This window comes from Dromaius novaehollandiae, chromosome 1 (assembly GCF_036370855.1).
Source record: "Dromaius novaehollandiae isolate bDroNov1 chromosome 1, bDroNov1.hap1, whole genome shotgun sequence".
Classification (NCBI taxonomy): Eukaryota; Metazoa; Chordata; class Aves; order Casuariiformes; family Dromaiidae; genus Dromaius; species Dromaius novaehollandiae.
The window spans coordinates 188,490,595-188,746,775 of NC_088098.1; the positions used below are offsets into that span (position 1 = coordinate 188,490,595).

Below are 256,181 nucleotides of genomic sequence, written 5' to 3' on the forward strand. Positions count from 1 at the left end.
CTTGATTCATTTCCCAACAATTACCTTTCAAAATCCTCATGCCATTTTGCAATAGTACTGCCTTACTTCTTGGCTAACATTTTCAGACTGCATTGCCTAATATTAAACATCTAAATCCACAGGAAACTGAATAAGTGACTTGACTTTTCAGTGGTTCCCACAGTTCCCATTGAAGTTGCTTTACCTGAATTATCTCTGAAATGCAGTCAGATAAAGATACATACATTCCTCCAAGGAATTAACCTACATATTTTTTGTGAGCAAACAACCATCTGCCTCCATTTGAGATATGCACACTCCAGCACAAACCTGACTAAACTCTGTGGTTGCCCACATTTCCCCTGTGATGGTCCTCAGTGCTGGGTATCTCTGCACTGAGGGTGGAGCAATATTTTATGCCACCAACACCTGTTGGCTTCAATAAATATTAGCCAGACTTTAAAAGAAGTGTAATCCACAAGGAATTATTAATTGAATTTAATAAATGTATTGATTCACTAGAAGAAGAGGTGACGTCTAAGTAAATGCATCACAAGTTTGAAGTAGGCTTAATTGTAGTGTTTGCCCAGGTGATTGACATATGACTTATCCTAGTCCACTGCAGACTCAGATCCAACCTACTATGTCTAAGTCCACACTTGTATTTCTATGGGTGCACCACACACACATTGGAAGAAGTAAATCCTATGGTTGTCTGGGCTTCAGTAGCTGAGCAGCTCTGGTTCTTCTCCATCCAACTGCAGGAGAGTGTTTTTGCCTTCCTGGGCAGAGGACAGAGTCATGGGGAGGCACTGGAAGGCTCTCATCGGTCTCTGGTGAAATATTTCCATCTGGCATCACTGGAAATCTTGGAGCTTCCCAGTCTGAGGTCAACATCCTGTCTCTGAGAATAGCTGTCAGTGACTTCAGAAGAAGGAACACGAAACTGCATCAGACAGTTATGGAAACAGTCTGTCTAACAGAAATGGCTCCTATTTATTTGGAGCACAAACATGCATTTTATTGAGAATTCTCAACCTTTCCACAACTTAAGGAGTTTTTATTTACTTTGTAATCCTTGCTAATAAAGCTAGATATTCCTACCATCCAGAAAAATGTCCACTCTTCCTCTGATTTATACTAAGCTCTTGGCCACAGTGATATATTATAATATTAGGTTCCTAGCATAATGCAGCACAAATGCTGAAATTTGCTTTGGGGCAGAATTTTGTACCAGGGGTCTACTTCACATAAACATTCACAAAAAGCTCATGTAAAAGCTAGCTCTTATACAGTACTTTTCTATAGATTGCAAAACTATTTGAAAAAGTGCCTACTTCATTTCACTTTTCTTTAAAACTGAAAAGACATGACTCATTTTCATCCGACAAATCAGCAACTTCATGCAGGACTTCTGGTCTTACTCCAGGGATCTACCAGTCTACGCTACCTTCCACAAAGTGGGTGAAAATATGGACAGTGTGAACTTGTTTAAAATAGCTAACATGTCTCACGGCCAACTTCGTACTATGCAACTGCAGGCATCTGTACTAATCAGAGACATGTCATTGCTGTGCACTCTAAGGTAGCAGTGTGCTCTTGCGGTAAAGAAGGCCAAGCGAGTATCATGCTGTGTTAGCAAGAGCATAGCCTGCAGGTCAAGTGAAGTGATCATTACCCTTTATTCAGTACTCGTGAGACCACACCTGGACCACATGCTGCACCTGATTTTGGGCTCCCCAGTACAAGAAAGGCACTGACATAGTGGAACAAGCCCAGTGGAAGGCCACCAAGCTGGTCAGGAGGCTGGAGCACATGGTGTACGGGGAGAGGCTGAGAGAGCAGGGTCTGTTCAGACTTAAGAAAACTGAAGTTATTCTATGGTTCTATGATTTTGAGCACTGAAGAACCTAAGAATGGCATCAGTTCAGCAGTGGGTAAGAAATGCCTGGATATGCTCTGTTTACCAGTTGGTCAAACATCTGAGAGGCTTTCGGGGTGAAAGTCACAGCATGAAAGTTAGATGGTTATCAAGAGCTATCGAAGTCAACTGTAATTTGAGAGATGGTTGCAATTTTTTTTCAGCTCCTCTCTGTTACAGGTAATAACTTCCATGCTGAATTGAGGGGCACACAAAATATTTCATAATCTAGACAAGCTGCCTGATGCCAGGTAGAGTACATCAGTTTAAAGGGAACTTGAGCCCAGTCTGTCTTTTGTATAACCCACTGTACTAAATCGCAGCTCCTGAAAGGTAGAATAAGGCTACTAGAATCAGCTGATACTAAGTGAAAATGTGAGTAATGCTTGAAGGTTTCAGAAAATATATTTTTTCTCCATAGTTAGCAACATATGACTCATTCAGACTCTCTAGCTACTGCACTGCATGAATGACTCAAAATTCCACCGAGAACGGAGGCACAAGCAGTCCTCACTCTGCGCCAGCATTCCTCTTTTCAAATCACCCTTGCTCTATCTCACCCACTTCCAAAAAGGAGACTCTTTCCCTGTTACTTCCTTCCATCGTTCCCATGCAAACCCAGATAAAAATGTTGTGCACAAGAATGGCCTGTGCTCATTGTGACTTAAAAATATATATATATATATATATATATATATATATATAATGTGTTAAAGTGAACTCAGGTATCCATTTTTAAAAAGTGAGAACATACACAAATGGGTTGCTCTGCTGACTCCCTCTGATATTCTCTGGAGAGTGAGGATACTGCGTTTTTAAACCTGTTGGACCAAAATGTCCCATATGGAATTTTCCTGGGCAGAGAAGCTGGTGCTCCGAGATGGGCGTCTTAGAAATGTTAGTCAATCATTTATTCGGGAGCAAGTTTTGAATTCAGCTCAGTTTGGACCTTGAAACATCTCGGTCTCTGGAGACCTGTATGGTTTTACAAACTAGTAATTCCTGCTTAGTTTAAATAGCACAAATTGCTGCTGAGAGGATCCATTTTAATTTATACCAGGCATCTCCATGAGAATGACTCACACACATCCCTATCTTTGTTGATTCCTGGCCATATGCCTGAACCCAGGTTGCCTCTGCAGAGCTCTGAGCAACTCTCTGGAGTCCCAGGCAAATCTGCCTTTGATGTCACGTTGCCACTGTCTCATCACTTGATGCATCCCATGAGTCATTTGCCAGGGACCAAAAGATGGAGAGGAAGAAATTGTGTTGGTATGTACATTAGTTGTCTCTTCGAAAAGATATGCTGCAGTCTGACTATTGCCTAACTTCATTACCTCACCCTTAGGCTGATCACCATCTTGTTCTCTGGATCACCGCCCTGTTGCAATGATCATGGGATAATTGGGAGAGTGACCAGTTCCTCTTCTCAAAATCCACCCACCGTAAGAGCAAGTCTGTGACCCTTTGGTCACATAATGAAGTGAAGCATACATGTTCATTCATAAGAGCAGGCAAGCCACTGGTTTCAGTTTTGCAGTTTGTTTCCTATTTATGAGAAAATTACCATGTTCAGAAGGGAATTATTGCACATTATTTCCCTAGTCCATTCTTTTCATTACACATTTTTATTCAGCTTTTTCAGCTGTTAGTTGAGTTTAATTCTCTCTTTGATTCTGTTAATCTTCAGTTGAGCAGATACCCAGTGGTCCGTCCCACCAAAAGCTGTTTAGGACTTCACCAGCATCTGAGGAAGTTGTGCTTTCATTAAAAAAGAAAGGTTCCAGTCCTTAGGGTTGTACGTGTAGCCTTTTGAACACAACATCTTTATACAGATGGAAACAACAGCTGTCCAAGAGTCATGCACTCCTTATGTTGCTAATGCAAAGTCTATTTGCTAGAATTTCTGTTTCAAAGTTAACCATTTCACTGCTGGCCATCTTAACTGTCTGAAATCAACAAAATGATCCAAGAGTATATACAGTACAGGTTAGGCAAAAGCTGTTCACCACCAGACAAACCTAGTTTGGACGAGTCCCTTCAACTTGCCCAAAGCTGCCTCTTCCGTATCACCTCATGATATGTTGTATTCTAGGTCAGTTGCTCTTTCTTTTATCCTGAGGCTTTCAAAACAGTAAGTTTTTAATCATGAGTCTCAAATTATGGCCAAAGCCTGCTGACCTTGTCGTCTCTCTTGGCTAATGCAAATTCACTCCATCTGAGCTTAGACACATAATTCAGGAGCCTAAGTTATCTACACTAAAGTGAGAAAATGCTCATCCAGAAGGAGCACATGGATGTACAGAAAGAGGCAGGGGTAGCTGGGTTTGTTCAGCCTGGAGAAGAGACGACAGACGATTTTATTGCTGACTACAACTATGTAGCGGAGGGATGCAGAGAAGACAGAGCCAAACTCTTCTCAGAGGTGCACAGCGACTGGATGAGAGGCAATGGACACAAGTTCCAAAAAGGGAAATTCCAGGCAGATACTAGGACACATTTTTGTACCATGAGGGTGGTCAAATAGTGGGACAGGTATTGGAGAGTTTGTGGCATCTCCATTTTTGGACATTTTCAAAACTCAGATGGTCAAGGCCTTCAACAATGTGGTTTATCTGGATGTGCTTTGAGCTGGTGGTTGGACCAGATGACCTACAGAGGCCCTTTCCAAATGAGATTATCCAATGCTTCTGTAGTTCCAAGGATTTTCAGGCTATCTAAGATACTGACTTAAGAGTCCAAAAGCTATCCTGCTTGGCTACCTTTTGCCACGTATTTTGAGCAGATTTGCAGTTATATTTCATTTCCACACCACTAACACCAAGTTCTTCTGTCTTGACTAGTTCATCAAAATTTAATTTTGTTTCAGGTGGAGACCTATTCAATGTATAATAAAAATACTTTAGCCATAAAGTTACCTGAAATCTTTTGGATGTCAGCTAAAAATACTCATTTCTCTCTTTCTTTTTAGCTCCGCTTAGTGTATCTCATTTTTTCTTGCTCATCACTTTATCAGCTGAACTATTTCTCTATATCCTCTTTTCTTTTCATTAACTTCTTCTTATCCATTGGCAGCAAAGATATTTGGCATTGAAAATTGACAGAATATCAGCATATGTGGCCCTTTAACGTGATTAATTAGCATTTGGAAAGAACTTTGTAATCAGTCAAGGAAAAAAACAAGGCTGTGACGGTTAACAAAGGGATCTTTTCCTTTAGTTTTTGCCTGATTTATTTTATAAACAGTGACGCAAGCAAATACATCAGGACCCAAATTGAAAAGCCACTTCTTACTATGTTGGATTAAAGGAACAGAAGATCAGTGGAAGTATTTTGCTTGCTTTTTGAGAGATACTACAGCTCTGGCTGGCTCTGCATGTTTGCAGGCACTTTGGTTCTCCTCCTGTCTGTGTTCTGTCAGTTCAATGCTTATCTGAAAACCTTGCCCAGCAATCTTACCAAATGATGGTTTTCTCACTACTGTTGCTTTGAAAGCAAAAACTCACATAGCCTTGTTGGGCATGTTATCTCCTATCAGCTCTTAAGCAGTTGTGAGAAAGGGCTTGAAAATCAACAGGAAACCCAACAAAACGTGATAACAAACAGCAGTGTGTCAGGGTTTAAGGAAGTGTGATTACAAGCACCATGGAGACCATTGCCAGGTCAGATACGTGTTTTTTAATTAACTGAAATAGAGGGGAAAGGGCATGTTAACAAGATTAACAAATGAAATTACCAAATTGTAGGTGTGAACATCAGTGAGTACCATTCCTGCACTATCTCAGAAGACATCACCATAGGAAATAATTTTCTTTCCATTTTTGATATCCATGTTTCTCACTTTTTTTTTCATTTCACCTCACAAAAGTTTGAAAATGTTCTGTGAGAGTCTCTTGAAGACTAGACAGGAATTGGCCTTCTCGTGCATTAACTTGGAGATCAAACTCTTTTCCAAAGAAGAGAAACAATGCTTTTGGCTATTTCCTGTTTTCTAATGTGCAAACTTAAAATGTCCATACTGAGCTGTCTAGGCCCCTGGAGCAAAATTCTGGACTATGACAGGATGCATCTCTATTTCCTTCCAAAACTTTCAGGATTAGATCCTGGATAATTAATTTAGGACTAATATTAATAAGTAAGCATTTATCCCATTTTAAAGCTTCTTAGAATCTTCCCCTAGGAAGATAGAAAAGAAATAATATTGGAGAGAGAGCACAGATAGACCTTTTTGTGCAAAAAAGTGGGATTTTTAGGCAGAATACTGGCAAATCTTTATTAGCAATTTGGAGGTATCTAAAATCAGGGCTGGCAAACATCGTTCCTAATCCAAATGCTAACAGGTAAGTAATGAGGAACACAAAGCTTGCCACAGAGACCAATCTGAATTGATCAAGGTGCATTGGACAATAGGAAAGAAGACCAATAAATGTCTACGTACATTGAAAAATTCTCTAGTCTCCATCCATTTACTGGAAATTTCCATACTTGCAATGAAAAGAAAACCTAAAATATGCCACCTGTGGCATTGTCAAAGACATTCCCATTGCAATCCTGCCAACACTTATATGAGCCAGTGTAGGAAAATCAAAAACTACAGAGAAGAGAAGACTCCTGCCTCTTTGATGTCTGTGCAGCCTTGGTCACTTCCTTAAGCATATGTTTTGATGGGACTTTGTAGTCAAGAGCTGCCTTTTATTTCATCCATCCACCCTTCCTGTTCCTTTATGCCATATGGAAATGGCTGGCAATTCATAACATACTAGAATCATCCTTCAGCATCCTTCAGCAGTGCCCATACAGATGCTATTAACTGCTCCCTCCACACGTACAGTCCTGTTCCAAACACTCTCCAGTAACAATTGACTTTCCCCGTTCCTTTTACAGGTGCACCTTACAGGGGCTTATGCAAAGAAAAAGCAAACAGAGCTACAGTTATAAATCATCCAATTCCCTAAACTCTAACTCTTTTCTCCCAGTTGTTTTCCTAGGACAGAGGTATGTAGCAGGCTATCCTCAGTATCAGAGTTAAACCCCTTCCTCCATCATGCCACATTTTCAGTTCTCAATATAAAAGATCTCTGACACATGACATACAAAACCAGCACATAAAATGCTTCCCCTGATACAAGTCACTATTAATATAGAGAGTGAATATTCCCTGTTAGTGTTTCAATATTATTCAGAGAATTTGCAAATACTACAGCAACAGCAATGTCAAACCAATACCAAAAGATTACGGAAGTGTCCTCATAGCTGGATAATCCTCCAAAACGCTCCACCTTCAAAGAGTTTCAGTGGTTGGCAAACATAATACCAAACTTTTTCCAAGCCCTGAACCTCAGTATAAACAATGAAAAATCCATTTTCACACTATTTTCTACTACAGAATATGGTTTGAAGTAGAATTGCTGTCCCAGGAAAAAAGATCTAGACCATATTCATCTTGCTGCATGGACTGAACCACAGAGGTCTCCAGTATAACCTCGCTTTTGCCCTTGAAGCCACATGGCAGTTTACACAAACACACACCACCTCACACAAAGCTACATCTCTGCTAGTCCCACATATGAATGAAATGTCTATTTACATTCCTGACAATTTATCTTTCATGCTACTTCTGGTCCTTTTAATTCTAATTCCACCTCTGTGACAGTGGAAGGACAGGAACTGGTTGGTATGGGAGTTCCCTCCTCATTCCCAGCCTCAAAGAAAATATTAGTTACAGATGATTCAAAACGACATGACGGAGGTCACAGGCTCCAAGGGTAATTCTAGGCACTGGGTCTTCACCAGGGGCACTACAATATATCAAAGAGATATAAGAGATATGAGGGCAGTACGTGGAGTGTATGGGGACTTCAGGAGCAGTGCATACAGATTATGTCAATGTTACCACAGTCACCTCTTTCAGGGCGCCAGCATCACAGCTGGCACCCAGTGCACCCACTTGTCACTGGCATGCCACTGGAGTTTCCCACACCGGAACGACCCAAGACACAAGGTCTCTGGGAGACACAAGTTCCTCATTCCAGAAGTGGAGCTGTTTGAAATGATCTCTCCTCCATGCACCCCACTGCCAATCTTTCTCCTCTGCGGCTGTGTTAAGCCGAGCCTGGGATTCACAGAAAGCCAGAAGAGCAATGTGCTTAACTCCACACTGCCCTACAAAACATTGGCTTAGTACACAAAGACTTATGTATGGGCACACTTAAGGCATATGAATGAGCTGAGCAGACAGTCCTAGCAAAATTTCCTACCTCAAGCTCACAGAGTCCTGGAGAATGGCAGAGGGAGACGACTTCACCAGAGCTCCAGCTACTGAACCAACAAGTAGCTTTCCCTGTTATGGATGACTTCAGGTCTTCTTAAAAGGCAATAAATGGAGCCTAGCATTCCATTTCTTTCTAAGTGAGTCTTTACTGATATTTAATCTGCCTTTTCACAGGCTCCCACAGCATCCCTGCTTGGTTCTGAGTTTCTCAGCAGCATGTTTTTTTTCTTGGTTTGAACCCATCATTCCTCATCTTCTCAGTTATTCTTGCTCTGGGACCCTGTCACTGCCTTAGCTCTTTGCTACGAAAGCACTAACTTTAGTCATGGCTCCGTGGAAAGGAAAATGACCTACAGCTGCTTCCTTAGAGGCATTTTTGTTTTGCTGGGAAAAATTTCTGAGACAACTGCTCATTTATTTAATAATAAAGTCAACCAGTAAGTTAAATGCTCCTGCAGGAAGTTGTCTTCTCATTTCAGAAAAGATGTTTTTAACTTTGAGAGTGAAACTACATGCAAAAAGAACTATTTTGGAAACCTCGTCACAATCTTCTCACAGTAGAGTTCTTTTTTTTTAATAAATAGGACCAAATTGTTTTCACAGTTCCATAGTTTCAATGGGAATTATGCATGTATACCTCAGGAAAAATGTCACTGGTAGTTCTTAGAAATGAGAGAGGAATGAATTAAAAATGGATTTTGGATTAAAAGTATCAGAGGGATCAGCTGACTATGTCTTATAGACAGGAAAAGAGCTGACTTAGGAATCAGGGTTATCACAGGAATTCTGCCAAGGCATTTATCTATAGTGGTAGATATTGCTATTTTGACTTGCAAACTGTTAGAGAAATATAAACTGCTTTATTCCCTTGTCCCCATTAGATTAGTCAAGTACTTAAGCACTTTATCTTTTAATTAATTGTATCAGCTAAGTGTGTATTTAAAAACTGAATTTCTGCGCAGAAATCCCCAATATATTCATCACTTCTTGTACACCCCTCTTTGCCACAGCCTGCCAAGCACTGAGTCATAGCTCCATTTTATTCTATTCTTTCCATTGCTGCACAGCAATTACACAGTCTATGAGAAAATTGTATTTGTTGTCTAATCATCAGGGGGACCAGCCATTCATAAGAGAAGGAGACAGCAGCCTGTGCAGAAGGATGATTATTTTAGTGAGGGCTGGAGAACGTGATCTGGTTAAAAGTCAACTAAACATCATAAATGGAAGCTTTGGAATCCATGACGGAAGGTCATTCGTTTTGACACTCTATTTTAAAAGAATAATTGTACAGGAAGGAAACAGCTGCTGGTTTTCATGTTCATTATGCCAACCACCTTTGAACTTTTTATCTTCCAAAAATGTACTAGTCTGGAAAAAACAAAAACTGGATGTGATCACTGTTGTGGGTTTGGGCTGTAAAATAAAACTCAAAGGAGTTTTGCTTTCCTAACCACTATCATCCAATCTGCCTTTTGTGGATGGAGTAACACCAGTCACCAAACACAGGGATAGTTCCAGTCAAATGGCTTCTCAACCTCATCCATGCCAGCACTGGTTCATAACAGGTGTACTTCCCCAGCCACCTTCCACAGAAACATAACCCTGGACCTGTCCCTAGGCAGCACTGCAGGGCAATCCCTCCTCTCCGAGGACTGGCAGAGAAATAGAAAGAGCCATAGGAAAAGTTTGGCCACACACATTTCTCCAAACATGAAAAATACGAAAATCTGATTTCAAAAGTTCCAAGGTTGAACAAATGAAATCACAGTCATCTATTTGTACTTCAGGAGATACTCAGAGTGGCTTAAAGAAAATAAAATAGGGTTTCAGGCTATATTTCACAAATATAAACATTAATTCATTCTGAAAATATGGCTCAGCAGGGAAGTCAAATGGCCTCAGATAATGGCCCAAAGCAATGTGCCCAAGTGATTCTGCAGGACTGCGCAAGCAAGCAGTGTTTCTTGGGCAGGAAGGGTTGTGCTAAAAGTGTACTAAGTCCATTACAAGACGCTGTGGAAGGACTATAAATGGAAAATAAATAGACTCTATATCTGGAAATTTCAGGTAGTGATATAAGGCAATAGTGGTGGCATCCGGGATGTGACTACTTTCTTCGAGCTGGCACTTGCACTTGCGCATAAGCTTGCCAGCCCTGCCTGGACCCAATCCCAGACAGTGCAGCCACCACCCCTTCCCAGCACTGTGGGTATCCCTGGGGGGCCCAGCGCCTGCCACATCCCAGCAGAGAGGGGCACAACTCACCTTTGCGAGCTAGCCGGTGCTGAACCAACCTGCCGGCATGCCACAGAACAGGCTTTCCATGCACACCAGCCAGACAGCCTGCACAGGTCAAACCCCAGTGCCTGGGAAGTCCACTGTAGATCCGCACTGTCTTTAGCTGGGAATGCCCTGGGGTCATGCAGGTTTAGGTGCTAGAGGTCAGACAACTACAGCTGGCTTCTGGAAGCTCCAAGTCAGGACTGGGGTCCTTTCAAAGCAAAAAGGAAGTATGAGGTGATAGACTAAAGGTCTGATAGCCAGGGGCTTGCAGTTGCGACTTTAAGCCAAGCTACTGACTCACACTGAATGTGTGAACATGAGCAATTGAGTTGGCTTCTTGCTACCTAAATCAGCTAAGCTGGAAGATTGAGTCATGCCTGGACCTCCCAGAATCCAGATACGACGTCTGAAGTGACCTTTCTAGAATAAATAAGAACAAGTTTGCTTGTTGCCTTTGAACTCAGCATATAAGTGTTAAACTGTGCTACAGAGCAGACTGCAAAGAGGCTGTGGACAGGGCAGAGGATGACATAAGCTCCCCTTTCCTGTGCACACTGGGGAACTTCTTTTAGAGATGAATGGGACCTATTCTCTTTTACACTGTGGGAATGCCACTTTCCAAGGAGTCTGCACTCAGCTTGCCTAAGTATACACTAACCCATAACACAGAGCACATGAAGGAGTCTAGGGCATTTGAAAGAGGAAATAAAATCATAGAATCATACAAGAATTTAGGTTGGAAGGGGTGTCTGGAAGTTACCTAGGCCAATCCCTTCTCTTCTCAACCCCCCAGGGCTATATTCAAAGTTAGATCAGGTTGCTTAGGGCCTTGTCTAGTTGAGTTTTGAATATCTCCAAGGATGGGGATTTTGTGACCTCTTTGAGCAACCTGTTTCAGTATCAGACCACTCTCACAGAAAATTTTTTCCTTATGTCCAATCAGAATTGTCTTTGCTGCAACTCACTGCTTTTCATCTTTTTCTGTGCACCCAGAGAACTGTCTAGCTCCATCGTCTCTGTAACTCCCTTTTAGGTTAGGAAAACAGCAGTTAGATCCTCCCTAGCCTCCTGCTCTCCAGGTTAATCCCAGCCCCCTCCACCATGTGCTCTAGCCCCTACCTATCTTAGTTGCCCTCAGCTGGACTTGCTCCAGTTTCTTAATACCTTTCTTGCACTGGGAGCCCAAAACTGGACACAGTATTCCAGACACAATCTCACTGGTGCCAAGAAGAGGGGAACAGTCTCTTCCTCAGCCTGCTGTCAATGGTCTTCTCTTGCTGTGTAGTCCAGTATGCAGTCAGCCTTCATCGCTGCAAGGGACCACTGCTGACATGTTGAGCTTGTAGTCTACTAGGACCCCAGGCTGTCTTCTGAAGAGTTGCTACATAGGCGGCCAGCCCCCAGCTTGAACAGTAGTATGGGTTATTCTGTCCCAGGCACAAAAAAATCAAGAGTAAATCCCCGCTAACCAATATACCTATTGCATTGGTGGGAGGCGGTTAACAGAGCAGGCTCCTGGCATAGTCAAAACAAGCAGTTATCTAGGACAGCAGACTGCAGGCAGTAGCAAAGGGTCATGATCCTGCTGCCCATTTTGCTATACTAAAGCTTTGTAAAACCAAGCTTGCTGCTGCTGACTTTTGAGATATATATATATGTCTGTGGAAGTGAGGCTATTGCTAGGGAATACAGGACACCCGTAAAGCTATAAAGCTGTCACTGCTCCCTCTTCTCCCATACGCCTGGTGGCAGCAGGAATCGCAAACCCAACTCTCCAGGGCTCTGCCACCAGCTCTCCACCCCAGCTCAGCCTCTTCCCCCTGCCAGGGCCAAAAGCATTCAGTCTCCCCTAGACTTACACAAACCTGGGTAGGTTCTGTCCGCATTTTTCAATTACATTACTGAGATTCGTCACGCATAAAGAGCTATTCAGCAAACTGTAGTGAATTAAATTATTATTACCAAACAGTACAATAAAAATACATGGATCCATTGGAAAAAATATATTCCATGATTAAAGTTAGTTCTTCTAAATCTGCTTTAAATAAGCATCTCAGAAATGCTGAACACTGTAAGTCCAACAGCCTTCAGAGGAGCTGCCTGTGCTTAGCTCCCTAGCTCAGCTGTGATAGGCACTGAACTGTATATAAAGCAAAGCACACCATAACGGGGCCCTGAGCTGCACACGATAGGCAGGGAGACTCAAAGACACTCCTCCCAGCCACTGTTCGGCAGGACATGGGGATGGCTGTATACCAGGCTCTGGCTGGAGGGTGGAGACACATTTGACCTACAAGCTATGAAAGAGTCTGCCGTCCGCCGTCCGCCGTCCGCCGTCCGCCCCCCCCCCCCCCCCAAAAAAAAAAAGGAGACAACAGGTCAGCTGGATCAAAGATTTCCTGTTGTACTGGTCGTGCTGGCTCATCATTCTAGGTGGTCTCTTGAAAACTGCTCTGACTAGGTCTGGTTGAAGCTGTTCTTGGAAAACAGGAAGAAAAGTCAGTGTATCACTATGTGCCTGTTCCTCCAGAGGCTGAAATCCCACATGGCTGTGCTACTTGCCTGAGGATGCTGTTACACAGAGGTAGTAAAAATCTCTGGGCAATACCCAGGAGTTCCTGGGTAAAATGCTAAAATGAAACAGCAAGTCCTGTGTTAGAAGTGGAAGAAACCTCTGTTTAATGCTGTGACATATGACAAACTTCTGTCTATGTGCTCTCTAATGATTCAACTGTAGAGGTGGCGGAGAGGCAGGAAGAAGTTTGACACCGAGCCTGTGGGTGTCCTAGGAGGCTAAAGAGCTCAGGATATGGTCTGTGCTGATGGATATGCAGGAAACAAGTGGGTATTGAAAGACCCAGGGCTACCACTCTCATCTCTGCAAATTATACTCTGCTTTCAGCATCCTGGTGACCTTTAAGATACAGAGGGGAGTTACAGTTGGCTCATCTGAAGCAACACAGGAATTAATTTCTGTCGCAAAACCTATCTGGTGAGCACATCCTGCAAGCCAGATCAGAGGTGACTTGAAAGGGAATTCTGCACTGCCCAAGGAGCATGCGATAACGTGAAGGCACTGTTTTCCCTGCTGGGCACTGTGCACAAAACAGCAGGTTATAGTCTAATGATTTATGAGCACAACAAATCCATCTCCGAATTGTTGCATTCAAATTTGTGTTTTGAAATCAGTGACTTCTCGTACACATGCTGCAACGTACTGTCACTTCTGCTTAGGGTCCTTTTGTTCTCTTCTCCTACTCTTAACTGTGTACCACAGGGCGTGCTATTCTCATAGCTGGAACACTTTGTGTCCTCTGTTATAATGGTCTCCCTTCACCTCCTCCAGGTCTTTCCCCTTGCGTATCTAGTGTAAATCAATGCTATTCTCCTGCCACATCCTTTAAGTGTCATAGCGATGACACCCAAGTCAGACTATAAGAGCCTGGGGCAAATCCACATGAGTCCTGTTACTAATGTGAAGTCAATTAAAATCAAGTAACACAAGGAACACATCTGGTCCTAGATGTTCACGATAATAAAGAAACCCCATTATGCTGCTTATACAATATAATTACTAAACAGTGATTCTTACAATAGTGATTATAATAGTGATGCTTATAATAGATCACCATGTCAGGAAGACACCTGAACCACAAAATTGAAACATTAGTTTTAAGGTTGATTTCAAGCCCCTAGGGTCTGTAAAAAAATAGACTCCATTTTCTGTTCAGCTTATTAAAAACCAAGTTCTTAAACACAACATTGAGCCTTACAGTCAGTTCTGTGCTTTGAACATCTCCTCCCCACCAGCTCTACTAAAAATACTTTAAAAAAGGCGTCTGTGATTATAGTTTGAACAATGACAACATTAGGAGTGTGTGGAAGGTTTGATGTTGGATCTATCAACTCAGTGCTATAGAGCAAAACATCAACATCTTAGAGATCATCTTAGCAGCTAGCAAAACCTGATTCTTGTGCATTTAACTTAATCTGTTCATTTTGAGCTTTTTTCTTTTTTGGTAACATCTATGAATCATTGTGCTGTCCAGAATGAATGCCAACTGAATGCTTCCTCAGCTCATAAATAACAGAGCCCCTTGCTTAGTCAGGAAAATGATTTAAGAAAATCAATGCCTTTGCTTTGGTTACAAAATAAATTTAAAAAAATAATAGGGTAGGAGCTGAACAGTTGGGATGCCAGCAGAGGGAAGTTTCAGTTCACTGCACTTTACTGAGAGTTCTCCTGACAGCAATTTGATAAACGTACTTCTCAGCAACATCAAATCTGAGGCAAAGTCCTATAGTCATTATTTTCTCACTCAGATATTACAGCCAAACATATTAGAAACTTCCCTTAGGTCAATAAGAGAGCCCCATGCAAGTCTCTGTTGTCCAAAAGTAACAAACGGTTACAAGCACCCTAAGGTAGGGCTGTAGGTGGGATTGACTTAGATCTTAAGGCCAGACAGTCTGGATAGAAAAGTGCCATTAACTTCACAAATGCTTACAATAGTCTACAGAGTGGAATATGGGTGATAATTTTCTAGGCTCAGGCACAATTCAGCCCTGTCTGTAGAACCTGACCTTGAAGAGCACATGCAGTTTTTCTAGATTTCCCAGGGCAGGGGCTCCCATGCTTTGCTCGCCTGGGTGTCACAACATGGTGGTGCCAATGACAGCAGTTTCACACTCGGTGCTGGATGGCATATGTGTGCTTGTGGAAAAGTCCTTCATACCCTGCCTTCTCCTCACTTTATTTGGTTTTGAAAGACTACATAGTACAAGAGCATATCTCCAACATACCCTTCCCTTTTCCCCTCCTGTAGTAGCACCCAGCTAGCATTTGCTTTTGTCTGCATTGCTAGCAAAAGCAAAGCCTGGTGCATTACGTCTCAGGCTTCTGCCTCCTCTTTGGGATTAAACAGTGTTAGGAAGTGGTTTTACTTGCTTGAAGTTAGTACGTATTGATTACACTGAGTATATCATTCACAGGAGGTTTCCTCCATTCTCTGTGTGTTTATACTGTGAGTCAAAATCATCCTGTACTGTACAAAACCTGAAGGAAAATACTGGGCATACAGGGAGAAAGTCACATAGCTTAGAAGAGAGGCCACTGGCTCCTTTGACTTTTTCTATGAAGGATCTGCACATGTGAGTACCAGAGTGCTTAAACCAGCAGAAAACTGATGCAACAGAGGAGACTGCACCTGTAATCCCACAACTTCTAGACACTCCTGATGCATGGGATAGCCTTTGCTTGTTGCACTGGTGTGACTATGGCCAAGAAGGCCTGCGGTATCCTGGGCTACATTAGGCAGAGCATCACCAGCAGGTCGAGGGAGGCAATCCTTTCCCTCTACTCAGCCCTGGTGAGGCCACATCTGCTGTGCTGGGTCCACCTCTAGGCTTCCCAGTGTAAGCCCAGTGTAAGTATGTAACGTGGGCATACTGGAGCAGGTCCAGCGAAGGGCCACAAAGATGATTAATGGACTGGAGCATCTCTTATATGAGGAGAGACTGAGAGAGCTGGGATTGTTTAACCTTGAGAAGAGAAGGCTCAGGGGGGATCTTATCAATGTGTATAAGTATCGGAAGGAAGGGTGTAAAGAGGATGGGGCCAGACTGTTCTCGGTGGTGCCCAGTGACAGGACGAGAGGCAATGGGCACAAACTGAAACACAGGAAATTCCACCTGAACATAAGAAAACATTTCTTCACTGTGAGGATGATTGAACACTGGAACAGGCTGCCCAGAGAGTTTGCGGAGTCTCCATCCTTACAGATATTCAAAACCTGACTGGACACGATCCTGGGCAACCAGCTCTATGTAACCCTGCTTGAGCAGGCAGGCTGGACCAGGTAATCTCCAGATGCTCCTTCCAACCTCAACTATTTTGCGATTCTGTGAAAGTCCTTAAGAGCTGGCATATCATACAGGAAACTCTGACTCCCTTCTCTCCTTACTTGCATAGAGTCACATCAGCCAACTTAAGCTGCACTCAGTGCTTTGTATGGAGTCTCGCATGCATGGTTTTGATTGGGTGAACATAACTTTGACTTTTTTTTTTGAGTGGCAGCTGCATGATCAGACCCTTACTATGGGTCTGAGAGATAAACAGCCTGGGCTAATCTATGCTAGGGCTGAACTACCTTCAAAGAAAGAGGTCCAGAACTACTAGGTAATAATTCTAAGTATTGAAGTATTGTGAGGGTTACGGTGGCATATCTCGATGAAGTGCTGAAAGCTATTTACAATGGACAGATCAGTGAAGCATCTGAGGAAGTGTCCATTGACAAAGTATAGCAAATCATGGAGCATTCAATAACGATTTCAGTATTTCACAAGTTATAGCAAAATCTCTCATTTTCAAGTTAATTATTCTAAGTAAAGACAAACTCCAAAATTACACAACAAAATATGTTCCTTGTTATTCTCAGTTATCTGGTAAGTTGTTGCTACAGATGCTGAGAAAGGTCTGCATTTCCCATTGCTCCACACCTCTGATGGAAGAATGCAAAATGTCTGCATGATCAGCCTCTTTGAGGCCTAACAGGGCTGAATTAGGACAAACTGATCTATGTACAAGCCCCGGCCTTGGGCTACCCAACTTCAGCTGTTTTGAAGTGTTTTTTTTCTTCTCATTGTCCTGCCTGAATGCAGCATGCACAGAAGGCACTGGATTATTATCATCCCTGGCCTATGCACGGGTTTGGTTTTAGTAATGGCAGCAAAAGTTCCCTCAGGATGCTCTGGCAGGCTACCTACCTTACTTGGAAAACCCACTCCAAAGGATACATCCGTTCCTAATGTAATTTACTTTATTGAGGCCAACTATAGTGTTGCCTTTTGCCATGAGACCACTAACATTTCAACTGACTCACCTAAGCTCTTTTAACATAAGTCACTGAGCCACCATGGCTTGGCAAAATGTTCAGTCACAACAGATGTGGGCAGAGGTTGAATTATTCATGTAGGATGAAAGGCCTTTCTCAGCCACTTACCCTTAGAAATGACATTTTAATAAAAATAAATTCAATTTAAAAGGCAATTGATATTTTATATATGAAGGAATGCCTCTTTCAAAGTGAAATTTTGTTTATTGTGAGCATCAGTGAGGCCTTAACTGAAAAACAAGCAGCTTTAGAACTAGGTCAGTGAACCTCTGTCTTCAAGAAGGCTTCTGACACTTTGTAGCCATCTTCTGCTTCCAGTGGGAGCCTCAGTGGGACAGAGAGGGGTAGGGAGAAGAAAATGCTTAGTTTCCCTGACACTGACCCAAAAAGTGCTGTCACGACAGGGAAGCAACAGCTGCACTAGTTCAGGTGAGCCCCAAGGAGTGGTTATATTCCTGTTACATTACACGCACTTTCCTCCCATACAACACCCAGCATAACACATTGGGCGTTCCCAAGGACAAGCTTTTTGGAGGAACAGGAGAACTGCATGGGAATTGAAATGGTTGTTGTCCAAGCAAACAAACACCCTTAAACTTTGAAGTTCATGTATGACTGGAAACGGACAACTAAGCTACTGTGTTCAGAAACAGGGGAAATAACAAAAAAACCCACAAAGTTCCAGGCAGAGCCTTGACTGAAACGTTTGTCAGTCATTCATGAAATATTGGAGTAATTGTTCCTTGCACGGCTCAGGCACCAAAGCCAGCTGAAAGCACCTGCCCAGCCAGGGACTGCGCAACACAGCAAGGCACTGCCTTCGGCTGCCCTCAGCCCGTGCGCACCTACCCAGCAGCAAGAGGACAACAGCCAAAGCCCCCTCAGTGAGAAGATCAGCCAGCCCCGTGGTCTTTCAAACACCTACAGAGCTTGCCCCTGCTATTTCTATACCCATTTTGTCCTCTCCGCCACACAGCGATTATGGCCAAGGGGTTGTCGTTTTTATCTCCGAGCATCATTACATCACAGCAACTCCTGCCTTATCTACAGCTGTGTGATCCTAACTTGTGTCCCCCAGGGAAGCAAATTAATGGTTTGCAAGCAGTCCCTGTTCATAGCCTGCGCTGACAATCACGGTGTGAACTGTGGAGTAGTTTGGTCTGATCAGCAATTTTTGCTCAAGAGATGCCTAAGGCTTAGCTTTTAAGGGGGATGCAACAGTATCTCCTGCTACTGGGAAAAAAAAGCGGGGTGGGGGACTGCATGATTTCTCTAGGCCATCACTGAGAGCTGGACGTTGTGAAGAATTCACCAGAGGCAGGCGGAAATCCTTAAAGCAAAGTCATGGCTGGGCCCTCACTCTTTGTGACCCAAATATTCAGCTAAAACATTTCAAATGAAAAACAAGTTAGTTGTCTTGTAGTCATCAATCCACTGTGGACTGAGGAAAATCTCCAGTGGGAAAAAGAAGCTTATTAAACAGATGCTACAGAATAGAGCAATATGGGGCAGAAAGGCAAACAATATTATGAAACTAGCTCTGCCTCAGATACCCAGTATAGTTTTATTAAAGTCAACAGGAATTGCACACAGTGGGTCCAAGAGCAGGCATGGCCCATCGACAAAGCACTAGAGCACACGCTATGGGAGAAATGGAAAGGTTTGAACTCTTCTCTAGCTAAATAATCACAGCCTAGCTGCTTTTTACAAACAATAAGACTGGCAAATCTCATGCGTGTAAAATCCTGAGTCTAAAAACTCACAAGAAGAGGAGTTTTGCACCCTTTCCTAGCTAGAGAGGTGCAGTAAACACGCCACAGTCTCAGACTGAGGAAGTCGTTCGGCACTTCCTCCCCTAATGGAGAAGCAGAAGTAACTATGCAGATGCAAGCAAAGAGCAAATAAAGTTTGATGTGATTTTTGCACCTCAGATAGGGAAGATCTATATTTCACGTAGTTGTATTAAGAACACTTCATACGTTTTCTTTAGTTTTTTTCCCCAAACCATGTTTAGTATTAATGGAACTTTTGCATTTAAATCTCCATTCACCATTTTGAATGAACGGGTTGCATTAGACAGTGGCCACACGTGGTGAAAAATTGCAAAGTGCTTTGCAAGCTAACAGATAAGCTATACAAAGAGAGCCTTTCACTTACCCCAGAAACACAGCCTTCTTGAATTTCGGCTGGTTAAGGGTGTGAGCAACATTTCACTGCAACCTCCAACAAGAAATGAAACATGCTTCTATAAATTTGACAGACTCCAACACCCAGCAGAGCTACTAGCAGCTCCCCAACCCCTGCCCAGCAGGTGAACTACGAGACTGTGTGCACGCTCTCAGCCCACCCCGACAGCAAGCCATGCACCCTAGCTAATTTCTTTTCAAACTTACTACTGCTACAAATCCTCACAGGGTTTAAATTTGCAGTCTAAGTTCATTTTTGATAATTTTTATTCTTGAAAGTTAACATCAACTCATACCAATCACCTCAGTGTGTCCCAAAGGGAGGACTCTGAACATGTGACCATATCCCATTAATATAGGAAGCTTCCATCGCTGTGGGGTTTCCTTGTTTGCCTTAAGGAACTTCTTCACTGGAAGGGTAGTACGGCCCAGAAACCAGGACTCAGAGACACTGGGGCATCTCCAGGCTTGAAGGTTTTCAAGATTTGGCTATGCTAAGCCATTGCTGATCTGACCCAGTGTTGGTGATACACCTGCTTCAAGTCAGGGGGTTGGACAAGCAACAACTTGTAACCAACATTTCTGTGAACTCTTGCTGCAACCTCAGTATATTTCAGATGCAAATAATTTTCAACATTAAAAAATGAGGGGATAAACAGATTTGCATGGAATGAAAGTATACTTGATCTTTAAATGGTCTTTAAATGAAAGCAACGGGCTATTGAGAGACATGGGTCAATGCAATTGCTTAGCTGTGCACAGTACTGAAGGCTATTTAGAGTGAGATCCTAAGAAGACCCTAACTGCTCCCACATACAGTAATGCCTATTCTCCTATTAAAGCAGGAAACGTCAGACCTTTAAGATGCCAGCACAGTTGTGTTAAATTTCCTTTCACAGTGAGAAGCCAGTCAAATGTCACCATTCACTGTAGAACTGGTCAGAGCAGAGGGCAAAGCTGCTGCATTTTTCACACTGGAGCTTTGAAACAAGCCATTTTTATCTTTCATCTCTTGTCCAGGGCAGCAGTTCTAGTATAAGTCTTTCTCCTCAAAGCAAATCCAACTACAGAGCCTTTTATTCATCTGTCCAAACTTCATGTGCTTTAGGATTTCTGTAATACAGAAAACTGTAGAAATACTTTGTCCACAATCAAGATAACTGCCAACACTGAGTCACATATTATTGCACACGATGATGGGCACTGTCATCTTAATTCAGTTTCATACACCACAAATTGATTTCTTTGCAGAGGGGGAACAGCTGTGAAGTGTTGCGTACTCTTTCATGATAGAGCTGCCCCTTTTAACTTCTTATTGAAAAGTATCCCTTGCTAATCCAGGTTATGAACCAAGTCCCATACTAGTCTCATCACACTGCTTTGCACCACAGTGACTAATGCTTTAAACATCCTATGACACTTTTAACAAACTTGTCTGGTACTGCCCAAATTCAGTTTGGGAAACACAAGCCCAAATGGCTCTCACAACGTAAAGCACTTGAGTACATGCTTGGTTCCCTTCTCATTCAGATGGGGGGAATTCAGAGAGGGGAGCTCCCACATCTGATAGGGAGAGGATCCCTGTGGTGATGCCAGCAGGAGAGCAGTGGGGAGCCCGTTGGCAGCCCACCCCGGGTCCTGCAAGCCAAGGCACAGGGAGCAGGACTGGTTTAATTGCAATACTCTCCAAGCTGCACAGATGCACATACGCAGCTCCTACAAGGCTCAAATGTTATTTTGCTAAGAGTGGAGCATGCCTCTAGGAAAATACAAAGAACAGCACATAAGATACAGATTAATATTACAGACATTCTTCAGCCTCTAAATTTTCATTTCTATAGCAAATAAAATTAATGATTTTTCAAAAAATTCTTCTACATTTTTTCCAGAAAACTAAGTCTCTCTTTGCGATGGCCTTTGAACCACTTCAAAACATGAAATGTGGGTGTCCAATACAGAAATGGTTGGAGTTTGCAAAGCACCTGAACCTACAGTTCTTGAGTTTTGCTTTCAGTGGGTTTCAGGTCAGACATCCGTGATAATGATTTCATTGTCATAATTGTTAACAATTTCATAGCTCAGAGAGGGATAAAAATTATGACATCGACTTGCTCTGACAGTGCCCCAAATTTCTGTGTGTGTGTTTGTGTGCCCATGAGTAGAATAATGGAGTAGAAACAGAGAGGAAGATGAAATGAATAGGCCACCACCATACGAATGGCAAGTTCAAAGGGTGACTGGTTTACTTTTCTATAAAGAATTTCCTACAAAGAAGAGGCTCGACATTTAAGAAGCTGGCTTTTAGGCAGTTTTAACATTCACAAAATCTGGCTTGAAGTGAAGAGTCTCAGCAGAGTTTATGAACCAACAATGTTAGAGTGGGTGGTAAAATGAGACAAAATCAATCTTTCCGTCCCTCAGAGCAGACATGGCTGCAGGTGTGGGTGGGGACTGAAGGTGCACCACAAGGAACACAAACAGTCTAAAAAAATACTTTCCAAGGAATAATGATATGATATCTTGTTGCCAACAGTGACATAATGCTCATGCTGTCTGTAAAATCATTATGTTCCAAGCAGCTCCTCCTGAAGCCTAACGGCTAAGCTATTTTTCAAGAAAATAGACAATCTTTTCTTTTAAATTTCCTCCCATGTGGAACTGGCTTGGTTCTAAAGTAAGCGCTATGGAAATAGCCCTATTGAAAATTTCTAAAAAGGAAATATGACACCTCCAATTATTTTGCCACATATTGAAAATATCTCAATTTTAAAATATCTTAAGAAAGACTCTAAGGCTGAAAAAGCAGTGCCTTTGCTCTCTCCTCTTGTTGACGGTACCTCTTGTTCCTCATTTTATGAACTCCAAATTCAAAGAAAAATCTATAAGAAAAGAAAAATGATGACAAAGACCTTAACAGCCTGAGAATCATCTCTCTGCTCTACAAGGAATGTCACTGTGAAAATGGCCACACTGATGTCAGCTCAGAAGAGGGCAACAATTGTCCCGTGTTTTGGTGTTAGCAGATGTTACAGTGATGAAACATAAGCTCGTTGATTTCTGCTACACTGACCGTGTGAGATATCATCTTATCTTTTATATGTGTGAGTGAATGTGGTTAAAAAAACATTATATCTTCAAAGTATCCTTTCTGTAAGACAGGTTATTATTCAATTCTTACAAGGCCAAGAGCAAATCATACTAAAATGACCAGATTACAAAGATTCTTAAAATTCTCCTAGGATGTAGCAACTCATTCTTAGATACATGTGCTAGTAGCAGATCTACCTTTCTCTCTGTAGTAGCTCTGATCTTTTAATTTGGCTAAAGAATATCTTTTAGATACGCTTGTATATGCCAAAGAAATTGTGTTCAATCTCAACCTCTATCACGAGCATTTTACAGTGCTCAGAAGAGTGTTAACTGAGCCACAAAAGACATCGAAAGTGGCTATTTCTATAACCCTTTGAGAGATGGCCTGATAAATGCACATAAGTATTTTCATGAGGAGAAACTTAAGTCCCCTATTCTCATTCCTTGGTGGGGTATGTGTGTTCGCCCAGTCAGAAGGACATCCCCAGTCAGACAGGACTGTGTCTGGCCTTAGGCAATATATCAGCCCTTCAAAACTCCATGATCTAAAAGAAAGGGAGACATAGAAAGAAGTGACAGCTAAAAGCTGAAATCAATTGATTTTTAGTAATAGTCATTTTAGTAATAGTTATTTACGGTAATCAACCAATGGGACAAATGATCAAGGAATACAGTGGATTTCTGCTCTTCCACTGTCTTCAGGTGAATGCCAACCAACTTTTTGGGCATGGAGATTAGGTAACACAAGCTGCACTTTAGTCATAGTTACTGGGCTCCGTACAGCAGAAACTGGGTCAAATTCAGGGCTTGGCCACTGGAAGTGGTTTGTTCACATGCTGGACACCCTGTATCTGTGCATGCATGGAGGATAATAATCCTGCTTCTCAGCATTGCTGAGGGGCCCAGTGGAGCCTTACACTAGCATGGCTTGAGTGCTTCCCACGCCTGGGCTGGCACACATGGGCATCCCTGCACCACACTGGGTGGTGCTGCAGTCAAGGGCCTCAGGCACACAGAAAGGCTGACTAGATGATCTAATGGTCCTCATAAATCCTCTGGCTACAGCCTTGTTACCTGGGTGTATGAGGTCATCATAAAGGTTGATGGCTTTTTCCTCATTCAGCAAGAGCCCTCGCTCCTATCTCATGAATTGTCAACTGAAGCACAGAGAAACCTAGGTCCTGGTCAAAAGTCATGGGGAAAGTCATAGGGAAGGGGAACTAGACGTGACTAATTCAGCCAGAGTCTGGATCACGAGGCACAGCCCTAAAGAGCTTACAAAGCTCATAGCAAAACAAGTGAAGATGACAAATATTTATGTAATGGATATTTGGAATGCAAATGGTATGCATTTGGTAATGGAGTGCAAAAGCTCCCTGTGACAATAGCAGGGACAACTTGGCTGATTTGCTCAAAGGTATATAGATACTCTTTTCTATAATGCTGCACTTACCATAGTTTTACTTCATGTGCATTTCTTCACCTACTGAGTTGCCCCCTGCCCCAAGTCACATCTGACTGTCGCCATATAGCTAGCAGGTAAAATAAAAGCTCAGCCTCTCACTGCCACTCCATTCGAGGAAATTGTCTGGATTTGGTCGTTGGGTTTGCTTGTTTTCAAAATGCTGATGTGACTGTTATAGGAAAGATGAGTCAGTGAAATGAGTTTTATAGTTCTGGAAGCGAGGGTTATTGGCTGCTTTTTTAAAAAATGTAACCCCCAAGGGGCCTCAGGGCAGCCTCTGAACAAGGTTTGGCTCCACACTCTAACATTATCCTAGAAAAACACAAATATCCTGAGCCATCTGGTGTCTGTGTCTGTGTTTTATAGACCTTTCTCTTGCCTCCAGTAAGAGGGTTTCGTTTGATCAAAAGTGGGTGAACCATAAATATATGACACTAAACTGTATTATTTCATAGTAAAAGAGTAGATAAGAAGCAGCATATTTGAGTGCAAAGTAATGCTAATTTTGGCTGGTATACTTTGCTATTTTCAATCTCCACAATATGTGTCATGTGATACTTGCAGCGAAACCTCCTTTCCTGCAGAACAGCCCTCTGGAATTTTGAAAAAAGGAAGCTGTTAGCTATCAAATGAGAAAAAAAACTTCTGAAGCGGGCATCATTTTTAAACTCCATGCTTTTAGACTATTAGAAAAGTGTTTTTCTTGGGTTTGACTAACAACACTGAGTGCAAATATGCTAAAATGGAAATGCCTGGATTTTAAAAGCTTAGCAAGAGTTTAGCTACTGAAAATCTTGAATGTTTGCACAGTCTGTGTAATCGTCACATTTTTGTTGATCTTACACATGTAAGCCCCAAAGCAAGTCCAGGTTTACACCACAAAGGTGTATGGGGGCTGGGGCACATGATGTATAAGGGGAGGTAGAGAGAGCTGGGCTCGTTTAGTCTCAAGAAGAGAAGGGTGAGGGGAGATGTTATTGCTGTCTGCCACTTCCTAACAGTAGCATGTAGAGAAGGTAAGAGCCAAACTCCTCTCGGAGGTGCGCAGGAACAGGATGAGAGCCAATGGACACCAATCTCAAGAAGGAAAATTCAAATCAGATATTAGGAAACATTTTTTTCATCATGAGGGTGGTCAAGCATTGGCACAAGTTGTCCAGAGAGGCTGTGGCATCTCCATCTTTGGAGATATTCAAAACTCAACTGGGTAACACCTGAGCAACTTGCTCCAATTGGCTTTGCTTTGAAGAAGGCAGGGGGAAGGATCAGATCAGATGACCTCCAGAGTGCCCTTCCAATTTAATTTATTCTACTATTCTATCCTGTTTCCTTCTTTTTCCTTCTCTGTGCCAGTAGAGTACCACTGTGGTAAGCCTATTGGTTTGGTCCAGCTTTTGCAAATGAGGACATATAGCCCACAAAATGTCAGAAACTGTGATTTGACTTCACCAGGTTTCTAGGCTGGGATTAAGACAGGTTTTTAGTACCCTGAAAACTGAAACGTGGCCATTGTATTGCCAGTTAGGGCCTGGTAAAAGGGGTGCAGAAATTTGCAGAGGTCACAGATGCTCACTTGCTGGGATTGCCAATTAATAGTTACCATCTCTCCTTCCCATCATAAAGCTTTATCCAGCACCACTGTCTTCTAGGATCAGACAGATTGGTTCCCCCAGCTCAGCCATGCACCCTGATATCAACTGTCCAATATACATTAAGGATATTTTATATCAAAACAAGTCAATATCAAGGTTTCTACAGAATAAAAAAAGATCTCCCTTGATTTTTTTCTCCTTTACTCCTTTACTCTCCTTTACTTATTAATTTTTCCTTCTGCATTTTTTTCACTCCCCCATTTTTCTTTTTAATACTTTCCTAATTCATTTACTCTTTGTTCTCCAAAGAAATTCTTCTTTAGCCCTACTTTTCTTACAAGATCCCCTTTCTTCTGGTACTTCTGCTTCTGGTTTTAGCTTCTTTCTTCACTGTCACTATTTTTTCTCTTATTCTTTCTTCTCTTCTCCCTTTCTGAAAAATAAATAACCATCTCTTATGTCTCTTTTCTACTTTCCCCATCCTTTTATATTTTCTGACCTGTATCTTCTTTCTTTTTTTGTCCTCTAAATCTTTTTTCATTCACTTGGTCTTCCCCATCACTCCATGTTCCAGGCTCAGTTTCTCCACTATAACGTCCCAGTTGTCTTTTCTCTTTAGCTTATTTTCCCTGGCATTCACTGTATCACTGAACAACTGGTCACGAGTTTGAAGCCTTTCCCTCTTTCCTCCTGCATGGAAAAGGGGGTAGAGAAAAACTTGTCTCTTGTCCCACTTCTTGGTGTTGGCTGCATGACATTATTCTTTACCCCCAAAATACTTTCAAACTGTGAGTGAAGTTGCTGAGACGTGTCAGGGATCCCTCCTCTTCAGGGAACTGTGCTGCATCTCCACTCCGACTTCAGTTTTCTCTTTCTACCGACACTGTCCTTGTCAGATGACCTAATAAGTTGGTATCTCTGTCTGTCTCCTCCTTTTAGAAGCTGCTGCTCACAATGTTGCCAGTGGCTACCTTTAAATAATATCCTCTGTCTCTAATTTTGAGCAGTATATGCAGACAGCCCTTCGAAAGACTCCTGAGCAAACCACACAGTCTCCCATCCCCATAATACAGTAATAACATCCTGAGGTAGGTTCTCCCCAGACAGAAAATGGAAACACCCAGCCCTCTCTTTCCTTTCAGAATAAGCCAAACACGACATTCTTCTGCGTGCTGTGTTCTGAAGGAGTGGTTCAGACTGTCTTCTCTGTATAAATCACATCTCAAATACTTTTTTTAGCCAGTTACTTAAATATACTTCCAGAAAAGCGCTTCAGAACATGAGAGAAAAGACACGGGAAAACTAAACGTTGAAAAGCTGTGCTTTGTTTCCTGTCCAAGGTTAATCTGGGGGTTCTCTGAACCTACAGATGAATGACAAGAAACACAGAATATTGAGTGTAATAATCCCATGTAAACGTCTCACACCCACACACTCTCCCTTTTCTGGGTCTGGCTAAGTCATACAAGTCAACTTCAGGGAAAAAATTACTTTAAAAAAGAACCCCCTGTGACTTACCTCCTGTGGGTATAGGGAAGATGCCTCTTTGATCTCCTCTTGCTAGGCCAACAAAAACAATACTGACAGGTACAAGCGCAGAACTAGGGGAAGAGAGTCTCACCCAGTAGCTGATCCCTCTTACTCACATATATTTGTTTTAACATGGTATTCAGGGCTTCTGTGGACTCCACAGGATTAAAAGGTGACTCAAGAGTAAGGCTTCAGGCAAGTTAAGTAGATGATCTGCCATGTGTCTTTTTATGCCAACTATCTCATTCTTACTTGACCCACTCTGGCAAGTTCTCTTATGACAAGTGTGAATATGAAAGCTACTGTATAACTGTTAAAAATGTTTCTACTTACTACGAATGAGGCATCACTTCGAATCAGAACAGCCACCTTCTGCTAGCCCCTACCTGAGGGTTTTACAGTAAAAACCTGGGGATAATATTTCTGCACAATGAAGGTACGTGAACAGAGGATTATGGTGCTGGAATCGCCAAACCAATCTGCAAAACACTAGCTCCGGAGCCAAAGACAGTGTTAGTGGTATCAGCAGCATTTCTTCCAAACAGATGGGCAAGACAGCCTGGACACAGCATTGCAATTGCAAAGGCTCTGCCGCTGGGACTCAAACCAGGATCCCCCCTCGGCATCACGTTGGTCCATATTCATGAATCCAGCTATGCAGACCTAAGGCAACAATTTCTAACACTGTGCACCGCTGAATATCCCAGACATGCCCTTGGATATATCCAAGCCATGTGGCAAGTTCTCTTCCTCCAAGTTGAAAATTCTGGTAAATCCATGAGTGTGATGTCTGATTTTAAGGAAAAACGCATGTCCAGGTAATAGCCAATAGTCATCAGTTATACAAACCTCCATCTAATTATATCGTCAGAAATTCAGGGGAAACTATCAATGAAAACAGATCTTTATCTTTATTAAAGTCTCTTCAGAAATTGTATACACCAGCAACCACATTGAACTTTGCAGGGTAGAAGAGAGAGATTTTCTTTTTCTTTTGCAAAAAAACCCAGAGCTTTCAGCTAAGAGAGTATCACTGTCCTGTAGATTTGGACGTGAAAATGACAGATCGCTTTCCCAATTCATTTCTAAGTAATGTCTTCCATCTATCTCTGTGTTCCTCCACAAAAATGGTGATAATCAAATTCCATCTGTGTGAGTTGGCTAAACTGAAACTGTCGATCTGAGCATCTTTTCCCTATATGATGCAAAGGGCTGGCTGAGAGCATCCTGTGGGGAAAGCAAAAACAGGATGGGTGTATCCCATGCTGCATTTTGCCCACTGGGGTGAGATACTGATTCCAGTGAATTCAGCGTCCAAGAATTCAGTGACGTTGAGATGTCAGCTCTGATTTCCCACTTGAAGCTAGATGATTCCTTATCAGCACCACTGCCAGTAAGTATTAAATGGCTAGCACATACCACAGGCAAATTCACAAGAACAAATCTATCAATCTGTCATCATTCCTGCCTTATCAACCTGTCTAATTTTTGGTACCTGACTTAGGTACCTAAATTAGACAGCCAGCCTCCCCACGCTACCTTTGCAGTAAGTGGAAAGGGAAAAGTCACTCCTGAGGACAATTCGGAATAGGAGCCTAGTTCTGGGACCCGTTTTCTCCATTAATTGTATAGGAAGACTAAGCTCTTGTCTAGATGTCTACACTGAGGCTCTGTAACTCTCTTCTCTCTGCTTCTTATTTCTTATCTGGAAAAGAAGCCTCTACACTCCCGATACCACCAACCTGACTAGTCTAAGTCCCTGGGACTGAAAAATAATTTTAAAGAAGCAAGACTATTCTACAGGTAAAGCCAATAATGTTGTCAATATTGATGGTTCTGTTCATATCTTTAGCGGCTCTCCTGCAGACTAGCAAAGCACAAGGTTTGAAAACCCCCCAGTTACGGATGTGAAATTCAGAAGAGATTGGACCTGGTGAGCAGCCTATCTGAGGAGGAATATCCTCCTTCTCTCTGGAATTAGAGAGGACAGCCACGGGCAGTTCTGACCACACTCTGCATAATCAATGCAATGCAGTGCAGCTGAGCTTGGCTTCCACTTACACATTGCTCATAACTTGTCTGTATTTCCCATTCATACCCAAATGGACTGCTCTAATTAAATATTCAGTTAGAGTAAGGGAAAAAAATCAGAAAAATCAGATTTTTTAATAAAAACATGTATGAATTAGTAAGTGGATAGTGGTTGCTAAATTTTAGGAACATCATCTTGCCTATTAATTGTTATATTTTAGCCAAATAACCTTATTGAATATATTTATCACTAAGAGAGCGGGAGACTATAAGTGGAAGCATTGCTTGACAAAGTATAGAAGGGGAATCAAGCTTTTTTTTTTCTGCTGGGAGAAATTTTCATTATAAAAGCTGTGAAGGAGAAAGAAAAATATCACTGTCCCATTTTAGAAATTCCTGGGAAACAAAACCACTATTTTACCTACAATTGTTTCTGTCAGCGAAAAATTGCTAGAAGGACTGTATAACTACATTTGAACTAGAGCAACTAGAGACTAGCTATTTTGTCTGCAAAACAGAAAATAGTTTTCTCTTTAGGAGACAGTTTTAACACAGAGGTTAAATGTTCTTTTCTTGATAGTTTTAAAAAAGACAATTGGAGGGAAACAATAATGATTATTATATAAAGTAAGATGAATAAAATGAGGCAATGTTGTGGGTGTAATTCAGGTTGGGAGTATATCAGACATTCAAGGCAAATAAAAGAGCTAACTAGAATGATTTTACAAAACAGAATAGGAATCAACGGAACTCAGTTAAAGTTAAAATGAGTAAACACATTTAAACTCCCCTGTTCTGGTCCCCCAGAAAAACGTGATGAAGGAAACAAAAATGTCAGAGGCGACTTCAGTTTGCCACAACCAATCGTATCAATACACCACAAAAGAACAGAATATTTTCCTTTTAATTATAGGGTCATCAGAAACAACTTTGGTCTTCATTATATCTCTAGAAGAAGATACACTTGGCAAGTTTGTATTAAACAAATTGCACACTGTAAATCAGCACTCTTTTTCTTCATTAATACTTCAACTGCTCATGGTTTTCTAAGAATGACTAAAGCCAGGATAAGAGTTTTTGCATATTCAAATCTCCTAAATCCAAAAGATCACGCAATAGCATTAACATGAAAAAGCAGAGGCGGGTGCGATGAAAAAAACTGTACGTCCAACTAGTATAATGCATACAAGCACTTACAAATACTGTAAGTGCAAGAGCATCTCTAAATCCCAGTAGACCACTGGTGCAAAGCTGAGGGTAGAGAGGAAGTGATGAAACCAGGGCATATAGCCCTGTAATGATTCCTTGCAGAGTGAGCAACATCTGTTCCTGATCAGCATGTCTAGGTGCTCCACTCCAGTCCTTTCTGGACACTGTACCAAAGCCTGAGCTGCGGGGAGGCACTGGAGCTCAGGGAATTTTCCAGCTATGCCAGGAACCAGGCTGGAAGAGACCTCAGGACCAGGGAATGAAAGTGATGCTCCAGTGGACGTCCACTGATACTGCTTTACACCTTGGGTGCAACCTGTCTGCTCTTGCACAGGCTTGCGACCATCCTAGTCATTATGCAGAAGTACTGCTTTCTGCAGGGTTAAGGATCTACTGTAATTTTTTATAGGTTTGAGTTTTTTTGGGGGGGGAATTGACAAGAAACAGAACCATTTCAGGAACAGTGGGAGGATAAGTATACGTTTAAAATAGTACCAAAAAGGAAATGAGGGTCACATGTCATGCTAACTGTGAATTCATTCATTCAAGAAGTCTAAAAAAAAGGTTACCTCCCTTCCTGACAATGAAAATACTCTCAAAAGTGCTTTGAAATCCCAAATCCAGATACAACAAAGAAGGATGAAGTTTACTCATCTACACAGCTGAATTGATCAGAACTTATTTAGCCTTTTCTCACTGTAGGAATTAATCCAAAAACCTTCCAAAACAGAACAGAGAAGATTACTTCTGTTAGCTTTATGTACCTTCTTACAGAATTCTAACACAGGGATAAAATGAATCTGATTAATTTGTATGGTATTTTTTAAAACAGCAAACAAAGTACAGCAAAGTATAACAGCAGACAACAAATTATAGAGAAAACAACAAAGTATAGAAAAATGTAGAAATGCTATGTACATCATCTCAGAATTTTGTCTGAGGGTGAAAGGCTGGAGCCGTAAATAATGTGTTTCAAAACCTTCTGTGGCAAATGACTTCAATAAGTTGGCTGCCAAGTGAAGAAAATATTACATTTGAAAGACTATAGTAGAGATGGAAATTGTCACTATATAAACAGATATTAAGCTGAAAGCCAGATTAAATCGTTTCTACTGTGAGAAATTATTTATTCTTTTGATAACAAGGACTATCTAATCCATGAAACTGAAAGTTTTCTTTTGGTCTCCAACAATATTTGTGCTTGTCTACATCCTCCAAAGAAGAGGAGGAAGATCATCAAACACAAGCAAGTCTTGTGGTCCCTGTCTCTAAGCCTTCACAGGATCCAGTTATGTATCTGTGGCCATTTTGACTGCCATTCGTTCGACTGCAAATCATCTGGCTGCTGTTCTACAAATTGTCTAAGTTGTTCTAAGTCCCCTTTACAGTCAGTGAGAAAACAGGCATTTCTTGCATGCATTTCACCTCGATATACCAACATTCAGGCAGGAAATGCTGGAATACAAACAGGCAGCACTCCACAACAAATGTCATCTTAACATGTGGACAAGAGACCTAAAAATGTTTATTAATTAAATCTTCTCTTCTCATAGATCTCAAGTAGTCCAAAGCAGATATTGATAAAGTCTGGACACTCCTGTTCCAGGAGGTTGAAGATTAGAGGTATCTACTGAAAGTTATGCATGGAGCAGTGAACACGCCAACTGAGAAATGAAAGTTGCAGTTATGGGTAATGATCTGGCACAAAACTTTTGTGTAAAAGTGCTACCTTATACTGAAAAGGCATTGCTTGGAAATGAGTGGGAACCCAATGCATACGAACTAAGTTAGCAATTTCATCTCAGAAGCAGGATAACTTCTCTGTGAAACAGGGTAACTTTATTCAGCAATTAGTGTGACGATTTAATACATGTGCATATATACGTACACACATGAAATCATGACAGATACAGGCAGACACTGCAAAAAACCAGTGAATCAGAAAGTAACAGTGAAGTGAAATATGTTAAGAATTAACATAATGCTAAAGAAATTCACATGGTGCTATTAGGAAAAACTAGCTCAAATATTTTGTAAAAGGACCCACAAACAATTGGTGGGTGCCGTGTAGCATGCTGGGGAACAGGCCACAGAGCTCTGCTACATCAGTGCCAGAAGAAGGGTCATACACCATGGGGAAGTTTGAGAAGGGCTACACTGTGCAAGTCTCATGCTTCACTGCTTGAGACTAGGAGGTCTGTGCAATGTCTTTTGCAACCACTGTAACGCCTCTTGGCACAGTTGTGTAAATAAGAACCAGATCCTTTGATTTTAAAATCAGTATTTTTCAAACATTACAAAGACCCTCTGTGGGAATGACTAAGTCCATGATAGCTGTGCTGTGGTAAACATGAGCTATTTTTGAGTTATTTGACTGCATAAAACCATAGGAATATATCTATATTTTTAAAGAGACGTTACTTCTTCCCAGTAGCATAATGGTTCAGGAGAGTTCATTTTAATGTTCCACATGGAAAATAAATTCACTCTGAGAGTGAGATTTAAGCGTGCAGCACACTGAGCAAGAGAGTGAAAAATAAGTAAGACTCCTGTGATTTAACTGTGGGATGATAGCTACAACCCTGTAATTAATCTTCCTAATAAACTAAGAGATAAAATCCCATATACTTCTACCACCCAGAAATATGGCTTTATTGGTGTAATACAGCTGCCTTCCGTATCATGTACCTGAACTTTCAGGACTTAAACTTTGCCATATAGTTGAAAAGGTGTGTGCCATTGGCAACACTGTGATAGCAAATAGAGAATATCTGGTGTGAAGGATTCAAGGAAAAGAGGATGCTTTAATCTCTGAACAAGTATCTTCCTAAGTATTTCATGGAAAGTGTGCAACATAGGCTTCATTTGTCTATATCCTTTTAGGCAAATTAGAAATGAATACCTGTGGAAGATGGCACATATTTAATATTTTGCCACTTTAAAAACTGACTGAAGCAATTTTGAGTTGAGGTGATTTTGAGTAAAATACCAGCAGATTTTCTCATATTTGGAGAATTAATTGCACTTTCCACTTTCCGCACTGATGACCATTTGATGTTTTCTTAATGTATTAACAGGAGGCATTCATTTGCCTTTGTCCATTTTGACAATATCATATTCATCTTCTATTTTCTCAAGTCAAAGTGCACTGGAAGGTGAGTCAGTAAGCACCATTAACTGACAACTTGCTCACTCACGATCACTACCACAGAAAAAATGTAGGACTGTTTTATAGCCCTTAAACATCGTGCAAGTATATTGCTACTAAATTAGGAACCATTACTTTAATTTGGCTTTTATTACTCAGGGTAGACAGAATTTAGACTACAGTATTTTAAGGAGAAGAAACTGTCAGAACACCATCTCCTACAAACACACAACTCTAATTATACAAGTTAGTAGATATGTGTTCAAATCAGCAGGGGAATGATTTCCTCTTATTTCTCACGCTTGTTTACAAGAAAGAAAAAATTAATGATTTTAGGACAGCATGGTCTGAGACAGCTGAAAAGGGGGGTTAAATTTAGAACAGAGTAGGATAGCCGTTACCAACAGTGGTTCATCTAGTCAAACACTGTGTCACTGACAGTATTCAGACTGAGATATAAAGCTAAAAAATCCTGTAATGGACAATCCTTAATAGTGTACCACCAGGGGAAGTGTCTTCCTGACCCCAAATAGGAAGTGGCTGACTTTCATCCTGGAACACGAAGTTTTATAACCTCTTGCATGTTATTTTCTATTTAAGGTAACAGCAGAAATTCTTATTTGACTCCTCCTAAAACTTTTGCCTTAGTAATGAGTTCTGAAAGTCTGTGTGCTTTGTGGAGAGACACATTTAATCAGTTTTAAGCGTACTGACATTTTAACCTCAGTGGAAACTCAAGCTCATGCTTTTGAAGAACCTATGGAACATTTTGCATATACCTACTGTATCGTCCCTTGTTCATGATGTCTAATAATCTGACCTTTTTGCCCCTGCCTCACACGGCAGCATATTTTTGTTGCTCTTTCTAAACCTTTTTCTGCTGTATTCTTTTTTTGGAGAGGATCAGACTTGCACACAGTGACTCTATCTGTATCACTTCACAACACAGTGTGCTAAAATGCTGCTGGATATAGCCCTCCACTGCAGACTGTTTGAAGAGAGCAGAAACGTGCCTGGTAGAGTGCAAAAGTCCTCTCAAGAGGTGTATCTAAGGCTATACTACAGGTTCTCTGTCTAATATCCCACAAGTCTAGCCTAGTGGTATTTGGGGACTACTCTCATAGTGTGTTGTAAATCTGTCTCAAGAGAGCCACTGATTGATTCTACAACAATAGAGTACCGTAATATTGTCCACAAGAGCCTTTAGTCAAGTGTAGCCCTCATGTTTTTGACACTCACCTTGCATCAAGTGCCCCTCAAGCTTGAAATGACAAAACATCTGACACCAAACCAAGGGTAAATTCTCAGCTATTGTACATAAAATCCTTTTGCAGGAATATGGAAATTCTTGATCCACCTAAAGAAAGAGTGTTTAGTGAGGCTAGTTGTTCTGACCACAAGACATAAAGTCCCAAACAAACTATAATTCGTAGGCAGTTGTGAGGCTAGAGGCTAGATTACTTCTCAGAAAAATCCTTGAAGAAATAGGATGTCATCACTAAAAATATAGCATGTGCTAAACTTAACGATTAGAACAGAACTTTAGATAGACAAAATAATCTTATCCTGTGTGCCTGAGTGAGACAGATCTGTCTAGACTACTTTCCTTATCTTGCAGCCAAACCATTCTCTCTGAAGCAGTCAGTTATACCTTCCGTGGGCTCTCTTTCCAGATACAAAAAGAAATCCAGGGGAGGAGCTCTGTAAAACCACACGTTCTGTTAGGCAAAAGCTGTTAGAATTGTGTCACCAGATAAAGACAATTTCTTTCAAGCACCTTGGGTTCGAGTGATTAATGAGCATGCCATTGTGCCAGCAGCAAAAAGAAATTAAAGAAAATAATCTGAGTGGAAGAGTGGAACAAGCAAAAGTCTCAGAGGAGCTGAAACCCTACAGAAAAGCAGAAGGCAACAAGGAGAGATTTATACATCACATATGCGGTACCTTCAGTCAGGAAGTGCCAATGGAAGGAAAGATTGTAAGACACCTTTAAGACTGAAGCACTTAACATGGAGAAAATACACTTACGAAGAAAATGTGTAAAAGATAATTGTGGGTTTGTTTCTTGTTGGTTTGATACTCATTCCTCCGCCAAAAGTTTCATATCAGAGCTTTGCCAGCAGAGATCCCTGCTATATCCTGGATTTCTTTTTTCCCAAAGAGAATCTGATCTGCAAACATAGTCAGTTATTTCTTGCACAATCCAGGGTGATAAAATGGTGGGACTGTCACAGCCCGAAAGGAGTCGTTTAGGACGACCTCCCTCGCCTTGGGACCAATGACCAAGTTCGTGATGCCCTTGGACTGAATTAAGGTGAAACAACACCAGCCAACCAGTTTTATGATTTATTAACACAAAGATAAGGCATGTGGTCAAATAGGATAATTCAATGGCGATTACTTCAACTAGCTAGACGAGTCCCATCCCACACATTTCGAACAGATCTTACCAACATTCAACAAAAGAGAGAGAAAAAGAGAAAAGAGAGAGAGAGGGAAAGATATCACCACCTGTGGATCCAGCGGTGTCCTGTTGGTCCTCTTCCTTTGGGAGTCTTGGCGGTGGGGGGCTCCCGTTTGGTGGTGGGTGGGTCCTCTTCACCCTGGGTGTAAGTTTTAGCGATGAGTGTGCAGTAATTACAACTCGAGCAGGGTCCAACCTAGGTTCCCGCTGAAAAGTTTGGAGCCAAATCAAGGCAATGACACGCGTGCAGGGGTTACAGCTCGAGCTGGGTGCCTCCGAAGAGGGACCCCGAGAAAAGAAATCCCTGGGCAATTATAGCTTTTTCAAATTAAGTTTCCCACCCCACACGTGGTAGTTCAGACCAATAGTAATTTTTGGGTCTGGGGTCTCCTGCTCCTTATTGGGTCTCATCGTTGTTCCTAGGCAGGCTGGGTTTTTTTCTGCCTTATCTTTACTGTTGCGGTTTCTGCTGACAGGTGTGTCTTCATTCCTCGGGTCCTGCCATCGTCTCTCAAGGTCCTGACAAAGAGGTGGTAATTCAAGCAATTAACACTGTTTCAGCAGTGTACAGGAATGCAAATTGCTGGTAACTCCCTTATCATTCCAGTCTGCACCAGCTCTGGGGCCCTTTCTCACTGAACTAGGAAGTGTGGCCTAAGGCTTCAGCAAATTTAGCTATTCATGCTAAGCAAGTTTTATAGAAGTTGTGGTAAACAGCAATTATTTACAGTTCAGGTCCCAAAATCTCTGCCCGATCATGGTCTGGTTCAGCGCAGGCTCGGTGTGTCCTGGGTGGTCGCAGGGAGACCATTTTGGGGGTCGCAGCAGCTTAGTCTGGGGCACCTTATGTACCAAGCAATGTTTAAGGCAAAAGTTCACTCATCTGTCCGCCACAGGGACTTCCCACCATGACACAGAGCTTAAGCGTTATCCACTGAGGAACGTGGGTGATGCGGACCACACGGATTGTATCCCGGGGCTCTTCTCAATGGCCAGGGCCTTTGAGGTGCTGCTCATCTACCATGGCACAAACAGGGAAAGATTCCTACAAGACCAAAGACTGTGCACAAGAAATATCATTCTTTCTTTTCATGCCATCAGTAATCACTCAAGTTGCATGATCTTTCTTTCAAAGAGAGACCCTTCCAAGAAAGAAGAAATGAAAGACTGGTATCATTTGGAAGGCCAGCCTACAAGAAATCTGCATGAGTTATGATCACTGAACACAGGCATTGCTTGGATCCAAAGAACACCGAGTTAAAGACTCCCCAGAATCAAAATGATGCTCAGACTCTTTATTCTTTTCTATTTCTTATTGTCATTACTTTATTAGGGAGTATTTGTCAGTTGTATATTTGTTTGCAGAGACATGTAAAAATTAACACAAACCTCTCACTTCTATAGTCAGTATAGTCTTCTGGGTTGAAAAGCAGTGTCTGCAGTGTATTCAGAATCAGCCATGCACAAGGTTTAACTATCATCTCTGCTTTAAGTGCGTGGAAAGATAACAGGTTGCTTTGGAGAAAAATAAAGCAGAATCTAATAGTTTGCAGTGTAAGGAGGACATGATAACGCAGAGTCAGCTGCAACCACTGAGATGCTTCAAGGGAAACAAAAGGATTTCACTTCACTGAGCAATTTTTCTTGGCAAGAGTCTAAGACCATAACAGGCATTTACATTTTCTACTGAAGTCTCACATATACTAATGTTCATAACCACCTATATCAACACACAGAACCGGACAATACCCTGGCTGGAACCTTAGATTTGAAGGGAATACTTTTTCCTTAAAGACTAACACAAAATAATTTAATTTCCTTATGGTCTTTTCTTTGTTAAAATTTCTGAGAAGTTACACAGACAAAATATAAAAGCAGATGTAAATGAAAACAGCTATACTGGGTCAGTCCAAAGAGAGTTTCTTTGTAAAAGCCTAGCATCCATCTCCAACAAAGGCCAACAGCAAGGCAATGGGCAACTGCTCAGTGATATTTCTCCCCAATATTCTCCCAGCCTCCAGCAATTTGTGGCTCAGAGACTCCCTAGACCAGAGATAGTGTGTTTGGTTTTAATAGTCCTCATGGTGTAGGCTACTCTTCTTCACCCTGCCATGTTCTACTTTTTTCTACAACAAATGAGATTGCATAAACCAAGTGACCAGCTACATATTTTCATCTGCCCAAGAGTTTTGTGTGCATTAGCCATTCTTACCAAATAAGCAGAAACCACACAAAAGCAAAGTATGTGTACTCCAGGGGCTAAAACAAACTCACTTACCACACAGACGATTAAAAAGGAGGAAACTACAATTCCAGCAACAATAAGGCCAGCTTCTACTGCTGGTAGTGCTGAGCTGCCTTCACTATTTCCTGCCACAGGAACCAAGTGCCAGTTGCTTGACACTGTTAACATTTCTGAGACACCTCATCAACCATGACTTGAGTTTTTTCCTGCACATAACTTCAGAAAACAAGACTGCTCTTTGTGCTCATCCTGGTTTGAAGATTTTCAATGGCTCCATTATTCTGAAGCTAGTGAAGTATACCTGATTTTCACTGTTGCAGAGCTTTTAGGTGCAAACAATATTTGTCTAAATACACAGATGATGCTTTCACACCGCCTGGATACTTTATTTGGAAGAAAAAGACCTGAAATAAATACGAGAGGAATCCGCTTTCTCCAAGCCACCATGAAGCAGTTAAATTCTTCCAGAAAACCACAGAGAATGTTGGCGACATGCTAAATATTCAGTCCTCTTGGGGGGGGGGGGGGGGGGGGGAAGGAAGAAGAAGAAAACAGGAAAAACTGAATGAAGAGACTAATTAGTATTCCATGAGCACATTGAACTCAGGCTGTTATCTTGCCAGACAAGGACTTGCACTGCGAGGCCTTTTTACTGAACAAGCTTGAAATACACCCTTATGTGAAGAGGTTGACAAAAACTTTCTTCAACTTCTTTGTCTGCAAGCACAACATGAGTCTGATATTTCAAAGGGCTGGAAAAAAAGAGTCACAGCAAAATTCCCAAACCCAGCATTTCAGAATGAGATAATGGAAATCTGGTGTGCCTCAAACCCCCTCAAATTAGTGGCAGAGCTTCTCAGACAGGAAAGGTTTGCTACAGGAAAGGTCCTTGCTACTGAACTGGGTCAAAAAGTCCTAAACATGACTCAATCTATCCTAAATTCTGCCAGGTACAGCTGTTTCAGCAAAAGAAAGCCAATCTAGAAAATTTGCACTTCCCTCTCAGTGGTCCATCTGATCAGATGAAAGAACAGCTTATTTTGAGAGCAAATCTAGAATAAAAATTCAAACTCAGGTATGAAATTCCTGCATTATCAAGAAAGTTAAAGCTCCTAACTAAATACAGACTAGTAACCAAGCCACTTAAATTAAGCATATGAATTTTGTAAGTCTTCCTGTTTCCATACAATTGATCTTTTAATGTCTAATTTTTAATCGCTACACAATTATTTAAAACCAACTCCAAGAAGAAGCACAAATTCAATGTATGCTTCCAGCGAATGCTTCAGTTACAACGAGGACTGACTGATTACTCAGCGTTATCTATTACAAGCCAACTGTTAGTTTGCTAGGAGATCGCTACTGACAGATCAGAAATATCTCAGTTCAAAGAGCCAAAATAAACACCCGTGTTTTTTTAAAGTGATGAAGCTGATAAATATTACGTTACTGGTGTCTACAAGCAGTACTTTAGGTACAGTTTTAAGGCTGTATGTAATATGAAATCATCACTTCAATTCATGATGGAAAAATCACAGTTCAGCTAGTTACTGGTTTCAATATGTTTACGCAGAAAGAAGTGATGATTTACCAGGTACAGATTTTACAAGAGTCAGTCTCAAGTACCCAAGGTGAAGATCATTCTTTGATATTTTTAACAAGTTGTATGGCTTTTTTTTTAACTTGAGTTTAAAAACTAATAATTTTAACAAGTAGTTTTGTGCCATATATATATTTCTCCATTTTAATAAAGTGTGATAAATGAACTCAGTGCCTAAACTGTGTACTTCCTATCCATGTAATCCCTGCCTTTATTTCGCTTTTCTAGTTGGCAAATAAACTATCAGTAATTAAATGCCACACAATTAGACTAGTCTGTCAGCTAGGCTCCATGTCATGTTTTTGAAGTCTAAATACTGGCACCAAGTAGAAAATTCTGGACTAATTCATTTTTTGTAGAGTTTGGTTTGTTTTAGCACCTGAACCTCTTAGGGAAACAATCTGCTGTGCCTATTCTTTTTGAGCAACAGACTATTCTGTGAGCAACCCCACTGAAATCAGTGGAATTCTCTCCAGATAAGGAGACAAATCAGTAAGATGAGAAATGGCAGATTCCCCCTCTCCTCTCAAACGGTACATTTCCTGCAAAGTCTTGATATTATGCTAGAATTACTCCCCCAATGCAAGAGTTGAATTCTTGAATTTTGCTGTCTATGACTGGATTAGCATTTTTATGCATTAAATCCTTCTATTCAACTTGGTACCATAATTCTATAATTTCGACTGGTTTAATACTGACAGAGAATGATTTACTTCATCATCCATGTCATGAAAAGCAGGTAAAGAAGCCAAAGATTTGTGGAGTTGTGTCTTTTTAAGGTGTCCACCAGCATTTTGATAAAAGTACGGCAAATAAATCATACAGTATTTATTCTCTAACAAGTGTCAAAAATAAGCACTAAGTAATTCTTATTATATGACACTGCTCAGTGTGTTTTCAATTCTAATCTTTTGCCATTTTATGTAAAAACACAGCCAATCATATCAATTAAATCTCAAGTTTCTTCCTTTCCCCCACAAATGTATATTTTACATTTAAAATGAATCGTGCCTCACCTTAAACAGTTCTCATCAAACTTTGATTTTGATGCATCACTCCATTATTAAAATGGGATTTTTACAGCTCAATTCCTTCTATACAAGTCAGAAACCAGCAAATAATTTAGACTGACTGGCAGCCTCTTTGAGAGAGGATCTGATATGATGATTACGATGCAGGTTTGGGGAAGATGCTGTATACCTAAAATAAAGGTACTTCAATTTCATGATCATTCAGTTTTCTGCAATTTTTAACCAACATATCAAAATTAAACCTCATTCATCTCATAAGGCTGCTATCATTGTATAGTTTGTTGATTTTAGGAGAGCTATATTTATGCATTAATTACTTGTTTTAAAAAATAAACCCTGGCTGTACTTTTTAAATTCTTTAGTATTAAATATATGCTGCTTGTCTCATGGACATCAGTGCTACCAACGTCATGGTTTCCACAGTCCATAGTCCAAACTGCTGTCTTTGTGGTTCATGAGACTGTGGTAAGCGTCCTGTGCAACCACAGCAAACACCATTTCCAGTAGTGTTTTCAATTAAAGTTTGGATGATAAACCTGCGTGTAGGTAGTACACAAGAAACTGTGAGGTCTGACTGCGAGTCTGCTGCTCTGACTTTGGCAGCCGCAGCCTGACAGGCTGATGGAGCTCCGTGAGACAGCAGCAGAGATGCCGCTACCGAGCCTGGCAGCCGTTCCTGCTTCTGGCACAGGCACTACCGACATCCCCAAACTCCAGCTGCGGAATAAAGACAGGTCTCCCGCTATGGAGTGCGGTGCTCCACTGAACCCTCCATGCTACGCCACATTATTTTAACTTTGGAATTGGAGGTTTTCCCTATTTCCTACGAGGATGGAGAGAGCTGCAGAACTTGGTCCTGTGACCTCGATTTTCATATTAGCATGAGTTGCCCACTTCTCATCCCAGGCACTACAATGGTATTATTTTTCTGAGTAACTACAACTTAACAAAAACATGAAATAACAACTGTGATAACCCTGATGTTTTGGAATTCCCTGGGAACAGCACCTGTTGTTTTACTGGAGAAATGAGAGCCACAGAAGGGGGGGCAATACTATACAATCAAGAGTATACCTTAAGGGGGTAAATCTCAAAACATGAAAGAAGAATCCATCCATGATGGATTTCTCTCCTTGCCCTTTTCGGGGTTTAGCTACAATATCAATTTCACAAATGTTCATCATTAGCACTTGCAGGTGTATCTGGTATAATATTATAAAGAAATTCTGTCTCCATGGCTTCTTCTAGCAAGTTCTGCAATGGATGAAAGGCAGGACATTTGCTCAGTCATCTAGAAGTAGCTCAAATCTCTATTGGTAATCTAGATTGGTAAATAATCCCAATTTAATTCAGTTTCATTTTAAAAGAAGTTTATTTTATACATGTGAGTCCATAAAAAAGAGATCAGGAGGTCACTATATTGGTTGCCCCATGCCTTCCAACTTTCAGTATTATTCTGAGTCATTTTTCAGCTGATTTTAATTGGCCTTACAGCAGAAAACATAATTTTACATACTCATATTTATATATTTATGACCCAGAAAGGAAGGAAGCAGATGAATGATTGCATCACGCAATGCAAAATTATACACCCCCAGAGCAGTGTTTGGATGGGGCCAAGACGCTAAAACACTCCTAGTCGGCCTGATGGCACGGTGCTGTGGAGAGCCTCGCTCCACCCCACTGAGGCCTCCAGGTAATTTAGGAAACCGATATTGAACCTGGAGTAAGACAGGAAAACAAGGGAGCTCCGAGCAGCTCCAGCTGCAGAGACGTGAGGCTTTGCACCCCTGGCTGGTCGGTGCCGCTGCCGGCACGGCGCAGCGGCATTTCTGCAGGACTGACTCATAGGTGAACGCCACCGGATGAATCACCAGCAGTGCTTTCTGCAGCACCTAACGAGGTAGCTCATCCAAACATCCATCAGGCTCGGCTCTCTCCAGTTTTTGAGCCCTGACGTAGCACAAGGCTGTTTCGCCAGTGATATTACAGGCTTTGCAAGAGGCGCCTACAGCGGACAACCAGGTTGGCGAAGCACCCATTGGCGCGTCCGTCACCAGCACGAGCTACCTTCTGCGCAGGTTAAGCTGTACGAATGACATGAACTCTGCTGAAAGGCAAGAGAAAGAGCAACTTGCTAATAACAGAGAACTTAAGGGCAAATTAACAAAACTACTCTACAAAATGCCTCATTCCCTCCAGTCTGCTGCTGCAGAGGATTACGAAGCTAAGTGCTGTAGTAGAACCATTTTGATCCATAATGCTTGAAAGGGCAAACATTAAGCAAAGGGTAATCACAGGTTAGCATTCAGGACACCAACTGAACATCGCAGGTGTTAAGGGAAGATAGTTCCTCCTTACATAAGTAATGGCAAAAAATGCATTTCCTCCTCTTTCCCCAAACACATGGGATATCAGACACATTTGGGCAAAGAGCAGGGCATGGCTCGGGTGTTGAGAGGAGCAGATATGCTCCTGGAGGGCAGCTTTACCCACGGCAGGTGGGTTGAAAGTCGCTGTACGTCTGGCGCGTTAAGGCGAGGTGAAATGGCGGCGCTGCCCACCCCAACCCCGCTCCCTCAGGAGGGGTCACCGCCCCGCCCCTGCCGGGCCCCGCCCCTCGGCCCCGCCCCGTGCGCTGGCCCCGCCCCCTCCCCGCCGAGAAACAGCCGCCCCGCCCGACGGGGGGGCTTTCCGCGCAGGCGCAGCGCGCTCCGGAGCCAACAGCCCCCCCCCCCGCGGCCCCTCCCACCCCTTGACAAAGATGGCGGCTGCGCTCCGGCGGGCGAGGCGGAGGGGAGTGCTGGGGCTGCGGGGCGGAGGCGGCGGCTGTGGCAGTAGCGGTGGCGGCCACGGGAGGCAGTGACAGGTGCGGGGCGGGGAGGCAAAGGCGGCGGAGCGGCGGCGGCCGCAGCGCAGGTACCCCGAGTGGGCGGGCGAGGGGGTGGGGGGAGCGGCGGCGCGGCGCCGCCCCTGCCCGAGCTGCGCCATCGGGAACTCCCCTGCGCTCCCCGCCTTGGTGCCGCTGCCGCCGGTGGCGGAGACCGAACCGTTAGCCGGGAGCGCGGCGGGGCCATGGCGGTGAGTGGGGGCGCCGGGCGCTCGCCGCCCCCCGGCGGCCGGTGCGCCTCAGCGGAGCGGGGGGGGCGGGGGCAGCGCCGGGCCGGGCGGGGGCAGCCCGTCCCCGGGGGGCTGGAGTTCCCCTCCGCGTCGCCCCCGGGGAGGGCAGGGGGGAGCCGGCGGCCCCGCTTCCTGCCGGAGAAACTTTCTGTGCCCGCGCCCCGCTCGCAGACGCGGCCGGAGCCCCTGGCAGCGGCGGGCCGGGGGCCGCGGCGCCCTGGCGAGGAGCTGCCGCCGCAGGAGGGCGGCGGATCGGGGAGGGAAAGCAGCTGTGAAGCGCGGCCGGAGCAGCTGAGGCGGCTGTGACAGGCGGCGGGGAGGAGGAAGTGGTGGCTTTCAGCACCTCTTTCTCTCTTGTTGTTCTTCTCCCGCTAAGCCATAAGTGTGCTCTCGGGGCTGCCAGCGAAAGGGGTGAAGTGTGTGTTTGTGTGCGCGTATAACACTGCTTTTGGAAAAACCCCGTAACTACCCTGTTGAGCGCTACTAGAGACGCTCTTTCGGCTAGATTTATGCCCGATTTCTCCTTCCTGGGGTATTACCCCAGAGCGGTTTGAGCCTAAACGCAAACTTTTTGTCGCTTCCAGGCAACCTGAAAGTGAAACCAGCTAAAAGCAAAAATGAAACTTATCAGGCCAATTTATCCTGCAGAGTACAGAAAATAAGCGGTAGAAACAATGGAAGGAAAATGAGTTAGGTAGGAACAGATAAAGCGTTACGTGTGGTACCCAAAGAACGTGTTAGTCATTTGTTGAGCCTTGCTGAAGGCAGTTTATTAACTACGTTGGATGTCAAGTGTTATTCCAGAACATCTAATTTCATGAAGTAATTTCTGCAAAACATTCCTTGTTTTTTAAATTTAAGTCTTTATTTAACCTATGTATCTCTCTAGATAAAATTATAAATAGCCCAAGTTATCATGAAGACTTCAAATTTCTTAATTTTTTGCTATTAAATATTTAATGACTTCTCTCTTGGAAGTTCCAGTCCTGACAAGTCTTAAGCTAAAAAGAAGCTATTTGGGGGTTATGGCAATAGGTAACTTTGTGCTTACACTACCAGATTCACCTCCTGGCTACAGTTGAATTTTTGTGTGTCCGCCTGCCTGTATGTGTTTATTTTGTGTCATGAAACAGTATGAATCATAGCAACTCAGCAGGCCTTAAAATTCAGATAGGACGGTCAGTTGCTTTTCTTTTTTTTTTTTCTTCTTTTTTTTTTTTTTTTCCTCCACAAACTTTTAAGGAAATGGTCTCAAGTACTTGCGAAGTTTAATCACATGATGCATGGAGAAGTGAGCTTACAGGTAGGGAGAAGGCCATGCGCATGTGTGAAAGTTGAAAGTAGCTGAGTATCCGCAATGGTCAATGTTACAAATTGAATAGGGCTCTTAGTAGCTGGCATTCCTACTAAACACGGGGAACAGGAAGGGTCCTCATCAAATTTACAAAAATAGCCTCTTGGCCTAGATTCACTCTGCACATAAAGTATGTATGCAAGTCATCTTGGCACAGGGACTTTTGAATCTGGAACTTTTTTTGGCAAACCTTGTTTTGACAAGCTACACCAGGATGTTTTTTCTGGTGACTTCTGATTCTTGTTGAATCGATTATATCACAGGCTTTGATGCTGGTTTTGATAGATGAAGCCTTAGTCGAGATGCGAGACATGGGGATCCTTGTCCTCAGAAAGGCCATCAGTTGCTTAGGTCACTTAGTCCCAATGAGCAATCTTTTGAGTGTCTGCTTTGAGCAGAGTCACAGTCTGACTACTGTAAATGATGATACAAACACAAAATTAAACAAGTGCCTCAGGTTTTTCAGGACAGATAGAGACCTTCTGAGGATTTTTGCTGTATGACAGGCTCTTGGTGTAAGAGTTGCTTTTGGCTCAGGTCATTGCATGCAACACTGAAGTTAGCTGATTCCATCCACTGGTCACATTTCTGCCTTGTTAGAACTTCAAGTTTCCACTAGTTTGTGCACTGGGGACTTAAAACTCAAAGGTTTTTGATGGTATAAGTAATGATGTAATGGAATTGCAGAAACTTGAATTATGATTCAGACTACTAACTCACTTGCTTTGGTGTGTGAGTGCTGTGGCTCTTGAGGTGATTTTGTTTGTTATTCTCTACCTTGTGGCCATTTAATTTAGCCTGAATTTGGACCTGCTTCTGCTAACTCAGTGTTATGCTGATGATCATTTTGGCTTAAGATAACTGAAAGAGAGCCTTACTAATTGTTTTTGCAACTGTAAGTAGTTAACTGGATATGTTTAGCAGTGTTCTGTCTTAGGACTTTCTGGGAAGCTAAACCCTTAAAGCGTGACCCTAGGAGATGTATGGTATTCCATCTGGGTCAATACTTTTTCTTAAGCAGTTACAACTTCTAAATGCTTTCGGACAACTCGCTAATTTAACTTGTTGACAGTTCACTTCTGGAATACTGTTATTGTGAATGTGTTGGTCTTTAGAAATACTGAATACTTGGAAGCATGGAGTACTGGTGTTCTGATTATTTATTAACTGATATCTCTGTCAAAGTGGCAAACCCTATAACCCAGACCTCTCCCCCTCACTCGTTTGGGGGGGTGGGGGGGGTGCAGTGGAACTAGCAAAGATACAGTCTGCTCCTTCTTTGACAGTCAGATACTAAAAAAGACAATGTGTTTGAAGTAGCCTGCCCACTTCCTAGATAGTGTTGTTGTTTGCAGCTGTTGGTGTTCATTGCTGGTGCTTCATGGAACCTGAGGAAGTTTTATCTTCCCTCCAGAATTTGCCAACTTCCGTAGCTTTTTTTGACCTCCAGCTTCTAATCATTACAGGATTTCTAGTTCAACCTCTGTTAAAATGTCTAGAGGTAACGTGATGTTTCATTGGTGTGTATCTGTGATCTAACAAAGCAAATTATGAATTGGATTCTGTTATGTCTATAAATAACAGCTTTATATTTTAAGCCTGTTGGCTTTGAGAAAATTGTCATCGCATATTTAATCAATTTGTAGCAAAATCCAACTTAGCTGCAATTTACAGTACATGACTTGAGTTGCTGGCCATTGCTTTTCCTGTAAGACCAGATCTAGTAAAAATAGATTTGACTTGCACTGACAATTCTTTAGCTTAACTAGAAGATATTGCTTGTGTCTCAGAAAAGTGATAATTTGGAATGAGTACATAGCTTCTTTCTCTGTACAGTAAACACAAACAATGTTTATTTTATTGCTTGGGCCAGTGTTTCCTGTATTACAGAAGTGACCATTTTTGCTTGTTTTTTGGTATATACTTGGAGCAGTCCCTTTCTTAACATTGTCCATAAAGTTTACTGCTTTTGTTCATTTCCAATACTACTTTGGATTGTCATCCTGGGGCCTCTATTTTGTAGGGTTCATAGGGGTAGCAAATGTTTAGAAAGTGTCTGTAATAATTTCTTGCAGGTTTTTACCTTTAATTGTTCCAGTCAATTTGCATTTAGTTTCAGATTGGATAAATATTTTAGAAGTCTGTTGTCTTTCTGTCCGTTCCGCTCCCCCCCCCCCAAAAAATGTGGTCCTGTTCCCACTTTACATACTCTTGAGTCAGTAGCCAGTAAAAAAAAAAAAAAAAATTTTTTTTGATAAGCTCTTATCTATAACTTTAACAAAATATAAATGGAAAAGGAATTTGTCAGACCCTTCGTAATATATGATTTGTTGCTAGTTTTTTTTCATGCTAGCCTCACCCATGTAATAGATGTCTTTGCACTCATGTACTAGATTATGTACTCTTTCTTGAATAAATTAATTACCTATTTTGGTTAGCATACATGATGCAGAAGCTGTTGATCTTCATTTTGACAGTACAGCTGTGTGGAGGATTGTGTAACTACCCTTCATGGAGGTATCGGTGTAGAATGTTTTTCTGTTCACTGTGTCGTACCTCAGGAGTGGAATATCCTTCAGTTTTCCAAACCCTTTATTAAAACTCTAACACCATATTTGTTGTCAGTATCTTCATGGCACCTCTCTGAGTTAGGCTAGACATACTACTCTCTGTTCACTGCTCCTAAGAAACTTCTGCCATTTTTTGCCTGGGGCAAGCACATTTGTTGGCCTCAGTCTCAGTAGACCAATGTGTGTACTCTCCAGTTTGTTTTGTTGAATTTATATTTTTGTCTCCCTTTAAACTTTTGCTTTTTCAGAATGCCTGAAGCTTCTTGTTTTACCGTTCTGCGTTCTTTTCTGAGGTCAAAACATCACCTAGGTTAGCATTGGTACCCTCTCTTTCAGTTTAGTATTTTGAGTGCCAAACAGAATACCAACAGCAATTTGCAGAAGTTGTTAAAATGTTGAATATGCTTATATTGTGCTTTTTTCCCCCTTAAGCCTTCCTCTCAGAATTGTTCTGAAGCATTTAGGAGAGAAGAAAGGGGGAGAGCCACATGCTGCAAAACTCCTTCATTTATAGGCCATGGAAAATATTCTCCCTTATTCAGTTACTTTGGGCATAGACATAAAGAGCTGTCAAAAAATAAAATACCCACAAATTTTTGATCCCAGTTTAACCAGTAAGCTTAGTTCTTACGGTCCATTAGTAAGTGAGAAGCCCAGCACTTTTTAAGCTGTGATGAATCTTTCTCTTTTGCTTTCCAGCCACAGCACTAGAACAAGTCATTTTATTTTCCTGGCAACATACGGGCTTGTATAGTATTGTCAAAAAACTGTTTCACAACTACTTAAATTTAAGCAACAGAACTGATGCACTCTATGATTTGAAGAAGAAAAAAAAGTAAAAATCCCAACTTTTTATCAAAGTCTGGAAAATATTGCCCACTGAAGTATTGTCCATGGAGAGAGTGACAAGACTGAAATGAATTTATAGTGTGATAGCTGTAGATAGTAGCTTGATTCAGTAAGTGGGCTGTAAAGACACAAAAACCCTGGTTGTGTTTAGATCTGTGAAGCTCAGTTTTTAATGTCTCTTGCCCCTGAATATCCTGACATGAAAACAAACTTAACAAATCTAGAACTTCACTGTTATATTTTAAATATAAGTTTTTTAAAAAAACCCTATCGCTTACATACATACAAATACTTCTTTGTAGATGCTATTGAGTTTGCCCAATGTACAAATCCAATGCCTGTAATAAGGCCAAACTTTACTTAGCTTATAAGAACCTACAAGCATGAGATACTCCCAAGTGTCTCATTTTCGCCTTGCAAATGTAGGATATTCAGTATGGTGTCTCACTCCTTTGATTACAAAGTAATCTTAATCTGCTCTCTAACTTCCAGTTTTCAGACTGTAGGGTTTTGTTGTTGGGTGTTTTTGAACTGGAAGAACTATACCTATTAGATGACTTGACAGAAGAAAACTGAGTCATAAGCAGCAAAAATATCAAGTAGATCAACTTTTCTTGGGGCAGGGGAAACACATTCTAGAAGGTGGTAGCAAATCATGTAGCAAGGATGAGTGAAAAGTGTGCATATAGCTAAAAACAAAGCTGCAGGTAAAAACAACCTCTGTATGCCAGCTTAAGAATGTCAAAAGCGAAAACAGGTGACTTGTAATATCATGGCAATGAGAGAGAACCTGGACTGTAACTGCATTTTGCTCATGTTTCAGTTTACCTATCAATAGGATATTCGGGGACTTTTTAGAGTAAATGTCCTTAACCATAGGACTTCTCGTGCATCTTACAAATCCTGTAGAATCTAATCAAGTAGAGAAGACCGTGCTTTAGGACAACTGTTGCTTCACCCGTTTAGTCTAGTATGAAGATAGATTGAAGACTCTGAAGTGCTTAAGAGGACTGAAGGAACCTGCAGAAGTGAATAGTGACTGTTGAAGATGATCAGTGTTAGAGGCAACTGAAAGGCAATTTGTTTTAACTTCTTCAGACTTGCTCATAACTTGACTGTCCTCATTTAACAGCATACATGCACATACCACTCAATCTTGGCATTTCAATGGCAAGGATAAATTACTGTAATTCAGGGAATAAAACTTAAAAATATTGCAGTATTTTTATTATGTACATCATGGCGATACAGCTCCAAACAGATGTATATCTAGCTTTGTGGGTTTATTTTTGTTAACAAATTGAGAACTATTCAGAAGAAACCTTGCAGCTTAAGGTATGAAGTAGGAAGCTGAGAGCAGCTGTGTCCTCTGGCTGGGCTGTCAAACTAGTTGGTCCCCTTATGTTTTGACTGACTGGGCAACCTTTCTTGGAAGATGGGGTGGAATATGGGAGAAGGAATTGCTAGCATCCTCTGAGCAGCCAGTAGCAGCACTTGCTCTTGTTTTGCAGATCTTTCCCTTCTGTAGTTGCAGAGGCTCCTCCATGAAGGAACCTTTGCAGGAGGAGCATTTTTGATGTTCAAGAACTGCCTTCAACTTGAGATGCTGTTTGACTACCCCGATTTAATTTTTTCTATGGCATGCAACTAAATGCTTCCATACTGTTGTCATTAAGCTTAATATCCAGGGAAGTGAAACACCTGCCAGGGTAACTGCCTCTTGATCCTTTTTACTGCTGTAGTCTGTAGCTTTGTGAATGCTATGCATTGGTGCTGGAAGAAGCAGTACCTCTCTAGCTGCTTGTTCCTATGCCTGGCATGCATTGGCATGACTGCGTAGCAAAATGGTTTGGGCAGCTATTCCAGGTTAAAACGGATCAATTTTTGTAAGATTAATTTTAAACTACATCTGTCCTCCAGTTTAATTCCTTGTGGTGTTGGCCAGTTGCTTGCAGTGGCACAAGTGCAACAGCTGCTAGTACTATTTAGTAGAACTAGATTATGGCAGTCTAAAGTTTTCATAAAACAACATCTTTCAGATATGTTTGTTAGGCCTCAAAACTCCTTTTTGTGTGTTTTCTTATTGTTGGGTTGTAGTTTCCAAGTGCCTGTCTTGGCTTGTTGTGTTCTGTGGTATCATCCTGTTCCTTATGGAAGAGGAGACCTACAGGTTTTCCTGAAACAATCTATATTCAAGAGGAATCAGCAGAGAGAAATCTTAAAATCTACGATTGCAGCTGTTAGGCTTATAGCTTTGTTGCTCTAGTTTCATCTTAGGTTTGCATAGCATGTTTTTTATTTTTCAGAACAAGCAGGAAAGAACTGTTTCGTAACAGTTTTTTAAGAGCTACTGGTTCTTCTTGAATCATACACTCTTGTTTGTAGCTCCAGTGCTGGCAGCTGTCTCTATGCAATAAATTTGTCTCAGCGACCAGTTACATCACATGAATAAAAATAAATACAGGTTTTTCATTTGCTATAATGGAATCATATGAAAAATTATTAGTTTGAAAATTTGACCTCACTGCTCATAGTTACTAAAAAGAGGGAGCCAATAACAAACAAGGAAGTAGCTTGATACTTGGCATTGAATTTGCTTGCATTCTCAGAAAATGAACATGTTCTTAAAGAAAAATGAGGGCAAGAATAATGGTTAACTGGCAAAGGCCAACATGTTTTTGAGCCCATATGATTTTCAGAAAATAAACTGAAGGAAATGCAGTTCTGGCAGAAGCTTAGAAGAAGCTAATTTAGCCAGTATAAAAGTAAACTTAAGAGAGTTTAGGGAAGTTTTGGGGAATAAAAAGAGTGTAAAACAAACAAAACACCTCTATAGTTCAGATCAGTGAAGTGTAAAGTGGAATTGCACTGCATTTACGAATGGTGCAAGAAAATGCGCTACATAGATACTCCCGGGAAGTGTGCTCAAAAACAAATGGAGTGAACTAAAAGAAAGTTGTCTCCGTAAGACAACAGAGGCCACGCTATAGCTCACAAGCTGTGTGGCAGTGGATCAGACTGGTGTGCCTGCTAGAGACCAGGGGTAACTTTATACCCTGCTGCTGACATTTACTCAATGACTTTAAAATGCGCGCTATCAAATTAGGTGCGAGTAAGATGAACAGATAAACTCTCATTTGTGCAATGGCTACAGTTATCTCTTTCTAGAGCTTACAGAACCTGTTTAGGCTTCTTTTCTTTGAATGTATATGAGGGAGGGGCAAATCTTCGGAAAGTACTGAATTCTCCTTATGCAATAACTTCAAGATATATGTATGTTATGTGTAGTTCATCCAGATACAGTCTTCAGAGGGTTTAATAAGAATCTAATAATAGTAACATTTAAAACCAGTAAATGGTATTTCTAGGTAGTTTTCATTGTGTTGGTCTTGATACCAACACTCAAAACGTTTCACAGTTTAAGTGCTGGACAAGTGAAGAAGTAGAGAAGTGTCAATGAGTGCATTGGCCCTTTCCATATGACTAGTTTATCAATGTCTAGTTCTTTATGTAGTCTTCACCTTCAAAAGTTTAGGTTTCTAGCGTAGCTGTTAATAAGAGTTTATCCTGTTTTGGCTCAGACTCAAAAACTGCCAGCTCGTAAACAGAAATGCTTTAAACTTGAACAGCTGGAGTGTTTCTTATTATCTGCTGTGCCTTCTTATATAAGTTGTAGTACCCATGACATGAATGCATGAACTGCACTTGAAGCTCCTCCTAAATCATTGCAGTTCAAAACCTGAAATATAAAGGTAACCTGAAGTAGGTATTGATTTACTATACTAGACTCCCGTGACACTAAGATTTACAGTTTTGTGGTGGTTTGGCCACTTCTGCTTTGAGAACAGGCAGCAACCATTGGGAGAGAACTAGATCCAGTAACTGTTTCAGCTATCTGAGCGCAGTTTGTGTTTATGAATCGGTATTTTCAACTGTTAATGTTTGCCTTCCAGTGGTAACAAACTATGCATGGAGGTAAGTGTCACATCTCAGGATTTTTGTCTGAGATTTCAAGTGTTTAGTGGAAACCTGTGACATCAGTGTGAACTACTGACAAAATATTTCCTTCGTTATGGTAGAGGTCATAGATTCCTTTTTCATATGGGGAATTCCAGGGCTTATCAAAACATTTTGCAATGAATTTTCATTTTTTTTTAACTATTTTGATTTAGTTTGTAGTGATTGGAAGTGTTGGACTTCGATTTGCTTTACAAAACTATACTTTTTATAATTTACATATATATATTCCGTCTTGCTGCAACTTTAATGTTTCAAATAATGAAACTAAGAAGAATACTGGTTTCAGTTTCACATCATTTAAAAGGAGATTGTCAAATTAGTCAAATAGAAATGCTCCACAAGACATCTGTCTTTTACCAAAAGATAGCAATTTGTGTCTCCATGCTGTTGGAAAATGTTTTATCAAGTTTTCCAGGAACCTTTTTTCTAAAACAGGAAAAATGCTTTATGAAAAGCAAGGCCCATCTTTTAAATAAACTACATATTAATCAAAATAATTAGTGCAGAACTAAGAAAACAAAAGCTGGTAGATTCTAATTGCCACATCTGAAAATGCGTGAATAGAAAATATGGTAATTGAAAATATAGTGAATCTACAAAAAAATTAAACCGTTCAGCTAATTTCTGATTTTTTAAAACAAAAACTCCCTTCAGAGTGCTTCATAATTTTAATAGCTCAGGTGCAACCTTATGGATCACTGGCTAATTATGTTGTAGTATTTTTCTACACCAGGTACACTCAGATACACCCTGTATCTGAGCTCTTTCCAGCAGTGCACTAAGTGACATGACTAACATCTGTCGCATACGGTTTCTTCTTTTATTTTTTCCTCAGGGAGGCATTGATGTAATTTTTTTCAGATTTTTCCCATTTTAGCATGTTTGTACATCTTGGGCACTTGTATTTGTCCACCCCGTCTGGTGACTTCTGAACTGCTTGGCTGATTTGGCAGATTGGAAGAAATCTCAATAATAATATTTACAAGTCTCAAATGGGTGGGCAGGGGAGTTCTTTTAAGAAATATAAGAAATAATAAAGGTAAGTTTATCCTGCAATAGATACCAAAAAACTGATGTGGCTCACCATGTCACTTATGAAACTTTTCCTGCAATTGAAGCATTTAACTGTAGCTTGCATCTTAAAAAGAAGAACCAATCAGACGCAAGACTCTAATCTAAATAAAACTGGGCTTTATCACTTCAGGTGTTTACAAAGATGCTTATTTTTAAAGCGTGCTTGGTGTGTTCATGTTAGAGAAGGCAAAATCGAAGCATGTCATGCATTGGGATTGGAAGATGTTTTTATGGAGATCTGTGGCTCTGAGTTCATTCCTTGGTCTTTGACAAAATCTAGAAAGTGCTGCCTCTTGTGCAGAGAAGCTTTGCCCTATTATTGGAAATTGCCTGGGCCTGTGGAAGTGACTTGCCCATTGCTCTGGAGGAAGGTTGCCGCGGAAGAATGGAGCTGAGGCAGGAATGTGCTGCACTCCCAAGGGCCCCCAGGAAGACCCATCTTACGGCAACTGCTGATGGGCAGCTGCAGAGGGGTGCGAGCTCAAGCATGTCCTAAACTGCACTACTGACTAAGGAAATCCTGGAATGCTGCTGTTTTTGCCATCTCTAATATAATATCGCCATATGACTTGGCAACACATAGTGAGTGTGTTCCTTGTGCTGCATCTCTCTGTTAGGCGCTTCTGCTTGTCTTCTCCCCACTTACACAAAGGCCTTGACTTTATGTGAAGTGAGGGTAAAAATGTATTCTTCCCTAATAATTTATGTATCTGCTGGTCATCTGATTTGACAGATCTAGGGATGTCAAAGAGTATTGTTTCCGCAAGTGTTGTGGAAAATGTGGAGGCAGGTAGAGAAGAAGCGCCCTAAATCACAAAAATTGAGGAAAACTCCATTTCTCCATCAGTAATTTCTCCATCATTAGACACCAGAGAAACCACTGGGCAGGTGTTGCAAGTGCTCCAGTTGTGGGAAAGGCATTTAATTATACTTTGTCTCAAACTCAGTAACCAGAAGCAGCAAATTTGTAGAAAATGAGTTTGTCTTAATTTTCTTTTTTTGTAGGCAGCATTATTAACTGTTAGTATACTTTTTTTTTTTTTTTTTTTTTTTAATCATAGTGGTGGCTAAAACCCAATGAAAATGGAAGGCCTGTTTATGCTGGGTGTTTCATACAGAACTATAACTTCTATTTTGCAATTATCTTCTAAAGTTGTTCCCTTTCCTTCCCTTAAGAGAAAGGCAGAGTATAAAATAATTTGGTTGTGGACAGTATACTATGGTATGTCCTCCAAAGTCTTTTAATTCCAGTTTGATTTTTACCGTCACTGCCTTGAAATTGTGGATCGAGAATCCAAAAAATCGGAGCATTTAAGGGCTTGGGAGACAAGCTAGTGGCACTTCTCTGTGGGTTGTGATCTAATGAAAACCATTTAACTTTGGCATTAGACTTATTTTCAGAGGTCTATGCTTTCAAATTCATATAAAAAATTTAGCTCGGAAGAGACCTTTGAAGATTGCTTAATTCAGCCCTTGCTTGTATCGGGACTAACTTCCAAAATAGCTCAGGTTGCTCAGGGCCTTATCCAGTCAGGTTTTGAGTAACTACAGGGTTGAGATTTTGCAGCCTTTCAGGGCCACCTGTGCTAGGGCTGTACTGCTCTCATTGTGAAGGGTTCCCCCCTCCTTGTAGTCAGTCCAAATTTCCTGTGCTGCAGCTTACAACCCTCGCTCCTTGTCCTTCTGCTGTGCAGCGCCAAGAGGAGTTTGATTCAAGGCTGTCTGTGTGCACCATTCAGGTTGTGGCATCCTGCAGGTAGATGACCCCCAGCCTTCTCTAGTTCCCTTTGCCTCTCCTTGTCTGGCATATGCTCCCGCCCCATAACCCTCTTCACATCTCTTAGCATCTCTCTTAGACTGAGGATGAGCAGGGGAAGAGCAAAGCTGGACGTGGTATTCCAGGTGCAGCCTCAGGAGCGCTGAGCAGCGGGGAATAATCGCCTCCCTCAGCCCCTTGGCTGCGCTCCTGCTAACGCAGCCCAGCATCTTGTTAGTCTTCCGCGCTCCAAGGGCGTGCACTGCTGACTCATGTGTTCTTGTACTTTGGTGATCCAGCTAATTTATTGCTGGTATGTTTTCAAAGAGGCTATCGTTAAGATCAGCTGCAAGTCTCTTGGAGATGGAAATGCTGATCCTTTGCATGTGCAGAGGAAATTGAGTGCCCAATGATCTCAGCCTTGTAATATTCTTTAATCCTTAATGAACAGATGATTGAGTAATCAGCAGTGTTGTATATCTCTTTAGAACATGTGAGCAGTGCCGCAGGAACATTAAAGTACCAAATCTGAAGTCAATAAAGACTGAGTTAAACTGTCATTACAGTTCAGGAAGACATACTTACTTAGCGAGCTGAATTCAGCCTTTGAGCCTTAACATCATTTAGCCTTACGACGTATTTATGTGATCCCTCTGTAATGTTTCTCATGCATCAGTCCTGGAGAGTCTCTAAATGATTCATATACAGTAAATTTGGATGCCTTCACTTTGTTTCGGCTTTGATAACCTTCAGAAAAATCTTTCAAGGTCTGTCCTTACCATCACTTTCCAATTTCCTTTACCATCATAAGAAGGTAAGGAAAATGAATAGGAGTTTGGTTGGGGGGCAGGGGGAGTTTGCTACCTAAAATTCCTATGAAGTGTTAACCTATGCAGCTTGGCTGAAAACTCGGGAGACCCTACATCTCCCTTGAATCATGGGACGGACTCAGTGGGGGGTTCTAAAAGAAGTGTCAGCGATCCTGAGTTACACTTTGAATCGCTACTACTAGTTCTGTATATTCGGTACCAAGATGAGAAAGGAAGTAACTGTTCATGCAGTGGTAGTTGCTGTGCATGAGTATAGACTTCTAAATAACCCTGCCTTAATGCACCCCCAGTAGAAAATGACATTTCATCAGCTTCTGTGCTTAGCAACAGTGTATTATCTATCTATTCATCTCATGTGTTGTCTTCCTTGTCTTGTCTATTTTACTAGGACCATGAGAACTGGCATACTGAGTTGGCCTTAAAATGGGATAACTAAGGATTTATCTTATTATTTTACTACTGTGAAGGCTGCTGCATTCTTTAGTTCTCAGTGGTGCAGGAAACTTGGACAGTAGACTACTGAATCCTCTGTAGTGGTTCTGTGGGCTGTAGGATCTAGCTTTACCTGATGTCTGAATACACACTGTTTTCTTGTTTCACTTTCAAGACCTCACTGTATCATAAGTATATTGAGAAACTTGATGGAATTGAAACAGTTGTATCATCCAGAGCTAGCAGAGCAGTTTTACACAGAATAAGGCTAAAATTATGGTATGCACATCCTTCACCTTCATTGTGGCTCCAGCTTGTGACAGTCTGCTTCAGTGCAGGGGTAGGCTTTTCCAGCCTTCAGCTGAAGGGAGATGGTCACTGTTGGAGTGATAACTTCTTCAGGCGTTGCATCCAGATCTGCAAAAGCAACCCTTGTGCTTGTGTATAAAATAAATAGCCAAACTCCAGGAGTATTTTCAATATGGAACAATATTTTCACAAAGTTGTAATCACTCTACTCTTCTGATCAGCTATCAACAATTTTAAGTCAGCAAATTGGAGACAGCTTGTTAAACTAGTCCAGTAGACCTTGTAGCTATTGGCAGACAGAAGCAGAAAAAATATCTTTGGTTGCTAAATGATGTTCACCTGTTGATATAATCAATGTTGATAGCCTTTGGGGAAGCTTGTGTTTGGCTGGCTGTCCAGTTCGATTATCCTGTCTTCCTTAGAATCAGCTCATTGCGGCATTGAGTTGATTCTGTGGTTTTTTTTCATTCTGAAAAATCTATTTTACCTTTGTATGTATTAAAACCTTTGGTTATGTCTACTTTGTCAGGCTATTCATATTCATACAATTTTAGTATGGTAAAATTACCTACTCATCACTGCTATGGCTTGTTATTTCCATAGTTTCTTCTGATTTCCTTTAAAAAAAAAAAAAGAGAGAGAAATGAGAAACCAAGAACTGATGCCTTCCCTTCCTACTAGGTACTCACCTGCTTAATAATTCTGTATTTGAATTTATATTTTTGAGGGTAAGCTGTCAGGTTTTACTCTATGTAATATGTTTTGTGCTCTTGTTCAGGCAAAATACTGCATATTGCCAAGTCAGGTCTAAGGTTGTTACACCCGTGCTCTCACCAGTATCTTTATCAGGAACACTTCACCGGAAGAGTCTCATCAAGTTCAATGGAAAAGATTTTCTTTGTCAGCCGTACTTTTCCTTAACGGTTGATGTGGAATGTTATTTATAAAGAATTAACTTACTTGGCCTTAGATCACCATTGGGCTGACAGGCCGAGATTGTCCCATTAGCCCTGTTTAAAATATTTAATACATGATTAGGTTTTTTTTTTCCAGACCTCTGAAACTTTCCCAGGACTCAGAAGTTACTTGGAAGCCTTTTCCAAGGAGCTAGAGATGGATTTCTTCTAAAAGTTTTGGCTGCAAGCTATCTGGATCTGCTGACTTAAAAGCTGTGTCTTCAGTGTCTGTTTGACATCCTCACTCTGATATGATAGAATTGGGCTTATTTCCAAGATACACTTATTAAACATGTCTGCCTTTTTTGATACCAAATTTTTGTCCATTTTATCTAGCCTCCCCTCCCACTGCCACACAGTACTTCTCCCTTTTCAGACTCCTATCTATCTTTATTTTGTCCTCAAAGCTGAAGAAAAGGCTTATCCTCTAAGTGGTGGACATACCAGGTCTTACCAACAGACCACATTACGCGCATTGACTGGTGCAGATTGCTGCCTCTTAGCTAGCGATAGGGCAGAAACTTCTGGTGACATGTAACAGACCCATGTTGGCATGAAACTTAGTCCTGTAGTCTTCGAGACTAGTTCAGTGGCATTGCAGAGAAATCTAATATTGCATTGTTGAGAAAGCATTGATTTTTTTTTTTTTTTCTTTTTTAGATTGCTACTTGTCTAACTTTGAAATCGCTTTTATTTTTGGTGTAGAGGGAGTCAGGAATGACACTCTACCCAGTGCCTGCTGTCAAGGTATATCAATGAGCAGTGGTGCTTCATCTCCAAAATAAATCAAACACTTGGATTCAGAAGTGGAATTCGGCTGAGTCCCGATTAAGGCACCTAAGTCTGTGTGTGAACTGCAGAATACCCACCTGAGAATGCATACCCATATACCTGTAGTACCTTAATTTTTACAAATTATTTTAAAATTATTTTTTTTAATTACTATTTTACAAATTAAATTAAGTGCCTGTGAGAGCGAGAGTGAATGAATGAATCTGAGGCCAGTTGTTACATATGTCCAGAACTGTTCCAGTCTTGGAGGAGCTGAACAAGTTGTCATGGCTGTCATACTTAAATGCGTTTGGGTTGTGTTTAATTCTCATTAGTGTCCAATTTGATAGACATGTTTTGATTTATGCCTAATATGTGGTGATAGCAGTGAGTGCGTAAGAAGTTAGGAATCGGACAAAAATCCCTGTGTGTGATAAAGGAGGTTAGTGCTACTTTATGTAACAGGCTAGGCATTAGCATGGTGGCCTGGGAATAATGAGCTGGGTTCAACTTAAACCTGCGAAATTCAAGCCTACGTTGTCCTGGAGAGCGTTTGGACTGTTTCAGCTTGGAGTAGTGGAGTCGTGGAGTCGCCCTCCTCTCTATGGCACTGTGTAAATAGGAGGGCAAAGTGGCTGGAGCCGTAAGATTGAGAGGAGGCCTGATTGTACCTATCATGGGAGAAGGGAGGCCCTGACTCTCCCCCTGCTTTCAGCCTCTGTGTTCGCTTTACATTAAGCGATCACTTGATAATACACTGGAAAGCTTGTTGTCAAGCTTGCTTGCTTGAAAGATGATTCAAATAACTTTCATCAGCACCCTGCCACCTGCAGAAGTGGTGGGGACTCACTGTGCCCTGGAGGGCTTTTTGATGAGTGGGAAAGCTTTCAAGGTAAGGTAGGGCTATAAAACTCGGTCTGCATCCCTTGGGAGACTAATTAGTCTGGCTAAACAGGTATAAATGACTTAGTATAAGTGGTGATGAATTCTTATGTAATCATAGTTAGGTTTTAAAAGTCTTTTAACCCAGAGGGATTTAATTTCTTCCCTCCTCTTCCCCCCCCCCCCCCCCAAACTTTAACCTTTGTAAATTAAGTCCCATTTACTTTCCTGGAATACTTTAAAATCATTTCAGGAGGGTTTTTTTCCAAGTTCATGATTGTATAGTAGGGCAGCCCTCAGCATAGAGGGTTGTAGTGCCTTATTACTTAAGCATTTTCTGGAAAATGCTAGGTCTTCATTTTGCATGAGGCCTTTGGTACTAACAGCTTTATGTTACACACTGCAGCCCGTGGCAAATGTACACCCACCTTGGCCTTAGAGGAGCGAGCAAGTAAAAAAACAGCCACTTGGGTGGGGTGGAGGTTGTTTTAGAGAGCGCATTCCTATGTGGCAAGCTGTAACAGCAGCTCTCTCAGCTGGTCACATAACATCTCGGGACTAGAGTCTGTGTCATTAAGCTAGCGTTACCCTACAGAATTCAAGGAGTGCTATCTCTGCTTTTAAAGTAAGTTGCATACTGTAACCAATAAGCCTCTCTGTTCATGAACGTGTAGACGATATATGTGTTTGTGTTACACGTAGGTGTTGGATGTTAAGCACAGTTTGCAAACACAAAATGCGATTAACTGGTGAGAATTCTGAATGTACTGTGCAAAGCCCTGCGTGAATTTTCTTGTTGTTTTTCTTTCTCTTTTGTTAAGGAATCTCAAAAATAACTTTCTGCATTTCTTGCCCTCTTAAAGATGCACTTTCTTGGTTCCTGTGGATTTTTAATTTTCACATTCATGTTTATATTTCAAAAGGTAGGTCAGTATAACTTTAAAATAGAATTTTGAAAACTGTTTAGAAACTTTATTTTGTTAATTAGACTCATAATACATGTTTCCAGTATGGAAAAAATTTTGTCTTTTTATCTTCTATTTTTTTAGTCTTAATTCTTCTGGCCAGGCTTCATATAGCAGTAGCACACTAAATAGCATGAAAGACATTATTTATGATTTGTTAACGTAATAAACAGGAACCTTCAGTTGAATTCTGCTTTCTGCTGTGCTGTTGCTTGACACTTGCCTGCTGAAGTTGACATGGATCACTGCTTTCATGGAACTCTTGCCTATTTTTTTTTCTTGTCATCAGATTTCATATAACTTTACAGTTTGTGCTAGCAGGTTTTTTTTTTTTTTATAGCATAGTTATGAGAATTAGACTTTTTGTATGTGCATGTGTAGGTGTTTCCTTTCTCTTGGAAGTTTTTGCTACTGGTAAAGCTATTAAAGGGCCAGTGGGCATCAGAACGACACTGCTTAAAATCAGGGGTTAAATATATTTTAAAAGTACAGAAGTGTCAGGGGATACAATTGCTCAGAATTTTTAATTCATTTGCATTTCACAGTAATGAGTTCTTCTTAAAAGGGCATTTGTTTGATCTAATAATAAAAAAAAAAGTGGGTTGGTGATTTTAAAAAAAGTGTCCCTATTCTTAGATCTCAATTTTTACCAGTTTCATATAAACAGGAACACTGTGTAAGTAAGTTTTAAGGCAACTGCATGTTTTCAGTTCTGTCTGGTACACATTTTGTCAGCAGTGCCAGTTAAACTTGGACTCTAAAGCAAGTCTTTTGCCTAAGTTGAAAGATGCAGGTTTCTCAGCTTGACTACTGTGATTTATCTTCTTCTGAGGTTCAGCCACTAGAGGGAGCCTAGACCTACCCGCTATGTAGATGTGGCTTAGGCTGGCTGGCAAAATATTCCAGCAAGCATGTGAGGTTTAAAATGTGTTATGGAAATGTATTTGAGAGACCTGTTTTTAATTTCATAAACTAGATTTTTAAAAAGCAATACTTGAGACTGGTTTTGAAGGATAACTATTCATGAATATTTATATAGTTTAACCATTTGAGTTACTTTTCTTTGCAGGTGAACTTGTGAATTAGTGTACCATCGATGATGGCAGAGCACCCACCATTACTGGATACCACTCCGATTATAAGTAGTGAAATTCCTCTTCTCACTTCCCCTATTGTTAGTGGGGATGGAGCACAGCAGGTAAGGAGACTTAAATATCTTTTTTCTTTTTTTTCCTCTCCTCTTTCCGACAGCATCAGTGACATATTGACACTTTTAAAAGTCAGTAAGCCTTTATCTGGAATATTTTTGTGCAATTCTGGTCATGCGTGTCTTGTAGAGATGAGTTCAAGGTAGAACTGGTGCAGAGAAGACATCTGTAAGGAGTATGAAGCAGAAAACTTGTCTTGTAAAAGAACACATTTCGGTAAGGATGGGAGCAGACAGCTGCCATGCTGTCCAGCCATGCATGAGTCTTAATTCAGAAGCCATGTAGTTGCAATAGCATGGGACCTTGTTAAGGCTAATAACCTTCCCCCTATGGTAGGGCTTGTTAGCTCAGGCACAGTGTGTGCTAACAACTCTATGGCCTCTAGATTGGATCTTGTTCACAACTGAGTATCTTGGATAGTGGGACTTTTTTCTGTTTATTCATGCCCGCCTTAACACTTATTCAAATAGCTGGACTGTTTTAGGCTAACAAAATGATGGCTAAGAAGGACTTACAGTCCCTGTTTTGGAATACTTCAGAAAGGTCAGCTCTGGAGAGGGGGAGAAGCTAAACAAAGTGTTGGCAAAAAAAAAAATAGGAATTCTCCAGATCTTTAGGCTAGAAAGAACATTTTAGATGCCAGAGAGCGTGATTTTGGAACAGCTTCCAATGGAAACAAAGGGGTTTAAAAAAAAATTTTTTTGAGGGGCTTGAAGTAGCTGAATAGACTGAGAGATTATTGCCTGTGAAAGCAAGAGACTGGAGTTGATGATCTAGAAAGTCCTTTCTAGTCTACTGTTGCAATGTTTGACATTTATACAAATGAAATTATTTATCATAAGAAAGGGGAATTAATTTATAGGGTAAAAATGTAAAAAATATAGGAGACTGGAGAATGGATTGCAGTAGTGCTTGAGATCAGGTCGGGGCTGTAGGGAGGCCTTTGCAGTATAGGTGAAGCCTAAATGCAGAGGAAGAGTTGATAAAAGTTAGTTAATAAATACGTGGACAGAAAATACCAGAAGAAGGGAAACAAAATACTCCAGCTTGCTTTTTCTCCGAAGTCTGTTTTCAGATATTAAGATTTGGCAGTAGTCATCTGCAATGTGCAAGAGAACAGTTACTATTTTCTTACATGTCCTACTTTGAAAAATTCAATTTGAAAGACTTACAAACAGGATGGAGTAGAACATGCTTACACAAAATTAGGCATGCCACCACCATTTAAAAATATTCTTTCCTCCTACTGTTGTTTAAAACTTTTTGTAGATGCATCACAGAATCCTTGAGGTTGAAAGACCTTGGAGATCATATAGTCCAACCTCTCCCCGTCAAAGCAGAGGCAGCTAGAGCAGGTTGTTCAGCCCTATGTCCAGTCAGGTTTTGAGCATCTGCAAGGATGGGACCTCCACAGCCTCTCTGGGCTTGGACAAACACTGCCCTCTTAGACACTGAAACAAGTTTGTTCATTTCATCCCCCTTGCAGTAAAATAACTTCTTACATTTAAGTGGAATTTCTGTATTTCAGTATGTGCCCATTGGCTCTAGTCACTTCACTGGGTACCACCAGGAAGAGTCTAGCTGTGTCGTCTTTACTCTCCTACTGTCAGATATTTATATATGCTGATAATATCCCCTCTGAGCATTGAGCCCCCCTTGAGGCTAAACAGTCCCAGTTCTCTCAGCCTCTCCCTGAGTGTCAGATGCTGCAATCCCTCAGTCATCTTTGTGGCCCATCACTGGACCTGCTCCAGTACATCCATGTCTTCCTTACACTGAGGAGCCCAGAACCGGACCCAGAACTGCAGATACGGCCTCACTACTACAGAGTAGAGGTGAAAGATCACCTCCCTTGACCTGCTGGCAGTGTTCTTCCTAATGCAGTCCCAGGAGGCTGTTAGCCTTTTTTGCTGCAGGAGCACATTGCTGGCTCGTGGTCAGCTTGTCCACCAGGACCTCTAGGTCCTTTTCTACAAAGCTGCTTTCCAGTCACTCAGCTCCCAGCTTGTACTGGTTCATGGAGCTATTCCTCCACAGGTGCAGGAATCGGCACTTCCCTTTGTTGAACTTAATGATATTCCCATCAGCTCATTCTTCCAGTCTGTTGAGGTGCCTTCAAATGGCAGCACAACCACCTGATGTTTCAGCCTCTTCCACTTTTGTTTCATCTGCAAATGTGCTGAGGGTGCACTCTGCCCCATCATCAGGTCCTTAATGAAGATGTTAAATGGTACTGGACCCAATATTGGCCTCTGGGGCATATCGCGGGAGACTGGCCGCTATCAGGATTTCGTGCCACTGATCACAACCATTTGAGTTTGACAGTTCAGCTAGCTTTCAGTCCACCTCACTGTCTGTTTATCTAGTCTGTACTTCGTTAATTTGTCAATGAGGGCATTATGGGAGGCAGTCTTCTATGAAAAAATGACTATCTTAGTGGATGAGGGGAGAGGAATGGATATAGTTTATTGTGACTTTAGCAAGACTCTTGACACTACCAGGTTTGTCAAGCATAGTTTTCCCCTTTGTGAATCCATGTTGCATAATCCCAATCACCTTCTTGTCTTTAATATGTTTGGAAACAGCTTCCAAGGAGATGTATTCCCTCACTTTCCCAGGTCTCAGGTTGAGGCTGACTAGCCTGTAGCTCCCCAGATCTTCCTTCTTGCCCTCGTTGAAGATAGCAGTGACAGTTGCTTTCTTCCAGTCCTCAGGAACCTCACCTGATCACCGTGACCTTTCAAAGATAATTGAGAGTATGCATTACTTGTCTTGTCTTCCCCAAAAATAAGACTGATCAATTTGTACTGTCCAACTTATTCAGTCATGGTTAAGAATTTTGAGTCAGATCTGTCTGTGCTTAAGTATTCTTTTGGGGGCGCTTTTTTCATTAAAGGGAAATGTTGCCTCTCTTTTGCTACCAAGCAGTATTAGAACTGGAAAACAAGCAAAGAACCTGATCAAAAAATGAAGTTGTAGGAGTTTCTATTAATCTTCTTAAGGGAAAAACATAATATATGCTTTAGATATCTTTTTAGCAACTGCTATTTAAGAATATTATCATCTGCAGTGAAACTGATAATACTAGTGTTGAAAAAAAAAAAGAATCTGCAGAGAGCATTAGACAGGTTTTCCATGGTGAATAAAAAAAATCATCATCTTTCTGCATTTCATGATAGCTAACAATTACGCCACAATGTTGCTTGCCATTTTGTGTTCCACAATAACTGATGAAAGTTACATATTAGTTTCGATTTCTCTTTTTTCATCTAATACATGACTCATGAAGAATCTGCAAATTCATTTACTTAGTAGCAGGAAACTACTGGAAACCCTCTTTATGTCCACTGATTTAGAAACCACCACTAAGTGGAAATGTTTCTTATCTGAAAGCTGGGAAATCCAGAATTACAGGTATTGCTTACTCTATCTAGGTTGCCCAATTAAGACTTAGGCCGCAGGAGGGTCAGGCCATTGTGTGATTATGCATATCTGGACATTAAAGAGGCAGGATACGCTGTCGTATGAAGTATGATATATTTGAGAAGCAAATACAGAGCATTGTAACTTTTAGCCTTTTTCATATCTGTTAAAAAATGTTTTAATCTAAATATCCATTGTATTCCTTATTTTTCCTGTAACTTTTTGAAGTTGCTGTGTTTCTCTTTGAGGCCCTATAGCTGCATTAATATCATTTTGTGCTTCATGGCTTTTTGTACTAAAGGCTTCTTGTTACTGCCGTAATGAGTTCTGGAATATGACAGTGAATTCTTTTGCCATCATTATGAGGTTATTCACATTTTCTGAAAAACTCTTCTACGTGCTTAGCTACCCTACACAAATATTTTGCAGGGATGTATCCCTGAAAATATGAAAACTGCTTCTCTAGTTTCTTTTGTAACAGCACCATGGTGTTGGATTGCATAATTAGTAACTTAATATGTAGTCTGACAGAACTTCTGTCCTCACAATCAAAATTCAGACCGTGTTTTCTGTGCATTCTGTTTTTATAGTGTGTTGGTGGCTCTTCTGATTACTTTTAGTCGGACTTTTAGACCTGACTGGAAGAAAGTTCTTTATTTAAATACTATTTATATACATATATATGTGCACACGCACTCTGTTTCTTTCTTTCATGGCAGACATTGTGAATTTTTGTTCAGCTGTGAAACAGCTGAGACTTTAAAAGAGGGGGAAGAAAACCCTATCATATGTAAAGATAAATCTTATGGAATTAATTATTTCAATTGATTTAAATGTACTGTGTGGTCATTGTGGCAGAATGCAAAATTGAGATGCTAAATGGATATGGGCCATTCAGTCCTTTTCTGGAACAGTTCACATCTTCAAGATAATCAATTTCAGATGCTTAAAGTTCTCCTGGCAATTTAAACTTGAAATAGTAGTACAAATATTTGAATGTGTTATGATGAAAGGTCATATGCTTCAAACAGTGGAAGTGCCTGATTACGTTAAAGCTGTAACTTTCCACCATGTTTTAAAACAAAACAATCCACAAAGCTGGAGGAATGCGCGTGTTCAGGCAGAAACCATGAGGAATTTAACCTATATTTTGGGACTTCCGTGTTGATGTTCATATGCAATTCACTGTCATCTGCTGCTGCTGTGGGAGATCTCCTTTCTGTGTCCCATAGAAAATACTGTTAGTCTTATAGGACAAAACTGGGGAAAGGGAAGAGTAGAGAACAAAGTCCGTTAGCTCCTTTCTATTCAGCACAGAAATAATGCTTTTGCACTTTCTCATCACTATGCTCAGCATGGGAAAGGGTAATATACTGCTTAAATCTTGGTGGTAAGGTTGGGGATGAAGTTTCGAGATGATCCGTAGGAGTTAGGATAGAAACAAAGTGAGACTGAGAAAGTTTGGTATGGGGACAGAAGTGATCAGAGAAGGGATTATTCATGTAAGGGCAACTCTTGCAATGAGGCATTACTGATTATTGCTGAGGTTGGGCAGGAAGAATGTGTGTGATTATGTAAGTCATGATTTGGTGCAGGGAGGTAAATTCATGACTGGAAGAAAACAAAAACGTTCAAACTACTTTAATACACACCTCGTTTTCTTGGTAATAGACTGTGAAGTTGAATTGCTTCAGTTAACGCTGGATTTCTACTGCGCCCAGCACTATTTTAGGACAACTAGGTAAACTGTTGAGTGCGAAGTTCTGGGCCGTCTTTTCATCTTCCCATTAAAGCTAATAGTTACCAAGTGAAACATCCCTCTACAAACCTGTACAAATTTCCTTTTTATTACTGAAAAGTGTAGGTAGCACTTGGAGTAACCCAGTACCTGTTAATTGTTTCTTTATGTTTGAGGAATAGGACACAGTATTTGGCTTTCAGTTAGCTTTATTTATCAACAAGATACAAGGATAGAGTAATACTTCTAGCTTGCGAAGCTGATCACTTATCCTCTGAACTTTATTCAGAGGTTGAGGTGCTTAATGGGATCTTTAGATATTTCCTTCTTGCTATTGCTAAATAATTTTTGCTGAACTTTCTCTTGGAGAAGAGGGTACGGAGCTGAAAACTTTGACTTTTGCTTTCTACCTGCTGGACACGCTTCCTTTAAGCTCTTACAACAGTAAGGTGATTCTTTTGCACAATGGTTGAGTATTTAGCTTTCATATGTTAATGTAGGCAGGGTCACTTCCTTCCACTCCCCCTTCTCTAAGCTTTCTAAATCAGCATTTCTGTTGTTATCAGTAAGCTGGCAGATGGAATTCAGTATGGATAAGTACAAAACGATGCTGGTGGTTGTAGAGAGGGGATCCTAACTTTATCTGCATGGTGTTGGGCTGTGAGCTGATGATTAACAGTCAGAAACAAAATTTTTGTTATAGTGGTTCTGTGCAACTATCAGATCCTTGCTTAGTGGCAGCTTAAAAAGCAAACAGACATCAAATGAAACTAGCAAGTGGTGAATTAAAAATAGGAGAACATGTATAAGCAAAAGGATAAGTATACCACTTGTATACATTACTTACAGTGTATATACTTACATACATAGTTAATCTGTGGAACTTCTTATCGCTGGATGGCAAAGAAGTTTATACAAGCTCAAAAAGCAATTAAAGAGGATCACGGGAGCAAAAATTCCTTCGGGTTTGTTGAGTAGAAAGACAGTATTTCTGTTTAGGAAGCATCTGAGCCAAGAGTGACTAGAAATGGGGCAAGTGTTCTAGGGAGGTATCGCTATATGCTTGTCTTCCTGCGTCCTTCTCTAGGAACCAACCTTTGTCTGCTGTTGCTGGTGAGATGTTAAGCTAGATGGACCTTTGGTCTGATCTGGTGTAATTATTCTACTTGTAAGGCTAAATTTTTTTTAAGGTTAACTTTGTAACAGAAATCAAATGTTGACATAAAATTAGGTCCTTTATCAATTTTTCTTTTAGGAAGTAGACTCAACATTTGGAGATAGGTCTCCTGTTTATTAATGTTACTATCTGAGAGGCAATAAAAATTACATTCTTCATGGAAATCAAAACAACAAATTGAGAAATTAGTGTCCCAAGAAATATCTGGCCAGTTAATGTAAGTAATAATTATTAAAGTTCTACCTGAGAAAGACTTGTATAAGTCTATTATTTGCATGTCATAATCAACTGGGGGTATGGACTGAATGCAAAAAATGTCTAACATTCTGCTTTGTGGACTTAATAATGCAATGAAAAAAGTGAGTTAACTTGCTAATGGTGAAAAATAGAACTTACTATATCATCAGACCTTAGTCCTGCATCTATTTCCTGGTAGGCAACCAGTGTAGGCAGCAAATCACTACAAAAGCAGATGTTTCTATTCTTTTTTCATTCAGACTTTATTTTGCGAATAGTATTGCGTTCAAGTAGTTAGCCCCATTTGTTATATTTGTTAGGGTAAGCCAGTCAGAAATTCTTTGGTGCAACAGAATTTTGCTTAAAATTAAAAAAGAAAAAAAAAGAAAAAAAAGAGAGAGAGAGTATGTGAAGGCCTGCAGACTTACTGCTATGGAGTTGAGTCTGAAAGTCCAGGGAGTCAGCAGCCTAACCAGATGCCAACTGCCAGTGTGTCATTAGGAAGCCTAAAACCCAGGATTTTTATAATAGAGCCTGTCCTGAGGCTCTGGGATTTTAATATCCAGAAAATTTCAGCAGCGTCCCACAATGTGGGCTGTCGAAGGGCCCCAGTGATCCCAGAGCCTGTGGGGCTGGGGCAGCCAGCTGTGCTGGGGCGTTCTGTTTCAAGCTAGGCTTTGCTTCCCTCTCTGCAGCAGGGAGTCGGGAAACAGTGATAAACTCAGTAATAACCAGGACACTCGGAACTTTCAGGCTGCCTCCGTTCATCAGGTGCTCTCAGCTGAGAAGTTAAAAATTGACTTCAAGTTTTGCACACATTTGTTTATCTTGAGTTCAAAGCGATACCCAATCACAAGGAGAAAAGCCTTCACTTGGGTGGAAAAAGCCCCAGGTTTTCCATGTACTAGAAATCCTCAGTCTTAGCCCACGTTTTAGTGCGATACCAAAAAACCCACATGAATCCTATAAAATATTTCCAAGGAGACTTTTTTTGGAAACTATTCAAACAGCACTGAGATGAAACATACCATTTGCTTTCTATCTTTTGTTAACTGATAGATAGCTGTATATAGGTATGCATATATATAGTGTGTGTGAGAGAGTTTAAGTGAATTATTTGAATTGAAATAGGCCTTTAGCTTTAAATCTGAAAGTTAGTATTTCTAAAAAAACCAATTTCTTCTTTAAATATTGAGATTTCTGACCTTGAAGTTGGTTTTAGCCTGTTATCACAGGAAGAAGTCTTCAGACAGCAGAGCACTAGACTGCTATAAAAATAAATGAAATAATTGTAAGAAGCCCCCTCTTCTTTTGGCCTTCAGATTATTTGTTTGCATATGTGGAGTTACAGCAAAGATACAGTGAAAAGAGAAACTAGGTTACTGAATGTTTTGTCCTGTTTTAGTTTTAATACTTTTGTTTCTGAAAAGCATATGGTACATTATCAACTTCCAGCTTGCTTTGTTTTTGCCTTGTTGCTGAAAATCAAGCCTAGAACTGCATATGGTTTATAATCTGGATGAGAAAATCTGTGTTAGAAGTCAAGTTTAACAACATATACAGTTATAACTGTTCTCACAGCTTTCCATATTGTGCTGTTTCCCTTTCTTTCATCTGTGTTTTGAATTCATAGAGTACATGCATGGCTGCTTCTGTCATTGTCCCCATTCCCCCACCCTGCAAGCTCTATTGAATTAGCAGATATGTCCTTAACTTTTCCTTTCAAGGATTCATTAAGGTTGGTTTTAGTTGACAATTATTCCTTCATCCTTCAGTGACTTCGTAACATTGAAATGCACCTGAACTGTGCTCACTGGAGTTTGTTGGAAGTCTTCTGCATATGATGCTGAAGCTTCAGCTTACAAAAGTTCATCATCAGTTCATCATGGAAAAATATCTTAAATATGCTGCAAATGCACTGAAGACCTATTTTAAATTTCTAGAAGAGGACATCATTACTCCAAGGAAAAAGTGAGAGGATTCAAAATTCTCAGGTGCTTTGTATGTGTGAATAGTGTCCTGCTCTTGGTTAGCAAGAAGCAACATCAGATTTATTGTGTGGTTTATATTTGCCTCCAAATATATGTATTTTAATATTCACTGTCTGAAAACAATAAATGTAGAAACATGAATGAAGGATGTGTAGTTCAAGCTTTCAATATGGAAACTCACAGAATGAATTATCCTCATATAAAATTTTTCTGAATAGTCCTCCTTTCTGTCTGAAGTGTCTCACTTCAGTTGCATAATATGATTTGTAGATAAATTTTGGGTTCTCTGATATAATAGATTCCTCCTAAGAGATTTGAGACAGGGTTTCCACCCCTGTGGAATGAATCTCTTTGGATACTGATGTTTGGGAGACATCTGAAAATCAGATTTTTAAGTCTGAGTTGGTCACTCTAGGTTCCTAATATAATCAATGGGGAGAAATAAGCATATCTGGATGATCTTTTCTGTTGTTTGTTTTGGCAAGGTGACTAAAGATCTGTGCGCTTTTTTCTTGGTGAGAAAGTGCAAGTTGCGTGGAGCTACAAGTATTGAGATAGCCCCGTTCCTCTCTGCGATCTGTTGCAAGTGGATGCAGTTCGGGTCTGTGTTCTTTTACCAGCAAGATTTGGAAGGCTACAGTAATGTCTAAGCTGTGTCTTGCACTTAGACATGTTGACCAATCCCCTTTTCTTTGTGGAGCACTTGCATCAAGTAAGCCAGGACCTGAATACCAAAGTCCAAGACCAACAAAATCACCCTTACTGGTTACACGCCCTTACTGGTTACTCCTCAGAAGTTGGCTGTTGTAACTTCTCTGTAAGTTACCACAAAGGAGTGAGGACTGCTTTGCAAAGGTGTATCGACTACAAAAACTTTACTCTAAAAATACATAGGAATTGTACGTTTTTGTAAACAAGTAATCCTGAACTCTGCATCCCTTGGTAGTTGAAACCTGCTTTTCCTGATGATTAGAGGTTTTTCAGTTTCTAACTGGCCCAAGTTCATCTAACCCTCTGCATATTCCAGAATTAAAACATTTTAGAGCACCCAGAGTGACATTCTTCAGGAATAAGTAGATAGTAGGTTCAGCTTTAGACACCACAGCAGATATGATCTTTGCCTCGTAATTTCACTCCCTTTCCTTTTGAAAATGGAGGAGAAGGTATCAGGGAAAGGATGGGGGAGGGGGCAAACATCTCCCTTGGAGCCCTTGGTCCAGTAGTGACAGCATCTTCCCCCAACCTGATTAAATTGAGGAAAGTGCCTTCAGCTTCTCTTGCAGCTCTGTTTCATGCTGTCGCACTGTGCTTTGAGGTACAGTGAAACTCAGCTCCTCACAATGCTGCATGTGTGGAGAAAACTTCGAAGGAAAGAATATTTTAGAAGCACTGTTGAAACCTCTAGCATACTAAATCCTCTTCTGAAATGGTACTTTGAGTAACTTCAGAATACAGTTCTCCCTTTGGCACTTCCTTTTGCACTTGTTTAAGGTAGAAAAGTTAGAAAAACCTACTCAACACTCTTAAATGAGTCCCTAACTTATTACTCTATCAGAGAAGAAAAATCTAAGCTGTTGTAAGTAATGTTAAATATAGAACTCTTGTTTTCTAATCCATCTACTTCCTAAGCTAGTGGCATGTAAATCTTGTAAACTCTTTAGAAGCTAAATGTCCAAAATCAGTTTGATTCTACTTACTTGAATTTTTCTATTCATTGCCACAATTTCATTGTGGAGTGATTATTTTTAAAGGGTATTTATATTTTAATACAAATCAAAACCGCGTTGTTGAGCTGAGTTCCGATTTCTAGAATAAATCATCTTTTTTTCAAGATAGGGAAAAAAGGAGAAAGTAATACTTTCTCGCACGCCTATTATTTCAGCCCTAGAAGTAATTCCAATGTAAATCACAGAAAGCTGCACAGCCAGAATGAGCTCAACTGCTGCATGCTTGGTGAGGATCTCCATGAGTGACATGCTGTTTTGATAACTTGCTGTTTATAGAAGAGAGAAGTAGAACTGGGTGTCCGTCCTGCTCTCTGGATTCTCCTTTCTTGTGCCTCAGAGGGCTGAAGGAAAGCAGGATGAGTGCTGAAATGGCTCTGTTCTCAGCCTACAGAGATAGAGGATCAATTGTAGCTTTGACCTCTCTGAAATAATACATTCAGCTGCTAGGCCACAGGTTGATCATGACTGTTTTAAAACGTTTCTCAGTGGACGCCAAACTGGTTGCATGCATTTTCAGACGTGTTCAGATATTACGGACAAGGAAATTCTCTTAAGTTGGAATCCTCACGCTCAAGTTCAGTTCTTATGTACGCCATTGACTTGCGTTGTCACTAGCAAATCTTATAGCTGTCTGCCTCAGCTTCTTCATTTCAGTCAGCTCTCACAATGTTTGTAAGATTCATTATGGGATTTCTTTTTATTGTTGGGTATTGTACGGAGGCAAAATATTAATGGCAGACACTATAAAGATTACACAACTGCTTAGCTTGTTTCAAATTGGCGCTAACCAGCACTAATTCTTCCTCTCCCCAGTACTAGGATCTTTAAGACTGGTTCAGAGAGACTGAAGGGAGGCAGTCTTCAGAAGTGTTTCTAGCATAGCAGAACATTGAATAATACTTACTCAACATACAGTACTTTGGTTGCAGGCTGTACCAGCAGTTGCCAGTAAAGGGCTGAAATTGCAGAATACATACAGTTGAAAAAGTCTTTTGGTCTGATGCTCAGTTAGAATAATTGCAAGGGTATTTTGACTCTGCAAGAGTTGTGAAGAAGACAGGATCACTTAGAGGAAGAGAAGTTTTCATTTTAAATACAATATTTAAATTGTTGTGAATCAGGTTAAAAATCTGCAAAGTGCCTGAGGTCTTTTGAACACTTGATTTCTACAGCAGTATTAGAAAATCTAAGTTGTTGATTCTCTTAACATTTAAGTGTGTACATAAATATTTGTAGCATCTTAAACACTTAAGCAACTTCTTCCTTTTTTTTTTTTTTTAATTGTCATGGACACAAGTATCTTCAGTTCAGATAGCAACCTTTGTTAAATTACTTACTGTTTTCCAAAATTAAATTGACAGTCTTCTACATTTTCGTGCACCTAGATACAACTTAAATGAAAGCTTAGTCCCCAATTTCTGTTTTGGACTGCTGCAAATTAGCACTGTGCATAAGCCTGCTTATTGAGGAGGCTAGACCCTAAAAAGTATGAGCTGCAAGCTTAGCCCTTACCACTTTGCTATGTGGTATGCTTTCTATCTCTCACCCAGTTTTGCTTAGCAGTGTAAAGCAAGTCACGTGGACTTCAAACAGCAAACCATCATGAAATGAGAATAATCTGGTTAAAGTCTTGCAGTTCTTATTTATGGAGATTGATGTTTCTAACCAATGACCAGGACCAGATGATGCAGAGTTCCAAAGTTCAGAGACAGCTCCTAACATTTTTTCCTTATAATCCTCAGTAAACAAGGATTAGCTTAAAACTTTGAAGCACAAATGTTTCTGTTCCATTATCCAGGTTCTCTGAAACATGGAAACACTTCTGTTAGCCTTATGTTTGTGTTTTATGATTTTAAAGCTACTCTAGTGGGACTGTTTTAAATAGCAAGTCTTCTGTACAGTGTCTGCTACTAACCACAGACTGTTTCAGTGCTAATGAAACAGATTGGGCTTGCTGTAAATGAGAGAAATCAAGACTGCTTAGCCAAGCTGTGAGAATTGCAGAATGCAAAAGCAAAGAGACAAAGCAGAAACAACAAGTAGATTAAAAATGTAAATATTTCTCAGTAATAATGAATGACACAGACGCTTATGGAACATGCACTGACGCTGTTAGGTGCTAGTAAGAAGTCCTGAGCATCTCTGTCAGTGACGGATGCAAATTTTAACACTTATCCTAAGGTAGTTATGCTCAGAAAACCTTCTATTTTTACAAAACACAGCTCCTGCTTTTCATCTATTTCTTCAACCTGTGATCAGCTTTTTGATATTACCTTTTTTCTTCGGGGCAGAGGGGGAAATGGACAGGACACATAATGAGTACAGTAAGAATCTTTCTGAAATTTTGTAAATAAAATCACCCTCAATTTGTCTGATAAGTGACCTGCAGTTCTCAGATCTTTCCAACCGGTCTTACTACAAAAAGCAGTGAAAACTTACTGAAATCTACTGTTTTTCAAATCTCAGAGCCACTAAACACTCTAGTCATCTTTCCAGCCTCTTCCTGTTTCCAGTTGCTTCTAGGGATATTCTGTCTTCTGAGTGCTTACAGTAGTGCTGACAGCATCTTGTAACAGTGTTAAAGATGAAGTGTTTGCTGATTTTTATCTCCATCAGCTGTGTTTTAGAAAAATGACACAATGGGAGTTGCTTGCTCTCACTCCTGAAAATACACATAGGCTTTAGAAGATTGTCACTGAAAAGTTTCTCTCACGTTCTTTGGGACATGCTGCCATTACCTGAATCAGCCAAAGTGTCGAAGCTGAAATAACGTTCAAAAAACAAAACATTCTTCCTTAGTTCTGAAAACCAAGATTTGTTAACAGCCTTTAGTACCCAAACTATCTCCTCTGACCTTTAGCATCTTCATATGTGAAGGAGTTAGGTTATCGGTCGGTATTAACAGATGTTACAGTAGAGAATTGTGTGATTGTATGAAACTTAAATTGGAATTTGCTCAAATAAATTTGGTGAGAAATGTAAGATATTAGAATTCTAGTGTTAAGAGCATTACATTGTGTTAATTGGACAAAGATCAATGTCTAAGACATTGAGAATGAGAAGCTTGTTTTCTTCTGTCAGTCATACTAGAAGCAGAAGAGAACTTAAGACAGAAGAAAAAACTTCTAATACTACTTTTCCATATAGATATCACAGCAATGTTGTGTGCTTAGCCTGCCATGAAGCAGTATGAAGTAGTACAGAGCTCAACGTTTTGAGAACCTTTTATAGGTTTTGCCATAATAGATGGTGAGGGAGGAAGTATTTAGGAAATCTGATAAGATTTTTCTATATTGATCTTTGAAAGATGCCTTTAAGAAAGGGTTAGTTGTAAATAACATTTTTCACAAGCATGAAATTATTAAATTGTTTTAAATTGGCAAACACTGAAGACATTTTAGTTCATTTTTTATTACTAATTTGCCAGTTGTTTTCTTCCTAGTTTATGTTCTTACATGGTCTGTAATACTTTTTACATGTTTCGTTTGCATTTGTCTGTTTAGTTTTCTAAATATTAGTGCTTTTGATTCTGGGAAGGACTGGTTTATAGACTCATTAGTATCATTATGATATAGACAGCATATCTGGAACACAAAAATCAATGAAAAATATTTGTGCTATGTTCATGACTGGCATCACCTTAGATGGACCATGGATGTGGTTCCATCCAGCAGTTCCTGTGCTACTAATGAATAACAGCACCGAAGTCTCGCGGTGTTCTTTTGTCAGTAGTCTTTAAGAAGCCACAAATACTACTGTCCTAGTCCTACAACTGGGAAAACTATGGCATAGAAGAGGAGACAAACCCACAAATCCCAGTAAGTCAGTGCCAGAGCTGCAACAGAAATAGGATCTTCACTGCGTCCAGTTTTCCCTGTTCATTGGATCATGGTTCGTAGAGCCGGATTAGGTGTGGTGATTTTGACTGAAATAAAGGACTGTACACTGGTGGAAAAGTAGCCCCTTTGAATCCTAAAAATAAATATTTCAGATTTTAAAAAGTGGTTCTGGTTAACTGGTATCATGAGCCTAGAAAATGTTTACTTGGTAAAGAATTCCATGCTTTTCAAGTTATGTTCCTAACATTTGAACTTAGGCTAGTGGAAAATTACTGTTGGGGCCTTTTTATTGGACTGTAGATTTGAGTCGCTTTATATAAAAGCAGGTATGTGTGCATATGCTTACATTATATATTTATTACTTTTGAAGACATTACTGTCGAAACACTTTTTAAGTTTTCTATACCTCAGGTAATATTTAACCAGTAATCTAATGTCACATTCCAGTTACCAAGTTGTTATGAAGACTTGTTTCATATATTGTCTGCCTATGGGTTGAGACTTAAACCTGACTGCTGCATATGTGGTATTTGAAGTAACCCCTTCTGGGAAGGGAGGGATGAGTGTGCCTCCCTACACAGCTGCCTCTTTGCAGGTGAGAGTGTGCCAATGGACCCCAGTTACTGTTGGATTAAAGAAGGTGGATGTGAGCTTGCCAAAAACCCAGTATTGGGTGATTTCAGTTCACTTCTTCAGTGGAAAGTAATAGAGGGAAGCCATCCTTAGCCAGCCAGCTGAAATGTCTTAAATATGAATATCTAATAACAAGTCTTTGTGGTTACGGCCTTACTTAAGGCAGTTGTATGTAAGTAGTGAACTATAAAGCAGTTTTGGGGAATGTACTTTTTTTTATGTCTCCTAATGTACCTGAAAAACGCACAGTACAAAGTATTTAAGAACAAGTGTAATAAAATATATATGCAGTTGATGACCATTTTTGACATATTCTTTATTCTGTAACGCAGTGTGTCGTTCCCCCCCTCCCTTTTGGCTTGCTTGCAAACTTAAGTCATGAGCTGCATCATGTCTTCAAGTGTGAAGTCAGAAGTTGGTTTGTTCTCAGCTTGTGTAGCCTATCTGGGAATCAGGAGGCTAAATTAAAAATACAGTTATAAAATTGAATATGTTTGGAAGCTTTGTTCTCTTAAATCCGAACCTTCTGTTGACTGATGTTAGATGATCCCAAAGCAGATGCTGCAGTAGCTATTTGTTGATTTAGTTGCTATGGTGACATGATACATTCGTGTACAGCAGGAAGCTCACTGTATGTTGGCTAATTTGATAGGAAGGAAGGCTTGAGGTAGGTATTGCTGACTATATTGATAATTGATCCTACCTTTCACATCCTGGCTCCGCATGCTTTATGGATGCACAGCTAGAAAGGAAGATAAAGTGAGCTACTCTGGTATGGCGTTTAGGGTAAGGTGCCCTGTGAAATGAAGGGAGGTCGGTGCCCGGCACATCCACGACGATTACCTCGGGATTTAGTGAATGGAACAGATTGGAGCATCCAGAGTGGTGACTGTTGCATCTTTCTTCATCTTTTGCCACTGTGGGTAGCACCAGTTGAATGAGAGAAATAAAAGGATGCGAGCAACAGTAAGTGAAAGTGCTGAGGCTTTTGCAGTGGATTACTAGATTAAGCATGCTGCTAATTATCATCTTGATGGAGCTATTTGCAGAGGAAAATGTAATTGTTCTGAATACATACCCTAATGACAGAGCATGAATGGGGCTTTGCCTAGAAGTTGTGGGTTGTGTTATCTTCACCCTTTCCAAGACAAAATGCAGAAATACACCCAGTTTTTCTTTTTTAATCTCATTGCAGACAGGCTGTTAAAGATACAGTATACATCTTAAAAAGGACTTGGCTGTACCACCCTCTGAATGGGTTTAGTTGAGTGTTTTAAAAATTTCTGAAGTCAGAATGACCAAGAGCATTAGCTGGAATTTTTTCTGAATTTTGTGAATTGTTTAAAATTGAAAACTGAATTTACCTTTGTCCTTTTGACTAAAAATACTTCTCATCAGTACTGCTGAGCTAATTTCACTGGCAGTATTTTTAGACAAAGCCCTGCTGTCTTTTTTTATGTTGCTGTAATTTTACTAGTGCATTCAGAGAGGAGATTTTAATACATAGTCTTTCCATCATTCATGATTTTTTTGACAATTGTTTGCTACTTATTCAGCACCTATAACCATATAATGCTAAATATAGATGTCTTTATTTAGAAGAAGCAACCCCACAACCCTGAAGCTCTTGTCTATGCTTCCTAGTAAAACACCTCAGGAAAGAGTATTGTTTCTGCTTTTATAGAAGTAGATTGGTTGATTGATCCTTTTCTAAATTATGGTTTCAGAGATCTGTTTAGAAACATGTTATCTTTTTGAGTACAATGGAATGGGACAAAACCAGAGCTTTGCTTTTCAGTAGTACTGTTTTGTTCCAATTTGTAATCCTTCCTGTTGTCCCTTATTATATTTTTCTTTCAAATATGCCATAACTACAGTTGTAATATATTCTTCTTCATACTGTATATGACTTTGCAATGCATAAAATTAAAGTAATGTCTTTGGGTTTTTCCCCCACTTTCTCCTTGCCACCTTACCAACTTCCCCACATTTTCAAGATTTTTAATAACTATGCCAAAACCTGAGTTTGTGTTTCCCTGCTAAGGGATTGCATTGTTTTATCTTGATATATTTAGTGATAGATCTATTAGCGTTCCTATGTATTTTCAGAGGCTTTTAATTTGGTTGGAAAATTTTCCCAGATTTCACTCATTCTGGAATATGTGAATTCATGAAGCGTAACTGACTTCTAAAAAGAAGGTATCAAGTAACTCGTTCAGTTCCTCTCCCCCTTCAGTGTTAGGTGGTGGGGCTGGGGAAGGGGAAGGATTCGAAATATCTCTTTACAGTGAAATTCACCCCTGTTCCTTTAGTTTTCTTGTCTGTGCGGTGATAAGACAGTGCTCACCTGTGGAAAGAACACAGTGGCAGTTCTCACGTGTGCTTATCCCACAACTTCCCACGTGATGCAATCTATGTAGCGTAATGTATTTTTTGGTTTTGTTTTGTTTTTTAGCCTGGATTAAAAAATGAACTTTTTTTTCCTTTTCCGTTTCAAAAGGCTGATAATCTTTGATGGATGTGTTTGAGAGCGTATATGTTTTGCAGAGGCATAAAATAAGGAGCTTGACATTTATGAGTTTTTCTTTAATGCAAATACAAAAATTTTGGTCTTGTATCCCACCAACTCTAAAATGATAATTTTGATTTATTTTTTTTTTCTTCAACTAAGACTTCACTGGTTAGAAATCAACCCATAGGTGTTAGGAAAACTAAATGGTTTTTAAATGGTGTTATATATAATACAACTAAGTTTCTAATAACTTTTTTTTACACATACAGAATCTTTCAGGTATAAAAGCACTTATTTGGGAGAGTAGTTTATCTGCTACAAAAGATTTGAAAATGTGACTGTGAACAATAAACTTGTAAACAAAATTTGGCTACATCTTAACTGAATCTCTTGGAGTTTGCGTTGGCGCAGAAGAGTTAGGACTGTATTTCAGTCCTCTCCTTTTAAGAATACAGGTATTACACATTATAAAACCACAGTTTAAACAATACTAAGAATCATCCTTGTGTGGTAAGTTTAGACTAGTCTTTTCTTTATAAATCTTGTTCAAACCTGTGATCTGCAAATACTTCCACAAGTCAGGTAGATCTTTATACCTGTGTGCAGCAGGGTGGGGGAGAAGGTTAGCAACTCTCTTAATTCAGGATTTTACTGCTTTTGTGCCTGCATTAAAGATCCTCACTGTACTTCTAGGCAGTCATTTACTTTTTACTTTAAATTTAGACTTCTAGATTCTGAATAATATGTTCAAAATCTTTGGATGCGTCGTACAATAGCGATAATCTTTTGCATAGTTTCCCCCCTCCCCCAAAATCTCTTTTCCCTTACAGATCAACTGTATTTATAGTTGGTAGAAGAAACAGAATATTTTTGAGGTGCTGTTTTCCCTGTTTCTGACTTACTTTCCTTGGAGCAAGGCTGTATCACATGCATGTGTGCATACACACGTGTGTGTTTGGAGAGGGAGCCTCATTCTTTAGCCTTTGAGATCTATTCAGAGAATTTCCTCTGCATGCATGTAATGGGGAGCAAAAGAACAGAAATGTGTAAAACTTGCAGTGAGGCATCTCTTACTAGGTAGTGAGTAAATCCTGACAGACAACTAAGAACCCTTTTTTTAAAGATCTGAATGACAACTTTCAGGTTTTACCTATTAGAAAGTATGACTTCCCTTTTATTTCCTCCTCAGGGATAGAAATATCTTTAACCTCTAGTTGTATTTACAGTTTCTACTATGTCACAGCTTATGATTTAGGCTTAAGCTTTTTTTGTTTCCCTGCTCTGCGAGCTTTTCACCTCGGCTAGGGCTTAGGACCAGGATTAACCCAACTTTGGCATTGATACTTCATGGTAAAGTCCATAGGTTTTATTCCAATCTTGCTTACAAACCACTGGTGGAGACAGGTGTGTAGTGGCTGCAGTGAGCAGTCATTAATTGTGCAAGCCTGTCTATCCTTTATCATGTTTTTGTGACTTTCTTGGCATTTGGAAAACTTTCCCCTGTAGGTTGTAAAGTAAATGCACACTTGTGGTGCCACAGTCTTACACTGCCTTTCTTTCTTCTCAGCTGGCTGAAATTACCTTGACACTTGGCACTCTGCTAATACATTGGTGCTTCTGTTAGTATGGATATGGAAGTAGAGTAGCTTGCCCGAGTGTGCATCTTACTGAGCGAGTGAAGGGTCATTTTTAATTGTTATCTTGATGCAGTTAATGGGCTTTTTGGCCTTATTTAGTTAGTGTGCAAGCTAACATTTGAAACAGGATTAGCTAGTTCTATATCTTAAGCACCACTCTGTCGGTCGTTTGCTCCAAAGAACAACTATGTTAACCTGCATCTTCATCTGACTTGATGAAAACAGGCTGTTTAAGAAAGTGTGCTGTATTCATAAAGACAAGGATTTGTAAGACATAAATTAGCTGTATTTGACATTGTTGCCATTCTGCCTTTGAAAGACATTGCTGCGATCATATCAGTGGAGAGAAATATGTATAGGAATCTTATTTTGGCCTCTGCAGCCTTTACTTTGGGCTGATAAAAGCTTCTTCTAGGTCTTTCTGGCATTACCATTTGATCTGAAACTTTGCTTTTTTGGGGGCAGCCCTCTAACTTGAGATGGCAGCAGCTCTGCCTTGCACAGGTCTCTTTTCTGTGTTTTGTCATTTGTATCCTTAGTCTTCTAACTTTTTCCCAATTTCAGCCATTTTTTTTATCAAATTCATTTTTTCAGAGTTAGAAATAAAATGAAGACTTGAAAAAGCATTCATTTCTCAATTTGGTTCAGTACCTGAAAACATTCTCTAGATTCTCTTGCAGATAGCGGAGTTTCTTTACAAAATAAGCATTAAATTTTTTTGTTTTTTGAACATTAGTACTGCCTTACACTCTTCAGATGAAAAATCAGAATATTTTTTCTCATCCCTAGCTCATGCTGATAGAGTGAAGCTACATCATGTATGAGATCTTCAGAATAAATTATTGCTTAATTATTGTTACATCTGTTGTTAAAATTGATAGTATGTCAAAATCTTTTTTAGATATCTCTGTAGCACTTGATCTTATGACTTGAGCTGCAATAAAGTTATACTTTAATATGGAATTCTTTGGAGAGAAATCTAAAAATTGTTTTATGTAGAATTATTTTTATAAACCTATTTTTCTTATAAAACTGACTCAAATTGACATCTGGAATAGATTTTCAAAGAGGGTGTCCTTTAACTGGTCCCTCAAAAAGGCAAAATATTTTAATGCTTCTTCAGCCTACCATCAGGCAGTGTTTATGTATTAGTAACTTAAATGCGCTCAGGAATGTTCCCAGAGACTGAGGCTAGCCATCATGGAGCGAGTCTGTTCTAGTATACTATCTCACACTCCCGAATGTGCATCTGTGTGCAAAATGGGCATTAAAAATGGTCCCGGGAATCAGAATTTCAAATCAGAATTTCAGAATTGTTTGGGAGAATACTTGTTGATGCAAGGCAAAATTGTGCTAAGGATCACTGTAACAGTTTATCATCACTGGTCGTTGTTTCTCAGAGCCCAGGAACGTTCCTGAGCACCGCTTAATTTGCTAATGTAGAGGTGGGTTTAGGTGCTGCTGAAGCAGTCAAGGGGATGATGCAGGTGTCGTACAGACTAAAAACACTGCGACTGAAGTTTGCAGAGACTAGGGGCAGGGAGGGGGCAAAACAGGATTTACAATTTACACAATAAGATGGAGAAAACGTCTTCAGAACTGTTGTTCACCAAATTTCATATACAGGAACTAGGGAGTACCTGAAACTAGTAGGAGATGGGTTTAAAATGGATGAAAGAAAGGTGAGCTTCAGGAACTTGCTGCCTTAGGTTGTGTGGGGGGCAAACAGTATGAGCAGATTCAAAGAGTTTAGGTAGGTTCATGAACAGTGGAGAGAGGAACTGCAAAAAATGGCCAGGTTCACATGCTGTCCCTACATAGTATCTCCAATTATTGCGTTAAGAGTACTGGTCTAGATGGACCACCAATTTGAACCACTAACCCAGCCATGAGGGCATTTCTAATGTTATTTGGCCTGAGCAGCTGCCTAAGTTTAAACAGAGATTTCAGAAAAACCCTATTGAGCAAAACCCTATAAAAAGCTATTGAACTTTCTAATATATGGCACAATTCAGTCTTGTTGGGGAAACTGGCCTTTGCCAATCCAGATTATGTACCTTGAAACATGGTTGAGCAGCAAAATGAATGTTTTTAATATCAGGGGAAAAAAGTCAAATGTTCCATACCAAAAAAGGTTTCAATCAGTACTGTTCCTTTTTGCAATGCCTTCCTGTGTTTTAGGCTGGATTTTGTGGCTACCATTGCACTAAGAAATATAAATTCTCTGTAACCTATTCCTATTTAATTGAACCACCAAAAAAGTTTAAAATGTTCATTAGATCAGGATTAATCATCTAAAATGTCCTTTTTAGAGTGAATTAAATACCACTGAAAGATAATGAGATTTCACTGTTAAAACTCTAGGAACTGATGTTTCAAGTATTTCATGCTTTAGTCATATTGGCTGGTCATTTTGTTTCATTCATGCAAGAACTTTTTAGGATAAGTGTATAGCTGCAGCCACGTCAATTTGTATGCTAATCTCTCCAGGAAAGAGATGCTGATAATGTGGCTGATACAGACTGTTTTTCATCAGGAACTGCACTGAGGTCATATGGGTCATCATTAAATAGCTGTTTAAAGGAAACAATTTTCAGTCCCAGTGAAAATGACACAAAATTAGTTGTTGGCCTAATACTCCATTTCTTAATAGCAGTGACTTAACATATTCTGAACTTGAGGGGAAAAAAATGTCATCACAGTTATGTTAGCATTGAGAAATTACATTTTTAGATTTTCTTAAGTTTTGTTATGGCTGGCTGTGTTTGAGATGCATATGTAGGATTCTAGGGCAAGTTCCCTTTAGTTTGTTGGGGCTATGAAGTCCTTAGTGCTTGGTTGCTTTAGAAGAAGAAATGGCATTTGAAAAGTGGCTGTGTTAAGCGTGCCTTTCACTGAGGTTGATAAATCACAAATGAGTTTTTCAGGTTATTGTAATTATTGTAGAGGAGCAGGCAGCAGAAATCTAGATGGAAGAATGCATATTAGCTTTTGTGAATGAAGCAACAGGGTTTGTCACACAAAGGAGGAGGCATGGGAGAAGATGCTGAGCCGTAAGTTTTTCCAAAGCTTTTCATTTAGTGCTAGCCAACATGAGGATTTTGCCCAGCAGTGGAACGAAACTGAGATTTTAGAGTATTTGGCGTGTAAGACCACGGGCCGAATTTTGATAAATACTGACGTCAGGGTTCACGAGGTAGCGTGCTGGAGAGTGAAATATGCAAGCTTGTGCAAGGGAAGGCTGGAATGAGATGGGAAAGCTATAAATACTAGCAACCTGTAGATCTTATTTGCCTAACACCTGACACTATGAAAGATTCACATTACCTATTTCTTCAGAGAAGTTTCCTTGCATCTTTGATTATGTGCAGCAGACTTTTGTTATTTAAGAGGGAATCCCTATGGGTGACCCACTCTGTTCAGTAATGTCTCTCCTGGCCAGGAAGGGTATCAGTCTTCCTGCAGGTGTGCAGCTCTAATTTTTCTCATTGCAATTTGCAGCTACTCGGGAGGCAAGTAAGTGTCAAAAATGTCTTTCTCAAAGCAGCGATGATGCTGTGGGGTTCAGCAGCAAGTAAAAGGCAGAGAACCAGCACTGGTCACATTGACACACTTTACCCCAGCACAAAGACTTTTGAAACTTGGGAAACTACTTCAGCCCTGATTCAGACTGTCTTTTGGCACTCTTACCAACAAATACTGCCTGGCTTGGAACAGTTGTGGCTACAATGTAGAAGTAAGGCTGAATGTGGGAGCCAGTCAAATATGTAACTAGACAGCAAGCAGATATTCCAGAGAAAAAAGGATTTATTTCCTGTCCCTGAGAACTGAGCATCTAATTCATCTGCCAGAGGAGCAGCATTTAGTCAGGCAGTCTCCCAGCCGTGTTGGCTGTGCAGTTGAGATGCCCTTAGAGAAGGGAAAGTCTGATGACATCATGAGCATTGATACGGTGCTGGACTCCATCAGTAGACCCATCTCCACATGGCACAACCATTGCTAAGCATGCTCTCTCTGTGCTATGCCATGACCGCAGGGTTGAGCCTATGTCTTCTAAGATAGCTGTGAGTGAACAGCAAAGGTTTCTCACACAGGAAACCACTGCAAAAGAAAATCAAGAGGTATGTTGCCCACTTGCTGCAGTTGGGCCAGTGCATCTGTCTCCATGCTTCAATTCACTTTAGCTAGCAGGAAGCACCAATTCGGATGTCCTGCAGCAGAGGTCTGGAGAAGAAAAACCAGCAGGTTCCCAAGGCAACATCATTACCTAGGTTACCAACCATGGGAGCCAAGCATTGATATTCAAGAAGTGGGAGCAATGAAGTAATACCAGTCACTCCCCATTCCCTGTTACTTCAAAAGCAGTAGTCATGGGACTTGCACCAGCCATTACACCAAGACCTGACAGCTTTACAACTTTTCTAATTCTCGCAGTTCATACTGTAGAGAACAAGAATATCAAACTGAAAATTGTGCATGTTCCTTGACATGCCCGTGCTGCAGCCAGAATGGCTCCTCCAAGAAGTTTGGGCATTGTAAATTGATCAGAACACTTGGGCAAATCTGGCTACTAATAGATACAGAGGCATTCTCATATACCCCTGCAAAACTTTGATGTCCTTTTGTTCTGGTCTATATATCAAGCTAAAGTTTTTAATTGTAGCAGAGAGGGGAAAGTAAATCAATGAAAGACACATCTTCAAAGAGCTGTGCCAATTTGGGGAGTCTGAAGAAAAAATTGCTGAAGTCCCCCACTTAAATTTCCCTCATTTATCTTGCACTAAAGATGATATCCAGTTTCTAAAATGCCTCCTTCAAACACTTATGATAAACTCTGACAATACAATATTTTCCGAAGACTTATAGGGTCTTATTTCAAGAGCATTTCTAAGATTCTCTTGTCTCTAAGTTTAGATCATACTATATATGCTCACTTTTACTGAATTTATCTAAAATATATCTGCATACAAATCAGGAAGATTTATCAAAATGATAAAATGTAAATGGTGATCTCGTTCATATTATTTCCTCAAAAGGCCTAAGGCTTCTAAAGAGATTTCTCCAGTAACTGGGGGAACTGGGATTTCCCCAGTACTGCATCATATGAAGCAATGCAAGGTGGTCTGGTTAAAGTTTATGCTCAAAACTGAGCTAAAGCAGTATTCGAACACTGAACCACATGGCCCAAGTTTGAAAATGCTGAATATTCAGGAAATCTCAAAGTTGCAGATAGGATGGAGCTTACAATCTTTCGATTAATTTGTGAAGTTGCCCTACCAAAGGAGGAGGAATTCGTGTGATTTTTGCCTTTTCCTCATGCTTTCTTTTCTGAGGCACAGAAAGGTAGCCTGAACAGATTAGTGGTGAAGAAAGATGCAGCAAAGGAAAAAGTTCAACAAAACAGGAAGATTTGGCATTCCTCAAACGAGTAACACTTGAGTTTTTCTTTTCTTTGTTGTAAAGAAGCAGCAACAAGCACAATTTTACTTTCTTTAGCAATTTAACAACTACCTTTTTGGCCATGATATTAAAGAGGTGTGGGTGTGTGTGTCTCACCCTAATTCACATCGGGGGAGGATATACGTATACTGTATTTAGATGCATGCAAGCTAGACTGAAGACAGTTTGTATCCAGAAAGAACATAATGGGATGTACCTGATTTTTTTTTCCCCTTCATAATTTTATTTGGGTTCTTCAGTAGTTATAAACTTTTTATCTCACAGGAAAGCAGGCTTTAATTAGACTACAGAAGTCTGAAACGGTGGCAGGCATCTTCTTGGGGTACATGTCAGACTTCCTCTGTTTATTTCAGCTATTAAGTGTGCTTTTCTACCAGTTCTTCACTGCTTAGTTTTACAGAATTAGGATAATTAGCTTTCCACAAATAAAAACGTACATACTGTTTCATGCTGTGCATCTGGTGCACTTACTTTGTCATTATTTCTAATAATGTTTTATCATTAATGAATCTACAAACATGCTTAGACCATGAAAAGAAGGAAATTACGCAGTACTTCCCATATGTTGAAAACTGTTTGCCAAGCAGTTACGATTAAAATTCAAACACTGGGAATTCTAGGCTTCCTTATGAAACCTTTATATAATGGCTTGATTAATGTTGAAGCTAATGTAATTTGTTGTTGAAATAACATAAGCTATAGAAATCGCTTTTTTTATTACACTAAGCAGTCCAGAAGAAGTTTGTAGAAGTACTGTTTTACCCAGTTGTTAATCTCTCCTTGACTCTTTGAAAAATGCCTGTTAGAAATATCTGTACTCGTTCTTGCTCCTATCTCTTTTCTCTGTGGAATGAAGGCTGTAAGCAGTGTGAAGTAGAAAATAGTGTATTTATTAATCAGCAAAAAAAATTTTTTTTCTTTCAGAAAAACTTTTTTGTGCATACTGGATTTTGTAATGTATTCCTGTGTAATGGTTGTAAAAACTCTTTTATTTTTAAGGTTATTCTTGTGCAAGTTAATCCAGGGGAAGCATTTACAATAAGAAGAGAAGATGGACAGTTTCAGTGCATTACAGGTAAAGCTGATATATTTATTTTAATATTTCCTGATTCTGCATCAGGGTAGGCAAAAGGCAATTCATGATTCATGATGTTGAAGGTAAAACAGTGAGGAAAGTGGTTTTGGATAGAAGGTCTATTTAAAGACCTAAAAGATTAGATGCTGAGTGTCATTTGGTTTTATACTTGACTATCATAAGCAAAACACTTTTTCCTATAATAGGTTAAATTAAATTACGTTCAGCAGGGATGGGGGGAAATTAGTTCAGTCCACAGAGCGAATGAGCAAGTGCTGTTGTAACAGCTTTTGGTTAAGCTCATTTATTTCACAGACCTTGAGTTAAAAGTTACAGTTGTTAATTTGGGTTGAGTTTAGATTTTTTTTTTTATTCTTTGCTATCATGTGGACGTTATTTTGCCCATCCCATCATCAGTTATTTGTTATCCTGCTACCCTACTAGTAGCTGTCTGTTACCCCACTGCTAGTTATCTCTAGGGGCCAAATTGTCTCCTTTTTAAGTTCCAGCAAGATTCAGCTTCAAAATACATCCAAACATTACATCGCCATATGTAACAGGCAGTTTGTTTTCTATACTGATGTTGTTTCTATACAGATGTCATTTTCTATACCAAATCGGAATAGCTACAAAAATTAAGGCCATCTAGGGCTGCAAGAAATGAGCAGTCAAATGTTACTGTTATTTAGACTATCACTTTATTGTGTTATAAGAGCCTATCCACAAATGCAGCACTGAGTCACTTTCTCTGCTGGGCCAATGAATCCTGCACTTTCTTTTTCTGGACATTGGTTCAGCTTCAACAGACACTGTCTTGAGAAGCTGAAGCAAGGGGCTTCAAGCTCCTTTTTCCCCCTCTCTGAAGTCTGAGGCGAGCCCAAAGTCTGGTTTCCAGTGTCCTAGGCAGGTCCTTTAGCCACAAGATAACTGATCAAAGGGAAGCCTTGGATTATAATTTATGTCGACAATTCTTGAAGCTTACATGTTCATTAGAACCATTCTTCAAAACTCTGTGCTGGTTGCACAGTATTATATTGCTTCTTTTGAGCCACGATCAATTGCTATTGCAGCTCAGTTTTGTGACGCTTATTTGAAACACAGCTGTGTAATAATTATTTCACAATGTCTGAGAGGAACATAGTGGATTTTGTGTCTTGCAATTTAGGTGAAAAACAGATGATGTGTTTTCAGTCTGTGGTACAAAATACAGCATACCTTGTATTTTAATTTTGATTTATCAAATAGGCTTGGGGGAGGAGGTGAATGAATTGACACTTTCCTTGCCTGGTAATCTTGCAGGTAGAAAGTCTGTGTGATGAACTGCAAAAATATTAATTCTCTGTATGTATAGATACAGTTCTAACCTTTCAGGATACATACAGGTACGTGCTTTTGTCCTTGCCTTGTCCCTCTCGAACAGCCATCTCTCTGTTGTGGTTGACATCAAAGGCTGAAGTCTTCATGCTTTAAATCTGAGAGTAGTTACTAGCTAGGCAGTTGTTCCTGGGACTCATTAAGCCTAAGCTCAGTTATGCTCTTTACAACTTTCCTGAAAATTGGAACTGACGATCTAGGGACCTAAACCTCAAATCAGTTCCACAGCTTTTTCAAACCTTCAGATATTTGCCTTATCCTTCTGCCTTCTAGGATATGAAAACATGGCTTATAGTCTTGTAGTAAAGCAGAGAGCATAACTTAGTGGAGATTTTTCATGTTCACGGGTTCATTACTCTTGGAACAGAACCTGAGTTACACACACTCACTTGAATGTAGTTTTTCTCTTCTACTTCTGCCACTCCTGAGACGTTTGTTTCATACGAGTCTTTATGCCAGACAGATCTTTCTACCTTTTTGACTTGTTCTTGAATTGCTGGATCTCCCTGGCTTAAAGAAGAAACTCCTTCAAAAATTGATGCTGTGCTTTTTCATTATATGGATTGCAACTAGTGAGAGGAAAGTCTACTTTCTCAACAGCTTTTGCATATAGATTTATACAAAGTGAACAGTTTCACAGAGAGCATACGCTGTGGAGAGTAATATGGTATTGGTGGCTGTTATTTGCTCTGCCACAGCTTCTCAAACATAGTTTGCCCTTGATAAATTATGTATATGTGTATGTATATATATATGTGTGTGTATATATATATGTGTGTGTGTGTATATATATATACACATACACACATATAAAAAAAAGTGGATGCCCAGGTCACAAAATGGGTTACAGCCAAAAGAGGCTAGTGCACTGACTCTAGAGAAGGAAACCTCACCTCAGTTCCCTGTTGTTTTCTTCAGTGTGTGCTTTCAGTTACCAAGTCAAATTGAATTTAAAGGTGTGGAAATACCTAATGAATATGATTTGGGGGGAACATTGTGAACATGCAAGGAGGCTTATTAAAAAAAAAAAACAGGCATAAAGAAATGAAGCTAGAAAGCTGAATTTTAGTGTTGAGATGCTATTAGTAGGAAGTTGATTTACTTATGACAATATCTGTTAATACTTTTTTCCAACCTCTCTTTTTCTGCAAATATTTGCCTATTGTTATAGTCTCTTCTGACTGTGTATAGCTGTAAAAAAAATCTCTAGAAAGAATACATATTCTGCCTTTTCTGTGAAGTACTCTGCAAAAAGCGATAGTACTACATATGTTAAAAATATATATCTGCATATTACTTTGCAAAAACACAGCATGTATTGCCTACAGAGAAATTGTAATTACATGACTATGCAGTTTTTGTTGTATGTAATCTGTCATTTCCTTATATCATGTCTGAATCTTAATCTAACACTCAAAATCCACCCAGGTGAAAAGGGTAGATACAAGCAAAGGATTCGCCCCCTCCCCCAGGAAATGCGCTTTGTTACAAGTATTCCCCTGTCCCTTCCAAAGAGGTATTTGTACAGCTAGGTGTGTAATTCACTACCCTATTTATTTCCGGTAGACTACCAAGTGACCACCAAACAAATCTATCTGTTGCTCAGTTTCTGTTTGCTTTCTAGAAGGAACTGGTTCTGGCTACTTCATTTAATTCATATTTCATAATAATCAATATTCTAGAAATAACACACAGCTTAATGTTGAACAGAGTTTGATCTTTTTCAAGTAATAGAAGACTTTCAAGTACTATTTTTCTAAGCCTGTATTCTAATTTATACTTAGCAAAATGCTGGTTTGCAAATATTTGGTTTTAGTATATCTTTTTGGATTAAAATCTTGCTAAGATATGTCCAGGGAAATGGAGAAATAATTTGAGATTAGAAATAGTAGCAAGAATTTGAAATGTGATGCATTGACCAAAGATTGAAATAATAAAAGGTAACTTCAGGTTCTTGCGAGGCTATTTGCATGGGCATATGTTTAACTATAAATTATGTACATGTGGTATGAGGGGTAGTGAGCCGTTTCTAGATGGAGTCGCAACAGAAGTACAGATACAGTTGTCTTGGGTGATTTGGTAAGTCCCTGTTCCTTTGACTTTTGTGCTTAATTGATAATCGGCTCACCCTGAGATCGCACTGCGTGCTGAAGTCAGTGTTGGTTGTATATAAATACAATTATAGTGTTAATTGTATTTTCTTGCATCATATTCCGCGGCTGTTGGGAACACTAAGGTGTTTTATCAGTCTTTGTTGGTACTCGTCATAGTTATTTTACTTCTAAAGAGTACTGATCTTATTTTGGATGTTGTATGCATAGGGTAAAACTACTCAACTTGAAAACAACTAGAGTCAATGTCTCTCCGGGAAAAAGGAGAGTGTGTTATGGACAGCTCTAAAATATTCACTCTAATCTGTGAAGTACTGAAAACTCAAAGCACCAACTACTGGAGCTGCGTGCTTCTGTGGGGTAAGCTTCTGAAGCAAATACTGCACCTGTACTCAGATCTCTGTACTGCCTTCCTGGCTGTTTGCTGGTCTTAACTCTCACAGATGGTCTGTAAAGCCTTGAACATTTTGGAACTGTGAGAAGTGACAAATAACTTCTTAATGCGTGCCTTTTCCATGGCAGTTACGATGGGATGAAAAGGCTCTTGTGATTATTTCCTGGTTTGAAATCTCGAAGCTTGGCAAAAGAGCGCTGTTGTTGAGGGGTCCTTCTTCCTTGTTGAGTCCCATTCCTCTGTTTGTCAGAGTTTTGATGACTTAAAATGATTTGTGTATTTTTTCTTGATGTATTACATACATATTTCTGTAAAATAACAAATCCAGCATTGCTTTGTATTTCTGCATTTAACAGTTCTATGTCGTAGTTGCTTTTCTATTGTACGTATTTTATATAAGAAATAGTTTTACATGAGCTCTTCTGTGTGCTAACGATCAGTTTTTTATTTTAAAAAAATACTTTGTTTTGGCTGTCTAGTGTTCTTTTTGCATAGTCATGACTTCTGCCCACTCTTGACGCAACTTCAATTTAAACCATTTGTCAGCCTTTTACTTTCCAAAGGTTGTGTGTTTTGCTTGCTAAATAGATAGGAAGACATCTGCCTGTGTATCCATGTGTTAGACCAAAATGTATATTTTTAGAAGAGCTCTTAAATCTATAAAACTGTTTTCACATAGTAGAAATGTTCAGACTTCTGTGGAAACTTTCCTTAAGCCAAGATTTTCTTCTGTTAAAGTGAAATAATCAGCTACATCACAGTGATTCAGAAAACCAGGTTTGAAATGTATGAATGGGCTCTCTTTGCAGAAGTGAATTACAGCAGATCACTCATTCATGAATTCCTCCTATTGCAGAATAAATGAATGAAGATGACTCATCTTGAGCACATTTTATAACAGTCCCAAGTTGCAGCTAAGGGCTATTAAATGTTACTTGACATAATAAGAGACCATGTTATATGCCTCTCTGGAGGAAAATTGCCATTTTCATAATAAAATAAGAAAACGTATGTAAATCAGAATGAGTCATAAATACTTCATGTTTTGAAATGAAATGAAGTATCACTGTGAAGGTTAGTCTCTGGAGAAGAAAGTTAAGCAATCTTACCTCTTTTCTTTTTCCTTTAAAATAAGGAATAAAATACTTTTTAAAGTGCTTTCAGGAGAGTCAAGAGAAAAGAGGAAGATCACATCCATTCTGAGACTACAGTAGTGAAACACAGACTTTCTCTCATTTGAAGGTTAGCTTCAACTTTGCAACACCAGACCTGCCCATTATCTGGAATACTAAGTAAATAAAGTGATTTCCTGCTGCAAAGTCTTCTATGTGGTTTTGGTTGTTTTAAGATGGCATTAAAGCAATCAAACTGGACATCTTAAAATCCAAATGTAACTATTATATATGCTATAAATAACTGTTATATATGTTATCTACCATCCCCTCCTCAGAAGGGACTTTCCTAGCTGGTATCGATCTTTGGAAGAGGCTTTTTTCACAAGAAGACTGCAGCTCACTAGCAAATCCTAAGCCTCCTGTGTCAGTCGGGGGAAGTATTGCCCTGTCATTCTGTGCTTATCTTAGATTGTACAAGGGATGTCTGGCACTGCGGTAGTGATCCCGGATGTTAGTTTTAAGGATGACCTCACCTATGGAAACAATCTATTTTGCTGAATTACTCTGTATTAGCTTTAGCAGTAGGCAGAAATTAGAAATAAAAGAATATTTACATAAAAGCATAGATCTGGAACAAACTAGCAAAAACAAAAAGCAGTAAAACACTTTTAACATTATAATTAACAAGAACTCTCCTCTAGCATCTGTAGTCTTCTGCGTAGTTTGTGAGCCTTAATAACGAACCTTTCCTTGCAAGCAACCCCAGACAGCTATTTCTTGGACAAATTTTAGTGCTCTAGCTTTTCTACTCCTGTTAAAGATGGTTACTGGAGCCCTCCAGGGAAGCTGCTCTGGGTGATCTTCTCTTTCTGTAGCCCAGGAGGGAAATACTACTTCATACCTGTTTCCATTTACACATTTACACATTTCTGGATGTTGAGATATTACATGATGACATGTTGCATAGATCTTTGCATTTCCAGGTGTCCCCAGTCAAACTAAAAATAATAACGCTGGTAGGAGTCAGCTGTGCAAGAGTACAGCTGCAGTAGGGACCTGATTCTCTTCTGTGTTGTAATAAGATGCTGAGGAGAGAGGGTGACGGTGGAACGTGGCTGTAGCTCCTTGATTTGGAGCTATCTCATTCCTAAATAGTTGTAAGTAGGAGCTGCCCTTCTTATAGCTTACAGCAATAAACAGAGTGCATGAATGTCCTTGGAGATTTTGTAGAACCGACTCCCTCTCTTCTCCCCTTTACAGGTAGGTTTATGTAAGAGTTGGCCAGAGATTTGGCAAATCCGCTTCTAATATGGTAAAGAAATAGTGAGGAGTTTAAGCCTTCACTGTATTGCCTGTAGAATACTCATTTCCTGCCTTTGGCATGTTGGAGAAATCTTGTCCATGATTTGAGGACTGTTGACTGGGTAAATTGGCCCTAAAGCCCTGCTGCTGCAGCTTTTCTTACATCAGTAAGATGTAAGAAAGATGTACTGCACTGAATTAAAGCTAGCTCAGCTACATCTATTTGATCCTGTAGTAACTTTTGCAATACAGCAGAGGCACTCTGCAGCCCTTTTTAGGACCATCTCTTAAAATTCAGTTTTATTAACTCGAGCAAAAATTGTGAAGAAGCACAAAACAAGGTCATTCCCTTGATCAGAATAAGCTGTAGCAATCCTGAAGTCTGTTACTTAGATTGGTTCTTTCTGCTCTAAGACTGGCCATAAGAATTAACCTCCTAACAGAGTGCTCTCAACCTTTTATGGAAACTGCCTGACCTTCTCCTCAGTTAAAGTCTGATAACTGAACAGGGCTTCATGGCCCTAGTCTCCTCCATTTCTTAAAGAGGCAGTCAGTGATACTACAAAAAGCTGTTGCTGAAAAAGCTTATTTTATTGTGCTGCTTTTCTCCAGAACAGCCAGCATTACTGTCATGGCCATTTTGTTAGGTTTATAAATACTAGGCCTCTAGAATGTGTCATTCCCAGAATAAACTAAACTTGGCAAAAGTTTTATTAAAAAGCAAACCAGGCCTGTTTAATCGCCTTCTGCAGCAGAAAATTAAAAAACAGGTGGAAAAGGAAATGCATTAATTCAGATCACTTTCCCTAAAACACTACAAACATTATGAAAATTTAATTTTTCTGTCACTGTTTAAAATGTGTTGAATTTTAAGTAGATCTAATATCTCTATTTGGACAAACAGACACGGCTATATAATGCTTTTGTTTTGGTTGTTTTCTTGCTTTTGTGCTAAACATTCTTTTAAGTTTTATTCTACCTTGACTGACTTCACACATTTTGGGAGGTGAATGTTTATAATTTACTATATTTATTCATTATAAAGTGTTCAGTCTGTTTTTCATATCTTATTTTTCTTCCTATGTATTCTGATCAGTTAATCTTCCCTTTTATCTTCTCTAATTTCCTCCTTTATTCCTTCTTTCCACCGCAAGCTCCACACTGTAAACCCAGCCTGAATATAGGAAGGTTCTGGAGATATTTCTTTGAAATACCAGTGTTTCAGCTGCAGACTGAAGGCATCTAATTTTAGGTGGCTAAATATGCATTTCTATATGTAGCCTTGGATCTAAGCTCCCATTATAGCTAGTGAAGAGTTAGTCACTAGCTACAAGTACAGTCAGTGCTTTTCAGCTGACATCAGTTTGAACTGCACAGCTCTCCAGGCTCCACTCTCTGCTCTGACTAGATCTCCACTTGCCGTAATGGGAGTTTAAAGTCCTAATTCGCATACAGGCATGTAATTTTAGACACCTAAATGAAATGTCTTCATGCAGGAGCTAAAAGCCTGACTTTTATAAGCTGAAATAAGTCAGGCTAGTGCCTGAAAACATCTCATTTGAGCATGGTGTTTCAGAGTTGTGCCCACAGTGAATGTCTTTGCCCTCAGGACTTCAAACTCTTTGTACTCATCCACTTCCGCGAGCATCTAACACTTCTGTAAAAGTGCCTGTGCTTGGAGATGCACGTTGGGAATGGAGTCGTGGTCCTGAGTTACAGCTGGAGAATGCACCTAGAAGTCAGTGTCTGGGATAGTCGCTACCATGTCTAGCACACAAGCTTGCAAAGCATTAATTCGCACTGCTGAGATTCAGGTGCTATTGTGGGAAATGCAAGTCTGGTATTAGTTGGATGAGTTCTGTGCAAAGCACATCAGGCTCAACAGGTCTGTGGCCTGCAATACTGAGTCCCTGAGCCTTGCAATCAGTTCATCTGATTTCTTCCCTGGGCTGTTGATGAGAAAGAAGTAGCCCTGTACTTTTTGCTTTGTGGGCCAAAAGGAGGGGAGACATAAAACAGGAATCCTTGATTTCTGCCACAGGTAGGAAATTGATTAACACTTGGAACTAAATCACAGATCAGAGATGCATGCATGGGAGTTTAAAAAAAAAATAATCCTATTTAGTATTTTCACTTGAGAGCCTAACACTAGAATGACTTATGCCGATAGCATTTTCTGCATCTTAATTGGGTCAAATCCGATTGATAGAAAATTTTGTGAAGATTACCAGCTGTTACTTTATTAAATGGAATAATAAGTTTCTAAGTTTCATTATCTGATATTAATTCATTAAAACAAATTGTGCTTTTATCCTGTAGAACCTTAGGTAATATTTTAAAGTTCATTTTCCAGTGGCTTTCATAAAGGCAAAAAGGCATAAGGACTTTTGTTAGATCATCTTTCACCATAGGTACATGATGAATACCGGCTGGTGCATGTCATCTGTTGGAAGATGTGACAGATTGTTAGATGAGACCTCAGGAAGTTTCTTTATAATTCCACCCTGTGGGGTTCAAGTTGTCTTGCTACACCCTTGAACTGCGGCTCTAGCTGTGAAAATACGCAGACCAGTTCTTTCAAAGAATCACAGTTACTAAGAAGTAACTTTGAATTAGTTTTGATCTGCACTTGTTCTATTTATACTCTGAAAAGCAGTCTTCACTGTCTTATCTTGAGGACCCAAACTGTCAGGCACAGGCCAGTTGTGATGGCTGGCAGACTGGCTGGGAAGGAAAGCAAGGTCCTTGCGGCTCCAATGTTTTGTTCTTCCCGAGTTCTTCAAGCCTGAGCAAGCTCCCTGCTCGTGCGCAGGCTGCCACAGCCCTGCCAGGAGATTACAAGGCCCAGCGTTGTCTTGCTGCCGTGCTTTCTCCTTTGCTGCTAAAGGAGAAGTTGTGTAGACAGAGGGTCGAGTCAGCAACAGAGAGACCTGGAGGTTGGTTTCCCTTTCCTGACTTCATTTTCACCCATCCTTCTAAATGCTACTGTGCTGTCTGTTTAGGTCCACGTACGTTTTTGTCACAACATTAGTGACCAGAATTTAATACATCGTTGAATGTTGCAACTTGGAATCCAGGGATTTTTTTTTAATTCTGCTCCTAGTTTTGCTCATTTCTAATGGATGAATCAGAGCAATGTATGGCTGTATATGTGTTTATTAACAGTACGCTATTATAGCTGTAGTCTGATTTTTTTGAATGTTAAATCACTAGGGTTTTGTCAGTTTGCATGACTTACATGATCATGACACTTTGCAACTTCATTAAATCGTGTTAGTATAACTTCCTGCCCCTTTCTTCCTTTTGCAGGCATTCATGTAGCAATCTGTTTTACATGTAAAGCAGTTGATTGTCTGAATGAAGGGAAAGGAGAAGGGGAGAAAGACAAGGCCATTACAAACATATAAGCTAGCTGTGCACAAATATAAAGAGCTACTGTGTAATGTGAATTAAAGACCAATTACAAGTGTGTATTTTCAACCAATTAAAGCCATTAAGAAACAGTGTAATTACATGGGGCTTCAAGCAAAGTTTGAAAGGCCAAATTCACTAGTAGTAAATACAGCTATCCAAAGTGCTGAGCCTCTGGGGAGGGTTGGGGGGAGTGTTGTTTGTTTGTCTGTTTGTTTTTCCAAAAAATAAGCCTTTCCTGCACTGAAAAGAGCTTACCAGGAAAGTTGGTTTTCTGGAGTAGATGCCATAGGACACCATTCAGTCAGCTCCAGTTATTTTTTTAGTGACTGTACAACAACCATAACTTGGAGAATTGTCTCCAGTTAATGGTATTAGAGCTACTAGAGGAGAAGCAGATGACACCCTTCCTTTTTGATTAATCGGCTATTTTGCGAGTGTATGCTTTAGCTCTTGTGCCTGTTTTCAATGTATTTCTCCAGTAGCCTCTTTTCCAGCTGTGCTTCAATCAGCCTTTTCCTTTGGTGTTCTACGTATAGACCAGCCTCATACAATATTTTATTTATTGTGTTTCTCTTGAACCTGACACTTGATCAAGAGATCTTGACGCTTTTATTCATGGATGGGATGGATGTGCCTTCCAAAGCAATTAAAGAAAGAGCTTTTTTACAGTATTTTACTATTTGGGTGGGAAAAGAAGGCTTACACCTACATTACATTCTTCACCAATGTAAAACCCAATTTCAAAATTTACCATACGCTCTCCCTCCTATAACCTTTTCCTAATATCTATAATCCTATAGTTCTTATATTGTGATATTTAGCAGATTCTGCTGCTATTTGAACACTGCTGTTACATTGCATTTGAAATAACTTAGAAAAGTCATGATATTCCTCGGTTCCCCACCCCTTTTTTTTAAATAGGTCCTGCCTAAGGAGGACAGCCTGCACTTCAAACAAAGCTGTTGTTAGTGTGTTGCCTTCGAATTCAGTTCAGGTCAGGGAAGTCCTGGTAGAGACAAGTAATTCAGAAGTATCAGTACAAAAAGATGTTTATTAGCTTCTCAAACCTGCAGAAGGATTTTGTCTGCCTTTACCTTTAAAACATGGCAATAGAAGCTGGGGGAAGAGGGTTAGAATAAGCACCGTAAATGCCAAATTTATCATCTCTATTTTTGCATGAATAATCCTTAAAGGGAGTTAACATAGACTTGTAGTTATAACAAGATATAAGATAAGGTGAATAAGATAGTGAGTGCTTCTCATGATGCACGCTTTGTTTAAAAAGTATTGCATCAACATTAGAAAAAGAAAATCTTGTGATAGATAGGTCATTTAAGCTATAATGGCTGTGCTTGAATAAAGACTGCAACAGGATCGTGGACTGAGAGAAACTCCCGAGGTGGGGAAAGCCCTACCCACAAAATGCAACTTTAGCAAGCCAGTTCCAAAAGAAACCAAAGCTGGAGGAAAACTCAATTCCCAGAAACAGGGTAGAGAAAAGATTGTCTGGCCAAGGTACTCTACATTATACTTCCTTCTTCTCTAATAAGAATCAGATTTAAAGTTGGAAACAACTGAGAGAAGAAGAAAAAGAATGTGTCTGCAGAGAAATACTCATCTGAGTTTTCACTCTTATTTTTCTGAATGCAATACATAAAGCTGTCTTGCAGATAGATTAATGGGGTGCCTAAAGCCCAAGCTGAGTTTGAGAATCTGAGGAGTTGAACTGTTTTTTCTTCAAGTTGTAGAGTCTGTTTGGAGGCTGGCAATGTCAAGTGCCAGAACATGGAAAGAATTTTCTCCAAGTTGGATAACAAGGGGTCAAAAGAGGAGACTACCTGTGATTTAGTGTGACACTGTGCTGTCAGTGCAACTTTGGGGAAGCATCTGGTGACTAAGCAATGCATTGCTGAGTGAAAATGTTTGTTAAGTTAAAAGGGCAACCTGAGCACCTAGAAGCAGATAAAGTTCCTACAGTGTGAAAGTTTCAAAAATCACCTGTTAAGAGAGTTGAAAAATGAAGGTGAATATCAGCAAATGCTTAACAAAGATGCAGAGGGCTGGCCACTGTGAGCTGATCTTCTTTTCCTCCCATTTGTAGTGCAACAACAGTAAGCACAAGCACAGAGGTTTTGAGATTGATTGTTGATGGTTTTATCACTTTTTAGTGTGGACTTTCAGCCCATGTATGTTAGAGTAGTGCTTTCCTAGGCAAGTTGTAAATCTGTCATTACATACCTATAACTTTTTCAATAAAATATTTATAAAAGGTGTATATTTATACGTGCCACGCCCATCTAACTCTTACACGAATAAAAAGATTGCATAAAAAAGGAGGAAAGTGTATCTTGGAAATACCCTATCTGTTCTGCTTAATTGCAGTTAAATACACTCAGTCAAATGTTTCCTTACATTCCTTTCAGGCAGAGTATATGGCGTATACTAGGCAATGAATCTTATTCATGTGTCCACACTACTTCCACTGCAGGTTGTTTCCCAGGTTCATCCTCTGAGAAGTCTTAAAAATACCATCCAGAGCACCTGCTTGCTTGTAATAAGCTTCCAAGTGTGCATTATGGTCATAGAATTCCAGTGCATTGGCATTTGTTTTTGTCACTAAGCCTTGTCCTCTCATCTGAAAAATAGATCTGCCACATTTATGATGGGAAGGACTCTAGTCTCATCTTGGTGACAGTAGTTACATGGAAGGTGGGTTTGGGGGGGTTGTTTTTAGAGGGTTTGGGGATTTTGTCTTTGTTTTTCAGCAGAAGCACATAAAGGTAGGTTTCCTGTTGCATGGTTTTGGGTTGCTGCTGTGTTTGGCTAAGTACTATATTGGCAGGTAAACCTTTCTGTGCTGCTTGAGAGAGCTGGAAAGGGGTCTGAAGTGCCTGGTAACATGCCACATGGGAAAAAGGAGGCTGAATGTCAGGTAAGGTTATATCTTTATAGAGTATAGCTTTCTGGGATATGAAGGGAAGTAAATAGAAGGGCTGGAAAACATAGGTGTAAAAAAGATTGTGGCAATACAGTGGAGTCTTGAGGCCAGATACCTCTGCATGTTTGCTGTCTCCATACTGCAAAGCTAAAAATATAGTAGAGAATGTATTTTGACCCATATCTCTAAAGAGCCTGAGCAGATTCACTGCAGTCTTACTTGTGGGGTTTCTTTTAGGTTTTAAATGTGGATGCAATAGGGAAGGATGGGATGCTGAAGTATGATGCAAAGCTAGTCTAGAGTGGAAATACATCCCTTAGTCACTCAGTAACCACCCAAGTATCTTTCAGCTATCAGGGTATTCCAGAAATACTTGGTGTTTCAGCTAACCCGATCACCCAAGCAACTCCAGTGGTATAGGAAATCCATATTCTAGAAGTAGTGAAAGATGAACAAGAGCATAGATTAGCTGCCTAAAGGAGTGTTGCTTGAATGGTATCCCTGAACTGGATGAAATTCAGTAATACACAATACAAGGTCATGCGTAAGAGTAATAAATTATAAATGGGGAGCTCCTCATTTGAAAGTTAATTAGCAGGAGGAGGAAGCTGGTATGAGCTATTTGGCTCACAAGATGAATATTATCTCCAGTGTAATATATCTGTAAAGGGGGCTAGTGTGATCATAAAATGCATCAGGATGAATAATGCTAGTACAGCTAGGGATGTTTTAGTAGCATTTTACAGGATTCTACTGAGACCTCAACTGTAATTTTATAATTCATGCCTACAAAAAAATGGAGTGAAAGTGGAATAGCCATAGAAAAGAGCTCCTAGGATGTTGAGAAAAATGAGGAGCCTATATAGGAGACTGGAGGAGTTTTGTTAAGAATAGATAAGTACATACCAAGAATAATTAAAAAGAAAATCTGTCAACAGTAAATGCCAAAGATGGCTTACAGCCAAGGGGATTTCAAACGGCTATGAATATATTTAATCTGACAATTACAAGAAGCCTTGCAACTATTTAGGAGGGCGATGCTCCAGGACAGCACTCTAAGGGGAAAAGTATGAGCAAAAAACTGACTGTTTTTAAGATTGGTCTTGATGCAGTTGATGTACAATCTGTTTATGATGAATCTTCATGTATGATAATGGGAGACAGGGACAAAGCTGCAATTTCAGGTGAATAGACTTGATTCATGAGGTCTTTTTCAGTCCTTTAGCCCTGATGGCTCATCACTAGCAAATGTAGATCTTACACATCCAGGCAGTAGGGAAGCAATAAAAAGGTTGCTGCACAAAGGACACTTGTTTTCCAGCTATTAAGCAATTTTACTGTCTCAGCTCCCTAATAGCAGGGTGTATTGATCCTTAGTGTATGGTCAGGAGCTCCTCTGTATGTGGGTGTCTTTTTCCCTTTCTTCTGCCTTGGAATGACACATTTTCATGTGTCTGAGCAAAGTTAGATGTTTCATGCCTGACCTCTTTTTTGACATAGGTAAGTAGATTCTTTGCATAGTTGTGTATGGTTCTGAGTTCATTTTGGCTGCCAAAACAGTGGGAACATTACTTTCTAAAACATATTTGGTTACAGAGCAGATTGAGTTTGAAGAGAATGCTGCAATGGCATAAGCTTATCTTTGTGTCTGGGCCCTGCTTACTGTTTTACCAGATGCTTGCTTTCTGATAATACATATTTATTATCCTCAGAGAAAGCTTTTTATCAACAACATCTTTTGTCATAGACACTCTTGATGTTTGAGCTTGTATACCTTCCAGGTCTGTGTGGGAACTCACTTGAGATTTGGTGAAAGCATCTGTGGATACTTCATTGTGGAGAATCAAGGAGCCTTTTCACATAAGACACCAAAAAGAGCAAATTCTAGATTTCAAATGCTAAAACAAGCTTAAAAAGTGAAAGTGACTTTGTTAGTCTGCAAGCGGGTTGTGAGGAGGAGGGTTGGGGGGAGTTGTTTTGTTTATAGCATGCCCAGACCCTAAAAATTCTTTGGAATCACTGTCGATGCTAAAACATAAGGTTTGCAGTGGATGTGTGTTGTAATCTATATGACAGTAGAAAAATTTCACTGCAGAAGAGGCTGCAAATGTTGGTAGCGATCATAGTGCCATTCTGCATTCTGATTGAGAACATCAGTTCTTTCACAGGTACCCTGATTTGGGGTTTTGTAAAGTTTTTTGAACAGTGAAAACAATTTCTATGTGACCATAAATATATAAGCATTTAGATTAAGACTTCTGATTCTGGTTATGGCTTTTATCATGTCAAAGTTATTAATTAAAGAGTTTTCAAGACTGACAGTATTTCAGTCAAACTTTGGTTTTCTCTGTCTTCATGGAGTTCCCTATTGTAGCTATGTTCATAGGACTGCCTTGTTGTTGGTGAAGAAAGAGAAAAGTATGTCTGTGTGTGACAGATGGTCATCACAAGGGGTCATGCTCGGGCCACTTGGATCCCACCTGGGTTCTAACTTTAAGAAGCTTTTAGCTACAGAAGTCTCAGAGAGCAACTCAGGTCACCGTACTGAATCATGGCCTAATCCTAGCAAGCATGTTGAATCCATTGCTTCTGCTTTTTTGATCACAGAGTTCCTTACATGCCTGTGATTGTACAAAACATTAGGCTGCACTTGATTGTTGGCAGAAGCTGGAAATCAAAGACTTGCTGCAATACATGCAGTACATAAATGCTGCCTGTCTCCCCGAAAAGAAAGCAAGGTTATCTGTTTACTCAGGCTATATTAAGCTCATCCCAAAGCACAAACAGCAGCAACACTAGGAATTTGGCTAGACCACTCACCCAGAATCTAGGATGTCTGAGTTTTTAGCTCTACAAAGTACAACAAAATTTGAAGCTGTAGCCCACAATTCCAGTCCAGTGCCCTAACTGTTTGCTATGGGGTATTCTGAGCTCCTCTTCATGTATTCTTTTGAAGCTGAGCCTCTTTGCCTCCATAAAAAGTAAGATTTTAGAGGGAAACTACACAAGAAGGCAATCTGCCTTTTTATATTGATGTAGTAGGTATTTCTCTATGGTTTAGGCAAAGGCCTGGGTTCTGGTTCCTGTTTCAAAGGCTGGTTTGTATTTTCCATGTAGGAGCTCTTGGACTGAATGTGTGATGGTAGATGGGCAGAAGCTTAGTGCACTGCATTTCATTTTCCTAGCGGCCCATCATCAGCAGAAGGACCAGTGGTTACAACACAGGTTATTCCATAGCCTGGTATTTATAGCACTTTCCTCAACAGCAACAAGCTGTGGGTTTAATCTGTGTGAAGAGAGCATAGAAGTTAGTTAACCCACAACCGAACAAGATGACCACCTTTTTCCTGCCAGTAGGAATCTACTCTCAGAAAAGGTGATATTCTCTACTGAAATTGGACAGAAGAGTCAGTAGAGCAGGCCCTGAACCAGGTATCTACTTGGGGATGCACTGGCTGTGCTTAATGATTTCTGTCATCTGGTGTGAGGTGGCTGCCTCATAAACGTGCCAAAGCACAGAGTTGTCCTCCAGTCACCTTGAATCACCCTGCTGAAGCCAAGTGTTTGCTTTAGACATTGCAAAGCGTGAGGTGCGTAGCAGCAGATGTTTCAGTTTCGTCTTTTGTCTCACTGTTGTTTTGTCATATGTAGTTTTTGTAGGTTGTCTGCTTTGAGGCTTGTTCTCTGCAGTTTCTAATCATGGCAGAAGGACTTTGCATCGCTAAATATCACCTTTTGTTGTCAACTTCAGGGAGATTTTAACCTTCCTCATGATTCAAAACAAAGCTGCGTAATAAAAAGCATTGCTTATTTCATAGTTTAGAGTTCTGTAGCTGAACATTTTCTTGTAAATACTAGAATACTTGTATTGGTGGATTCAAGGGAACATCCCTTATTTAGGCAAACCAACAATTGTATGGGGTGAGTGGGAAGAGAGGAAGTTCTGTAGGACTGAACTTCATTTCTTTGCAGTGTTTCAGAAGGCTTTGTCCCCTGGCTGCAAGAGCAAATTCACTTAGCTAATGCAAGGAGGATTGCATCCAAGAGTAAAATTTCCCTGGGACAGAGTTACTCTTTTTTTTTTTCTTTTTATCAGTGCAGTGATGGTTAACTTTTGGCTTTTAGCGAGAACAAGATTTAGCTATTTTTTGCACCATATAGCCTGACCTCAGAACTCTAGTAGTGAAGCCAATAGCGTTCTGGATTTACCTGTATTTCCCTCTTTCTGCTAGCTCGTGTAGAATACTGGATTCTCCTTTCCTGTGATGGAAAGCTGAGAGCTATCACTTTTTGCTAATTTTAGGTTTGCATCAGTTTCAATTCTGAACCACCACTCCCAAACCAGTCCTTTTGCAGAAAGGCCTATGTAGTATTTATTTAGATATTAGAAGGGCTTCAGATACTTTGCGCCACAGATGCTAGATTCTCATAATAAATTTTGTTCTGCTTTGTTTTTATTTTCAGTAGAGCATCTGAATCTGCGTTGTGTTCATTTGTATAATTTGCTCAAAGTCTAAACAATTTGAAGGATCTCAGATGAAAGCGTGTGCCATTAGTAGATTCCAGGGCCTCAAAAGGAGTACACCTTTACAAAACAATTCTTGGCTAGAAATCCAAGTTCACAAGTTGGCCGCTACATTTTCTCTTGGCAGCCTTTTCTGATGTTAATTGCTTGGGTAAGTTTCTGGCACTGTATATATGGCAATACTCAGTTACAGATTGCACAAACAATTTATTATATCCACAAGTTCTTATGTATATTTTCATCCATAGTTTTAAACTACCCTAGCCTAGAATTTGGTAAAATTGTTTCAGTATTTGTATGCATGCTATCGATTTCCTTAGTCATCTGTATACAGTTGGGGTGGGAGGGGGGATATCAAGAAATTTGCACAGAGGAAAAGGAGCTTCTTTGAATGCCAGTTCTCTTAGACAGCACAATGTGCCAGATAATTTTGCACTCCAGTTTGAAATCAGTAGAGCTAGATAAGTATTGCAGGGGAAAAATAACCCATTAGTGTGATAAGTTGAATATAATGGTGCCAAAAAGACCTTTACAAGTAATAATACTACATAATCACATCTTTTTTTGGCATGATCAGCTGGGGGCGGGAGGGGAAGTGTTGAAGTTAATGTCTCTTCCTTCAAGGATCTCTTCCTCCTGTGAATCAACAAGTGCTCTTTTCTTGGCTATCTACACGCCAAGAACCGCTGGCAGGCTGCAAATCGTCTCCTGCTGTTGAGACTCAGTTGTTCCGTTCACTGCGTAGCCACAGCCAGCTATCGATAGTCGCACCTAACCTTTCCTTTCTGGTCTGCAGACCTATATGGCTAAAATATTTCTGATTACAAATATACAAATTCTAATAGGTAACAACTGTTAATGGTTAAATTTTGGTTGATCTTGAATCTTCTGAATCATATTGAACGCTGCTAAGCATTATGCATACATACATACATATTAAATAAAGGCCTGATTTGGGGGGGGGGGGGGGCGGCGGAAGTAGGTTTTACTGTTCAGCATAACTGCTAGAAAATTGGATCCTATTTGAGGAAAAGGTAAGGAAATACACTACACAGTTATACTGGCATGAGTGCAGATTATTTTTACTGCTAAGAATAAAAACATTCATGAAAGTTCCTCTGTATTAAGAATGGTATATCACATTTAGCTCCCTTTGAAATGCAATGGGTTACGGTTCACCTGATATTTAAATTGGAAGACTACTGGAGAGAAAGAACAGATTTTTTTGGCATAACTCTTCCACATAGTTATTAAGTAATTACCCTAAGTCTAAACCTAAAACAGCAATCCAAACTAAGCAGTTTAAGAATCTAAGCTGCATAGTAGAAAGCTTACGCAGTGTATTTTCATATTAACCTCTTTGATTCATGGTACTTTTTTTTTCCTTATACAAAGTAGGGTGGAGTTAGTTTCTGATGTGGCACGTAACTGCTTCAAAAAAGAATGTATAAAGACTTTGGAGCCTCTTGAAGGGCTAAAAGCATCCTTCTGTAAGCTCCCAAGTGTAACTTTTTGTTTTGAAGTTTATGCTGCTTAAAGACACAGGCTTGTAATCTTTTTTGATTGCAAAATTGCATTGTGGTCATTGTTTAGAAATAGCTGAAATGAAAGCACATTTAATATTTGAACATAGAAACTATTGTCACTTTTTTTTCCTTTGAATGTATGTAAGGCCATTATACAAGAAAACTGATAGCTGTATTAATGGTTAAGTGCTATAGAAATCTGTCATCTCTGCACATTTGCCTATGAGAAGGGATTTGATGTTCTCGTTTTTCTTTTTGAAAACGTATGCATGGTTTCATGTGAGAGATCAGGATCTCAGTAGAAGGGAATCTTTAGAAATACTGTAGCTAGTGAGGCTTCATAGCTTTCTGCTTTTATCCATTATTCCAGAGTCTTTGTGGATGAAACATGCTTTTCCCCCCCCCCCTTTCAAAATCATCTGTGTGAGCATTTTACCTTCAATTTTGTTGTGTGTGTTTGACAGCCTGCAGTCTACTGACAGATGGATGTTGTAGCCAATTAATGTATTTAAATTGGTGTCCTTGCTTTGTCAGCTGTCGTCCGCCAGCCTTGGTGACACAAGTAGACAGATGGAGGGGGGAAGGGATGGTTTGGTCAGGATGAATTTAGAGCATAAGGAAGATGTTAAACTGACGGCATAGAAAACTGGAGTCTTCTGCTCACCTGTGTCCTTCCTGTGCTCACAGTTCCTTCCTAGGCCTCTGCCCCACCTCAGGCCTTAAAGTAAGTTTTGTGTTTGCTTTTCTTTTTTGTTGCTGCTTTCTTTGATTATCTTGTCTTGTAAAAGTAGAGTTCTTGGGTTTTTTTTCTCCTCGTCGTGACTTTTTTTTTTTGTGCTCGTTACCTGAAGGTGTACCAATTCAGAAGCGTTTTCCAGGCACGGCTCACAAGAGAAAGGGAGCCCACTTGTTTATTGTTAGTGGGGGCAGGTTTTGTAAGTATCCTGGCCGCTGGCAGCCCAAAATAAAACTTCTGAAGCCGCAGCCATTATGTAAAAGAGCGGCGCAACCGTTCGTGGCACCTGGGCCTCCTGCTCCAGCGCAGGCCGGCGGGCCCTGCTGCCACGTCAGCTGCGCGCCCCGCTGCTGGGGCCGCCGCGGCCTTTGTGCTCGCTCCCGCCGGCGTCTGCGTCAGCGATGCCTATCATCGCCCGCGTGATGTCAAAGTGTGGGTGTTCGGCTGGAGCGGCACGGTTAACCTAATGTGCCGCAGTAAATCCTGAGCGCGCTTCCCTCCTGGGGATAACAGTGATTCATCGCCGTTTGCATTAGACTAATGCTAAGTATAGGAGCGCTCATGAGCTGCAGTATCCACAGAGATTAGCATCAAAGTCGCTGCAGCTTTCCAAGCGCGATACCAGAAAGTATTTGTTTACAACCAGCTCTGTATGTGCACTTTTTTTCTTTTTTAAAGGTGTTAACTCATCATCAGTTTCACTGAAGGTAACCCCGGTGCAAGTGTTTGGTTAAAATAAACCTTCTCAATTTAATCTCGCTAATTAGCGTGAATCGTCCCGGCAATGCGAACCGATGGGTGAGAGTAAAAATCGGAGCTGGACATCCCGCGAAGTGGCTAAGGACGCTCCCCCCCGTCCCCGAAAAGCCACCGGCCGCTGCTTTAAAGGGAGGCCGGGGGGGCGGAGCGGGCCGCGGCGCACCTGAGCCGCCCCGCCCGCCGCTTCCGCCGCCCCGCCCGCCGCGGCGCGCCGGGGAGCAGCCGCCGCCTGGCCCCCGCGCCCGGCCCGACATGAGCGGTAAGGTCTCCCCGCCGCCCTGCCCGAGCACCCGGCGGGGCGCTGGCAGCGGCAGATGGGGCTGGGGGGGGAAATAAGAAAAAAAAAATAAAAAAAAACATTAAAAAAGCGAGCTCGGGGGAGTCCGCGCCGTGCTGAGCTCGCGGCGGGGCCCGCTGCCGGGGAACGGGCAGGAAGCGGCTGCGTGCGGAGGCCATTACGGCGCGGCTCCTGCGAGAGCGGGGGCAGGTGCCACCGTCGCCGCCCCGGAAGGGCATCCCCGCGCCGCGCCGGGCTGGCGGCGGAGCCGTGTCAGTGCCGAAAAATAAATAAAAAGACACCGTGTGGTGCAGGAGCGGTGGTGTTAGCCTCATTTTTTCAGGAGTTACTGTGTTTAGGTGGGTTTTTTGGTTCTCAGAATCGTAGCAGTCACGCATCGCTCTTAATTTTGCTTGTGGTGTCTGTAATGGGCAAAGTAAGATTTCTTGCGTAGCCTTAAACGTACACGCGAGAGATGTTAACCTGCTCTTACTGCTGGGGGAACGCGAGGACGGTGCTTCCGCTGTTGCGATTTCTTTTTATGTATTTCCTGTTTAAGGGAACGTGCTCTACGTTTTGTGTGATCCTTCATGGAGATCTTTGGGCTTGGGGTTTGTTTGTTTGTTTGTTTGTTTTTTTAACTTGGAGCAAAATGCTCAATTTGGAGAGTTTTTATGGGCTTTCCCTTTCTTAATAGTGAAATAGCAAATTTTTGTAAGGTGATAACTTAGAGGTATGGGGAAACATCAGCATCTTGAGTTAAATTTGCCTTTTTTTGTGTGCAATAAGTCATTTTTTTCAGAAGTAGAGTTTAAAATGGTTACATGTTTGGAATTTTTCTCCCACAACAACTGTTTTTCCACTTTCATATGGAGGGAATTTGTCCCTTAAAGGAACGCAGAAGGCTGTAGATCTCCCCTCGCAAGAGTAAAATCGTCAGTGTTCATAACGACAGTGATTTGGAGGAAGTCAAATGCCATTTATGTGCAATATAGAAAATTAGATGTTTGGTTAACGTGACTCCTGATGCTGTTATTTGCTGATACTTAAATCATTCTCATCTCTTGGTAAAACATGTTGGTTTTATCATGCACCAATCTAGCCAATGCGTAAAAGCACAGGAGTTGCTCTTACAATGAATTTTACTCAAGTGAAGCCAGAACTTCACATCAGACGTTTAAAAACAGACAAAAAACAAACAAAAAGAACAAGAGATGTATTTCTGCTTTTATGATGTATTAGCATTTGATCTTTTCTAAATATGGGAAAGGTTTTAACAGTTTTCCAGGTAGTAATGTGCTTTCTGTTAATAAGCCAGTAACATCACTGCAAAAACCCTGTATTCATTAAAATGTATAGTCTGCCAACTTTTTTCTTTGCTTTCCTTTTTCTTCAATGTTCGTATATCATCTCTCTTCAGTTATTCAGAAATCTAATCAGAAGTGTGTTAGTTTGCTTTTAATCTTGAATATTAAACAAATGCATTTCCATTAATTTTGGAACTTCAGGATGTTGAAGCCTGGGTGCAAGTATGGCAGACTGCCGACTTCATGCTAAAATTGCAAGAATTTCTCAGGTTCACGTTGCCTTTGTTTTTATTTTTCTGTCTGCTAGAGTGTGGTGTACTGAAACTCGCTTGGCGAGGAACTTTAGAGCTGTGTTGTGGATCAACCTTTGTACTAGGTTGGAGATAACAACTGCTTTTTGTTTGTCAAGACAGAGGTATTTAAAGCACTAAATAGGGGCTCCGTATAAAGAAGTATGATTTGTTAATCAGGACCTAATTGTTAATTTAGACAAATGCTTAAAGAGTATTGAACAAACAAATAAAAAGCCAAACATGGAAATACTTAGCAGTTCACAAAGAAACAGGCTGCCCATATTACAGTTCCTTCGTCCTCCTAGCCCGTTGAGTTTGCTATAACAAGTTTGAGTAACTGTGGACTTAATTCTCAATTTAGTTGGAACTTATATAACTGTTCATATGCATTAAAAAGGTGAGTGTAACAAAAGTTTCCATATTTTGTATTTTTTATGAAGAAACTACAGGTAAACTATGTAAGATGCAGGCTGTATAAAACCCTCCCTCTTATTTAAGAATTAATTTTTGGCAGGTTGTCTAATGGTAATTTTAAATTACTTGTTGATCTATTCCAATTTATTGTAAGCTAATACTTCTCAGTACTTCCTCAGCTCTTTCACTTCTTTTCACTTCACTTTTTCACTACTTTTTCAACACAAATGTTCCACTGAAACAATTGAGTTTCACCTAAGCAAAAAGACCTGAAGGTTCAATATTCAAAGTAAAGCATACTGTAGTTCTTCTATTATTCGTTGTTATACAGTTCAGTTAATCTTTCAGCTAAGACCTTGTTCTTGAAAATTCTTCATCCCCACAGTCATGAGTTAACACTTCACAGAGAATAAAGCTGCAGTTCTTCCCAGCCAATATATTTCTGAACTTTCCTATCTTACTGTAAAGTAGTCCATGCAGTATAGGTAATCAAATCTGATTTCATGCTACTTCTTTAAAGAATGCTTTTTGTTCCTTTATCCTGTCCTTGGCATTCAGACATAGTTATCTTTATTTTTCTGTCAGGTTCATTTTTATTAAAAGGGGGCGTGTTAATCTCTATGCCTATACTTTATATTTGCTTAGCACTTTTTCCATTTGATAAACTGTGTTAAGATTGGCAAATGTTAATGTGAGAACTAAAAACACCCTCTCAGACAGAAGCACTATTGTAATTTCACCAAGAATTGGATGATGCTTTTCGTAACTTCACTGGACTTAATGAGAAATTTGGGGTTTCTGCACTTCTGAAGGTATAATTCACAAGTCTCGTGGATTTATCATAGGTTAGATAAGAAATCTGCTGTAAAACTGAGAATGCAGCCTGGGGTATCTGCATCCCAATCTTGTGGCCTTGCCACAAAACTTGGTCAGATTCTGTTGCGTTTCAGTTGCTCTCTAATATGTTGCTTTTTGTATTTTGGACACAAGAAGGTAATGCTGCCTGTGCACGGTCCCACTTGAAGCCTGTGCCAACTTGCTCACTGTGATAGAGGCCAGTATCAAATACTGCAGGGGAGAACGTAAGAATAGGGCAGGCAAACAAACAAATTTCTTGTTTCTAGCATAAAAGCTTCTGGAGCCAAAAGTAATATTTGGGTTTTCTACAGCTCTTAATGGATTACTTCTCCCAGTAACTTGTTTAATTACTTTTGAACCTACCTTTAGCTTCCTCAACCTTTTTAGAGCAGTGAGTGGCACTTTTCAACTGTGCATTTCATGAGAAACTCCTTTTTCACTGTTTTAAACCTTTTATTTGATGATTTCGTTTGAAATCTCTGGTTCTTTTACTGTGAGAAATTGTACATGATCTATCTTCCTATTTTAAGCAGATGGTGAGTTTTATAGGTCCTTTACCATTCCTCTCCTTCCTGCCCCTTTACCTTTTAACCATCTTCAGGTGGAATTATCCCGATCTCTTTAGTCTTTCCTGGTAAAGCGGTACAAAGCCTTTGTAAACTTTTCCTCCACTTTTGTCCTTTTCTAATTCTGTTGCGCCCTTTTGGAAAGAGGGAGACAGGCATCGCACGTAGCGCTCGAGTTGCTGGGGCACAGTGTGAACGGTATTTTCTTTTCATGCTCTGTTATATCATTAATGATTTTTAATATTCTTTTTCCTTCTGTGAATGCCACTGAAGAACACTTGGCTGATATTTTCTTAGACGTACATATAGTAATTCCATTGTCTGCTTTGAATCACAGCTAATTTATCATTTAACACTGTAAATACATAGTTTCAGAGTAGTAGCATTGCTTTACATTTATCAATGCTTTCTCATGCGTTTTTACTGTCTAGTCATTCAGCACGGTGAGATTCTTTTGCAGCTCTCTGAGTAGACAGCTTGTAGATGTGGCTGTTTGTTCCCCTTTTCCAGAAGTTTTGTTAATACCTTGAACAGCTGCTTTTTCACGTGCCTGTGGGACTCCTTTGGTCACTGTTGCCAATTTGAAAGCTAATCGTTTACTTCTCTCCTCATTTCCTATTCTCAAGCCAGTTAGTTATTCATGAGCAGCCCTCATGCCTTTTTAACCAAAGGCAGCATTGCTTCTTTAAGAGTCTTTGAGACAGTCAAAAGCTTTTAGAAAATCCGAGTGTATAATACTGTCCTTTTGCTCAGAGTTCTTTGAAGGTATCAGATTTTCGAGGCATTGCGTTATCTGCAGTTGCCACGTTAACACTTCGTCATTCTGCAATATTTATCCAAGTGTCTGCAAATCCCATTCTTTGTTACAGTTTCTCTCCAGCTTGCATGGTACCAGGATCATCATGGTACCACAACTTTTATCATTGGTGGGGATTTGTAATACATTGGCTTCCCCCTGGGATCTTAAAAGTTATTGTCTTATTTGCTTTCTCATTCCTGTGGTTCTGACATGATTTTAGGTGATAGATCACTACTGACAGAACAGCATTTTTGTAAGAAATTTTCTTTAAAACTCTTAGCTGAATACCATCTGGTCTTAGCAATTTGTTTCTGTGGGGTGTGGGGGGTTTTTTTGGTTTTTTTTTTTTTTTTGGTGGTGCTCTGAAGTCTTTTCTACTGTCTCTTCATTATGAGACACTTCTTTTGATTTGTTGCCTTTAAAGAAGATTCGGAAGTACTGGGTACCCCCATAAGCTCTTCTGTGGGCTTACTGAGAGAAGGGAGAAGTATCTGCTGGTGACAGGGTTTTGTTACTGTTTGTTTTAAAGGCCTCTTAGGTTTCTCAGAATGCCCTTTGCTATAACATTATCTATACAATCCATTACCTTTTGCTTATCCATGTTATCTTGTATATTTTTTACAGATGCTTTGCAGTTCAACATGTTCTTTTGAATTTTTGCAGATTATTAAATGATGCTGTACTGAATATTTCTGTAACCCATTTAGGTCCTGCTCAGGTTCCAATGATGTCCCCAAATGGTTCAGTGCCTACTATTTATGTGCCTCCTGGATATGCCCCACAGGTATGTCCATTCATTTGAGTCTTGAAATTTTGTTTGCATGAAAATTGTAGGAGTAGAACTGAAATAGCTAATCCAGTAAATTGATGTATTAAGTTCCAGAGTCACAGTGTTCATGCAAGTAAATGATGGGAGATGTCCCATAGTATCTCTCTGATGGGAGACACTTTTCATGGTTGGTATGCCATTTAGTTACAGGTGAACTACTTAAATTACAATAGCAGACACAGTTCCTTACAGAGTTCAGGATCCTAATGTATTAGATGCCATGTGAGCATAGAGAAGATTCATGACACAAATAATGCTTTGTCCAGGATCTGTACTGAATTCCAGGTTCATGGATGTTTTTTCCTGGCACCAGTGTAGTTTTAAGGACATTCCCATAGTTCCGTCTCTGGGAAGTCCCCTGCAGATCAGGAGTAAAATAGGTCAGATAAAGTGTAGTAAGCAGCATGAAAGAATGTCAGCCCTTCGCTGGGGACAAATTGTCACACAATACGTGCTGCTACAGCTTTTATTTATGATGGGACTCTGCTCTTGTCACTGCTGGAGAAGTCCTAATTGAGATGTCCTGGACATCCTTTAAAGCTGACTAAAGGCTGATTAATCTCACCTTTTTGGGACACTTGTCTTAAGGTGAGATGTACTGCCTTCTGGATAATATCTTTTTTCTTTCTCTCAACTACAGAAAGAGCCTGTGGGTTAGTAGGTCAGACTTAGAAATTAAAGCAAAGGAATGCTGCTTTCAGATCTTCCCATGACGTTCTGGTGCTGTAACCAGTCTACTTTTGCAGACTCTGTGTGCCCATCCCATGGTATTCATTAAAAGAAAATAATGCAACCAGAAACCTCCCAGTGTCCAGGAGATGTTGCACAATTTATCTGAACTTCATGAAAAATTGTCCTCTAGGAAGAGTCTGTTAGGTTGGACAGACTAGTACCTGGGGTCTCCATGGTTTCACCTTTCATCTGTTGAAAGTTAGTTGATAAGTTGGTCATAAATCTTTCACAGTTGAGATCCCAAACAAGTAGAAGAGGAATGAATTTGAAATCATGAAAGCCCATTTATCTTTAGATTCATAGTTAAAAGGCTTGATTCCTATTAAGATTCACTTTTAAAGAATGGAAAGAACTTTTGAAATAACTGAAATTCTTAATTTTACTGTAAGCTAATTTCTCGACTACTTCATTTCAGTTTTTGAACTACTGTTTAATAACTTTTGTAACCTGTAAAATTCTGAATAATTTTTATGAAATAAACTTATCCTTCCATTGAGGACAACTTGCAACAGACAGACTGAAGGATTGGGCTTTGCTGGGGCGTGCTTGTTAGCCTTTCATTGGAGCCTGTTGGTTCAAGCAAGTGCTGTGCTAACACAGCTCTGCGACTTTTGAGCTGGAGGTGCCTCACATCCATCCAGCTCAGAGTACAGGTGGAATGATCTCATGTCTGCTGCTTTCATCTGAGTAGAAATAGTCCAGTAAAACCTGTAGATTATAAGGCTTTTGAAGTATTTACTGCTGACAAAACATACCAGCTGTTGTGGTTTATGTTGGAAGCTTCTGTTACAAGCCAGAAGATTAGATAGCAATCTTGCTAAAAGGGAAAACTACCACTATTGAGCTAAAAGTTACCCCAGACTTAATGCGGTCAGTCCCACCAAAGTAACTTACATGGATCCTTCAGGCTTAGTATATTTTTAAAAGTCTGTAACTGCAGATGTATTCTGAGAGAGATTGGAAACTGAATGCCTCAAGCTATCAGCCTAGAAGAACAAATTCAGTATAACTATCTTTTATCTGTTTTAGTTTAATTCCATCATGCCTCTACTTGCTTCAACTAACATTTTGCAATGACACAATATACTGTCCTCTGAAAGTTAGGGATAACTACAGAATAAAGCATGTATGTTTTTCTTGCATCACATAAATCATAGTTTTTAAAAAAGCAATTCGCAAGTTTGGGAAGACAGGGGAGAGTTGATTTATTACTACAATTCCAAAAGAAAAGGGAGGGAGAAATAAAACTCTGAGAGAAAGCATGTTACATCTTTATTCATCTTCTCCAAGCTGTCTATATTCATGTCTGTTGTGAATCTTCCAGTGGCATTTGGTTGGTTCACCCAGTGATACAGGCTTATGCCGGAACTAAATGTTTGGCTAGTAAAACTATGATAATAGCTAACTTGTTTCTTTTTTAACTTAAAATAACAGACTTGGCATGATTTTGTTCATGCTTTGTGAGGTTTTTTGTCTGCAGTTGCCTGATAGGGGCCTGCAGTTAAGTTAATGTTTAATTTAAGTACACAGATATATACCTAATTTGTTAAACTCTGATTTTACGCTACTGAACTTAAGGTCCCCATTGCTATGAATTGGGTAGCTATCTCCAAGTTGTTTAGACTATCAACAGACCCAAGGAAATATATTAAATTATTTCAAGTATTCTAAATTTGACCTGAAAAATAATGAAACTATGAACTGTGCTAGTAGCGTTTGAGTGCTGCGTCCTACATAATCTCAATCTGCTCTTAAATTTTTGATCAATTTCCTAATAACTTTCATGATAAAATTCTGTGTATATCCCTGCTGTATACATCATCTCTGGATTGCGTGTTAAACACAAAGCTGTAATCAGAAACCATACGGGACCCTTTTGGAGAATAAGCACTGGCCCAGACTAGGCATAATAGGCATGAAAACAGCAAAAAGGTCTTAATGGATTTAAATAAATAAAGGTTTACTGCGTATCTGTTTCAGCATATTGACTTGATAAAATCTGTGGTTCAACTTAAACACACTCGCGCACACACACACCCCTACCTCTTTTTGATGTTCACCTTTAAAGTTCTTTAAGCATGAAGTAACTGACTTGCATAATTTGCTCTGACATGCTGGGATACCATAGCAGTCTGTGAAGTACATGTTACCTACAGGCTGTATGTGTCTCAAACTGAGCTCTGCAAGGTTAGGGACCTAGTGACAATTTGAAGTCCGAATTATTTTCTTATTTGGAGTTTCTCTAAATCTGAATAGGGTTGCTGTGCATAGTGCTACATAATGTGTAATAGCATATTTGATGAGGTCATTTTTGGTGCAAGCAAAGAGCCTTAAAAATAATCACAATTAAATTTCCATGTTTAGGGAAATACATTGGACAACTGAAGTTCTGGTTGTCTTCACTGCTGTTAATTTATTCTGCATTAGGTACCAAACAGCTACGCTTTCAGTCAATATGAAGAGTGCTGTGTTTAGTAAAATTATTCTTTCCTGATAAGGGACAATTTGTCTGTACTAAAGATAGCTAACCCTTTTCAAAGTCACGTAGCTTGTATTTATTTTAAAGCTGTGTTCACTTAGAACACTTATATTAATCTCCATATATATTTTTTCTTACTTATCTAAGATGATCAGCTGCACTGTACATGTAGTTTGTTTTCTGAATGTTACTGCTTGTGTATAAAAAAAAAATCTTCCCTCTACCATCACACCACAAGCATACAGCTATGTCTGCGTAACCATTTTTCTCAATGCAGTAGCCCAGTTTTGAAACAGTTCCCTGCAGCGTCCTCACCTTGCCTTGCCTTGCCTTGCCTTGATTTGACTTGCACAATCTGAGGTGTGCAAACTAGACTCCTTTCAGAGAAAATAAAGCCAGAAGCTCTATTCCAGATGTGTACCAACAATCCTGCAAAGAGCTTTCAATCATATCCACAGTGGAAATGTTCACAGCAATACATGAGGTTAAATCTTGCCCAGCGTAATACCCTTAATCTCAAACAGTGGATGTGGAGGTGTCTTGGCACCAAGTACTTTGATCTGCTCCTAGTGCATCAGATTACTTGTCAATGTGGATGTAGCCCGTTTGTCTGCACCTGCTTTCAAATACCAGTGAAAACTTTGTTGTAGGGTTGCCTTGTTCCCTGCTTAGGAAATATTCAGAATATTTTAGATTTTTCTTGCTTCTCCACCTTTTCCGAATAAACTTTTCATCCAAAAGCTCTTACAGGGCAGTTCCCCTTGCGTTTTTCTGCAACTTTTTTCTAGAAAGCAGAGAAGAACTATTCAGGCATCACAGATATTTTGTCCCCACAGTACATCCAAGTCAAGCCATGCCATGATCATCTCATTTAGGTATTACCAGCAGAGTCATGTTTGTTTATAAATTTATCACTAGTGCCACCTAGAGAGGGTCACAGTGGCCATCTTTCCTGTCTTTTATGTGCTTCGAGTGACCCCTGTTTGTTGTCCAGTTGATGGCTGATCCTCGTCTAGGTTGAAGAGTGTTTTCTAGTTCAGTACTGGTACCTGCACCCCAGGCCTTTGTGCCTGCTCACCTGCAGACCCTCCTCTGCTCCACGTACTGTGCACAGTGCTCCTTGGTTCCGTGTATCTTGTGTGACCACGTTTATTCTCATCGTGGGATCGCATATGCTGCTTTTGTTTGTCTGAACTTTTAGCAGTGTTGCTAGGGGCTGCACTCAGATCCCTCAGCAAAAGGCCGTCCCATCACAGCTCTCCTGCTTGCCACAGAGATTTTTGCAGTAGCAAACTTCTTTGCGCACCCTGAGTCAGGCACAGGCTGCTGCAAAAGCTCTCATGTTCTCTGAACTCTGTTTAGCTTCTTTCAAAGTGCAAGACCTTTAAACAGCAGAAGTTTTTAGGGGTCTTTAAAAATTACCTCAAGCTGTAAAGGAGTATTGAGAAGGTTGACTACCATCCTGCTAGATTTGTACTTCAGTAGCTTGGCAGCTGATGGCTGCTACATGCCGGCAGGTGCAGCATGAAGCACTGTGCCGTCGGGGATGGTGTAGGAGGCCTGTGTTGGGTGGATCACAAAGAGCAGGCACTGTCCTGCCTGTTCTCTCCATTTGTGCAGACCTAGATCAGTCCCGGCACCAGATCACTTCCAGGGAGCCATCTAGTTGTTGCATTGCAGAATGAATCCTAGGAGCAGTGTTGCACGCATGCCGTGTGAATGAGTGGGAAAACAGGACCCTAGGGACAAGATAGACTAATGCCATAAATTCATCTGGGTGTTTATAAGATGTTATTGCAATCAGACTTTGTAGCAGAATATTTTTCCCCATCACATTCAGAAATTAATGGCATTATTTCGGTTTCTTACAAGACACACTCTTAACAATGACCTAGATAGCCCTTAAGTTGTCCTCTCTCTGCATGCAGTTTTTTGTCTTACCCTCTTTTATTTTGCTTTTCTCCAATTTGGAAGAGGTTTTGCTGCTTTATTCGGAAGGGCTTCGCTATTGTTAAAGTATCTATAGAAACATAGCTTTCAAGCTGTCTCATTCCAGACACATTTATTCTTCTGCTTGTTACTAAGCATTTCTTTCTAATGCATGTGCTCTCTCGTTGTGCAGGTTATTGAGGACAACGGTGTTCGAAGGGTTGTGGTGGTTCCCCAGGCTCCAGAATTTCACCCTGGCGGTCACGCAGTGATACACAGACCTCCGCATCCCCCCCTGCCAGGCTTCCTGCCTCTTCCAGCCATGATACCCCCTCCACCACGTCATATGTACTCGCCAGTGACTGGTGCCGGTGATATGGCAACGCAGTACATTCCACAGTATCACACCTCGCAAGTCTATGGAGATATGGGTAAGCAGCTTATTACGCGTTGCAAGTTCTGTCAAAGCAAACATGCTGTTGTACTGGTTTCCAGAATCAGTGCTGCTGATGGACTTGCTTTATCAAGCAGGACTGTAGCTTCAATGGGAGCTAGACAAACAACTTTTATGAAGATACCAGCCTTGTTTTTACTGAAGCTTATTATTCCAGAAAAAGTTCCTTTCACTAAGTTGTTTTGTCTATTCAGTGATGCATTAAATATACAGATTTTTTACACGTAGCAGTTACAGATTGGCCCGGAAAAGGCAAAGGATTCCGTTGGTGTCTTTCCCTCTGATTCAGCACTTAAATCCATACCTGAGCACTGTTTTGAGATACGAGGTCTTGTAAATGTCGTGTTTAAGGCATAAAACAGAGTGCTCAATACTGTTTACAGAAAAGTATGCTATTTTTCATAGAACCATATGTGTCTAGTCTGATGTCCCTTACTGAATTCCAAATTGGATAATTATGTGTTACCTACCTAAATTTTATGTTGTAATTGAAGTTGCCTTTGGTATTGCTGCCAATATCTGTTTTTAATGCTCTTTAATGATTTAGTGTGCACGTGTACTGACTGGGGGGGGTGGAGCTGTTAGATAAATATTTACATTTCCAGTACACTTGCTTTTCTTTAAATAAACTTCTGCTTTAAAGTAGGTGCTGACCTTGAAAGACTTAGGGAGAGCACTGTCAGATTGCTGTTTTCACAGAAAGAAGAGAGAAGCTATGGAGAGGGAGACCAGCGTTTTGTCATATTGCTGTAGATGCACAGATTCTGAATGTTGTGTGGTAGAGCTACTAAAAGCATTTTTAATTATCCTCCCTATAGTCACTGTGCGTAAATAGTTATGAGTTACAAAGCAGTCAAGTAGAAACACATGCATGTCTTGACCTTTCTGCCATTCTCAGAATTTCTGTGTTTTTACATTGCACTTTATTTCCTACTTCCTTGCTAGCTTGACAGTGATGCATCATTGGATATCTCATGGGTGCTTATTTATACTTTTATTAATTTCTTGGTTTACTGTAGATGAGAGTTGTTTACTTTTACTTTGCTAAATTATGAGTTGGAGTTAGATAATAAAATGCATAAGGTATAAGGGATACTTTGTAATGAAATGATACATTTTAGACTTCAGCTGTTAGATTATATCCTTTTAGCAGGAATTCAGTGATAGTTTGCTAAACTACCAAGATCATAAAAAAGAATAGATGATAAAGAGGTATTCTTTGGTTTCCCTTCGTTTTAAATACAGAAGTTCAATTTACTTATATCAATTAACTCTTTGGCCTAAGCATTTCAGTATACAAAATCAATATGAACTTTCGAAAAGAAGCAAATAATTTAAACCATAAAAGACAAATAAGAATAGATCTCCAGAGTTAGCAGTTAATGTTTGGTTCTCTGAAATTGTATTTTAATGCATATTCAAGGTGCCCTTGAAACTAGGAAATTAGAAGACTATTTTAGTTTGTTACATGTTTTAGTTTGTTACATGTTTGACACAGATTTCATGTTTAATTCTGGACTGTCAACTTGGACTATGGCTTTCAGATGTCAAAGTCCACAATTAAGCTTCTATATGAGGAATCTGAATTTAAGGAACAAAATAACCAAAAGTGCTTAGAATGCAGTAAGTCTGTAACAAGAGCACCTAAGTCTTCAATGTTAATGAAAATGAAATTTGTAAATACACACAGGTTATCTAGTAGTCCTCTGTGACACTCTCAGAGAATTAAATTCGTCTGAAAAAAAAGGAACTGAAAAGCTCTCCAGTTTTGGGATTTTATCCTTCTTGCCAAAAAGTTATTTATTTGATTTGGTCTTCTGTAATTCTTAGCACACAAGAAATTACAAACAATGGATTTCATTCTTCAGTCAGGGGATATAGCTTACCCCAAAATGGTCAAATTCTCTACTGGTTTTAAAAGATGATTTTTAAAAGAGGTGACAGATGCATTGGTTTTATTTTGCTAAGCTATCTACATTGAAGAAATTATTTTGAAGGTCCAGATCTCTCTCAGTGTTTCTTGAGTCCTGAAAGCTGACTGCATTATAATCTGTTGGCATTTATATTCTAGAAACTCAGAGGTCATGTATTGGTTCTGCTGAAGTTGGTGGCAAAATTTCCATGTCCTTAGGGGAATGAGGTTACTGGGTGCCTCACTTTGTGTAGCACAACCCTTCATTTTTGCAGAATACAGGAATATACTGGCACATTGAAATTTCCATCGTTGTTCCAGCAGATTTTAAAATAGTCTGCATTTATGGAATTAAATGTGTGAAAAATAATATTTTTTTTTTGCATATGTCCCAATTTACACTCTGCTGATAATTTTCAGTTCTTTCCATCTTTTCTGGAGGACAAATGATTGTGTTATCTGAGTTGTTGCTGGAATTTGAAGATTTTTTAATTCTCAAATGTTTAAAAATAAACTCAGATATTTTTAATTTTTTTTTTCATAATTGGGTTGATTTAAGAATACAGTTAAGAAAAGCAGGTTTTGATAAATAATCAATTTTAAAAATGGTTTTGTGACTGTAAATTGAGATCGGTTCTCTTCTGTCTAATTCTTCTTTTCATGTTACAAAGCTTTTCTTTTAAATACGAATGGTTCATAAACTAAGAAAAAAGACATAGTTTGTTCATCCTGAGACAAATCTCTTTCGTCCATAAATATAACTCAAAACAGCTATTTTCCTCATTTCTCACAGATAGCATTGCCCTAAAGAAAAAGAGTTGCTGCCATGTGATATACTGGTTAAGTCTTCATTGAATCTTTAAGGTGTTTCTAAGCATAAAGATGAAATGAATAAAAATGTTAGAATTGTACAGAAAAATTCACCAATCTGCAGTTTTATTTTTTCCATTAGCCTAGTAGTGACTTTTTTTTTCTTCCAAATGGATGTTCTGACTCAGTGATGGGACGTTTTGATGAAACTGCAGCAGTGCTTCAGGTTTTTGTGTACAGATACAGTGTACTTACAGGACCTAGCCATACTACCTTCACTCTTCTAATATCTTTCAGTTGTGCTATACTTTTGAAGGGTTTTTTATTGATTTCTGCTGAAACGCTATTAAAATAATAGAGCTGTAGTTGTGTTCCAAAACTTGAAACTTCTGTGTTTTTCATTCAGCATTACAGCAGCCCTAATCCCGTGTAATAAAGTAGCAGTGTTTTTTTCTGTGTTGACTTTTTTCTGCACCTTTAGTCCAAAGAAGAACATAGAAACATCTTAAGATCCATTTTTTAACTAGAAAATGAAAGGAAAGGTTGCACTTCAGTGTATAAAAGTTTTTACCTGCTGGACAGTTTCAGTTTTACAATAAGAAGATAGGTCTAATTTCACTGTAACACACTGAAAGCGCACACAAGCATACACTTAACTCATATAGCATCTTTAAAATAGATTTGTAAATGCATGCTGTTCTTAATGAAATTTTTTGTATTTTTCTTCCCTTTGTTTCATTTAGATACTCTGCCTGCTCATGGAAGATCCAACTTTAGAGATGAAAGGTCTAGTAAAACATATGAGCGGTTACAAAAAAAATTAAAAGATCGACATGGAACTCAGAAGGATAAATTAAATAGTCCTCCGTCATCTCCTCAGAAATGTCCTTCTCCTACAAATGAACATAATGGACTTACAAAGGGACAGGATGCAGCTGGTGTAAGCACAGGTTCTACCAAGAGCAAGCCTGTTGGTAAAGGAAAAAGCAATTCTCAGACAGACACAGAAGTAGAAGGTAAGTGTTAACAAAAATAATATACCTGTCACGCAAGTGCAGTGTCTGGCTGAGCATAATCTTTGTAGACAGAATACAATACTTTGACAATCATGTGTGGTAGCCCATAACTGCCCTGATTTGCATAGAATGGAGTTAAGGACAACTGACCTGCTCCTTACCTTCAAAGGATAAGCCTAAGAAAACAAAACTACTGACTTACAGGTCTCCACGTAGATTTGAACAAACAGTATTTGTCATATTCCATAACACTGCTTAAAGAAAAATCTGGGCTTTGGCTGAAGTTTCTTTGGTGCTCACACTTTGATTAATCACTGAGTACTGATGGTCTGCTTGGTAGTATAGAAAACGTGGAAAGAAATAGGGCCTTTGATAGAGGAGATGTACATTCAATTTGTTAAAGAGGAATATTTCTTAAAAGGGATATTGTTGCACATAATGCCTGTCCCTACCAATTCATTATTGAAAGGCCTTTGGAGAAAAGGACTAGTCCTTAGGAAGTGTTTTGTGTAATGTTTCTTTTGCCTAATGAAGAATAAACATAGGGAGGTACACCGAGAGTTCAAAGTAGCATGGCAGGTGTTATGAAGATAGAAATGGGTATAGGAATTAGTGGATAAAGCAGTATATACCCCCAGTGAGAAAAGAGGCAGAAACACCAACAACATACAGAGTAACAGAACCATACTGATCTATGAATGAGGATAAGAAGTTCCTGTGTGATCATTGCTGGTGTGGAGGCTGGAGCTACAGGACTCTTCAGGGCTACACCAGATTAATGAGTGGGATGATGTGAATCTGAGTTTGTTGTATTAGTTTTGCGGCTTTGCTAAAGGGGGTGCACTGCACTGATTTTTGTATTCCTTGCAGTCAAAGCAGGGTTCAAGAAGAATCAATCTTTTATGCAAACATTCAGTACCCTTAACCAGGAAGTTTTATTGTGCCTAAAGGCTGGAGTTGTTAATGCAGTCATCTTTGTAGAATGTTAAATGACTTATGAACTTCTGCTGTTGAACCCCTTCAAAATAAGGACTGAAACTTCAAATGAGACTTCATGTTTTCTACAACACTACCATAGGGAATGTATTTATTATTAATACTTCTGTTTCCTAGCGAAGCTCATAATCTGATAAATGGACAAAATTCACTCGATCTTAGTCTTGCAGTCATTGTCACATCTGAGACTGTGTCACTACACAACTTATAAGCCACTGGCACAGCACTTCAGGTTCAGAAATCGGCATCAAAGGCTTGTCGTTAGTTGAGTGCAATTTATTTAGAATAGGGAAGTGTAACTGTTCATTCTGAGGGAAACAAATCAGGATGTTCTCAACTAGTTGAAGCTTCCTGTGAGATGATGGGTTTTGCCCATGTATTTTGGTATAGCCCAGAAAGAACGTGAAGACAGTGCATCTAACCAAGACCAGGAAGTATGTTCACCTACAAGAACTGTTAAAAACTTATTTGTAGATGAGACCATGTGAAAGCTTAGTAGCAAGGGACACTTTTAAGATGCAATCTAAGTTCAGCAACTAGGAACATTCACCAAACTGTTGCTCCAGACTTTGGATGAGTACTTCTCGCTGTGGTTTCAGAGTAATATCTGCCTTGGCTTCAGTTTACTTGCTGTTACTTATCTGTGAGCTAACTTCAGCAAGCCCACTTTTCAAATTTATTTAATTCAGGAGGCTTTTGGAAAATGACAAGCTTGATTTAAAAGGAGGAAATACAATGTACCGTGACCTAGAATTGTGGTAACAAACAGAAATCAGGAGTGCATTTAATCAATTTCAACTGCAAAAAAAACCTTAGAAATATAAAATCGTAAATAGATTTGACTTGATTTCTTTTTAAGAATTTTTCCAGGATTTATTGTTTTAACTTTAAGGTGTGTCTTTAAGTGAATGAAAAATGCCTGGCAGCACCTACAAAACTCTGCATAGCCTGTTCACTTACCTAATACTATAATTTGATCATCACAGTGGTGTGTAAGAGAAGGCCCATAAAATATTTTCTGTAAGCCTCCTGAATACTCTGAGCACCTCAGGTGTACCTTCAGTTGAAGCAAAATGCCTTAGATCACTTTCCCTGAGATGTAACTGAAGGTGAAACTAAGGTTTGCCACCTCGCAATTGAGAGAGGCCAGCAGTGTTACCAGTAGTGTTCCAGCTGATGTGCAGTAACATATATAAACTACTGTAGCTTGATTGTTAGTCTGCATCCCAAGAGAAATGTATAGAAGATCTCTCTGATAGCAGAGAGATTAAGTTGTCCAGAGCAGTAGTTTAACATAATACATTAATAAAAGATAACCACGCTTTCTGTATTTCGTTACATCACAGAACAGATTTAGAAATAGTTTTATATGAACAACTTCTTTGGGAGCTTTTTCAGGTTTATGTCAGCCTAAATGAATCAAGTTGGCAAGGTGTTCTATTTTGTATGTACTTCAGTTCCTGTGTACTGTACTTTTTGAACTTTAAAAGCTATTTCAATGTAAAATCACTGAATAATGATTCGTGGGTACTTGTTTGCTTTGATTTTGTTTTTTAAGAAAAGGATGAAGAAACAAAAGCACTTGAAGCACTTCTTTCTAATATAGCCAAGCCAGTGGTAAGTAGATGTGGCTTTCCATAAAATCTGAAAGTATCTGTTCCTATTTTATACAGTTACGCTTCCTTTTCTCTGTGCCAAGTTTAAAGGGTCTTTAATTCTCAGCAGTAATGAAAATGCACTTAATTTGCAGTCACCAAAATGTAAATGGTAAAAGTCATATTCAATTGATCAATATTTATGAAGCTATAATTATTTTAATACTCAGTATTTTCTTGGCCACCTCGTGAACTCCTGTGTCATCAGTCCTCCTGAATGAAAACAATCCATATTTCCTATTGTAAACTACAAAAAGTCCTTGCAAGTGAAGCTTCAGGAGGAGCTGGCCATGGCTTTGTCCAGCCAGCCAGCTACTCCCCTCAAAATCAGGGATCACTCCTCCACACATGCAGCCACAGTTTCTTATCCATTTGGCTCAAATCACATAGCTAATAAAGCAAATTTTTAACAGAAGGAATGGCATACAGGGAAAAGGAGGAAGGAAAAAGGGTCAGATGGAGTTGTCACAGGGCTTGTAACATTGCTATTCGTCAGCTACACACTTTCTGCCCTTCAGCTCCAAGGCAACCTGACCCCAATTTTAGTGTCCCAGTCTTAATTCTTCTTGTATAGATTATTTTATAGCCTGGTGCTGCAAGGGCTGAGCAGGGATTGTAATTGTAGAGAGAGTCCTGAATGCTTGGGATCCCCTGCTGTGTCCTAGCATCAGAATGGTGTAATATGTCTTCAGTGCCCCATGTCTTGGGTAGCTAAGCAGCTTGGAAGAGGAAGCTGTCTGAATTAGGTAAGGAGAGGCAAAAGGTCTGTAAGAAGCAGTTGAGGGAGCTGAGATGAAGAAATGGGGAGTAAGCTGGTTCTAGCGATTGCTGGAGTGACAACAGTAGCTATGACAATCAAGTTCAGTAATGTTGGACAGGATGACCTTGGACACTGGAGGCAGTGGAGAGGCAATAAAAAGAATTTCTGGAGAAGAAGCTGGGACTGGCAAGATTGCTTAGGAATATTATAAAGTGTGCCAGAGGAAGGAAGTGATAGGTATGGAGACACCTCTGACAGAGAACCCGGGTATGAAGGACAATCAAGACAGAGGGATCTTAAAATAGATGAGGAGTCTAGGATGGGAAAATGAGACCAGGAGCAAGTAGAACAGTGGTTGTGAAGTACTGGAAGAACAAGATGGAGAACAAATGGCTTTTCTGTTCACTATTCTTACAAACAGACTGGTGCTGGGACGGTGGAGGGATTCTGAATGTCTTGTCAGTAAGCAGTGGGCAACCCAGGGAGTAGTGTCAAGAGACTGAAAGAGCTTGAGAAAGATTAAGGTTGGTTGGTCAAGGACACCAGAATTGTAATGTAGGACTGAAGACTGCAGTTGAGTAAGTGAGGAGTTCAGGCTGGAATGAAGAATGAATGATAAGGACCAGGACTTCAGGAAGCTGAAGAAGGGAAAGAAGTGATTGTGGTTGTGGGAATAAATAGGAGAGTCTGTATCTGATAGCATGTTTTTTCTGTAGGTCCCTGCCATTCACTGTACAAGATAGACCTATTAGGAATGGATCAGGGCTATGTAACTAAGGAGACAGTTGTTTTAGGCTCCTTTTGTCTCTGGGTGATGAGGTTCTATACTAACATGGAAGCATATGCCTAATTTAGTCAAATGCTGCATCAGAATGGCGTGGGTTTACTGTTAGTTTAGTTTACTGCAAGACAGTGCAGCGTCAGTGGGACATGCTAGACACGGATCTTCCCAGTGATCTTCAAAGCATGAGTGCCTATTATGCTCTCTCGACTCTGAGAATTTGGATGATCCTTTCTATCCTGACTGGAAGTATGAGGACCAGTTTCTCTTGCAGATGTATGCACAGCCCTGTGCCAGCAGTCAGGGCATACAGGATGTTATCCGAGTCTGGGATGCCATCAATGACTTCATTGCCAAGGAAAATGACAACCCTGAGCATCCTGGGGCGGTCAGAGTGAGACTGAGAAGTGTGATTAAAATTTGTTATCTTCTACTGTGTTGCAAATGACATACAAAAAAGTTATAGCGTGCTAATATTTCCTTGTTGTCTTATTTCCCCTCACTTCCTTCCACCTGCAACACTCAACTGTCTATGCCTTTTAGGCAAGCATGGCTAGTTTCACTGTTCTCCCTCCCCGCTATGTCCTTTCTTGAGCATTGCATGTTACTGCGTGCCTGTAAATGCTCTCTGCAGGCAACAGAAAACTTCACAGGCCTGGGCAGTAGTGGTCTACTACAGACTAAACAGTAGCAAAAAAAGAGGCAGCAAGCGAGACTTCTGGCACTTGGCAACATTTCTTGCTTCTTATTTTGCTTTGCAAAAGCAAAGGACTGTCAGGGCTGTGGGTGGATGGAAGACTAGTTGACGTCGCAGCTTGGGGGAGTGTGATCTGATAAGAGGAAGGGAGGCTGTATCACCTACTTAGACATTGCAGGATCAGAAACAACCTTCTCACAGTCTCTCCAAGGAAACCTTTTCCTCACCCTCCCACACATGAACCGAGAGTTTGTGTTCCTTTCCCACCTTCTCTGCAGTTCTCATCAGAAATACTCCTTCTGGTTTTTGATGAAATTTTTGCTTGAAGTACTGTATTTAGAGATCGTGCCATGATGTTTCTCTTGACGGGTCATCAGCACTCCATTCTCTGGTTGAACTTGAATGCTAGCACAGGGAAAATTGGATGTTGGCCGTGGTGATGGTAATACAACCAGATGATCATACACTCGCTGTCAAATGCAATGTCCATTGCCCCGTGTCCTGTGCCAGGGAGCTCAAAGTAGTTTTAAGGCTGGGACCTAACCTGGGCTGTCCTGTATCTCAATGTCTAGGCCCAGGACGTGCATATCTAATCAGATGGTACATGCCGTGGAGTGCTTTCGTTCACATGTGTTTCCTTCAGTTCTGCATAGTTTGGGTCAACCTTGCTGCCCCCAAACTCCCGTTAGTGTTCTGTTTTTACAAACATAGCTTTCATTTTCTTAAACTTTTCCCGGTATGGATTGCCAGTCCTTTCATCTGTGGCAGTGATAGTCAAGTTGGTAAACGCCTGGTACTGCTACTAGCTGATCTTTCTACCAGAGAGATGTCGAACCCTCTCAACCCAAATGTAAAAATGGGGTGATTCTGCAGGTTGCACCATGTTGAATCCTCAGCCTTTGAGCAGAGTCTTTACCAACTGTCACATCCATTAACCAAATAGAAAAGGAAGCAAAAACAAGGGGACCTGAAAAGGCAGAAGCAAAGAAAGAAATGGAGCAGAAGATTGGGTATTTAATGGGAAGAGGAGTTAGAGACTCAGAATAATATAGGTGGAGAAGGGAATTTGCTAGAAGCAGGGAATTTGAGGGTTAGTTATATGGCATGTAAAGCCTTTGGGAGTGCCTTGTGTTTTATGACTCGTGCGTGTTCTGTACATGCTGGAGGTCTTTGGAACATGATGCAGCCCACTCACTGGTCACCTTGTGCTGCTGTTGGCCTTGGAGCAGCAGTCTTGGTTTAGTTTCCTCTGAATGTAATCCAGTTTGCACATGCTGAAACTGCTCCTTTGTGTGACCCAAAGTACGTGAAGCATAGATGAAGAGATTCACTTTTGTCAGCTGGACTGCTAGTGTAGACATGCCCACCACTTAGTTTCTTCAGTGCAAGGGCCTGACTTTGAGCATTGTAATCTGCTTTGCAGAAGCACAGAGTGCTCAGATCTGCAACTAAAATAAATTGCACTTGCTTGAATAAGCATACGAGGTCATAGGTAATGACAAGTTCTCTGAAAAAGCAAGTCCTAAGTACCTCAATCAGTCACCTGAAAATAGTGAATTCTTTTGATCTTAACCTTTGTTCCTCGGAAATACACCTTTTTGCCACCTCATATAACACAGATTTCTGAAAATATGCTAGTGTTCCGTGCTTAGGTGCTATACTAATAGGAATTTCTGAAACTTCAGAAATTTTGTTTCCATACTAGAGTTCTGAGTAGTGTTCAAAAGGCAAGGTATTGGGGCCGTTATTGAACAACAAATATAAATGAAAATATTGAATAATTTCCTACTTAATGAACACTGTGAAGCTGGAGGTTTGTATTAAAATAGTATGTGCTCGTGGAAACTACCATAATGCATATACACAATAGGGAAAAGTTAAGATTTTACAGGAAATCTTAATTTTAGCCATTCTAATCTTTTAATACTTTTTTTCTGTCCCTTAATAATCTTGTGAGGAACAATATAGGATATAAACTGGAACTAGGCTTGTCTTCATGAATCATTATCTGAGGAGCTGAAAGATGAATCTGAAAAGTAGTATCAAATGTTTTATAAACAAGAGTCAAAAAGGACTTAAATTACATTTTTTGATTCTCTCATCAGTATTTGCAGCTGTGATTTCTTGGCAGCTATAAGTGATTGGACATACTCCATTCAAACACCTACATGAATATATTAAAAAGCTCCAAAACTTAAAAATTAGTGTAGCATCATTTAGAGCGTAAGCACAGAAGAACGTATATATTGTCTGGTCTGGTAGCTCCTAACCTTTACTCTGTCCCACTCCTACAGTCTCTCTTCCTTTTGTCCCATTACTGACTCCTCACACACAAGCTGTATTTCTAGGGACCCCACACTCAGCCAACCGTATTCTCTGGGGGTGCAGAAAGGGAGCTGGTAGCAGTTGTAGCAGGGTTCAGGTGTATAAGGGACAGGGCTGGAAATTATTTCCAACACTTATCCCTGCCAAAGAGTTGTACCTCTTGTTGTTTTTCCACACCTGAGCATGTTCTCCAAGGCTTTAAGGTACGTGCCTCTTATGTGTGTTCTCCAAGTAGTTCACTCCCCAGTGCTCTTCTGCAGTGCTTGTTAGTTTAGGCTTGGCTTCATGCCTCTCCTTGGTTTAATGTGAATGTACATCATCGAAGGGAAACCGGTAGTTTAGTCTAACCAACTGTTTTATTGCCGACCATTCACTTTCATTGGGCACCATCTGTTGAGCCCAATGACTTTGCTGCAGGTTATAAATTTTCTAGTCCAACTATGGTGTCATATAAGATGGATATGAATTTCTGCCTCTTTGCAAGTACAGGATGGAAATAGCTGTTAAGTGCTGCTTTCTCTCCTACGTTACTTTTTAGTTTTGACTTTTTTATCCAACACTAGTAGAGCAATATCTGACTTGGTAGTTTCCTGATAGATTTTTAATTATCTTTCATTGTCTTTAAACCTATTAGCTGTTTTCGTTTCACCGAATCTTCTAAGTTTGCTTGTAAATTCTGTTTTAAAAAAGGGTAACTTAGTGACTAACATTTACTTCCCTTTTCCCCCACATACATGGATGTATATGTGCATACGTATATAGAATTTATATAGGTTTTATACACTACAGCTTTTTATGTACCGTTAAGATGGCCTTAATTTGCAACACTTTGTATTTCTGTTCGTGTTCTGTTCTTGATTGTTGGTTTTAAGCTTTGGCAAACTGGCTCCAACAAAGCTTCAGATCTTCATAATACTGATTAGTGACACGCTTTATTTACACAAAGTAAAACAACCAGAACAACCTACATACTCACTGATTTTTAGCTCAGTACATAATACCATTTCATTGTTTTGTAGTTACTGTGTTAACAGTTGTCATTTGTTATTTCAGAAGCACTACGGAAGTTCTGGTTTATGTGAGTTGACCAACAAACATTGCCCAAGTAGGATTAATTCAGGATATCATTTTTCTTTCAGTCAGAGACTTTAGGAACGTTTGATCCTGTTCTCCGTAGACTCTCGTTGGTATATAACAGATTTCCACTAGTACTCCAGGTTCAATTTTACTAGTCAGAACTTTAGTTTGTGAAGATTCAAAGTCCTGTAAGTTGTCTGCTACTCTGTAATCTTGTCTTTGTCCCTCCCAACCTTGCTGTTCTGTCTGTACTAAGTAGTTCAAACCATTAATTTTTTAATGCTCCTATAAGATGTCATGTCAACTTTCATTAATACCAACCATATTATTTTTCCTATTATAAAAGATGAACATACAGAGATGTATGAAGAGAAATATAATCTGTAGAGTGTATAAGGCAGTTCGGCATTGGTAAAGCACTGGATAGACTGTTACGTACAGTTTTGGGCATATCACTAAAGATAATGGAAGAGCAAGAGATAGTCAAGGAGAGTAGAGAGAATGATCAGAGATTTAGAAAACTGAGGGGAGACACAAATGCTAACAGACTTCAAATAGGTAAAAATATTGCAGAAGGGAATAGTTAATCCTTGGTGGCTAGGACAAGTAGTAATGGTTTTAATAGGTAGTAAGGGAGATTCTGGCTGGACATTAGAAGAAATTTTTCAACCATTAGGTAGCTAAACATAAGAATAGATCATTTTACAGTGGAGTATTAATCATTGGAGGTCGTTAAGAACAGACTAGACACAGAAGTAGGACCTACTAATCCTGGCATATAGTAGGTACTTCAGGAAGCCACATCTCTTTCCATCAATATCCCCAGTCACCTTTCTGCAGCAACACAAGAGGGAGATTAAGTTATCTGCGAGGGAGATTTTACCTGCTCAGATGCCTTCCCACAACTCTGAAGTCTTCCAGAAATGCTAGGATTATACTAAGGTGGTTGCACTTAGTGTGGATCCTGACTGTTAGATTAAGGTGGAATTTGAAGTTGCCAAACTTCAAATTCCGTTTCCAGTAATTTTAGTGAATGATCTTGCTATCTTTAGATCCCTTTCAGGATGTGATGTACAGTCCTGTTAGCACGTGGGGGCCGTTTGTTGTCTTTCATCACGTGCCGGTGTTACGATGGTATCTCCAAGGCATTCGGAAAGGTTCATCTTGTTGGAGTTACCTTTCCTCTCTTCTGTCTGGCTGTTATCACTAAGTCATTTCCTCTGCTTCATTCTTGCAGTCAGTCTATTCAGGCATTAGGTTCAGCACGTTATAGCAATTTAAGACTACCAGCTGTGAAGATACCATTTTAATTCTGATACTCTGGGAACTGTTTTACAGAAGTAATTATTCGCAAAACATATATGTTACAGTGATACTGTGAAACTAGGCATTTCATATGATGGCCAGGGTTTTCAATTTGTTTATGAAATGATTGAAAATAGATAGGTATACTACATAAACCACATTACTAGACCCATGCAAAGTATTAGTAGACACCCATAAATTTCTAAGTATCCTTCTATAACTAGTCCTAAAAAGTTCGTGTCACACGCATGCACCTGCAAAGGTACCAGCATTTTCCCCGGCAAAACACGCACACATGGAGAGGGCCTGTGGGTTTCAAGCAACAGCCACTCTTCTGGGCGTTGGGTGCCCCTGATGGCATGTCTCCGGTAGGAGATGTGGGTGCGCTAGCTGTGTGCATAACGCTGGTGCTCCCTGCAGTCGGCGACTCCCCAGGCCCAAGAGAAAGCCCCCGCCAGGCGGCACACGCACACCTGAGCCGCGGGTGCCCGCCTGTCGCACCCTGCGCTGCCACCACGCTGGTTGGAGAGTGGCCGTTCATGGCAGCCAACCGGGAGGATGGCAGTCGTGCCACCAGCAGGACACTGCTCGCGTTGTCAGGCCAGGTTTGGGTTGTCGCTCTGTTCCACTCCAGTGTCCCTTGGCCCTGCTACAGGTTTTCATGCTACTTTTATACTTCAGGAGCTGATCCCTTCTTTGTCTCAAAAGTCTCTTTGTAATTCCCTGGTTACTGTTTAATCCACCTGATGGTTGCTGCCTGTAGCGTGACCCGTCTGGGCTTCTCAGGCAGTTTAGGGGGTTGCATTCACACACACTGATCATACTCATATTTCTCTCACGCTAACCGTTGTTACCCAGTCCAGGCCTTTCTGGGCAGGGTGGGCTGGGCAGGCACCACCGCAGGAGTTTGTGGGGATGTTGCCCAGAGGCGTATGCCCTTTTTGAGCGTGGTTCATTGCGAGCACCTGAGCCCAGACTGTGTGCTTCTTCCACGAACAGAAATTGGAATAGAGTCTCAGGTAGTCACCCGGTTAATACGCTGATTAACAAACATTTCCTGGGGTAATTAGCAAACAATTTCTAATCTAATGGAAGAGTCTGCTTTTCACAGTCATGATTAAGTGCCCAAAGCAATTTCTTTATGTATCTGTTACAGTAATGCCAATTTTGGAGACTTTCCTGAGCTCTTACATACTGCATATGAAAACCTAATGAGTCAATGAGAAGGTATTTTAAAAAATCATAATGCCAGTTATGCCTTTTAATGAAATGACTGATTTCACAATATACATTCACCGTCCTCTGTGCTTCGTAAATGAAGCTGTTCCTCTGTGTTTAGCCACTAGGTGGCAGTCCTTACTTAAAGGTTTTCTTTGCAGCCGGTGCCTTAGGATAGCAGTTTTCAAGTGACATTTCTGGTATTTCCGGCCTGGTTTCATCTGTTAAAAAGAAAAAAAAAATTAGTAGCCATCATACCAGTATACATACTCTGATATGCTAATAGTATTTGATTTTCCTCTCTCTTATTTTGTCCTACATAGCAAAGCAGCACTTACATACAGTAGCATTTAAATGGCAGAATTCTCAAACGTTGTGTTTCTACAGGTATCGGACATTCAGGCAAGAACAGCACTGCTTGCCTGGTCCCCTCCATCCAGTGATATCGGAGAAGACACTGATAAGAATAATATACCAGAGGTTTATACTTACGAAGTTATGATTTCAAACACGGGAAAAGATGGAAAATACAAAACCGTATATAGGTAGGTGTTCATTATCTTTATTTAATTACTATCGCATTGGATTATGTGCATTAAAACCTCATTAATAGTCTGCCTGCTGTCTGCAGATTGAGATAATTAGCAGTTTTGTGTGTAACTTCACTTTTGAAGCAGGCTACTTTTTTCAGTAAAAATGGCTGTTTTATTGCTGAAGTGTCTACCAGTGATTAGAATTTAAAGACTTTATTCTTTGATATTAAAGTATGCTTCCAACATCGCTTAGCTGTATTTCAACTAGCTACAGTAGAGAATATGGTTTCTCAAACAGTGAGATATACAAATAGTGAGAAATACAAATTGTATTTGTAGTTATTTACTTTGGCATATACCTCTACTCCAGTAGGGCCATGCCTTCTTTCTCTGGAAATGCCCTTGGCGTGAGGCAGTCTTTATGACATGAAATAAAGTAAAAAGATTCCCACAGAACACAACTCCAGCAGCAGCAAAACGAGCAAAACTCTCCAACTTTGAATTTGAAATTTGCCCATATAATTTGCTATTAAGGCTGTACAGCTTTTTATAATTATATATAACTTTTGTATTTAGCTAGTTTATCTTAATCACCTTGCATGGATTTCTTCGGAGAAGTTCATGATCAGAGGTTGGATATCCCTGTCCTAGATCCTAGAGGGAAAGAAAGGAGTGTATTTCTGACATAAGCTGTTCTCAGTGAAGCCAGATGAATGTATGTCATTTTGGTGTCTTTTCTGCTTACTAGACTATCACAAATGCACTCATTTACAGTTCTCACATTCTTGGCTCATTGTTATAAATGTGTGTTTCTAAAGGGCCTGGCAGTTCAGTGTATTTTTAATGTAATAACATACATGCATACACGTGCACATACTCTAGCACTGGTGCAGCTGGTGTTACAGACTAAAGAGGAAAATCATCATTCTAAATACAAAAAAAACCCTAAAATTCAAAGATAAATGCATCTTTATTTTGCCAAATTTAGCAGTAGAAACAAAGTGTTAGCAAATATATTTCTTACAGGGTGTAGTCCTGGATTGTTACGTGAGTGTGTTAGATAGATGATGTATCTTTTTTAAAAATGTCTGAGATTCTGAAAGTCTCTTAAACTAAATCATACCTCTTTCCAGTGGAGAAGAAAACAAAGTTACTGTAAATGATCTCAGGCCAGCAACTGATTACCACGTAAAGTGAGTACCCTCCTTTTTATCCATAAAATTCAATGGTCATGTTTAAAAATGTCATTGTATCTGTGTATTTCATTTCATAAGCCTTCAGAGATTGTCTTTACCACATCTCATCTTCCTTTGAGTCACTGTGGTAGTTAGCTGAGATACTACTGTTCTCAAGCCAAACATTTTGGCTTAGCTGTCCAGTCAGTCCAGTTTGGAAGACATAAGGGAGTATTGTTGCTCCCTCGTCCAACCATCCATGCTCTTTTCATCTTTTGTCATGCCAACACAGTGATACTTGTATTTTTTCCCCTTGAGGAAAACACAGAGATGGCACAGATGTGTACCTTGCACAGCAGTGTTCTCACTACTGGCCACTTAAAGAATACTTTATGCTGCTTTCACTTTGCTCCAGCAGACCCCATCCCCATACACGTTATTGAGTATGTCCCAGCTCAATTTAATCCTGCAGTTCTGGTAGAATCTGCTGCACCTTTACATCCTACTGAAGAATTAGCGTGGGGTTGAAAAGATGCAGTTGGGTGTTCTTCTTCCTTTTTTGCATATTGGAGAGTTGCCTTATTTCCTAGTTTAATAGTAATAATAATAATATGGATATACCAGATTATAAAAAAATAAAATTGCAAATGCAGAAATTACAGCTTCCTTAAAAGTATTGTCTTTTTAAGAAATAATTGCAAATAGAGAGCATCTTCTGAGAAGCGACTGAAAGTGCAGCATATGAAGGATTTGCCTCTCTTGAGCCATTTAGAGGCAGCTGGTAGAGGAAGCAAAGGGAACAGAAATGTTTCTGAGTAAGGACCCAAGTCTGAAATGTATAGTAAGGGCCTCTTTACACATGAAGTTTAGAACATCAGCAGTAGGGGTTAGAGAGAAAATCTTTTCCCTTTGCATAATGGTCTTGTTGGGGGTGGTTTTGCTCAAAAAATATTTGCTCAGAGTGGGGAGAGCTAGGTTCCTGGCCATCAGTGTGAGGGAGTCTGCATCTTCTAATGCCATTTTCAGGTTATTGTCCTGGTTGCCAAACTGGAAGCAAAACAAAGTTGGGCTGTTCTTTATCAGCCCCCCCCCAATTAAAGCTGGGCTGCTATATGACCCAGCTTGGGCTCAGGAGAAGGAAGGAATGGGAGCTTGACTTTGAGGTTCCTTGATGTGCAGGTGTTATCTGTGATTTCATCTCTGTTCTTAGTTGCGTTTAGGCATTTTACTCAATGACATTTAACTTGAAAATGTACAGAGCGTAGGGGTTAGAGCCTAGGACTTCCTTTTCCTATATAAATCCTTTTTTGCCAGGTTACATTCAGACTCTTTCTTTCTTATTCCTTGTCATTATAGAGTATGGATGAGAATAGATGGCAGTATTGCTCTTTGAGGCTTAGCTGTCTTAACTCTTCCTAAACTAGGAGTTAAACAGAATTCTTCCAGTCTGAACATTGCCTGAACTCAGTGAAGACCAGAAAGGCTAAGATATAAAGATAACTGCTGAACTGCTTATTTGCTACTGCATGCAACGACAAACAACTTTGTGCAACATTATTCAACTCTTCAGCTGTTTGGCATGCTTGTCATGATGTCCCTGTCCTTGAACTCTACAAAGCTACGTTTCCTATGACTTGCTGTTCAGGCAACGTGAAAACTTTTGACGTGAGAACTTTTGTCTATTCATAAGCAGATGGCACAGGTCTTGTACCAGCAATTGGAGAAAAGGTGATTTTCAAAAGGAACAGGGGAATCAGAAATGAGCCTACCAAGTGTGAGATACCCAGAAGAAAGTAACGTTGTGTGTTCACCCAAGAAAGAGACATGGCATGGCTGTACAGCTGGGGAAGAAAAGCCAGAAAATAATCCCATACTTAATTTTTGGAGGAAATTAGAAAAATTACAAATTAGAAAATTAATTAGAAAACAGACAATTAGAAAAACAAACAATTTCTCTTTGCTGAGAGAGAACAGTCTTCTGATGTACATGAAGACCTAGTGCATAGTCTTACTAAAGGAGAAGACAGGGTGAACATAGACTCAGCAACCTCCTGGAGGAACATCGAAGATATTCTAACAATACTTCCTCTTGCTCATCTCAAGAAAGCACTTGCAGAAGAGGAATTATTCAGAATATCAGCTAACATGTCTACAGCTGATAATGAGTCTGCAATATATTACCATTATTTCCGAACCAAAGTACAAGTACTATACGTATTTCAAATATAGTAATGAGAATAAAGCTGGTAATGATAGTATATGTACATCCAGAGTAAAGGATTTTTTTCCTGTGCATTATTTCTGTTGATGCTTTCACCTCTTATTTATAGCAGTAACATTTTAGGAATGAGTTAACAAGGCAGTAACTTAATTCTGAATACTCGAAATAGTCGTCTTTGGAAATCATATGTTCAGATTTTGAAGCAAATGTTACTGGCTCTTTTCCACTTTAGAGTCCAAGCAGAAAGCAACTGCATAAAGGGGAGTCCTTCAGAAGCAGAGAGTTTTACCACCATGAGCTGTGAACCTGATGCTCCAAATCTTCCTAGGATAACTAATCGGACCAAAAATTCTCTTACTCTGCAGTGGAAGGTAAGAATTGTTTAAAAAACTTTAAAATTATTGTTTGAAGCTCTTTGATTTTTTTTTCAGATTTGTTTAGTCAATAAAATGCCAGTTCGTTGAAACTGAAACTTTTCATCAAACATACCGGTTTCAGGCATACTTTTATCAGAAAGGTTCTCTGGACTAAATGTAGACTTTATCAAAAAGAAAAGGATTCACAGAAAAGCCAAGAGCCTTTGTAGATAAAGTTACTGAGGTGAAACAGAAGAGACTGGTTTGAGTTCCTGTCTCCTGCAACTTGGATAATTAATTTCTGTGCTATAGAACCAATTTCTTTCTCTGTTATTGAACATAAGCTTATTTATGGAAAGCAAATGGCATCGTCTGGAAAGGTTGAGATTTGAGCAGACCTGCAGTCTAGCTGCTCAGAAAATTTCTGTAGAACAGTATATTACACTGCTACCAGAACACTTTTTCCAAGTCTGAATTAAAAAAAGAAAGAAATTGATACAAGCATCCATTGAATGGAGACCAAACTAGGACTGCTTTAGCACGTGAACCAGTCGTATGAGGAATGCATCATTTGCTCTCCACTGGACTTGTCATGATTTGATTAAATGACCAATATATGCATTTTTCCTTAAGTGATCTTATATCCAGTTAGAGTTCTAATTTTCTTTCCTTCCTTTTGCAGGCATCTTGTGACAATGGTTCTAAAATCCACAGTTACCTTCTAGAATGGGATGAAGTAAGCAAGTTATTCTATTGCATTTTTCACTTTATAGTTTTTAAAAGTAGCTATATGTGACTGTACACATCAAGTTGTATGAAAAATATGACTTTTGTACACAGACATGTGACAAATACTGAATTCCTGAAGGGATTATGAAAACAGTTATTTCCCTTTTTTTTCTTAGAATATATAACTTAACAGGTATTTTTTAATTACATGAATCTGTCACTTTTGATAGTGTCTTTTTTTCATCAGTGGTCAAATACTTCCCTCTAGAGCTGACAGTGGAGACACCCTTCCTTTTGTCCTGAAAGGATGAGTCAGCTATGTCTCCACAAATATCTTCAGGTCCCTACCTGGACAACTAACCTGAGAGGGAGATGGCAGGGCTGTAGAAGCTGTCTGTGCTGCTTTTTCCTCCCAACCCTGTGGAGCTGGGGAATGGATGTGGGGGGAGGGGGTGGGAAGTAATTCAATGTATATACAAAATGTTATATAATACCTGAGTATTTGGGACATTCTTGAGTTATGTTAAACTTCAAAAAATTAGTTGACCTGAAGTTTTTGTTACTTTAATTGATAGACTCATTAATTTAATGTGATTAATTTATTTCTTTTTTTTTCTTTTTTTTCTTTTTTTTTAGGGAAAAGGGAATGGAGAGTTTTCCCAGTGTTATTATGGCCAACAGAAGCAGTATAGGATTACTAAACTATCACCAGCAATGGGGTACACCTTTAGGCTAGCAGCCAAAAATGACATGGGGATGAGGTAAATACTACTACTATATACATAAACATGTAATGCATATGTGCACATATATGCTTGTTTAGGAAAAGCATGTGTTGGCATTCAAAGAAACACGACTTCTGTCCAAATAGGATCTATATAGTTAATTTACAGTATGTGATCAGTTTATCTAATTGGCAGATTACCTGTGCTGTGAATGCAGAACCACTTGTTTCCCAGCATGGTATGGCTACATACTGCAGCTACTACATATGTACATACTTACCACATACATACTACAAATCTCAGCCCTCCTTAGAAGCAGCTTAGTCTGCAAATAATACAGCCACTTTTGTCAGACTTAGCCTCGTTCCCTTAGCAACCTGCTCAAACATTAGTACACAGCACCGCTAGCATGGAGAGCATGGCACAGACACCCGGCTGCTCTCACAGGGAATCAGCTCGGGCCCTGCTGGCTGTTAGCTTCAGTCTTTGCAGACTTGCACTGACTTCACAGAAGTTGCTACCCTGTACGTGCTCCCTCTCACTCCCTCTTACTCCCTGCTCTCTCTAACTAGTAGTGGCATTTTTGGCAAAGCACCACGTTGCACAGACTCACAGATTCATTGCAATTGTGGCTTTTGTGTCTGATGTGATAAGGGCTCCTGCTAAAACACTGGGGATCGTGATACAAAGATAAGTAGACGAGCTGAAGGGCCAGAGATGAATGGTTTGTCAAACCCTGCCGTACTTGTGCTGATGCTGTGCAGACCAGAAGGGGACCTCTTACCATGCCCTCTGCTGCTCTGGGTTTGAGTGAAGCATACTTGCTCTGACGTGTTGCCAGACCTCAGATAGTTTCTTGAGCTCCTGTAGCAATTTTCCAGGGCTTATCAGCCCCTCCTTAAATTCAGAGCTGTAGTGACAACAGTATAAAGATGTGTCGGTAATTCTACTGGAGCAGCAAGTAAGTCTGGTGAAAAGCACACTGCCTCCTGCAGGTACATCTACATTGTGCTCTTTGTTGTACTTCATTATACCTGTTACCTGGATTTCTCCGATTGCCTAGGGTTTTTCAGTGCCATGTTAACCTGGGAAATGGGCAGAATATGACAGTACAAAATCCTCCTGAACTTCTAGAGCTTATTATAAATGTTTAGGATATGGGGTTCTTATTTTTAATAGCTACTTTTCAGGAGTTATAAAGCACAAGCATCATTTTGAATTTTTGAATGAATGACATCAGGCTTCAATAGAGGATGTGAGAACTTAAAAAAAAAAAAAAAAAGAATTGTTTTTTCCTCCTTTACCTACATTCCTGGAGGCATGAGTTCTTGGGAGTGGTTCCTAGGCTTCAGGTGAAGGGATAAGGCTGGCTGATAAGGACATGTTTGAGAGAGCAGTACCTGCTTGAATAGTGTTGAAAGACTGTGTAAAGGACAGTGTGCCAGACCTGGGGCAGAATAATTCATGCTGGACAAAAGAAATCTTCTGCAGACTTTTAAGTACATAGAAACTGGCTCAGGAGGTCTTTGAGATGCACATTGGAAGGCTTTGGAAAACAGTTAGGGAAAGCAGTATTGTACATATTCCCTGTTCTTATATCTTTCCTTAGTCACCTGCTTTGGGATGCTGTCACAGGACCCTGTAATGGGCTAGGTTGACTTTTGGTGTGCTCCAGCACAGTTGTTATTACAGTACTGCCTTTTGGAAGATCTTTCTGGAATTAACTATTCACTGAGTTGCTCCTGGATTTTGTCCTGATGACAGTTATTTGGAAGCATTCAAAAAATAAAGACAGGGAGTGGTCTGTGAGTTAAGCAGGGTCCAATGCTCAAGTCCTCTTCCTGTTCCCCATTTATTTCTGAGTGTAAATATACCCTCTAGGAGTATCTACACACATTACACACTTTTGCAGTGTAAGCTAGTGGAAGACACAGATCAGTTAAGTACCTTTTTTTTTTAAACTAATCATGCTGAGTAGATTTATAAATCAATATTTCATATCTCTATAAAGATGCACTTTATTGTCTTTATAGTATTATTTAATTAAGAGGTCTCTTCAAATAATATTTATTAAGATAGAGTGGCAGTTCATTTCATATGAAGGATGCTGGGAACCTCAGGCTTCTGGAGACAGGGTTTTGTCTAAATGATGTTATCAACAAAAACAGATAATTGTCTTTGTAAGTTACTCATGTTTTGAAACCTAATTCTAACCACACATGAAACAGTGGCTAAACAATTGGAAAATAAAATCTATTTAAAGACGGATGGTATTATTGTACTTTTAAGTGAATTGTTTAAGAGCCATTCCGGTGTGGGAATCACTGAAGCTCTTTTAGTTGATTTCAGTGTATTTTGGAGTGGTTCAAACAAGTAAAAAAAAATTGAAACTCTACATTGGTTGGTTGGTTAGTTTTTTTAATACTTTTTTTAGATCTGTTTCTGAGGTGACTGCTTCAGTAGTTTGTTGTGAACGGAGAGGGGCTTGGTGTTTGTCTAGCCTCTCTTTATGCTTTCTTAGCCTGCCTACATAATGCTGAGATTTTTTTTTTTAGTATTTCTCATATGTGGATTACATCTTTGTTTCAGAGATTTTCTTGCTTGTTACTTTTTCAAGAAAAAGAACTATTTCCCCAAATTTAAAAAGTTTCCTCTTGCTTTACTTCACTTTTTTGTTTCCTGCTTCACAGTCCATTTCACAGTGTGCATGTCTGCATAGTCTTCACATCTGTTTTGTCAAGGTAGCTTCATACTCAGATTGTTCAGGAAAGTCAAGTTTTGACATACAGGGTATTTAGCTGGTTCTGTTGTTCAGGCCATACAAAAAATTTAATTTTCCAGGCTCCCTGATGCTCACTTAAGTGAGCATAGCTTTTACAGTGAAGTTGTATCTTTATGAAACTAGTTTGGTGTATTTTAAAAGAAGTGAGAAAAGCTCTCAAGCATGCAAGCTTTTCTTCAGATCTGATAGAGAAACGGCAAATTTCTAACTGATGTCAGCTGAGAACAGTTGTTCAGAATTTAGCTGGATGTATATCAGGCCATCTGTGTAAGAGTAGTACTGCTTTACATCCCTTTTGTTTCACAGTAGCTTTTTCTTTCTGTAACTTATTTCTGTTTTCACTTCAAGTGAGGCTCTCGCAGAGTCATCAGATACGGTTAACATAGTTTTGTTAGAAGATTCACTGGTGTACACTGTACTTTCATTCATTGTAAAGTAAGACTTTGATATTGGCAACTCAAGTAACGTAACATTGCATGAGACTATTGGACTACTATTTTCTGAGGAACTAATACTTCACAGTATGAAGCATGTAACAGTTTGCGTAGGTTGCTGCCTGGGAAGCAAAATGCATTTTGAGGTCCTTCTCTATGTGCTTTTATCTCTGTGTTTTCATTCTGAATAGAAGGGCACTGTGGTATTAGTACATCATTGTGCAAGTTTTAGAATAATGACTTAATATTAAAAAAGCTAAATATTTTGGTTAGCAAAACATATCAAAATTGTATGGTATACAGAAGTCTTTCAAATATGAACACACGAACCTTGTTCAAACATTTTGTTACTGACACTCATAGGCAAGTTGATAAGCCATTTGCATGTACCAGCTTGCAATTTCCAGTTGTGCGCATGTCCAAGAAGTTGTCGCATGTCCAAGAAGTTGTCGTAGTTCTGTTTAGTAAGAATTATGTTATTCTAAGTATTAATTATTGTGTCCAGTTAGTTTACATACTGTTTGTTTTAAACAGCGGTTTTAGTGAAGAAGTCCTGTATCATACCTCAGGCACTGCCCCAACCACACCAGCAAGTCCTTTGCTGATTAATGCTGGAGTTACTTGGTTGTCTCTACAGTGGACTAAACCCTCAGGAACACCATCAGATGAAGGAATCTCATATATATTAGAGATGGAGGATGAGAATTCAGTAAGTGTAGAATGCTTATTCTCAGTAAGAAAACAGACTGTAGTGATGCACTGTTGCATTTAAGTGTAACAATAATTCTGCTTGGGTATTCTACAGGAATGTTTTAAGGTGTATTTGTGAAATTTCATAAAGTTAAATATGTTTAAATGAAATGGTCAGAAAGTTCTTTACTTGATTTCCTATCTTGCCGAAGGTAAACTATTATATTACATGTTATTTGGTCTTTTTTGCTGGCTTGGGAGAAACTGAATTTTCCAAAACAAAACCAATGACTTGCCTTTGCTGTGACCAAGCCACATAGCTTTACCATTTATTATAACAGTAATCTTTATTAGTCTTATTAAGCCCAAATCCTGCAAAGGCTTTTAGGCTACTTTTAACTCTGTGAGTGTGACTGAATGTGTGTAAAAATTAAGTCTTCCAAGAGCTGGAATAAAGTCCTTGCAGCGTGAAGTGTGGTCCCTTGGTCCCTTTAGATGTCATTTCAGTCTGTCCACCTTCATTCATTTTAAAGTGAGTCCTGTTACAGTTTTACCCATCAAAAGTGTTTAGTATTACTTCTGTTGGCAATAGATACATTTTTCTTTTACTCTTCTTTTCTTCTCTTCTGAATTGGAATTGCATGAGCATTGTTGGTTCTGATTTTTTTCCACTATTTTTGTACTTCATTTCCATGTACAACATCCCACATGGTGGAAGTAAAATATCTTGTGTTTGCAAAATGAAGTTACACTTACTACTTTACAGAGAGGCATAATAATTACTGTCTGAAGCGCAGTAGTTTTTTTTGTTAGAATGATGTTACACAGTCTGGTCTATAAATAGTGTTTCAAATAATCATATTTAATTCTGCAGGGATATGGTTTCAAGCCAAAATTTGATGGTGATGATCTTACCTACATAGTGAAGAATCTGAGGCGTAGTACAAAATACAAATTTAGGGTAAGATTTTTCATGTATTTTGTGTTTTATTCGCTTGAGATTCTGACTCAGAAGTGGGGGAGGGCTTATTTTAAAGAAAACCAAATTTGATGCCAATCCTCTTACAATTTCAGTCTCTTAAGACAGTAGGAGCTGAACACCTGCTTCATTAACCATCTCTGTAGCAGGAATGGGGACCTTAGAAAGGGCAGAACACAATTGCAGGCATCTTGAAATGCGTCATTCCAGCTAATGAGTCCATGGTCTTAACAGTTGTGTGTTGTGTTTTGTTTTGTTTTTCTTTAAATTTGGGTTCTGTGTTGCTAATACTCAGGTAATATTACTTGATAGGGTTTGTAAGTAGACTCTAAATGCATCCAAAAGTGTTGGGGTACGGACTAACTTTGATCCAGAAGCCGCGATCAGCGCTAACACAGCACTGATAGCCAAGTTACTAAAACATTCAGATTACCATGGCACTGAGCCCACTGTAGGAAGCCTGGAGGACCTGAACTTACCAGCTTGGGATCAAGCCGCTCTTGAACAGTCGCATGGCTTTTGGAACACAGCTGGTGCGCATCCCGCAGTCTGAAGCTGAGTCAGACTGATCTCATCTCCGTCTACAAGGGGAAAAAGTATTGATAGCTGCTGTCTCGTATGCACTTAAAATACTATTTCATAAGGAAGTACAAGTTGCTGCTGAAAAACAGCATCTCTGTAGCATAAAAGATAGCTCTTTGGAGTTGGATTGTTTGGTTGTTTTTTTAATTAACACTAAAACATTTAAAGATTCCTTTTCAGATTATAACAGGTATTTGACGCTTCTGAATAGGTTTACCTTTTTAAGAAGCAAGAAAAAGTTATGATAAACATTCCTCTTACAATACTTGGATTTTATCTGTAACAGGATTGCTAATTAAATAATTAAAAATTATGTAGTGTATACAGAATCACAGGATGGTTGAGGTTGGAGGGGACCTCTGGAGATCATCTAGTCCAACCCCCATGCTCCAGCAAGGTTACCTAGAGCACGTTATGGTCAAATATGTATTTAAACTAAAGAACAGCAAATTATTTTGCAACTAGCTTTTGCAGAACTTTATGATAGTGTTGCTTTGAAAGTAATCATACATGTTAATCGTGCATGTTACTAGTATATATGTAGTTAACTTAAGCATCCTAAGTTTGTTAATAGAAATAAAAAATCAAAATGTTCTTACCTGATTTTTGTTAAGTCTCACAGACTTAGGAACAGAAGTCTCTGTTCACTTGCACACAGGGTATAAAGGAGAAACAAATATTGTGTTAATTCAGTCTTTATTTTTTATTATACAGTGAAAGACTTAATTAGTAGTACTATTCCTTAAGGCTTTTGAAAGAAGCTTTATAACCATTGGAAAACTTATTATAATACATAAATGCTAACTGTGCCTGTTTAACTTCATTTTTAAGAGCACAAAGACAACCAGATAATTGTTAATCTTGTAAACTGTATCTGGAGATATAATGTCTGAGAAGCATGTTAGCTCACATTTCCTCTTCTCAGTCTGTCCTGACATTACAGCTATCAGTCGGATTCTGCTGAATTTTTAAACAAATTTAAAAGCCACATGAAACATAATTGATTTTTATGTAATTTGTAGTTTCAGCTGATTTGAGCCTTCTTTTTTCTTTTTTGCTAGGAACAAACAGGAATATGTGCTAAACTAACTGCAGGCACAACCAGGAAGTATAAAGAATAATAATTTATTTTCTTAGAATCATAGAAAAGTCTAGGTTGGAAAGGACCTCTGGAGATCATCTGGGCCAACTTTCTGTTGAAAGCAGGGCCTTAGATTAGCCTATTCAGCCCTGTCCTAGCCCTGTCAAGCTGAGGCTTCAGTATTTCCAGCAAGAGAGGTCCCACCAGTCCTCTGGGACCTTCTCTGTTCTCGTGGTGATGAATGCTTTTCTTAGACCCAGCCAGAATTTTTTCTGATGCAACTTGTGCCTACTGCTTCTTGTCCTGTCACCATGCATCCTTGTGAAGGGAGTGCTTTCATCTCTTCCATAACTACGTGTTAGGGATTAGAAGACTGTGATTACAGCCACCCACCAAGCCCTCTCTTCTTTAGGCAGAACAAACCCAAGACCTTCAACCTTTCGTTGAATGTCAGGTTCTCCTACCCCCTCATCATCTTGTTGGCTGTCTGCTAGACTCTCCAATTTCTCAATGTCTCCCTCAAAATGGGAGGGGTTCTTTTCTTTTGTTAATGCAAGTTATTTGTACAATCACTTTTTTTTTTTTATCTCCAAATGTGTTTACTTAAAAGAAGGTATGGTAAAAGTATAGGAACACTACTTAAATTATCCTAATTATACAGATTTTTTTAGCAGTTGGTAAAACATCACTTTTTGCTCCTTAATTACACAACAATATTTTGACTTAGAGGGGAAGTGAATTACAACTAAAATTAACATTTTAGTACTTCTAAGTTCCTTCAGTGAAATTAGTGGAATCTTTATAATATCCAAATTGCTATTCATATATTGCTGTTAAATGAGCACTTGCACCATAGTTAATTAGTAAGGGCATGCAATAAATAGTTTTCTGGTGCTGAGATGGCTAATTTAGTGTAGGGTTTTGAAGGTTTAACTTTTAGCACTGTTTCTTCCAGATTAAAAAATAGAAACCGTAACACAGTTAATAAATATTTTATTATGATGTCAGGTCAAGCTTGAATCTGAAAAAAATAATAATTTATTTTGTTCTTTTTTTATGAGAATTGAGGAAAGCACTGACTTAATACTGTGGTTTAAAAGTTGCCACTTTGCAGTATATATTTTTCATCTTTTCTGTTTCTATGCTTTTATAAAGTTTTTTTTTTTTACACTTATATTTCATTATAGATTAACTGCATAACTCCAGTAAAAAGAAGTGTTTCTTCTTAATTTCTGAGCATCTCAGATTGTTTAAAAAAGCAAGTTTTCAAATCCTTGACTTCCGAATACGATAGTTTGTGTGATTGTGTGCAGCCACAGATTCCATTAATGTCATTGAGATCTGCAGCTCCTGAGTACCTTTTATAGTCAGGCTGCTTTATGTGCGTGAATAAGGATGTAGGAGTCTAATTTTAGACAACAATATTTGAAAATCTGGAGAATATTGAAGGTTTGTGATTTTTTGCAATTTTACAATGACTAATCTTTTCATTTTTTAAAGGACTAAAATTTTCTTGCTGGCAATTCACAGCAGTTTTTAATTTCAGTAAAGTGGTTGACTAACTATGGGACTAACAGAAAATACAGAATGAAGGTATATGATAATTTTATTTCTTTTGATTTATTATCAATCTATCTGGCTACACATACATCTAAATTTTGTCTTATCATCAACAAGAAATAGCAAACCAGTAGCAAATGCATGTGTTCTGTGTTTATAATAATTTTTTATGTATTCACAGGTCACTGCCTATAACTCAGAAGGCAAAAGCTGTCCAAGTGAGGCAGTAGAATATGTTACTTGCCCAGACAAGCCTGGAGTACCTTCAAAGCCCTCAGTGAAAGGAAAAATTCACGCACAGAGTTTTAAAATAGTTTGGGGTAAGGTTACTGTCCAGCTCTGTATAGATTGTCCTCTGTATTTTATATATGTAGGTATGTAGAAGGCAAGATTTTATTTCAGTATTTTGCTCTCAGTTCCGTCAAAATGGATCATAATGGCTCAGCTGAGCAAAATATTGATCCAAAATACTTCGGGTGGCAATGTGAGAGTGTAATTATGTGGGAAGAATAATATATATAATTATAGTAGGAACTGTTACTACAGGGACTGCAATAGTTTTTCTTTAAAAAAAGGCAGTGTTGATTTGTGTACTAAGAAGTTTTGTTTCTCTGACACAAAAATCAAATGCCACGAAATTCTGCTTTATCAAGAGCTGCTCCAAGTTTAACCTATTTCTTAGAAATATTCGTTTTGATAGATAAATGTTTTTATTCGCTAAGGATCTGGGGAAACTCTTCCTTTCCAGTTTTTTTACCATTATGATGTGAATTAGGAGAAGGTGAAGCAGTTCTGTGTGATACAAGACTTTAGCAGAAAACCAAACAGTTAAAGGTTTTATTTTTTGTCACAAGTAGTTAAACTTCTCACCTATTTCTTTGTAATAGTCTCTTTAGTGTCAGAAGTTCTTTTGCATTCATAAAAGCTTGTAGAGTTCAAGTAGTGCTCAGCAGGTCCAGTGTTGCATTTTTGCATAGTGCTTTGCTGAATCAGGGCCTGAAAATTTAATCTTATGGGTTTAATGGGTATATTATGGGTATAATCTTTTACCTATAATATATGAAGTCATTGGAAATATCTAACTTGTAAATAGAAAATTTCTGGAGTAAATTTTTATATAGAACTTCTTATAATCATTTTTGAAGTATAATCTGTTTTTGCATGAGTGACAATGTGATAATTTGATTTCTTATTTGGGGTAAATTGACTGCTGCTTTCTAAGCAAAAAAATTTTATTTACTGTATAAGTCTCATTTTATTTCGCATGTGTGATGTGAAGAATAATGCCTAAGAGCCGATAAGGTTTCTTCCAGCACGTACATAATGTAATGTTGTGGTAGCAGTGCCCTTGTATGTTAAAGTATTACACTGCCTTTATGTTTGTCAAAAATACTGTTTTTCCACTTTATTTTAATTTTGGTGTCCTTTAAGTCAGCTCTGAGAAAGAGCAGGAGGATAATATGTCAAAGATATGTCAAACCTGTTTCTGTAGGTTCATATCTTGTGCTTGAATGTTGTCCTAGGAGAGGATAGTCTGCTCAATTTCTAGTAGAGTCATCAAACATTTAGGAGATTTTTTTCAGTGTAGAACTTCTGAACTCTTTTCCATTCTGTCCCAAAATATTTAAAGTTTTTTGAAATGCTGTCCGTAAGTCATTTTGAAATATGGTTACTTGTAGATCAGTACGGTAAGAATTTTTTCCTATCTACAGTGCAAATTACAGGACCATGAGGATCTATGTCCCCAAAACCATAATCAGGCTGCCTTCCGTGGCACTTCAGAGTAACTGAAATGTTGGCTACGGCATCTCCCAGGTGCTGGATTCACTTGCTAGACTTCCAATCACAGATTATACAAGGGTTGTGATCCGGATTGTGATTTGGATAGTGGGGCATTCGAATGGCTTTTCACTCTCTTGAACTCGGATGCTATGGCCGTCTATCTAAATGAGCACCCCTGTTCAGCTGGTGTCAGTTGTGCCTTTTGCAGATTCTCCCAGAAAGCTACAAAGATTTTAATCTACATTGCTTATTTGGAATCTTGCTATTTTTTGATAGATCCACCAAAAGACAATGGAGGAGCAGCAATAAATACATACGTCGTGGAAATGTCTGAAGGCTTAAATGGTAAGTTTTAGACGTATATGTTTGCATTGAGCTGTATGTTCTTTTTTGCATGTCTTTAGTTATAAATTATATGGGACGAGTGAAATATGTATTATAATAATGAATGTTATTGCAGGGGATTGTGATAATTAAAAACATAGCGATGTTGATATACTGGAAGTCCTATTTCTTTGGCTTAGAAAGATGCCACAAAACTCCAGCAAGGAATGCTCCTGGTTTAACCTGTTGCTTAGAAGTATTCTGTTTTGGAAGTCAAATGACATTTTTCTGTATTACAATAAGTTTAGGGCAGCAAAGACAGGGTCACACAGCTTTGCTTCATGTGTGGCAGAGATGAATGGAACATTAGTGTCCTATTTATTAGCATTAAATGAGAACAGTGATCCAGCTAGAAAAAAATGTGTTTGCTATGTTTCCTGTCCTTTCATGCACAAGTGAAATAATAATATTTCAAAATCGGGCATAAAGCTATCCAGCTAAATTATTTGAAAATCTAGGCGTTTTAAGTAACCATCTTGAATTAAGGAACAGTCATGTTGAGAATGAAAATGTATACTTTTCCAGTGCTGTGTCAGATTAAAACAGTGCACCATCCCCCAAATTATAAAGGCAGCTCCATCAGGGGTGACACCTGTGGTGGTTTTAATACATAGAGTAGCACTTTCCTGAGTGCATGTTTGCGTTAAATCACCTTCAGAATGATTTACCTGAATCTTTGATGATGATGAAGTGAGCTGTGTGTCACGTTTAGTTCCTAATGCTCTGAAATTATAGGATGCATTGAATTGCTGGGCAACTGAAGAGCCCGGGTTTCCAACGTAAGCTCTTAGAAAGAGAGAGAGAGTGCTAACGAGGTTCTGAATTAAGAATCTGGCTGAATAGTAGAGAATGAAATCGTTATTTCAGGTGCTGCTGGGCCATTCAGGAATACAGGATCAAGCTTTATCAATTGTAAATTGTAGTCACAATGTGCAAAATGAATGTACATGATGCAATTAAAAGTTTCTTTTCCATGGAAATTCTTACTTACGTATTTTGCCTATTAATCTGGTTATGATGTTTAAAAGCACTTGCTGGCCTAGTAATAACTACTTTATTAAAGGTAAATTCTCTCTTTAGTTAATGTGAAAACCAAATAAGGGAGATATTACACGTCAGCAAATTTACACAAATTTGTCTAGGAAGCTATTTTTATGTGATAATTAAATCTTTTCCATGAAACTCAAAGTAAGCGTTAAATTTTTTTGACAGATATCAGGCACACACTTATTTAGTGAAAGTAGGATACCTGCCGTGGCTGGTACTGAAATGTGGAACATTACACCTTGGTTCATTGCACGTTTATTCTTGACCTTTCAGGAAACAAATGGGACATAATATACAGTGGAGCTGCTAGGGAACACTTGTGTGACCGACTAAATCCTGGTTGTTCCTATCGCTTACGTGTGTATTGCATTGGGGAAGGAGGACAGAGCACGGTAATACGAGCTAATATTTTTTTATTAAATAAAACCTCTAGTGTTAAAAAACCTGGTCCAGCAGTTAATAGCAAATACTGTCAGAGGAATAGTTGTATAGAAGTGCATAACAAAATAGCCATAATTAGCACCTCAGAAGAGTTCCAGTATTGATGCACAGTGTTTCTGCCCGTATCTTAAAACAATGAATGTGAATGTTCCCTTCTTATACTGTATTTTACAGAATCGGATACTGTGTCTTTTTTCTGTAAAATGCATTGCTAGAATGACCTTTCTTAAGTCTATACTGTCCTAACCCAAGGCAGCAATATAAATTGCATGTTTGCCATGTGATCTGTCTAGTACTCTGTCTAATCAGCTGAGCCAGTCCACCTGGTAGGGAAGGAAGGCGCACTTCCTCAAGCTGCCAGGCTTGTGCTCTGTAGTCTCCTCCAGCATTTGTGTCAGCCACTATCAAGCTGTTCACATTGCCCTACTTTTCAGTATTCCCTAATAATTTGGTATGTCCTACCGTGCTCCCTCACATATACATATTATGCTATATGTTCCTGTGCACTCTCCAAATAGGAATTGGAAGTTCATTGCGTATTAAATCTTACTAAGCAATGAAAAAGTGAAAATTTCATTTTTATCATTTCTGATTGTCATTTTTGCCCATGTGTGCTTCTTGAGAGGTTTCTGCACAGAAAGAAGTACATAACCCTTAGTGTGCATTAAACTGCAATAGTTTGCTCCCATGAGGAAAAGAAAATGAGTTTTCAGTAAGCATGTCATACTTCTGGCATCCATGCTAGGTTTGTACTGATATATAACTTTTGTTTTTAATTCTACTTCTTGTACGTGTGCAAAAACACAAAGACAAAAGTTATTTTTACTTATCCTGTGATCACTTTAGCATGTTTCATATAGGTATTCTAAATAATACATACCAGGTCACTTAAGTGACTTCATGTATTTGAGGCTGTGTTCAAGAAATGGAAGATCCTGTTTCTGCCTCAAGAACTTGCTTTTATTTGTGCAGTAATTGACAGCGCTTGTTTTGGCTAAATGACTTCATTAATCTTTTTTTCTTTGCAGACATCTGATTCTTTACTAGTGCAGACACCAGCAGTGGTTCCTGGTCCATGCCAGCCTCCTAGGCTACAGGGTAGACCAAGAGCAAGAGAAATTCAGCTACGCTGGGGTAATTGTACTATGACTGTTAGTGAGTGCAAGGGATCAAAATGTGTTAGGTGTTAAAATTAAACAATTTTTTCTTTCTTATTTTTAGGACCACCTCAGGTCGATGGTGGTTCACCCATTACCTGTTACGGTCTGGAAATGTTTCAGATGGAAACTGATGAACACAGAGAGGTTTACCAGGGTGCTGATATCGAATGCACAGTGAGCAGTCTGCTTCCAGGGAGGATATACAACTTCAGATTGCGAGCAGCTAACAAGGCTGGGGTAAGGAGGCAGTCTGAAATGGAATGAAATGAGTTGCAGAGAGTGCAGTCACTATGGTCTTCTCTGAAGTCTTCTCTTTTAAAAGAAGCACTTTTTAAGATAATTTTTATAATCAGGTTTTCCTAATATAGATTCAGTTGGTTCACATAAATTATTGCTGTGTGGGAGCAAATAGTTAAGCATCAGTTTATAATATTTCTGGGCTTTTTAGATGAAAAGAAGAGAATACAGCTAGTTATATATCTGAATAATGACATTGGAAAAATGTGAATAAGATAGTAAACTTTTCCATATAAAGCTTTATAAACTCTTTGCCCCTTATCTTTGTAGATGTAAGCTTTCTAGAACAAAATAATTAGCATTTTCTGACTTTCTTCTGTTATTTTGTTTAACCTCCGAGTACATGTTTTGTCAGGTATAAGAATATATTCTCCTGTTGGAAAGCTAGATGTTTTTAGATAAACTTTTGTTGTAGAACAAGCTTTATTTATGTTGCCAAGGTCCTGATTTAAAGACAGAGACAGGAGAGCTTCCAATTGTTTAGTAATATTCGCTTGATAAACAGTGTCAGCTGATCATAACAGTTTTTATGGAGAGGTCTGCAGCTTAACACCTAGAAGTACTGACCTAACCTCTAACTCCTAAAAGACTAGTTTATAGATGTAGTATTTTTTGAATCCTTTGTTTCATTTAGATTAAGAATAATAGGCAGTTGCACACTGTTCTCTGTCACTGTGGTGTAGCCTTCACGTAGCTTTGAAAGAAGGATTTGGAGCATACTTTCCTGTTTTGCCTTAGAGTTCAAAATATCAGACTTATTCTGATTGCATTTGCCATAAAAAAAGAGTCTTGCATTTATTCTGAGAAATAGTCAAATGCTGAAATAAATCCTTAATCCACAATTTACAGAGATATATTTTGTAAGCAAGTAATGCAAAGTTTCAGACTATTACATGCTCCTACTATGGCAAACTGTCATTTAAGAAGTAGTAATTTTGGTTTTGAAAGTTAATTACATGAACTTCCTTTTTAATAGTTTGGACCTTACTCAGAAAAATGTGAAATTACTACAGCACCTGGACCACCAGATCAGTGCAGACCCCCTCAAGTGGCATGCAGATCTGCTGCATGTGCCCAGGTGTCTTGGGAGGTAAGAATGCAATGTCATCTTTATCTTAACATGCTTGTCTTTTAAATTAAGTCCAAATTCAAAAGCTTATGACTATATTTTAATCACATTTTTAAACGTGCTTACCTGATTATCCAGTATTTTTCAGGTGAGACCTTAGAGGTTCATAAACCATACCAATATATGTCAGCCATAACTCAGTAATCTGCAGACACTTGAGATCTTACTTTCTTCTTCTGTTTAAGAGTTTTCCCACAAATGCTACACTGTATTTCTGAGTGATGCAGGCCCTTCTTAAAGTTTTTCTTTAATGTAATTATGTTTCTTTACAGTAAATACATCCACATAATACAGTGGATTATTGTACACTTGCTGTTTTTTATAAGCTGATTTGATTTTATATAATTATATCAGTAATAATGTAGCAAAAGCCTAACAGACTTCCTATAAAGCTGTAGTATTTAGTCATCTGATTTAAAAAGAATGCAGTAAATAAAAATTAAGCTTATAAAAAGGAGGATTCTATCTGGAAATATCGTTTACACACAGCTTTTTAATTGTTTGAGATGGAGTGAAGCATCTGAATTTATAGAACCACACAAAGAAAAGATTAGTACATTTTACCTGGAAGGAAAAGTTCAGTGTTTCATATGGGAGGTGTCAGAAGGGCTCTCTTTAATTGTCTAAAAGGCAAACTCTTTTGAAAAAAACCTCTTAGGATATTTTGGTAGGATTAATTTGACCAATTTTAGATACCTGCTTCATGGATTCATAGGATAATTAAGGTAGGGTTGGACCTCTGGATGTCATCTAGTTCAACGCCCTGTTGAAGGCAGGGCTAATTTCAAATTTAGACCAGATTGCTCAGGGCTGTGTCCAGTTGAGTTCTGTATATCTCCAGGGATGGAGAGTCCACAGCCTCTGTGGGTAAAATGTCTTACGCTGTGAATTTTTTTCTTTTACATCTAGTCAAAATATCCTTTATGCTGCACGTTGAGACTATTGCCTTTTGTCCTGTCACTGTGCACCTCCAAGAAGAATCTGACACGGTCTTCTCTGTACCCTCGCAATAAGTAGTTTAAGGCAACAACAAGATCTCCCCTTAACCTTCTTTTCTTAAGATTGAATACACCCCATTCTCTCCCTCTCCTCAAATATCATGTGTTGCAGTCCCCAAGCCATCTTGCTAGCCCTCCGCTGGACTTGCTGCAGTATGTCAATGTCCTCCTTGTTGTGGGGAACCCAAAACTGGATGCAGTTTTGCAGATGCAGTCTCCCAAGTGCTATGTAGAGGGTAATCAGTACTACTTCTAACGTTCTTGCTGCACTTCTGCTACTACAGCCCAGTATATAGTTAGCCTTCATCAAGGACACATTTGCTGACACATTCAGTTTGCCCACCAGGACCCCCAGCCTCTTTTTGGTGAAGCTGCTCCCCAGCCAGTCAGTCCTCCGCCTGTACTCTTGCATGGGGTTATTCCATCCCAGGTACAGGACCTTGTGTTTGCATTTCCCTTAGTTGAACTTCATGAGGTTTCTGTCAGCCCCCGCTTGTTGAAATCCCTCTGACAGCTGTTCCCTCCAGCATGTCAAACACTTCCCTCCAGTTTAACATCATCTGTGAACTTGTTGGATTGGATTGCTGTGCTTCAGTTGAGGTAAACTCCGCTAGAGCTAAAGGAGCAGCAGTGGTAACACTGAGAAGTGTCTCCATCTTCACTGTCTGTTCAGTGGCCATGTAGAGTTCTTTGGACCAAGCACACCTCATCGTAAATTAGAGAAGAGAAGGGGAGTCCCTATCAATTACAGCTCAGAATCATCAAATGTTATCCTTTCAAATGATGTTTATATGCAGTCACTTATCTTCACATAAGCTAATGCTGAAACCAAGGAATCCTCTCTTTCCTTCAAAAGAAAGAAAAAAAATGCTTTGGAGCAATTATTCATTATCCCGTGCCTCAGTGTGGTTGCTGTCTTGGAACAGCTAGTTGAAAACAGCAGCAGCATTTTTTTTTTTTTGTTTTTTTTCCATGACAAAATAGAATTTTGTTGGTTTGGGGGATTTTTTGGCTTTTTAGGGTTTTTGTTTGTGTTTTACACTGACTGCTGAAATCTTTCTGTAGTCTTATCTCCTACATCTGACACTGGTACTCCTGAACTTACTGTATCTCAGATAATTATTTCTGAGGGAGTATTAAAATCATTGAATTCTCAAAACTGAGAGGCTACATGTGGATTCCTAGGGAAGGCAGTGAAGAAAAATGGGCATTTTGAGCAGACACGTGCCTGTCCCAGCCGCTTCCTGACTCTCTTCAGATGAGACTGAGTACACCATTTCCCCCTTCACACTACCCTCACGACCTGGTTTCCATGCAAGGGAGCCATGATATGCTCCAAAGAAAGAGACTCTTAACGTGGAAGATGGGGAAGCTAGCAACCAGCGTGCTTTAAAGTTTGTCAGCCCTGCACTTTAGACCCAGCCAGAGAAAATGTTAGTACAGTAAATCACCCTCTCAAAAAGGCCAGCTCTTTCCGTTGACTGTTTAGTCACCTAAGCTAAATGCCCCAAGTTAGATGACCTCTGTATTTAACCAACTGAAATCATAGTTGCTTGCTTTGTGTAGAGTAGCCGGCGACAATAAATACTGATTTTAAAATATAGGTGACTGAAGGCAAATAATGCATTATTTGTATTATATTACATCAGAAATCAGCAAACAGATCAGAGGGAAATTCCTATGGAATTTCTACAGCCCTCTGACACATTGGTATAAAAATTTTATCCACAGTCTGCTGATTTATAGAAAAAACAACACAAATGTGGTGAGTATGATTGGCTTTTAGTTAGTGAATTTAAGTTCTAACGATTTGTATCCGTTTTAAAGGTTCCCATTTGTAATGGAGCTGATGTCACAGAGTATCGACTGGAGTGGGGCGGTGTGGAAGGATGCATGCAGATCTCTTACTGTGGGCCTGGGCTCAACTGTGAAGTGAAGGGACTTTTGCCTGCCACTATATACTATTGCAGGGTTCAGGTAAAGAGGTAAAATTCTTGTCAATGAAATCTGGAAACAGGAATCACCCCTGCCATAAAAACATGGTCTACTTTGCATTTGCAGGCAGTGAATATTGCAGGTGCAGGCCCTTTCAGTGAAGTAGTGGCATGTATGACTCCAGCCTCTGTACCTGCAGTTGTGACTAGTCTTCGGGGACTAAGTGAAGATGAAGTTGAAAGTCCACATTATTCTCCTTCCACATGCCTTGCTATAAGCTGGGAAAAACCTTGTGACCATGGATCTGAAATCCTTGGCTACAGCATAGACTTTGGAGATAAGCAGCCAATAACTGTTGGGAAGGTTCTGAGCTATTTTATAGATGGTTTGCAACCAGATACAACATACAGGTATGCTGTGCAAAGGCACTTGACAGCCTACTCTTCCTTCCACAAGAGAAGTTTCTTTTTTTGTTTGTTTCCATATAGCTTTTATTCTCTACATTACTCTCAGAGAAGTATTGATAAGTAACCATGGACCGCAGGGAAGCTTTGTAATCATGCTCTTCATAAATAGATGAGTTGTGTTTCTTTATTTTGCTTACAAGAACAATTTATTTTAGTTTGTTTATTGTGGTAGATCTGTTGTATCTCTCATTCATGCATCAGTTTGCTAACTGAATTCAGATTACAGATTCAGATTCATAAAGTTACTTTGTCCTCATTGGTCTGTAGACAGATGACCTCTAATCTGTTTGACAAGATAAAAATCCATCCAAGGAAGGATCATATCAGCAGTCTTAATTGACTGTATTGTCTGATCTAATGATAGCTCATCGCACATTGCAATGCCATTTCTGCAGAAATACCATCTATTGGGGTGACATTCAGCAGAGGGAACGTAAGTGTGAAAATCTATCAATCAGTTTGAAGTCTCTTGAGAATTTTTCTTACCAAAATCATCCCTTATATTTGATTACTGAAAAATATAAACGTAAAAATCCATAATTCTGCCTTTAGACACTCCACCTTCCTGTTACAAGCACAGGTCCTCTGTGTTAGAGGAAAATGTCAGTCCCACTGAAATCAGAATTTAAGGTCATACTGATTTCAGTATAGCTAGGATATCAGCTGGGTATGTAATTTTCTGAATCCTTAATTTTAAAGATTTATTTTGCATCCTTTTTTAATGCTGTATGTAAGACTAAAATGTTTCTGTGCATTTCATACTTATTAAACAACAATGCTGGCAATTTAAAGAGCTGTTGCTGTCTGTGTCAGCAAGTTGAAAAATGAGATGCTTCTACTGCTAAGATACTTAAGCATTTAACTCATGGAAGTGAAATAGAATGGATTTTATAAGCTATAGCTTCTTTGTGAAAACAATCATATATATCAACCTCTGTTCTCTACTACAGTAAATTAACATAATGTTAAATATTGCTGTAGTGGAAAAAAAATATTTATTCGTAAGCTTGAATATGTTCCTGTATTTTGAAACCATGGTTGTTGGTTGTTTTAGAGATTGAATTATTGTGATTACTTTCTTCCTGTTACCTAGATACTATTTTAAACAACCAAACCTTAATCTACAAAAAATTAGTTTAGACACACTTTGCTAATCTGTAAAGTTGCCTTTGAGGTCTGTGAAGTATGCAAAGTAGCCTCAGATTTGTTTTTCTGCTTTTCCATTTTAGAAATAAATTTCTTGGCTACTTGTGTTGATTCTTAATTGTAAACCTATTACTAATGTTGAGTTTTCCATTGACTACCCAAAACAAACAAAAAAAAGAATCCTGTCACAGTGACCGAGTTCTGCAAACACCTCAGCCACTTGTCCTTTGACGTCTTTTAGTTTCTGCTTTCCTTTTCCAAGCAGACCCAAGATGACCTGTGTTTGCAGGCACCCAGAGATCTGGTACCAGTGATATCAGCATTTTGTAAGAGTAGTGGCTGGACACTACCCCTTTATTTTCAGATGAATCAACTCTGTTCTAAAAAGCCCTTAAAATTTTACTGTAGTCTTCCTTAAACTCACCTGATAAAATAACCTAAGCCATGGATTTACCTCTTCCCTTCTCCCTCTTCCCTTCTCCCTCTTCCCTTCTCCCTCTTCCCTTCTCCCTCTTCCCTTCTCCCTCTTCCCTTCTCCCTCTTCCCTTCTCCCTCTTCCCTTCTCCCTCTTCCCTTCTCCCTCTTCCCTTCTCCCTCTTCCCTTCTCCCTCTTCCCTTCTCCCTCTTCCCTTCTCCCTCTTCCCTTCTCCCTCTTCCCTTCTCCCTCTTCCCTTCTCCCTCTTCCCTTCTCCCTCTTCCCTTCTCCCTCTTCCCTTCTCCCTCTTCCCTTCTCCCTCTTCCCTTCTCCCTCTTCCCTTCTCCCTCTTCCCTTCTCCCTCTTCCCTTCTCCCTCTTCCCTTCTCCCTCTTCCCTTCTCCCTCTTCCCTTCTCCCTCTTCCCTTCTCCCTCTTCCCTTCTCCCTCTTCCCTTCTCCCTCTTCCCTTCTCCCTCTTCCCTTCTCCCTCTTCCCTTCTCCCTCTTCCCTTCTCCCTCTTCCCTTCTCCCTCTTCCCTTCTCCCTCTTCCCTTCTCCCTCTTCCCTTCTCCCTCTTCCCTTCTCCCTCTTCCCTTCTCCCTCTTCCCTTCTCCCTCTTCCCTTCTCCCTCTTCCCTTCTCCCTCTTCCCTTCTCCCTCTTCCCTTCTCCCTCTTCCCTTCTCCCTCTTCCCTTCTCCCTCTTCCCTTCTCCCTCTTCCCTTCTCCCTCTTCCCTTTACCCATCCCTCATCTCTCCAGTGTGAGAAATAAAACCCCATGGTTCCTAGCAATCAAAAAATTTGGTACAAGGCTTTACAGGGTCAGGAGAGTGGACTACTCTTGAAGTAGCTGGTAGAGCTTTTGCATCTTTATCCTGATGTGAGTGATGCAAATACACTAATATATTTTATTTTGAACCAATTCAGCTGCTTAAAATGTGGCAAGGACAGTGATACTCCTGCATATTCATGACACTCTCTCAGAGCATACTATTAAGAAATGCGTTCATCACTGAAAGTACCATGTATTCAGTTACTGTTGTTCTCTCCTGAATGTGAATGGTGGAAGTAGCCAGTTAGTTTTTAAACTTTCAAGTTAATTGATTTTCTTTCTTTTTAAATATTAGATTTTCTTTCTTTTTAAATATTAGAATACGGATTCAAGCCCTAAACAGTCTTGGAGCGGGTCCTTTCAGCCCCACGATAAAACTGAAAACAAAGCCTCTGCCTCCGGATCCACCTCGCCTGGAGTGTGCTGCCTACAGTTCTCAGACTCTCAAGCTGAAGTGGGGAGAGGGAACTGCAAAAGCATTAACTGATTCCATTCACTACCACCTTCAAATGGAGGATAAGAATGGAAGGTTGGCTTCTGGCATCGCTTAAATCTGCCCTGTATCGCTGTGGTCTGAGGCTTGAAAGATAGTACCAAAGGGCAAAATTCCATATGCTTTAAGCTACAGCAAATGCAGGAGATCTTCTCTTCTAGCAAGGCAGAATGGCTCTAGTGTTCTGTGTTGGAAAAATACAAGATTAAAAACATCATAGTTTTTTTTTTTATTTACAGTTCAATATGAAGCATTTAGTTAGGTGTTTTGTACCGGCACACTCTTCTTTCTCTTCTTTTGTTAGGTATTTTGCCAATGTTAAGTCTAATCAGTCCCTGTGAATTTTATGTACTTCATGAGGGAAGGGGTGAATTCTTCGCTGCCTGCTGTCTTTACATGGAATTATTTCTAATGGGAGACAGTCTATAATAAAGCACAAATAATTGTTCCAGAATGATCCCCTCTCTCCCATTAAATCAGAACATGAGCTGAGATAGTAGAACAAGTATTTCTGCGTAAACAGCAAAACAGACAGTATCTACTACGGTGCTTACCATGTCTGAACCCTGAATAGCTTTAGCTTCACAGTGGTGCTAAGTAGAGCTGCTAAGTGAAATTGTTCTGATGCAAGGAGAAAAAGAAGTGAGAGTCTTAACTGGCAAGATATATGTTGCCATTACCAAAGACTAGGTCATTTTCAGGTACCATCTGTTAAAAAATGAGTGAAAGTAGGTGACAGAACCCCCGTACAAAGAGTTAAACTTGTGCTGTGCCCTCGGGCTACCAAAGTTGAAAATCAGATGAGAGCAGCGAAGATCAGTCTACATCAGAATTGTAACATGAAAGAGCGGCTGCCCTACAAGAGCTCAGAGACAGCATTTGGTGTCACCTACAGCTGTGACTCAGGCCTGCTGCGCAGACCTGAGCTTCAGCCAAGACACCCATGTCTGACAAAAACCCACAAGAGCAGCTGGATCCAGGAGTAACTTAGGTGTAGTAAGGGAGAGTTGCAAAGGTGCAAGTAGCTAAAATCTAGTCCTGCCTAATTTTGAAAAGTTAAAGATGCTGGGGTAGCAGATAGCAAGAAAAAGTAGTATATGGTACCACTCACTGAGAGAGAACTGCTATCGTTCCCCCTTGTCTCACGTGCAGAAGGGTTTCAGAAAATGCTTAGGATCATCTCTGCCACGAGACAGTCTGTAGTACTCTTTGTTTCTTTAAAAGAGATTTTATTCCAAAGTCCTGAGAAATAAAAACCTAGCACTGGAAAACGAGCTCACTGTTTTATAGTAATGTCAGATGTTGTTTAACTGTGAGATAAATACGTCTGGGTTTCTCATTAGATTTTGGGAAATGATGGGAATTTCAAACGAGATAGTATTCTGGCTACTTCAGAAGCCCTTTTCTGTGTTTAATACAAGCTACTCTTTCCATTTTCAGGTTTGTATCCTTATACAGAGGACCATGTCATACATACAAAGTACAAAGGCTCAGTGAGTCAACATCATACAAATTTTGTATTCAGGCATGTAATGAAGCCGGTGAAGGTCCCTTTTCTCAAGAATACATTTTCACTACTCCCAAATCTGTTCCAGCTGCCTTGAAAGGTGAAGATTTCTCTTTTTTGGGGGGTGGGGGAAGGCTGGTGGTGGTGGTGGTGGTATTGTACTCCTGTGAGGCATTTAGGGTCCTAAGCCCTTTCCAGAGTGCAGGGATAAGGATGGTAGGGAAACACTCCTTTAATGCAACAGCCTAAAGCCTAAAATGTTTGCCCCAAAAATGAGATGCTTGGGTTTTATGCCTTCTTTAGCATAAGAAGGTTTTTACTTAGAATCTTTGCTTTCCAGAAGAGCGTCACCAGGCTGTTAATTTGAGATGAGACTTTACTAGCATGTTTAGAATAATTTTAAGCAGAGCAGCTTTTTTTTTTTTTTTTTGCATATTAGCCATTTGCAACCATCACATTTTTCTTGCCTTCTGTTGGAGGAAACCGAAGCTATATGAAAGCAAGAGAGTCCTATGTATCGTTAAATGTTGTCCCAGAAAAGGTTGATAGGAAGAACACATTTGAATCTGAATCCTTTGTTTCTGTGTTTGAGACAAAAATAGCACATAGAATACAGGTTTTTACAAGTCATTAGAAAATAGTGTTAAGTAATAGAGAAAACAGAGCTAGCTGTTGCTTTTGTGTTTTGTTTTGTTTTGTTTTGTTTTCCTTCAGCACCAAGGATAGAGAGAATAAATGATCACACTTGTGAAATCACATGGGAGGTTTTGCAGCCCATGAAAGGTGATCCAGTCATCTACTGCCTTCAGGTCATGGTGGGAAAAGACTCAGAATTCAAACAGGTATGAGGTATTTAAGTTACTGTAGGTTTCTTCTAAGTACTTTTGATAGTTAATTCAAATTAAAGATGATTGTGTTCCAGTGTGTTCTTAATTACCCATGCTGACTTTTTGTTACTAAATACTCTAAGGTAGTATCTTCTAAAACAATTTTCCCATAGAGGGAAGAGATTTAAGTAATACAAATACTGCAGTAAGTTGAGGTCATTGTGAGTTATACTGATGTTTGCTAAATACTGTGTTTACTTCTTAACACCTTAAGTGGTGAGCCAGTTGTCCACTCATGGGAAGATCTGAAAAAAGGAAGCATCCACTGAGTGATACAGAATCAATGTGTATGAGAGAAAGAACAGAGTGCTCTGTCTGCACTAACAGCTGTTTGAAGGCAGTCAACAGTATTTTAAAAGGTTTGGTGGCATCTACAGCATATGAAAAGCATTTTTATGCAGAGAGCTGCTGATAGGAGAGACCCCTCCTTAGCAGTGTAGAAATTTAGGTGCAGAAAGTCTTTTTAATAAAGCTCAGTCATTAGTTTCCTGGTGGAGGACCATCTTAGTAGCAGGGTATGCTATAACAACTGAGGTAGCACAACTGAAAGAGTTTTTTAATTTCAAGTTTGGTTATCTAAAGGTGCAGTTTGAAATACCAAATTACAAATTAGTCGGCATTTAAAAGAGGATGTGCAGTGCTAATTTAGCTTCCCTATGAACTGCTTGATAATTGACATGAAATTAGGCTTGTAAACTCTGTTTCACACTATTAAGCAAGCAGGTTTCCTTCCAGAAAGGAAGCACAATTAATTCTGAGATATTATAATTTTATTATAGGCCAATATTAAGTAAGTGTTGTCTTTGCTTTGGTAGATTATAGGCCTTAATATTTTCATAAATCATAATTTCTAGTGTAGCACTATGTACATTATGTCCATCTGTTAAATTTTTCAGTACAAGATGAATGGTAATCCAGGGTTTGTTATCTTGCAATGTAAATACTCTTTATTGTAACTTTAAGGTTGTAAATGCAGCATTAAGTACCTAGGTAGGGTGTGGTCAGTGTACTTGCTTCTACACAGGGACACGAACCAAACTTTGCTTAGCAATGTGCATTGCCAAATGAGCTGGGCAAGAAAATAAAGGCTACGCTTTAAGCCTGGATATAACAAATTTCAATGAAGTGCATGATTTCTTCTGCCTCTCCGAAATACTTTAGCCCAGTAAATTAAATGAAAATGAGAAGACTAGTTTGCAAAAATTAAAATGGGAATAATCAAGAAGTAGAGACCGTGGGAACAGCCTTAAAGATACTTAGACATGATGGTGAGAACTTTCTTTGTGGACAAAAAGTAAACTGTGTCCTTAAGGTAGAGCATGGTCGTTCACCCCAAGCTTTTCACTACCGTTTCCCTGCCAAAACTGAACTCTGTTCTCCTTCCTGATCTGCCAACTGAGTTGCTCACGTCATTGCTTCATACGTGCTTCAGACAAAATAGGTTACTAATCTGTTTGAGCTATCTTTGTCAACCAGGCTCTTTTTGACTGAAATGCTTTAGGAAGCAATCATAGAAATACCCCAGTAAGCACATTGAGGGGAGAGTTAACTTCTGGCAAGCATTGGGGACAAGCAGCTAAGGATAGTAACTGATGCCAGCTGGCACAGCTGTAGCTAGAGTAGGATGTATAATACAAATCAGCAGAGTTTGAAGGAAGCCGCACTTCCAGGGAACTGCCCTGTCTCAGTGTGGGAACAGTCTCTTAAGATGAAGAAAATCTTTTTCCAAGAGTCTCCAGGTTGTAGATTTGTAGTGACGCTCAGCTGCCCAACTGTCAGAAGGACTTTTCGAGCTCCTTAGCAGCCAGGCGCAGCAATAGCTCTTCACAGAACAAAATCAGAACAGATTTCCTGCTTCTTTGATTAAACAGTTGGTAGTTTGCACTTGCGAAATACTGTCCGACATTATGGGAAGACATTTCTGGATGACCTGATGGTTGTGTGTCTTACTACCAATTAAATAAAAGAAATCCAGATAACGGAACGGAGAATGATTAAGGTGTTTGAAGAGAGAAGTCAAACTGTACCTTGCTGCCCATGTGACAACTTGGTTCCTGCAGATAAATCTACAATAGAAAATTGTTCCCATCTGGGGTTTCATTAGCTTTAAAAGGACCACAAATAACATGAGTGCAAATAAATTCATTTGCGAAACCAGCATTTGGTTTTCACTGAATTAGGCACTCAGTGCTGAAGAGTTGTGAACTGAACTTGAGAGATGAGTCCACATGTTTACCAGCGAATTGAGAGACCCATGAAGAACAGCCTAATAAAAGTACTCTTACCTGTCTCTTGGGAGCTGCTGAAGTTAAGAATCGCAAAGACTCCTTCGAGTATTTCCTGATGCAATGTTTGTTGGGGGAAATGGCAAAACTTTATTAAATGCACACTATCTTAACTACAGCAAATGTTGAATTGATTAACATTAACGAATGAGGTAGTTTGATACTGAGTTAATTACCTAAAATCCTGAGATGTACTGTTTACATTTTAAGTGGTCACTAAAAACACCTTAATGCTGGGGCTTTTGAAGAATTTATTTGCTGTGTACTCATCATGCCATAAAAGATCGAGTAGTGCTAACTACGTCACAAAAAAAGCAGACTTTTTATCTGGCATTTAAAGTGTGTGCACATTAAAACTGTTTGTCCATTTTTCTGATTGATCATACTTTTTCACAGTTCCCTTCACCGTAAACAAAGACATAGTGACTGATAGCTAGACAGATGGATGCATGCATTTGTATGTATGGCATTTTTACTTAATACATCCTTTTTTATTTCACTGACAGATTTATAAAGGTCCTGACTGGTCCTTCCGATACACAGGCCTCCAGCTGAACTGTGAATACCGTTTCCGTGCATGTGCCATCCGACAGTGCCAAGAGACAGTAGGTCATCAGGACCTGGTAGGCCCCTACAGTGCACCAGTACTATTCATCTCTCAGAGGACTGAACCACCGGCAAGCACCAACAAGGACACTGTGCAAACCACAAGGACACAATGGTCGCAGAGCGACCAAGTGTGTGCTGCTGTCATCCTTGCACTTTTTGCTATCTTTTCCATTCTGATTGCTGTCATCATTCAGTACTTTGTAATAAAGTGAAGAAAACAGATTTATTTTAGAATGCTGCCCATTACATTTTACTTTCTCATAATCGAAAAATGATTCTGTTCTCTTGCTTTTACGAAAACAGGCATTTAGCACCGGCATTGGGACTGTCGCAAACCTTTTCAGCCACTTTAAAATGCTTACTGGTAGGTATAGGCTGACACACGTTATTAGAATGCAAGCCACAGAAATACAATCTTTTCTTTAATATGCCTTCTTGCAGTACAAACTTTATATGGGGCAAGCAGTGTTTAATTAAAAGGGTTTGACCAGTAAACACAAGCATAAAAACGGCTTCCTGGCCCACACCTTCAAGGGTTACTTCCATAACAGGGAAGAATGTGTAGAATGCGTATAAAACTTACACTAACAAACTTGTGCTGTATACTATATTAATCTGATGCTGTGAAAGCAATTTAGCGCTGTATTTCTACCTCCTCATTTGTCTTAATTATTTGGGAAGCAGGATTATGTGGAAAAACAGAAGGGGCTTTTCTCAGGCAGCAAATTATAAACTGGATGGAAGAGTATGCACGAAAGAAGCTTCTTATCTGATAAATGTGGAGTTCTTCACTGCAAGTAGATGTTTTTGAAAGACTACAAGGAGATGGCACAAGTGGTTTATCTTGCCCCCAGGATTTGATGTTTACTCGTAAAAATGCCTCTTTAACTTACTATGAATACAGAAGGGAGAGTGTGAGAGAACTTTTTAGATGTATTATTTAAATTAAAAAACTCATTTCTGAAGTTGACCTTTGATTGGATGCAGTCTATACGGATGTCTCTGCCCTCTGAGTTTGGCTAGTTACAGATTTTCCTGAGATAAAATTCATTACTGAATTTTTGCTGTTACCCCCAACATTCACTTGCCATATCCGCCAGAATCAAGCACTGCCTTTTTTTCCTCTTTTTTTTTTCTTCCTCCTTTGGGGCACCAAATCGGAAGACGAAGTGTAGTAATTTGCACCAGAAAACTTTAAGCTGCTTTTTCTCGAGATCCTAATGTTTAATGTAATGTCTCTTTGGATACTGTACCAAATTGTTGATTGCATGTAGTTAATGTTGCATTAGAGCACTTTGCGATTGCATAACTCATCAATGTTTTGTGAGCTTGCGTTTGTGAGTTCTTGGATGACCAGACTGAATTTTATCGAGCATCCCATTGAACATCTTGCTAGATGTCAATGACTGCCAGTGACACAAAGCTTGTAGTGGAACTATCTTTAAAAAATTTCTTGTCTCATCACACTTACGTTATTTGTTATACACTTTGTAATTAGCTATTTTAATTTATTTGAGTTATGAGATAGTGGATCATTAATGACTTCTAGTTGTGTTGAGTTTAGCATTTTTAATGGTATTAAACACTTCTGTCAGTCTTAATAATAATAAAAAAGGAACCTCTGTCTTGTGCTTTGAAGATCTCTGAGGAATTTCTTATATTAGAGCGGGCATGTATTGTAACTGTTTATACGTCCAATGGTCTGTGCTGTAGAATACCGTTGCTGAGTTTTGTTTTACAAAAGAAACGGAGAAGAGCTTGGCCTCCGTGTGGCGAGAACGGTCTGTCTCTAAGATGTACTGTATGTTTACATTTTATTTGGAAGCTGTCCTTTCTCTGTAGAGGCCGATGTACCTTCTTCCCCCAGCGCCCCGCGGTGACAGGCGTTTTCTAGGACCTTCTTCAAAGTGCCATGTTTGGCAGTACAAATGAGGTTGCGTGTCATAGCCCAGAGATTTCTTATGGTTGAATGTCTAAAACGGCAAGATTCGTTACTGTGGCTAATCTGCAGTGACTTATGTTTTTCATAGTAAAATTCAAATGAACTCCTATTTTTGATAGTCATTTAATAGTGTATTTGCCATTTGAGCCTCAGTGCGCATTACTGCATTGAAGACAGTTTTTAATGTAATCTTAATTTTACCTCATATACTGTACATTCCAAAAAAAGGAAAAAAAAGACACTCTAAACTTTTTAAAACGTTATAGATACACTACCAAACATATCACTTTGCAACTGTAAAATGTTGGACTTCACGAACATGTATAGAGTCGTAGAGAAAAGAGAATACATACGACTATGTAGCAAAGTATCTTTAAACTCTGTGGAGAATAAAAGTATCATTCTTTTTTGCTGGTGGTTGGTGAGTGGTGTCGGGGCGCGGGGCGGCGCAGGAGGAGGAGGAGGAGGAGGAGGAGGAGGGGGACGGGGCGGGGAGGGGAGGGGCGGGGAGGGCAGCGCCGCCGGGCAGCGCGGGGCCGGGGCGCCCGCGGCGCGGCGCGGCGCCGCCGCCCGCCATGTGGCGCCGCCGGGGCCGGGCGGGCAGCGCGGCGGGGCCAGGCGGCCATGCGGGGCGGCGGGAACGGCAGCGGCGGCGAGCCGTGGCCCTGGCCGCCGTGCGACGAGCGGCTGTGCTCGGCGCTGCCGCTGCGGGCGCTCATCCCCGTCACCGCCGTGTGCCTGGGGCTCTTCGCCGTCGGCGTGGCCGGCAACGTCCTCACGGTGCTGGTGATCCGCGGCTACCGCGACATGCGGACCACCACCAACCTCTACCTGGGCAGCATGGCCGTGTCGGACCTGCTCATCCTGCTGGGGCTGCCCCTGGACCTGTACCGCCTGTGGCGCTCGCGGCCCTGGATCTTCGGGCAGCTGCTGTGCCGCCTCTCGCACTACCTGAGCGAGGGCTGCACCTACTGCACCATCCTGCACATCACCGCCCTCACCGTGGAGCGCTACCTCGCCATCTGCTTCCCCCTCAAGGCCAAGGTGGTGGTCACCAAGCGCCGTGTCAAGGCCATCATCGGCGCCCTCTGGGCCTTCGCCTTCCTCTCCGCCGCGCCCTTCTTCTTCCTCGTCGGCGTGGAGCAGGCCGACAACCAGACCGACTTCAGCCGCGAGTGCAAGCCCACGCCGCAGGCCGTGGAGTCGGGGCTGCTGGGCACCATGTTCTGGGTCACCACCGCCTACTTCGTCCTGCCTGTCGCCTGCCTCCATGTCCTGTACGGCTGCATCGGCCGGCAGCTGTGGCGGAGCGGGGTGCCGCTGCGGGGCCCCGACGCTGCCCTCCGGGAGAAGGGCCACCGGCAGACCCTCAGGATCCTGGGTGAGTGCCCCCGCCACCTGCCCCGCTGGGACCTGGCGCTGGCACTCAGCCCGGCCGGTGGTGGGGCCTGCCAATGACCCCCCGGGAGGCTCCCCTCCACCCCGGGAGGGCTTTCCGCTGGGCGACGCTTCCCTGCCACGTTTGGGACCAGGTGGCACCTCGGGAACGGGGAGCCGCAGGAGCCCCGCGGCCCCGCCGCGCGTGCAGGGCAGCCCTACGCGTCGAGCGGCTTTACGGTCTTTGCATAAGCGAGTTTTTTTCATTTAATTTTAGCAGGCAGGACTGAAGGCAAGGCTCTTAGTCCTTCATAAAAGCGTGGTTAGAGCAGCAGTCTCCTTCCAGCGGGCAGGCTCTTCCTAGAAAGTGAAAAATAACCGTGATGTGTCTTAGCTGTCTCTTGCAGACCTCCTGGCAGTGAGGCACTGCTTGCCCCGGCAGCGGCGACTGCAGGCTGCGAAGCTTCACCTTTAAGAGCCGTTTGCTAACAAATCGCTTGCACCAAAATGCTTCTTGCTCATGTAGAACACTGCTACTTTTTAGTTCCTTTTCTTATTTATAAGCTCATTAAACTCGTGTTAAGCTCTTGAACGTTAGCAAATTCAAGTGACTTTAGAGTTTGCATATAGTGACTAATCTGAAAAAAAAAAAAAACTCCATTAATAAGCCTGAAATAAAATGCCCTGGTATTTTTTTTTTACCTTTAGTGAAGGTTTTGGTTGTTTGCTACGCGGGAGAGCTCTTTTACCAGGGATGTGATCAGCTGCAGAGGAACAGAGTAGGAGTAGCACATAGGAAAGAAATTAGAAAACCCGGGGAGTCCGTGTTGCTAGCTTCCTCCACGAAGGTGCTTAAACTGGAGTGAGTACAAGGTTTTGCCAACAGAAACACACATCCAAGATTTCTTCAGATTACATTGGCCCGGACTGATACTTGCTTATCTCAAAGGAGCCAGCGGCACTGTGTGTGTGTGTGTGTGTTAGATTTCAGGCATTAACTTGCTTTTGCTATATGACTTTTTTCTAAGCTCCAAAAAACATGAAGGATCCTCACTAAATGATTATTTGCCTCTTTACATGCATGTATGGATTAATAATTAAAAGTATGGATACAACAATTTATTTCATAGGAACCATTGCTGAGAAATATATTACCCCATAGTCATCCCTAATTTAATTGTTCTTCATCTGCTTCTGTTATTGGTGCCATTGCAGGAATATTTGTGCTTAGTATACCTTTTAAAGGTATTGTGCTAAAATGCAACACAAGGCTATAAGCAAAGCTGTACTGACTCAGGCTAAAAAGACCTACTTGGTCATGTATATGTCGCCAGCAGCAGTTGTCTGGGGATGCGTGCAAGAGACTCCATTTCAGTGGGAAAAAAATCACTAGACTCACTAAGCAGGAGGTCTTCACACCAGTGACCACCACACTGCAATGGTGCAAATTCAATGAGAGCTTGGAGGATCGAGGGTTCCACTTGTAGAGTAACAGCTCTTACAGGACAGTCTTAGTGCCACACACGTGATAAAGAGCGACTCTGTGAGGAACAGACCTGCTCTGTGCTTCCACAAAAACACCTCTTCTTACTTGGATTTTGGTTTCACATACATGAAATTACAGATGTTGCAGAGAGGGATTTTTGTTGCGACTGGCCTTATAATGTAGATGTTACACTGATGTTAGAGTTGTTTACATTTTTCCCAGCTAACTTAGCTCTTGGAGTTTATCTCCAAGATTTTCCCTATCAACTAATAATTGGACCTGATGCTATTCCCATTTTCATGGCTTTCTACCAGTTTAATGCCACTATTTCTATACACGGTTTGTACCAGTTAGAAGGACCTGCAGAATCAGCCGCGCGAAATTTAGATTACTGGATGGTTGGAAAGTTAACTCACCTCTTAACCATTGCCCTTGCTGTTTTGTCTTGCAGTGGTGGTGGTTCTGGCCTTTGTGATTTGCTGGTTGCCTTTCCACATTGGCAGGATCATATTTATAAGCACTCAGGATACCAGGATGATGCTCTTCTCCCAGTACTTTAACATTTTCGCTCTGCAGCTTTTCTACCTGAGTGCGTCCATCAACCCCATCCTCTACAACCTCATTTCGAAGAAGTACAGGGCAGCAGCCTACAAGCTGCTGCTGCCGCAGCGATCTGCAGAAAGGGCTTTCACTGTTACCAAAGATGCTGGCGGCTACACAGAGACGAGCGCAAGCGCAAGCACGAGGAACGAGTACACGACCACCTTCTGAGACTGCGTCCCGGGCGCCAGCGAGGTATTCCCTGCAGCCGCAGGGCTCTTCATGTTCGCAGCAGGGGCAGAAAAGGGTGGACGTTTGTCAGCGCTTGTGGAGTCTTATAACTCTTTGTATTTTGAACTACTTGTATTTTTGTTAATGCAGTGAGTAGGGACTGTAAAGTAGTGAGAGTGCCGTGTAACTCATGAAAGGTAACACAGTAGGAAAGGCCGGAGTAAATTACCCGTCAAACTGTGGTTTCAGCTTATTACATGTTGTTCATTGCATATGCGTTCTCTGCAATTTCCAGTATTTTCTAACAATCATAATGTCAAGGACTGCAAAGGAGGATGGAGTTCGAGGGAGAGGTCCTGCTTAAGCTCAGTAATGAAAAAACTCCCAGAGAGGCTTTGCCATTTGAAAATAGTTTTCTTATAAACAATGTTTTACAAAACACAAGGTCCGGCAGGGAGCTGGATGCAAAAGAAATAGCCCATCCCCTTGAACATCCTTGGAGGAAGGGGGCATGTATTTTAGCACCTACTCTTGCAGTCGTGGCTGGGAGTTTACCAGACAGCTTCACTAACTCTTCCCTAGGGAAGCATCTCCTCTGCGCACCTCTCTGTAGGCTTAACCCTTCCAGTCTCACCCATGCAATCAAACAGGGTCTGTTAAATACTAGTAACCGACCCACTATAGCTGTAACACTTCAGGTATTCCTGGTCGCTCCATCGTGATAGAGCTGTAGTATTTGGTTGACATTAGTGATATATCTCCGCTGGTGTTACATAATGTATTGCACGTGCAATATGCAGAGTTAACCAAGTTAGCCACCCATCACCTAAGCTACCGGCCTGCTCCCAAGACTTATTGCTACGTAATGCTGCATTGCACGTCGTAAAATGACTTGCTAATTGTGCTCCAGAGCTTTTAAATACAAACTTAAATTATACAATTTAGGAAGGAGCACTTGTTAGGAAGAGCTGTAAGTTATAGTATCATTTCCTCCAGAGAGACACAGCATTTTACCTGTGCATCTTACCTATCATGTGATATAAATATGGAACAAAAATTGATGAAGTTAGACTGCATTTACATCAGTAACATTGGTGGTATACCTGCGCTTGCCTTCGGTTATCTTTTAACCTTTGTTAATAAACGTTACTGTGATTCAGACAAAGTAACCTTTGTGTGTAGTCTGTACAGAACTTAGTGCAATGGTGTTTGCTGATGTGCTAGGGCAGAATTCAAAATCCAGTTTAGAGATCTCAAGACGGTGGAGTTGAACCCAAGTCTTCTCCAGGTCTTAAAGATTTGACCAAACTCTTTCTTTAATAGTCCACAGCTTTGAGTCACTAAAGTAAAAATTAAAAGACAGAAAAAGCCGTAGCTTACTGCCCACATATTAAGTATTCTTCTTGCATCAGCTTCGTACTAGGGGAGAGCAGTTTTCTGTATGTTTTGGGTTTGGTCTGGTTTGCTTTTCCCAGTGATTTTTTTTTTTTCATTAAAATATTACGTTAAAATAAAAGAACAGCTGGTATTTTGTGTTTGTCTGGGCAAGTTATTTTTAACAGCAGGCTTTGTCACATTGATAAGTCACCGCGCAGCCTCTTCTGCATGCTAGTGGTCCACTGGTAGCAGCTTCTCCTTTATCTCTAGCTCCTTAAATTGCACTGGGGCGGGGAGGGGGGGGGGGGGGAGAGGCGGGTTAAACACTCCTCTGTCAGAGATTTCCACCTAAGCAGTCCTTGGTACCGCAGACATGAGGCAGGAGCAGGAGGAGGAAGGGAAATGCTCCTGTGAGATGCTGAAGTTAGAAGGGAGACGGGCTGGAGCAACTGCCCATTTTCGTGGGGCACGCTCCTTACGGCAGAGCGCGCTGGCAGCTCTTTGCTGTCAAAGCGCTTTTGGTGTTGGAGATGCCCCCGTGTCAAGGCCCCTTGGAGCTGGGACTCTGTCCCGCTGCTAAGGGACGGCTGCTCGCAAGCGCCTTGGAGGTTGCTGTGCTTCTGCGAGGAGCCTCGGGCTCGTCTGAGATGTTGGCACTGCTCCTGCTCAGCCTCAGCTGTCGTGGCGAAAGGCTTCTGCTTCCTGCAGTGGACTCCATGCGGCATGGAAATGGTCTGGTTTGCCGGGAAAGTCATTGGTATCCAAGTTATAAATATCCCTTTTGCCAGTGTAGTAGAATAACACATGCATCAAACCACATTTGTGAGCTTGTAATGCCCTTTAATTAATGTGCTGTCCCCATGAAAACAAATATTTAGGCAATAAATGGAGTTTGGTGATTTTTTTCAGAAATACCAGGCCTGGCACTGTTGTCTATGGCAGTCTCCATTTGATTGTATAAGGAGCGAAGCTGGAAATAAAGTTAAAAATATAAGACTGTGTTATTTGTCTCCGGGAACTGTGTGTCCAGTTGTGGCTATGTTATCTTTAAAAGAAGTATTTCAGAAGAACTTTTGGTAGAGACTAAGATGTGGGGAAAATGGCTTAGAAGGGCAGAACAACTTTCCTGTGTAGAAAGAGAGCGATAATGATGATAATTTAAAAAAGAGGTAGAAAATGGGAGGAATGTGGTAGAAGTGCACAAATAATGGTAAAAAGAAAGCATGTCAAGATACTCCATTTTTCATACATCTTTAAAGAACACTAAATTATGTTGTAATGGACAGGAAGGAAAATCAGTGATTTTACACAGCCCACGAATGAGCCTGGAGACTTGTCAAAGAGCACAGGTGTACTTAGGAAGGCATTAAAACCAAATTAACTACCTGAACTTTGGAAAGGGTATAAAACCATTCATTCTCAAACACGTATGCAAGGTTTTCATAGCGGACTGGAAGGAAGCTCTCCCATGAATGGTTGTCCCCAAACTCGGTTGCCCGCCAGCCTGGGGAGCGAGCAGAGGCTGCTTCCCAGGTCTCCTGGGCTGAAGCCCAGGCAGCAGGAGCCACCGCTCCGGCTCAGAGACCGGGACCCCGTACGGCAAGTAGCGCTCGCTCCAGGCCTGCCCGCGCCTGCTGAGGCTGGCTGGAAGTCCACCACTGACTTCATATTTCAGTCAAGCTCTTCGTTATTAAAGAAATAAAGACCTGAGAAAAGGCACCCAGAAAATCCATGGGACTCTTTCTTTGGGAGGGAGGCTACATCTACGAAATCTTACTAGTTTGATACAAACCCATAAAGAAACCAGGCAAGCAGCAGCCATTGCAGAGGCGACCATTGGGGACCAGCTCCAGAAGGTCACTCCCCAACACTCATCTTATTTTCAAGCTCTATCTAGTTTACATATTAATTAAGCAGCTGTGTATGGTCTGTATGACCCCACAATAAACTCAGGATACCATATGCCCTTGGTTTAACATAACTTGATTTGCACTTGCAGCATGATAACACTAAATCTTGCTTAACATTAAATTTTACTTAGCATTACTCCACAATAAAATACGTATTAGACTATCTTAGACAATAGATACTAGTTATCTATTCTAAACATAGAATTTCTATGCTAAAATAAACATTGCGGAAATGTAGTCATTTCTTTCTTACTATAGGAACTAATATTTTTCTCTTCTGTTTAATCAGATAGTCTAATTTGGTGCCCCATAAAGGAGTCAATGTGCACTTCTAGTAAGTTGACACTTGAAGATTATTGCCTCATTTCCCAATTAGCAAAATATTGAATGTTATTCATGTGGATGCTAAATCACTGTTTTCCTCTATATTCACCAGCAAAGACCTCTACCTTACAAATCCTTTTATTTATATAGACATATATATGTGTGTGTACATACAGTTTACTCAGTTTTAACTGAGGTTCTTGCTTTCTGGATTGGAAACAAATGGTTTTGGTGAAATTTGTGCATTTACTTTGTTTTATTACAAAAAGACAAACAAATCCTATTTTCCTTCCTTACGTCTCTTTGGAAGTTGTGTGAATCAGGCAAAGAAGACTTGTTGCAAGGGCATCTTTGGCAAGAAATTAAAGCTTTTAAGTGTCAGTTTTCATCAAAAGAAGCCACTTTTGTGTTAAACAAGTAGCTGCAGATGTATTTCCATTGTTTTAGGGAGCTAGTTAAAACTGATTCCTTGTATTTCCACAAACTTTCTTACCTACATGAATCTAGAGGACTCTGCAAAGTGAGAAGCACCAAGGTTTTCCCCCTCCTTTGAGCACGAGGCCAGACCCGGAGCCGGAGGCCCCGGCTGAGCAGCCCCTCAGCTGCCCTGGCCCCCGTGGGGCCACCCTGCATCCCAGTGCTGTACCACGCTCCCCTCCCTGCGCAAAGCTGTATGCTCGGGAGACACCATGTCACAAGTGAAGCAGGGTCATTTTTCCTTTCCAAAAACAAAAATCAGCCCTGCTCTTCCTTGGGCCCGGAGCCTGCAGGCCACCCAGCCAGGAGGCCTGCGGTGCTGATGTCTCCACCACCCAGGAGGAGTGAGGTGACACCCATATGCCAGCTCGGTCAAGTCCAGTTAACGTCAGCTAAGCAAACACCATCGGGAAATATTTCACATGACACAAGTAGGGTCAGATATGAGTCACATTTTAGTGTTGCATTACAGAAAGCTACCAGTGGGAAAAGCCACTAAAAAGTAGTCGTGATAGAGGTTGGCCTCTGCAGAAGCCGGCCACTCATCCGGCACTGCAAACCCCACTCAGGCACGTCATTTATGGTCACTGTAATTCACGGGCAAACAGTCCTGAGTAAGGCTGAGCCACAAGCTTCACAAGAACTTCCAGAGTTTCCAGGGCGGTAAACCCAAGAAATGACATTTTCAGTGACAGTCCCAAACAGCCTGAACTTTGGCTATGACCGGAAAATGTGGCTCCTCCATGAGACGCAGCAGCAGACCGAGTTAAATGGGGTGATGCTGGAGGGCAGAGGGACAGGCTGGGGTAGTGTGGGAGCTGTGATGGCAGCATGGGGTGAAGTATTTGCGGTATTCTCTGGGGTATCATGTCTCTGAGGTATTCGCCTAGGCTCTGAGGAAACGGGGGCCTGGGAGCATGAGTGCACCTGAGCGCTGCAGTTCATCTCCAACCTGTGAGGTTTCCAACTACGGCAGGGGCCAAAACCTCTCACTAATGTAGTGCCAGACACCTCGGGGCTGCGATTTTAATGAAGGGCATGTGAAAGCATATGGCATGGCACGCAAAAGGGCCCATTAAAGTGGCAGCTACAGCAAAGGTAGCAGCTGCTTGCAGGAGACACGTAAGCAGCTCCTGTCCAGAGCAGAGCAGGAGCAGCGAGTCGGAGCACCTTGCAGGCTGCGAACGTGATGCCACTCAGAGAGCGCCGCGGCAGCTGTGGAGAGGAGCTGAAATGCTTGTTTTTCCAAAGCTTGCTTTTTTCTGAAATAGGTCCTTTTCAAAAGCATGAGATGCCCCTGGAGGGGCACCTGTAATGCTGCAGCAGAGGTTTGGTGGGGATTTCCGGGAGCTCAGAAGAAAACTGGAGCAAAACACTGTGGCTCAGCACAGTACTCTGTGGGACTAGGTGCAATGGTGGGATTTGCATTCAGGAAGCTGCAGGGACAGGTAAGAAATTAAACCTCTCGAGCACTTTGTATCAGTAGATCTTAAAGCATTTTACCATGATGGCAAAACATAATATTCCCACTCTACCAAAGGCTGAAGACAAGCTATGTGTATGATTTGTTTCTGATTCGGTGACAGGGCAGGCACAGGCTTGCACTAGAGGGGCAAATGTCAAGTGAGTGAGGCTCTCTGGAGCCTGCCCAGAGGTCACCAATGTGACCCTCGTGTGCATAAAACCCCTGGGAGCCAAAGCAATGTTTCCTTCTGCGCAGCAGGCCCTCTTGCAGGACCCCTCCGGTGGCCCCCAATGTCAGGGCTGACACCTGCCCGGTGCTTCCATGAGCCACACAAGTTGCCAGGCAATCCTCTGAAACCAGTGGCTTTCAGAGCCATATGCCCCTCGGGAGGACCACAGTGGAGCTGACGGCCTCTCGCTTTGTCCTCAGCCCCAGGTCACCCCATCCGTGTGCCGTCCTCCTGAAGTGACATCCTCCCCCATTTCTATCTCCACCCTTGGATGCCGTTCAGCATTTTCCTCCCCACGCTGCAGGCTATGGCTAACCCTGCCTGCTTGCCATCTTTTTCCCCTTCCTCCTTCCAGCCAGGACTCACCAGGATTCATTTATTTTCTTTTCAGAAGTAGTTTGTGCTAAATCACTCTGCCAAGGGTCACGTTCAAGCTGACAGGCTGGTTTTGGGTTAGGTTCCTCATTCGCGGCCTGTCCCCATCTGCCACAAGTCCATGTGAACGGCAGCCACCTGGAAACCCAGCCAGGTGCCGGGGGCCACGTCTGTGCAAGGCAGCACGTCTGGTCCACATGTGTTAGGCTGTTACTTCACCACTGGGCAAACTCGCCTCCTGAGGCTGGTCTCAACATCACTTCTCCAAGGGGCAGCAAGGGCTGCACGTTAGCAGAGGTGGCTGCGGCGTCCCTGTGTGTGTCCGTGCTGCACAGAGGGGTCTGCCGGGCCGCAGACAGGACAGAGGAGCCCAAGCTCCGTGCACAGCTGCATGCTTCCCCAGCAGGTTTTAATGCCTTTGGGTTGGCAGAGAAGTAGGTGAATTTAGGACTATATCCAATCCTGAACCTCATCCTTAAAAGTACAATAGATAAGTTCTTTGAGACTGGATGTTGTTAAAAAAACTAAAGAGAGAAAAATCTGAACCCTTAAGAAGGGCTGTGTGTTTTTTCTTGAGACATGGCAAAGAGGGAACTCTTGTTTTACATGTCTTCCCACTCGAGGTGCTAAACCCAACCTCGAACTCCCAGCAGACACAGCAAATTTCAGCCCAGGCCTTGAAGGTGGGAAGGTCCTCCTTGAAAGAGCAGCCATTTCACCAGAGTGGGTGCAGTCCTGCCCAACGGCCTCATGCCCACAGAACTGTGATATCCCGGGCCCACAGGACCGCACCTGGCTCAGGCAACAAGGCAGGGCAGAAGATGAAATTCAAAGTGACCTCCCCTTTTACCATGTCATTTTAAGGCATACTCTGAGGCAATGCGCAAAGTCCCTTATATACGCAGTTGGTGTCATACCAAGGTTTCCACTTTTGCTGTCACCAGACAGTCTCAGCTGGGATGTGACAGTGCCATGTGGAGCATTAAGGGAGCACAGAGATATCCACATCCAGGGCTCTTGCTGGGAGCATATTGGTCTCCTTGTATTTGGCCTCTCAGGTTGAATTCTCAGTGTCACACATTTTGACTCCTTAACCCCATTTGCTCTTTTTCTTTATTTCTGAAAAGATCAAGGAAAATAAACAGATGTCGCTCACGGAGCTCCCTGGTGGAAAACCTGCTGTGGGTCAGCTCTGTGTCACGTCTTCCCACTCCACAGCCACCCCTGAAAAATAACCCGCGGGCCCAATGGCCTGCATGTCCCATGGGTGTGGATTGGGACGCAATCATGGTAGTATTCAACGCAGGCTGCGCCTTTGCATCCCCCAGCTGGCTTCTGTGTACGGGAGGTCTTACCTCGTGCGCTCATGCTGTGACGGGCAAGCTGGAGCCCCTTGAGGTGCCTGGGGCTGGTTCAGAGGCTCCTCAGTCTCCTTCCCTTCCCAGGCCCAACATAGCTGAGCTCTTCGGCCCCTCTGGCAGGTGGAGGGCTCATGACTCCTCACGCTGTCTCAGAGCAACTGAGCCCAGTAAAGGGAATGTTTTCTTAATCCGGGGTTTTAGTTTTGCTGACTCCAAGCCAGGCAGCATTCCCAGCCTTACAAGCCATTTAGCCTTGTAGGCATTACCTCTTTGCATGTCGTCATTTCCACAGACTTCAGCTGAGCCTGCTGGACTGACCTGGACAAGCAGCATCCATGCAAGGGAATGATCTCACCCCAAATCCCCCAGCAGCCTGTTCCACCAGAACAAGCCCCTGTGATTATCACAGCACGACTGACTGCTTCTGCCCGGTGAGGGCAGGAGGCCAGGCTGCTCTGCGGTCAGCCACCGAGGAGGATGGAGGGGGAAGAGAGGCAGTGGAAGCTGAAAATGAGTTTTTTTGCATTCCTAGATGGATTTTGCATTCCTGCATGGACCCCTGTTCAACAACCGTTTCACCATCACAGGCCTCCAGGATTAGTGCCCTCAGATCTCCTCATTGCCATTACTGTATCAAAGCATGTGAAACCATGCTATTGTACTGGCCTGAGATCCCACTGGGTTGCCTAGGGCATTTTTACCAAAATCTTCTTCACCCTTTATGTCCCACATAAGCTCCTAGGCAGCCCGCATACTGGGCTGTGAACCTTTACTAAACTACATTACTGAACTCCCCAACCCATCTTTTCAGTGGTCACAAGGCCTCCTTAACCACAAGAAAATCAACCTGGTTCTTGGTTTTGCCCCAAGCGTGTGAGGAAGATACAGAAGCCAGGCAGCAGGGAGCACAGGGCCCCTAGGCATTCGTCCCAGCTTCTTGTCATACCAAGAAGTGAGACTACAGAGGCTGAGATGGGGAGTGCTGCTCCCACACCAAGCGATAGCCAGTTTTACCCACCTCTGGGAAGTTACCATGTTTTCTGCTTGATAAAGGTACAGGAAAGGCAGACCGAATACAGCAAAACTTGCTCCTTTCCATGCTGCTGCACTCGTTGCTACAGGAGATCCCTCCTGCAGAGCATGGGAATGTGGAAGGAAGCAGGAGAAGATGGAGTTGCCTGAAAACACAGCCCTGGCCAAGACAAGCCTCGGAAAGGTCCAGGAAAACACTGAAGAGCAACAGGTCCCATGAAACAGAACCCCTCTGCTGTGCAGAAGAGACCCATCCAGCCCTGTTTCTTCCTCCTATGCTCTATCCCTTCTTTACATATTTACTCTTTACTATCTGATTTGGTCTTCAGAGTCCATTTTGCAGCTGTTGGTGAGAAACAACAGCTGTCCTCAGCTGCCTGTAACAGCCAGAGTCTTACTTTCATTTCATTTTCTTCCTTTTAGACAGTTCTTGCTGTATGAAGTGCCTATCTGTGGGGGGAACAATCTGTCTCCAGGACCTCTTTTCAAGCGGAAATGTCGGACCATTTGACAGCACACATTACTGCATTATAATTGATAGACAAGAAGATCTACCCTTACAACAAAATCCTTGTGGTTTGCAGACTGCAGAACAGATGAGGGTACCATTTTTGTGCAGGGCAATCTTTGACTTGTTCAAACAACAGATTGCAAGCTTCACTACACAAATGATATGGAACCAAACTCCATGCCTGAGCCTGGGGGGGTTAGACTGCAAATGAATTTGGGTCACAGACCCCCCCACTCAGGGCAGGGCTCTGTGGAGTGCCCAAGGCACTCCATTCACGTTGATGCCAGTGGGGCAAGCTTTGAGTGGTCCCTGAGTGTCCAAAAGGCCCTGCTAGCGTTCAGCATCATTCAGGATGAAGCCCACTGCAGCCAAGGGATGCTCACCACCATGCAAAAGGTATCTGCTGCACCTTAAAGGCTGAACCCAGTAAGCAGTCAGGTAGCTAGGAAGTATAACCAGGCAAGCGTTGGGACTCCAAGTATCCGCACGTCATCGTGGAACTGGTCACTTCTTTGTTTTCAGCATGAACCTGGCCCTGTTAGGAGGAAGAAAGGAGTATCACTAGCTGTTTTCAGTGACCAGCATGGCAGGAGTTGTTCTTAAACTGGTTCCCGGTGGCGGCATGCCCCGCCAGCAGGATAAGCAACATGCCAGGAAGCTGAACTCTCCACTCACAAGGGAGAGACTAATGTCTATGATTCCTGCAGCAGTAGAGGGGTGAAGTACAGTTATTTTTCCTGCCTCTGTTTTGTGCAGTTGACAGATGCTGTTTTCATTGCTGTTAAACTTACCCTTGCACAGCTCCTAGTCTTGCTCTTTTCAAAACACTGAAAAAGGCACTAAGTGCTGAAGTCAGAGAGTTTGATGTAGAGACTTAAAGCCAAAGGTTTTAGATCAGGTCTCTCTCGCCTGGTGCACCTCCCTCCTTTTTACCCTCCCTGCAGCTTGCCCAGGAGTGAGCAGGACAAACCACAAGTGCCTCACCTTTTCCTGGCACTTCTGAAACACTGTGAGCCAAAAGGTGCCCTCAGGAGCTGAGCCTGGATCAGGCCTGGATCTCCCATCTAAGCACTACCATCCTCAGTCTCCACCTGCGGAAGGGTGAAAGTGTGGAAACCAGCCTGGGCAACCTGCATTAGGAGAGTGTGCAGGAGGGTGCCCGAGCTCTGTGCCATGTTAAGGACAGCCCTGAGGTCACACTCAAAACCAGGCTCTAGGTTAAAAAAATGTAACCAGGCATGGCCTGCACAGGACCTTGGATCCCATGTGTCCAACGACTTCCATGCCAGTACCCTGACTGTGGCTAACTGCAAAGACCATATAGCAACTATATAGACAGAAACTGAGAAAACAGTGAAGCACTCCTCTTACAGCCATCTCAGAGTCTGCCTCTCTACTGCAATCTAGGCACAGCCAGCGTCTCCCTGTTTTGTCCCCAGGAGGTTGGCTGAAACTCCATCATGGTGTCTTCTCCAGGGTGGGCTGCAGGAGTGGCTCCACTCAGGGCACGTTCCCTGCACAATGTAGCAGCCATCACGAACCACTCGCCTGCCACCACACGCTCCTAAGTGTTTCCCTTTCCACTGTGCATACTTCAGTGCGCTGTTTTATAAAACAAGCGCTCTGCTGTCTGTTCTAAGTTCATTTGTACAGTTTTTGTTTGTGTGATATCCGGGTTGTTATCTGGACTGGAGTTACACAAAGAGTTTCTCAAAAGAATTTAAACACGTGGCAAATGTTTGTCATTTATCCCAGCCATTCCTCTTGCTATGCCATTTCAGAAAGGCATTTCTTTTATCTTACCCAGAGCCATAGTTTGTAACATAAGATCCTGTCTGGACATTTTGATGTACAGGACACCACTAAGTGCTTATTTGCACTTAGAAACTTAATTTGTGTAAATTTACACCATAAATTCAAAGCACAGTATCAATGCCTAAATAAATATTTGTGTTGCTATCATCATACATCTGTTAATGTGTGTCTATGTAAACACTTATGTGCATAGCATCGTGCAAATATTTGATGGAACCTGAGACAGCATTACAGATTAAATGTATAATATGTGTAAAAATGTAGTCAGTTGGTATGTCCCCGTGAACCAATGGTTCGCAACTCAACTGCTGAATACGTAAATTCTGAGCGTGTAAATGAGCAGCTACTCCAGACAAGTGCACGGGTGTAGAAAAGGGACTGCCACTCCCCCTCTGATATTTATAACTTTGACATGATCCAAAATTCACTGCCTTTCTGATACGCGCAGCAACACCAGGTCTTTGCCCCTTCTCTCCAGCAGCAACGTCTACCATCTACAGCTTTCAACAGAGACACGAACTAGGCATGGGGACTGCTTCACTGAAAAGCAGCCACTCCGAGGTGAAACGCAGCAGCTGTTTCCCAGCTTCCAAAGCAGAGAGCAGTGCAGCAACGACCTCGGCTCTGTATGTCTGGAGAGGCAGAGTTCACAGGTTCACATCCTGTTAGAGCACCGAGCTGTAGCTGAGCTGATTTGTAGCAGACGTCTCTGTCCATAGGTGAGATCCTACCCTCTAACAGGCATGTGCAACTCGTTTTTGAAGCAATGCATTGGTAGGAAGAAATTACCATCTTGCTTATAAATTAATTTCATTTCCTCTTTCAATTAATTGAATTAATTCCTGATCGTTTGCTTACTTGATGTCATTTTAATTATTAGATTAATTGATTTTTTTCTTACTTAACAGACTGATGAAGCTGCAGGATGTATCTGGTTTTGTCTGAGAGCAGTGCAAAAGCTGTCTTCTAATGAGTTGCCAAAAATGCATCAGCAGTGGAAACTCCTTAAATACTGCTTGCAGAGATTAAAGAGCAGTTTGTTCTGTTTGCATGATAGAAACAAATAGCAGGTACCACCTATGTGAACTGATGGGCCCATCTGTCTCAGTGATGCTTAATAGCTCACTTTGATAAAACTTTCCCAGATGTGCTTTTTTTCTTTAAAACCAGAAGGCAAGCCAAGGATCAGAATGGAACTACTAGAGATGAACAAAGACCAAAAAAAAAAAAAAAAAGGAATTAAGTACAGTGAGCTATTCTGAGAGACTCCCTTCTCATCAGTTTTGAAACAGCTGATGAGCTGGCAGTGCCTTCGCTGTAGATTACCATGCCAGAGCCAAGACTCTGGGGCAGGTATGATGTCATGTGCACTAAGAGGGCAAATGATAGTGCATGAAACTATGTTTCAGAATCTGAAACCTGAAGCACACAAATGCTGAAAGACACTGCAAAGCAGGTAACTGTTATGCAGAAATAGCTTTTCCCAGCAAATCAACCCCCAAAATATATAAGCAGGTGGTAAAGAGGAATCAGATTCTCAGTCCACGGATACCTTCATGATGAGAATGTAAAAATATATTGGTGGTGATACAAAGAAGCATTCAAAAAGCCCAGAAAAACAATACAGTAAACACTGTAAACAATGTTATATTGGTTATTAAATTATTCAAAAAGGGCAAAATCTTTGAGCCGTTCATGAGCCAAGACACCCACGCAGTTTTGTAGAACTGAAGATACTATGCAGTTCATTCTTAATGGGAAACACATGTTGGAGGTCTGCAAATGCAAGTGACATAACAATTTGATATGACAACTTCCGCAGGACATTTTGGCAGAGTGAGTTTTAGGAATGGGCCTTCTCTCATCTACCAGATCAAAACACAGTCCATCAAAGACAGTTACCTTGCATCAGCTGATGGGAGGGTATTGCAAGGCTGACAGCTACCAGCCAGGGCAGCCTGTTTGGTAACACTCACATACACTAAAACCAGAGAGAAGGGGGAGCCTTCCCCTTGTGAGTCTGGGCCAGGTTATACAGCACATGTGACCAGGCCTTCCCTAGCCCGGGAGATAAGCAAGCTTTCCAGTGCTCTCAGAAACAGAAATCCTAGCAAATGCCTCTGCTAAGTAAAGAAAAAGTAGGTTTAAGTAATCGATCATTTAGATGAATCTTTTTTTAAGACATAGATGCAGGAACAAACTGCAGCTGTTGGGAGAAGCAGTATGTTCCTCCGCTGGATCTGACTCCTGCTGCGAAGGCCCACCCAGAAAATCTTGCTGACCTGTAAAGCGACTTACTCAAAATGGCAGCTCAAAGGCTAACATGCTCCTTAACTGAAAAAGCAAATCACAATAAATAAAAGGGAGAAAAAAAAGATTCTAGCCTCCATACATGCTCACAAAAGCAGCAGGGGTAGGACCCCCATTTCCTAATTATGCTCTGCTACCATCCATCCTCTTTTCCGTTGTCACCTTGCCAACCAAAGCACTGGCAGACCCTGGGCAGGAACACTCTCTGCAGTAGGGCTGGTGCCATTCTCCTTTTGACTTGATTTTAGGGGATTCTCTCCTGGTCCTGGAGTGAATGAATGCTCTCCTTCTGTTCTCCAGAGATGCCATCTAGCTGCCATCAGCCCCGTAGCTTTTAGCTGCAGCTTTTGGTGGAAAGCACAGAGGAGAAGCTGGTCCTTTAGTCCCAGTCCATTGAAAGCTTTCAGTTCAAAGCCAGAATTAGATCAAAAAACAACATAGGACAGGACATATCTATAAATCATGCTACTTTCTCTCTTATGAAGAAGACTCCTGCATGATGAGCTAACTGCAACTTATAGGTGATTGTTGCTGTGATCTTTTCATTTCTTTTTTGCTTCCTGACTCTTGAAAATCCCATCTCCACACCTACCTGTGAATGGAAGCACTTAGGCACCTAAGTGGAAAACCGTGGTCTGAATCAACAAGCTACTGGTGAGAGAAGCCAATGTACCCACACAGTGGAAAAAAAGAACAAAATTTATCAGAGCGGGGGCATTTCTTGCAAGGGTTGGCTTGGTTTTGGGATATTAAGGGAAGACTATACTGAAAGTTGTTACCCACCAGATCTACCTTGCTGCAAGTCTATTTTAGTATAAAATTTCTCTCCTCTGCTTTCAGCAATGGTCCAGACACTTCTGGGAGGCTGGGAAGTGCAAATAATGAGTACATGTAATTTTACATGCTTTTATAAAGACTGGGGGTTAGAAAGGAATTTTACTGAATGCAGAAGAGTTTGTCTTAGATATTCATGCAGTAAGTGGTAACTTCGAAAGCAAAGAAATCCGTTTTAGCCCATGCTAAGAACTTACTTACTACATAAGTAAAAAGGAACCCAAAAGAAAAATCGAAGTAAACAGAATTCATAACTGGCCCAAACTTCACACTCTCATCCAGTTTTTAGGCTGATATTGACTTTATTCAAGACTCACAAGAGATTCGGGATCACTTTAGGTCACATTTTCCAGGAATCTTTTCAGCCATCAGTAGAAAATTCTAGATGGTCCAGGACTCAAGCGTGAAACTGCTCAAGATGTGATTTTGTACTCACTGGATCTGAATAGTTCTTTTGTTTCTTATGCATGACAGCAGTTTATGGATTTATTTCTGTAAATCTAGCCACGAAGAGGCTTTTACATATCCTGATATTTAGGAAAAAGAAACTTAAGTGGCAGAGACATTAAACACTGGAGCACAAAGCTAACACGCAGCTAACAGAGGCTCTGCAGACAAAATGCCTGCAGGTCATAGGTTTATACAGACCATCAGGCCTGGTGGAGCTTCTTAATAAAGCCTGATCCCTTTAGGCACCTATGGTGAAAGCCGAATAAACTACCAGAGCACACATTAACAATCCATCATAACATGGGAAAGAAAAGCATAGTAGCAGGCACTCTGGTTCTTGTTCTGGCCACATCGTTTGAAGCTGAGCTGCCTGACCAGGAGAACAGCTTTCTGGGACCCCTTCCTCCCGCCCGTTCTTGGCGGGCAGCTCTAGGCTTCTGCGCAGGTAAACACCACTGAATTCTCGAACCACATTCAAGGCCACTATGTGAGATGACCGAAACTGTTTCCCAGGTAATGTTTTTCCGAGTGTCAAGAAAACCCAAACATCATTGTTTTACTGCAGTTCCCAGAAGCAGGGAGATGAGGCTGCTGATAGAGAGTTATTTTCGCATAGGCATGAAGCGGTTTGTCAGTCTTTGGGCTTTTTTTGCTTCTCCTGTTAAGCCTCCATACTACTACACAAGTATTGAATTCCCTTCATAGGGGTATGTCACCGCGGACAACTAAACCACATGACTTAAGCATGAAGGAACTAATCTATGTTAAACACAGCACTTGCACAAACACCCACAAACATAATTTTCAGGGAGAAATGACTTCTCCAGTGACTTTGCTGCACTGCACTGTTTCCCAGGCAAAAAGTCCAAACTTTGAGGTAAGCACTCATGAGACATAGCAATATTGCCTCTCTTTTGAGGCCCAGCTACTACAGAGCGGGGAAGGAGCTGCACTGAATGCACCCCTAGTTAATGTTACTGGCCATGTCACAAGTGGAACCGCACCTGCACCTGCAAAAGACCTTCTTCAGAGCAGTCATTATTTTTCATCAGACTTCTCAGGAACTTTAAAAAAAACCCTCTGACCTGGAGCAAAATCTCACATGCTTCATTTTGGGCAGATAGCCTTTTGCCAGGGAAAAACAACAGGAGATCCAAATAGCAAACTAATTAGCGGACATTAACATCACCTCAGCTGTGGAGCAGATCTGCCTGCCAGCGCCCCGTCTATTTTTCTTTTCTCTTTGGCACCGCAAAGAGATTCGATATGCAGAAACAAGACAAAAAGTCTGAGCGTCCAGGGGACACCGGGTTCCTTCTGAAAGTATGCCCTTTGAGAAGGATTTCCTTGGAAAGGGTTTGGGCATTTCTTCTTAATGATTGCAACAGGCAAGTGATCCTTTTTGTCATTTTCTTTACTCCAGACGCTATCCACAGCCTTTCTGGGACCAGAAGACTTCCTGCATTTTTAACTGTTACCTTAGCCACTTTCAATAGATACACACAAATTTCTTCCACAAACCATTAATTGTTTCTGTATAAATGTACAGTTTTGAAGTGAAGTAAGTCCCTTATATTAAGTTATGACATCTCCAAGGTATTACATACTGCCCTTTTAGTAATCAATAAGAGTTATCCAGGTAATTACAAGTGATTCTCCTCATAAAAGAAGGGATATGAAATATGAAGTCTGGGTGTACTCTAATTGAGTTTCCATTAGCCTGTTAGCCCATGAGCAGAGGCAGCCAAATCCTGTAAGAGCAGCTCTTCCTTCAGGAGCCCAGTGCCAGCACTTGACAGCCAAGAAGCAAATGTACCCTCCCGTATTGACTCAAATCAAGGTAAAGATCATCAAAAGGCGAAAAACAAACAAACAAAAGCTTTACTGCTGCTCTTCCGACCTTCCTCTCACCATGGCCTTGGACAGTCAAAGCAACACCCCCAGAGCAAGCCTGAATCTTTGGTCATTCACCATGAAAACAGAATTTGGGCACCTCCGCCAGCTGGTGACACCTAGTCACCACAGCCTAAGACATACGTTTTAATGGAGGAAAAAGCTTCATTTTCAAAGCTCTCTCCACACTGACAAGGGCCTGCTCCTAGGTTGTCATCACCATACAAATCCTCCTCAGAAAAACACAGCTTCTACCAAAGAAGTCTGCTCGGGGACGTACTCCTCACCCCTGCCCCGCAGGAAGCAAGCAGCGCAGGTGAGAGGAGAGATTTCGCCCCTATAACAGCTCTGTTGGGAGAACCGTTGTGTGGAGGCAGTAACGGGAATGGGCATGATTTCTCACGCGCTTCACGACCATAGTTAAATCTCGCAAAACCTCTAACTGGGTACGAGCGAGAGCAGCCCGGGAACCCGACACCCCCCGCAGCGAGGCCGAGACCCCCCACCCCGCGCCCGCCTCAGGGGGCAACTGGCGGAGCCAACATGGACCCGCTCCCGCCTCGCCCCAACGGCCGCCACGCCACGCCCACTCGCGGCGAGCCCCGCCCCTTCCTCAGCTCCCGTCTTCCTATTGGCCGAAGCCCCCACCCGTCAGCCGCGTGGCGACGCCCCGGGGGCGGAGCGCGGCCGCCATGGGGGCGGGGCGGGGCGGCAGCGGCGGCGACGGTACCGATGCTTGGCGCGGAGGAGGACGAGGAGGTGGCGGCGGCGGCGGCGGAGGAGGAGGGGGGGGGGCCGCGGGTGAGCGCGGCGAGCACGCAGACCGACAGCATGGCCGGTGAGCGCCGCCCCGTGCCCGCCGCGGGGGCCTGGCCCGGCCGCGGCTCGCCGCGGGGGCCTGGCCCGGCCGCGCCGCTGTGAGGGAGCCGCGGCCCCGGCGCGCGGCGGGAACAGGCGTTAACGGCTGGGGGAGCGCTGAGGGGGGAGGGGGCGTCTGTGTGTGTGTCTGTCCGTCTGTCTGCGTGTCTCTTCCTGCCCGTGTGCCTCTGTGTTGCCCAGCTCCCTGTTGCCCTCTCGTGAGGACCTTGGAAAGGGCTTCTCCTTCCCGGCGGCCGTTCCCAGAGCTCCTGGCAGCCCTTCCCGCTGCTGCGTTTTGCACAGCGCGCACCCGCTCGTTGGAGGCAGCGCAGTGAAGTATCTCCCCTCCCACCCCCCTTCCATTTATTCTTATTCATAAGGCTTTTTGCTAACCAGTAGTTGTGAGTTTTTTTCTTGCCTGTCAAGATGATTTCCAGTTTTATAGCTTGTATTTTTAATTGGTTAAAAATGCTTCCCTTCTGATGAGTGTCCTTGCTAACCTTTATAGTAGGGCCCAGGTACAACTTTGCCAGAGAGCAACTCGATCACAAAGCTGTGAAGTCCCAAATTAAGCAAATTTTGACAGACTTTACACATACCGTTACTGTTGCCCAAGGAGGGGTGTGTGTGTGTACATGCAGATTGCCCGTGGGCTGTGTGGCTCTCAGGCCACCCCAGCAAGGCCACCAGGTCTCTCTCTGAGGCATAAATGGGGTTTGGTTCTTCCCAGTGCTATGAAAATCTTGCTTCCAAGTGAGCAACGAAGATGAACTCTGAAAACGGTTTCTATTTTCCTTTTTCAGGCACTGTGCTGTGAATTAAAATGATGACATTGAGGTCCCCCTTTTCAGTGGTGTTCAAAGTATAGTGTTATTTTTTCTCTTGTAAGATGAGATCTTACAATTTTTTCAGACTTTGAACTGGGGAGTCCTATGCTGCAACAGTGTTGTAAGTCATGTAGCTGAGCTGCATCCAGATGGACAGTGTCCTGCTCCTTCTTGCCTGCCAGTACAGGAGTAGCAGGATTTTCAGCACTCACCTTCACACCATATCTTCCCTAGAGCGTGCTTTGCTTCACCGGTGTGGCAGCCCTGTCCTGGAGGAGTAAAACTGTGTATTTGTGCAAGAGTGAGGCTGGACTGTGTAGAGGAGGGATGCGTGAGGATGCGATGCACCTTTCATGTGCATTTTTAAATTCTGTGGGATTTACAGGTGTCTTCCACCTTCAAATTTATTACCAGGCCACTTTAATGTGTCTTCACTCTATTGAACTTAATAAAACACTTAACTACATAAATGAGTGAAGGAGAGGTTATATATAAATCCTAATTGTGACCACTGCACTTTTCCTTTTTCATCATAGTATCTTCCTGCTTCTTATTATAAATTAATGTAAATTCATAACAGGAAGCAAACCAGTACATTCTTCAATTTGTTTCTAGTGTATTAAACAGGTCACATTCAGGTTAGGCCCAGGAAAACAAACAGCAGTTCAAACTTGTTTCTGTTTGTTGTGTATTCTGTTTTAAACCTCCTCTGTATGATGAGTCTACATCCATTATTGAAGTCATGACAGGAGATGTATGAGTAGGTATAAAGTGTGCTATTTATTTTAGCTTGCCATTTGGGAACTGTGCACAGGCTACAACAGGTATGAACAGGGTTTGTAACAAGAATGAACTGAATGAACATTGAAGAAAACAAATTCTGTGTGTGGAAATGTGGCTTGTAGACTTACTTTTACAGTTTTAGTACAAGTGAGAACATATCTTCCTTTCTGAAAATCTTAAGTAGCACATGTGTCTGATTCTGCTAGCCAGGTACCTCTTGCAATGCTTTTGCACTGAGGGCATACCTGTGCAGTCTAAGGAGCAGTGGACACTGTGGCATCAGCTGGTGCTGCTGAGAGAACAGTCATCTCTTTCCAGAATCTCTAGTAATTTTGTTCTCATTTCTGTGTGAAAAATGCTGCAAAAATATTGGGTGAAAACGATATTCTAGTCATGGATTTCAAGGAAGCATGTTTATGCGCTGTCCTGATTGTCTGTTGGGGTTCACAGCCATATCATAAAACTTGTCTAAGCCTCCTTTTCAGATCCTTTTTTCCACCAAAACAATCTAAGTATCTGGTTATACTTCTTTCAAACTACTAGAACTACTTAAAGAAATGTCTTTCTCAGTGTGCTCATTACAGCTCTCTGTAAGCACCACTGAAAGAGGAACTGGAGCTCTTTCAGAGTCTTAATTAACCTCTTGCCAAGTGTGAGGAAAGACAGTTTTACATCTGGAATGGCATGAGCATTAGAGACCAATGCAGGTTTTCCTTCCTTTTTATCTGTGGCAAGTTCAGCAATGCTGTGAGTGTGGCCTAGGATGCTACGCTGTCCAGATTTTGAGCAGAGTGATTTGGCACATCATAAGGTGATTGGTGGGTTTAGAAGCGGTTCTTTGCTACCTGTGTTGTTATTTGGTCAGAATTGACAGCCACCTGAGTAATAGGTTTAAGTTTTTATAAAAATCTAACCAAAATTTAAGCAGATTTTTTAAAAACCCTAATTTAGAAGCAGGTTTCTCCAGAGCTGTTGCAACTGGTAGATTTTGCAATGGCTGCTTGTCTTTGCTGATGGTGTAAGATCATGACGTGTACCTAGATATTTTTGCTCTGTATGTGGTGAGCCTGAAGTTGAATTACAAGGTATGTCTCGGATTTCTTTAAACATCTGTGAATCATGCAAGCACATTGAGTTATGTGAGATCTGGTCTGTGATTTCTGCTCTTTATCGCTAGGTAGAATTAACTCTCTGAGTTTCAGTGAAAGCGCCACCACTTTCTCTTATTGTACGAAGCTGATCTCTGCATCTGGCTGCAAGCATTTTGGGTTAACAAACTATTGTCTTGAAGAGGACACTGTGGTGTTAGCTGCTGTAATAGCAGAAATGGTTGACAGACTAGCTTCAGTTGAAGCTGTGGTGTAGAAAATCTGGAAATTGCTCAAAATTTTTATTTGAGTCTGAAGAAAGGTTCTTTTTTCTTTCACCTACCAGCCAGGTTAGATAGCTCTGGTGATTGGGGCTAGTGTTGGGGGAGGTGTGTATGAAGACACTACAGCTGATCATAGCCCTCATTATAAGCAAAATCTTGCTGCATGTTGGATTGCTTGGCTTATATGCTTCTACATTGTTTCATAAAATGGAATTTTCAATGTATAGGTTGTTAAAGTGGGGAGATTTTTGAAATATAGAACTTGTGCCAGTTTTGTTTCTCCTTTCTGGAAGCTTGGGCGCTTCTGAAAGAAATCGTATATCAGAGCTTAAAGGCAAAGATAGCCTTCCCTTAAAGAGAGGCAAGATATGGTTCCACTAACTGGCCCCAGCTTGCCAGTTCCAGCTCCGACTGTGTCCTTCCTGATGTATTTAGCTTCTAATCTAGGAGAGAAATACGGAATGCAGTGTGCCAGCTTTGAAAAGTTGTTCACATCTGCTGTGCAGCATCCCTTGCATATCTTAGTTACTAAAACAATGTGTTTTTCCTTTGTGATTTTTATTAATAAATATTTCTTTATTATTCTAATGACAGGTCAAATACCAAGACTTTCTAAAGTCAATCTCTTTACTTTATTCAGTCTCTGGATGGAGCTCTTTCCCTCAACTGAGCAACAGAAGAAATTGCAGGTAAGATATATACATTTACAGTTAACTGGTCTTTCTGAACAAGTGATAATAGCTTCTGCAGTGAATTTAACCAGATTCCTCTTTACATGACATGACATATGGTATATACTCCAGAAAACATAGGAATCCACATGTGAAAGATCGTGTCTGTGATAAACATACTTTTTCACAGAAGCTTCTTTAGAAACTAATCTTGTTTCTGTAAATGAAGAGACGGAAATAAGGCTAGAGGAGCAGTTGGCTTTCAGGCTGGTCAAGATTAAGAAAGAAATTAAATTCATCAGCATTCTCGGAGGGTTTCCCTGGATCACACAGATTACCTCCAGAATAAGGGCAGTGGCTGGTTTCAGAATTTCCTTGTGAATCTTTTGTTCCTTTGTGCCTAACAAAGAAGCTAACTCTCATCTCAAGGGAGTGAATCAGAGAGGTTTTCATTTGTAACTGACAGAATTTTGTGTGTTCCCTGTGTTTTGCCCATAACAAAAACTAGACCAGAAAAGTCAGGAATTTGCAACAAATCCTGAGTTGAAGTTTAACAGGGGCATAGTACTCAGATGTTATTGTGTACACATAGAAATTGCAGGAAAAAAATGTTGCTTAGAGGAAATGTAACATAAAGATTGTTTATTGATTCATATCCAAATTTGTATTGAGAAGCAACATGCTGTAATTCTGGCTAGCTGACTGCTACCCAAGGATGAGCTGTGACATCTCTATCAACTCAATGCTAAACTAAATTAATAATAGTGATGCTTTTTTTGTCTGTAGGTAAAGAAGAGTGGTCTTGTTGTTGTGAAAAACATGAAGATTGTTGGTCTTCATTGTTCCAGTGCAGACTTGCACGCTGGTCAGATTGCACTCATTAAACATGGATCAAGACTTAAAAACTGTGATCTTTATTTTTCCAGAAAACCGTGTTCAACTTGTTTAAAAATGATTGTAAATGGTAAGCAAGTGATGGTAGTATAGTAGGAGTAAATGCTATGCTTGTCGTTGGTGGTATGAGAAAGCCAGTTTTCTTCTTAGATTGTTCCAGTTGTCAGTCCTGATCTCAAACTTGCATAACCTGCACTGATGTTTTTCAAAAGGGTGAAAGCAGAAATGAATGTGCATTTCCAGCAGCTGATGATTCAGAGAGTAGGATTTGCTACTGAGACCCTGTTTTTCCATGCCACCAATATTATTAGCGATGCTCGTCTTTTGGATGGGATGCAGCACTGAGATTCTGACATACTGGTGGCACTTTTCCAAGGCAGCCCTAAGCCTGATGAGTAGGCCTAGATTGCTACATTTCTCTTTGCCCTCACATTGCTTGTTAGTGGCGCTAGAAGAAGGGGTTATTTGATGCAGAAATCACAGGGAATACTTGAAGGCTTCTTTTTTTTCAAGTGAGATGAAGACATATCATGCTTCCTGAGATGGGATCTGCTGGTACGGCCCTTCTGGAAGTATTGCTCTTTAATCTTAACAGCAGCTTTTGTTAGTGCTACCCCTTGTTTGGTGGTAATGTATCTGTTGTAGGTAAGATGCAAAAGTAGGCTGCCTTGCAACTTAGCAGACTTTGATTTCTGTCTATAATCTGATTATCAGGTCTGATAACCTCTTGATATTGGTGTCTGCTAGCATTCTTGTTAGCAGAATGCTAACACCCTTTAAGTTAAGTTAAAGGACACCCTTTAAGCAGCACCCAAGGCCTTAAAGGAGTAAAAACAGAGTTATGAGATAATGTGTTGAGCATGAGGTTTATGTTCCACTGTATTTGCACAATTCCTTTTGCTGCATTACCTTATCTTACAGCTGGAGTGAACAGAATTTCTTACTGGCCTGCAGATCCTGAAATCAGCTTGCAGAATGAGGCATCCAGTCCCATGACTACTGATGATGCAAAGCTAGATGCCAAAGCAGTGGAAAGATTGAAGTCAAATAGTCGTGCTCGTGTGTGTGTCTTGCTTCAGCCCTTAGTGTGCTATATGGTGCAGTTTGTTGAAGAAACTTCCACCAAATTTGATTTCATTCAAAAAATAGCAAAATCTCAGCCTGGCTTTAATACTGACTTTTATACTGAATGTAGACAAGAGAAAATAAAAGAGTATGAAAGCTTATTCCTAATTTCAAATGAGGAAATGCACAAGCAAATATTGATGACAATAGGACTGGAGAATCTCTGTGAAAATCCATACTTCAGCAACCTTAGACAAAATATGAAAGATCTTGTCTTGGTCTTGGCCACGGTGGCTGCCAGCGTCCCTGCGTTTGGATGCTTTGGGTTTTACTGCCATGAATCACAACCAACAAATGAAACGTACCATCAGGGTTTGCCCCAAGAAATTGCAAGGCACTGTATGATTCAAGCCAGACTACTTGCCTATCGGACAGGTGAGTTGTTACTGTACTGGAAGAAGGGTGGCTCTTGTGATTACAGTGTGTTCCTCGTTTTCAGTCTTGTTTCTTCAAAATACTTCCTTGAGCAAGTCATTGAAGTATGTACTTCCATTCCTGCATCTTTGAAATAGTCTGTAAAAGCACTGAGGTTTTCCCAAGACAAAAATCAGTGCATTTCACGTACAGTGCTAGCAAAGCCTGCCCTGCCAACACATGCGACATCTATCTTGAAGAAAACAATAGCATTTAAACTCTTCAAGCTGCTGTGAGACCCTTTCTACTGATGTTTCACAAGAGGCTTCTGTTATGCTTAACATATTGGCACCTATTTGATATTATGCATGCTTTTTCAAAAAACAGCAGTTTTCCATATTCCTCCAGGAGGATTTAAGTGCAATTATGTTAAGTTTCCTAGTCCCAGTGTTATTAGTGACATTGATTATATATCTGATGTCTTTTTTTTTGCAAAGATTCTGGAGATAGGATACACAGGCTTTCTTGGGGTTTTTTTATTGACTTTTGCATCTTTTGATGAAGATTACTTCTGTTCAGTGCTTTTTTCTGTCTGTGTAGCAATGCAGTAAGTTGGTAAATTCTTCTGGAGATTACTGTTCTGAAGACTTAAAATTTGACAGTGCTCCTTAGTGATGTTTCCTTTCCATCTAGCTAGGATAGTTGCTTTTTTAAACCTTTGTAGACAAATAAGTGGTATATATTTAAAGCTTAAAACAAAAGTATTCCCTCCCTCCCTCACCCCCCCATCAAGTTAGATGCTGAATGTGCCTTTTGACTTATTCAAACCTTGTGATTTGAAAGGGTGGATCTTCACATTTTAAAGCTTCCTTTTTTTTTTTTGTTTTGCATTTTTTCTGGTACCCTTCCACAGGTTTTGTCACCAAAAGTTGCAAAGGAGATTGGGTTTTAGAACTAATTCAGAAGTTGCCTCAAATCAGCTGTGTGGTTTTTGCACAACTACTGTTGTGTAGAGCGGGATAAAATGTCGCAGCTTCACTATTAATCCTTGGGGCAGCAGAATTCAGTTTTGTCTGTGCTGTTCAGCCTGAACTCAGGTCTGTGTTTGAACAGACTCTTACTCCACTTTACAAGGTCCTGATCCTGATACGAAATTAAGATAAATAACACCTCTGACACACATACTCGGATGCTTTACATTATCATACAGGTGGCTACCGGAGGAGTGAGATCATAAAGTATTTTCTGTGCTGGGTTAATATACATCAATGACTAATAAATATGTAGGATGCCAATAAAGTTGTCAGCCCTTGGCAGGAAAAGACCCTCTTTGAGTGAGGGTGTGTGGTAGGAATGCTAAGGATGATGAGAAATGGTTAAATGTTTCAGTTTTGTCCACAATATTCATCACCGTGGAAGCCTGAATTTTTTTTTTTCTACCTTGGTATACTCCATTTTAACTGGTCAAGACTCTCATCACTAACAGCAGGGGAAAACTTCCAAGTTGCCTAAAAAACTTCCAGATCACATAATGGAAAGTTTTGTTCCAGTGTTCTTGTGGTGGTGATAGGAAAGAGCCCACAGAATTTGATTGTTAACATTTTGTCTCTGAGTTAGGTATAAAATAAAACAAATGTTGTTAGGAATTGAGACTACAGAACTATGAACTTTACAACTGGCAGAGATTACTTTTAGTAATAAATAGGAGGGTTTTTAAAATCAGTTTTGCTGATCAGCAAATCAGCTAACCTGTCTGTGTATATTCTTGGCTCATATTTTCATATCTGATATATGCATCGATTATTTCTCAACATTTGGGAACAAATGTACCTAGCCAAGTCTTAGAATGGCCAGCCACACCCTTGCTTTTGCAGTAGACTCATATGACATTGAAGCTCTTATCTTTCTGTGCTTCTTTTCCCTTATCCACAAAGCACCCAAGGATGTTCCTCCTTAGTCTCTGATTTCATATATTAATGTATAATGTAATGTACAAGTACCTTACGTGTTACTTACTGCTAAAACATTCTGTATTTTAGAGGATCATAAAACAGGAGTTGGAGCTATTATTTGGGCAGAAGGAAAATCTGTAAGTATGGAAAAACTTACCACTTCTTGCACTCACAATTCATACAAGTGTATCTTCTTAGAATTTATCTTACTTTGAAAAATGCACGTACGTATAAACTTATGCACAGACAGTGCTATAGAAAACTTGCACTTCTCATTCTTTGGTAACTAAATTAATGACTGATTCAATGGTACATTGTCACGATGAAGGAGCAGGATAAATGAGTTAAGAAACTGCCAGTGTCCTTGCCTAGCTTTTCACAGTTTGCTTGCTTCCCTAATCATTGTTTCAGTTATTCCAGGTGTCTTGGTTGCAAAGTTTTGCCACAGCTGTTGATCAGACAGCATGTGCTCACTCTGCATAGTTCCTCTTTGCAGCTGGGTTTTGCAGAGGTAACAGGGCAATCACAGCCTGACAATCTCTTGTAGATTTTCGATGCAGTTGAAATGCTATACTGGCTTCAGCACATTTTTTGGATCAAAGTGATATTTTTCTACAAATGTTGTTTGCTTTTTCCCATCTAAATGTAAGGGGTTTGTTTCTTTAAGTCTTTGATTGTGCATGTTACTGGTCCAAGAATCCTCATTCTTCATGCGACTGCAGTGTGCTTTTTTGTTTGTTTTTAGCACTTCTGTCATAAAGTGCTTATAGTTGTTTGGTTTCTTGTTTTGATTTCAATCGCCAATTTCTTTGTCAGCCCACTGGTCACTGGGTGTGTTCTGAGACAGGTAAAATACAGTCCCTGGTGCATCAGGGACTAGCCCCAGCTTTCTTTTTTGTTGTACATTGCAGAAAGGCTTAATGACTAAATCCTCAAGACTTTCTGTTGTTGCTATCAATATGACTTGCTAAAAGAAAAGCCTCTAAAGCCTAGTGCTTTGTATTGTTCATGGTGTTAATGGTTTGTCCATGCAGCTCTTACGGAGCTTTGTGGAAAAGTTTCACACAGACATGCAGTTAGTTGAGTTCTCTTTTCATTACTATAACTTGGCAAGAACTGATAACGCTCGGATACTAAACAAAATGTGCAATATATGTTGCACAACACTTTGATTTAGTACACAATTTAAACATCTCCAAATCTGATGATCTTCTTGCTATTTGCAGAGAAGCTGTGATGGAACAGGAGCAATGTATTTTGTAGGCTGTGGTTACAATGCCTTTCCTGTTGGATCTGAATATGCTGATTTTCCACACATGGATGATAAACAAAAAGATCGGGAAATCAGAAAGTTCAGATACATTATACATGCTGAGCAGAACGCCTTGACATTCAGGTAATGGGTTTATTTTTACCACAGAAAAGAATGAGACAGTTCACAAAAAATCGCATGACAGGTGCGTGATGTCACTGCTGAAAGTGTGGGTTGCAATCACAGTCTTGTTTATACCTATGATGCAGAACGTGGATGCGCGTAGACACGGTCAGCTCTGGCATTTCTGTAAGCGTCTGAATGAACTTGATATAAAGGATGTTCAGTCTTAAGTGTGCAGCTATCCTTCAAATACAAACCAAAGCCTCTGCCTCCTGCTGGGACCATGCTATAACCTGAAATACAGAGGAGTGATACATGTTGAAGTTTCCGATAATATGTTGGAAAGGTGGGAGGGGGTGTTTCATTCACAGACAATAAAACCAAACCAGATGTCATCTTATACTTGTGCACTTGAACAAGAATAAGCTGCTTCTGAAAGTAGACAATAACACAGCACTTCTTTGCTTGCTCCCATGAGATATTGTCACCATTCAAACCTATCAAGACATAACTTTGAAATTCTGTTTCTGACTGCTTATAGGTGTCAAGAAATAAAGCCAGATGAGAGAAGCATGATATTTGTGACAAAATGTCCCTGTGATGAATGTGTACCTTTAATCAAAGGGGCTGGTATCAAGCAAATTTATGCAGGAGATGTTGATGCTGGAAAAAAGAAAGCAGACATATCATACATGAAGTTTGATGAACTTGAGGGTGTAAGCAAATTTACAGTAAGTGTCTAAATATACTATATTTTAAAACTCTGGGCAGCAATGTGAGAAGGGAGGAGTGGGCAAGCATCTGTAGCCAACATAGGATTTTTTTTTCCCCTCATTGTGCTGTTTAATCAAGTATAAGTGGAATAGGGAGGCTGCTCTGCAGGGACACTGAAAACGAGTTTTCTGCTGTTTGCCAGAGAGTAGGGCAGAGTGTGCTCTTTTTCTGTAGTGTTATTTCCTCGCAGATTTCCCTCTAACTTCTTGGTGCTGCTTGAGGTGGTTTCCTCATGCTCCGAAATTCTCTCGTAGCCTTTCCCATCACAGAATAGTAGCTGATGTGGGAGATGACTCTGTGCTTTCGTAGGCCCTTCCAGCCCCTCCTGAAAGCCGCAGTCCGTTTTGGATTTGGGCACCTGCATTCAGGGGCGCTCACCATGAAAACTGCAGCACCGTTGGTTCAAGCAGGCTTGTTTCTCCTTCTCAAGGGAATAAATGGCAACACATGCCCTAACAGCTTTTTATCCTCAAGTGTGCGTGTGAGGACAAACTCTTCTTTTTCCTACCTCACCCCTAGTCATGCCTTACAGTGAAGTACTGTGATGTAATTTCTCTTTCTCCTCCTGCTTTTTTCTGTCTTCTAGAAAAAGTAAACTTTTTTTCTTCTTCTCTCACCAGTGGCAACTAAATCCATTTCACACTGATGTCCTTGAATTCCATGATCCCACAGCCAGAGAAAGTAAGTGTTTTTCATTAATGCATTTTATGATTGAAGTCAGTAAGTGACAATCATTTTTAAACAAACCTGAATTCCTCTGGGTTTGATTTCAATTATTTAGATTTTCAGTTAGTTAGATTTTGCTATGAAAACTTGTCAGAACTTTTTGGGTAGGTGAACTGAGGATAAGTCCAAAACATAAGTTTAACTAATGCTTGGCACTTGCATTCACTACAAAATCTAGTAGTCCTGTTATCACAGCCCACGATATGCTGTTTTGCATATTGATCATTCCAGACTACTGTATCATGTTTTATATCATGTTCTGAAAAGATTTTAAAGTACTTTGGAGTACCTTTGTTTTTCAGGGGAAATTGGTCTCCGCCAAGTCATTTAAATGTTTTGTGAAAATTTCCAGTGCTTCTCTTACGATGTAGATTCTATGCCAGTGCTTTTCAGTCAACTTTTTTTTCTTTTTCCTTGTTTCTGTTGTTTTTGATGGCAACTGAGGCTGAGGTCACACATGATCCTTGTCTTCCTGCACCCTTGTAGCAAGGGAGCTGTCACCTTCTGATAATGGAGTTTAGATGAGTGTTCTGCAGCACAAAAAAGGCTCCTGCGTAAGGGACCCACCATTGGCATCCAGTGTCAGTCCTTAAAGTGTTTCTCAGCCAGTTGGGAAAATCATGTGAAAAAGAAGCTAAATAATTTTCATGACTTGCCATAAAGATATTTCCACCAAGGATCTGGTGGCATTACTCAAGGCATTGAGTCCTTTCCTAGGAACAAAGGAAAGACTGCTGGTGGGTTTTGTACCATACAAATAGCTGCATACTACAAGCTAACTCCCAACATGCAGTAAGCTGGATTAACAGAGAAGTCTTTTTTTCTTGGCTACTTCCTTATGAGTCCTGGAAGAGTTCAGGATAGTGTTTATGAGCATTAGTAATCACTGCATAACGTCAGGGCTTGCTTGCCTCTGTCTCTGCTAATGGTTTTCAGACCTGACTGGGGAAAGATTAGTCATGGGATGCTTTGTTTGACAACCTTTAAAGGGGCTCATTTTTCTAACAGTGATTTCTTCAAGATGGTGTGCTTGCATTTTCAATGCTGAACTCCAGTTTGGGTTGCTCTTTTTCCTTAGTATATTTTCCTAGCTATGGTTGTTTGCATGTTCCTCAATATGGGGAAGAAGACAACCACTCCCTTTCCCCAAGTATTTTTCCAGTATGCTTGTGCATGTGAGTATTTAGGCTATGTTTAGTATTGTATTAATAAGTTTCACTTTTTTTCCCCCCCCCCCCCCGGCCAGATGGGGTCCAGAAAACAAGATCACTAGATGACCAGCAGCACCAAAACAAGAAGCTGTGTCTTGGCCACTATTGAACAACTAGGACTCCTGCAATCTCGCTCTGTACTTTTATAATGCAGCCTGTTTGCACTTTCAAATAGGGAAGGGTTTTATTTATTGTTTGGAAAGTGGTTTTTAGAATAAGTATATTTATGATGTCTTAAATGTTTTATAGAATTTTTAATTTAGAAGTTCCTGGGGAAAAATGCTACCTGTATTCTCTGTGGAAGGAACTGGGTGGCTAATCATTGTTAACACATTAAAGAAAATCAGTCTGAAAGTTCACTGCTGATAGGTCAGAATAATAGTAAAATGGTGTCCGTTTTGGTTGGTATATGAATTGAGGGCATGGATTTCTAAGCTCTGGGCTAGCAGAATAAGTCCTAGTTCTTCAAGTACAGTGCTCAAGGGAATCTCTTAGAAAACAGTAGCTAGGTAGTCACTAGTAACTATTTCTAGTTCCTGAAAGTGGCTTTTGCTTCTCACTCTGCTTACATAATGGAGACAAAGCCATGGGGATGGAAATGGTTGCTAGATAAGTGATTTGTGGATCAAGCTCCTCTCTCATACATGCCTCTTCCACCTACAGAGAGCAGCAGAGCTCTTCTGTTCTGTGATACTTGCATTGCTGCTGCGTGCTCTGTGTGCTTCCTCAACTGCATCCCATCTGAATTAATGTAGACAGAGATGAGCTTTGCTTTTCTCAGATTCTGGACTCAAGCCTAAATGAATTTGGCTGTATGCATCTTGCCGACCCGTAGTGCTTAGTTTTTGTTCAGCTTCGTTAACAGGCTTGTAGGACAACAGAAGCTAATAAAGTGCTAGATGTCCTGTTGTATCTTAAATAGGGTGATATGTCCCACTAGAGTAGCCCATACCTTTTCAGATGCGAGTGTTTTGAGTAACTACGTGTGGAGCCTGGATGGCATGCTTAAAAAAAGAACTGAAGTTTTTTTTTTTTTTTTGGGGGGGGTGGTACTGGGGTAGGTGCCAGGTAACCAGAATACAAGGTTGTATCTCATCTTGAGCGGTCCCTCTCCCTATGCCCATCTGTTTGCTGCTTTGAGTATCATCTCTAGGTGTTTGTTTTAGCAGACATTCCAAGGCTTTCTTTGCTCTCCTGCAGAGCTCTCAAGTGCAAACAGCTTAAACCTTTTTTCTGCTGCTGGTAGGGAATGTAAACAGCCTCTTTCCAACTCTTTCACATGTCTCGTCTTCTTTTGTCACCCTCCCCAAAGTCCTAGAGGGGGAATTGGGTTCCAGGTTGCTGCTGTGTAGGTTCTGTTGGTTCCTTTTAGGCTTTGGAAACATTTTGAACTAGATAGCAAAGCTGTGGTTAGTGTGTAAAGGAGCTTTAATGTGGCATTAATTGCATGAAGTCTGTTACCCAGTTTAGCAACTGGTCATGCAATTTAAGATACAGTCCTTGATGCTTATAACTGCATCAAGGAACTGTGGTTCCTCATGGCTCATAGTATAAGCTTGTTCTTACGTACCTGGACATCAGAGCTGGGGAATGCTTAAATGCTCTTATTGCCATGCTGTCCACATGAGTACTCACTCCCCCTGGAGCTGGAGAAGCTGCTGTTTCTCCATCTAGTTAAATTGAAGACTGTTCTAGGGCTGCCAGATAAATGTGGTGCATGCAGAGTTAGCAGCAGAAATCTCATCAGACAGTAGCCTGACCTCCTGCACTGCTGCTGTCTTGCTAAGCAGGATGCATACAGCTTCATTTCACAGGACCACGTAGTGTGAGCAAAGGAGAAACGCACAACCCTCCAAGGGAAGCATGGTGAAATTTGTTTTTGTGGCACACCTCAAAAGGCTGTTTTTGCACAGTAGCTCATAAAGGAATAACTGAACTGCCACTGCATGAGGTCTTGTGATCTAGAGCAGAGGAAACATCATCCTGAACTTGCAGCCAGATCTGCAGCAGCGAGGGCTCTGCGGCTCGCCCACTGAGTTCAGAGCCCAGCACAGATCCAGGTGTAGGCTTGGGGGTTATTGCTCTGGCTGCCATGCAGACCTCAAATGGGGTTTCTTCCCTCATTGAGGACTGCACTGTTTGCTTGCTTGTAGCTTCCATACCAGGTTAAAGTCATGTATTGTTTCTACACTGTTTCATAAGCAAGATTGTCTTAATAATCTGTTTTTGAATTATAGATTAATTTATTATGGCATATTTCCCCACATGCACTACTCTTAAGCATCTTGTGTTGGAATAACTACTCTTGACTTTTGCTACAGATAGAAAAAACCACTGTCCAGGTTAGCCTAAAACGTCCAAAAAGCTACCCAAAACTTACTTGTTTCCATAATCTATAGGCAACGTTTTTATACCTGAGGTAAAAGGGGAGAAAAGACGTACAGGTTTTGTAATCAGTCAGCTGGTGTCAAAATAGGTAAAGAAGTCTATAGGAACAACATGTGTCTTATAGGAAATTGAAAAGTCCCTAAAAAGTCACAGATGACCTGGAAAGGTAAAGCAAGATACACAGCAAATATGACACATTAAATAAATACACTGGCAGGTTTTTTTAAATAGAATTGAATCTTGAAGATCTGTATGAATGTTGCTGATAAATCTGTACTTCATGAGGAGTTATTTTAAAATTTAAGACTTTACTTTGTTTTTTAAAAAGCAGGTTTTTGTACAAATTTTACATTGAAATTTGGAATTGCGTGTAGGGCTGAAGGTTCGGAAGTCCCTTTTCTGTCATGCCATGTTTCTACAGATTCATCCAGTGGCTCATGAACTTCTGTAGGCTCCAATTATTGATGTAACTCTGCACCTTTGCTTCTTCCTGGGATTACAGAGTAGGTGCTTTATCTTAGCCCGTAGAAATCCCGTTCACGTTGTTCCTCTCTCGGCTCACAGACCATGCAAGTGCTGCTGTGTACCTCATCTACGTGCCCGGGAAAGCCACGGACGATGGCGACCTCCTGCAGCGCTTGTTTTGCAAGTATACTCTAGGATGTTTGTTTCTTATGTAAAAAGAGAAATGTATTTAAGATATGTAAAGTTATATATTTTATATATATATATATATGTGTGTGTGTGTGTGTGTGTAACATTCCCATAGGCATTTTGGGTCTTTTCCATTCATGCCAGAACAGTCGTTTTAATTGCAGGTATTAACTACCAGTAATTATTTGGCCTCTTGACTGCAAATTACAGAAATTCTGTTAATCGTCTGCCTTACAGCAAAACATGTTTTCTGCTAATAAATTAAGCCGACAGTAAGTGTTGAAGTGTGATTTTTTTCTAAGTGCTTTGGGTTATTGGAGCACAGAGCTCTCTGAAAGGCACGCACCCTTTCCTGGCTCAGTGCTGTGCCTGTTGCTGCGGTGCCGTCTGTTTTCCTAGCTGAGCTGTTCCCTCCCTCTGCCCTCACTGAAGGATTTGTCTTATGGTGGTTTGGTGCCTCCTGCAAGCCCAGGGCAGCGTTGGGATCCCCTGGGAGCTTTAATCCCCCCACCTCTGGAGAGGAAGAGCTGCCTCAAGCAGTGTTGAGTTGGTGGGTCACCCTAAGGCTTTTTCTTGGCTGGGAGGGGTAGAGGGAGGGTGTCCAAGTGGGGACATGGAGACCTGCTTCAGAAGTGCTTTTGAACTCAAATGTCATTGTAGACACGCAGCGAGTGATGCATGGGGCACAGTCAGCAGGGCTGGTAACTGGATGGGCTCCCCAGGGCCATGTTTCGTACATGTTTAATTCTGACAAGCTTTGCAGTCTTTTAAATAGATTTTCATTTTGGCTCTGCTGTTTGTGAAACAGACTTTAAATAGAATTTCTGTTTGGCTCTAATTTGTTAGATGCAGAGAGCAACATCACTCAGAGACAAGAAAAGCAGGGAAGGCAGATGGTGTGTGCTGCTTTCTAATAGATGCAAATTACCACAGTGCCACGCACAAAGCTGAGCTCTGTTCTGCACAGAAAGGTAGTGGCAGAGAAATGTTGACCTTCTGTTTTCCCAGACCTGCTTCGCTGTCTCAGTGTATGCCAATATGCTGGTTTTGTATGCTGCAGGCAACACCTTACACAGTTTTTAGGCATCAGCTGATGTGCTGCTGTGCTCTGGGAGCTTGTTCTCTTCAGAGGGGAGAGGCTGGGTAGCAGGAGGCAGTGTTGGGAGCCACCTCCTCCTCACAACATCACAGATGCAGGAAGGGACTGGGTAGGAGCTGTCACCTTCACCATGCCGAATGCTGTGGCAAAAACTCTCTTGCTGCTCGGAGCACTGATGCGGCGCCTCTTGTGTGTCCGCTGCTGGTCGGCAGCCAGCGATTAACCGTAGCCTGGCTAAGACGGCGCAGAGCAGTGCGGCGCAGGCTGTGGCGTGAGAAGAGGCAAAGAGGGGTGGTGCTGCTGTGCTACGTGGCTGTCTTAACCGGCCCAAGTCGCGTAAGGCCCCTGTTTTGCCGGGGCTATTTTGCCTTGGCTGCTGCAAGAGCAGAGGCGCATTGCTGCAGCAGCAGGCGGCGGAGCTGCCGAGCAGTAGTTCGCGCAGCTGTGAGGGATCGGTGTTAGCAGCGGAATAGGCCCAGGTGGAGCCGGGTTTGATTCCTGGGGGAGCCCAGCAAGGGCCTGGGGCGCCACTGCCTGGGAGGATGGGGAAGTGAATGAGCGTGTACAGTACAGCTGCACAGAGGTATTTTATTTTAAGTACTGCAAAAGATACCCAGGAAATCCCGCTACTGCAGGCAGCAGGGGACAAGGCTGTGTTACTATGCACTGTAAATGCCATATTGTCTGAGACTGCACAAAGCTTGTGACTAGGAAGAGCAACAAATGAGGCTGGCAGGACTGTCATTTAGGGACAGAGCAGTGCTTGAATCTCAGCAGCACGTGCTTAAACAGTGTTTGGACTAGGAGCAACCAGGTAAGGGACCGTGCTGCCCATTGCTTTTCCCTGGGGCATTGGTCAGTGCAACAGTTATTTTCTGCAGGCCAACGATCATGGATTATAGCTGCAGTGTTCCGCATCGGTTGTCTGAGAGGCTCTGCCAGGCTCTGCATCAGCACCACCAGCCTTCGGGGAAGCCATGAGACTACTGCGACCTCCCACCACAGCTGGGGACGAGGCTCTGGTAGGGTCACCTCAGGGTTTTGCCATAATCTCCCCATGCTGGCCCCTGAATTGCCAATGATGTAGAGAAAAAATCAGGAACAGAAAAAGCCTGAGGTGGCATGCTGCAGTGTTTAAACAACAACTTTTGCAAAAGCCAGGCATTAGGGACATGTCACACAAATGCCAGCATAAGCTCACCCTCCCCAGTGGCCTTTCGAAAAAAATACATGAAAGATTTATGTTAGCGTAGTATGAATGCCAGCATGTTGACCTGCTGCTAAGAAGTCTTTCCTCCCGCTCTTGGGACAAGCTAGTAGATAAAGCTGACTCCTAGCTCACCCCAGCAGAGCCACAGCAGGGCAGTTGCTCTTGCTTGAATTAGGATGTGCTGGACATGCATCAACATGCAAGGCCAAAAATGATGGATGGTGGAAGCACCCACTCAGCTCCCTGCCTAATCCTGGGGAAATTTAAAGGCCATAGGAACCTATATTTTGATGCTAGGGTGCTTAGTCAAGAAGGGAAAAGGCTTGGTTCAATAACCTTATATTCGTTAGAGAGCAAAACCCATATTCCCCTCGCTCCCCTGCAACCTGCGCCACAAAGCCAAGGCCATTCTGCAGAAAGGCAGCCACAAAGTTGAAGCTCTTGCACTTCATACAGAAAAATGAAGTACTCATCTGACCAGGGAAAAAAAAAAAAAAAAAAAACGCATCTCTACTGACCAAACATTACTGCATCCTTTGGAAAGAGGCCGGGGCTCTCTGAGCCCAGCTCCGATTACACAGACCATAGCAAAGTACTCGCTGGAGGACAAATGCACTCCAGATCCCCTCTCCCTCCTGTGAGCACTTTTATCATTCGCTTACAGGGTCCAAGTCATTCTTTCCTTCTCCTCTGATCTCATTCCCGGAGTATGCAGAGCAAGAGGCCCCAACAGTCTCAACACCCACATTTATCAAAGGCCAAAGTCCTGCGGCCTTCCTGTGTTTTCGCACCTGCTGACGTCCACACCATTGCGAACAGGGGAGGCCTTTCCCCTTCTCCATCAGATTCCTCCCAAATCCTGGGACAAAAAATGATGGTTCAAAGATTCCTGGCACTCTGCTGTATCAAATATGGTTTTACGTGCAGACTAGGCGCAGAGCATGAGTTGGCGCAGACTCAGGCTTGAGCCGCAAACCCCACCAAAGGCTGCCTGGGGACTGGGAGTTGGAGGCTGCAGCCCAGGCTGCCTCCAGCTTCTTTCTTTCTTTCTCCAGGCTCCACTCTTCTCCCCCGTCTTCCCACTGGTGACCCATGGCCTGCAATGGCACAGCTCCCTCAGGCACAAACGTAAGAGAGACTGCGAGTTCCTCCTGGGAGCAGTTGCTGAAAGAGAAGATGAGGAGCCAACGCACCAAGGGGAACAGAAAGGTCTATCTGTATTTCAAAGTTGCACTAGGAAAGACCGCATTTTCAATTTCTTAGGAATGTGCGTCCCAGCCTGCTGTGAAATGCTATTATGGTGTGTCTTTTTTGCTTTTTCGTCTTTCAAAGAGCTAAGCAAGTTGAGCTTGGGGAAAACTAAATCACTGAGAGGAGCGTGGGCAATACTTCTGGACCAGCTTCTTGTATAAGCTGATACATGTAATTTTATTATAAGACCACCTATGACATTCACACACAAACACACATTTTTCACAAGCCCTGCTACCACTTACCCCCTACCATCTAACTGGCTGAGCTGAGCAAACACCGTGGGGTGGGTACAACCTCTCCTTGTATCGCAGGTGGGTTTGGATGCCTCCAAGAGCTCTTCTGCAGTGCCGCGTGCACTGCTAACAGCCTTTGTCTCCGCAGACGCAACCCCTCTGTGGGGGTCACGGCCACCTTGCTGAAAGCTGGCATTCCTCCCCAAATACGCTGGTAGACGCTTCCACACGCAGGCCACGGTAGAAGGGCTACGCTGCCAGCAGCCTGGCTTGCCAGGCCTCCCGCCAGCACAGGCTGCCTTGCCTCTCCCCGTCCGCTGCACCGGGGCTGGCAAAGAGAAGAGGTTAGCGCTGCCCAGCGCCTAAGGGCTAGCCAGAAAGGCAAGAGGGAAAAAAAAAAACCCAAAGAGATGGAAATAAAGAGCGATCAGTTATCATGCCTTTAATAGCTTGTAAATTTTTTTTTTTTTTTTTTTTTTTTAGTTCCAGGCAACTAAGATGTACATTTTTTGTATATACCTGACATCTGAAAACAAACCATGAGCCCACAGTCTGCTCGGTTTCATCCCTTTTCTAACACACATAAATTAAAGTATCAGTCGTCTTAATATACAACAGTTTTATGAAGGAAAAAGTCGTCTTCTGTTTTTACAGCTCAGTTTCACCTTTTTTCTTGAAGCAGTAGCTACAGTTTTAGCTAGAGAACTAAACGTCTTACAACAAACAGGAAAACTCTCAACTTCGGCTATTGAGAAAACAAAGTCAAGAAACTCCCACTCCCCGCTCTCAGGCTCCACATCCTAACAAAGCATCAGAGTAACACTTTCATTTCCCATTAGAAAACAAAAGACCCCCCCCAAAAAAAAAACTCTTCAAGGACACCTGGGAAACACTTTTGGGACCACAGGACTTACTAAGCTTAAATATTACAGTGCAATGATTTCTCCTGGTGAAACTCCAGCACAGAACCCAAATTCGTGTCCGAATGAGCAGGGATGGGGAAGGCCGGGCGAAGGGCACCGCTGGAGACTGGAGCTGCCCCGCCGCCTCCCAAACCGCATCGAGGTACCAGTAAAAGCTCTCAGCCTCAAGAGGCGCTGAGCACCCGCGGCTCCCAAACGCCTCCGGGAGCCAGGGCCACTCAGCAGCTCAGGCTTGAGGCCGTTTCTGCTCCGGGGCCCGACCTTCAGGCAAACACGTGGGTGAAGCACTCCCCGCGCAGGCAGGTTTGAGGGAAGAAAATCTGAGCGGCTGCAAAGCCGGCGTCACCGCTCGCGGCATCCGCTGGCCGAGCTCAGCTCCACCACGGCTCTGCTGGGGATGGCAGGGTGCCCCCTTCCCGCCGGGGCACGAGCCAGCCAACGCCGTCGGCCGCTTCCCTGGCACGGGCTGAACAGCAAACCTCTGCGCTGGGGTAAGAGACAACTTGCAGATGAAAGAAGGCAAAAAAAATAAAGCGAAAACGTGACCTTTACTGCTTTTAATCTCCTGCTGTTTTGACTAAAGACCCCAGCCTGTAAGTGCAGCTAACTCCAGAGCCGAACGGACCCTTTCACAGTCTGGTGCGCGTGCGGCACTACAGCACAGGCAAAGGAAACCCGGGTGAAGGAAACGCGGCACCGTCCTCCAGGGCCTGCTTTGGGCACTCACCAACAGCTCAGGCTTTCAGATAAAGTTAAGCGAAGAGGTTCACGCTCCTTGAGCACAAACGAAAATCTGTCAGAGCAGCTTCTATCGTACAAAGAGAGTCTAAACTGACATAAATAGCCATGATTAAAAATAATATATTATTCTAGATTTTTTTTAGTTTTCATGTAAAACCTTCTATACTCTCGACACCTAGGAACGAAGACAAAATAAAAACCAGGCACTTGCTGTGCCTCCTTGAGCACTATGGTGGTGTTTAAGGGACGTGGAGGAACCTAACAAATGAGCTTAATGCCTACAGTGGGAAAGGAGAGGAAGGTCTTCACGCCGTCGGCTTTTTCAAGTCTCGGATTTGCTTTATCAAGTAGTTCTTCTCATCGGTGAATTGTTCGTCGTCCGTCCTCTCTTTCTGGAAATTGCTCAGGAACTCGATCAGCTTGGGTTGGTTTTTCAACAGGATCTCCACGATCGGCTGCGTCTTGTTTGGACTGGCCACAAAAACCTAATGTGCAAAGAAAAAAGAAAGAGGAGCAAGCAGTGACAACACCGTGGGAGGCTGCCGGGCAGAGGGGCTGCTGCTGCTACGCACCTCGGCCCGAGGCGGGCGGAGGAAAGGGTTGCAAACGTGTTGGGTCAGCAGCAGACCATGGCCAAGGCGCATCTACCTGTGCTATCGCGTCCCCTTCTTTTTCCTCTTTTTTTAATAAAGCATCTGATTGCAAACCCAGCTGCTGAGAGCTGGGACATGCGGCCCCGATCGCAGCCAGCCCTGCGCCCTGCGCTCACCTGTCTTTCCAAACAGCAATTTTCAAGGGTAATCCAGAATTTTCCCCTTGTAAAGCTGGAGGCACAGAGGAGTTTGCTAGCTCAGTATACCCTCGCCAGCACCGTGACGCTGCTGCTTTAACATTTTTCTGCCTTTCGTTCAAGCCGGACCATAAAGGCCAGCGGTGACACGTTCTTCCCAGGGCGCTCGAGATGCTGCGGAGATGCCGGGTCTGCGGACGTCAGTCGCTATCGCCGAAGGAACAACACGCACACACGCAGCAATGACGAGAAGAGCTTCCACATCTGGCTTCCACCAAGGTTACCATGGCGGATCAACAAAACACTGCGCAGCCGCTTGTGCAACGACATAAATAACTGCAGCTATTCTGTCCCCAATGAGACGAAATTCAAGAAGGACAGAGCTGGAAAACGGCCAGCTTTTCCTCCGAGCTTGTTCAGACCAGAGTAAGAACAAACATCTGCTGACAGCACCGATCGGCATTTCGCCAGGCCCAGCACGGACGGCACAACCGCTCGCCACTGCCCCGCGGCTCTGCGTCACGCTTGTTTGTATTCACTGAGACTTCATCCACATGAAAACGTGGGCCAGATCCAGCCAGGAGGTGCAGAGCCACAGGCTCGCTGTGGGGCTACACACCGTTTTCCTCGACCCAGTGGCTACACCGTGGCCCTCGTGACAGTATAGTATCTCCAGCTACTCACTCCCTCTTTGCACAGCCCTCCATGTCTCCTTTCTCTGATGACCTTGAGCTTTTGCTCTCAAATCATTTATTTTTTGCCTCCTTGCCATCCTAAAACTTCATGATCTGAGGCAACGGCGCAAGGCTCCCCTAGGAGCCCTCCAGAGCAGCCACCTGAAAGTAATAGCTTTCCTGCACGATGCTCCCAGCACTCAAAACACCTCCGCTTACCGGCGACACATTCATCAGTCAGCAAAACGGTCAGCTCACAGCTCTCACTACCCTCGACGGACTCTCGGCAGCTATTTGTCCTGTCGCTGCCGGGAGCGTTTCACAGCAATATCCTTTCCCTCGCAAACAGCTTTGATATTCTACCATCGATATGTTGGTTCCCCTCAGTTTGAGGAATAAAGGCTTTGGGGATGTGAACCACCAGTGAATGTGCTTTGCAGCTTTCCACTCTGCGCCTTCTCCAGGGAGTACAAACCTCAAAATGCCACAGGCACAGAAGTTTGGTTCCCACCAGGATGCAGCAGTCCCTTCCCCTTTTGTGGCCAACAGAAGAACACAACAAAATATGCTTACAGGACCTACGTTTTCAGAAATCATCTGATTAATGTGCACTTCAAATGGGATGCTTCAAGGAAGGCTGGACCTTGATGTGCTGAACATCTGCCCCCAATGAGTATCAGGCCTCTTTAAAGAAAACTCAGGACTGACCTTCCAAATGAATGAAGCGAAATCACTTCTCTTACAAAAGCTCTCTGGTCTGCAAACAGGACTGAAAGGTCCAAGTGGTAAACCTAGTAAATGCCAGCATTTCACATCGGTCATGCAACTGGTATTACCATAGCAAGCACTTCGCTTAATAGAAGACATCACATCCAGCCTTGCTCAATGTCATCAAGCACTCGTAAAGCGAGAACCTTGCAGGACTGGAAAATTCCTGAAATGGTATTCAAAGTTTTAACTATGAAAATAAAATCAATTCTGCGAGTACCAACTAATGAGCTCCACAAAGTGTGGGACCAGGACCACCATAAGGTTTTACTTTCAAAAGCAGAGTCCCACTAATTCAGAACGCCATATTGTCATAAAGAAAGAGCTAAGTCCATGAAAATAGAAATCATTCTCACAACTAGCTGGAACATTTCTACTAAAATGAAGTTTAACTTCACAGAAAAATCAGTTTCTGCTACCGCTTTGTTAGGAAAGATTTGTGTTCTAGAGCACTTAATTCAGACACATGAGAAAGAGAGACTCAAAATAAAGAGAGACCTCATACTGAAATTCCAGCTCTGAAAATAGCCATTTCTGCACAGCTCCATTTTGTGAGTATTTTCAAAAGAACTGGAATAAAAATCAACTCAGAAGTGTCAAAAGTGGTCCAAAATGGACCTGTTGCTCTCTTCTGCATTAAGAGTCATGCACTATATTCTCAGACGAATACCAAAATCACGTGATGGGAGAGCCCAGCCTTGCTTCCTCACGATTAACAACGGGGCATCGCCATCCTTTGGTGACACAGCAGAGCAAAAAGCAATCGCAGAGGCTGGGTACCCTGAAGCGAGTATTTTAAGACCTACTCTGGGGTCACACGCAATCTTATTTCTTCTGAACAAAGTCCCTGCAAATGGAGGGGTCCAAAGCCACCACCTATCGCTCAGCCTAGACCCCGGTAGTTCCTCCACCCTCCGGCCAGCTTTTGAAGAGTGAGGGATTAGGGGCCAAATACAAAAGCTTTGACACCAGCAAATAGGTGTACGAGCCAATTTCCTTGTGTCAAAATGGTGCTGGGCATTAAGCTTCTCCCACGTTCACGACAAAGAGGCTGCATGTGGAAGCGCCGTAGAGTTGATGCTGCTTGTAGGCTGAGGCTTAGCATGGCATTTCTTGCCCTATAAACTCTGCAGCTGAGAACCCAAGAGGACTCAGCCACACTAACCAGGCTCCGGCCTCCTGTCAAGAGGAAACCATCAGCACAGTCAAATTATGTGAAACCACTCGCAGGGCAAGCCGCAGCACATAGCTCCATAACGGGCATGGAAGAGGATGGAAAAACAAAACTAAGGTCACAGAACACAGTGTCCCCGCTCTATTCTTAGATTTAAAACACTGAAACGTATCTTGCTACATGTCTACTTTGGAACCAGAACGTTACATAATGCAAATTCACCCCTGGGGGGCTTCAAAATAACCAATATGTTTACATGAAAGCCAGGAGACCTTGTTATTAGCCTTTATTTGTAAATTCACAAGGCCCAAGGACAACTCGCGCCACATCCAGGTGCACCTGAAAGCTTTGCTCTCCTACAGGCGAACACAGAGCAGCTCCTCTAATAACTTACAAATCCATCACAGGAGCTGGACTGCCCTTTCCAGCATCCGGCCCTCGAACCGCGCGTGCTGAAATCCAAGACTTCGTCACTGAAATCAGTATGGAGAACTGGTGACTGTCAAAGCCTACAACTCCAGGCAATGACAATGTGTTAGCTTTTCTTAGTGATTAAACACTGGCTAATCCCCATGTGCGCATTGCTGTGATGTCCAGCTTTACGTGGTAACCGCAAGCCTTTGGGATGATGCTGCAAGGCAGAAGCTCCCTTTTGCTTCGGCAAAAGGAAGAGGAGGAGCTGGGAGGAAGGTCACGCACCTCCTCAGGGGAAAACGGAAGGAGGCACCGCAAGGGGGATCTCCATGTGTCTTCAATTCCCCACCTGAAGCATCCTGGACATGTAAAATGCTCTCAGAGCTTGAAGGTTGCTGCCATCTTTAACCACCAAACATTCCTGCAAATTATTTTCAAGGTAGAGGTGCTCACTGTGTTAGTCTACATCTTAGTTTTGAATCTTTGATAATTAGAAGTTGCCTCAGGGAGCTAAGGGTCAGGTGGGGGCTCGGCCGGGGCATGGGAGAGCTGGAATTTGGATACTCACAAAACAACCATTTTTTTATTTCAAGGATGTTTCACCAGTTAGACATACAAGTCAGGTAATTTAAACCCAAATCTTTTGGCAGCTCAGAGAGAGCAGCAAGTATCACCTTCTCAGCAGAGCTTTGATTTCAAATCGCTGTGATCAGTCTGCTGTAATTTCAACCAGGACTGTATGGGTATTTTGTAAGCTCAGTTTAAAAATGCAGATACAGTTTAAAACTGATGACAGATTAAAAGCTGAGGACTAAATTCTTCTCCCAGTTACTCTGGCACAGAATTAGTACAGCTGATGAGAATCGGGCTCAGGGGCACCAACCCTAAAACAGGAGGCAAGCACAGCGCAGAAGGGGTCACAGCGAGGCAGCAGCGTTTTCCCTCATTCTCTTAAATATTTAAAGTTTTCTTTTGCTGGTTCTCAGCAAGTTAGTATTTAACTTTAAAAAGTGACATTGGGGAAAATGCTCTTCTTCGCCCCCCTCTACAAAGCTGGTTCACAAGGGCATATCCTATAGCATATCCTATACTTCACCTTGCCCATGAGGATATGCCGAATGCCTCACTGCGGGGGGGGGGGGGGGGCATCCTCAGGGGGGACTTACAAAGCGAACTCTGCTGGACCTCTGTTTACACGGGTCACTCTAGGTTGCTGAAGAGATGTAACATTATCATTGCGCACTGTTTGTTTTGCTGGACGTCTCAAGGCCTCAGCATTACGTGCACATGGTAGCAAGTGGCGAGCAAGCGGCTGAGCAATGCTCGGCCTACAGCATCTACACTCCAACTGGGAATGGGAGGCAACACATGGAAAAAAGCGAAAAGAAGGGAGGAACGGGGAGGCAGAATGTGAGCAACAGCAATGAATGACATGGAGACATACCAGAATCATTTCCAGTTGTGCCAAATCCTTACAAATGCCTCTTAAAATACTGAGAAACAGCTGCTCCCAAGGACTGGGCCATGCCTATCATTAATACAGAAATAGCAACCCGTGTGCTTCACACACAAAAATCTGGCATCTATCCACAGGGTGGCTAACAGAGCCCAGTGCTCTGATCCCTGCCCTCCCCAGACACCTCCAAGGCTGCACGTGCTTTGAGCCTGGTTGCTCTCTAACCCTGGACCTGCACGCCTCCTGATAAGGAGGAAGAGTTGTAGGCACTCGCAGTTGTTCAGCTGATTACGGAGAAAGTCAGCAAGTGAACAGCTTACCAAGCTGCTTATTTCAGGGAGGGATTTGATTTTTTAATTCTCCTTGAGGCATTTTTTGTGAAGGAAAAGCTTTTGGAAGCAGCTGTACATCTCCTAAGCCTCCGCACCGCAGACCCAAAAGGTTTTTTCCAAATCAGAAGTGGCAGAACTACAAAACTCAACAAGTCATCCTGAATTTGTGGAGGGTGATGTAACTTTTTGGAACAGTATGCCTTTCGGTGTGAGCTGGTATATTTTTTTAACCATCTTGGTGAAGGATATCTTCACAGACTCAATCCCCCCTTCTGCAACTCACTAACAACTCTATTTACATAGTGTGAGATTAATGTGTTAATTCCAGAATAAAGGTAGCTTTGCAATAACAATACACCCTCTGACCCAGAGAAGAGAACTTTTTTGATAGGAATAAAAAGTAAATTTTTTCCCCATTAGCATTAATCATAACAAGAAAAAGGATACTGGCTGCATCTGGTAATTGCTTACAGCTGCATGAACGATCAGTGCAAAAAGATGGAAGGGTTAAACTCATTACAGATTTACCAAATCTTTTCAATAGGCTTAAAAGCAAATTGTGTTCCCACTGTTATACAGTGCTAACACCATTTACTTTCAGTCTTAATGTAGAGTTTCAACACACTGTTTTATCTTTCCACAGCATCACTGGGTAAAATGACCTAAGAAGTGGCAGAGGGCACTGCGGATACCACCTAGAAGCTATGTATTTTGTTACCTTCCAGCTTGTTGCTATCTGAGTGACCACCCTCAGCCCAAATAAAAGTGGTGCTGCTTTAGCTCTCACCTGAAAGAAGGCAAAGACAAATCAGACTGATGCTCACTGATGGAAACATTTTTTATTAGGACACACTCAAATATCTGAAGTGATTTGAAAACCCCGTAGCCTTATTTTTCTGGCCTTTCTTTTGCCCACCTTGAAAGACCCTTTTATAAGCAGAAGAGAGAGTCTGCTGTCTCTACAGCTCATCCTTGCTTACCTTGAATACATGGAATGCTTCAAACTGGATGTTGGGGCTTTTATCTCGCAGCAAGTTCATCATCAGCTTCAGATTCTCTGGCTTGCTGATGTATTTTGTCATGATGACAAAGTTGTGCCGGTCCAGAATCAATTCACCCAGCAGCTATAGAGACAATTACAAAAAGCAAGGTTTTCCAACCCATCACATTTTTTTGGAATGTAAAGAAAGTAGCAGCACATTTTTATGTTTGCCTAAAGAAGTTTCAATGTCACTACCTTAAAAAAAAAAAAAGTATATGGATTTGTTATCATATAATGAGTTAATGCTCAGTAACGCTCATCTTCCAAACACTACAGAGATGGATACCATATGGACAGGATGCAATAGGAGCTAGTGAGCCAGCAAGGGCAGAAGCAGCAGTAGTGCAGCTGTCCCACAAACGCACCTTCATTTCATTCAGATGTTACATTAACAGACTTATTTGTTCCTGTCATGTCAAGTTCAGCAACAGGTAAATGGGGACTATGATGTCCCTCTCAAGTTCTTTCTAACCTATGTTACAAACCAAAGTACAAAATCAAGATCAGACCAAAAGCGATGGTGCTTGTTCCACAGAACTGGCCCAGTGCTTCACTGAAGATCCAGGAAATAAAACTCACAGCTAATTCTTTGGAAAAAGAGTACTGGCAAGCACTTATTCCCTTTTTTGTTACAAAGCATGCAGCTGCTCTGTTGCAGTATATATGTTTTGATACTCTGCATAATAAGGATTTCAAATTTACGAGGAAAGTGCTGAGAAAATTTACTTTACCTTCAAAGATTGTCTCTTTGTCACATAATTCTCAGAATGAAGGAGCTTTTCGTAATCCTCAAAGATCTAGAGGAACAAGAAAACACAAGTGCATCCTATTCAGATCCATCTGTCCTTTGCCACACTCCCTTCTCACAGTCCCTCCCAGCCCAGGGGCACAGCAGAGGTAGCGGCAGCGAAGCACCCCAACACTTCAGTGCCTGCCTGGGGGTGCTTCCCTCAAAACTACCCCTCCTTGCTTATAGATGTGGCTGCATACAGGAGCTTTCAATCACTGGGGACACTTGGGGCTTGTGCCCATGCAGCCGCCTTTTACAAGAGGCTGAATGTGCTGCCAGCAGATTCACGTGGTCCAGCATGCGATGTCCACTCATTCATACTCAAACCGTCTACCAAACATGCAGAAAACCCGCTGATGTCCAAGAATCGCTTAAAAACGATAGTTTCCACAATTTATACTTCAATTTTTAAATGTTACATGAATGTGGAACAGGGACTGTTCCACTGCAGTGCTTCAGTGCTAACAGAGAAAAGATTAGCAGAGATGGTAATTTTGCTCCAGTTAAACTACATTTACAACTGACAATAATAAGCCCGATTTTTATTTAAACTTCTTGCTAACTCTATAACAAAGAAAAAAAATAGTCTTTGGCCTTTTTCCTTTGGTAATGAAGTAAATACCACCTAAGGTAACATGAGAACATAACCTAAAGTCTAATTCCATTATCCATATTAGTCCAATCTTGGTTGATTCCAGTGGAATTTTTCTGACCCACATTTCATTTAAAATACATCTGAAAATCCAAGTGAAAAATGGCAACAAACCAACTGACTAATTGACTTAGGATGGTAAGATAGATGTTCACATCTCAATCTCCTGATCAGGTACATGAAGTTTTCAGTAATGCTAACACTTCTTCTTGTAACCCCTCTTCTCTGTCCCAAAATATTACAAAATGACTCTGGCATGGCCCTATCAGTGCTGGAGCACAAAACCGTTTAAAGAAAGTAAAGACTCTTCCCCCCCCCCCCCCCCCCGCCGCCCCACCATCTATTGACATACTAAATTCACAGTTTTCATTCATATATGGGGAAATATGTTGCATACAGAGATGAATAAGAATTGTTTTAAAACAATGAGTTCTCCCAAAAATTTTACATACGTGTGTGCACAGAGGAGGTACCTTTATTTTCAAAAGCCAAGTGAGGATTCCCCTCTAGTAAATGCAATGCCTTTCATTTACGTTTGCAGTCCTATGTGACAATTTTATGTGGAACATAAAACCCTGCACTGCTAAAAGCATGCTCTTTCTGGCTAAACATGAGCAGATAGAATTCTTTATATCATTTATACTTACTGTATCATAATTTTGTTCCAGGAAATCTGCTACCAATAATTTGTGTCTTGTTAGCAAGTCCTGAAAAAGAACAGAGAAAGACTATCTTTTCATTTGGTTGTCCCTTTTATTTCAAATGTGGCTTAATATTTTTTTTACCAGGTTATCTTTTACAAAGTATATCCAACATTATTTCAATAGAGAAAAAGAGTTGAAAAACAATGCTGCATCAGATTCAGCTGCTATATGCTTTTTAGGACTTTAAGAAGAATTAAATGAATGCTGGTGGAATCAATGTAAACTATTTTAAGGCTCCTTCTACATATTCCTCTTCCCTCGCACCCTTTCTTATGGTCAGTGTGCACAGTACTTAAAATAAATTGGGGTGGGAGAAAGAAGGAGAACAAAACAACCCTTAACAGAGAGATCCAATGTGGCCCCAGAGCCAAAAGTGACCTACAACTGGGAGATTATGGTAAATTAAACCAATTGCTATGTCTGATCTCCAGTGCATGCAACAAGGCAGTCTTGTACTCAGCTACTGGTGATATTCATTTATCTACTTAAAGCCTAAAAGTCAGGGACCGCATCTAAACTACACAGTCATCCCATTCCTAGAAAGGCGTCTCAGATAGGTGGGACGAATTCTGCCTGCAACGGTACTTCTGCCCCTTGGCGGGCTTACTGCAACAAGTAGCAGACCCTTCCGACAGCCGAAGCTGCAGGGGATGTATCCCGTCCGAACAAGCGGCCACCTAATTCCAAGTTAAATCAAAGCAATCTGCCCCATGCAATGGCAATGCGACAGAGATGCAAATGTTCAGCTCCAGAAGAAGTCAAGTCTCTTTTCTAGATGAACAGCTATAAATTGAAGTGGACAGTTTGAGGCACTTAAGTTTAATTTTCATCTTATTGCTTCTTTTAATATGTAACACTGATCACAATAAATGACTGATGAATACCATTTGAGTTAATATTTGTTCAGTGAATCAGTTTGTTACTTTTTTCCATCTTATTTTCCTTGGCTTTCTTACCCGCCATCAGAAACTGAAGCAGATGAGTTGTTGAAGCAGATGCACAGTCATGTCCTCCACAGCATCACAAATAAAACAAATCCTTTACATGCTAGTCCTTCAATTTATTTGTACCATAAATTATAAGAGGAAAGCAGAGTGCTACAAAATCCGGCACATCATGTTTTTCAATATATTCCTTTATCCAGCAGGACCGCAACGATCTCAGTTTCAACGGCTGAGTGCACCCAAATGTGCTTCACATGCTTTTATGCAGGGCACTTCTGAGGCAAGTACAACGTTTCTCAGTAGGGGGCACAAATGGAACACAATCCAAAATGAGTTTTCCATAGAAAACCACGAGAGAGCATGGAGGGGCAGTATTCAATCAGCACTCTTCCCAGCTGCTACCGGTACCCTCCTCAGCTGATCACGTCTCTAAACACAAGCGCATTTTCCTCTGCATTTTCAGCCACTCAGCTTCCCCTCTGCTGTGCACCTGGCTGAATTTAATTAAAAAGTACATCTCAAGATCATCAAAAATTCCAATACTTTCCTACTATAAATATCCTCAGACTTTACTGCACATTTAATTAAACCCTCCTCTGGTGCTTAGACTATCCGAGGCTTTCTGCTCTGAACCAGACACCCAGGTGGCAACACTACAAACCCAACACAGGGGAAACAGAAGCAACAACATGAGCTCAGTAATCCAGCTAGGGAGCAATCACAGCACTTATTTTTATGGTATTAGAAATCAAGGTAGCTCTGTATGTCATGGTTCAATTGCTTCCACATCAATTCTTGCTGTTCCAGCCATTTGGAGTAATAAGCAAATAAATGAGATGAGATGAGATTAACTGCTGGTTTGTTTCCAGAACTAGCCAAACATCAGATGCTAACAGACAATCTTTTAAAATGCAGTTTATAGATTTGCCCCAAGCATTTAAAAGGTGCTTTCTCACCTATGCCTGAGGATGAACTGCCCTCATAACTCCTCTCTTGCCAATGCACACGCGGATGTAGAATCCTATATTTAAACCCTACTAAAAATACTTTGGGAGCACGGGGGACAGAAGCAAGCTCCACAGCTGTAGGTCCATGGACGACATCAATCCCCTTTCTCTCTGGAGGGCTGCAGCAGCCCATAGTCCCTGCCATGGCTTAACTGTCCCTTGTCCACGACCTGCCCGCCGACTGGGAGGAGGGACTCAACCACGCAGTGTGCTATCCTGCTTTCTCCAAGCGAGACCTGGGCCAAGGATGCAAATCTCTTCGCACTGCCAACAGAATCCAAGGAAACTTAGTTCTGACCAGAGATAAATACGCTTCTGAGCACAGGGTAAAACACTGGAGACAGAATTCAAATGCGTTCTTATACAGACCCACACGTGTATTTTTACCTGGACGAGTCTATATTTCTGTGCTATTTTCACTTTCCTAATGTTTACCTATAATAAACACAATGACAGAGCAACTTAAAATAATTGAAAGACACCGCTATTGATTAACGGACTGGTTTGGATTGGTAATCCTGCTCAACCCAGTATTTAAGAATGCAAAGTTATTTCTATTATCAAATCTTTACCTCATTCAGTAGGTCAGTAGAAACTGAGGCCAGGCTTCCTATGTGCTGAACTGCTGAGCTGAACTCTCCAACATTTTAGTTATTCCTAAGGTCTATCTAATCATGTTCCTAATTACCTTTGAGAGGAAAGAGTGAACAACCTGTTTCTATGACAGCAAAGAACCAACTGATAGAAGAAAAAACAAAAGTTATGTCTATATTTAGAAGACTCTCTCCCTGTAAAGAATTTTCCTCAGTTTTCTTCAATTATTTTTGCAGAAATAACCTACTTGTTCCTGTGTATTAAGCCTACGGGCAGCAACTTTTGCTAAAGACTACATTAGCACCTTGCAGGAAAGATGATGGTCACATACAAATTCCAAGAAATTCAGCAAGTTTCACTCAACTTCATTGTTAATAATAAAATATAGGATCAATATAGTGCGTGGGACAGACAGACCCCATTATTCAATCCTGCAGCCACAGGCAAGCCCTACATACCACTTTTGATCCCCTGCTGCTGCTTTGAAGCGACCTCCTCAGCATCACCAACAGCCAGAGACCGAAGGGGAAGGAAACGCAGGAGCTGCCAGCTGGCCCCTTCCAGCCCCCGTCGCGCGCCGACGAACAGGGGGCTCACTTGCAAGCAAAGAGGTGGCAGTGTCTTAATGCCACCAGAAGGGTTTCATGGTAATATCAAGGCCTTCAAGTCAGAAGAGTCAGCAAAAATTAGAGGATTTCAAAGGTAAATTTAAATGGTTCGTTCTATTTACTGGTTGTTGTCACAACGGGTGGTGGTTTTATTCTGGGGGGAAGGTGGGGAGGGAAGAGAGATTATGCATTTTACAAGAACTGTACATAATGCAGGATGAATTTGAGCTTAAATGGTTGCATAAAAGGGCTTGAGATATCAAGATGCGGGACACTAGTGAAATGTAAATCTGGATCAAAGATTTTTCGCAGACTTGATCACTGTTGTGAATCCTGGTACAAGCAGACCAAGGATTAATTATATTCTCTACTGAGCAACAAGCAAGCTGTGCAGTTTAAAGGCAATACAACATTCAGTGATCACTACTGGAGGAAAGCCATTTTTAACAGAACACTATGACACAGGTACCAAATAATTTACCTTGAATGTAGCAAAGGCATCAGAAGCTATATCAAAAGTTGACATTTCCACATATTTGAAAAAGTCTCTGAACTGTTCTGAGAAAAGTATGATTTTGGCCAGTGGTTCATGTCGGATACACTCTCTTAGCATAATTCCACAGCGTAAGGCAATAAGTGGGGTTTCATACCTGCAGAACAAAAGCAAACAAAACCACCAAAACATAGAGGGATAAACGCAAATGAGCAATTTTATAGCAAAAGGAAAGTTTGTAGCACAGGAAACGTGAGTGCTAGAGTGAACACCAACACACATTGCACACACGGTGACTCTAAACCAGAGCACTGTATCCAACCTTCAGCTTATAACTAAGAAACAGACATACAGGTAAGGCTGCCAGCATTTTCTGTTCCAAACCCCTGTCTCCATAAGCCAAAAAGCATCTTGTTGTAAATGTGCATTACACCTCCCCTCTGTGAAAAGACAGTTTTGGGGAGTGCATAAAGGTTCAACAGAATTGCTTCACCCTTTGGGATTTATGAGAAAGCTAAGCCCATACAATATAACATTCTCCCATTTCAAAATTAATTCTGAGCTCCTCAGCTTATCCAAGAAAACTGTATCATCTCATGACCATCCCTCAACTTCCACTCTTCTTCTAGAGCACGTCACTCTAGAGCATTAATGTCGAACAAGGAAGAGCCGATCCAGGTTGTCTACCCATAATTAAGCTTTCTGTAGCTGTGAAGATCATCTCTGCAGCTTAGGAGCAGATCTGCTCAATCCCTCCTCTGCAGAGACCAAGTACTTGTTCAGGAGATAGGTATCAGTTCCTCAAGTTACAATCCTGTTATGGCACAGGCTCTGCACTGGATAGGAGCCAGCACTCCTCTAGATCTTGGAAAGGAGGGGGAAGGAGTTCAGACAATCTTCCATTTCTATGAAGTCTGGATTTCTTTAAGGCCAAAACTAATCTGAAACAAAACTGTTAGAAACACAATTTTTAAAAGCCCCCAAAATAAGAGAGAAATCTCACAATCAGGAAGGACTTAAAATGAACATATTTTAACAATATGCAGTCATGTGAAAGCAATCAAGTCCAGGGGACAGAAAGCACACTCTGTTTCAATAAGCTGGTTACACTATATCAGAACTGTGTATTATCACCCAGAGCGTATCGGCATCATTTTTCCACCAGACAATTAATTTCTATTACTAGGCCAAAAAGAAAAAAAAGAAGACAAAATGCCATCTGTGCTGTAAGTGAGTGGGCCCTCAATTTACCACCAACTTGCAATTTAAAAGAATGGTAGTGTTTTGAGAGCATACCAGAGCTGCATACTTCAACCTGATGCCAACAATAGTTGGCTTAATGGAAAATGAACTGCTGATTCCAAAAAGGCAAATGAAGCTTCCCACCCTTAAGCACGTGCATGCAGTCCAGCCCCTATCTGTGTCGTTTCGGGGAACATTTGCAAACCAGAACTTAAAACTCTTTAGATAATAAACGTTCGTTGATGCTTTCTGTTAAGATGTACCTCTCCTCTACTTCATTAATTGGAATAGTAATTTTCAAGTAAAAAGAGGCAGAGCTGCTCCTAGGAGTGCAGCCAGGAAAATATTTAATAGTTGGCCAAGGAATATTTTGGTTGGAGTACAAGTAAACTACATTGTTTCCAGCACAATAACTTTCAAAAACACAAGTATCAACAGCATCATTCTTAGTCAAATGCTCCATTACCCAGAACCGGGTCGCAGATGTGGTCCTGTTCGCACAAGCGAGGGCGGCTGGGCTTGGCTCCTGCGGTGTGCCTGACAGAAGATTACGGGCTGCCCGCTCCTAACTAGCCCACTCCCTGCACCCACACTTCCATGCAAAGCCACCGGGCAAGCAGGAACGACAGAGGTGGGTTTCAAAATCATTTCAAATGAGCCATTACTCCTCTACGCTGATGTACTGCAGCGGAAACAAAAACTTATATTCTTCTCCATTCTGATAGACTTAAAACCCAAGGAAATCCCCAGACACTGACTACTGGGCAGCAGGAGGGAGATTAGGAAGGCATCAAGCCTGGAAGACAGGAGGTCTTGACAAACAGCTATGCTCTTATCTGATTTTACACTAACTTCTATAGCTTCTTTCCAAAGCTATCCTTGGATAAACTCAAGGGAAATTTTGCCAGTTCAGCCAATACACCATTAAGACTTACTGTGCTGTAACATGAACAGACCATCACAAAACAGAGCAGAGGCAGTGGCTGTGTACATTCGAGATAGCACATGGCAGGATATATATTCACATAGGATCTCACATATTCACATAAGATCCTACGCATTTATAACTTCTGCGAAACACTGCTCACAGTGCCACGGACTCCTAAATCTGCTACAGTCACTGTACTAGAAAGAGAAAAAAATAATTTAAATTACAAAGGAATCAGATTATTTCTGGGCTAATGTCTCTGAATGCAATAGATTGATACCAGAGAAAAATTTGGGCCAAATATATCAAGAATTGTATATACCAAACATTGTATTCAACTGAAATCCGACTTGTACACAAAGCCTTCACACACACAAAATACGAAAATACGAAAGCAAGTCCCCACACAGCAGGAAAGTCAATTAAACTACCCCTCCCCCCCCCCAAAAAAAAAAAAAAAGTAAGAAGTGAACCATGTGCTACATGTTTTTCTGAAGCTGAAAATCTGGGAGGGACTAGCTGAGACAAAACGAAACCTAACAGGTAAGAACAGTTACTGCAAACTGGCAGTGCCACTGGAGTATTAGGCAGGAAACACTGGGAGGGAGATCTGATTCAGGATCCTTCCCATTCAACAGAGCTCACATTATGCAGCACAAAAGCAACCTTTTGTTGATACTGTAGGGAACTGACTGTCAGGAGGCAGAGGAAATTTTGCATCCAATACAAGTCAAACAATGACAAGCCTTCACAACAGTCCCAGGCTCGCTCTTCTACAGTCATGGCTAAAATATATATATTTTTTTGTTTTCCTCTCCAAATACCATCATATAAGAATCACTGAATGGTAACGCCACTCTTTTACAAGTGAGACAAATTCATTTTCCTTTCCTTTATGCACAGTTTGCTTTCATATATTTCATTTAGCATTAAATAAGCCTGAAAACACATCCTCAAGCCACGTTTTCAAGTGGTGACGTCTAACATCAAGTACGTGTGTCCCAGACACATAATTCATTGCACCCAAGCACTATGGGCTGCCTGCACAAAGCAAGCTGCATGTTTTGAGCCCTACCCCGGCTTTAGGCACGTATTTTAAGTATTGTTTTCAGACATTCCTGGCAGTGGACTTACGTAGGTAAGACAGTGCTGTGTTTGACTTCATTACACTCTTCAGCTACTCGGCTCCCCTCAGGGCTTGGTAAGATTGCTCTGGACTATTGCTGAAGAATTCAGCAGCACTTTCTAATGAGGAACTCAAGAAATGACAATCAGGATACAGCACATCCACATAGTGCAGAGAGACAGCCAAGAAGTCAAGGACAAGTAGGCAGAGACCCAGACTAGTGCAGATACACTGAAGGTGTAAGGCAGGATACATCAGCTGCCTCCGCAAAACACCTACCTGATGCCATTTGAAAATACCCACTGGTATTTGGCTCGGGTCACATACAGTGAGATGTTGTGTCTATCAGCAGCACATGTGCAGAATATAAAATCTTTACTATCATCTTAATATTATTTGTTTTTACAGGTGCCAAAGAATATCTAGGACATGATCCAAAAATACTTTTAATAGCTTTAAATAAAGCTGAGACATATGGAAGAGATACACACGCAACATGCCAAACAAAAATGAGTGAAAAAATGTGAGGGAAATCCAAAAAGCAAAGACAGAAGAGGGAAGACAATGATTGTATCTATCTAGGGAATTGAAAACAGTTGTACAACTTACTTCAGCAGTGACTGAGAGAATCATCATCACTGTCCTGAAACAAGTATTTTGAAGCTTATATAAAGTTGAATTTTAATGAACAAATTAAAACAAAACCCATATAACTAGCCTACTGGCTTTCTTTCTGAGGAAGCTGCTGTTCAGTAACACAAAAAAGTCAACTTCAAAATTGGAGATAAATCACAACTAATCACAATACTTTTAAGAGCAAGACCTAGTTAAGAACGACCACCTGCCCAGGTTCCTCGCCCTCCACCTGTGTGAAAAGCAGGCCCAATCCTGCCACAGCCAAGTTTTGCCTCCGTGTCCAATGACAAGCGCATAATTCTTTAAAACACTGATATAAATCAGTTCTCTCAATTACTTTTTCCTACTCAGCTGTGCTGGAATGTTGCCCGTTTTGAAGCACATAACTATTTCAGGAGGAAAGGAAACATGCTCTAGAAGTGCCTCTTTCTCTCCACCGACTCTAAAAGGTGGCCACGGTATCTCACGCAGGTCTGCACTTGGGAGATGTGGAAGCTGGTTGAAAGGACTTTCACCCTTGACGTTGTATTCCTATTATGCAAATACCCTAGATGGTGTTTAAGTATTTTCGCAACTCACGTTGTAGAGCAAATGGTAAAAATGCAGCTCTTAAGCCTCAAGAGCAAGAAAGACATTAAAAAAAAAATCATTCTCAAACACCATTGTCTAAAAAGGCTTATGTCAGGATTTTGAATGGCTGTTCCTAGTCTAACCACACAACAAGCACAACAGTCCACATTGTTTCAGACTGTACAGCTAGCAAACACACTTATTTTTAAATCATTTCTTTAATCCTAAGCAATCATATATATATATTCTCCCTTTCTGGGAGAAAAATAAATAAAATCATAAAGCTAGAAAAGAAGACCACAGAAAACCGAAAGGCTGATCAGAAGACAGCAGATTTCAAGAGCTGGAAAAGCAAAGACTCTTGCTAAAGGGAAGGCACTTTGTGGCCAAGCAGAGAGGACAGCAATCTCAGGAATTTTAGGCCAATCCTTGTGCATTCCTGAATGCTGTTACAGCTGATGTCCTTGCCCCGCAACAGTGAACTCCCCTTCTTTGGCCAGCTTACCTTGGGAACCACTGGCTTACAGCTAAACACCTACTCCCTCAGAGGTTAAAAGGCGGGGGGAGAAAAAGATTTAATGCTGAAGGGAATGGAGTTCATTACCGTCATAATTTAAAGTTGAAATTCACATGTGGCTACAAGCACTTGAGTAGCCTGCCCCACAGACACAACTATTCTTTTCATGCATTTTTGCTTCTCTGTGTTCTACCACGCGGTGGTCCAAGCATTTGACTCTAGTTATTTACAGACACTGCTATAACTCACTGCTGCAATGCAAAGAGGCCTAAATGAAACTCAGCAGTAGCCAACAAGGCTACAGAAGGGTTGAGGGCAAGCACTGAAGTCCATGTCACATTGTGAGAAGGCAAAAACAATCAGCACATAATTATTCCAACATGAAATGTGGTGAAGAAATAGTGGCCAAATAAAATAATCCACTCATTTATAAGTAAAAAGCAAGTCAGTAGAAAAGAAATCTGGTATGAAGGCTGAAATCTCTTCTATTTTTTAACTAAAAGTGAAAAAGTAGACCAATTGCAGTGCCAACATGTTCCAGGCAATGTTGTTTAATGGGAATCAAAGTCAAATTAAAGCACCCACCCTTTTAGAAGCATGAATAGGATGTGTGGATGGGCACTAATGTATTCCACAGTAGGGCTGCGCGTGCCAATTTGTCTTCTCAAGATGTTGTTAAATATCTGGGAAACGTCCTTTTTGCCCTGTTAAAGAAGCAAAACACATTTTCAACTGTAAAAACATGAATAAATTATCATTTAATATAATCTCTATTTAAAGGCAAAATTAAATTTAAAATGCAGCAAGTCCGTCTCTCTTTTCTGGGCTCCCCACAGTCCCACCACCTGACCCTTGCCATCTCTTCAAACGACAAAGGCAGCTTTCTCCATTAGGTCACTCTGAAGACCACTAATCCCCCCCACCCAATTACATATTTCTTTTGCCAAATGAAGATGTGCACCCTCCTTATTCTGTTGAGCAACTCCCTGGATATCTTAATAAGCAACAAGAAAATACTAAAACATGCAAACGGTTGCCAAACATGCTTTCGCAGGGTGTGCTGTGCTCCTATAGCTTTCAAATTCAAGTAGTCAAGCCAGTACCAAGTACAACAAGGTATGACCTAGCTTTACAAAGCTAAGGCTTTTCATTATTCTCATGTAATCAAAATCTGATCTTATTTTTGAAAATCAGGGTTAAACTTAAAACTGAGCCCAGCTCCTGATACACAGACCAGTCCCATGAACATCATATACATATTATTTTACCACAAAGAATAAAATAAGTATTACTGATAGAACAGCTATGTCTATATGTATATAATATTTGTATTTTAGTCACAACTAAGGTGGGAAGGATCCTTAACTTTGTTCTAAATTTCTCCTATAGCTAGACCCACGTACACCGGCAAAATCACGTTTTGCAGCAGAATACTTGCCCACACAGACAATTCAATCTTTCAGAAGGTCCTTCTGAATTATGCCCTGTTCAGCTTTGGAGTTTGCCAATACCTCAAGCATTATAAGCCCTCTTCCTCCCTCACTGCTTTTTCCCCCAGCCACAAGAGAGAGATTGACATGAGAAATTGCTGGAGGGGAGAGACTGCTACACTAATGACCAGTAACCAAGGTGCTGAGAAAACAGTGGGTCACTATGCACAGGGCAACCTAAAGCAAAAGGTTAGTTATAACGTGTCCATGCTCATTGATCTGTCTTGAGTGGACAAACATTCCTTGGCTAAGAAATTACCAAACGTTTTAAGCCAAGGAGCAGATAGTTTCACACAGAGGGAAATTCCCTAGTTTCACCTCTACAAATAAATCACTGCTGAGAAGCACAAAATATTCTGCTTTCCTAGTCGTTCCAACCCAGCTGGCCTGGAGATTCAGGGACTAAGGGAATTAAATAAGAGAATCAAATCAGACCCGGCCAGTCCATCTGCCTTTGTCTGCAACACTTTTGACCCTTGGACATTCTCTTAATTAAGCTAGTTCTTTATACAAATGTCCCCTATGTTTACAACACCCATAACATATGTCTGGATTCCTGTGATCCCCAGCGGCCGCAGCAGTTACTCCAAAATGAAAAAAATCCAACAAGAGAAGAGCTGTTGAAAGGGGGAGACAAAAATGGCCAAGTATTTAATGATTTTCCCTCTAAGCCAAAATTTATATTAGCCACTTAATATTAGGTGCACTATGGCACTACATCCAATAGCAGCATATTTGCTAGAGAGCAGTGATCGGAGGATAGCTGTGAAAACCAAAGAAGTTGGTCTCTCTGGGTTCTTCTCTAGGAAATGGAGGCAGACAGGAGGGGACCAAGGCAGACTTCCCTCGACATCAGACACCTAGAAAAATTGCTGGAATACTGTTGCAATGCTTCTTACTTGGAATCTGCAATTCAAGTTCACCTTATAATGAAATACATATGATAACTGAAGCACAAGATAGAAAGGCTGCGTGCAGAGAAAGTAGAATGGCTAGACATGAGCAAGGCAAGCTCAAGGGATGCCATCACGTAAATAACAGCTTGCAAGATATCGATACCATAACATAGCTCATATTTCATTACAAAGTAAGAGAAAATTTTTAATATCACCAGTCCTGGGCTTGTAGCTATCTACCATCTCTTTTTTTGGCTTCACAGCTTATGAACTTGTAGGTTTATATACTGTTAGTAACACATTTTTTTAAACTTAACTATTTCTGTATGCATGCTTTCCTCAATGAATGCTTCAAAATTCACCAAAAAAAATCACATTTTGAATTTCCCCAAATTCAGCCTAATCAAGATACAGAGCTTCTGCTCAAACCCAACTTCATTTTTTTCATAACAGCGTCATCCACAAATTAATACACTCCTTCTTGAGTGACAGAAGCAATAAGCCTTTGTTTTCTACAGATGTGCGATGGAGATGTGCAAAGACGTGACAGTCTCCCCTACACACACGCATATCCCCCAGCCACATACGCTACAAGTGTACCAGCAGATGAAACAAGTGAGATAGGTCTTGAGCTCAAGCTTCTGCTTTTTTCTCAGTGGTGGCATTGATTTTGGTCTCTTTCCTCTAAGCAGCCATGAAGTTTCATGAAGCCTTTGAGACTGTATCTTCAAAGATAAGTACTACTATGCAAAATTGGGTTCAAAGTGGCCACCAGGTGCAGCAACTTTTTGGAGGGTGAAGGGTAGCACAGAGGAGAAAGAGAGCCAGGCCAGGACAAAAATCAAGTAATTTACATAAATGTCGTTTCCTTCAGAAATCAGATTTTCAAGTAATTTCAAATTTTGTTTTCTATCATTACATACTGATCACAAAAATGATTTGCATGTTGAAAGGTGATGAAATTGCTTGGTCAACAAGGACATCTAAATGACAACTATGAACAATAAATTAATATAATAAATGCAAGCAGAAAACTTGATAAACTAAAAAAATTATGGAAATATGAAGATAGGGCAACACCTGCTCTTACTAGAGTCTTTTTCGATGACATTTCATTTTACTGTTTTGCTAAAAAGAATCTGAGTAAAAGTTAGGTTTTGCTAAACAATTGAAAGGCTTTATCATGGAAAAATCTATTTTGTAATTAAAGTTATTAGAACTATGTTTATATGAACTATGCTATTAGAACTATGTTTACATTATGTTATTAGAACTATGTTATGTGAATAACAGTAATTCAACAAGGTACTTGGTATTTCATTCAGAGTTTGCATTTGAAGACTGTGGGTTCAAAATACAGGTGCAGAATTTTATGTCTGAAAAAAGCAATACAGACTGTCAGGCAACTTAAAAATATATATATATATATGCAGAAATTTCCCTTCTATGGAACTTTTGCTAACAATATCTTCTCTTCCCCTCTCTTTTTTCACCCCTACTTCCAACAAATTTACTGAATTCTTATTTTGCATTAAGACATTTAACAGTTGCATGGGGGAGCAGGGAGATAACAAATTAAAGGCTCTGAAGAAATTCTAGCATTAAAAAAACTTCTTGAAATCGAGACCTGAGGAAGAGTGGGAAAAACTCCACTGACAACAGTACTTCCAGAAATTAATTTAAAAAATTTATCAGTCCCTTGAATGCTGGTTTCACTCAGGGTGTGGCCCAAAACCAAACAAAACCACCCGTCACTCCTTCCTTTGATTCATTTTCAAAGTGGAAAGAGAAGTAGAGCAACAACAAATGACTTTGATAGCAGGAGAAGCCTTCCACAAGGAAGCAACTCCCCCCAAAGGGGGCTCCGACGGCAACAGCCCACCTCTCCGGGGAACTGATCTTTTAAATGCTGCGGCTGCCCTGCCCTGCACGCTGGTACTGCCCTCTTGGCCCCGCAGCTGGGAATTTCTGACTGCTCAGAGACGCTCAGACACTCCGCATGATTCGCCAGAGCCAGGGAACCAGACAAAGTGCAAAACCCCTAACAGCGGGCCCTGGGGGCAGCAGCCCGGCTGACCTCACGCTGTGGGAACACTATAGCGTCCTGTCAGTGACGAAGTTTCTTCCCAGTTCCTACCAGTTAAAAGTCAGTTAAAAGGGTTTATATTTATCTTAAATGACAGTCATCTTTTCTACTGTAACTTCTCTTCTGCATGTTCATATGCAAGTCCAGTTATTTCAATCCTGCTAAGTGCTTGGCTTTAACAACAACACTGTCAATGAGCTCATAGCTTAATTATATACATGTTTATTCATGTTATTTTTTTCACGATTAGCAAAAAAGTTACATTCCTTTCCTCTTTTATGCAAAGAATTAAATGCAGGCAATCCAACTTACCTTGTCATTTTCTATCAGCTTTTGAACACCTTCTTCAATTCCTTTCCTCTCAACTAAACCACTCCAAATTTTTCAGTCTTTTTTCATATGAGATTTTCCCATGCTTCTCATTATTTTCATTCCATGTCTCTGAACCCCTTCTAAATCAGCCACAGTCTTTCAGAGATGGTGGCTGGTTCTAGATGCGCTATCCCAGAGTAAGAGGTTAATCGCTGCGGCACACAACATCATAAACAATATTCGCAGCATCTTGTTTTGGTACACATGGCAACATTTCTTTCTTGGTTTTATTTAAAAGTAAATCAAGGAAGTTAAATAGGATGCAGTATAGGAGCACATCTGTCAGTATACTCATCAATCTACAACAGCTACTTTCTTCAGCATGTGAAAAACGGTGCAACCGTAGGTTTTTGAAGGCATTAAAATTGTTTCATTTAGGCTTCAGAAAAATACAGCTACACTTACTGGCAACACTGGGACCAAGGAAATGAAAGGTTTATGCACACTGACCTACCTCAAAATCTATCAGCTGCAAGTTGGCAATAAGCGTCACTAGAAGGCCACTGTTGTACAGTTCTTGTGCCAGCTGAGCCACTATTTCTGTGGGTGGCTCCTTGTCTGTGGTGCCACACAGAATTTCCTTCATTGCTTGCAGGGATTTTGACACTTCTTCTGATGCCTGTGGACCAACATATAGTGCTGGGTTTTATTTATTTTAAAAGACAAGTGTTCAAACCCAAAGCTTCTAACTGTACCTATGACGACTGCATCTATTATTGAACAGTTTAATATTCTCAGGTAGTCACTGAGGCTGGACCATTCACACTGGATCCTGCAGGTCCTACACAAACACAAAGATGTATTCAACTGAGGGCATACCCTCAGTTATCGACCATGGGCATATGATAGGGTCAGAAGGGCACTTACCAACCTGTGTTAGCAGGATCCTCTACACTTTGGGAGACACACACCAAACGGGGATACTGGGCAGGCAGACTCCGGCTGCCAGGGGTGGAGGCTACAGGACCTCCCCATCCTGCTTCCTGCTGGATTATCCTGGCTCCTTTACAGATAAGCCAAATAAATCCTGGTAACCTGGCCACTTGGCATTGCCATAACTTGTTCTTCCTTGTCATCTATGCTCTGAGCCAGTATCTTCAGCAAGGACTTTCTCTACTGAGTTCCCAGGCACTGAAGTTTCAGGCTGGGAAATTATTAAACCACCTAACTTGCTTTCAGTAAAAGTCAACAGCTGCCACCAAACAAGCTAAAATAAGTCTTTCATCTTCTACTCCCACTTGATTTATTTTAATTCAATGCAACGTTTTAGGTGCCTAACCTAGAACACAAATCAAGAATTGCCTTATGAAAGCTTACAATTGAAAAATAAGAGAAATATGTATAAACAGGTAGTAGCTTGGTGCTCGTGGCAGTCAGCAGACTTAAATTAGCTTTGAATTATAATGTCCCACTTTCAAAGGGAAACAACCACTGGCTACAGCGAAGTAGCTTTGTCTCACTCTCTCCTCCTAGGTTTGTTCCATTTTATACAAATATATGTATATATTGTTCCATTTTATATAAATAAAGACTCCTTGGTGCAAATGCTTAATTATTTTTTGTTTGTTTGTTTCAAATCCTAAGTGCTCTAACCATTGGGCTATGAAGGTATGGCTCTCTCTGGGTCAGGATATATTAAACACATGCATGGCCTGCAGCTAGTGCACATATAGGGTTGGCTGGGTTTTTTTGGTGGGGAGTGGGAAGCAAGTAAGGAAGAGTTTTGAAAGCAAAGCTGAGAACAACAGGAAATTTCTAGGCAAGGTGATGAAAGTTTCTGGGGGAAAAAGAAAAAGCATTTGACATCTATATTGCGAAACACTTGCTTGAAATGAGTGTTTGCTTATCTAAGCAGAAGGAAAAAAAATGCAATCCAGAAAGACACACACACAAAACTCAAGAGTCATTTGTAAAAAGCTAACTGGACATCAGTGGATGTCCAAACCTATATCAATAATTTCAGTATCTCTCTCACAAAAACCGAAAGGAAAAACGTCATGCTTTCAAATATCACCACCTCAGTCCACACAAATTAACCCCACAGTGTTCAGGAGAGACATCTCTGGACTAGTGTTGATCTCCCAACATTTTTATAGTGATCTAACTCCTGGATTTTATTCATATTAATATAAACCTAGAAAAAGCCACCTTCACATTATATCTACCTAGGAGATTCAAGCATTCATTTTGCACAGTATTAAGGTATATTTTACCCCAATCTGTTTGTACCTGTTTGTAGTTTTATACTGGTTTAGATAGGCCAACACAAGTAGCATGCAAATGAATATGACTAAGTGATAACTTCAACCATAGTAGAAGTCTTTTTGTTCCTTAATGTAGCTCAATAAAAGAGCCTATTTTTAACCTCAAATGTTAGTGGTATGTCACTAGAGCTATCCCACAGAGTACAGATGGGATTAACAACAGGGGTGTTATCTTGTGAACTAAACCTCTAAATCCTTATAGGAATTGTGCAAATATTTCCATATCCAAAGAAAAACCCATATATTTTTGGCTTTTCACCCATTCTGCTTGGTAGAGTGTGAAAATCTCTGGCATTCGAGGTTAAAAAAAAAAAAAGATACCTCTATTTTCCTTTTAAATATAAGTAGTCCTTTCTGATACATAGAAGATGTCTGCAAGACTCAGTTTTAGGTTTAGTTCTCAAGAAGGAGGCCAAAAAGGATACTGCTGAAGGAGACAGAGCAATTACAGAACACTGTAGTGCTGATGGGGGTAACGGGGCACCACAGCTGTATTTCCCTAATCAATCTGCCATCTCATCCTCTCCTTTTCTTTGCCTCTTGTAGGTGCAATTTAAATTTCACATTTAACTTCTTCCCCCTTTATATTTATCTGGTATATTCTGTAATCTGTAATTCGACCCTCCACCAAAAGCAGCTCCTGGTGACATCTAAGGGCCTCTCTTCCACCCCTATCTGGCAAAATCTATCTGTAGGGAAACTATAATCCCAAACACAGATTCTTCAATTAACAGTCACTTCTAGCCTCCACTTTGACGTAAACCCTACTTAATCTTACTACATTTTTAGAATAATACCCTAAGTACATAAGCACTGTTTCTGGGATGGAAACTTGCTCAAAACTCAGAGGATAAGCACATTCCACCTCAAAGCAAACCCAAAAGCAAGTACATTCACTACAATACATGGAAAATAAGAGACAATAGAAAAGTAGCTCTAGAACAACTTGTCATAAGAAGCCAGGCAGCTCCTGACCCTCTTTAGGAAAATTTGCAAAAAACACTGCATCAGAAGTGCTCAGATCCAATGGCAACAGCAACAATATGAGCGAAAAAGTGCTGCAACTGTCACTTCACTAAAAGTTATGGAGCAAAAGAAAAGGTCACAGGAAACATCTAAGCACTTTAGCCATTTCCCTCCTCCTTCCAACTAAGCACAGTTGTCTTTCTGAATTATTAGACCATGCCCCTCTAGGTATATTACATCAGGATTGAATTTATTCCATTATATTTTGGAGGAGCCTGTTAGAGCAGAGGAAGCAAGGGGGGGGGGAGGGGGGGAAATTACTGACCTTCACAAAATCCTAAACAGAACAGTTTGTTTTGTACAAATGTCAGAAGTGGAATACATTCAACTTTTGACAATTAAAGCTACAGTAAGGGTGAACAGGCAGAAGATGAAACGCAAGCTGATTCCCAGCACACATATCAATTTAACATCTGCGTTGCTGTCGCTGCACGGGCTTCAGGGTCTGACCTCCAAAAGCAACTTGCTGGGTTGTGGTCTTGGTTTCTCCCTCGCTTCTCAGCTCCCTACCTACCAGCTTGAGAGGATCCAATCTCACGGCTGCAATCCAGCGTGGGTACGTGGCTGCGTCACAGGGGGGCTACAAGCTTGATTTGGAATAGCTGCGTAAGGGGAGAGAACGAGAGAGCAACCTGTCCTGACCTGCTCAGTGAAACTGGAGGCAGAAATGGTGAAAGCTTTGCCTCAGATGAAAACTTTAGAGGGCAATTTTGCCAAGGATGGCCATTTCTTCTCTGCTTTGGCCCAACACAAGAAATAACATGGTTATTTATCCACAGAGCATAGTTTGTAGCAACAGGCAACCCATAACGAGTTTGTGGATTAATTTTGGCATATCACATTTTGCATAAATGTTGAAATCTAACAAACCCCGGATTAGTCTGCTAACCTTATGGACTATATAGTCAGCTTTGGAGCTGGAGCACAGACAGACTACATAAGCTTATATAACTTCTTTAATTTAAGTTATAAACATGTTCAGCCTCTGCTGCTGCTAAAGTAGGGGTTTTGTCTGCATTAATATGTCTTTCCATACTTTTCAACAAGTTCAACAGTTAGTTGGACACTTCATGAGCTGAAGGTACTTAGTCTCAAGTCTGGTTCCCTCACAGATCTTATCATTATTGACTGAACAGGATCACAGCAGAAAGCAAGCAGCTTTCAATCACTGTGGCTGTAAGTCTAGTCCCCGAGAGGATATTATCAGATGCTAAACTGATACACTTCCATTTTGTTCAAGTTGCTGCTTCTCTTTAGTAGGAGCCCGTTTCTATTATGTGTCTACATCCAAGCCCCTGGCACCTAGTCAACTATAAGGCTTTTTAGGCACTAGTGCAACATGTGCTGTAGGAAAAGGTCACTTAAGCTGAAAGTAATGCAAGGCAGGAAATTGCGGCTCTTAGTTTTTAAAAATACTTTATGCTCGAGGGCTCTGTAATTCTCTGTGATTTGAAAATGTGCATTATTGCTCTGATCTCACGTCCGCTTTCCTTTTTAGTGCTAAACATGGCTGAAAATGCTCATGGCTGTACAATCCCAGCTATTCTGCGAGCAAGGGGGCAAAGGTGTTTTTACAAGCTGCCCTCTCCGTTTCTCCTGTCTACATGAGGAATTTCTTCCCAGGAAGACCTCAACACATTTCTCTCCTATCTGCAGCCTAATACAAATCTGAAGACCAGCTGATTAGGTTGCAAAAGTCCAGTCTACATTACAAAGTGGCTAATGCTACTGTGTCTTTATTGGAATATTCCAGTATTCCTGTGTTATAAAACATCTTGATCTTTTTTTTACCCCAGGGTTAACATTAGGTTAAAATTTAACTTGCTCTGCCAGGTCTAGAATACAATTTCTTAGCCTTAGCATTTTTTTTTGTTGTTGTTGTACTGTTCTCTACAGGAAGGCCAAAGCGCATAACAGTGTTCTTGGGGTAATAATTTAGTAGCCTTGGAAAAACCATATCATTATTAAGGAATGCAGCCTAAACTGTTACATTTTCCTCTATATTCCACAATTAAACAACACAGTTTAATAATACATATCTTTTCTATTAAGGGATTACAAAGTGATCCTATAAGTCTTAAAATTTTTCTGTTCTTGTAAAATATCCCATTTTCTTATAGATAGATTTTAAAGGGTAACATGGCAGGTTAAAATAGAGGTCTAATCCGTTGTTCACACAGAAGGCTGAATTTTTATTTCCATAGTTACATGATCTTTTTCCATACTCAAAGGCCAAGCTGCCTTTCCTGCAATGCTGCTTGTGTGTGTTATAGCAAAATACACAAAGCAGATATTTTGTTTCGGAAATAGAAACTTTGTACAAACAGGTTTTGAAAAGTCCCACAGGACATCACAGAGATGCTTTAACAAGAGGCCCCAACTTCAGCAGCTTTACTTAAATTTCTAGCTATACCAACTGGCCTAATACTTACAAATCTCAACCTCTACCTATAAATTTTGTTCTGCCCTTCTCCTTAGCTACAATCAACAGTAAAGGACACCACTTACATCAATTTCACACTTATCTTAGAAGTGCCGTATTACGTAGCCCTGATCCAGACTTGTTCGGCTTGTCAAAGGTGGAGATAAATGCATCTCCTGCTACGCAGTGTAGACTCAATCATCCCTTTTTGTTACTCCTCTTCAAGGCAGATTACAAAAGCCATAAAGGGAAAGGGTCAGGCCTTGAATAACCAACAGCCTGAACTGCAACTTTCATAACTTTCCGGATGTTATCTCTATTTTATCTCTGTTTCACAAACAGGTCAGCAAGCTCACACACACGTACACATGTTACAGGTCAGAATGGCTTATTCTTATTTTTATTCACCCAGGGACTTAATACAACATGTATGGCCATCCTAACAGTGGGAAAAAGAATCACGTGAAACTTTGCCACCTTTCCAAACTCAGATATTGTGTATATATATAAGACAAATAACAGGTTCTGATATTTGGCATCTGCCTATTGATCAGGAAATTCTCAACTGTTCATAAGAATATGGAGAACAGGCTCTTACAGCTATTTGTATTACTAGCACATTTCCAGTGCGCTGGAAATACAAAAATATGTTTTTAAACTGTTGCGATTTTACACAGCCCCATACAGTAATACGCACATAAAATCTGCCAGTGTGATGCAAAACACTCAAATGCGCAATCCATAAACTTCCAGTATTGCATGTTACACATCAGCATCAAAAGCACAAGGCTCCTTGATTTGGCTTTGTCTTGTTTTAGCTTTCAGACCCATTTAAAGATATTCTCACTGTGTGAATCAAACCAATTTTTCTCCTAAAAGAAGAGTGGCAAAACACCACTCCCTCCATGCCACGGTAAGGACTCCTAATAGCAGACTCTGAATCCAGTATCTGTGCAGCTTCAAAACCATCCCAAACTGACTGACTCCTGGTGCAGCTCCATGCTAAAGGGGTACACAGGAACAAATGGGGAGCTTCAGCGAACATCTAGGATCAGCAGACATGAACACAATCTCTTGAGTACCAGGCCATAATATTTTGCTAAAGGAGGCTGGTAAAGGCAAGCTAGCCAAACATACACAGTAGGAAGACTCCTTCTAAAAGGCAATATCATGAAATGGAAGAGACAGGTTTGCCCTGCCTGCACATGGATCCCTTTCCCACTTTTAATCATGCATGTGAAACAGAACTAGAGGTTGTAAGGTGCTTAAAAATAAAAAAGCAACCAGAAGAGCCAAGTTTTACACTCTTGGCACCAGCACCTAACCTAATAGTATCTGGAGTTTCTCCCATCTCTAGAGCAATTAGCAGAATGGGGAAGCTGCAACATGAAATGTTCCACCAAATCCCAGGACACGTGGCGCTTTGTGCAGAGCCAGAAGTCATTGGGGGCCAAGCTCTTCTTATCTTCTTCGCTTGGCTTCACCGTACATCAATGAAGTCAAAGGTAATTTTGCAACTGATGTTGGCAGGTGCCAAATCAAGTCCCCAGATACCCGCAATCCTGACAGGCACACAACCGTTCGTCCATGCAAACTGATCCCCGCTCGCTTTATCAGCAGAGGGATGATGGTTCTGGATATATTAAGTCTAACTATTAAAATACTGCTCTCTCGACCCTTCTGAGCAGTACCAAATTTGGTACAGCACCCAGAGACGAACAGAGGACAGGTTATGGTGATCTATCTGAATAAGCAGTCTTGTCACACACATTTAAATACGAGTGGAAGAGGCAAGACACTTCAAGTCATTTTACCTCCAGCTTTACTGCATTTCTGAACACTGATTAAAGACACTGCAGCCTTGCGGTCCTGTCTGCCAGAAAAACACTCACCACAGAACCAGTTTTAACTCACTTGGTTTCAGATTCCACTATAAACCCAAGTCTTCAACCAGCTATGCCAAAAACTGCTTATCTTGCACCTCATCTAGGCCAAGCGCGAAGGCAGCTTAGGCCAAGTTTCAGCTGACCCCAGACCAGTTTGCATTTCTAAACTAAAATCATGTGACACTTTAAAGGCTTTTCTTGCTGAGCTGGTTCAGAAAACGTTACCAAACCTGCAGGCACCGCAGATGGCTCTGGGTCACGGGCGCCGCACCCTAGCGTGTTTGGTTAGCAGCGAGGGGAGGATGTTTTAAAGAACATGCTTCAGTGACACCCTGTATGCAACCTGAACTGCTTCATGCTGACCCCAAGACCTTAAGAAGCCAGGATGTCACCCTCTTTTTCTGAGATGGGTCATGCATTCAGCCTATTAATGTCCTTTACAACATCCATCAACAGCATCCCTCAACAAAATACATAACTGCATATCAGTAATTAATTAAGCAGTATGACCAACATGTCACATGCTGTCAGCTCTTCAGGTTTGCTTAACAAATCTCCCATTCACTGCTGCTAACAGGGTTTCTCCGGCCCTGCTCCCTGTTCATGCACATCCTCCAGACAGTACCAGAGTTTGCGTCAGAAAGAAGAAAGAGGTGCAAAGCCCAAGCAAAAAGGCTTTGCAGAAGGTTTCATTTCCTAGGTTGTTAAATACTTCCCTTCTCTTCTGGTTAACCCCAGAATGGGAATTGCTTATTAAATCCAAGGCACAGCTTGGTTCCATATGATGGAGATTAACTCCCTATGAAATTTATGGAATTCTGCAATAAATGTAATTGCTCTGCACTACATCAAAGTGCAAACGGAAGGTCAGCAGGGCAACAGCACGTGTCAGAAAAACACCTTATTTATTTCAGATGTTGGGAAAGAGGCAGATGCTAGATAAGAAAGGCTTTAGTCCACTTTTCCAGTCCTGTCTTACCCTACTTAATTCTCTCCTTGTTACATTTGCTCTCCCAGTGCTGCAATACCTTCTTTGAAGTAGATTTTTAAAAAGGAAAAGGAAAAGAAAAAAAGAAACAGGAAAAAAAAGAAAAAGAAGATATTAGAAAGAGCACTTCAGAGGAAAAGAGGCCATGTGCGGTGTGCTCTATCAGCCTTCACACACACAGAGAAAATAAAAGTAAGGAATAAACATTCAAGCTTAGCCTATTTTTCAGTTAACAATGTATAAAAACCATTATGGCAACACTGCACACTTTTTTTCCTCCAGAAAAAGATGCATGGAGAAACTGGGTCAAATTCAATCCTTATCTAAGGAGACAAGCTCTACTGCAATCAACAGACCAGCTTGCACACTGGAAAAAAGTCTGAATGTGTCCTATTTTATTACTAGTCATAAGCATCATTCAGAAAAGTGTAAACTTCTGCATATTATGTGTGTAAATAACACATAGGAATGTGTCTTGGAAAAGATGTAAAACTGCCTTTATACTTACATGTGGCATCCCTTTGTCCCATCTCTCAAGTTGCACCCTCCCTCTCTTCCTGTTTCTCAAAAAGTCTTAACTAATTTACTGCTAAGCTCTCTCTACCTGTGTAGGACACAGCTTGGTAGCAATGATCATTTTTGCTCGATTTAAAAATAGCACCTCTGAAGCCCAGGTGGTTCTCCACTGAAGTTACCTGAAGTTTTACTAGCACAGTCAAGTCTCTCCTTGCCTGACCTTGCACCATCTCAGCTGCCCATGGCATCTTCACCTTGTAGCTGATCACTCGACTCAAGAAAGGAAACAAAGAAGTTCTCCACTTTCAGTTATTTAGGCCTTGCCACTCTCCTCTGCCAATACCGAATGCATCAGCAGCTGTCTCAGCCCACATACCACATTTGCTGTAGTACAGCAAGAGCTGAAGTGTCACAGGATACATCTCCTCCTCCAGGTCTCTGAAGCAAGTTCTACTTGGCAGCTATTTTGCAAGGGAGCAAGATCAAGGACACTGGGACTCATACTCCTAGGAGTCCTGGGAACTTTGATTTCCCAGGCACAGCGGCACCTCTCCAGTTCACGTGGCAAATGACAAGGAGAAGAAATCGGAAAAATCTGAGAGTCCCGATTCCCAAGCTGCTACTCGCACAGGCCCACAGGCTCCCACAGCTTTGGCAGCGGCGGGCCTGGGGCTCCCTCCCTGCAGGCCGCTCTAGAACGAGATCTGTGACCACCCTTTTATCAAAGATGGACACATTTCACCTCCCTCTGGAGCATAAATTGGAGGTAAAATTCAAAATCTCACGAGTCTGTAAAGCGCAAGGAATGGTACTGCACTTTGCTTTTCTCTGCTTTTGTTTCCAGTTAAATTTCTATAAACATACTTACCAAAACCAGCCAAACATTATTCGTTAGTTTAGCGGGTGAACAAGGTTTGAAAACCAGTGAACCAGTGACAATCCCATCCTGGTCTTTTCTTCCCCAAATCAAAATGTAAACAACATTCAAATAAACACAGGTCTACTGGGCTCACAAACCTTGTGTGTATACAGTAAGAGACACGGTGGTGTGATTGTTCTAACAAGAGTTACCTTCCCTGCCAAATTTTAACTTTATCTTTGTCACAGTACTAAAGATCTTCCCTGGGATTTACTTCTCTGAATGTAGGACCGTTAATCAAGCTATTTTCATTAATAGGTAGGATTTATTTCAGCCCAGCTCAGCACAAGCATTTAGATGATGGGTAACATTGCTGTGTAACCGGAGATCCTCCCTCCGGCTGGGGGAGAAAGGCCCTTTATGCTTCCTCCACATCCGACTGCAAGGTCCTGATTCAGGCAGCCACGCCAGCGTACGTCTAAACGCTGCCTAAAATAGCGCCACTTTCTTGACTTTCTGCCCTGCTGCTGAAGAATAGCTCTTCCTCCTTTCCTCCTCTCCCCGACCGCTCACACTCACCCCATTTGTGACGGCAACCGCCTCCATACAACCACGATAAACTAGGGTGGAGGACACCAAAAACTAGCCCCCTTCTCCTTTACCTGGACAAAACTGGTGCGTGCATGGTGGGGGGATACAGGCAGAGTTACCAGACTGATGGTTTCCCTGATCTCGACCCCACCTGGGCCCACGACTGGGCAAAGCAGGAGACCTGGGTGAGCAGGCTGTGAGAGGAGAGCAGGGCTGCTCCCCATTAAAAGCAGCACAGATTTAAGGCTTAACCTGACTGCTTAAGTGTTAAAAATACAGGACAACTCAAATGAACACAAATCACACAAGTCCGTCAGGTTTTTAGATATTTTAAATGGCCCGTTTGTATTCCATTCAATCTAATGCAAAATACGCGCTGCTATGAAGTCTGCAAGCTGCTTCCATCCTAATAAACCAGGGGGAATCTTCTGCCTCTTTTACTTTGTGAGGAAAATACACACCAGCTGTTCCGAGTTTTATGAAAAATTTAAATCAAGTTTTCAATTTTCTAAGAAGCCTGCATTTCTCCTACTTTGTCACTGACATCCAAATAAACAAAAAAGCTCAAAGTCAAAATCCTCAAAACCCCGACTCAGAGGAGTCATACTGCAAAGCAAATTAAAAAAAAAATCTAGAGCTTCTGCCTTGAATGTCTTCTCTAATCAGCTTCTGAAGGATGCATTCAGCAGGGAGGGGAGAACCTGATAACTTATTTATTTGCAGTTTTAGTTCAGAGTCAAATTCTGTTACAGCTCTTCAGTTAACTGAAGGCATTTCAAAGTGAGACATCAAATATCAGAGGCCTCACTGAAATCCATGTGACTGATGTTACATAATTAACTCACTCAGAGCTGCTCTCTTTCAACCTAAGAGTTTCAAGAGAATCCCACTACAGACACTATGGGAACTAAGGTTCATTTCTAATGCAAGCTCATACAGAAGCTGGGAGAAGCACAACACCTGAATACAAACATCAGCTGCATAAAAACTGCTTCAGCATTGCTTATCAGCTATTTCTGTTTCCACTGTCATTCAGCTTTACCCTGAAATTAGTTTGCTGTTAATTAAAAGCATATACTTTTTTGGCCTCTACTGCAACGACACTGCAGAGTGTCAGAGCCTCTGATGCAAAAAGTTTTGTAAAGGTTTTGATTTTATGGAAGCACAAATGCCTCAGTGGAAGTATTTTCTCTGCTGGGTTGCGCCTTCCGAACTGTGCACCAGAAGAGGTCAGAAGTGCAGGGGCCAAAGAAACACAGGTTGGTGTCACGGCATTAGAAGCAAAAGCAGGATGCAATACTATCAGCAAAAACGTAGCACCATAATTAGAACATGAGTGGCAGAGTTCACTTAGTAAGGGCGAGCACAAAAAAGTTTGGAAAGGATTGATGAAGCGAGATCTCTTTTACAAGCCTCTAAATACACACACATATGCTGACTGAGGTGACCAACGTTCATCAGAACTTAGTTCTGCTTGTGGGTACCTACGCTTTAACTGGCGGTCTCATTTATCACCCTGCTAAAGCAATTAACAGTGAAATATTTTTCAAATAGTCTCGTGGGCCATTTTGCTAGATGTGTTGCTATTCAAAGCAGTAGCAGTTTACCTTTCTTTCTGTGTGAGGCTGCTGGATCTCAACATTTTTTTTTTTGCCCCCCACATCTGTTGCCCTTTACTTACACAAAAGCTCACTGATTTCAGTAGAACTGTTCATACATAAAGTTACTTGCATGTAAAAGTGCCTGCAGAATCAGGGCAGCAGGTGAACACCATTTCATTCCCTTTATTCTGCTGTTCCCCCAGTATAAAAACCTTATCGGTCTTCTACAACATTACCTCATACCTTGTCTGTTTTTTTTTCTTGTTTTTCCAATATGGCCATGTTTTCTTTCAGAATTTTCACAATCTCAGCAGGATTTTTGTGCGATTTACTAAACAAAGGCATGTTTTTTCTTCACCTGGATTTCTTCTTTCAGCATAGGAGAGGGCTGCCTTAAAGCAAATGAGAAACAAAAATAGCTTTTAAGGTTTATACAAAACTGCAATAAAAACACACAAAGACATTATGTACAAGAAATGGCTGTGCCTCAGGCACTGTATCTTGCTGCAACTACTCATAAGCCACGCAGGTCCTGGGACATAGCTATTGCAGGCTCATGCAAGATTCACAGCCAGCATGAGCATGTAGAAAGCAGCTACTGAGCACCTCCGCAGGACCTGGGTGCTCTCCAAAGCCTCAGACCTACAGATCATGTTCAGTGCTCCGGTGAGCCTGCATGCAACACATCCAACGTTTTTGGACATTAAATATCTGGCAGGTCCCACTGCATTTCTGATATTTTTTTTTTTTGCCAAGCTTTACCAATTTTATCTAGATGCAGAGTAACTTCAGAAGCCAGCACACCAAAAGTGTCCTTTGTTTAAAACATTGCAAGATAAGGTCCCAGCTTCTCACTCACCACTCATTCTTTTTCAATTACTTTTCTTTTTTTTTCTTTTTTTTTTTTCCCTCCAGTGTAAAGGTTCTTGAAATGAAGTAGTTCAAGCTACCCACTATGTCTGACTGACTTCAAGAATCCTTCAGCACCTGTGGGTTCAGTTCCCACTTACGTAAAACTTCGCCTGACTTAAATATGGAGCAGAGGATCAGGCCCAAATATGGGCACAAATGTTTTCATGACATTTAAATGAAAGAGCATTTTAATGAAAATATTTTTGTTTGTTTAATTTAAAGCATTCTTCCTGTGCATGGCTGGAAAGGCAAATATCACATCAGTGTACAAACACATGTAAGAAACCAAGGAGCTTAGTTTCAGCAGGCTTCTGATCCTACAAAGCATAAAGCGGTGAACTCCCATGGGTTTTGCTGAGGGGCTGATACAAATATCTACTGCAGTAACTGGAAAAGACTACAGACTGGATTATGCTCCGGTTAAGCCAGTACCACTTTACAGGAAAAGCACAGCATTGTTCTGGCCTGTGTTCCAGTTTGTAGGACATGAGGCTGATAAAAAACACAAAACCAATAATAATCTCAAACTTCCATCTCTTTCCACAACAAAAGACACCAATAACCACCAACCTCCCCCATACGCATCTGCAAGATGGCTTGTGAAAGCACACATATACACAAATCACTCCAATTTCCTTATTCTTTTTCATCTCTTACAATTAAAAAGAAAACATTATATAAGAGGTTTTAAAGGAGAGAATTAAATAAGCATAACATATATTTAAGAAAACAAAGCAGGACTGTGTAACGTTTTCCCAGTGGTCCCAAAGAACACACTTCTCTCACACTGCTGTTGTTATTACTGAAATGCTTCAGAGTCCGCCACGAACCACGATCCCATTTGTGCCACATATCCACGTGGTACTAATCCCCAAAATATCGTACACAATTAAGACACAGATTATACATGTACTTACAAATAACAAATAGCAAACATGTAAAGCTGTAGATTTTGCATCCAAACCATAGGAGTACTTAAAAGAAGTCCAGGCAGATTCTGCCCGAACATCTTGTTAAAAACATTTCGAAATAGTTTTGCACGTTATCTCTACAAGAACAGCTTTTATTACGTGAAGGAAATATTTTAAAAATATTTAAACTGAAAGTTCCTTAATGGTATCCAGAATAGATGAAATTGTAAATAGTTTCTCATTTGTTGCTAGGTTAGTTTTATAGAAATACTTTCACATTCAGCTTCTGAAAGTTCGGGTTTCCATTTTCAAGCTCTGCCCGGTTCTGTTCAAACTGATTTTTATTTCTGAAGTTTTGGCTACGTAACCTTCGATACTTGGCCGAGCTCTAGCCCAAGGAGGCGAAAGGAGCGCTTAGCACCGCTCCCATGGAGCTCAGAACTGTGGTTTTTGGCAGCACCTTGACTAGCAACAGAGCAGAGTCGCACCTCTCGACTTGCCAGCACGCAAGGCTGACGACTGGGTATACCTAAGGACTAGCTCATTTGGGCACGTTCAGCTACATACGAGTCCTGGAAAAGAATGAGCCTCTCATCGGTTAGCTTCATGCTTACGGCCAAATCAAGCATTATACAATAAATCTGCTTGAGAGCTGCTAGCAAGCACTCTACAGCCCCACACAGTCTGCAATTAAAAGATCAGTAGCACAGAACACACTTCGAAAAGCAGCCGACTCTGCGTGGTTTTATCATCCGTGAAGACGAGGCATGAGCATATGAAGATGCAAGAGAGTCTGAGAGCAGAAGCCTAACTGGTATGCTCCGTTTTAGAAAAAATTATTTTCAGGTCAGGTGTGGCAGGTTAATTCAGATTGCTAAAGACATCCTTTCACCTCCCCCTTCTAGATGTCTCCAAGCAAGGGAAAGCATAAAGGGAGGTAATTTGAGTTTTAAACTGAAGGAGTCACAAACGAGAAGTTCTGAGATTAAAAGTCCGTATTTCTAACTGGTGCATTGACTATGTACTACGAACACTCCTCCTCCCCCCCACCCCCTGCAAAAAAGAAATAACTTACATACCTATCTAGAATATAATGTCTGTATTTAAATTACCACTGATGTTACCATAGCTCCAGCACGATTTTCTAGCACAGCAGCTAGACTGGGACTTTTCCTCTACATAGTTCCCAGCTCACCCCTGACTCACCACAGCACTGCCCAGTGATAACTGATCCTTAAACTCCACTTCAGCCCCTACCAGTGTCCTAATCGCAACAGCCAGATCACTGATAATATGGCAGGAAGGGACTCAGGAGACTGCCGGGCTCAGCCCTCTGCTGAACAGAGCCAATTCTCCACTTCACTTATCAGTCTTACATACAAAGCAAAGCATCCATTGCATGCAAGTGGAGGGAGATGGAGAGGAAAAGGGGAAATGATAGCCATTAACAGACAGAAAAGGGCATCTAAGATCTCTCTGGGATTTACCCCTTCCCAGGACACAATATTTAACCCATCAGCATCCAGCAGGAGTTTCCATTCATGCAGCACTTCAGAAAATACTTACTGGTAAGGTTACCATCAGACTCCAGTCTGCTTTCCTTTTCCATGCATGAACATCCTAGTGGGCACACGCTCTTCACAATCACACATAGGGGCAAATGGTGGTAAAATCACTTTGCTGAGATTTGGAAGTTGCACCCCTTAGTCTTACTGCTGGCGGCTCCACAAAACAAGGACTCCTTCCCGCCAGACTCGTTTCTCACGACCGGATTCTCTAGCATCTAAGCAAGCATGAGCTTTGGCTAAAGCACCTCCCACGGCTGGGGCATTTCTACCCTGTCCTCCTCCTTGTAGAGTGCTCTTCTAAGCTTTACTTGGAAGCTTTTCTCTTCAACAGAGGCACTAATGTTGCTTAGATTTCTTACTCTTCCATCACCTATTTTCATTTAATTTGTTGTACCGCAGTATTTTCCAGACATCTAGCCCTCTGTCAAAGTTGCTTGAAATGGGCCAGTAAGTTCAAAAGCTACCACTGGAAGCGAATTGGGATGAGAGATGGACTGTGTGACCATATAAGCTTCATTTTTTCCAGAGACCTGGTATTTCTAAAAATAACTGAAATACGACAATGAATGAAAACTGAAAAAAGCAACACAGGTTTACCAAATGTAACTCAGTATCAGGTAATGCACTTGCAGACAGAAGAGTATCTGCTTCAAGATGAGGAATTACCAAGAGAAATGACAAAGTCACCTGGTGACTATACCAATATTTTACAGACAGGAGAAAGACAAATGCAAATCTATGATGAATTAAGTAATTTCCAGTGGAAATACAGCATATATGTTTTTGCACCAAGTACTGATGAGACTTCATCTGGACTACTGTACGCAATCCCAAACACCCGCAGTCAAATAAAATCCACCAAAATTAGAACTGGTGCAGAAAAGGACCCTAGGATGGTGAGAAAAACTGAAAGACTACCATGTAAGCGGACACTAAAATTGCCCACCTTAGTCAGCTTAAGAACAAAAACACAGGGAAACAGGATTAGAGTGGGAGGAAAAAAACCAAAAAGTTATTTCAGCTAATAAAATAACAACACATTATTTATGCACAAACAAATAGCTATAAACTGCCAATGAATAAACTTCAGCTGCAAATCGAAGGTTTCCAACCACTGGAGCTTTGGGAGTTTGAAATAACCAGGCACAACACAGAACATCTGTTCATAAATTTTCAACACAGTTGTCTGGCAGCAAGGGACTGGGCTGAACGAACCCCCTTCCTGCTTTCCAGGAAAACTTTTTCCATCTAAGGGTTATTCAGCAGCATATGTTTTTATATCTTCAGAAATGCATTGCAGTCACTTCTGATTTCCTCGCGTGGAACAGCCAACTTTTGTGACACTGGCTGTGATGACAGCAGTTCACCTGTACTCCTGTCAGGAGCTGAGGAGACCAAGGAAAGACACAGCTACATCTCACCGGACCGACTTTGACTGCCTCAGAGGTTGTCTCCCCTGTTGACAGGGGAAACGCTCTTGCAGCATGGCGCAAGGACCGGTGCATGGCCAGAATCTGCTCTGCCTACCAGTACAAACAGAAAATTTCAGCCTCCAGTGCTGGGGAGCCCAACGCACACCAAGAGCCCTACCCTCCCAAAAACACATTCAGGGAATGTTATTCAATGGAAAAAAGGTTTTGCTTTTATGTAAGTGACAAAGACAGCAAAAGACACTTTTAAAGCACCAATTTTTAAATGTTTAGCCATATCTGTTAAAGTTAGAATAAAGAAAACAAAAAACATTTCACATAGACTAAAGCAGTTAGTTGCATCCAGAGGCATGTGAGGTTCACCAGGAGTGAGTTCCAGGGTATCCAGCAGCCTGTCAGAAATAACACAACATCCCTTTACACTCAGAGCATGCCCTCCCTCAGAGACCTCCAACCCTGCAAACATCTAATTAAGATGGAAAACACACTTCCAAAAAAGCTGTACGCATACTCTTAGTCTCCCCTCCCTACAAAGGGAAACCTGCAGCACCTGAAGAAAGATTAGAAGACTTGTGCAAGGCCACATAAAAAAATTAGTGGCTGTGCCAAGAATAAAACCTAAATCATTTGACACTCCAGCCTATGCTTTTCAGCCATCAAACATCTCTTCTGCCAACTGAGCAGCTCATAAAGAGAATATGCTAAAAATAAATAAAAATTAGTGCAGCTAGAGCTCTAATACAACTAAGAAATGCACTAAGAAACCTAGTTTTGTTTATAGTCACTCTCCCCACGTTCTCCTTTGCTACTAATCATATACTTTCTTAATAGATTACAGCGAAGCTGAGCTTTTAAGAACAATGAAGGAAAAATGCAGACAGCAACATTACTCTAATCATCAGCCGATCCCACCATAAAGTGACTCAGTTAAGCGGTTCAATAGCAAACACTTCCTCCTGCCCACAAGCCCAAGAATGAGAGCGTGTGATCCAGCCGACGCATTCTTCGCAGATGCTCCTCCGGACAAGCATTTTGCTCTTCAAAAATGAATGAGTGGATAATTTCCCTCCCTTCAAATGGAGGCAAGCAAGGATCACGCATTTGTCTTTTCTTACCTCTTAGCCTTCACCTACTTATTTATCAGAATCAAAACATTTTATTAATTCATCCTGGGTGAGAGGTTCTTTCATGGAAAGAAAAGAGATGTTCATTTTCTGTTCACTTCAGTGTGCATAAAACCCATACACTTTGGGTTTTAATTAGCACACTTCCATCACAGTTTTGCTGGATTAGTCTCTATATAATGAATGAGATGCTTCATTCCCTCTTCATTACTTTCTCCCACAACATTTGGTAAAGTTGTTGCAATTACAGGGTCCAGTAATCAAACTGGGAAACAGAAGACAAGTGAGCACCTGGGCAAGTCCAATCTGTCCACCCACGTGCAGTTTCCCTCCTAGGATCCATGTTTCATTCAGCAAGCAGGATGAATCAGGGCTATACAAGAGAATTTACAGGCAAAAGTCCCAACGCATTGCTGATTTTGAAAGGTACGTTGTAAATGAGACACAAGATTAAGAGAAGAGAGAACAGTTCTACGTTAGAATGGATGAACACTGTCTCTGCTCTGCAGCAAGATTACTCCAAAACCCAGAAATTCACTCATAATAAGCCTTGCAGTTGGCTACTTGTTGCGTTCCTGATTTTGGAAGTACCTAGAGTGAAGGTGGGTAATGGCTGAAACTTTACCTTGAAGATGCAAAACCCTGCAGTAATGCTCACTACTGCCCCCTGACACACACCTTTCTAAACAGGTGGCATGCATCTTGAAGATGGGAAAGAACGGGAATAATAGTATCACTTAATTGTACGATACTATTATGAAATTAAAGACATTGATGGTGATGACCCACTCAAGTGCTGTGATGTTGCTCTATAGAAGCACTCAAAGAAATTAATCATTTTATATTTATTTGAGGGTTTGGATGCCATACAATAAAAACAAGAAACCTACATAGTCTCTCAGCAAACATGGGGGATAAAATGAGACACTGAATAGCTATCTGGTTGCCGAGGTCACAATTTGATAAACACTTTGCTCCATGACAGAGCCATCCTACCCCTTGCCTAGTCGCATCCCCACACCACAGCCTCTGCTGGACTGGTAGACCTTTTCTGCATGGCCATGTGGTGAGCCAGGCCAAGGAACTGATCCAGGATAAAGAAAAGCCTCATGGGGAAAAAAAGGCAAATTGGTTTCCAGTGCAGTTCACAGCTTTATGAACAGTTGTACCAACACAACAGGGAGGGAAAAGAAGGAAGAAAGGAGGGTGGAGAGAGAGCGCTGCTGAAGCAGACACTACAGCTGAGATGTTCCTCAAACTAAAGCCAGGATGAAGCAGTGATCACAGGGAAGCAGGTGCAAGCGTGTGATTATGCAATTCAAGGCTCAGCCTTAATGGGTCTATCCTCAGGAAGGTAGAGAGACCAAACTACACTGATATAGATAAATGCCAGAATTAGGAACAGTCTGCGTGTTTGACTTTGCTGTCTAGTGTCCTTTCATTGTAGCAAGCCCTGTGCTACTGCACCTATCACAAAACACGCACTATAAAACAACAGTTATGTGTTACGATGCAATATAACATTCAGATTCTAAAACCAGGCAGAAGTTTCATCCATGCTCATACCTGCAAGGCTCATCCTGGTACCACAAGATTACATAGCCTCCACCACTGATGCTAACAAACGAGCTAGAAGGAGCAGATTACTACATCTGTGTTGAATAAAACTGGAAATATAAGAAACCGGTGGATCTTAAGTCACTAAATTTGTCAGGATTGGTGAGAGTCGAGAATATTGGATATCCCTATTTCCATTCATCAACATGGAGGCCTTTCAAACCTAAAAAATTAGGAATTCAATTCTACACCTAACTGTAGTCCAGAGCAAAACTCCCACAAGCTCAGCTGTGCAGAGTGAGGTCTCTTACCTAATGTTTCTGAAGTACCTATGATTCTAAGATAACATCCTTTAACAGCTTCTCATTTATTTAAGTAAAGGGGAAAACAAGCTAAGTTTCCATTTCTAATCATAATAACAACTGCAGAAATAATGGAAACTGGTTAGAGAATTTAAGCAACATAGGCAGCAGAACAGGACTTCCTCTGCATCCATCAGGGAGGAATGTTAATAAGGTTTTTAGTCATACAAAACAAAAAGCAAAAGTTACCTCTCCAAACAGCATTAACCTGCCTGTGCCTTTAGCAAGCCAGATGCAGCACTTTTAATAGCTTCTGAACGCATTAAAGTAATTCGGTACAGTACATCACTGATCTCACTTTACTCCTCAGATCACTCCAACAAAGTCTTTACTGAGGAAACCTTCCCCCAAGTTTGAGGGAAGTTTTGCCTGAATACAAACTTTACGAACAGCCCATTTCATGGCACCGGCACATCAGGTTGACAAGACCTATCAACTATAAGCAGAGAGAGGGTTAATTTACGTATGTAGTTTCCTGTGACAGTTCACACACACACTCATCTTACACGCACCTCCGATCGCGCCCGAGCCTCTCCCGCGAGCGGCTACGCTCTCGCCGCTCCGCAGCTCAGTGGCGAGCCCGCAGCTGCAGCAGCCAGTGAAATGATACATTGCAGACAGTTTATTTTTGGAAACCGCACTGTAAATAAACCCATTTCCAGAGATGTTCCATGGACACGGAGCGCTTGGCCGCGGAGCCGGCGCCTTATGCAACAGAAGCAGCATTGTTTAGGATCGCCTCTTTCAACAAGCCACTCCTGGAAACGCAGTTTACAGAGCTATAAAAAGCGTAACTATAGGGGATAAACAAGCGAGCTGGACACGCTCTCGCTAGCTAGAAAACACGAGTCCTACCAAGCCAACTTCGCGCCGGTCGGGGACGACCCGCGCGGACGCCCCGGCGCCGCCGAGCGCCCCGCGGTGCTGGACAGCGCCCCGCCGCCGCGGCCCGGCCCGGCCGCGCCGCCCCGCTCGCCGCCGCTCGCCGCCGCTCACCGCCGGCGCGGCCTCCTCCGCCGCGCGGCACCGCCGCATCCAGCCGCCGGAGCGGCCGCCGCGCCCGCGCGCCCCGCTGGAAATTTCCGCTCCGCGCCGCTGCCCCGGCCCCGCGCGCGCGCCCCCCCTCCCCCCCCCGCCCGGCGGAGCGGCGCGCGCGCCCGCCGCGGGCACGAGCCCCCCCCGCCCCGCCGCGCTCCGCGCGGGGAGAGGCAGCAACTCGGCGGCGCCTCGGTAAGTTTCCATCTAAGCTGCGCCGCGGAAACGCGCTAGCTACGGTCGGTTTGGAAACGGCAACGCGACACAGCAAAAAAAGCCCCCCACAGCACCATGCAACAAAAACGCCCTGAAATGACAACTGCCGCCAGCTATTAGCGAGCGCACAAATAAAGCGACATGCAATTAAAGGGACTCACAACGCTCCCCTTTCTCCCTCGGCAGCTGTTTCTCAGCAAGCGCCACATCCGCGCGGAGGGAATCGCCCCGGGCTTCCCCCGCCGCCGCGCAGCGTGCGCCAAAGGACCCGCGCTCCCAGCCGCGGCGAGCGGCGCGGGGTCTCCAGCGCCATCCTCGCGCAGACCGCCGCCGCCCCTCGGCGCGGTCAGGGCTGGGTGCGTATTTGCGTTGGAGTCGCCAGCTCGGGCGAGATTTCACCTCCTGCCCCCTCCCTCTTAGCGCTAACTCCAGCCAAAGTTGCGCATTATTAAAAAGAACCCTGTATACGAAGACACTGGCGCGGGACAACTGACCTCGGCCCGCGCGGCGCGCTCTCCCGCGGCCCCGTCCGAGCTCCGCGCGGGCCGCACCTGGGCAGCCCCAACCGAGGCGAGGCGCCCACCTTCCCAAGGTACCGCTCCATCTTCCCCGCCGCCGATTCTCAGGCGGCAGGAAAAGGCCCCGAACCACCCCGTATAAATTCAGTCGTAAGCACTCAGTGCTCTTACCGCTTATTTTTTTGTTGCCAAGAGGTTATTAAATATTTCAAAAGAAATCACGTTTTCTGCAGCTCAGAATTTGTGGCCATCTCACATCTGGAATGAGCTAAGTATGAGCAGCCAGCAGCTCTTCGTACTTTCCAAGCACGCTGGAAAAAGAAGATCTCTGGATGCTGCTGAAAGACCCCGGCCTCCACATCTCTAAAGTCCATTATGCTTTTTCCTTTAAAGCGAACACAGTACAGTCCTCAGGCTAAAGCGTGGTTAGAGCACGTCTGAGAAATGTTTGCCCTTGCTTTCATAACTTAAAATCATGCCATCTAGAAAGGACCAAAGGAAAAGAAAACCCCAACCCATTATTCCTACCCTATTTATTCTCTGCAATGGAAAAGAGAAACTACAGAGCTCAAACGATGAGTGTGGTAGTAATAAACTATGGAGGCAGGTAATAAACACGCAACGCGTATATATTAATTCTGCCCATGTAATCACCCACTCGCGGGCTGCCCACCTCCCCCAGGACGACTTCTGGCACTCCAAAGCCCGGAGCGGCCTCCAATAATAACCACCACCAAAAAACACCTGCCTTTCTCCAAAAGTGCTCAGTGCCAAGGCCCCAGGCAACCAGAACTCAGCTCAACACAGCAGCAGGTTGAGCTGTGTAATACTGGATATCGAGAAACTTCAGAATACTAAAAAGATTCCCCCCCCTTTCAAAAAAAAACCCTAAAACCAAAAGAAAACCCACCCATAGGATTTCTTCCTACTTTTACAGATCCCAAGATATTAAAATTACACTTTATCAGGTGGGTGGGTGGGGGGGAAACTAAAAACAGTTTACTTTTATTGTTTATCTCCCTTGTAAAGCTGTTACACTTTAACTCAAGGCATTTAGCTTTACGACAAAGCAATATAGAAAGTGTGTCCAGTAACATTTTTCAAAATCTCATAAAATACTAGGAGAGGTTTTTATAGTAATGTCATGCTTGTATATTATTTTACAAGCTTTCAGATCTTCATTTTTCTCAGCTCCCTTGTAAGAGCAATGGGGCCATTCCAAATTAATGCCATTTAAACTCTTCTGCATCTTCCTCTAGTCTCGCCCTACCACACAGGCACAGACACCCGCTCGCTCTCACCCGGTCCTGGAGGGGGGAAAGCTCCGAAGTGACTGCTGAATACCGATCTCACAAGAGCAGAGAGCTGCACTGAAAGACAAGTTAACATTTGGCTGCTCATCCAAGCACAAATAAGGCAGAAAGCGTTACTATCTGTGCCAAGGCAGGTGTTTTCCCCAGCTCCATTTTCTCCCATACCCATCTAAAAACCAGCAGAGCTTCTGGCTTCAGACCATAAAACTGAAATTTCCTAACTGAAGCAGTGGGGAACGGCGAGCAGTCGGAAGCAACAGCCAACCTGTGGCGGTATTTTGGCTAAAGCAAGCAATAGGATTTAAAAGGAAGCTTTGTATATTTTCTTCTTAAACATGCAAACGTCTTCAGCACGTTTTCCCCCCTCTTCTTCCTCGTAGCTTCCTCTAGTGCACTTCAGCACATACTGCGTTTTTCTTCTTTATTCAATGCCAACATAAACATTTGCTAAGGTTTTTTTTTTCCCCCAAAAGACGTGCACAAACTCTCACAACCTGCTCAGGAGTTTTTACTGAACATATTATTCACATATACTTTACTCCAGCACTCAGGCACCAACATTGGCCTCTCTACCAGAAATATGAAATATTGTGCATATGAAATACTGTATGTAGGGGCCAGCATAAATAAAATTCTATACATCTTAAAGACATCCATTAGCTCCATTCTTTCTTTTAAGTAGAAAAAGACTGCTTAAGTGTATCCCATTCCTTGAACATCCTCACCCCAAACAGGAATTTAGTCCCTAGGTAGGAGATTACTAAAGCCCAGCAGCTGAAAAACAAAATACAGATGTAAACATTGTATGTGCTCTAAAAAGTCATTTAATAAATGTGATTAACATATATGTCCTGTGTCCCAGCATAAAACAGAATTAAGAACTTCTCCAAACTGCTCCTATCTCAGCTCTGTATGTTGGGCCACTTCAGTGACTATGTACTTAAAAAAGAAAAAAAAAGGAAAGCAATGTTTGTTCTATTTGTAGATTTTAAAATGTGAAAAAGAAAATTCACTTCAGAAGAAATCAGAGAAAGAGCTTAGCTGAAGATCTAAAATTTAACCTTTCATCACTGGTGCACCATAAGAGGTCCAATCTTATATTATGTATTACAGCACACTTAAAAAAAAAAAAAAAAGAAAGAAAAAAAATCATTTACAGTAACAAAGAAAGAAAAGGTTATACATAGTGAAAAAGCCCTGACTCTGTCGTATGTTGAAAGATAGCCCTCGCATCACTTGTAGCATCTTTCTTCACTAGATTTCAAAATTCCTTCATGTGGATAAAAGCATTTACCTGCCATCTCCCACTTCTGAAACAGTCAAACACTATTAACACTGTCCAGTCCTCTTCCAAATACCAAATTTAATCATTGGCTTCTACATAACTTCAGCAAACAACTTTCTTAGCATCAGCCACAAGTCAGTAAGACAGCATGGGGTCCTGCAGGTTAAGACACCTCCTTTCAATGTGCTCACGCGTGCAAACAGATGAGAGCTGCTCCCTACAACTTCACCGCTGGTGAATGACAACGGAGCATAACGAACCAGAACCTCACACTTCCTAACAACACTCGAAGATAAAAGCCGTGTTAGTGTGTATTCATCCTACTCTAATGGTGATGTGCTCTGAAAATATTACACAGAGCAACCTACTATTGAAGACAATAGTTTCTTTATATACAACGTGTGGCTCTGTTTTTGAGAAAAGATAGTTTTGGAAAATGGAGAACACTGGATTAAGATTTTTCCTCTTTTAGACCGCTCCTATAGAAGTCTAAAACTTTTTTCATCAAATTTTCCTCAAGTTGACTGGCAAACAAACAAAATTAAGCTTAATTTAAAATCAAAGGTACACACTCCTATGAGGCACTTGCTATGATACTCATTTTAATATGGGGAAACTGAATTAGCAGCAAGCAAAAAAATACACAAAGATGCGCACTCTAAATTGTATCATTAAAGAATGGGAGTAGATAAGAACCATCACTCTAGAACAGGCCAAAACTCCACCAAATCCCAACTCCAAGTACAGCTGACCCCAAATGCAAAGTATAAAAAGAATATATACCAGCAGAAGCACCACTCTATTTTCCCAGCTTCCGGCAATTAGCACTTCAGAGATTTCCTGAAGTTTCATCCAAAATCATCATGCTCATTAGCTACAAAGGGCTCCACGCTCACTAACTTTAAAGATAAAAAAGAATAACTATTGCTGTTCTTGGGAAAATTTGAAGTTATATCTGCAATACTTAGATACAGCAGACTGCTTCAGATTGCAGCTTATTCTTAAGCCTGAGCAACCAAAGAGCTCTGAGACAGCTATTCTCTCTAGATCTGTATCACGACACTGATTTACCGCATTCCAGTTAGTTATGTTTTGAGGGCAGCAAAGGCCAGAATTTACCCACAGAACCATTTTATTTTTCAAGAGATTGCCTCAGATAAAATAACAAATACTATCAGGAAAGTCCGACAGGGAGGTAGGAGGTTGTGCTGATTAAGGAAGAGGCTCAGAACAAAGAAACCAGGAGTTTCCAGTTGCTTCACACAGTTTTACGTGAGCTTGGGAAAGCCGCTTAGTCTCCTC

General features: G+C 41.2%; 4 protein-coding genes across 10 annotated transcripts; 3 read left to right on the forward strand and 1 right to left on the reverse strand.

The window, feature by feature from the left end:
* Positions 1 to 43,658: 43,658 nt before the first annotated feature.
* Positions 43,659 to 167,179, forward strand: FNDC3A (fibronectin type III domain containing 3A). Of its 5 annotated transcripts, none has more exons than XM_026108371.2 (26): positions 43,659 to 43,860; positions 61,899 to 62,027; positions 87,411 to 87,486; positions 112,902 to 112,978; positions 118,357 to 118,594; positions 122,083 to 122,355; positions 124,910 to 124,968; positions 133,557 to 133,714; positions 134,836 to 134,895; positions 137,331 to 137,469; positions 138,137 to 138,190; positions 138,820 to 138,944; positions 142,659 to 142,833; positions 143,689 to 143,775; positions 147,198 to 147,336; positions 149,075 to 149,143; positions 150,503 to 150,621; positions 151,699 to 151,804; positions 151,892 to 152,067; positions 153,104 to 153,217; positions 156,082 to 156,231; positions 156,316 to 156,599; positions 159,366 to 159,575; positions 160,980 to 161,146; positions 161,761 to 161,888; positions 164,725 to 167,179. In XM_026108371.2, exons 2-26 carry the CDS (start codon positions 61,926 to 61,928, stop codon positions 165,037 to 165,039), a joined length of 3,600 nt encoding a protein of 1,199 aa, XP_025964156.2. In that variant the 5' UTR covers positions 43,659 to 43,860; positions 61,899 to 61,925; the 3' UTR covers positions 165,040 to 167,179. The 5 variants fall into 5 exon arrangements, with proteins under 5 accessions (XP_025964156.2, XP_025964155.2, XP_025964157.2 ...); XM_026108370.2 differs by having other exon boundaries at positions 43,659 to 43,810; XM_026108372.2 differs by lacking the exon at positions 43,659 to 43,860 and adding an exon at positions 43,890 to 44,022.
* Positions 167,180 to 167,262: 83 nt separating this feature from the next.
* MLNR (motilin receptor) lies at positions 167,263 to 171,931 on the forward strand. The gene is made up of 2 exons (XM_064504863.1): positions 167,263 to 168,150; positions 170,084 to 171,931. Exons 1-2 carry the CDS (start codon positions 167,394 to 167,396, stop codon positions 170,401 to 170,403), a joined length of 1,077 nt encoding a protein of 358 aa, XP_064360933.1. The 5' UTR covers positions 167,263 to 167,393; the 3' UTR covers positions 170,404 to 171,931.
* A 15,516-nt stretch (positions 171,932 to 187,447) lies between these two features.
* Positions 187,448 to 203,006, forward strand: CDADC1 (cytidine and dCMP deaminase domain containing 1). Of its 3 annotated transcripts, XM_064504864.1 has the most exons (9): positions 187,448 to 187,604; positions 191,201 to 191,295; positions 192,064 to 192,241; positions 193,093 to 193,671; positions 195,690 to 195,739; positions 196,829 to 196,998; positions 197,519 to 197,708; positions 198,372 to 198,432; positions 199,724 to 203,006. In XM_064504864.1, exons 1-9 carry the CDS (start codon positions 187,499 to 187,501, stop codon positions 199,795 to 199,797), a joined length of 1,503 nt encoding a protein of 500 aa, XP_064360934.1. In that variant the 5' UTR covers positions 187,448 to 187,498; the 3' UTR covers positions 199,798 to 203,006. The 3 variants fall into 3 exon arrangements, with proteins under 3 accessions (XP_064360934.1, XP_025964198.2, XP_025964199.2); XM_026108413.2 differs by lacking the exon at positions 187,448 to 187,604 and having other exon boundaries at positions 187,782 to 191,295; positions 193,126 to 193,671; XM_026108414.2 differs by lacking the exon at positions 187,448 to 187,604 and having other exon boundaries at positions 187,784 to 191,295.
* Positions 203,007 to 206,943: 3,937 nt separating this feature from the next.
* Positions 206,944 to 243,034, reverse strand: CAB39L (calcium binding protein 39 like). Its single transcript, XM_026108364.2, is given in 9 exon segments — positions 206,944 to 208,675; positions 214,779 to 214,922; positions 215,572 to 215,637; positions 216,930 to 216,989; positions 220,621 to 220,789; positions 226,237 to 226,355; positions 230,950 to 231,114; positions 242,892 to 242,994; positions 242,996 to 243,034. Coding segments are annotated over 9 exon segments (1,038 nt in total). The 5' UTR covers positions 243,028 to 243,034; the 3' UTR covers positions 206,944 to 208,495.
* Between the last annotated feature and the right edge of the window lie 13,147 nt (positions 243,035 to 256,181).

Bases quoted from the DNA above. Each gene is read 5' to 3' on its own strand.
- FNDC3A (XM_026108371.2), top strand. From the start codon at position 61,926: ATGATGGCAGAGCACCCACCATTACTGGATACCACTCCGATTATAAGT. The intron at 124,969-133,556 runs GTAAGTAGATGT...GTGTTTCTACAG, and splicing joins CTAATATAGCCAAGCCAGTG to GTATCGGACATTCAGGCAAG. The intron at 133,715-134,835 runs GTAGGTGTTCAT...ACCTCTTTCCAG, and splicing joins AAATACAAAACCGTATATAG to TGGAGAAGAAAACAAAGTTA.
- MLNR (XM_064504863.1), top strand. From the start codon at position 167,394: ATGCGGGGCGGCGGGAACGGCAGCGGCGGCGAGCCGTGGCCCTGGCCG. The intron at 168,151-170,083 runs GTGAGTGCCCCC...TTTGTCTTGCAG, and splicing joins GCAGACCCTCAGGATCCTGG to TGGTGGTGGTTCTGGCCTTT.
- CDADC1 (XM_026108414.2), top strand. From the start codon at position 190,975: ATGGTTCCACTAACTGGCCCCAGCTTGCCAGTTCCAGCTCCGACTGTG. The intron at 191,296-192,063 runs GTAAGATATATA...TTTTGTCTGTAG, and splicing joins AGCAACAGAAGAAATTGCAG to GTAAAGAAGAGTGGTCTTGT. The intron at 193,672-195,689 runs GTGAGTTGTTAC...TCTGTATTTTAG, and splicing joins ACTACTTGCCTATCGGACAG to AGGATCATAAAACAGGAGTT.